Source organism: Leucopleurus acutus, assembly GCF_964270905.1.
Source record: "Leucopleurus acutus genome assembly, chromosome: 16".
Classification (NCBI taxonomy): domain Eukaryota; kingdom Metazoa; phylum Chordata; class Mammalia; order Artiodactyla; family Delphinidae; genus Leucopleurus; species Leucopleurus acutus.
Genome location: NC_139158.1, coordinates 6,488,435 through 6,747,736, shown reverse-complemented (window position 1 = coordinate 6,747,736; position 259,302 = coordinate 6,488,435). Strand labels below are relative to the sequence as shown.

Sequence of the window (259,302 nt, the reverse complement as noted above, 5' to 3'; positions counted from 1 at the left end):
TGATATATTTTAGATATTAACCCCTTATCAGTCATGCCATTTGCAAATATTTTCCCCCATTGAGTAAGCTGTCTTTTTTTGTTGATGGTGGTTTACTTTAGTGTGCAAAAGCTTTTAAATTTAATTAGTCCCATTTGTTTATTTTTGTTTCCTTTGCCTCAGGAGACTGATCCAAAAAATATTGCTACAATTTATGTCAAAAAGTGTCCTACCAGGGCTTCCCTGGTGGCGCAGTGGTTGAGAGTCTGCCTGCCGATGCAGGGGACACGGGTTCGTGCCCCGGTCCGGGAAGATCCCACATGCCGCGGAGCGGCTGGGCCCATGAGCCATGGCTGCTAAGCCTGCGCGTCCGGAGCCTGTGCTCCGCAACGGGAGAGGCCGCAGCAGTGAGAGGCCTGCGTACTGCAAAAAAAAAAAAAAAAAGTGTCCTACCTATGTTTTCTTCTGGGAGCTTTATAGTTTCAGGTCTTACATATAGGTCTTTAGTCCATTTTGAGTTTATTTTTGTAAATGGTATGATAATTTGTTCTAGTTTTATTCTTTTGCGTGCAGCTGTCCAGTTTTCCCAGTAAAACTTATTGAACAGACTGTCTTCTCTCCATTGTATATTCTTGCCTCCTTTGTCATAGATTAGTTGACCATAATTGCGTGGGTTTACTTATGAGCTCTCTATTCTGTTCCATTGATCAATGTGTATGTTTTTGGGCCAGTACCATGCTATTTTGACTACTTTAGCTTTGAAGTATAGTCTGAAGTCACAGGGTGTAATACATCCAGCTTTCTTCTTTTTCTTCAAGATTGCTTTAGCAATTTGGGGTCTTTTGTGGTTCCATATAAATTTTAGGATTCTTTTTTCTAGTTCTGTGGAAAATGTCATGGATATTTTGAGAGGGATTGCATTAAATCTGTAGATTGCCTTGCTAGTATGGACATATTAACAATATTCTTCCAGTATATGAACATGGGATATCTTCCCATTTCTTTGTATCACCTTCTATATCCTTTATCTGTGTTTTATAGTTTTAAGAGTATAGGTCTTCCACCTCCTTGGTTAATTTTATTCCACCTATTCTTTTTGATGTGATTTTAAACAGACTTGTTCTCTTGCTTTCTCTTTCTGGTAGTTCATTATCAGTGTATAGGAAAGCAACAGATTTCTGAATATTAATCTTGTGTTCCACAACCTTACTGAATTTATTTATTAGTTCTAATAGTTTTTTGGAGACTTTAGGGTTTTCTATATATAGTATCATGTCATATGCAAATAAGTGACAGTTTTATTTCTTCCCTTGCAATTTGGATGCCTTAAAAAATTTTTTTTTATTGAAGTATAGTTGAATTGCAGTGTTGTGTTAATTACTGCTGTATAGCAAAGTGACTCAGTTATACATATATATACATTATTTTTCATGTTTTTTCCATTATGGTTTATCAGAGGATAGTGAATATAGTTCCCTGTGCTATATGGTAGGACCCTTTTTACCCATTCTATATATACCAGTTTGCATCTGCTAATTCCAAACTGCCAATCCAACCCTTTCCTACCCCTTGGCAACCACCAGTCTATTCTCTATGTCCCTGATTCTATTTCTGTTTCATAAATAGGTTCATTTGTGTCATATTTTAGATTCCACATATAAGTGATATCATATGGTATTTGTCTTTCTCTTTCTGACTTACTTCACTTAGTATGATAATCTCTAGTTGTGGATGTCTTTTCTTTTTCTTATCTGATTACTATGGCTAGGATTTCCAACATTATGTTAAATATAAGTGGCAAGTGTGGGCATCCTCCTCTTTTCTTAATTTTAAAAGAAAAGCTTTCAGCTTTTTACCACTGAGTAGGATGTTAGCTGTAGTTTTCTCATAAATGGCTTTTATTATGTTGAGATATGTTCCCTCTATACCAACTTTGAGAGATTTTTATATGAATGGATGTTGAATTTTGTCAAATTATTTTCTTCATCTATTGAGATCATCATGTAATTTTTATCCATCCCTTTTTTTTTTAAATAGTGTAATGTATCACATTGATTTTTTGTAGGTATTGAGCCACCCTTGCATCCCTGACATAAATCTCACTTGATCATGGTGTATCCTTTTTATATATTGTTGAATTCGGCTTGCTAATATTTTGTTGAGGATTTTTGCACCTATATCAATCAGAGATATTGTCCTGTAATTTTCTTTTGTAGTGTCTTTTTCTGATTTTGGTATCAGGGAAATAGTGGCCTCATAGAATGAATTTGGGAGTGTTCCCTCCTCTTCAATTTTTGGGAATAGTTTGAGAAGGATAAGAATTAGCTCTTCTTTATATGTCTGGTAGAATTTCCCTGTGAAGCCGTCTGGTCCTGGACTTTTGTTTGATGGGATTTTTTTTTAAATTACAAACTCAATTTCACTACAAACTCAGTTTCATTACTAGTGATTGTTCTGTTCAGATTGTCTATTTCTTCCTGATTCAGTCTTGGGAGGTTGTATGTTTCTAGAAATTTGTCCATTTCTTCTAGGTTGTCCAGTTTGTGGGCATATAACTGTTCATAGTATTCACTTATGATTTTTTTTTGTATCTCTGTGATATTGGTTGTTATTTCTCCTCTTTCAGTTCTTATTTTGTTTATTAGGTCCTCTCTTTTTCTTGATGAGCCTGGGTAAATGCTTATCAATTTTGTTTGTCTTTCAAAAAAAAATAACAGCTCTTGGTTTCATCTTTTCTTTTTTTTTTTTTGGTCTCTATTTCCTCTCTGGTATTTATTTCCTTCTTTCTGCTGACTTTGGGCTATGTTTGTTCTTATTATAATTCCTTTGGATGGTAAGTTAGGTTGTTTGAGAGTTTGCTTGTTTCTTCTTTTTTTTTTTTTTTTGTGGTACGCGGGCCTCTCACTGTTGTGGCCTTCTCCCATTGCAGAGCACAGGCTCCGGATGCACAGGCTCAGCAGCCATGGCTCACAGGCCCAGCTGCTCTGCGGCATGTGGGATCTTCCCGGACCAGGGCACGAACCTGTGTCCCCTGCATCGGCAGGCAGACTCTCAACCACTGCGCCACCAGGGAAACCCCTGCTTGTTTCTTGAGGTAGGCCTGCAAAGCTATAAACTTTCTTTTTAGAACTGCTTTTGCTGCAACCCATAGATTATGGAAAGTTGTATTTCCCTTTTCATTTGTCTGGAGGTATTTTCTGGTTTCCCCTTTGATTTCGTCATCAACCCATTTTTTTGTTTTGTTTTGTTTTGTGGCTTGTTGGTTAGTCTCCATGTATTTGTGCTTTTCCCATTTTTCTTCCTGTAGTTGTTTTCTAGTTTCATACCTTTGTGGTTGGAAAAAATGCTGGATGTAATTTTTATCCTCTTAAATTTGTTGACACTTTTTTGTGGCCTAGAGTGTGATCTACCCTAGAGAATGTTTCATGTGCACTTGAAAAGAATGTGCATTCTGCTCTTTGGGGATGGAATGTCCTATAGATATTTATGAAGTCTAACTGGTGTAAGGTGTCATTTGAGACCATTGTTTCCTTATTGATTTTTCTGTTTGGACAGAATGTCCATTGATGTGAGGTGCTAAAGCCTCCTACTATTATTGTATTTTCAATATCTCCCCTTATGTTTGTTAGTATTTGCATTATATAATTAGGTGCTCTTGTATTATGTGGATATATGTTAATGAGTGTTATATTCTCTTGTATTGATCCCTTTACCACTATATAATGCCCTTCTTTGTCTTCTGTTATAGACTTTGTTTTAAAATTTATTTTGTCTGAGTATTGCTACCCTACCTTCATGTCATTTCCATTTGCTTGAAATACACTTTTTCCATTCCCTCACTCTCAGTCTGTGTGTTTTCAGCTCTGAAGTGTGTCTCTTGTAAAGAGCATATAGATGAGTCTTTTTAAATCTAATCAGCCACTCTGTCTTTTTATTGGAGCATTTAGTCCATTTATATTTAAAGTGATTTTTGATATGTATGTACTTATCGCCATTTGTTACTTGTTTTCTGGTTGTTTTTGTAGTTCTTCTCTGTTCTTCTTTTCGTTTCTTCCCCCTTTGGTTTGGTTTTCTTTAGTGGTGTGGTTGTGTTACTTTCTCTCTAGTTTTATATATCTATTGTAGATTTTTGACTTGTGGTTACTGCAGGGTTCATATATGTTGACCTATAACTATATTTACTTGTTTTAAACTGGTAGTCATTTAAGTTCAAATGAATTCTAAAAGATCTACATTTTAAAAATCCCCCCACCCACATTTTGTTTTTGGTGTCATATTTTATATCTTCATGTTTAACTCTTTACTGTTTATTGTAATTATAGTTGATTTTACGATGTTTTTTCCTTTAATCTTTGTACTAGCTTATGTAAGTGATTGATCCTCAGCCTTTACTATATATTTGCCTTTACTAGCAGACGATGGAGCTGAATATGAGGGCTGTGACAAAGGAGAAGAGGGCCAGGTAGATGAGGCCCTCGACGCCATCGTAGCAGAAGCCTGTGAGGGCCTGCACGTAGTCCTGAGGGCAGGCGGGAATGGGGACGGGGAGAGAGAGAGGGAGAGGGAGAGAGGGAGAGAGGGAGAGAGGGAGAGAGGAAAAGAAAGGTTTTTTCCTTCCTTTTCTTTTTTGTTCATCTTGGATGATTTCCACTACTCTGTCTTCTAGATTGATGACTCATTCCTCTGTATCATCAAATCTATTGATTCCTTCTAGTGTATTCTTTCAGTTATTGTATTCTTCAGCTCTGTTTAGTTCTTTTTTTTAATTTATTTTATTTTTGGCTCCATTGGGTCTTCATTTTTGCATGTGGACTTTCTCTAGTTGCAGCGAGTAGGGGCTACTCTTCCTTGTGATGCGTGGGGTTTTCATTGTGGTGGCTTCTCTTGTTGTGGAGCGCGGGCTCTAGGTGCTCGGGCTTCAGTAGTTGTGGCTTACAGTCTCAGTAGTTGTGGCTCGCGAGCTCTAGAGCTCAGGCTCAGTAGTTGTGTTGCACGGGCTTAGTTGCTCCGCAGCATGTGGGATCTTCCCAGACCAGGGATCGAACCCATGTCCCCCACATTGCAAGGCGGATTCTTAACCACTGTGCCACCAGGGAAGCCCTGTTTGGTTCTTTATATTTTCTAACTCTTGTTGAAACTCTCATGGTGTTCATCCATTCTTCTCCCAAGTTCAGTGAACATCTTTATGGTCATTACCATGAATGCTTTCAGGTCGATTGCTTATCTCCACTTCATTTAGTTCTTTTTCGGAGGTTAAGTCTTGTTCCTTCATTTGTAACACTTTATCTCCTCATTTTGCCCAATTCTCTGTGTTTATTTCTGTGTATTCGGTAAGTCAGTTACCATTCCCAATCTTGGAGAAGTGGCCCTATGTAGGAGATGTTCTATGGGGCCCAGTAGCATGCTCCCCTCTGGTCACCAGAGCTGTATGCTCTAGGAGTGCCTCCTATGTGTGCGGCATGGGCACTCCCACTACAGCAGGACTGACTACTATGGGTGTGCCGGTAGGTGGGGTTGGCCCCTGGCCCAGTTGGCTACAAGGCCATGCCCTGTGTGGTGGCTGTGGGCCCACTGGAGGGTGGGGTAGACTTCCACTCTGGTTGGCTGTGCAGCCTGGGGTGGGGCATGAGGCTGCTGCTGGCCTATTCCCATTGGTGGGCAGGGCCTTGTCCCCAGCGCGACTAGGCTAGAGGGAGGATTCCAAAATGGTGCTTACCAGTGCAGGTGTTATCATGGTAGAATGAGCTCCAACAATGGCTGTTGCCAGCATCTCTGTCCCCAGGGGGAGCCCAGTTGCCTTCTGCCTCTCTAGGCTGCTCTCCAATATCAGCAAGTGAGACCGACCCAGGTTCCTCTCAAGCTACTGCCTCTGTGCTGGGACTCAGAGTGTGTGAGGTTTTCCATTTGCCCTCTAATAGCCCTCCTGCTCTCCTGAACATAAGCCCCACTGGTTTTCAAAGCCAGATGTTCTGGGGTCTTGTCTTCCCAGTGCAGGACCTCTGGGATTGGGGGCTTGGACCTCTTACTCCTTGGAGAGAATCTCTAGGATTGCGATATTCCTCCCGTTTGTGGGTTGCCAACCCGGGGGAGTGGGTCCTGACTATACTGCGTTTCTGCCCCTCCCATCCATCTCATTGTAGTTCCTTCTTTGTCTAGTTGTGGGAGATCTTTTCTGCTAATCTTCAGGCCATTCTCATAGATAGTGGCTCAGTAGGTACTTTTAATGTTGGTGTATTTGTGGGAAGAGGTGAGTTCAGGGTCTTCCTTCTCCACTGTCTTGGCCACCTCCCCCCATATACTTTTTTTAAAAACATCTTTATTGGAATATAATTGCTTTACAATGGTGTGTTAGTTTCTGCTTTATAACAAAGTGAATCAGCTATACATATACATATGTTCCCATATCTCTTCCCTCTTGTATCTCCCTCCCTCCCATCCTCCCTATCCTACCCCTCTAGGTGGTCACACAGCACTGAGCTGATCTCCCTGTGCTATGCAGCTGCTTCCCACTAGCTATCGGTTTTACATTTGGTAGTGTATATATGTCCATGCCACTCTCTCACTTTGTCCCAGCTTACCCTTCCCCCTCCCCGTGTCCTCAAGTCCATTCTCTAGTAGGTCTGTGTCTTTATTCCCATCCTGCCCCTAGGTTCTTCATGACCTTTTTTTTTTTCAGATTCCATATATATGTGTTAGCATATGGTATTTGTTTTTCTCTTTCTGACTTACTTCACTCTGTATGACAGACTCTAGGTCCATCCACCTCACTACAAATAACTCAATTTTGTTTCTTTTTATGGCTGAGTAATATTCCACTGTATATATGTGCCACATCTTTATCCATTCATCTGTTGATGGACACTTAGGTTGCTTCCATGTCCTGGCTATTGTAAATAGAGCTGCAATGAACATTGCAGTACATGACTCTTTTTGAATTATGGTTTTCTCAGGGTATATGCCCAGTAGTGGGATTGTTGGGTCGTATGGTAGTTCTATTTTTAGTTTTTTAAGGAACAACATTAAATGCACCAACATGCTAATTATAGGGATCCCAGAAGAAGAAGAGAAAAAGAAAGGGACTGAGAAAATACTTGAAGAGATTATAGTCGAAAACTTCCCTCATATGGGAAAGGAAATTGTTAATCAAGCCCAGGAAGCACAGAGAGTCCCATACAGGATAAATCCAAGGAGAAACACACCAAGACACATATTAATCAAGCTATCAAAAATTAAATACAAAGAAAAAATATTAAAAGCAGCAAGGGAAAAATAACAAATAACATACAAGGGAATCCCCATAAGGTTAACAGCTGATCTTTCAGCAGAAACTCTGCAAGCCAGAAGGGAGTGGCAGGACATATTTAAAGTGATAAAAGGGAAAAACCTACAACCAAGATTACTCTACCCAGAAAGGATCTCATTCAGATTCGACGAAGAAATTAAAACCTTTACGGACAAGCAAAAGCTAAGAAAATTCAGCACCACCAAACCAGCTTTACAACAAATGCTAAAGGAACTTCTCTAGGCAGGAAACACAAGAAGGAAAAGACCTACGATAACAAACCCTCCTGTATACTTTAAATCATCTCTAGATTACTTATAAAACCTCATACAATGTAAATGCTATGTAAATAGTTGCCGGCATGTTGCTAATTCAACTTCTGCTTTTTGAAATTTTCTGAAAATTTTTTTCCAAGTATCTTTGATCCACGGTTAGTTGAATCTGCAGATGCAGAGGGCCAACTGTATATGTGAGTGTGTGTGTGTGTGTGTGTGTGTGTTTGTGTGTGTATACACACACGTGTGGGCCTCTATTTCCAGACCCTATTCTTTTCCATTGATCTACATCTATTCTTCACCCCTATACCTCACTGGCTTGATTACTTCAGCTTTATATAAGTTCTGAATTCAATAGTACGAGTCTCCAACTTTGTTCTTTTTCAAAATTGTTTTGGCTTTTCCAAGTACTTTGGTTTTTCCATATAAGTTTTAAAATCAGCTGGGCAGTTTCTACAATGCAGCCTGCTGGCATATCAATTAAAAAGGCTTTGATGCTTTTGATCCATTTGGTAGAATTAATCTTGCAACAATGAGCCTTCTGATCTATAAACATGGTATCTCTCTCCATTTACTTAGAACTTTGATTTCTCTTTTCGATGTTGTGCATGTAGTTCCTGTCCCTTTCTAAGGTGCTGCCTGGGCTCTAAGGAGGCACTGGCACGCCTGCACCTCGTTTGTTCTCCGGCATCTCAACTTAAGCTTTTATTGGCCCCTTGTCACCCCTTCCTTGGAAGATGCTGCTGTCAGTCTTCCATCTCAGTGAACGGCATCTCCCCCTACTTAGTTGTTCAAGCTGGATAACTGGGCTTCACCACTGAGACCATCCTGATCCCATCTCCCCACAGCCAGAAACAACTCTGCCTCCAAAACACATTTTGAATCCATCCGCTTCTTTCCATCTACCTTTTACCATCCTTGACTCAGACACCCCATCAGCCTGGATTATGCAGTAGCTCCCTCATTTTTCTTACTTCTACCCTTGCTCCCTCCCTCTCATGCAAGCGTTCTCTACCCAGAACCAGACTGATGTTTTTATAATGTAAATCTGATCATCTTACTTCTCTGCTTAAAACCCAACAAGGGTGACTACTACCCTTACAATAAAACCCAAATCCCTTTTTATGGGCTTTGCCTACTGCTCTCACTCAACTTGTTTCATGACCTTCCTTGGGCCTTGCCAACACCAAGCTCTTTTTAACGTTGGGCGCTTTGTACATATCTTTTCCTGCCTGGAATGGTCTCCCCACAATCTTTGCCTAGAGAACTCCCACTCATGTTCAGGTTTTATTTTAAATGCCATCTTGCAAATCAAAACCACGATGAGATACCACCTTACGCCTGTCCAAAGGACTGTCACCAAAAAGACAACAAATAACAAGTGTTAAAGATGTGGGGAAAAGGGAACACGTGTGCACTGTTGGTAGAAATGTAAATCGGTGCAGCCACTGTGGAAACATTATGGAGGTTCCCCCCAAAATTAAAAACCTGCCATATGATATAGGAATTTTTTACTTCTCGGTGTTTACCCAAAGAAAATAAAAACATTAATTTGAAAAAATATACCCACCCCAATGTTCACTGCAGCATTATTTACAGTAGCCAAGATCCGGAAGCAACCTAAATGCTCATCAATAGATGAATGGAGAGCCTCCCTGGTGGCGCAGTGGTTGAGAGTCCGCCTGCCGATGCAGGGGACATGGGTTTGTGCCCCGGTCCGGGAAGATCCCACATGCCGTGGAGGGGCTGGGCCCGTGAGCCACGACCACTGAGCCTGCGCGTCCGGAGCCTGTGCTCCACAACGGGAGAGGCCACAACAGTGAGAGGCCCGCATACCGCAAAAAAAAAAAAAAAAAAAAAAGATGAATGGATAAGGAAGATATGAGATATATATATATATATACACACACAATGGAATATTACTCAGCCATTTCAAAAAAAATGAAAATTTTCTATTTGTGACAAAATGGGTGGATCTAGATGGTATTATGCTAAGTGAAATAAGTCAGAAAAAGTCAAATACTGTATGATCCCCTTTATATGGGGAATCTTAAAAAGAAAAAAGAAAACAGATTCATAGACAGAGAACAAATGGGTGATTACCAGAAGGGGATGGTGGGGGCAAAAGAGGTGAAGGGGATTAAGAGGTACAAACCTACAGTTATAAAATAAGTCATGGGATGTAATACACGGCATAAGGAATAGGTTCAATAATATTGTAATAACTTTGGAGACAGATGGTTACCAGACTTAATCATGGTGATCATTTCATAATGTATGCAAATGTCTAATCACTATGCAGTACACCTGGAATTACCATAATATTGTTCCTCAACTGTATTTCAATTTTTGTCCCTTAAAATTTACCACCTTAACCATTTTTATGTGTATTTTGCCGCAATAAAAAAATTGGGGAGAAAAAGGTCATCTCAGAGAGGCCTACTCCTCAGAGCACCCTGATCTTTTTCTTTTAAAGTCTGTAATGTCTGTTTATTTATTTTTATCCAAATAGCTTTCTGACCCACTTCATGGATGCTGAAATGAAGCTGTTTGAGGGCCCAGTTATGGAAATTCCAGGTGTCACTGCTCCCCCACCCCCACCAGGGTTTGAGTGGAACCTGAGGGTGAGAGCTCCCGCCCATGGCTGGGCCAACAGAGACCTAGCGTCCTGTGCTTTGTGTGTCCCCGTGCTGGCGAGGGAGGCAAGAGGCTCTCCTGGCCCCTCAACTCTGGCCCCTTCCAGCCCCCAGCACATCCTGCCCAGCCCTTCCTTCTGCGTCCTGCTGGCGGAGCCCTCAGACACCCCTGGGACCGATTTCTTCTCCCTAGGCCCCAGGTGCCTCCGTTCACCATTAAGGTCAGCCCCAGCTGGTGGGCACCCCGACTGGGGGCGAGGCCGTGACGTTGCCCCACCTCTGCAGCCAACCCAGCAAGGGTGTGAGGCTCCCCAGACACACAGGCGACCCGAGGTCACACACCCGGCGGGTGGTCGTCGTGATGCCTAGGGCCCCGCACTCCGTGTGGGCGCGCATCACGACTGGGCAGTGGCAGCCGAGAGTCCTAAGCCTAGAAAAGCCGACCGTCGCGGGCTACCGTGGGAGCAGGCGCTGGTCTGCGGAGGCCGGGCGGGGGCGCAGATGGGGAGCTTCAGGCCACGGGGACAGGCGGCGGGACCCGGGTGGGGCAGAGGGCTCCGGCGGGCTGGGAGTGTGTCAGGGTCGGGCCAGGGGGCGAGCCCGAGGGTGGGTGCAGGCTGGACGGCAGAAGGAGGGCTCTGGGGCCGCAGAGGGGCAGAAGACTGGGGTGGGCGCGTTCGCAGGGACCCCCTGCTGGACCCGCTGTGGGGTGGGAAGGGAGAAGCAGCTGACTGGGGCTGGGGGGAGTCACGGGGAGGGAGGGTCATGAGGCTGGTCTGGGGAGTGTTGCGCTCGGTCCCGGGCTCCGGGGTGGGCTCCTGGGCCAGCTGCAGTGGGACCCTTTAGAGCGGGTGGGGGGCGGGTTGGTGGCGCCACGCCTCCCCTCCTCCCCACTAAAAACATCTCTGCCTCCCAGCTGCGTGACCTTGGGCTCTGTTAAATGGGCTTATAACACGCCGAAGTGGTAGGTGTTTTCAAAGTAGTAAATAAGATACTTCGTGCCAAGCTGCTTAGTACTTGGTCCTGGTTTACAATCTCCACACTCCCCTCAGGCCTTACCTCCCCTTATGTGAGGAGCAAAGTGAGTCTCTTAGAGACTAAGTAAACCACTTGGGGGTCCCACAGCAGGGGAGTGGCCCCTGGGATTCCAAGCCAGGTCAGCTCAGAGCACAAGGCTTTTGAGGGATTCTGGCTGAGGGCGTGTCCTGGATGCCTCGTGGAGGTGCTGGGGCTGGTTCAGTCCTGTCCCCTTGGGCCAGTTCTCTCCCTCTTGGGCTTCAGTTTCCCCATGTGTTGAATGAAGGAATAGCAGAGCATGGTCTCCACGACTGGGTTCTGAGGGGGGGCCTGGATGCTGCTCTGGGGGGCCGTGTGCAGCCACACCTCCAGGTGCAGGGCCACAACTTGGCTCTCTCAGCTGGTCCCTTCACTGCTGCTGGTTCTGGCACTTGGGACTGGGCAGTGGGGGTCAGGCCAGCTGCGGAGACTTCCTGGGTCCCGAGGATTTTGGTTTCATGTAGTGCAGGACCAGGCTGGGCTGTGGCCTCCTGAGCTTGTGGAAAGTGGGCTCAGGCCCGGGGTTGGGGGTGGGGTGGGGGATGGAATGGGGCCTCTCCCCTAACGCTGTGATGGGCAAGTGGCCAGGCTGAGGGCCTGGGAGGCCTAGAGCTGCCCCCCCACCCCATGAATAGTCTCTTCCTAGGGAAGTGAGGCTTCCTACCAGGCCTCCCCTGAGCCCCGTTGCCCACACACCCCTGTGCTTGGTCTTGACGTGGTCCCAAGGCTGCCTGACCCTGAGCTACCCCCTCCCTTACATCTCTTCACCTTCCTCGGGGACTTCTGCAGCCCCACCTCTCTCCCTTAAACCCCCAGCCCTGCAGGGACTACTGAGCTGCCCAGGCCAGTGCTGAGGGCGCCTCAGAAGATGACGATGCCCACGGGCTGAGGAAGGCAGGCCTGATGACCCTTAGCCACCCCCTCACCCTGTCTGGTTCACCCTCTCTCCTGCGTGGTATAGAGCTGGTGGCTTGATGGGGATGGGTTCTGAGAGCACCATGTCTGAACAATGCCTGCAATAGTAAGCTGGGTTTCTGGAAGATTCTGTGGTTGAACATAGCCTCTGGGCAGGCCCTCCCTGAGCCAGGCAGAAGGAATGGTTCCTGGGATAGCAGGTGGCACTGCCTGGGACTTTCCACATGCAGGACCAAGGAAGGGGCTGAGCGACAGCTGTCTCCCCCAACACCCCCCACCCCCCAGTATTCACCCTGGTTGGGTGCTGCCTTAGCCTGGTTCCAGGACCAGGCCTCCCCCTGTCACCGGAATCCATCACGTTCTGTGGAGCCTTGCAGCTTACAGAGCTCTCTCACCATGTTGTCTCATGTGGCAAAAGTGCGATGAGGCCCAGGCTGCTGGGCCTGTTTACAGGAGGGCTGCTCCCGGATGGGAAGATGAGTGGGCGGGGGAGCATGGGCTCAGTCCCTGTGTCTGAGCGGGCCTCTGCCTCCCCCTGACTGGCCAGTGGGGAGTAGTCCTGGTGCCCTAGTAACAGGAGAGGAGCCGGAGGAAGCCACTGTGGGCAGATCTGATGTGGGTCCCCTGCCTCTGAATGTCCACTCTGTGGAGGGAGGGCATCAGGGCCCCACCCCCAGGCCATCTCAGGGAGCCCCTGTCCCAGGGACTTTTCTGGGTTGAAGCTCCAGAAGCCCTTGCTGCTGTCCTAGGACATAGTGGGATTTGAATATGGGCCATCCTGTCTGGGGGCCACCAGACCCCCAATCCTGTCTTCCCACTTGACATCCCTCAGCAAGGTCTTCAGGGCCAGGAACACCCCTGTCCCTTGTCAGGCAGAGGAGAGATCCCCACGCTGAGTCACCCTCCCCCTCCGGGTCTAACCTGGCCCCTGCATCCCAGGGGGTTGAAACCACTCTAACATCTTAACTGCCACCCACCCCCCCCAAAGAAAAAAAGGCCCAGCCAAAGCCCAGGTCAGAAAAACCATTCTTGTTGGTTTAGTTATCAACCTCATCTGGGAGGGCTGGGGACTTGAAAACAGGAAACGACCCGGGATGGGGTTTTGTCACTTCACATACATACACGTGCGCCCACGCATGCACTCGTGCTGACCACATCCACAGCAAGTGGGCCCTGGAGGGGTATGTGTGGAGACACTTACTGGAAGCCTGAGAATAAAACAAGCTGTGCAAAGACAGTGGACCACCAGGACACACACCCAACAGAAGGGGGTTCTAGGGGCCCAGGAGAGGAGAAAGGCAGAGTGGACTTGGGGTCCCTCTCATCGAACTCCTAACGCCCCTCCATGGCTCTGCGCCCCAGACAGTCCGGGAGCGGGATGAGGTCGGTGCCGGCGTGGAGAGGCCTCTTTTCTGCTTGAGCGTAGAGTCGGTTCTCAACAGAGATGAAGCTGCTGCGAGTGGAGGCCGGCAGGGGTGCCCAGGGGACGGGGCTCTGGCTGGGGAGCGGCGCCCACCTGGGTAGGGGCTGGGGTGGGAGGACCCGGTGCAGAGTTGCCGGGCTGAAGTAGCTGGTGTTGATGGTGGCATAGGGGATGTGGAGAGAGGTCAGGGAGGCTTGGCCGGCTGCCTGCAGGGGAGACGGGGAAGGAAGCTCAAGTGAGGCTCCACCTCGTGGCTCCCCACCTCCAGTCCCCTCCATTCCCCTCTCCAAAGCCATCCCCCGGTCCTCACACTTGCTCTCCTCTGTGTCTGGGGGCTGCTGTGGCTGGGTGGCTGAAGCTTCATGACAGACCTGGGAGAGAGTTAGGAGGGTCAGAGGCAAAGCATGTGGCTGGCCCAGTGCCCTGGGGATTTGGATCAGCAGGGGCTGGGTCTCACCAGTGCCTTTGCCGACGCAGGAGGTAGAGGAGGTAGACGCAGCCAAAGAGAAGGACCCCCGAAACCCCCAAGATCCCAGCCAGGTCAGCTCGCAGCATGGTGGCTGGAGTAGGAGCAGGGAGCCCTGTGCACAGGGAGAGACATACCGGTTAGGTGCCTGGCACCCCCAAGTCCCTCCCTGTCCTCCCAGGGCCCCCTCTCCTCATCAGCCCCACCTTGGTCTGGGCTGAGGGAGATGTTCCCACAGGCCTCCTGGGAGCCCTCGGGGAAGGAAGTAAACTTGCAGCAGAAGGTGGTGTTGGGACTGGAGCTTCTCGCCTCGGACTCTTCCAAGGTGAGGGAGATGCTGGTTCTGGTTTCCCAGTGGGCCCGGCAGGCAGGGTTCCAGCGCTGGGTGCCGAACTTTGGGTGCAACACAGCCAGCGTGGTCCCTCCGGCACCATCGGGGCCCCCGTAGCTTACAGTCACCAGGGAGATAGAGCCAGATCCCAGGAATCCACAGCGGACAGTGAAGGACGGGGACTCGGTGGCCTCCATCTGAACCTGCACCCACACCTCAGGAATCCCTGTGGGATATGGGCACAGGAGCTAGGACCCAGGCCTGGGTCTCTGCCCCATCCCCATGGCCTCTGCCTCTCTCTGGCCCCCACTCACCAGCAGTGATGCAGAGAGTCAGCAGCGCCAAGAGCAGGCCCAGGGCCCGGGGCCTGTCCATGGCTCCCCTCTGGCCCAGGCTCTGGGGGCTGCCGTGGTGGGGACAGCACCTGTGTTTCCGGTCTCATCGCAGGAAGTTTTTACGTGTGAGCGGGCCCTAGGAGCGCTGCTTAGTGCTGTCCGCAAACCTGCCCCACTTCCTTCTCTGTCTTCCTCAGGGTGGTGAATCCAGGGTCGAGGACCCCCTCCCTCAGGAGACTTAAAGTGACAGTGACAAGGTTTTCCCTGTCCCCAGGCTGTGCTGTAGTGTGAGCAGGCTAGTGGCTCAGGCTCCCTTCCCAGCCCTGCCTTAGGGTACCAACCCTGGGCAGGCTCTGGGGAAGGGCGGGAGGGGGAAGGGAACAGACGCCACAGGGGGACCTGAGATGTCCTTCCCGTGGGAGGGAGGGCCCCCCTGGTTTCTCCTTAGGAAGAAGGCTCTGACACCCGCCTCACCCCCAGCTAAGGGGTAGGGAAGTGGTGGAACTTGGGAAGAGGAAGACCTGTAAGCAGGAGAACCAGCAGGGGAGCTGCCTAAGGGGCAGGCACAGCTTGACCAGTGGCTTGCCTACGGAACTCTGCCCCATCTGCAGCCTTCCTTCCCACAGCTGAGGGCAACTGGTTTCTAGCTGCAAAGGCCAAAGGCGCATAGCCACCTGTGACTCTTCACGCATCTCCAGCCCATCAGGAAATTCTGAAGGCTTCCCATCCTGACCACCTGACCTCTTCTTACCACTCCCACCTCTCGGACACAAGCCATCTTTCCCTGCAAAGTGTTGCTGTAAATTGCTTTCCTGTGTATGTTCGTTTACAGAATGAAAATTGACCAGCATGCTGCTGTAAGCAGTGACAAGTGATCAGAAGGCTTTGTGTCCTGTCTCATCCTGTGCTGAGCTTGCATCTGGAGTGAGAGGAGCTTGGTGAGCTCAAGCTTAGAGCCACGGGTCTGTGTTGAGGACTCCTGTCCAGGGTGTGGTGAGAACTGAGAGGTGGCCCCACCTCAGGGCTGTGGTCCCCTGAGGCCTGCCCTGCACACATGCCCCTGACTCAGCATCTCTTCTAATCCTGTGGTGTTAGCCAGTCGGCCTCTTAAGTAAACTCTACCACCCCATCCACACCTGAGAGGCTGGATAAGCAGGGCCTCCAGTCACTTCACTGCTCCCAGCCCAGGTAGCATTCATTCTCTCAACCCTTTGAACTTCTCTCAGGCTCGGTGTGCCAATCTCCAAACCTGACTCTGACCCACTCTCACCACTTCCTCCACTACTGTTCCCGACACAGGGGAGGCCTGTGCAAAACCCACCCACTTCAAGGAGGCCCAGCCCAGCGTGGGTGCCAAGCAGCTGGGCACGTGGGGCTGCCAACCTCAGTCTCCCTAGCCTGGAAGACCCTTATCTTCTCCCCAGTTTGCAAGGGTCAGATCAAATCCCACCCACTCCAGGAAGCTGAACTGAGTGAGCTTTTCCTTCTTGGACAACCATTGCACAGATAGCGGGCCCTAGGTGGTGGCTCTTTTATTAACCTCCACACAGTCCAAGTACACATAGAGGAGCTCAATACTGGGTGATCAATGGATGAATGAAAAGCCATGGCACGAAGTTAACTACTCACAAAATTTTCCATTTTTTTTAGTCTTGTAAGCCACGTTGTCCCCAGTAAGTTCTCATTGTATAAGATTCAAAAAACAGAGTAGAAAACATTACTGTTTTTCACCAGCCTGCCCATTTCCCTTTTCCCTCCCCATTTTAATTTTCAATAAGGCTAAAATTATCAATCTTTTATTGTTTCTGGATTTTGTGTATTGCTTAGGAGGGCCAAATTATAAAAATAACTTTATAGTTTTCTTTTTATGATTAACTCTTATGAGGGTTTATTTTTAGCCCATGAATAATTTTAATTTGGAGGTGGTGTTATTTTACAATTTAGGTGGACAGCCAGATGCCTTCAAACTACTTGTTGAATAGTCACTTGCCATCTTTTAAATTTATTATTATTATTGATGTATAGTTGAGTTACTAGTTTCAGGTGTACAACACAGTGATTCAAATTTTTAAGTAATTATACTCCACTTAAAATTATAAAATATTGGCTATATTCCCTGTGCTGTACAATCCTTGAAGGCTTATTCTTTTTTTAAACTGAGGTACAATTAAGGTACAAAATTATACAAGTTTCAGATGTACAACACAGTGATTCACAATTTTACAGGTTATATTCCATTTATAATTATTATAAAATAGTGGCTATATTCCCTGTGTTACACACTAGATTGTTGTAGTTTATTTATTTTATACATAGTAGTTTGTACCTCTTAATCCCCCACCCCTATCTTGCCCCTCCACACTTCCCTCTCCCACTTGGAACCACTAGTTTGTTCTCTATATCTGTGAGTGCTGCTTTTCTACTATATTCACTAGTTGTATTTTTTAGACTCCACATATAAGTAATAACATAGAGTATTTGTCTTTCTCTTTGTTTATTTTTGGCTGTGTTGGGTCTTTGTTGCTGCGCACGGGCTTTCTCTAGTTGCAGCGAGCGGGGGCTACTCTTCATTGGGGTTTGCAGGTTTCTCATTGCGGTGGCTTCTCTTGTCGGGAGCACGGGCTCTAGGCGCGTGGGCTTCAGTAGTTGTGGCGTGTGGGCTCAGTAGTTGTGGCTCGCGGGGTCCAAAGCGCAGGCTCAGTAGTTGTGGCGCATGGGTTTATTTGCTCCACAGCATCTGGGATCTTCCCAGACCAGGGCTCAAACCCATGTCCCCTGCACTGGCAGGCGGATTCTTAACCACTGTGCCAGCAGGGAAGTCCGTCTGACTTATTTCACTAAACATAATACCCTCCAGGTCCATCCACACTGTTGCAAATGGCAAAATTTCATTCTTTTTTATGGCTGAGTAGTTTTCCATTGTATATATGTACACCACACTTATTTATCCATTCATCTGTTGATAGACACTTAGGTTGCTTCCATATCTTGGCTATTGTAAATAATGCTGCTATGAACATTGGGGCGCTTGCATCTTCTCAAATTAGTGTTTCATTTTCTTTGGATATATGCCCAGGAGTGGAATCGCTGGATCATATGGTGGTTTTATTTTCAGTTATTTGAGGAACCTCCACACTGTTTCCACCAATTGGCTGCACTAATTTACTTTCCCAACAACAGCGTACAATGGTTCCCTTTTCTCCACCTCCTCACCAACATTTGTTATTTGTGGTCTTCTTGATGCTAGCCATTCTGAAAAGTGTGAGGTGATAACTCATCGTGGTTTTTATTTGAATTTCTCTGATCATTAGTGATGTTGAGCATCTCTTCATGTGCCTGTTGGCCAATACTTGTCTTCTTTGGAAAAATGTCTATTCAGGTCTTCTGCTCATTTTTTAATTGTTTTTTTTTTAAAAAAATATTGAGTTATGGGACTTCCCTAGTGGTCCAGTGGTTAAGACTCCGTGCTCCCAATGCAGGGGGCCTGGGTTCGATCCCTGGCTAGGGAACTAGATTCCGGATGCCACAACTGAAAGATCCCGTATGCCACAACGAAGATCTTGCACGTGGCAATGAAGATCCCGCGTGCTGCAACTGAGACCTGGCGCAGCCAAATAAATAAATATTTTTTTTAAAGTATTGAGTTATACAAGCTGTTTATAAATTTTGGGTATTAATCCCTTATCAATCATATAATTTGCAAATATTTTCTCCCATTCAGTAAGTTGTTTTTCTGTTTTGTCAATGGTATTTTTTGCTGTGCAAAAGCTTTTAAATTTAAATAAGTCCCACTTGTTTATTTTTACTTTTATTTCCTTGGCCCTTGGCAAAAGATTTAAAAAATACATTGCTATGATTTATATCAAAGAGTGTTCTGTGTTTCCTTCTAGCTTTATGGTTTCCGATCTTACGTTTAGATCTTTAATCCATTTTGAGTTTATTTTTGTATGGTGTGAGAAAGTGGTCTAATCTCATTCTTTTACATATAGCTGTCCAGTTTTCCCAGAACCACTTATTGAAGAGACTGTTTTTTCCCCACTGTATATTCTTGCCTCCTTTGTCATAGATTAATTGACTGTAAATGTATGGGTCTATTTCTGAGCTCTCTCTTCTTTTCTGTTGATCAATGTGAATGTTTTTGTGCCAGTACCATACCATTTTGATTACTGTAGTTTTGTAGTATAGTCTGAAGTCACAGAGCGTAATACATCCAGCTTTGTTCTTCTTTCTCAAGATTGTTTTGGCTATTTAGGGTCTTTGTGTTTCCATACAGATTTTAGAATTATTTGTTCTAGTTCTGTGAAAAAAAATGTCATTAATATTTTGATTGGGATTGCACTGACCTTATAGATTGCCTTGGGTAGTATGATCATTTTAATAGTATTCTTCCAACCCATGAACATGGTATGTCTTTCCATCTGTTTGTGTTGTCTTCAATCAATTTCTTTCAGCAGTGTCTTAGTTTTCCAAGTACAGGTTTTTTATCTCCTGAGGTAGATTTATTCCTAGGAATTTTATTCTTTTGATATGACTACAAATGGGATTATTTCCTTAATTTCTCTTTCTGATAGTTTGTTTTTAGTGTAGAGAAATGCAGCAGATTTCTGTATTTTAATTTTGTATCCTGCATCTTTACTGAATTTGACGAGTTCTAGATTTTTGGTGGCACCTGTAGGATTTTCTACATATAGGAAATCATTAATCATGCCATCTGCAAACGGTGACAATTTTACTTCTTCCTTTCCAATTTTGATGTTTTTATTTATTTTTCTTTTCTGATTATTGTGGCAAGAACTTCCAATACTATTGTTGAATAAAAGTGGTGACAGTGGGCATCCTTGTCTTGTTTCTGATCTTAGAGGAAGTGCTTTCAGCTTTTTACTGTTGACTATGATGTTATTTGTGGGCTTATCATATATGGCATTATATCAAAGTATATTCTTATACCCATTGTGGAGAGTTTTTTTTTTTTTTTTTTTTTGCAGTACGCGGGCCTCTCACTGTTGTGGCCTCTCCCGTTGCGGAGCACAGGCTCCAGATGCGCAGGCCCAGCGGCCATGGCTCACGGGCCCAGCCGCTCCGCAGCATGTGGGATCTTCCCGGACCAGGGCATGAACGCGTGCACCCTGCATCGGCAGGCGAACTCTCAACCACTGCGCCACCGGGGAAGCCCAGTGGAGAGTTTTTATCATAAATGGATGTTGAATTTTGTCAAAAGCTTTTTCTGCATCTATTAAGATGATTATATGCTTTTTATGCTTTAATTTGTTAATGTGATGTAACACATTGATTTGTAGATACTGACCCATCCTTGCATCCCTGGGATAAACCCCATTTGATCATGGTGTATAATCCTTTTAATGTATTGTTGGATTTGATTTGCTAGTATTTGGTTGAGGATCTTTGGATCTATGTTCATCAGTGATATTGACCTATACTTTTCTTTCTTTTTTGGTGATATCTTTGCTTTTGGTATCAGGGTGATGCTGGCTTCATAGAATGAGTTCAGAAGCATTGCTTTCTCTGCAAATTTTTTGGAATAGTTTGAGAAGGTTAGGTGTTAACTCTTCTCTAAATGTTTGGTAGAAGTCACCTGTGAAGTTACCTGGTCTTGGTCTTTTGTTTGTTGGGAGTTTTTTTAAATTACTGATTCAATTTCATTAGTGATCACTGGTCTGTTCATATTTTCTGTTTCTTCCTGGTTGAGTCTTGAGAGATTGTACATTTCTAGGAACTTGTCCATTTCTTTTAGGTTGTCCATTTTATTGGCATATAGCTGTCTAGTAACTTTTTATAATCCTTTGTACCTCTGTGGTGTTGGTTGTAACTTTTCCATTTTTGTTTCTGATTTTATTGATTTGGGCACTCTTTTTTCCTTGATGAGTCAGGCTAAAGGTTTATCAATTTTATCTTTTCAAAGAACCAGGTTTTAACTTCAATGATCTTTTCTATTGCTTTTTAAATCTCTATTTCATTTATTTCTGCTCTTTAGGATTTCTTTCCTTATACCAACTTTGAGTTTTATTCTTCTTCTTGTAGTTTTAGGTGTTAGGTCAGGTTGTTTGATATTTGTTTCCTGAGGTAGGCTTACATCACTATAAACTTCCCGCTAAGAACTGCTTTTGCCATGTCCCATCGATTTTGGATTGTTGTGTTTTCATTTCCATTTGTCTCCAGGTACTTTTTAATTTTCTCTTTGATTTGTTTTCATTGACCTATTGGTTATTTAGTAGCATTTGTTTAGCCACCATGTGTTTGTGCTTTTTGCAGGGTTTTTTTTTTTTTTTTCCTGTAGTTGATTTCTAGTCTCATAGCATTGTGGTTGGAAAAAATACTTGATATGACTTCAATTTTCAAAAATTTGCTGAGACTTGTCTTGTGGCCTAGCATGTGATCTAACCAGGTGAATGTTCCATGTGCACTTGAAAAGAATGTGTATTCTCCTGCTTTTGGATGGAATGTAATATATATATAAAGTCCATTTGGTCCAGTGATTCCCTGATTTTCTCTCTAGATGATCTGTCCATTGATATAAGTGGAGTGTTAAAGTCCCATACTATTACTGTTACTGTCAATTTTCCCCTTTATGTCTGTTAATATTTGCTTTATGTATTTAGGTGTTCTATGTTGTGTGCATATATATTTTTATTCATTGTTATTGGATTGATCCCTTGATCATTATGTAATGTTCTTGTCTCTTGCTCAGCCTTTATTGTAAAGCCTGTTTTGTCTGATACAAGTATTGCTACCCCAGCTTTCTTCTGATTTTCATTTGCATGGAATACTTTCCATTCCCTCACTTTGTGTGTCTTTAGATCTGAAGTGAGTCTCTTATAGGCAGCATATATACGGGTATTATTTTTGTATCCATTCAGCCACTGTATGTCATTTGATTAGAGCATTTAGTCCATTTACATTTAAAGTAATTACTGATAGGTATGCACTTATTGCCACTTTCTTAATCGTTTTCTGGTTGTTTTTATAGTTCTTTTGTTCCTTCTTCTTTTGTCCTATTCCTTTGTGAATTGATGACTATCTTTAGTGTTATGTTTGAATTCCTTTCTATTTTTTGTGTATCTATTACAGATTTTTGGTTTGTTATTACCATGAGGTTTACATATAGCAATCTATATATGTGTGATTAAGTTGCTGATCTCTTGATTTCAAATGCGTTTTAATATCTTTTTGTTGTGTACCCTTTAACTACTTATCGTGAGCATACATGATTGTACTACTTTTGCCTTTTAACCTTCCTAATAGCTTGTATGTGGTTAACTTACTACCTTTCCTGTGTATTTGCCTTTACCAATGAGCTTTTTCTTTTTGTACTTTTCATGTCTCTAGTAGTGGGTTTTTTGTTTTTTGTTTTTTTTTTTTTGCTTAGGCAAGTCCCTTTAACATTTCTTGTAATGCTGGTTTGGTGGTGCTGAACTCTTTCAGCTTTTGCTTGTCTATAAAACTTTCGCTCTCTCCATCAAATCTGAATGAAAACCTTGCCGGGTAGAGTATTCTTAGTTGTAGGTTTTTCCCTTTCATCACCATATCATGCCACTCCCTTCTGGCCTGCAGTTTCTGCTGAAAAGTCAGCTGATAGCCTTATGGGAATTCCCTTGTATGTACCTTGTTCCTTTTCCCTTAGTGCTTTTAACATTGTCTAATTTTTGCCATTTTAATTACAATGTGTCTTGGTGTAATCCTCTTTGGGTTGATCCTGTTTGGGACTCTGTGCTTCCTGGACCTGAATGTCTGTTTTCTTTCCCAGATTATGCAAGTTTTCCACCATTATCTCTTCAAATATGCTTCCTGTCCCTTTCTCTCTCTCTTCTCCTTCTGTTCTGGGACCGCTATACAGTGTCTGTTAGTGTGGTCCAGTTGTACTGTCCTCACTTCTTTTTATTCTTCTGCAGCAATTGCCACTACTGTCTTCCAGCTCACGGATCCATTCCTCTGTTATCACTTTAATCTACTGTTCTTTCTGGTGTATCTTTCATTTCAGTTATTAAATTCTTCATCTCTATTTCATTCCTCTTTGTATATTCTTTCTTAAAAACTTCTAACTCCTCACTCTGTTCATCCATTCTTCTCTGAATTTCTCTGATCATCTTTACAATTGTTACCTTCAACTTTTTATTGAATAAATTGCCTACCACCTCCACTTCACTTAGTTCTTCTTCTGGGGCTTTATCTTCCTTCACTTAAAACATGTTCCTCTGTCACCTCATTCTGCCTGATCTGCTGTTTTTATTTCTATGTAACTGCTAGATTGGTTACATTCCCTGACCTTGGAAGAGTGGAGTTTTGTAGGAGAAGTCCTATACATCCCAGCAGTGCACTCCCCTCTGGTCACCAGGTCTACATGCTCTAGGGGTGCCCCCTATGTGGGCTGTTGTGGCTAGCTAATTACCATGGGCAGTCTGGTAGGCAGAGCCGGCCCCCAGTCCAGGTGGCTTCTAGACCCTGCCTTGCGCAGAGCCCATCAACTAGTTGGGGCCGGGTCACAAGGCAGCTGGTTGCAGAACCCCAGGGGGCACCAGGAATCTTGATGTTGGTGTCAGCTGGCTAACTGGGTGGTGCTAGATCCTGGGTTCTCTGGCTAAGAGGCGCAAGGTGTCCCAGAGCTGAAGCTGACCTGCTTGTGGGCAGGGCCAGGGCCTAGGGGATGCTAGGGCTGGTGCCTACCTGCCTGCTGATGGGTGGCCTAGGTCCTGCCATGGCATGCTGTGGTCTGCGGCTAATATCTACCTGCTAGTGGGTGGGGCTAGTGAATGCTCACTGGTGTGAGGTTGGTCCTCAGCCTAGTGCCAGCTCACTAGTACGTGGACTCAGGGCCCAGGGTGTCTTGGGACTGGTGCTTGCCAACTGGTGGGTGGAGCTGGGTCCTGTGTTTAGTGTGAGGTGAAGTCAGGTCCTGTGCCCCCCAGTGGACACTGGCTGTGAGCTCAGAGGGTCTTAAGGAAACCTTCCTGCTGGTGGGTGGGGCTGCCCTGGACCCCAATCTGGCCCACCAGTGGGCAGACACCAACCCCAGGACCACCCCAGCCCTGCAGTTTGCTATGTCAGGACCCAGCCAACATACCAGCAGCAGACGGGTACCAGCCCCAGAACCCCCTTAGCTATGGCTAGTTGCTTGGCCTGAGATATCCCCGAACTGGTGCCTACAGGCTGTTGGGTGTGAGGAGCAGTGGTGGGGCTAGGTCCCAAGGTTAACGAACTGGAGGGAGGATTCCAAAATGGTACTTACCAGCACCAGGGTCCTTGTGGCAGAAGCAGCTCCCCAGAATGGCTGCTGCCAGCATCTAGGTCCCCAGGGTGAACTCGTTGTGTTGCCTCCTGCCTCTCCGGGAGACTCTCCAAGATCGCACGTGGCTCTGACTCAGGCTCCTTTCAAATTACTGCTTCTGCCCTGAGTCCCTGAGCATGTGGATTTTGGGTGTACCCCTTAAGAGTGGAGTCTCTCTTTCCCACAGCCCTCTGGCTCTCCCCAAAGTAAGCCCCGCCAGCCTTCCAAGCCGTTCTGGGGGATTCATTTTCCCAATGGCTGGGGAGCCTGATGTGGGCCTCTGAGCCCTTGCTCCTTGGGGATAACCTCTGCAACTGTAATTACTTTTGTGTTTGAGGGTTGCCTGCTCCGGCGGTATAGGTCTTGACTATACTCCAACTCTGCCTCTCTTACCCATCTTGTGGTTCCTTTTTAATATCTTTAGTTGTAGAAGATCTTTTCTGGTAGATTCCAGTCTTTTTCACCAACAGTTGTTCTCTAAATAGTTATAATTTTGGTGTACCCATGAGAGGAGGTGAATTCAGCATCTTCCTACTCCATCTTGGTCAAATTCCCTCAGTCTCTTGGTGTCTTAATCATAAATTCTCACAAATGGGTCTACTTCTGGATTCTCCTTCCTAATCTCTCCATTGTTTTGATTATTCCTGTGTCACTATCAAATGGTCCTAAGTAGAATGCTTTTACATTTTGATATTGAGGGTACTCATCCTTTCTCAGTTTCTTGGCTATTCCTGAACAGTATCCAGAATTTTGAGCTCTGGAGACACAAAAGGTCATTAAATCTAACTGCATGAGCCCTGTATTCATCATTGTTGGCCTCTTTCCTCTTTTGCCTTGAGGTACAGGTTAGACAACACAGGTCTGGTTAATGGCCACCTCCTGCTCTAACATTTCTTGGTGAAATCCCTGCAGCCACAGCCCAAGTCCTGCTGCAGAGAAAACGGCCCTTGTGGTCAGTCTCTAGAATTAGGCCCTTGAGGCTTTGAACTGGTGCCAGAATTTCACAACTCTTCAATATTAGGTAAAGCAGGAATAGCCCACCAGGGGACCACACTCTACTTGAGTGTAACTGAGAGGATTTTAGCATAGGTGCAGCACTCTGCTCATGACTGGCTCAAGCCCTCTCTCAGTGAATCCTGGTGACCATTCTTTTATATGAGACATTCCTCATTTGAGTTTGTAGCATGAGACTCATTTATTTTTACATCTATTTTAAATGTGTGTAATAAGCCACTTAAGTTCCTGCATCAAAACAATATAAATAGAAGATAATATCTGAGTATACACTACATGCTAAATTTGTAACTATGAAGCTAATATATGTGAATCACTCACAACAATCACCTTAAGAGGAAACACTGTTCAGCATCACAAGGCTAGTAGTACACAGTGAACAAAAATGTAGCTCCAGAACCCACACTATTAACAACCATGCTGAGCTGCTTCTCCCAGTGGAAAATTTAAATTGAATTACAAGGTTTTTGTCACAAAAGCCAGCAGCCCCTGCCACGTCAGCGGAGAACCTGTGCTGAGTTCCCAGATCGGGATGCCTCCCCCTCCTGATGTGAGCGGCTACAGCACCAACACAAGATGCTTTACTTTTCAGCTTCTACTGCACACTCAGCCCCATCACTGGGTCTAATCTGCTGAATTAAATATATTTTCCTTCAGGTTTCCCCAGGATTCTGGGCTCCTGTTCTCTAGTTTCCTGAGGTTCACAGGTTCATCTTTGGTGAGTTTGCTGGTTTTCTCACTGTTTCTCTGCTTCTTCCTGACCACACTCTTCAGTGCCTATTTCTCAGCCATCCCAACTAAACACACAGGGTTTTCAGTGAATCTGTGCTAAAGAGTGACTTGTTCTGTGGACCCTTTCCAGGATCGCAATGTTCCACCCTATCCCCTGGGAAGGAACCATAGAGCTCAAGTAAGACTTCAAAATGTTTTCATGTGAAAATACCTCACCCCCGCAACCTCTCATGTCATCCAAGCACAAATTCTTCTTTCATCCTGTAACCCCCAGGGTCAGTGTTGACTGGAGTTCAAAGGACAAAGTGAAGACTTTAAGTGTCACTTAGCTGAAGACTTCTCTCAGCAATCTGGAAAAACCCTGTTCACGCTATAATTTAGGAGAGAACAACAACTCACCTTCTGGCAGAGCTCACGGTCACAAGGGAAGAGAAAGTCTTACTGAAAAATATTTTAAATGATTTAAAAGCAATGATTCAACAGTAAGATTAACAGGCCATGCACAGCAATGCCAGTTCCCTGAAAAGCATTCCTTGCTGTCACTTATCAACATGGGGAAGGTTCAGCCTGTGCAGAGGCCTCCACCTCTCCTGCCGGAACTGGCCTCAGCTATGGTTCCATCCTGGCCTGGGCCTGACCAGCTGGTGTTGCTGCTCATGAAGCCCACAGCCCTGCCTCTGCCAGCACAGGGCTTACTGGCACAAAACGCTTCAGAGCTGTAGTTGTCAAGGTGGGGCATTTGCACTGCACATGGTACAAAATATCCACTGGCGTCATGCAGGGAAAATTAGTATTTCTAATTTTTAAAGATAACAGTAATAAAAAGTTAACTTCATTGTATTTTTAAGTGACACTGGTACCCTCACTGGGATCTTCATGCCATGGTTCACCTCTAACAAGATCAGTATCCTAAGGTCAGAGAGGCAAATTCAAGATTGTGACCAACTGCAACTTATGTGCTACAGGATGTAATGGTTTTGTGGTCCCAAACAGTATATACCCCCTTTAAGAATGCTGTTATTTGAACCTGGAAATCATTTTCTGACCTGTTGACAAGTCTTCCAAATGAAGAATCTCAGTGGGTTTTGACTCATTTATTTAAAAAGTAATAAATGCAGCCAAAGAAGCACCTATTCTACTTGGATTTACATATGTTTGAGACATACTCTTTTCAGTTATGAAGGTCAGTTTATTTTGAGAGTTTTTAATGAAATTTCAACTAGAACTTCAGAAAATGTTAAGCCATGATTTTAAAATTGTTTCTCAAAACAGGCGGAGTAGAAAGACGTGAGCTCACCTCTTCTTACGAAAACACCAAAATCACAACTGCAAAACAACCACTGACAAAAAAATGCTGGAACCTACCAAAAAAGATATCCTAGATCCAAAGACAAAGAAGAAGCCACAACAAGACGGTAGGAGGGGCGCAGTCGCGATAAAAATATTTCTCACTTTGCTCAGTACAACGTTTTAGAGCAAAAAAGTGTTTTTTGTACTGTTAACCAATAAAATACTTAAAAACTTTTATTTCACCATAAATTCATCCATTACATCTTAATGTGTATAATAAATAAGTGGTAAATTTAATATATAAATAATTTTTAAACTGATAAATATGTCCAAACTTCTGGTATCTTATGACTCTAAGATTCTGTTTCAGTTACTAGTGCTACGTAGCAAAACTAGTGGTGTAAACACCATTGTTTTATCATGCTCATGGATTCTATGGGTCAGGAATCTGGAAAAGGTACAAGAAAGATGGCTTGTCTCTGCTCTCTGATGCCTGGGACCTCAGCTGGAAGACTCAAAAGCTGGGTGTTGGGATCATCTGATTCACATCTGAACCACGTCTTGTGGCAGATGCTCAACACAGGCTGGGACCTCAGCTAGGTCTGCTGGAGGGACACCTACATGTGGCCTTTCCATGTGGCTGCTTGGGCTTTCTCACAGCATGGTGCTTGGGTGCCAAGAGTAAACATCTCAAGAAACAGGACGTGGAAGCTACCAGTTTCTTCAAGGTCTGGGCTTGGAAACTGGCCCAGCTACACTCCACCATATTCTGTTAATCTAGCACTCACAGAGCCCATATTCAAGGGGAAAGGACTTAGTCCCAAACTCTCAATATATTAAGAGTGGCAAAGAATTTGGGGAACACGTTATAAAACTTGCACAGATTCTAAGGTTGGGGCTCTATCTACCACACTGGTCTGTCAGCTGCATAAACATCTCCACATTTACAGAGCTTCCAACTTTCTCTTTTGATCTTGTGAAGTACCAGCTTGGCAGGCATTTAGTAACTTGGGACTCCTTTTCCCCCTCCTGGATCCCTAGTGATCTCTACCTCTATATCTCTACCTTAGTTTTCCCACTCTGCTCCCAGATCCCACAGAAAAGCTCCGCTTTCTGGAACTGTTCCACTGAATACAGGCTAAAGATCCCCAGGGCACTGGTAGGCTGCCTTTCTAAAATGAGACTCACAAACCCAACTTCTAGCTTTTATTTGGCAGGGAGGGAGGGGGAAAGAAGAAGAAATGAGCTTGTTTGGCTGAGTGACCTAATCACAGGAAATCATGGATCCTCCTGCAGAAACCCCTAGACTAGCTGGATGACTGTGTCCAGCCTGGGACACCACACAGTGAGAACTTGAAATTACAGCAGATGCCCAGGACAGGGAAGAACTCAAAGTCCTATTTAAAAGGAGAGGCTGAAGAGTTCCTTAAACCACAGAAGGAAAGAGTGAAAGCAGAAAGAGACGACAGTGTTTTCATGTATTTGATTGCTTGTCAGAGGGAAAGGAGAGAACAGAGGCGCTCTGCTGTTCCAGGAAGCAGAACAAGAACAAGTCAGAGTTTTAAGGGGTCCAGCATCCGGAGGCTATTTTGTGGCAGTCTGGGTGAGAGATGATAGCAATCACCGAGAGAAGAGAGAGATCTGAGACATTTTGGAGAATAACCTGCCAGGACTTGGTGAGGAACTAGCTAGGGAAGGAAAGGATGAAGGAGACAATGGCGTTAAGGATTTGGGGCTGGTCATTCAGAATAACTTCTAAGTTTCTTCCCAACTCTCAGATACTGAGATTCTATAAAAGTTCAAACTATGACAGGTGTCTCTGGGATGAGGGCATGAAATTATCCCTGGAAAGAACCTTTGAGTGAAGGCTGCCAAGATATGTGGACTGGCCTGGCCTCAGTGGAGGTGAGACGGGTAGGTGCACCCTTCAGCCGATCAGGATGCTACTCTTACCTTCCCTCTTCAGCCTAAACTGATGCTACTCTTACCTTCCCTCTTCAGCCTAAACTGTCTCCACTAGATAAACTACTCAAAGGCAGCCAGTCTCCCACTTACTAAGCAATACATCCCTAAAAGCCAGCGTACAAAGCACCTAGCGTGTGTGTGTGTGTGTGTGTGTGTGTGTGTGTGTGCGCGCGCGCGCGCGTGCGCACACGCACAGGGGTGCAATGCACCTGGTACATGGGACCACAGGGCTAGGCAGAGCTGCGTAAGACTCCAGGAAAGAACCTGACCTCCATCAGTTTAACAGTCGCTCAAGCCACAACCTGGAATTGACTCAAACATGTTTATTGAGCTAAATCAGCAAGGCACAAAAGAGGCTAGGAAAGACATTCCCAAAATACAGAAAAACTAATGGGCTCCTTCCATTCAACACAGGCAGTGCCCCTCTCCAATACTGAGGCGAAGCTCCCACCCCTCCAAACAGCAGAAAATAGGCACTCTGCTCAAACAGAGGGACAGAGCCATGGTGCACCAGGAAGGACAGGGGGCTTATGACTGCTCTATCCTAGCAGCATCAGAGAAAGTTCAGTCAGAGAAAGGTCAGGTTAGAAAGGCACAGCCCACCTCTCCTTCCCCTGGGGAAGGGGAAGGGGAAGTGATGATTCCTTTTGCTCCGTTTCCCATTGGCCTTTTCCAAGTGGTCATGTCGTAGAGGTGCGGAGTGGAGATGGGGAGTGGAGATGGGGAGGGACATAGGGTCATGTCAGAAATCCTACAATGAGAAAGATGAAAGTAAGATACAGAGACCTAACAACAGACCAAAGAGCAAAGAGATGACTGCAAGGTCCTCCAGAGGACAACTCTCATTCTCTTCCCGTACCACCCCTCCCCCAGCATACCCCTAAAGCCCCAAGGCAGCTGAGACAGCAGGCCAGGGGCTGTGGCCTTTCTTTCCACCTACTTGACAGGCACATGTGCTACCTGCCAGCGTCTCCCAAGGATGCACAACTCCTCTTAACCTGCCTTCCACAGTCTGTTTTGGGGACGCTCACCTCAGTGTTCAGCTCTGTAAAATCTAAGAGGTCCAGCCCGTGCTCACTGGGGGAAGACTGCTAGAGAGAATGGGATCAAAAATCAGAAAGGTCCCTCCCCACTCCCATCACCTGCAAACAACAACAAAAGGTCCCTTTCCAGTCTCGTGACAAGCTTGAAGGCTGGGGTAGGTCCCTGAAGCAGCCAGGAAGGGAAGAGGAGCAAAGTCAGAGTGGGCAGCAGCGTCAGAGTCATCAGAGAAGTGCTTCTTCTCCTGGCCTGCCAACTGAGACCCTTAAATTTGTTCAGCTTTGGAATGAGAGAATGGGGTTTTTCCTGAGGGGACTTTAGGAAAGACTAATAGAGGCCTTGCTGTCTAGTCTCTGGGTTGAACATGTTATCTGGTTTTCCCTTTGAGCACAAGACCTCCACTCCCCTCTTCTACTGTGTCCTTTCTCCACCTTCAAAGAGAAGAGAAGGGAGCAGAACAGCAGCAGACACACAATCCTTTTCTGTTTATAAGGCGCCTTCACTTCGTATTTTGTGTAAAAGGTCCATTTTAAAGATGAGGGGATTGAGAGGGGTTAAGGAGCTAACTTGATAAAGTGGTAAAACGGGAAGACTTTTAGGTCTCCTCACTCGAATTGCATGCTTCTCCTACTGAACTGGCAGCATATCCTCCTGAGGAAGCAGGCAGGCAAGGGTAGAAAATGGAGTGACTGGAGGAAGAGGGACTGGGGCAGCCCTCTAAGGAGAGAGGAAGGAAGGTCGGCTGTGCCCGTGTGCATGTGTTATGAAGAGACTTGCTGAACGGGCTGCAAGGCTGGAGACTGGGTGACCTTCCATCTCTGTCTAGCTCTAGGACTCCCTTTAATTCTTAGTAGATTAAGAGGCAAAATACCTATAAGGGGATTGAGAGTGTGGGAGTGCTATTCCAGTCCAATGGTATTTAAAATTTTTCCCCCCTATTTCCTTAAAGTCCAAGCAAAGTCAACAGCAACTTACAAACCCTTCCTCCTTTACTCTATGATTCTTTCAAAACATCTTGGGCAGCTTCCAAGGACAAGGCATCATCAGGACAGAGGAGAATCACAATAGTTTCTCTTCCTCACATCTGCTTCCAGTTCTAGAGGGAGAAGGGACTGTTGGATCCACTCACCTTGCCTGTACCTTGCCACTCTTCACTTGAGTCATTCTGAATTTCTAATTCTTCTTCATCCTCTTCCATCAGGCTGAGCCTGGAAACAGTGGCAAAGAGTAGAGGTTTTCAAGGACCCCTGAGAGTTTCTCAGAGGCATCCCAGGGGAACAGGGTGGGCAGTAAGCAGACCAGGGCTCCAGAGTCCCACTCCAGCTTCAATCAAAGCAGCTCTACTTATATCTGTTTTACATACTAGGGTTCCATGTTACACTGGAAGGAAGTGTTCTGTGGTTAAAACAAGTCCACAAAGCACCAGCATAGAAGCAATGAGAAGGAAAGAATCCCCTCACAATGGGTGACATCTGAAGTGAAGACAGAAGATGATGAGAAAAGCTCACCGGGTCAGCCGGCTGCCCAGACCAGGACCCAAAGAGTTGAGTGGAGTCTGGAAATGCTGTGGACTCGAGGACCTTAACCTCTGGGCACCTAAAAGGGGCTGGCTGTTGGGAATGAAGGTGGATCAGTGACAAGGGTTAAAAACAAAGGTAAAAAGAGGAGGTAAAGTGGCCAGCATGAAAGCCAGTAAAAAGCTCAGAGTGGAGGGAAAAAGAGAAAATGTAAAGCTAAAGAAAGGGGAAAGGACCGGAGAAGAACCCGAGAATGAGGGGGTGCTGTGGGAGGGAACAACGCAACAGAAATGACGAGACACCAAACTGGGACATCACAGCCGGGCTCTCCTGGGGCCGCACCCTTGGGTAAATGCCAATTCTGAGCCGCCGCCTTCTTCCATCTCTTCCAATCCCCCCAGGGGCTGCCTACTTTTCACAGCCGTTGAGGTGAGGGTGGGTGTGGGTGGGATACTGTTCAGCTGTAGGCTTTCCTCCTGTGATGCAGAGATGTCCTCTCTGTGCCGCCTGGAGGGGCCTGCAAAGCAGCAGAGGCACATGTTAACTGTAAACCAGGTACCACCACAGACACTTTTAGTTTTTCAAGACCTGCTCAGAATTTGGTAAGGAAAAGTTATAAAAGAAGGGAATGGAAAATCTAGATGGTCTCATTATGACACGACTAAAAACGAGTACAGCCCTATGTACTATAAAAAGTAGGGTTTACAGAATTGTACCAAGGACTTGTCCAAGAAAAGCTCATTACACAGCTTAGAAAACAAGAAGGAAAGAGACATACATTCCACAGATAAACAGTAACATACAAACACGAATGTGAGAGAGGGTTGGAGTCCCTAAGATTGAGAGGTCTCAGTTAATCAATGAAGACATCTGAAATCCTATTCATTCAAGATTTCTGTAGTGAGAAAAAGCTTAGAATGGCCTGAAATGAGGGAGGAAACATGAGGGTTAAGGAGAAACAGAAAAACGGGAGACTGGATTTTTTAGAAGCCAGAAAAAATGAGATAACAGCAATGTCAGCACAGTTCTAATATGAAGGGTAAATGGAAGACCTGGGGCTCAAAATATTAAGGACTCTCTCCTGCAGAGCTCTAGGGAGGCAGAGGAGGAGAAAAAAACCCAAAATGTCTTAGAAAACCTAGGTAATGCTATTTTTAAAACATAAGTCAAATCCATATTAGAATTTGTCAACTGTAAACGTTCACACCCCCATTATCCTCCCTCCCCACAGCCTTGTTTGTACACTGAAACCGGCAACCGGAGAGTGAGCTGCTTCTGGTTTAAGCAGAGGGCTATCGAAACAGGGAAGAGCCACATCCGTGAGCTGTGTTCCCAGAGAATAAACCTTGGGCCCCCACGTGACTCCTAATCTCTCCAACCTATTATCACTGGTGTAATGTCCACAGATTTAGCCCTGGGACCTCTCCCTATCTCCATCTTCACTGGCTTCCTTAGCCATTCAGGTTCATGACTTTAAGTACCAACTCCCACATCTATCTCAAGTCTGCCTGCCCCCCTCCTCCAAATTCCTGTCTGTCCAACATCTCCACCTGTAGTAACATGGCTCATACTAAAGCCCTGGTTTCATTTCTCACTCACAGCCTTCCCCATCTCAGGTGCTATCAACTCCATCCTTCCAGTTATTAGGCCAAAATCCTTGGAGTCATCCTCAACTCCTTTCTTTCTTACATCTTACATTCTTTCTTATTATGAGGTCCTATTAGTGATATCTTGGAAGTATGTCCAGAATCTGGCCACTTCTCACCATATCCGCTGCTCCCCTGGCTCACACACTCTCATCTCCTGTCTGGGCCCCCACAGCAGCCTCCTCACCAGCTCCTTGGCTTCAACCCCTGCCTCTCCTTCGGTCGGTTCTCAACACAGCAGCCAGAAGGAACCCCTTAAAATTTAAGGCAAATCCTGTCAATCCTGTGCTCAAATCCTCCAATGTTTACCCATCTCACTGTCAGTAAAAGCTGGAGTCTTTATTCTGGCTCTTATGCTCTGGACTCCTACGACCTCTTTGGTCTCATATCCTACACAGTCTCCATTCAGCAATACCGGCCTTCTCTGCTGTTCCTTGAATGTGCCAGAGACATTCCCACCATGGCCTCTGGACTGGCTGCACCCTCTAGTCTGCTATTCTGATATACACAAGGCACCCCCTCTTTCACTTCCTTCAGTTTTCTCCCCTGCATTCATGTTCTCTCCAAGGCCTTCCCCAATCACTCTTTGTAAGACTGCAATCCCCACCTCATCAGTATTTCCCCATCCCCAGTTCACTGCAGTATTCTCAGCACAACTGAGCACAAGGTGCTCAGTTAAGTGTCTGCTGAATGAACAATGGAACCGATCTTTTCAGTTTTCTCCTACCTTTACAAACTCTGTTTTAGGCAAACCAATCTATACATCTATGTGCTTTGGCAAAATCTTACCTTTCTATGTTCTTCTTGTGCTCTTCTGCTAGCCCATGATACTCACTCCTCTGTTCAACTTATATAAATCTTACCCATTTTTCAAGATCCGGCTTAAATCCCATCTTCTTGATACAGCCTTCACAGATCAACTAAACTTAAAATGATACCTTCCTTCCCTGAATTCTATAGCATTCCTCTGTCAAATCCCTGGGAATTTATTACTTAGTGGTGACTTCATAACTCAGATTTTCTATAAATGTATTTGCTTTCTTTTCTATTAGATGGTAAGCTGCTTGAGAATCCTTCATGGCCTCTAAAACACCTAACACAGTATCTCGCATATAGTATGTCCTTAGGTGGTATACAAAAGACATTAAAAGGAATTCATACCCTACCTCACAACACACACAAAAATTAACTCAAAATGGATCACAGGGCTTCCCTGGGCGCAGTGGTTGAGAGTCCACCTGCCGATGCAGGGGACACGGGTTCGTGCCCCGGTCTGGGAAGATCCCACATGCCGCAGAGCGGCTAGGCCCATGTGCCATGGCTGCTGAGCCTGCGCGTCCGGAGCCTGTGCTCCACAACGGGAGAGGCCACAACAGTGAAAGGCCCGCGTACCGCAAAAAAAAAAAATGGGTCACAGACCTAAATGTATTAGCTGTAACTAGAAAACTCTTAGAAGAAAACACAGGAATAAATCTTTGTGACTTTAGGCAATAGCTTCTTAAGACATCAAAAGCACAAGCAACAAAAAAAATAGATAAGTTGAATTTCACCAAAATTAAGAACTTCTGTATTTTCAAAGGACACCATCAAGAAAATTAAGACAACCCACAGAATGGAAGAAAATTTTTCTGTACCATACATCTGATAAGAGACTTTTGTCTAGAATATGTAAAGAAGTCAACAAGAAAAGGACAACCCAATTTTTAAATGAGCAAAGGATTTGAACAGACATTTCTCTGAAGAAGATATACAAATAGCCAATAAGCATGTGAAAAGATGCTCAACAGCATTAGTCCTTAGAGAAATGCAAATTTAAACTACAATGAATGAGATACCAATCCACAGCCACTAGGAGATGGATAAAATAAAAAAGACAATAACAAGTGTTTGCATGAATGTAGAGAAACTGGGGCCCTTGTACATTGCTGTTGGGATTGTAAAATGATGTAGGCACTTTGGAAAACAATTTGGTAGTTCCTCATAAAGTTACACATAGAGTTACCATATGATCCAGCAATTTCAGTTCTTAGGTATATCTCAAGAGAAGTGAAAACCTACATCCACACAAAAACCTACACATGAATGTTCACAGCACCATTATGCCTAACAGAAAGTGGAAACAACCTAAATGTCAATTAACTGATGAATGGATAAATAAAATATGGCATATCCACTCAATGGAATGTTATTTGGTCATGAAAAGTTATGAGGTACTGATAAATGCTAAGCATGGATGAACCTTGAAAACATGATGCTTAGTAAAAGACACACAAGGCCACATACCATATGATTCCATTTATACAAAATGTCTAAGAATAGGCAAACCCAGAGACAGGAAGTAGATTAGTTATGCTGCCTAGGCTGGGGGAATGGCGAATGACTACTAACATTTTAAAATGTACCCTAGGGCTTCCCTGGTGGCGCAGTGGTTTAGAGTCCGCCTGCTGACGCAGGGGACATGGGTTCGTGGCCCGGTCCGGGAAGATCCCACATGCCGCGGAGCGGCTGGGCCCGTGAGCCATGGCCACTGAGCCTGCGCATCCGGAGCCTGTGCTCCGCAATGGGAGAGGCCACAACAGTGAGAGGCCTGCATACCACAAAAAAAAATTTTTTTAATAAAAATAAAATGTACCCTAAAAAGCACAAACATACACCTCAAACTTGTGATTTCTAGGATATTACCACTTAAGATGAGACTATATTTTTAAAAAAAAAGAAAATCAGTTTAAAGAAAACAACAGGTAAATTATAAGACAGGTAGTGATCTGAAGATTAAAAAATCACGAAGGTTATATAAAAATCTTTAAAAATTGGAAAATAACAAGATGTCACAGAGAGGCATCCTAAATGTACAGATTTCTGAGTTCAATCTCTGGTTTTATGATTAGTTTCTATTTAATTTTTCACAGAAGTTCGCTGTTTTTAGTTGGCTAGATAAACCTTGAAGAAAATGAGTACCCTTAATGATAGTAGGTGATTAATGAAATAATTATTTGACCAGACACAAGAGTTTGAAGGAGGCAAAAGCCAATATGCTGCGTATCTAGGTAGTGGCGATCAAGGAAGTAGCACTGAGCACCCTGATACCTGCATTCACAGCACTTTACCTTCAATGCGCCTCTTCTTGGAGCGGGGGTAGCCCTGAGGATTGGCCTCTGCTGTACTCTCTACAGGGCTGAGGGACTGGCAGTAGGTGGTGACTGGACCCCAGGGACGGCCAGGTGCCTGGGAGACACGTTGCAGACACTTTTCCAGGTAGGACAGTCTAAGAAAGGGGTGGGATGGAGAGGCTGAAGTGGTCACAGGCCCTCGCCACACCCTTCTTCTCTAACTCCCATCTTTATCCACCCACGCCCTAACTTACAGCAGCTGCTTGTCCTGATGGAAGAGTCGGGGGGAGAACTCTGAAAGGAGCTCCAGGAATGCCAGATTTGGGGGCTGACTGGAGGAGCCAGCTGGAGGAAGCTCAGACAAGGAGAACCTGATGCCTTCCCTTGGTTGAGCAAAATCATTTTAGGAAGAGAGTCCCTTCCCACTTCCCTCCCAGGGCTGAGGCATCCTGTCCAAGTGCTTCTTCCCCTGGACCCAGCCTGTCTCCAAAGGATACCCGCTCACCAACTCTACTGCGACTCCTCGACATGCTTACCCTCCCCCTCTGAGACCTCACTCCCAGCCCTCCCTGTACCCAGCCTCTGGCTCAGCCCTCTTAGGAAGATTCAAGTACCTTGCTTTCCAACCAATACTTCCTTACTTGTGTAGCATGACCACAAGGTCACGGTTCTGTAGCTGCTGGGGTCCAAAGCTCAAGGCAAACCTCCTGGCCAGGTCCCTCATCTCGATGAAGGCTGGAAGCTCATTCAGGCCCTGGGGCCCCTGTTCCTGCAGCAGTTCTGTGTATAACTGTGTCCAGGAGACATGGCACATTTGGGAAAGGGAGGAACAAGATAGAAACAAGGAAGTATAGCATTCCCTTCTCTGCCCAGAAATCCGAAAGGGCTTGGGACACCATCTGCTATTTTTACTCTTTCTTTCCTCCTAGGACACTGACCCTATTCCTGACCCCCTTGCAACAGAGAGAGGCTTCACCCTGCTCTGTAAAAATAAAAATGTCTGTAGTAACTGAAGGGGTTGAGAGAGAACAGACTAGAAAAAGAATTAGGAATTCCCTATCACTTTATTGTTGGTGCTCCCATGTCCTAACTGACGTGGAGTTTCTATGGGGTTGGGGTGGAAACAGCCCACAGTTAAAAAAAATACTTTTTATGGCTCCGTTAACTGTGAAGGTGACTGTCATGTGGAATAAAAGCCAAAGTAAATCAGAAACTTCCTGCTCTGAAGGATCTCATGTTCTAGACGGCTGTGGGTGGGCTGCAAGGAGGGCACGTCAGGTCTGAGGCACTGTAGGCAGAAGGGCATACCTGCTTGAGGCTCAGCAGCAGGATTCGGGAACAGTGACTTCGGTCAATCTGCCTTGCTCTAGTTAACGTTTCCTTGATAATGTCACCATAGTCATTGTAGAACTGAGGGAAAAGAAGTGGAGAAGATACTGTTTGACCACAGGAAAAAACTATTTTGTTTTGTTTTGTTTCTTCACAGCCCTAACCGTATCTCTTTCCGAAACAGCCTTAGGTAGGGAAATGTGAACCTAAGCATAAAACAACTCATACTAGACCATACTTCTAACCAACAGGTACAAAGCCCCAAAGAAATCAGTTTAGGCAAATAAGGGAAGAAACTCTGCCCTGAGCCCATTTCTTGGAGAAGAAGGATATTAAGCCTGCCAGAGCCCAGTGTCATCCAGCACCGAAGCCTTTGCTATTTGTCTCTCCGCACTAGAACAGAAGCTCCAGGAAGAAGGAACCGTTGACTGTTTTGTTCACTGAGGTGTCCTTAGTGCCTGGGATAGTACATACTCAATAAAGAGAAATCAACACAATGCTGGATTGAGGAAATGAGGTATATATCTAGGTATCTTGTGAGGACTGATCCCTCTTCCATTCTTATTTCCCTTTCTTACATTACCCCATTCCATAGACTAGATTCACACACAAAAAAAAATCTGGACAAGAAGAATAAGATACTTTCCCTCCAATGAATTTCTTCCTCCTAACAGTTTTTTCTCCACTAACTATTTACTACTAAAGTCTCTTTTCTTTGTCCTTTTATTCTAAACTATTGGCCTTCCCCCCTGCTTCTCCTTTTAAGCCTGATACCATCATCTCTCCAACCCTCCTTTCTGTAGTGCTACAGAGTCTGCAGCCATGGCCATGCTCAGCTTGGCGCCCTGCTGTACCTTGTTGTAGTGTTTGAAAACATCCGAGGCTGCGTCCATCTCCAGCACCCCATAAAGCAACAGCTTGCAGAACCCAGCCAGGAGGCGGCGCCGCTGGTGCAGCTGCTCTATCTGTAAATGATCCTCCTGGGAATGACCTGGTTCACATCAAGTGCAGAATGGGAAACATCAGAATCACAGATTCAGACCTCCTGCCCTATATGCCTGAGCCCCAGGTATACAGCCCCTGTACCACTGCCCAGTCCTCCAGGCTGGATGAAGACGTGGTCCATGAGGAAGCTGGCCAGCTCAGACTGGAGAGTGGCTTCAGGAATAAAGACAAGGGGCCTAAGGAACTCTCGTCCCCCGACAATCATCTGAGGGCCGAAGATGAGCAGCAGATCACTTAACAATACAAAAGCCTGTCAGGGAAAAAAAGAACGCTTAAAAAGGACAGAATATTGACCAAGACAGAAATTACATTGCCAATTTCCCCTCAGAACGGGGTTTCCTCAGACCACAGGGTCGGGGTCGGGGGGATGACTCACATCCTGACATACGCTCACTTGAGAAAACGCTCACCTGCTCCTGAATCTCAGGATCCACATCTGAGAGGCAGTTCTGGCAGAGTTCACAGAAGGCCACCATCCTGCCCTTCAAATTCAACAGCTGCTTCTGTGGAGACAATGGCTTCAGCAGGGAGAAATGAAGGAAGACACGGACTCCTCCATTCCCGTTCCCCCTACTCAGACCCATATTCACCTGGGAAGCATCTGATCCAGATACGTGGGTTAGTGTCCAGAGAATGGAAAAATAGACAAGAGTCAAGGCTGGTAAGATCACCTGTAACAACCAAATGTGACAAAATGAGGGTCAGGAGTAAGGGGCAGGTGGGGAGAGAGAGACAGACAGGCAGATACACACAAAGGAGGGAAAAAAGAAAAAAGCAGACAGAAGAGAGAAAATGAGATTAGGAGAGACCCAATTCCTTTTCCGGTAGAAAAAAACTGATTCTGGAAGTCTTCAGAGGATTCTATCCTGAGTAGGAATGCCACCTCTCCCTAATTTATTTAAAGTCTCCTAGACCCCCTCAATATTATCCTTGACTCCCCAGAAACCAGAGAGAATAGCTGTTTTCAGGTGCTGGAAAGTACAGTCACCTTCCAAGATTGGGATGGAAGGAACGACACACATGATCAAGATCTCTCTCTCTCTCATCTGCTCCACAGCCCCGGGACTCGAACTGCATATGTGGTGGCCACCTAGGACACGGCCCTTAAAACTCCTCTCCTGCCTCCAACTCGTCTACTTGCCTGGTGAGGAACCTCTCCTGTGTCCACAGCCTTCCGGAGGAGTCGGTAGCAGGGCTCATAGAGCTCCCAGCGAGTTAGGTCATGGGCACTTTGGGGGGCGGGGAGAGAAAAACGTTACACTGGAAGAGAATGAGAGGAATCAACCCCACAGACAGTGGTAGAAACAGAAGAAGGAGCAGGAGGGGAGCTGCTCACTTGTAGAAGGCAGAGAGGCGCTTCAGGGTGGCTGCCAGACTGTACACCTCATCCTCATCTAGGAAGGAAGACTGAGGAAGAAAGAAGGTCCACAGTGGGATTTCCCCAAGAACTCACAGATCCACACCCCCATCTTGGGGCCTCTCCCACACAAGTCTGCGGTGTCCCATCACGCAGCCCCACTTCCAACCTGCAGCAGCTCTTCAAGCTCCTGCTGGAAGCGGTCAGTCAGCAGATCCACAAGTTGGCTGCGGGCAAAGTCCACCCGGCTGAAGAACGTGAACTCCGGATTACAGAGCAGATAGAGGGCATGAGCACCAGCCTCAAGCACCGCTGGTTCTGCGTGCTTCACCACCACCTCCTGGAGCTGCTGCAGGAGCAGCTCCAGGTGCTGAGAGAGAAAACGGTGTGAGAAGACCGTGCTGTGGGGGGGGGGGGGGGGGGCAGGGAGGACAACTCCTCCGGGAGGGTCTAGAGGTGGGGAGGAAAGAAACAGGGTCGAAAGCTTTAAACTTCAAGGATAAGATGCCTCAGAAAGGGAGGGCTTATTGGTTTTTCTAGAATCCAGGTTCTTGAGAAAAACTGGATACTGGCAGTAGAACCTTTGGCCCTAGGATGAAAGTAGCAAAGTATAGGGAATGTGTCCTCCTCTCTCCTCACTTTCTCCAAGCGCCTGGTGCAGTAGATGTTGAGGTCAAAGTAGTTGAGAAGCTGCAGCAGGGGAGCAACCTTCTCTGCATCAGCTGAGAACTGTGGTGATTGAGAGGGAAGCCTACTTATTACCTGCTATACTGCTAATCTGGAGGCCAGTTCCTTCCACCCGCTCATTCCCAGAGGCTGAGCAGTGGGGACCCTCTACCTTGGCCAGGAGCTGGGGAAGCAGGGGGATGAGGTGCTCAGTCAGCTTCACCTTGTCGTCGGCTTGGATCTTACGTTCTTTGGGTGTTAAGCCCTGGAATTACAATCATTTGGGGGTGGGGGTAAAAGTGTGTGTACATGTATTCCTCTGCCCAACAATTTTATCTTCCCAGGAAGGAAAACTCAGCAGCTCCCTTCAATTTCTTTCTCTGGAAATGGAATTCTTTGAGGGGCAGAGGAAGGAGCACCTGAACCTAAGACTTGAGAATTAGGACAGACAATACCTGCCTGGATTTAATATTGCTAAGCAACCTACCCTGCCCCTCTTGCCATACCTTCCTCCCCGTGACCCGCCCCACAGGCGGGTGACCCTCGGAAGCTTGCCGGACACTGGACACAAGGATTTCTGTCAGTGTGCTCTCCTGTACGTCGCCCAGGTCTGAGGTGGCAGGAGGATGGAAAACAGAATCACAGGGTGGCCACCCTCCATCTCCAAGGACCCCACCGCCCCACCGCCCATGACACCTATGTCTTTCACAAGTCAGGAGAGAAATCTCTCCTGGTTTCCTACTAGGAGATGAGAGGTCCCCTCCCCTGGCTACCAGGTGGCACACACTCTGGTCCTTCTCCAGCAGCAGGCTTGTCAGACTCTCCCAGTCCTTCAGCTGAGGCCCCGCACAGTCCCACAGGCTGTCTACTAAGTATGCAGCGTGGTAATGGAGCTGTGGAAGAAGACAGATGTTAAGTTACTGACGCCACATGTTAAAACTCTAGAAATTGGCTACTAATGAACCATTTCTCTCCTTCCTGCAGTGCCAGCTCCCATCCTTCTCTACCTGAAGGTCTTACGCCTGAGAGCCCAACAGCTCCTTTTCATACGTCACCTCACTCTCCACAAAAAAGGACAGCAGAAGGTGGAAGAAAGTCCTCTGGGAGCGTGGACTTCGGCGTCTCTCTCTCTCACCCACCGTTCTTGTCTCACACTCAGGGCAGAAAAGCCTGGTAGAGGGGACACAGGGAAAGGGCATAGCACGGAAGGAAGTAAGCAGTGCAACAGTTACCATGGAAGGAAGAAACAGTTCAAGGAGAGGATTAAAGAAAAAAGAGGCACAGAGCTAAGGAAAGCCCCAAGGTGTTGAGAAGGGAAGGAGACACCAAGGGAGACTTTATAGGTATGGGGAGCCCTTAGAAAGAGCACCAGCTGATGATGGAGAGAAAACAACAGATGATGGTGTTAAAGGAACAAACGAAAAGAGGCCCACTCACTTCCAGTACAGAAACTCCCCCACAGCAGAGGCCAGGGCTCTGTTAGAGGCATACACAACAGGGTAGATGCTCTCACAGTCTGCCTCTGTCAGCATCCCTTCCATGTTCCTGCCAGGAGAAACGCAGAACAAGCAGGTGGATATGGATGTCGTCCTCTAGCCTCTAACTAAGGCTAGAAACAAAAAGGGAAAACCAACAAGGATTAACTCACAAAGAACTTCCAAATGGAAGAGTGGAAAACAGAGGGATATGAAGAGTTAGAGAAGATAGGAAATTTGCCCCCTGAAGATCCTGCAACTCGGGAGTGACCTCTGTCTTTCAACCTGTATATAAACAAGAGTCAACCTATGATCCGCGGAGGGATAGGACTCTGGAAGGGCCTGTCTGATGCTGAAAGGTAAGTCTGAGATGCTTGCCTCTCCACTTCCCAGGACTCACTTAAGAATAAGTGTTAGTAACCTGACGGCCTCCACTGCCACGTCATACTCTCGGTCCATGACCATGGAAACCAACCGGTCCTGTAAAAAGGAGAACATTGCTCAATAGCTCATTATATCCATCCCAAAACACCGCTTTCTTAGAATCTGAGGGATTCCTAAAGACAGGGTGTAGAAGCAGACACTGGGATATCTATGGATATATAAAAGTAATAGACATGGATAAATGAGGTGGGGAAATGGGAACCACAGACAGAGCCAAGCACAGGAGCACTGTCCCGATTTTACCTTAAAGCGGCTGGTAAAGAGCTCCAGGCGTGCAGTCCAGTCTCGGTTGCCATACAGCCCTTTTAGAGCCTTCAAGCACTTCAGACGGACTTCTCGATGCTACCGAGGAGAAGGGAAATGTGGCTGACTCCTCCTCTACTCACCCTCACTGGGCCTCCATACCTCCCTCTCAGATTACTCATTCTGGGCCCGGGTGTCCTCTGTATCGAGGACTCTGAGATGTCTCAGAGACGATGAACAGCTGTCTTCTCACTTAAAATCCAACAGGATCACAGCAGAATTTAGCAATCATGATTAAAAGGATCTTTTGGCTACCACCCTAGCACTTGCATTACCACCCTGTCAACTTTCTCGCCTTTCCATAGGGAAAGTCTTTCTCCACTCGACTGTGGTTTTGAGGCATTTAATCTCCTAGATATATCTTTCTCTCTCCTAACTTATCCTACCCTCCCAAATACTAGGGGAATTTCGAGGTTCAGTGTCTTGATGAGTTGATCACTGACCACTAGTGAAACACCTAAGTGGCAGTACCAGGAAAAGCTGAAGCATCCTAGGGCAGGGAAGAGGACTGACTCAACTCTCACCTTATCATGCAGGGTCCAGCCAATATATTTTAAATAGCTGTCAGTGAGGAAAGAGGTACTGTAGCTTTGTATCCAAGACCCAATCTCCTCAATGCAGATAGCACGGATCTCAGGAAGGACATCCCTAGGCACAGAGAGAAACTGACCCTTATTACTTTCTCTCCAAACTCACTTTCCATCCCAGCAGATATCTCTGTCACAGGAGAATCTATTTTCTTGCCTAAACACCAGGTACTAGGCCTTTCATTTCCTCCTCCCAATGTGAATATTTTAAAAAGTGAACACTTTCTTTCTGTAACCAACCTATAAAATAGTTGAACTTATCCTCCATGCCCCTTTTAAAAACCGATTTTGGAATTTAATTTAGCTGTTGCCCAAACTGCGTGTGTGTGTGTGCGTGTGCGTGTGTGTGTGTGTCTAATTGTGGTACAGTTGATATACAATATAAGTTTCAGGTACAACATAGTGATTCACAGCTTTTAAAGGTTATATTCATAGTTACTATAAAATATAAGCTATATTCCCTGTGTTGTACAATATATCCACCTGTCTGTTTTGCTTCCACTTCAAGAAAAGATTACATCAGCTAAAGGGTTCTGGAAAGGCAGAGGTTGAAATCTAGGTAAGAGTGAGACACAAATACTGAGGAAGAAGTTCTTTACCCAGTATAAAACTCCCCTGCCGGGCTTCCCTGGTGGCGCAGTGGTTGAGAGTCCGCCTGCCGATGCAGGGGACATGGGTTCGTGCCCCGGTCTGGGAAGATCCCACATGCCGCGGAGCGGCTGGGCCCGTGAGCCATGGCTGCTGAGCCTGCGCGAACGGAGCCTGTGCTCCGCAAAGGGAGAGGCCACAACAGTGAGAGGCCCGCGTACCAAAAAAACCAAAAAAACAGAAAAAAAACTCCCCTGCCTTTAGCACAGTGTAAGGCACAGCGAAGTGGGCTAGGAAGAGGCTTGCCGAGCTGTACACCCTCAGAAAGGTCCTGCCTTTTGGCTCTCTGCTCTTGTCCTCTCAAGGCTCAAGCCCCAGAAAGATGGGGCAGGGGAGGTCTCAGGCAAAGCTGGAGCAGAAGAATACTCAGCAATGCCTTACCCTCTTATCGTCTCTCCCAGAAGAATTTACACGATCCTTTGTAGGCGGGGATAAACTAAACCTAATTTGGAACATTTGTTGCCCCAGCTGCACTAGCTGTGGGACTAACCAGATAACTCAGGGTTAGGAGGAGACCTTGTCACTTCTACAGACTCCATAACTGAGGACCAGCCACTTCAATGAGAGGAGCCCAGTAACTCACCTGTACCGATGTACAAAGACACCCCTGAAGAGGGCATTCATCATTCCCTCAATCTCCTCTTGATGCTCTCTGAGCTGGAGGACAGGGAGTAACAGGTCAATCTCTCATGTCCCCCAATAATATAAGGCCACAAAAATATAAGAAAAGCATGACATCCACCTACTTCCTATTAATAGGAGGACACAGTCTGAACCTCTGGTATCCTTTGTTCCCTTTTAAACCTTCTAATTTTTTTTTTAAATTTTCAGGACATTTGGCTTTACTTCCCACACGTTCATAATACTTCTATCTCCCCAAATCATTTTTCCCCCACATGAGAAATATACATCTATAGTAAGGTATGAAAGTTACAGGCCTCTAACTTTCTATCTCTTTCTATGGATTAGATAACTTGGAAAAGAGTATCACCTACTCATCCACTTGTGACAGTGGACAGGCCGGTGAAATCAGGCAGTCAATAGATACATCTAAAATACAAAGTTGATGAGAAGGGTGGAGTTTGCAAACAAAAGTAATTAAACTAATCAGTCAAAAGCAGCGAAAAAGAAAATGTAGCCAATAAGTTATCAGAATAGAAAAAGGTTAAACCTTCTAATTCTGGAAGAAGCCGTATAGTCAACTAATGCCTCAGAGATTTGTGTTTGGAAAAAATAATATCCCTTCTGTGTCTCATTATTTTGACTATCTTTGGCTATTCAGAGGCCCTAGCTGGTAGTTATACATGTTTTTGACTAACAACAATGGGGAAAAAAATTTTAATAAATGCAGTTTGACAAAAGAAGCGCAACAAAAAAAGAGAAGGAAGAGATTGTATCAGTGGTTCTCAACTGGTGGCTCTCAGGGGACATTCAGCAATGTCTGTAGACATTTTTGGTTGTCATAACCTGGGAAGGTACTACTGCCATCTAGTGGATAGAGGACAGAGATGCTGCTAAACATCCTGTAATGCCAGGACAGCTCCCTAAATGTCATTGTTGAGAAACCCTAGATTAGACGAATAACAGATAACAAGCAGAATTACAAGGGAACATTCTTTAAGACAACTGCCCCAACTCTTCAATAAATCAATATATTGGGGGAAAATGCGGGGGGGGGGGGGGAGCAGAGGTTCTGTATAAAAGAGACTTAAGAAACACAACAACCCAATGTAATGCATAGTTCTTAATTAAATCCTGGTTGGAATTAACCAGATATAAAAGGTATTTGGGGGACAAGTGGAATATTTTAAATATGAATTGGGATTAAAAATATTAGGGAATCACTGTTAATATTTTTGGATATGAAAATGGTATTAGGATTATGTAGTAACATGTTTTTGAAATGACATACTTAAGTCTTTAGGTTGAAATACCAATATGCCCATAATTTAATACAAAATAGTAAAAAAAAAAAATAGATGAAGCAAATACAGTGAAATATTAGTTAAAACTAAATTTAAATCTAGTTAAATTTAGATTTAAATTAAATAATCTAGTTAAATCTAGATTTGTATGTGGTGTTCATTCTACCAGTGTTATCTATTTTTCTGAACGTTTGAAAATTTTCATACTTAAAGGAAAAGGAGAGAGGGAGGGAAGGAGGAAAAGTGTGTCATCAGTACCAAATTCTATGTAAATCGAAAAGGGATACTGAAAAAAGGTCATTGGCTATAGGGATTAAGAAGTCACTGGTTTGGGCTTCCCTGGTGGCGCACTGGTTGAGAGTCCGCCTGCCGATGCAGGGGACACAGGTTCGTGCCTCGGTCTGGGAAGATCCCAAATGCCACGGAGTGGCTGGGCCCGTAAGCCATGGCCGTTGAGCCTGCGTGTCCAGAGCCTGTGCTCCGCAACGGGAGAGGCCACAACAGTGAGAGGCCCCCATACCGCAAAAAAAAAAAAAGTCACTGGTTTGTTGAAAATAACTTGAAAGAAAAAAAATGGGGATAGAAGCTAGGTAGTGAAAGGATTCAGTTGGATATTAAGGAAGTAAGGAAATACTAAAAGGAAGGATAGAAATGGAGTAGCTCATAGAGGAGAATGAAAGAAGATTCAAGGGCTTATATACATTTATAAGTGGAGAGAGGAAAACAGTGGTGAGGGAGAGATTAAAGACAGAAAGCAAAACGATAACTGATGAAGCAAGAGGCCAGAGAAGTCCAAATAATAGGAGTCACCCTAGTGTATATAATTTAAGATTTGACACAGACCCAGTACACATACGATTTAAGACATACTGACAGTGAAAATAGCAAAAGAGAATCAGGAAAGTATAGATCTTTCTCTAATGATTTAGCATGGAAGATATGTTTGGTGAGGGCTGGAAAACAGTCAACTGGCATAGTTACACATGATGAGTCCTGCCAACCTCATGGTGGGGGAGGTCTCAGATACTTAGGGGGAATGAGGGGAAAGTCAGTGTTAGTCTCACGATAGACACAGCTGTTTGAAGGTTTAATCAGTGTAAAAGATTTTGTTGGGGTTTATGTCCTCCAGTGGTCTTCTTCAAGTTTAACAGGCAACAAAGCAAGTACCTACTATGTGCCCAGCTAGGCAATTTATTCATCTCATTTAACCTTCACAAAAAGAATTATTCCCTTTTTAAAGGAAAGGAAACTGAAGCTTAGAGATTACATAAGGCCATGGAGCTAGTAGCTAACTGGAACAGAATTTAAACGCAGGAGAGATTGAAAGGCCTGTGTCCTATCCATTTCTTGAACACTTGGCCTCCCGCATCAGTGGTTGGCCTTCAGTACTCCTGTGGTAACCTGCATACTGCACACTTGACAAGAAAGTCAATGCTTAACCCCCTGCACAAGATGCAGGCACAACATTTAAACACCTGTGATAATGAATGCAGACAATGGAAACTGAGCAAAAGTGGAATCATAGAGAACTCTAAAATTTACTCTAAACTAGAAATGCTCTATTGAGCCCACATCCCAGAAACAAAGTGAGCATGCAATAACCTCTGACCGGAGGAGTCTATTAAACTATTGCCAGACTCCATCATTCACGATCTCAAAGCTTGCCTGGGGGACTGTGCCTTAGCAGAGAGAAGCTTGGGGACTGATAAGGTGGGCTGCAGCAGCTGTGATGGAAGCCAGCAGAGGAGGGAAGAGGCAGGGAACACTTCTCACCTCTTTGCGTTTCTCCAACAGGCTCTCCAGTCGCTCAGGTGCTCTCTGTCCTGGCCCCTTGTTTCGTTCAGTCTCGTACTGACGTTGATTGTTGTCCTTGTGCAGACTCAGTTGGAAGGCAACTCTTACCAAGGAGGTCATCAGCTTCATGGCTTTGAGTCAGTAAAAATAAGATAACGAGATCATTAATTAAGTCAGAGAGAGGGAGGGTAGGTTCAAAAAAGAAGGAAAAAAAGGGCAGTGAAAAAGAAAAGCTAGAGCAGGGTGACCCTAAAATCCTAAGACTCACTGTTCTGGAGTGGATTTTTTCTCTCCCTAACTCTTTTGGGCTTCCTTTAATGCTTAGCATATTCCCAGTGGTGAGCTATAAGAAACACGTTAAGGCTGGAAACTATCACTGTAATCCACTCCTTTTTACAATTCCACTAATGAGAAACTGGATGGAGGTTTGGGATAAAAGAAGCATGACACTGAAGTAAAGAGCTAGAATGCAGGTAGGAAAGAAGATCCAGGACTGGAGAACAGAGGAAAGTTCTACCAACCCCCAAGAGAACACTGACAGAATAAAAGTGACTGCTTACCAGCCAGGGTGCTAGTGTGACGGAAGGCACGGACTTGGGAGTCTGAGAGGCCAGTGAGCAGAGAGATGAGGTTGTCCATAGGGAAGCCATCATAGAGGAGGCTATACTGGCACCGATAGACCAACGTCCTCACAAATTCACAGAAGCTGCCCTGGAACTTCTTCCAGGATGGGCCTGGAGCTATCAGAGGATAGTCTCCTGAGTCCTATAAAAGAGGTTATGAAAAGGATGGAAAAGTTATTACCAGGTCTATGAAGTCACAGGGACTGGATGTCAAAACCCAATAGTATAGTAAAAATGTATCTCTTATACCTCATTTTCAACTCTACAGGCCTATTCAGATAACGTGTATAGGTCCCTTTTGCTCCCAAGAGATTAAACTCCTCTTTCTAAAAGCTATCCTATTTCCCAGAATCAGAAAGAGGAGGATAATGGGCCTTGTATTTTGCAAAAAGAGTGGCAAGAGGATCCTGGACTGTCTTCCTCCACCTCATTAAACTGTTCTGTTAGGTGCTGGATGATCTCCGAGTTGGACATCTTCTTGAACATCTCAGGGGTCACAGTGCCTGAGAAATGGAGGAGATGAGGTACTTAGAAGGCAAATAACAGTACACCATGACCATTTAACATACACATTTGAAGATGAGCTAGGAAATATACTGAAAAGAGCTTAGGTGGGGAATCAGAAGACCTGAATCCTAGTCATAAATCTGCTGCCATCTGAGTACCTGCTATAAGGCAACCTCTCTAGAAAACCCAAGGGAATCAAACAGTGGAAAACTATGGTTAAAAAAATATTCCAAACAATCAAAAAACAAAGAAAACTATGCCAGATTCTTATAATACAATCTGCAGACGTATAAGACTAAAGTTAGGTCATGGCCTCTGGGGACCTGGGGCCCCACAGCTTCAGTGGAGAAATATGCGATGAAGTGGCTGAGAAATAAGGAATAAGAAAATAAAAGATTATTTCATTTAGAGAAAGGAAGAGTAAAAGTCTGATGGTCCATTTCCAAATTTGTAAACATCATACCATCACAATAGCATGATTATTTATTTTTCTCCAAAGTGTCTTGTCTCCAAACCAACACATTTCCCTACTGGATCTCTTCCCTACTTACCAATCAACAATGTAGTCGGCACTAGTTAAATAAGTGAAATTTTTCTTACGCTTTTCCCTCTCCATTTATTTAGGAAATGCCTAATCCTACACATCTAAAAGGAGGAAAAGTTTTACAATATAGGAGCAAAGGCTGGGGATTAGAAAAGGGTAGGAGTTTCCTCACCTTTACATCCACATGATCGGATGAAAAAGTTAATGAGCTCCAGGAATCCTGCATCCTGGTCTTGCTTGTAGCTATCCAGCCACTCATCTACCAAAGACTAGGAAAACAATGTGGATGATTTCTATTTCTGGCAACATGACAGACTAGAAATTCTGTATAAGCTTTCTAACTGAAGCATCTAAACTTCTGATTAAAATATTAAAACATCTTTTAAAATGTATTGCTAAACCAGAATAAAAGGTAAAATTCCATAAAAGCCAAAAATGAAGTGAAGGTAGCAGTTCTGAGAGATAAGCAAGCTGACTTTTGCTCTGAGGGGTCTCTTAACTACAGACAGTTAGGAAACTAACTTTCTGTCCAGATGGCTGCATGGAATGTAGAGCATAGGAGATAGAGCCTAAGGGGCTTCCAAAAACAGTAGTCCAAAAGGAGGCTCCTGCAAAGAGTCACACCCTCATGAAAGCAAGAATGAGAAATAAACCTATAGGTAAGATGGGGACAGCAAGAAAACTAGCTTGTTATGACCTTAGTGTGGGGTAGAGGGAAAAACAAATTGTCCCTTGAGAATTCAAAACCATAAGCCAGTTCCCATATCTGGATTTGCAGTCAAGATCCACATTACCTCTACAGTCAAAATAACCTCAATCAGATAATTTAATTAAAAGTGACTCTGGGGGCTTCCCTGGTGGCGCAGTGGTTGAGAATCCGCCTGCCAATGCAGGGGACACGGGTTCGTGCCCCAGCCCGGGAAGATCTCACGTACTGCAGAGAGGCTGGGCCCGTGAGCCATGGCTGCTGAGCCTGCACGTCCGGAGCCTGTGCTCCGCAACGGGAGAGGCCACAGCAGTGAGAGGCCCGCGTATCGCAAAAAAAAAAAAAAAAAAAAGTGACTCTAGAGCATCCTCACTCAACCACCAAAAGCAAACGTAGGTTTCCTCTCTTAACAACCCATCTTCAACCCGGGCCCCAAAGAATTCCAACACACAGAAACCAGTAACAAAAACAGAAAAACTCCGTATGTTTGAAAATTTTTAGTTTTTCTAAAAACTAGAAAAATCCACACTATACATCAGTAAGGGTCAATCTCAAACAACTGAAATAATTTAAGTCATAGAAAACTAATGAACGACTCATTCACTTAAATTAAGGAAAACACATTCATTGGTGAGAAAATTATAATGAGAGACAAGGGAATGGTTAACAGAAAATTCATTCTAGTAGTTATCTCTGGGTGGTGAGGGAACTGGGGGAGTAAGGTGGAGGGAGGATACACAAGGGTCTCTACAGCACCATTAAGGTTTCATTTCTTGAGCTGGGGCTAGAGGCCTGGGTGATCACTGAAAAAAAATTTTTAAGCACATATATGCCTTTCATGTTTTTAGATGGTAATTACAATAAAATTATTGAAAAAGAAATGTAAGAAGAGAAAAAAGATATGTGGGGAGGGAAAAAAATTAGGTATAACTGTCGAAGTGGAGCTAAAAAGTGACAAGGGTGAACAAGTTGCCACCCAAATCCAAGCTTCTTCTCTACATTATCCAATGCCTTTCCTTGTCTCCTCCATCAATCAATCAAGGCAAAATCTATTCTGTTCTGTGATACTATTAGGAAAGGAACATTCCCTCTCATGTAAGATTCCCCTTACAACAATCCCTCCAAGGATTCACTCTGTGGTCTTATCTGCCTTTCCTGATACAGGTTATGTTCACTAAAATGTCTACATTAAATCAAGTTTGTAAGCACTTGTACTTATCTTTCCACCCAGCGAGGGGTAAGATGGTATCAAGAAACAGAGATGAGACACTCTGTTTTACCTGCATGTCACTTTTGGCAGCTTTCACAGCATCAAAGAGATCACTGGATGGTGGCTCTGACTCTTTCTGACCATGAGCACGTACCATTTGGGACCCCTTCTTTGGACGTTTTGCCACCTAGTCAGCATAAAGAGATCACGAATATCTTTAAAAAGTGAAAGTGACATTAACGCTCGGTCTCATCACACAGGTAGGCTTAAGCTGCCAATTCCACAGCAGAGTTTGAGTTACTGACTCAGATTAGAAATAACTGATTTTTATATTGTAAACGTTATTATTTCTAGCCTCTTGTCCTTTTAAAAGTCCCTAAGCCCCATTCCTGTTCCTCTATACCCTAATACCCTCTTCTCTTATTCTTTGCTCTTCAAAATCTGCCTTCTTCCTACTTCTGTCCCTTAACACTTTTTAAGCCTTGTCTTTTCATCAAGCATATCAGCTGACCTCTTCTAGGTTTTCTTTTGCTGCTTCCCAGACCAGGTTCAAAAACAGAACAAAACTGACTCACTGGGGTTGTTTTGAGTGGTCGTTTTGCTGCTCTCTTCTTTACATTTCGTCTCAAGTTGTCTTCGAAGTCACTGCCTTCACCAGCTGACAAAGATTCACTATCCCTGTGAGGGAGTGTGGTTCTGCTTAGATACAACACCCTAGTCCCTATATATAAAAGGGTAAATGAATTATAGTTTCTTTTTGTCTCTAACTTTACATCCCTCTCCATGAGAAAAATATATTCAGATTTTAAGAAGAGATGAGCTTACTGTTGCCAGGAAGTAGGGACAATGTCTTAAGGGAAAACTTTCACTTGAATAAAGCATTGGAGATGAAGAACTGAGGTAGGTAAAGGACAACCCTTTCTTAATATCCTCTCTGAATAAGAAAATCAAAAGATATTCACATTTAAAAAAAGATATTCACATAAGCAGTGAGGGGATCACTGCTGAGTAGAGAAAAATGGCTCAGTAAGTCATGTATTACTAATACACAAACCAGAGATTAATACGTGCCTGGTGTTAAATTTTACCTCTTGAAAACAAATTCACGTCTTGTTGATTAGGGTTAAATTTACAAAATAGATATAACCTGGTGCCAAACAGCTGCACTGACAAATAGAAATGATTCAGAAGAGACCAATTAAAATTACCATGGGATACTCTTATAACTGAAGTATAACCTTTAAAAATTGTGAATCATTATGTGGTACACCTGAAACTTATACAATATTGTATATCAACTATACCGCAATAAAAAAAATTACCAGGGGATAAATCAGACCTTGATTAATTTTTTCCTGGAAAGATTTTTTTAAAACCCAAGACATACTCATACAATCTTCCAGAATAAGCTCATAAATGCCAACAGCTAAGGACCTCTTTATAAAACCCCAAACAAAAGAACTACAGGACACCAACTAAAAAGTATACACTAGTTTTCAGGCACCAAATAAAGAACTCTTTTCCCTTTCCCCCATCTGTGGGCCCCCACCGGAGGCTGTCCGTGAACACACAAAAGTGTTCAAGAAAGGTTCAGACAAGTTGGATGATGGATTCAGAACAGGATGGATTATTCTTGACGCCTCCAACACGTAGGGCAGCTGAAACCCAGCCTGTTCTGAACCAGTATAGCATCTCCTGGCTTTTCATAGTCACACACGTGTTGCCACTTTACCCGTCTGTTAAATGAAAATGGGAAAAGCTGCGGACAACGCAACCAACCCCACTCACCCCTCCGATGTCTGGTCCGAGTCCCTGTCATCGCAGGGCACAGCGACAGACGAACTAGAAGACGCAGACATGCTCCTCGGCCCAGTCCCCACAGCTCTGCGCAGCGGGGAGGACCCACTGCTCGGGGAGGAGGAGCTATGGGACTGGGAGGACGACGACCGCAGGGTGGCCATGGTGGTCCACCTGCGGGAGAGAGAGAGAAGGGGTAAGGCTTCCTGTCCCACCACGTCTCCATCCGCAGCCCTGACGACCCCCCTTGTTTCCAAGGGAACTGCTTTGGAACTCGGGGAGTGGGGGACCCACAAAAAAATAAGACGGAGCACACACTGTAGATAAACTACAGGTCAAATTAAAAAAGAAGAACAGCACAGCTTCTATGGTTTCTCCTGGGATAAACCATAATAGAAAAGAATATTTTAAAAAACGTATGTGTGTATATAACTAAGTCACTCTGCTGTACAGCAGCGACTAGCACAACACTGTAAATCTTCTATTACTTCAACTGAGAGAAAAAAAAAAAAAAAAAAAAGAAGAGACAGTGGGCTTCCCTGGTGGCGCAGTGGTTGAGAGTCCGCCTGCCGATGCAGGGGACGCGGGTTCGTGCCCCGGTCCGGGAGGATCCCACATGCCGCGGAGCAGCTGGGCCCCTGAGCCATGGCCGCTGGGCCTGCGCGTCCGGAGCCTGTGCTCCGCAGCGGGAGGGGCCACAGCAGTGAGAGGCCCGCGTACCGCTAAATAAATAAAAAAAAAAAAGACGGAGACAGTCCCGACCTGAGGCATCAGGGCGTTAAAGACACCACGGCCCCAACGCCGACCTCCGGTTTGGGGTCACTCCCCAAGCACCGAGGAAGGCACACACCAGGGCAGCTTAAAACACACCCCTCTCCCCAGGATTCGGAGTTAACGGCCAGTGAAAGAAAACCAGCTCACAGGGTGCAAACGAGAAACAAGAACCGCCCCCCAACCCCCCCACCCCCACAGAAGCACCTAGACTTCCATCTCTAAGAGGCTAGAGCGGGACTCCTCAAGGACCCGGCTGCGACGCGCTTAACGACTTGGGGCTAGAGGCGCCATCAGAACCAGGCCGGAAACGCTGAAGGAGTCACGGAAGGCTCGCATCCTCCATTTTTCCCGAAGAGCGCATCTCTACTCAACGCTGGGCTACGCCATTTGGGCGGAGGAGCCGTCTAACCGCTCAGGAGAGCGACTATCAGCCTTTGGGTCTGGGATTCCTGGCCACTGTGGAGGAGGGTATGGAAAAGGGAAAGTCCTCTCTCAGGGCCAGAGTGTGGGGGAGGGCGACCGCCTGGGTCAAAGGGGAGCCTCACTGTCTGAACCCGGAACAGCGACTTCTGGCCGAGCAGCGTTGAGGAGAAGTCACCACCGCGGGTCCCTTGGGTCTCTGTGGTCACCCTTCCCCACCAGCCCCACAGTCCGGCACGGGCGCCCGCCGCTTCCCTTCTGGGTGGCAGAAGACTCCAGAAAAACGCGGGAAGGCGCGGGGTGTGCGGTGCGCAGGCGCGAGCCCAACGGCTCGTCTCAGGGCGGGCAAATTGTCGCGAGGCTTGGGCGCGTGCGAGCTCGTGCTCACCACGTTCCAGTCACGGCGCTCCGGCAGCCTCGTGCGGCCACGAGCTCTTCAGCGTGCCGCCGTGTCACGTGGGCTCCCGCGCGCTGGCCACCTGCTTTAACTCGGCTCCTCCCGGCCCCGCCCCAGCCCCGCTCCTCTGCCCCCAAGTTCCCCCTCCATTGGCCGGGTTTCACACTGCACTAGTAAGAGCTCCTTTAATCTGGCTTCTCAACTACCACACGCTGGGTTCCACCCGGGCCCCGCCTTGCGAACCAAATAGCCACGCCCCCGAGGAAGGCCACGCCCTTCCCCCAGCCTCCTTAGTCCTGCCGAGTCCCGCCCCACTGCCGAGCTTCCCCAGTACATTGGCTTAATTTCTCCCTTGACCCCGCCCCTGAGTCCGGCTCCTTACCATCATTGGCCGGGCCCCGCCCCGGGCCCCGCCTCCTGTCCGGCTCCCGCTCCCATTGTCTCGGCAGATGCCGCCTAGTCCAGCGATCGTGCTCCGTGTTCAGTTTTCGGAGGTCGCGCTCTTTCTCTGGCCGGCGGGGCGATCCCGCGGCAGAGAACCGGCTTCCTGAGTTCGGGCGGCTCTTCTTTCCTTCTTAGGACCCACTTTGCCGTCCCAAGGTGGCAGCAGCTATGTATGCGCTGCGATCTCTTCTGCTTCTGCTGTTGCCTCTGTGTCCCGGTCCTGGTCCTGGACCCGGTATCGAGGCAAAGGTCACCCGGAGTTGCACTGAGACCCGGCAGATCCTGGGGGCCCGGGGATATAGCTTAAGCCTACTCCCTCCCGCCCTGATCTCAGGTGAGGAGAAAAAGGAAGACTAGAGAATTGGGGGCGAGGGAGGGGGCGGGGGCCGGTCCCCCCATCTCACAATAACTCTCTTCCCTTTCAGAGTGGCCGTTATAATAATCTTTTCGTCTCATAGTAATAATGTCTCTTCTCCTCCGGAACTTCTTTACCAGGATCACAATAACACTCCTGTTCAGATAATAGCTCTCTACTCCACCCCCACCCCAGGAATCCCTTTCTAGTAATTAGCACCCGCCTCTGTGTTTCTTTATTCACAGCCCAATTTGTTCCCCTCGCTATTTCCATGAGCCCCTTCTATAACAATACTTTCTTTCTTACCAGGTAATCCCACCCCTCCAAACCCCATTCTTCCCATTGAAGCCATCCTGTAAGTCCTTAGAGGCCTGGGGTGTGCGATGTTAGGCAGGCTACCTAGGACCCTCTGATCACTAAATCGGCCCATCTTTATTTGATCCTATCGCTAGTGCCAGTGGACCTGGGATGGGTGAGGGGACAATAAGAAGGGGGTAGAGCCAGGTGGGAATGTGGTGGCAGACAATAGAAAAGAAACCAGACAGTTCGAAGAGAAAGGATGGCCCCCAGAGATCAGCAGGAGAAGGAGGGAGTTTCACGACATGACTTCCCACCATTCCTTCGTGTCTCCTCTGTCCAGGTGAGCACCTCCGGATCTGTCCCCAGGAGTACACTTGCTGTTCCAGTGAGATAGAGCAGAAGCTGACCTGGGAGACTGAGGCCACCTTCCGAGGCCTGGTGGAAGAGAGCGGCTCCTTCTTGGTTCACACACTGGCTGCCCGGCACAGAAGATTTGATGGTGAGGACCTGGCGTCCCCAAACCTGGCCTCGCACTTCCTCTCTGTGCTCATGACCCGAGCAAGCATCCCGTCCCTGCTCCTGACTCTATCCCTAAGGCACTCCGGCCCTGGCTTAGCCCCCGCATCCCCACCCTAGGCTCTCTCAAGGTCCTGCCCTCCACCCCCAGCCCCAATTTGCCCAGACCTCTAAGAGTTGCTTAATTTCTGACTCACTTTTCTTTTCTCTCCCCATGCCCATCTCTTCCTGCCTCTGCCCTTTCACTTTTCCATCCTTCTCTGGCCTTACCCCACCTCACACCCCTTTCTCTGCACTTGCCACAGAGGTTTTTCGGGAGATGCTCTCATCAGCCGAGCACTCCCTGCCCCTGCTCTTCCAGCGCTCCTTCGGCCGCCTGTATGCCCAGCACACCCCCTTGTTCAGTGGCCTGTTCTCTCAGCTACGGGACTACTATGAGAGGTCCGGTGAGGGGTTAGATGATGCCTTGGTGGATTTCTGGGCTCAGCTCCTGGAGAAAATGTTCCCCCTGCTGCACCCACAGTACATCTTCTCCCCTGACTACCTGTTCTGCCTCACGCGCCTGGCCTCTTCTGCTGATGACTCTCTGAAGCCTTTTGGGGACTCACCCCGCCGCCTCCGCCTGCAGGTGAGGGGCCCCAAGGCCTGAGTTTCAGCCACCTTTGACCTAGTGACCTCTGAAGTATATACTACTCACCTCCAGCCCGATGACCCCCTTTCCATGCCCCAGTCACCCCTGACCTGGTGATCCCTCTATCCTGCATGGCAGCCATGTCTGACCTGGTGACCCCTATCTTGAGCCTCAGTCACCTCTGCCTGACCCAGTGCTCCTTGGTCTCCTTTAATTGGATGGCCCCCTTTCTGTGTCCTAGTTTACACAAGTTGCTGACCCACTCACCTGCTCTTGCCTCCCCCCACCCCACCTTTCTGCCAACTCCTCCCTAATCCCAATACCTTGGCTTCCTCTGGTTCAACTAACTGTGAATTAGACACTTAATATTTAAGAAGAATTTTCATTTATAGTCTCTCATTTAATTATCATCATAACTCTAGGAGGTAGATATTAGCATTCCTATTTTACAGATGAGGAAACTGAACTTCCCAGAGGTTAAGGTCTCACAGCCAATACGTGGTAGAGCTATGTTTCACACCCAGGTCTCCTGGCTTCGGGTTCAGTGTTTGTTCTGATACAAGCCCCTCTATCTCCAAGCCCTGTAAAATGTAATCCCTCCACCTCTTCCCAAGCCCAGTTCCCCTGGGTCCTTCTAGACTGTGATTCCTTTGATCCTCTTGAACCTGCCTCCCGGGACCACCTGACACTCCTAACCACCCCAAGATAACCCTACAAACCTCACCCCCCTGCTCATCCCCTTGGTGCAGTCTCTTGGTCCCAGTGTTGACTGACCCTCAACAGTCCTGTGGTTTTTCTCACCTTCTTTCCCCTCCCCCAGATAACCCGGGCCCTGGTGGCTGCCCGGGCCTTTATCCAGGGCCTGGAGACCGGAAGAGATGTGGTCAGCGAAACGCTTAAGGTTAGAGGGAGCCTGAGTATGGGCAGGGCCCAGGGAGGGAGACAAGAAGCAGGAGAGGTCCCATGAAGAAGAGTCCGGTGCCAGCTGGCAGGAGAGGCCTGGGGCCTTCCCATATCAGCCTTGAAGCCCTGGCATCCCAGGGTAAATCAGGAAGGCTGGAGTCTCCCTTGTGTCATGACCCATGATCTCCTCCCACCTCTGACCCTCTGATGACTCTTACCCCCTGCCAGCCTCTACGGGCCTGCTCATCTCCATAGCATCTCTGAGATTGGAGTACTGGCCCTCCTGGTTTTCTCCAGGACCACTCAGTGGCTCCCTCTTCCCTGCTACTGGAGGCCAGGTTCCTGGCCTGGCCTTCAAGGCCCTCTCTCTACTGCTCATTCTCTCCCTGACCTCCCAGCCTTACTTCCTGCATCCTCATCCTCCTCTCTCCCCAACCATGATGGGCTCAGTCTTGTCCTTGAACCTTTTCTCAGATCCCTCACCGCCCCATCTCTCCCAAGAAGCAGCATCTGCAACCTGGCCCCTAGGAGCCTCCCTCCTCTGATCTGTGGCAGTCCTGGGGTCACTCCTGCTACCACACGGGGTCATCAGTCCTAGATGTTCACATCCAGCTCTACACTGAGAGCCTGGGAAAGGTGGGGTGGGGCATTTGACTTCTCTCTGTGCCCAGCACCAGGCTTGGCTGAGGGCAGCCAACCGTGGATGACACAGGCCTGCTCTCTGCTCCCAGATGCCGCTGTCCGAAGGCTGCAAGCGGGCTGTGATGCGTCTGACAGGCTGCCCCCTTTGTCGGGGGGTCCCCTCGCTGCCACCCTGCCGGGGCTTCTGCCTCAACGTGGCCCACGGCTGTATCAGCAGCCAGGGACTGGATCCTGACTGGGGGGCCTATCTGGGTGAGGGGATTCAGGAAAGCCTGGGAGGGCTGTCTGTGTGGGGGTGGGCAGGGTGGACCAGGGAGGGAGTGTTAAGCGGTACTGAGGGGAGAGGATGAGGAGCGGCTCTTCTCATGTCAGTTTCCCCCATCTAAGACCTGCTGCTTCCCTCCAAGGCCGGGGTCAGGATTTGCGTGAACATCCTACTTCAGTGAGTATCTCCCTGGATGTCCCCTCATTTCACCCTTTCTCTTTCTTTTCCTCTTTCAAGATGGTCTCCTGTTCCTGGCCGAGAAGATCCAGGGCCCCTTTTCCTTTGAGCTAGCAGCACAGTCCATCGGGGTGAAGATCGCGGAGGGTTTGATGCATCTGCAGGAAAACAGCGTGGGGCTGTCAGCCCAGGTACAGGGGCCACGAGAAGAGTGGGAGTTGGCGGGAGGACCGGAGAGAGAAGGGTGGAGGGGGAGGCCCCAGGCTGGGGGTACAGTGCAGGGTGTCAGACACTGTAGGGCCTCTGGATAAACTGGGGTGTTGGGGGCGATTGGAGTATTGGAGTGTAGTTTTTACCGCGGGACGACTGTCTGTGGGGTCTCTTCCCGGTGCCGCAGGTGTTCCAGGAATGCGGCAGCCCCCAACCGGCGCCGGCCCGCGCCCGCCGTGCCCCAGCCCCCCGGGAGGAGGTGGGCCGGCTCTGGTCGGCGGCGGCGGCGGCGGCGGCGGAGGAGGAGCGGCCCACGACGGCTGCGGGCGCCAGCCTGCCCCGGCTGGTGAGTGGCGGGCGGCAGGCGGGGGCGCAGGCGCGGCGGTGGGCGGGGGCCGCGCGCACCAGCTCCTCCCGGGCTCTCTTTGCGTCCAGGTGTGGGAGCTCCGCGAGCGGCTGGGCCGGGTGAGGGGCTTCTGGGCCGGGCTGCCCCTGACAGTGTGCGGGGACCCCCGCGTGGCTGCGGACGTCTCCCAGGAAGCGGCGCCCTGCTGGACCGGAGCTGGGCGGGGCCGGTGAGAGCCGGGCGGCGGCGGCGGCGGCGGCGGCGGCGGCGGCGGCGGCGGCGGCGGCGGCGGCGGCGGCGGCGGCGGCGGCGGCGGCGGCGGCGGCGGCGGCGGCGGGCGGGAGGGCGAGGCGGACTCCGGGGGCGGGGCGGGAGCCTCCGGGGCTGCTCTGCTCGCAGGTACTTGTCGCCCGTGGTCGGGGGTCCCCAGGCCGGGCAGATCGACAACCCAGAGCTGGATGCGGAAGCCTCGAGCCCCGACCTCCAGACGCGGAGGCGGCGGCTGCAGCTCCGGGCGGCCACGACCAGGATGAAGGCGGCCGCCCTGGGACGCGACCTGGAGCTGGAGGACTGGGGTGAGGCCCCGGGCCGCCGCGAGGGCCTCGCTCCGCCCGGCTTTCCGCGATTGGACCCGGGCCAACCCGCAGCCCCGCCCCCTGCTTTCTGTAGTCCCTCCCCTGGCGTCTCTCCGTTACCATCCATTCATTGCCTCACACATTTTACACGCACGTATTGAGCGCTTTACTCAAAGGTAGGGGGTAGAGCACCAATGACAGGGTCTCTATCCTTGAGTTCATGGTTCCCTGGGGGAGACACCAAAACACTCTTACAGAACGGTGGGAAGCTCCTAAGAGTGGGCAATCCCGGGAGGTGGGGAAGTGGGGTGCGGGCGCCATGGGGCTGGCTCCCCAAAGTAGAATTTGCCAGGGAAACAAGGCACTGACGTCCATTTTTTTCCTCTCTCCCACTGTCTGTCTCTGTCTCTCCCCCCCTTCCCGTCTGCTCGCTGCTTCTGTGTACGTCTGTTTTCTCTCTTTTCCTGTTTATCCTCTCTCTCCATCTGTCTCTCCTTTTTGTCTGCCTCGTTGTCTCTTCCTGTCTCTCGTTGCCTCCCCTCATTCTCATGTGTCTGATCTCTCTGCTCACCTTCCTGTCATTCGCTTTCTCCCTCTTCTCACCCTGCCTGCTCCTCCACCCCTCCACCTATCACTGTTTTTATCTCGAGTTCTCTCCCTCGCTGCCTGTGGCTCCTTCTCTCTGTCTCCCGCTACCTCTCTTTTCCATCCCTGTCTGTTTCCGATCCTTCTCCTCCCTGCAGAGGACGCTAGCGGCTCTGGAGAGGGACAGCACTATGCAGATGACTGGATGGCTGGGGCAGCAGCTGTGGCCCCCCCGGCCCGGCCTCCTCGCCCTCCTCGAAGGGATGGTGCTGGGGGCAAAGGAGGAGGTGTCATTATCCGCCACAGCCAAGACAGGAGCAGGACTGGAGGGACGTCTGTCAGTTTTCACACCCAACCCCTCCTCATTCTCTTCCTCTCAGCCCTGGCCCTGCTCGGACCTCGATAACTGGGGAGGGGTGCCCTGGCATCAGAAGGGTTCGTGGCCCATCCCCTCCTCCCCCGTCTGCTGGGTCTGGGGAGGAGTCGGAGGGGGCTGCAGAGAGGGTAGAGAAGGGACTTTTTGGGTGAATGGCTGGGGCCCCAAATCCAGATTTCCATTGGTGGGTTGGGTTGGGGGTGGGTGTTCACTATATTTATTTTTTCATTTGGTATCTGGGGAGGAGGGGCTGGGGGTATTTATTTAGGAAGGAGGTGTGGTCTCTCTAACCCAGCCTCTATGGTTGGGCTGGTGGTGAGCCCCAACAGAGAAAAAGGGAGGAGTTTTAGAGTTGCGGGGGGGAGGGGTTTGAAGGAAGTTGAAGGTGGGGATGGGCGGGGGCACCCGGTCTCAGAAACAGACAAAGCTGGTGTTTGCGGGGTGCAGGGCAGGGGACTAGGATGTCAGGATCTATGGGTCTGGGTTCTATCGAGTTTTTTCAGTATCACTTTCTTAAACTAGAAAAAAGAAAGAAGAAATAAAAGCATATCTCATGGCCTCTGCCATCCGCCACATCCTTCACAAGCTTCCCCGTTTCATGTTTCAGTGTTCGACTCGATGTTTATTCTATAAATAAATGGCTAATTTATTGGACCCTATGTGTGACTTTCTGTACCTTTAGCCCAGAGCCTCTGTGACCAGCAGTTCATTTCTGCCTGCTTATCTTGGAACCTGTCCCCTGGGATTGAGTTTGGGCAAGCTGTCCACCCTCTGGGTCTGAGCACCTTCATCTGCAAAATGGGGAGAGTTGCGGGGAGGGGACTGCAAAACTTTTTGGACCCAAGCCACCGTTAATATTACCACACCACTGACCCTGCCGTCAGAGTCGGGGCCCCAGTTCTCTGTGTCAGCCTCTGGCTACCTTGTCATGTCCTTGACAATGTCTGCTTTCAACTCTTGTCTGTCATTCTCCTTTCTTCTTTCCTTCTTTCCTTTGGTTGCCTGAATGAGGCTTTTGTTCTGCAGAAAGCTGAAAGAAAAAGTATAATTGATTCCTAAGTGCCAAAGGAGGGTAGGACTGGTGTCTTCCAATGGCAGGCTGGGTGCCCTGAAGGAGAGGGAAAGGTGCAGGGAGGGAGAGACCCAGAGACGCGATCAAAGCCGAATCAGCTGCAGAGACTGGCGGGACAAAGGGAGGGAGGGGGAGGAGCCTGGGCACTGAGAAAGTTTAGGGGGAAAGTTGAGCCGAGCGAGAAACCGGGCGGTGGCTGGAGCAGGCGGCAGGGCCAGACCCCGATTTCCCTGCTGCTCCTCAGGTGGCCTGGTGAGTGGGCATGTGAAGCCGGGGCCTCGGCCAGTGGAGGGACTCTAGAGTTTATGGGAGGAGACTTGGGGGGTTTCATAGAGAGAACCCCAGAGGGAGCCGACTCAGGGCTGGCAACAGACTGAGCAGTCACCAAAGCTGGAGGGAACTGCGGGCTGGAATCGGGGGTAATGGGAGGAGACAGGGATGGATGGAAGGAATAGAAGAAATCCGGACACAGGAAGGAGTCCAGTGCGGGGCTGGATCCTGGAGGCTGGGTTGGGGGAGGAAATTGGGGGATGATGCCAGAGGGGGCGGGTCTCTAGGTGGCCAGTGTGGGCTCTCTGGCTGGGGTCGCTCCGGGCTCGTCCTGGAAGGGGGCCGTCGGGGCTTGGTGGAGGGGCTGCGGGTTGGAATTGAAGGGGCAGGTCTGGACTCTCAGTAGATTGGGAAGCTGGGGCCTGGGAAGGAATTCTGAAGCTCGGCGTTCGGGTTTTGTCTCTTTGTGTCGCAGTCTCTCTCCAGCCCCACCCTCTCAATCCCCTCTGGGTGCACTGCTGGGGTTGGAAAGTGGGAATGGGGGTGTGTGGGATCTGGGCTTCCTAAACAACCCTATACCCCCCCAGGCCCTCTCACACACTGGGCTCTGCCTGGCGCCAAGAGGGAAAGCATACCTGAGCTTAGATGAGCTGGTCGGCTCTTATTCTTTACAAAGTTGCTCCTGTGGTTTCACCTCCCTGGGTTCCTAAGCCGGTGCCCTGTCTGGCCCTCATTCGCTCCTTATGGCTTCTCCTCTCAGCCTCAGAATGGGGCTCTTCAGCCCGACTTGTCACAGACAGAGGGGCAGAGGAGGTGGTCAGGGGCCCGGTGATGTCTGTTTCACTGGTATGAGCGGACCGGTCTGATCTTTCTCCCCTTGCCTTCCAAATCCCTGGGGCTCAGTGAGGAGCTGTCAGTGGAGGTTGGAAGGAGCTGCAGGTTGACAGCAGAGAAGCAGTCGTGGGGCACCTAGAAGATCTGGGTGTAGAGAGGGCTCCCCCCTCCGCTGCCCCCCTGCCCGGAATGAGGTCTCAGCTGCAGCAGCAGCAGCAGGAGAGAAGGCTCTACCCCCTCCTTAGACTCTCCTCCTTCCCCCTCATTTCCCTTCTAGACGCTGACAGAGGCAAAAATCTGCTAACTCAGGGGGCAGACTCAACCGGGGCTGCGAGCAGACCTGGGGAATGAACCCCCAAACTCGAACCGGCGCCTTCCGCGGCTGCACGGCTGTCTCAAGCTGTCTCTGCCTCTGTGCCTGGCCCTTGCCCTGCCCCGCTCTAGCAACCCCCTTCCCTGTGCCACATGGGCCCTCTGTCTCCTACCAGGACCATGCGCCTCTGGGGGCCTCGGAGCCTGGGGGTGGCTCTGGGAGTCTTCATGACCATCGGATTTGCCCTCCAGCTCTGGGGGGGTCCCTTCCAGAGGAGGTGAGTTCCCATCTTGTCCCAACGCCCCACAGATGCCCCCCCACTTGCTCCTCCCCGTCCCACCTGGGGCTGTGACTCTTGGGGACTCAGAGGACGCTCCACGCCCTCGTCCTTTCTCCTCAAGACACTCATCCACCTGCTGGTGAGGGACACGACACTTCCCCTCCCGTCTCTCCCCAGGCTACCTGGGCTGCAGCTCCGACAGTCCTGGGCCTCAACCCCGGGACCAGCTGTTCCATCCTGCCTGCCACGGCAGCGACTCGTGTTCCTGAAGACGCATAAATCCGGGAGCAGCTCTGTGCTCAGTCTACTTCACCGCTACGGGGACCGACACGGGCTGCGCTTCGCCCTCCCCGCCCGCTATCAGTTCGGCTACCCAAAGCTTTTCCAGGCCTCTCGGGTCAAAGGCTACCGCCCTCAGGGTGGAGGCACCCAGTCCCCCTTCCACATCCTCTGTCATCACATGAGGTTCAACCTGAAAGAGGTGAGGAGTGTCGAGGGGGTGGACAGGACTGGCGAGAGATGGGCTCATGCCTGTAGCCAAGACCACCAGGGGAGGAGACCCCAGGCCTGGAGGCTCCCCAGGCATCCCCTCACCCAAGAGTTGGGCATGGGGGCCACAAAGGTGAGTCCTGCTGCCCCCTCCTCAGCTGTCCCTTCCTCAGAATTTTCTGGCAGCCGAAGTTCTGCCCTCTCCATCTAGAGTTTACTGCAGTCTCTCTTCTTGACCAATTTATCCTGCTGGCATCAGTGTCCCGCCAACTCTGACCCCACCCCGCCAACCCTCCCTCCAGGTACCTGGCCCTTCCTGGCCCCTTCCACTGGCACTGCCAGGGCCCTGTGCAGTCACTGCCTTCTGACCCGGCTGCATCTCACTCCCCTCACCACGTCTGCCAGATTTTGAAGATCAGCTACATGCCAAGCCCCAGTCCCAGCCCCACCCCCAACCCCCGGAGCCTCAGTTCTAAAGGGGGAGATGAGTGCACGCACTCACAGGTCATCCGTACACACACACACACACACACGAACCTCTTGGAGGAAGAAAATCAATGGGCAAATGAACACATACAGGGAAAGAGCGAACTTTCACTGAATACTTCTTGGGTGCTGGATAGTCATCTTACCATCATCCTGCCAGGAAGGCATTATAAGTGTCTCCACTACACACATGAGGAGGTTGAATCTCAGAGAGGCTAAGTGACAGGCCTCTGTTAACGGAAAGCCACAGAGCTAGCATTTGAACCCAGGCCCAGCTGCTCCAAAGTCCAAGTGCCTTCTGTGGGCTGTGTGCGTGTGTATGTGTGTTTGTATTCGGAACTGTGGGGAGAATAGTCATCAAAAGAGGTGGGGCTTTCTGGAGAGGTGGGTTTTATAGGAAAGGGTGGACATGACTTTGTAGTAAGGAAAATATCAGGTGTTCTTAGAGCAAAACATCTTAAAGACATGTGTGTGTGTAGGTGGTAGAACTTCAGTGGTGGCTGCAAAGGCAGTCCTGTTGGAGCTGAGCAGCATGAATGTGATCTAATGGGAAGCGAGGGGGCACTGCTGGGAGTGAGGCGAGGACAGCGGTCACTGAGGCAGGTTCCTCTGGAGTTTAGGATGATTGTCACCACCCCTCACTACCCCCCATGTTCCCCACACTTCCACATCCTTCAAGGTAAGTGTTAACCGAGATTTACTGATGGAGGCTCTGAGAAGGCTCTGAGAAGTTCGATAACCTGCCCAAAGTTACAGGGTTGGTAAATGGCTGAATTGGGATTTTATTCCAGGTCCATCTGATGCCACAGACCGTTCTCTGCACTGTTTCCCTATGCCTTCAAAGAGACATACAGCTCACAGGCTCGCCCTGCAGGCATGCCCACATCGGCAGAGCAGACTGGAAGACTTGTCAGGGAGTCAGGTTCAATGACAGAGGTCGTGTTCAGAGGCAGAAACCCTTCAAGGAGCCCCAGAGCTGAGTTCTGGCATGGATCTGCCTGAAGGACCACGCTAGGGTGTGGCTCAGCCCAATTCCCACCTTCCTTCTTGCCCAGAAGTGGGATCGCACATCCTAGGCCTCAGAGCAGCACCCTACCGAGTGGCCATGGCTCCCCAGTGCCCATTCCAGGGGTGTCTCTTGCTCTGCAAGATGCCAAGGAGCCCCAGGAGTGCCCTGTCCTTCGGCCATCCTGGGCTTGGCCTGCCCCTGACGCCTATACCTGAGACAGCGTTGCGACTGCTCTGTCTCCTCCCTATTTGCTGCCAGTGATCCTCCTGAGAAGGCCTGAGGCCAGCTCCTTTCTTGGAGTTGTGACAGAGTCCCAGAGTAGGCACTTAGGTTTTTGTTGGAGAAGTGAACACAAAGCTTGATTCCAGAAGTGTTACTGACCAAGGCAGACAGAAAGGCCCAAGGAAGTTAATGTTCTCCAGGAGCTTCCCATGTTCCAGGTTCCTTCCTATCCTTATCTCATGTAACCTCCATCATCACTTGGGAAGGAAGGTATGATGGATCCCCGTTTTGCAGATAAGCAAATTGAGTCTCAGAGATGTTAAGTGCCTTACCCAAGATCTATGTAGCTGGTGAAGGAAGCTGGGGGTTCCCAGCAGAGCTGTCAGAAGGAGGTTGGAGGAGGCTGGGGGATCCGTGGGCACTGGGTTTGCTCTTAGTTTCTTCCTGGCTTAGTTCTCTCTCCCTATGTCTGTTTCCTCTTCTCTGCAGGTACTTCAGGTCATGCCTTCTGACAGCTTCTTCTTTTCCATTGTCCGAGACCCAGCGGCTCTGGCCCGCTCTGCCTTCTCCTACTATAAATCCACATCATCGGCTTTCCGCAAATCACCGTCCTTGGCTGCCTTCCTGGACAATCCCCGAGCCTTCTACCAGCCCGGGGCCCGTGGGGACCACTATGCACGCAACTTGCTATGGTTTGACTTTGGCCTCCCCTTTCCCCCAGAGATGAGGACCAAGAGAGGGAATCCTCATCCCCCCAGAGATCCCAACCCGCCACAGCTGCCTTCTGGTGTTGGCCTGCGAACCCACACCTTGGATCCCAATGCTCTCTTCCATCCCGTTCCCACTGTTGCTGATGGTCACAGCCAGACGTCCAGCCCTGCCTCTTTAGATTTGAGGTCTTCATCCTTCATCCAGTGGAATCTGGCCTGGCTGGACTCTGTCTTTGACCTGGTCTTGGTGGCCGAGTACTTTGACGAGTCATTGGTCCTGCTGGCAGATGCCCTGTGCTGGAGTCTAGATGATGTGGTGGGCTTCATGCACAACGCTCAGGCTGGAGGTGGGCAGGGCGGAAGTGCTGTCGGTGATGGTGGACTGACTGCTGAGGACAGGCAGCTGTCTGCAAGGGCCCGAGCCTGGAACAACCTGGACTGGGCTCTCTATGTTCACTTCAACCGCAGCCTGTGGGCCCGGATAAAGCAATACGGCCAGAGCCGGCTGGACAGTGCTGTGGCGGAGCTCCGGGCTCGCCGAGAGGCCCTGGCTAAACACTGTCTGGTGGGGGGTGAGGCTTTAGACCCTAAGTACATCACTGACCGGCGGTTCCGCCCTTTCCAGTTTGGATCAGGTAAGGTTTTGGGTTACGTGCTTCAGAGTGGCCTGAGCCTCCAAGACCAGGAGGAGTGTGAGCGCCTGGCTACCCCTGAGCTACAGTACAAGGACAAACTAGATGCCAAGCAGTTCCCCCCAACAGTCTCTGTGCCCCTCAAGACTTCAAGGCTACCCTCCCCCTAGGCATCAGACCACTAAGTCTTAGGCTGAAAAGCAGCTGAGCCACAGGGGCACAGTGATGAATGTGAGGCAGCCACATGCCCTTTCTGCTTCCCCCAGAGACCATGTCTGCTCCCCAAAGGACCAGTGGAACTTAGCACGGATGTGGGCCCCACGTCCTCCAGCCTGTGCCGAGGAATCCTAGTCCTAGAAGCATCCTCCCCCCATCTTGCCCCTTTCCCTTCCCAGCACCTCGTGCCCCCGCCAGGTCCAAACAGCACTCTCAAAGCCCCCCTGGAGGAGCAAACCATGGAGTACGGCAGAGATTGTTTGGGACACAAGGGATAGGAATAACGCGTCCATCTCTCTATGAAATATTTGTTACTGGGCTATACTCATTTCACTATGAAATGTTCGTTGAATGAATAAATAATTTGAAACTTTGACCTGCTCTATATAGGGCGGAAGGGAAGGGGATGGAGCATCTTCCTGGGAGAAACGGGGTTGGAGGGGGTTCTCTTCATAGTTCTTCTCTAAGAAGGGGTCTGTCTGCAGTCTCACCTAAACCCTTCACGCAGCGGGCTAACCACGGGAACACGCCGCTCCTCTTGTCCAAAATCCGGTCGCCCACAAATTCCGGCGCCTCCGAGGCCACGCCCCTTCCCTTCCGCTTCCGGTGTCTCTCCAGTCATTCGGCCCAGCACCCCGGTTCCGGCCCCACGGGGTCTCGGTTCCGGGCTCGTTGCCCCGGTTCCCGGCCCCGGCTGGTCTGTCGGGCCGGTCCGGCCGCGCGCAGCACCGGTGGGGGCTCGGGGCTCCCCGGGCCCACCCCAGCGGCCCCCTCGCCCTCCGCCGGCCACGGCCCACCTCGCTTCCCGGCCCGCGCCGCCTTCACCGCCCATGGAGTCCCAGTGCGACTACTCGATGTACTTCCCCGCCGTGCCGCTGCCACCACGCGCGGAGCTGGCTGGGGACCCGGGCCGGTACCGGGCGCTGCCCCGGCGCAACCACCTCTACCTGGGGGAGACTGTCCGCTTCCTGCTGGTGCTGCGCTGCCGGGGCGGCGTGGGGTCCGGCGCCGGAGGCGGCCCGGGCTTGGGCTCCCGAGGGGCCTGGGCAGAACTGGCGACCGCCCTGGCCGCCCTGGCCTCGGTCAGCGCCGGAGGGGCGCCCGTGGGCGGTGGCTCCGGCGACCAGGATTCCGAACCCCCGGGGGGCGGGGACCCTGGTGGTGGGGGGTTGTTTCGAGGCTGCAGCCCCCTCCTCACCCACGGCCCGGGCCCTGCTACCTCAGGGGGAGCGACCACGGTGAGGAGCTCGGGGCGACACGGCACAGGGCGGAGGGGCGGTCTGCTGGGCTCCGAAGACCGGAGGGGAGAGGGACGCTGGAGGGAAGCGGGAGGCCGATGACGGGTGAGGAGAGGGGAGGGCGAGAACCACGTACCGCAGATCTTAAAGGGAACGCTGGCGCTGCGGGCGGCCTTGACTCTTCTGACCTCTTCACCCTTTTCACAACCCAGCTGCCTGTGGAGGAACCAATTGTGTCCACAGATGAGGTCATCTTCCCACTCACCGTTTCACTGGATAGACTGCCCCCAGGGACACCTAAGGCCAAGGTAAGGCTGGCACGGGGTGGAGCTGTTGTCCTAATTCAGACGCCCTTTCTGAGGCTGGCTGTGTGTCTTTTCTCTCGACTGTGGTCCTGTGTCCCCTGTGCTCAGATTGTAGTGACCGTGTGGAAGCGGGAGGTTGAGGCACCAGAGGTCAGAGATCAAGGCTACCTGCGCTTGCTGCAAACCCGATCTCCTGGGGAGACCTTCCGGGGCGAGCAGAGCGCTTTCAAGGCCCAAGGTGGGGAGGAGAATGCAGAGAGGAAATGCTGGAGTCTGGAATTTGGGGGACAGTGGAGGGGTGATACTGGCAAGTGCCCAAGCTGGAGAGAAGAGCAAGATTAGAACTGTGGGTTGGAATGAGGCTCACCCAGCCCATCATCTCTTGCCTCCGCCCTCTCCTGCAGTGAGCACCCTGCTGACTCTGCTGCCTCCTCCAGTTCTGAAATGTCGCCAGTTCACTGTGGCTGGAAAACACTTGACCGTGCTCAAGGGTGAGCAGATTGGCGGCTCAGTTCTTGGGCAGCAGCAAGGGCACTGACTGGGTGTCAGTTACTCTGGTGGGGATAGATCCATTTTAGGGGGGAAAAGGTGGGGTCCAAGGGGTCCAGATACTCTGAGCTGAGCTGGTTACCTCCGACAGTGCTGAACAGCTCCTCCCAGGAGGAAATTTCCATCTGGGATATCCGCATTCTCCCAAACTTCAATGCCAGTTATCTGCCTGTCATGCCCGATGGCTCTGTGCTGCTGGTGGACAATGTCTGGTGAGGTCCTGGGGAGGGGCAGGGCCGCACAGTGGTGGGGATGGGGGCAGGGCCGAGAGCTCTGGTGTGGAAAGATCCAGCTCTGGTCCCTTTCTTCTGAACTAGTCACCAATCTGGGGAAGTCTCTATGGGCTCCTTCTGTCGGCTCCCTGGTACCTCTGGCTGCTTCCCCTGCTTGCTTAGTGCTCTGGAGGAACACAACTTCCTGTTCCAGCTCAGAGGGGGTGAGCAGCCCCCTCCAGGGGCCAAGGAGGTGAGTATAAGAGACTGGTGTGTTCAGGAGAAAGGGTGAGAAAATGCAGTGGGAGGAAGAGGCCAGGGGGTTGACTAAGGGGAGAGGGAACCTCTGATACATGTGATGTTTCCCTTTGTCCCTCTGGCAGGGCCTAGAAGTTCCCCTGATCGCTGTGGTTCAGTGGTCCACGCCGAAGCTGCCCTTTACCCAGAGCATCTATACCCACTACCGGTGAGTTTGTGGGACACCCCACCCTGGCTCTGCCTGGGTACCATCCTGTTCATCTTTGTTTCAAAACACAGACATCCTGCTTCCCTCTCTCTCTCATTGCTTCTAGCCTGCCCAGCATCCGCCTGGACCGCCCGTGCTTTGTGATGACTGCTTCTTGTGAGTCCCCTGTTCGGACCTACGAGCGTTTCACTGTCACCTATACGCTGCTCAACAATCTCCAAGACTTCCTTGCTGTGAGGCTCGTGTGGACCCCGGAGCACGCCCAGGCTGGTAGGTGGCTGCCAGGCCTAACCTTGTCCCGAAGGAGGGGAGGGGAAGGGAAGCAGTCACAGAGATGGGTGACTGTGGCTGGCTGCTTCGGCTCTGAACCGGGGTGGTCTCCATGGTGTCACAATGGAGAGTTTAGAGAGGCCACGGGGCAGAGTGATTTTAAGGGCCTTGACACTGGAGCTGGGCTCCCTGGTATGTTTGACTTGTACCTCTTCCACTTCTTAGCTGTGTGACCTTTAGTAGGTTACTTTAATCTCTCTGAGCCTCAGATTTCTTATCTCTCAAACAGAGAAAATAATACCTCGTGGGGCTCTTACAGCGACTTAGTGAGTTAATATTATGTGAAGTGGTTAGAATAGATCTCAATACACAGTAAGTATTAGCTACTGTTATTTATAAAATTCAGCAAACAATAGCATATACTCAGTTTATTCCACAGAGTGGCTCTGAGGATCAAAACAAGACTGTGCTCGTGAACGCCCTCTGCAAACTGAGGAACACCATACAGATGTGTTTCCCAGCCCCCGTTTCTGTCCCCCGCAGGAAAGCAGCTGTGTGAGGAGGAGCGCCGGGCCATGCAGGCAGCCCTGGACTCCATCGTCTGCCATACACCCCTCAACAACCTCGGCTTTTCCCGGAAGGGCAGCGCGCTCACCTTCAGTGTGGCCTTCCAGGCTCTGAGGACGGGGCTCTTCGAGGTGGGCTGGTGGGGGCCAGGCTGTGTGCTGGGTGAGGCAGAGCATCAGGTGGAAGGAATCAGGGCCGCTGGCTTCTGTGGCTGAAGCATAATGGGTGGTGCTACAAAGCCGCGCGGAGGGAAGGTAGAATTTAGATCCGACTTCGGCCTGTCAAGTGGGGAAGATGACCTGAAAGGAGGTCCGGGGCCTGGAAGCCGAGCTGGGTGGCTGATCCATGTCTCCCTACCCCAGCTGAGCCAGCACATGAAACTGAAGCTGCAGTTCACCGCCAGCGTGTCCCACCCTCCGCCAGAGGCCCGGCCTCTCTCTCGCAAGAGCAGCCCCAGCAGCCCTGCCGTCCGGGACTTGGTCGAGAGACACCAGGCGAGCCTGGGCCGCTCTCAGTCCTTCTCCCACCAACAGCCCTCCCGCAGCCACCTCATGAGGTACGGAACCGCGGGAGGGGTGCCAGTGGACTTGGTAGAGGCTGGAGTTGGAGAGGGAGCAGGGAGGGGCCCTGGGTCCAACCAGAGCTCATAGCCTCTGCCTTCCCCCAGGTCGGGCAGCGTGATGGAGCGCAGGGCCATCACGCCCCCCGTGGCCTCGCCTGTCAGCCGCCCCCTCTACCTGCCCCCGGACAAGGCTGTGCTCTCTCTGGACAAGATCGCCAAGCGCGAGTGCAAGGTCCTGGTGGTGGAGCCCGTCAAGTAGCGCCATCCAGCTCTCCTCCCTCTCACACTCCTGGAAATCAACAGCCCCCGGAGCGGTGCTCCCTCCAGGCTGTGCCTCCCCTGGGATGCCTCCCACCGAGGGTGAGGAGGCCCTCAGGGCCGCCTGTCTGTGTCTGCTGATGAGGGACGAGGGAAGAAGCTGTGAAATGGACAGGGATGGCTGTGGCATGAAGCCAACAGTATTTCCCGGACCTCCTGGGGGGGCTGGCCCCACCCCTCGGCCAAGGCAAGGGCTCCAGGAGCTCCCTTGCCCCCTGCATTGCACCCTGGTTCTAAGTTTACAAAGTGTTTTCCTCGTTCCTTTAAGTTGTCTTCCCTGCCTCTGACATTCCCTCCCTCCCTCCCACCCGCAGGGCTGAGATCAGAGGGTGGTGATGGTAAAGGGACCCGACAATGACATGACCCTCCTGTCTCAGGTCAGGGGAGAGAGCTTGGTGGCCTCCCCTCGTCCTCATGTTTACGTTTGCAGTCTGAAGCACTTTATGTGGGGTTTTTTGGTTTTTTGGGGTTTTTTTTTGGTTTGTCTGTTCCTGTAACTTATTCTCCAACTACTGCTTCCAACTGAAATAAGACTATTAAATACCTGTTCAGGAGGGAGAAGAATGACTGTTCTTTGTGTGTTGGTGGCAGGAGCAGAGAGCCAGGGGCTCAGAAAGATTTCCTTTAGCATGTACACCAAATAGCTCCCCTCAGTTCCCTTCCCACCCATTTTCTTTTTCTTCTGAGTCCCAGTTTTAGATGTCTAGAGGTGTCCTTGCTCCACTCTTCTGGGCTGAGGCCCTAGAAGCTGGAAGACACATGGGGTGTGACCCTCCTCCCCCAATACACACGACACATCCCTGGGCCTGGGAACATCAGACTCACGTTTATTAGGAGGGAAGGTGAGGAGAGGGAAGTCCCCTCGCCCTCACTCTCCTTAACATAGTACAGAGTCCCCAAGCCTCTGCCCTTCCCGGTAGGGGTGGGGAAGTGGGTGAGCAGACAGCCTTAGTTCTAATGGCAATCAAGAGAGAGGCGGGGGGGAGGTTTGCGTCTTCCTCATCACAGAGGCTCACGGCCCCATCCACCTCTGCCCCTCGCCCTCTGGCAGGCTCACACGTCAAGGGGCTCCCGGCCTCGGTTCTGCCTCTTCACCACAAACACCCTCTGTCCCGACACGGTCACCAGCAGCGTGTGTTCTCCAAAGACCACTGGAGGGGAGACACACCTTCCCCCGCCCCGGGAGAGGGAAGGGAGCAGAGAGTTAGTGGGGTGCGAAGGCCTCCCTGGGGGTCACCACAAACTGGCTGGGCTCCAAAGCCAAAGAAATTTGACAGTTCCAAGCTCAGAGATTTGAAGATGGGAGGTCTCCATTAAATCCCCTTCTCTTGCTTTCTCATAATTCTGATGCAGGGGTGAATACCAAGGGGAACAGAGTGGCCAGAACCAGGGACCCCAGGGAGGTGGTGGGCGGCTGGTAGGAGACAGGTGCTTTTCCCTGAGAAGAGAAGCCTCGGGGAGCAGCACCCCCAACACCGTCACCAGGGCCAGGGGCTCACCCGACAGGCGCTTGAAGGGTACGTTCATGCTGTGGTGCAGCCGGAAACCGCAGGCCGTGCTGACCAGCTCAGAGATGGCGCTGGCTGCCTGCTCGTCATTCTCTAGATCCCCAGATGACTGCATGCAGACAGAGGAGGGAAGATGGCAGGAATTAGGGAACAGAATTGGGAGAAAATTCCAAGGACACTTTGGCTCTAGCACTTGTAACCTGCCTCCACTTTCCAATACCCCAAGGTCACCCCGGTTTTGGAAAGACCCACCTGAAAACTGCCCTGTGACGTTGTTGCCCCTCTTGATGCCATCCTGTTTGTCAACCTTAAAATACCGGGCTTCCTCCTGGGAAGCAGTGACTCTCATCCATTTCTTTACTGACGCTGTTTTCCTAATCCCTGAATCTTGATTTCTCTCCCTGTTCCCACGTATTTGATAAAATCACATTCTCAAACATCAGTGCCCACCCACCACAGACTTGTCCCAGGCGCCGTCTTTTCCTCAGTCTTCCTGTTTGTTGCCCTGTCTGCAGAATCTGAAACATAACATCCCCTTTGTCCCTGAACCCGTTCCTACTACCTAGCCCTTGGGTAATGATGTCACAGTGGCCTGGGCTTCCTCTTTTCTCGTGATGATCTCAACTTCCTCTTCCTACCTCCTCAATATGGGCCTCCCACTGAGTCAAATTCAGCACGCTTTGCTCTCTTGGACATTCTGTACCTCAGTTCCCTCATCTGTAAATTGGGGACAACAATACCTATCTTATGGGCTTGTTGTGAGCGTTACGAGAGCATATTAGTAAGATGCTTAGAGTAACTCCTAGCATTATATATTTAATTGCTATTATTCTATATCAAACTCAGTGTTTAAAGTTGAGCCACCAAAACTCCCCTTACCTCTCCCCCTCCCCAATCAACTTCCTTTCTTAAGTCCCTGTTTGTTAAGGCACCATAATTCTAGGCTTGAGTTCAAAGTCTTACAGCATGGAAAAGTTATCTCCTCTATTACCTATCTCTAGTCATTACGAAGACATATCGATTCTTCCTTTAAAAATCTCCTCTCTCCTTGCTCCTTCTCACTGCCACCAGCTGTTTCATACCTAGATTTTGGCAACAGCATCCCTGCTTCTGAATCCCTCTCCTTCCGGCTCATCTTTACACCTAATAGAACAATTCCGCTCAATCACTTCATCAGCTCATGTTTCTGTTCAAAAACCCTTCAAAGCTCCTATTACCCCCCAAGATTAATCCACAGGTGTTAACCCAGCCTTGAAAGTCCTCCACAATCAGATCTTTCCTTAACATATCCTCTTCTTCCCCCAAACACTTCCAAATCTTTTCAACATAAACCCACCAGCAATTCAGACAGGCTGATGTCACACTCCTGCAAATATGTCCACCTCCCAGCCCTGAATATGCTCTTTCTTTTCTGCCTGTTCACAACTATCCATCTTTTAAGGCCAGCTGAATTCCTGTCTCTTCCAAGAAAGTTTCCTTGCCAAAACACAAGTTATAACACAAAGGGCTGAATCCTTCACTCTCTGGATTCCTTCAGTTATCTTTACCACATGCAATACTTTAGCTGAACTTTTAACCTTAAGCCTTGTCTCTCTAGATGAACTTTTAACCTTAAGCCTTGTCTCTCCAGCTAGATTGAAAACTTCTAGAGCACTGACACTATATTGTACTGCAGAACAAAATACCAAGCCTCTTCAATAAATACCAAATAAAGACATACTCAAGAATAACTCAGGTAATGTCAGTTATCAACAAACCTGTAACTACTTTGGCTTTGGTAAAGTCAGTAAACCTCTTTTACCTCAAAACAGTTACAGGACTAAGATTCCAGAGATAGATTCATTGATTTAATTCCTGAATTTAATTCCTATATGCCAGGCATGATACCAGGTAAAAATCAAGAACAGAGACAAATCAGGTTAAACTGGGCAACGTTAGAAGGCATCATCGGGCGATGTGTATTGGAGGAGACCCCCCTCCCTTTTCCAAAACGCACCGCCAGCACTGCGCCTTCACTCAGCACCAGGTAGCCGAGCTGGTCTGGGATTCGCTCCAGCCCCTGGGTCAGTGCAGAAGTCTAGTGGGTAAAGATGCAATCAGTGAGCAGCAGGCTAAGAGAACAGCCCTTGGCAAACCCAAGAACAGCCCTTAGCAAACCCAAGACTCTCTCTTGACAATGGCCCCCCAGGCCTCTTTCCCCAGCCAGGGCCCTTCCAGACCCTCTTCCCTCTACATGGCCTTCAACACTGATCTTCCTGAGCCTCCGTCAGTCCTCACTCTCTGCCCCCAGGCTCCACCGGCCTTCCACACCCCACCTTTGCTACCCCACAGACAACTCCCCTCAGCCCGGTCTCCAATTCCACCTGTGGCCCGCCGCTCCCCCTCAGATTACTCCCCAGCCTCTGTACACCCTCCCACCGTCCCCTGCTCAGCCCTCTACGTCGCCACCCCTCCATCTCTATTCCCTCTCGGTCCCGGGGCGGATAGGAGGTGAGGGCGGAGTGCAGGCTCAGGACTGGGCGACCAAAGAGATGGGGGGGCAGGGACACCGAACCCCCGGCGCGTACTCCCGCGCATGCGTCCTCACTCACCATCGCAGCCTTAGGTGCTGGGGGGCGCTCACTGCCAGACGTAGCTTCCGGCTCCAGTCCCAGGTGACGTGATTCCACCCGGCGGTCTCCTCCTCCTGCCTTGCACCGCCCGACTTGAGTCCCGCCCCCAGAATGCGGATTGGAGAGTGGCTACGTCATCAGACTTACTCTGCCAGTGTGGAGCGCCGCTTCCCGGAGGCGCACGCGGATTGGCCGCAGACCCTCTTTAACATTTATCTCCTCTTCCCTCAGCCCCAAAGCGCCGAGATAGGGGAGCATGTCGGCGGAGGGGCGGGCCTGGGGGGGCGGGGCCGGAGGGAGGAGGTTGGGCTAAGGGTTTGTGCCTGCGCAACAGAGGCGGCCCGGGTTCCACTTAGGGCTAGACCTCCCGCTGTGGGACAGTAAGAGAATAGAGTAAAAAAACGTGAAATGCAGATGAAGAGCTATTCAAGTGCTACTCTTGTGCCTACTCCGGGCAGCTCTCTAAGACAGAAATTTGTTCCCAAAGTGGTTTTTTGTCCCGGGATTCTGTAAGAAACGGTGTGATGGTGCATTGATCCCTCGCTAGCCAAGGCAGCTGCAATACTGAATATTCTCTGCCAGGAATAATTAGAAAATGACCTTGGAGTCATTTTTAAATATATGAGTGTCATAGAAATTTTTTGTTTTAATTTAAATAGTTTTTAGGGCTGCTGCAATGTTAATGTGGGTGAGGGAAAATGATAAGTAGTAATAAAACAGTAAATACTTGATGAGCATGTGGAGAAATTGGAGCCCTCATACATTGCTGGCAAGAACGTAAAATAGTGCAGTTGCTGTGGGAAACAGATTGACAAGTTTCCTCTAAAAGTTAAATATAGAGTTACTATGTTTATAAATGAAAATTAGATGTAGAAAAGTTAAATATGACCTAAAAATTCCACTCCTAAATACATACCTAAGAGGATTGAAAACATACATTCACACAAAACTTGTACACAAATGTTTATAACAGCATTATTGACAATAGCCCCGAAATGGAAGCAACCTAAATACCCATAAACTGAAGACTGGATAAATGAAATGTGGTGTGTCCATACAGTGGAATATTATCCAGCTATAAAAAGGAATCAAGTACGGATCTGTGCTACAACATGGATAAACCTTGAAAACATTATGCTAAGTGAAAGAAATCAGACACACAGGCCGCATATTGTCTGGTTGTATTTATGTGAGATGTCTACACTGGGCAAATCCAAAGAGACAGAAAGCAGATTAGTGGTTGCCAGGAGCTGAGTGGAGGGGGAAATGGGGAGTGACCAATGGGTGTGAAGATTCTTTTTGGGTGATGAAAACGTTCTGGAATTATAGAGTGATGATGGTTGCACAACCTTGTGAATGTAATGAAAACCACTGCATGGTGAAGCTTAAAACAGTGAATTTTACAGTATGTGAATCATATTTCAACAACATAAAACAAAGTGTTGTTGCTTGAGGAGAAAACTAATTAGAGAAGATGGATGCCTTTTTTAAAGATGAGGTATGATTATAATAGAAAATTTAAATTGGAGGAGGATGTAGAGAAAGTTCTGTGGGGATGCTTGATTTGCAAAGCCTTCCCTGACCTTAGGTATTGATGACAGTTTGTGGTACCAATTTTTTTTTTTCTTTTGCACATACTGGTTCTGAGCGTTTTCGTCTGTATACCGGCCTAACCCACTCATCCCAGATACTATACAGATGAGGAAGTGGAAACAAGAGAGATTGAGCCTTGCTCACGGCACACAGCTGGCGACTGGCAGAGCCAGATTCCAGTCTAAGTCGGCTGGCGCTGAGGCTGATGCTTTTTCCATTGCTCCATTGGCCAACTACTTTTTTTTTTTTAAGCTACATTTAATTTTACCTCAGAAACTCCCTGTTCTCCTTTTACTTAACACAGAGGAAACTTTCACAGGACATTGCTCATCAGCCATCGTTAGAATTGTTTCATTTTCACAAACAGCTTGAATCATACTACTCATGTAGGGAGCAAAGTTTTTCATCCTTTCATTCAACCGGTGTTATTGAGCACCTTCTATGTACCAGACGCTCTTCTTGGAATTGGAGATACAGCAGTGAATAGAAATAAGACATATTTTTTATTGTTTTCAAGTTGTGAGGAAGAGGGTGAGTCAGATAATAGATAAATATATTAAGTGGTGAAAAGTGCTATGAAGAAAAATGAAGCAAAGTTTCCACTCACAAGACCCAGACCTAGTGAATTCTGTAAAACAGACCTTATTAAAATAATTCCTTTCTTTCCTTAGCCTCCCCAGTTGCTTTTCTACAATCACCTCTTTTTGTTCTATCTGGTATAAAAGCACATAGATCTGGCCATTTCTTTGGGTCGTCATTTTCTTGTGAGGGCTCCCACGTCACGTAAAACTTGTACTAAGTAAGCCTGTATGCTTTTCTCCTGCTACTCTGTTTTATGTCAATTCGCAGACCCAGCTGAAAACCCTAAGGGGGTAGAGGTAAAAAAAATTGCCTGCCCTACACTGTGAAGGTACTTCTAAGGTAGGGTATTTAATTTTGAACAAAGCACATTAGCCTCCATAATGTGGATGGGCTTCATCCAACCGGTTGAAGATCTTAAGGGAAAAGACTGAGGTCTCCGGAAAAGAAGGAATTCTCATCAAGACTTGAATAACACAGAAACCCTCCCGAGTTCTGGCCTGTTGCCCTGTGGATTTCACACTCAAAACTGCAATATCAGCTCTTGACTGAATTTCCAGCCTGCTGACCTACCCTACAGATTCGAGACTTGCCAGTCCCCACACTTTGTGAGCTAATTCCTTAAAATAAATACTCTCTCTCTCCCTCCACCCCCCTTCGCCTTATTCTCTGGAGAACCCTGACTAATACAGTGGTTAACTTATGGCTGGTTTCTGTGGGTTTGGCATCTTTGCTGCCTCGGTTAGCATTCTTTTTCTTTTCGATTCTGATTTTTTTGGGGTGGTTGTTGTTTGCTTTGAAACTAGACGTCCTTGCCTCTTATTTTCCTAGTACCAATTCTTACCCTATCAAACAGCCATCAACAAACTTCCCAACCCCAAGTCTGCCTTTCTTGATTCTCTTAACCTTGACCCACCCCTTCAACCAACACTTTTCAAAGACTACAGTGCAATTAAATTTTTAAAAATTAATTTTTAAAAAGACTCTAGGGTAAGAGTCAGAGTCATGTGCTTTGACCCCATAACTGCTCAGCTTGTAAGTGAGCGAGGCAGGCAAACAAAGTGGCACAGTGACGTACGTGTAGTAAGTGCTACACTAGAAATGAGCCCCTTAGGACCCATGGGACAACGTGTGTGCATTGGGAGGGGTCGAGTTGGGGGTAAATTTTAAAATGTGTGGTTTCCAGTCAGGAGGCTCTGCTAGGCTGAGAGACGGGGTGTTGGGATCATTTGGAAACGGCTTAGAAAGGAGGAGGCCAGCTCCGCCACTGGGATGGACGAAAACATGTTATTTCACGCCTCACGATTTGTTCCCTCCTTTTCAAAAGAAGGAAGGGCAAAGAGCAAAGTTAGAGACCACGAGGCCGAAACAAAAAGTCTCTAAAAACCAGAAGGAAATCCTGGGAGCAGCTGGAATAATATAGAAAAAAATTATTGAATTTGTAGGTTAGCAACGTGCTAGGTACTGAGGTAGACACTGGAATTTCAAGGTGGACCAGGTCCTCATCTTCAAGAACTCATTGTCTAAAATAAGCTCAGTGAGCACTCACCAGCGTGTTCTTTTTTCTTTCTTTCTTTCTTTTCATTTTATGTGTATTTACATAATCGAAAAATTAAATTGTGGCTATTACAAATGCTATGTGTCATCCAGTTTGCACTGTTCATAGTCATCAGTTTTCTCCCATGTCAGTGTCACATCTCCCTGTCTCTAAGGCTACTTAGCATTCCAGGATTCAGGTATCACAACTGATCTAATCGTGACCATTATCTTCATCACAATATTCTTAATATTCTTCCTCAAGGTATACAGATACTTGCACAGCGAACTCCCTCAGGGTTTCCGTCCAGTTTCCACCTTATCCGAGAACCTGATCCTGTCCCCTTGATAGAAAACAGCACACCCACCACCACCCTGACCTTCTACATCCTCTCACCTGACTTTGTTATTAAACTTTATTCAAAAGCAGAAATTAACACACCATTGTAAAGCAATTATACTCCAATAAAGATGTTAAAAAAAACTTTATTCAAGCATAATATACATACAGGAAAAGTTCACACATCATAAATGTACAGCACAGTACCTCTTCACAAACTGAACGCGCATGCACCAGCATCCAGATGAAAAAACAGCATTACAGCTCCCGAAGCACCCTTCTTGTCCAGTCTCAACCTTTCTCCCATGGAGAAAGGGACTTCTAACAGCATTGAGTAGTTTTGCCTGTTTCTGTACTTGACGTAAATGGAATCACACAGAAGGTACTCTTGTGTGATTGATTCGTCTCATTTACCATCAAGGTTGTGTAATTCATTCATGTTGCCATGTGAGGGTTTCGTTCGTTCATTCTCATTGCTCTATAGTGTTTCATTGTGTGCATGTGACACAATTTATTTATCCATCCAACCATTGATGGGCACTTGGGTAGTTTCCAGTTGTGAGTTATTAGGACTAAAGCTTCCATGAATGATCCAGTTCATGTCTTTTGGTGAACATACGTATACATTTCTGTTGGGTAAATACCTTGGGGTGAAATTGCTGGGTCACAAGACCTACTTTATTTTTTTAAGATTTTTTAAATTATTGAATCTTTTATGTATTAATAACAGTGTGTATGTATGCACACACACATAGAATGAGACAGAGAGAGAGAGAGAGAGAGAGAGAGAGAGACACTTAGATCTTAAGAAATAGAATATTACTGCCATAGACCATTCAGGCGGCTATAAAAGAATAGACTGGGTGGTTTATAAACAACAAACATTTATTTCTCACAGTTCTGGAGGCTGGGAAGTCCAAGATCAAGGCGCTAGCAGATTTGGTGTCTGGCGAATGCCCACTTCCCGTTTCACAGATGACATCTGTGCTGTGTCCTCACATGGTGGAAGGTGTGAGAGGTCTCTGGGGTCTATTTTCTTTTTTAATAGATCCTTATTGGTGTATAATTGCTTCACAATACTGTGTTAGTTTCTGTTGTACAACAAAGTGGATCAGCCATATGCATACATATATCCCCATATCCCCTCCCTCTTGAGCCTCCCTCCCACCCACCCTATTCCACCCCTGTAGGTTGTTGCAAAGCACCGAGCTGATCTCCCTGTGCTATGCTGCTGCTTCCCACTAGCTGACTATTTTACATTTGGTAGTTTATATATGTCCATGCTACTCTCACTTTGCCCCAGCTTCCCCCTCCCCGCCGTGTCCTCAAGACCATTCTCTGTGTACGTCTTTATTCCTGCCCTGCCACTAGGTTCATCAGTACCTTTTTCTTTTTTTTTTAATTCTGTATACATGCATTAGCATACGGTATTGGTTTTTCTCTTTCTGACTTACTTCACTCTGTATGCCTCCAGGTCCATCCACCTCACTACAAATAACTCAATTTCGTTTCTTTTTATGGCTGAGTAATATTCCATTGTATATATGTGCCACATCTCCTTTATCCATTCATCTGTCGATGGATACTTAGGTTGCTTCCGTGTCTTGGCTATTGTAAATAGTGCTGCAATGAACACTGTGGTACATGTCTCTTTTTGAATTATGGTTTTCTCAGGGTATATGCTCAGTAGTGGGATTGCTGGGTTGTATGGTAGTTCTATTTTTAGTTTTTTTAAGGAAACTCCATACTGTTCTCCATAGCAGTTGTATCAATTTACATTCCCACCAACAGTGCAGGAGGGTTCCCTTATCACCACACCCTTTCCAACATTTATTGTTTCTAGATTTTTTGACAATGGCCATTCTGACTGGTGTGAGGTGACACCTCATTGTAGTTTTGATTTGCATTTCTCTAATAATTAGTGATGTTGAGCAGCTTTTCATGTGCCTCTTGGCTATCTGTATGTCTTCTTTGGTGAAATGTCTATTTAGGTCTTCCACCCATTTTTTAATTGGACTGTTTGTTTTTTTGATTTTGAGCTCCATGAGCTGTTTGTATGTTTTGGAGATTAATCCTTTGTCCATTGTTTCATTTGCAAATATTTTCTCCCATTCTGAGGGTTGTCTTTTTATCTTGTTTATGGTTTTCTTTGCTGTGCAAAAGCTTTTAAGTTTCATTAGGTCCCATTTGTTTATTTTTGTTTTTATTTTCATTACTCTAGGAGGTGGGTCAAAAAAGATCTTGCTGTGGTTTATGTCAAAGAGTGTTTTTCCTATGTTTTCCTCTAAGAGTTTTATAGTGTCTGGTCTTACATTTAGGTCTTTAATCCATTTGGAGTTTATTTTTGTGTATGGTGTTAGGGAGTGTTCTAATTTCATTCTTTTACATGTAGCTGTCCTGTTTTCCCAGCACCACTTATTGAAGAGGCTGTCTTTTCTCCATTGTGTGTTCTTGCCTCCTTTGTCATAAATTAGGTGACCATATGTGCATGGGTTTACCTCTGAGCTTTCTATCCTGTACCACTGATCTATATTTCTGTTTTTGTGCCAGTTCCATACTGTCTTGATTACTGTAGCTTTGTAGTATAGCTTAAGTCGGGGAGCCGGATTCCTCCAGCTCCATTTTTCTTTCTCAAGATTGCTTTGGCTATTTGGGGTCTTTTGTTTTTCCATATGAATTGTAAAATTTTTTATTCTAATTCTGTGAAGAATGTCATTGGTAGTTTGATAGGAATTGCATTGAATCATTAGATTTCTTTGGGTAGTATAGTCATTTTCACAATATTGATTCTTGCAATCCAAGAACATGGTATATTTCTCCATCTGTTTATGTCATCTTTGATTTCTTTCATCAGTGTTTTATAGTTTTCTGAGTACAAGTCTTTCGCTCGGGTCTATTTTCAAGGGTGTTCAAGCCATTCATGAGGGCTCCACCCTCATGACCTAAGCACTTCCCAAAGTCCCCACCTCCAAATACCATCAAATTAAGGATTAATATGAATCTGGCAGGTTGGGGATGCAGAGAGACACAAACATTCAGTCTATAGCAACTATCAACTCTTTGAAACCCTTTGTGTGTCTCTCTATCCCATCCCCCTCTCTACCCCAGAAGTAACCATTATTTCAATTTTTTTTGTCACTTCCTTGATCTTCTTTATCATTTTGACATAGATTTCTAAATAATACATAGCTTTGTTTTTCATGTTTCTGCCAAAGAAGTGGTAAAACCTACATGCTTTTATACCAGGTTGAGCAAAGAGGTGATTGTGGAAAAGCAACTAAACTGTGGAAAGACAGGAATTATTTTAATAAGGTCTGTTTTACAGAATTTTCCAATTCTTAACTTCCCATCCTTGATGATAAGAATGTTACTTTCCTTCTGGTAGGAGGTGGACACATCTTCCATATGAAGGTCTTATCTCCTGCTTTCAGGAAGAAAAAGGGGAGAGTCAGAGCATCCTTCTTGCACCTACTGGTAAAAATACCTTTAGCGCAAAGTAATTTTTATGTCAAAGAGGCAGATTTTGGGGCAACGTATTCTGGTTTCCTTCAACAGCAACATCTAGACTGGTGTTTGACCAGACAACTGGGCACACAACCTAGCCAAACTGGCATATAAAATGAACCATCACAGCCACAAAACCCCAAGAGAGCGGGTGCCCATTTGCTGTGATGGTTTTCATGGCAGCATTCATACCTGGGCCTGTAAAAGCGTTCTTGGACTTCACTGCTATGTGTGTGTGTTGCAGGGCAGTCCCCACACTAACAAGGAATTCTTGGGGCACCAGCTGGGAGTCTGAGAATTCAACAAAATTCCACTCAATTCTAACACTATCTACCTAGAGATAGCATCAAATTACACAGTTTAAGGGCTCAGTCTACAAGACTGCCCCATCCCCCACTTCAGAGACCAGTCAAAGCCCAGGTTAACACCTGTGTTTTTGATCAACTGGCTCTAGATTGGAGGTTCCAACAACCCCCTCCTCGAGTTTGATTAATTTGCTGGAGTGGCTCACAAAACTCTGAGAAAGATTTTGCTTGCTAGATCACTGGTTTATCATAAAAGGATGGAACTCAGGAAGAGCCAGATGGAAGAGAGGCACAGGGCAAGGTATGGGGAAAGGGCAGCGGAGCTTCCATCCTCTCTCCGAGTGAACAATTCTTTCTGAATCTCCAACCCAGAAGTTCTCCAAATCCCGTCCTTTTGAGTTTTTATGGAGACTTCCTTACAGTCATGATTGATTGGATCATTGACATTGACCATTGGTGTAGGAGGTGGGGATGGTGAGACTGAAAGTTCCAACCCCCTAATCCCTTGGTTGGCTCCAATGACAACCAGTCCAGAACCTCAGAGTCACCTCATCAACATAACGAAAGACACCTTTGTTGCTCTCCTCACTTAGGAAACTCTAAGGGTTTTAGGAGCTCTGTGCCAGAAATGGGACAAAGACCAAATATATATTTTTTATCATAAATCACAGTATCACAGGCAGCACTCCTGGGTGATCCTTCCCACTTTCCCTTTTTTACCCCTGCCCCTACTCAGGAGTATTATGAGATAACTGAGCAAAAGGGAAGGAATGTGCTTTGTAAGAACATATCTTGGAGGAAGCTTGGGGAACCAGAAGGGTAGGAGGCATTTGGGGACTGGGACCTGGCAGCCTGCAAGCGCCATGTAATGTTGCAGAGTCCACTTCCTTGGTTCTCTGTGGCCAAGAGGGGCCAAGACTATGTGACCTATGCAGGCTCTCTTAAAGCCCAAGCCACCTCCATTTCTCAAATTTAGTAGTATGTGAAAACCAAAGAGAAGCAAAAGTAGGGTTCCAAAATTGTGGCACGATTGAACTAGATTCATTTAACAAATGAATGCTTTTAACAGGGAGACATTACAAACCTTTATAATTTTGATAGTCATGCAATAATTACAGGGTTTACAAAGTTAATCCTTGAGGCAGGATGCTATAATGAGACACCGGTTAAACTGTAGGCTGAAAGTCTCCTTCCTTTATAGTGGGCATGTCTCTGGCTGAAGATATGACCAACCTCCTTTCGGGGACTGTTCAAAACCTACATTTGAGGTTCTTCATGAATGAGGCCCGAGAAAAGAATCCCTCTCGCTCTGGCTAGGCTCCAGATACAGCTTTAACATGCCTCAATTTCTAGTTATTCTTATGACCCTAAGGAAGGGGTCCCAGACAGAATTAGTAATGTGGTCATGAGTCACATCCTCAGCCCTGGCCACATACTTTTTTTCCACACTCAACTGAATTTATAGTTCCTTCTAGGACTATACGTTTCCCAGGACTGGAAAAGATTCATTCATTTATTAAGTTAGCTTAAATCATCTAAGATCCTACAGCAGTCTGCTTTTCCTGTATTTGGAAATACTAAAATTTAGGAAAGTGTACTAAGTTCAAAGTTCATAATGCTTTGAAGTATTTTTATGCTCTGAATGTTTACATTTTCTTGTCAGTTTCTTGCCATGTGGTAACTATACAACCTGCCTAAAGATGAATATTTTTCTACTGGTATTTCAACTTGTGACCTAAATGTTTAGACATTCAGAATGAGAGAACTGTCCAGATTTGAGAAATGAGGCTTTATTTATAGAGGTTTTTAGTAACTTATAAAACTAACAGCGTTTGACAAAGTTTGCCAAGCTTTATAGTCAGAGATCAAGGGCTGTCCACAGCAGGGAAGAACAGTTTAGAAAAATTATGAGCTATCCTATTTTTAGGTAGCTTATGAATGTTATCTGTCTGAGTGAATTCTTATGCCTTGATCAGAGGTAATAGCTATACAAAGTAGTTGCTTACCTTGGCTTTCAAGTCTGACTGTAAAACTGCAAATTTTGACATAGTTTAGTTTATTAGCAGCCTTCTTAGAAGGTTCCAATGTATAATTATTTAGCTAAAATCACTAGCTTTGGGAATTGTTTAATTGATAATGCTGTTCATTTTGATTTTTACCTGTAAGCAGCCTACTTTAAATTATTTGTTATAGCCGAGAGAAATGTCTCTAAAAACAGTTTTATCATTTTTAGTGTACATCTATCCATTGTCTGCCCCTATGCTCTATTTTTTCTCCTGGTTACTTATGGCTAGAATGGACATTCCTGTGCAACTGCTCCAGTTGATTGCATATGTAATGGATGATCTACCTAGCTTATGTTGTCTTAGAATTTTTGCCCTCGAGGAGAAAGTATGGGTCACTTTCTTTGGCAACAGGGCTTGTAAGGTGAGAGGTTTGGTGGCCTTGTTCTAGGTCCTTTGGTGGAAGCCAGCCTCTGCAGGAAGAGAATGCAGAGCTTGGAGATGGACATCATTTGAGGTTATGTTGTAGAGAGATTTCATGGTGGGAGTTTGGTAAACGAAAGGTCACACGGAAGATTTAACTGAGATAGTGAAATGGCGTATCTACAGACTCGTGTTTTCCTACCTATGAAGTGAAGTATTGAAATGGGTCTGTTTTTCAAATTCTGGATTGCAGCCCTTCAGCGGTTCAGGATCAACATTAATCACTGACACCTCCCCCCACGGCCCCAGCCCTGCCCCACACAGAAACTATCGGTGCGTCTTATGTAATTATTTCTTGGTACTTTTGTTTCAGTAATATATAGGTGCACTGGTGTCACCAGTGTTCGGGGCCCTGTGGATTTGGTAGAAGCAGCATGCCTCCTCGCTGCTATGGTTCCACTCAGTCTAATTGTTTGAAAAGTCGATAATGCATCGCTTTAGAACCTACTTGGTGGACCAGGGAAATGAGACGGTAGAACACTGCCATCAGTTGCTGTAGCAAGTGGCCTCCTTTTCATCTTGTTCCACCTATCTATGTAGTCCTATGTAAAGAAAATGTTTATGTCTGCTTCAGTGACTCGGTGAAAAGCTACTAAATTGGGTCCTTATCTCATGTAAATTTTTAAATTGGCTTGTGCTGTGGTGCTTCTGATTAATTCTAAAACGGAGCTTGTAGGATGTCCCTGGTGGCGCAGTGTTGAAGGCTCTGTGCTCTCAATTCAGGGGGCCCGGGTTCAATCCCTGGCCAGGGAACTAGATCCCACATGCATGCCACAACTAAGAAGCCCGCCTGCCACAACTAAGACCCGGCACAACAAATAAATAAATATTTTTTAAAATGCTTTAATAAAATGGAGCTTGTAGTTCTTAAATCTGTTGTGTGCTAGAAATACCTGAGACTAGCTCTGCTCCCACCCTGAACAATACTAAAATTGAAAACTGGGAAATGTGTCTCAGGACACTCTTTTCAAAAGTTCCCCGAGATGATTCTGACACAGCCAGTCATCACCAGCTGGTGGAAAGTTTAACGACTTTGGACCTACATCTAGTTTTAGTTGTCTTAAAACTGCATGTCATTTTGTATTATCTTTTAACTTGTTCCATTTCTGTTTCAGGCTATACTCTTCAGTGAGGGGAGAGGGTTGTGTATTTCATCACCAACAGAAGACTTCCATATACTTGAGCATAGCAAAGTGACGACTGCTCTGTCTTATCACTGTCCGTAGTCTTTAGAGAAGGTTTTGTTGCTGTTGTCTGTTGTTGTTGGTAAAGTTAAAATATATAGGCAGTAATGATGCAAAAAAGTTAACACGCAATGTCTAGTAAAATCTTACTAATTTATACGTGGACATGGCATATATGAATTAAATGTATGAAAAGAAGATGGTAAGTGCTATGGGGGAAAAAAAGCAAAAGTAGATCAGGGCCAATGGGATCCAGAGTGTGCTGCAGTATTAAATAGGGTGGTCATGGTGGGTCTCTCTGAGGAGACATTGAGAAGAGTCGAGCGAAGACTGGAAGGAGGTGAAGTTCGCCTGGAGGAAACCCAGGACAGAGTATCCGCGGCAGAGGTAACATAATGCCAAGGCTCAGTGTGAGCACGGATGTGTGTGCCTGATGTACTGGAGAATCGGCAGAGAGGCCACTGTGGAACTTTCTGTGTTCAGGGAGGCAATGGGCCCGATCTCATAGGGGCATATGTAGGAATTTGATGTTTTCCTCTGAATTAGTGGTTGTCAACTTTTTAAAAATTATCATGCCCCTTAGGAAACTTTCTAGACAATTTTATTTTCCTAATGGCTATCCTTTCATAAAATCTTAATACCACAGATATAACATATATTTGTTTATGTACAGTGGCCCTTTGGAGGGCCACTAACCGTTGTACAATAATATCCAAGATTCTTTTCACTCCCTGCCCCCCGCACCAAACCACTTTTATCTCCTTGGAGATGATACTGCTCCTGTTGAGAATATATGTTCTGAGTGAAATTTTATAGTTGGTCCTGCCTGTCACAATTGGGGGACATCCTGGGGTGGTGGGTGATGGCCCTGAATCACTCTGAGAGGCTGCTCAGGACCCTGGCAGGAGCAAAGGAAACTTTACTTTCTCACAACCCATAATTCAGACCCACTTTTTTTTCATACATTAAAAAAAATTCGAACGTGGACATGAATTTACCTCTTGCCTCTTTGGTAGGAAAACCCCGCCCACAAATCCCATGCCCGTTGCTCTCATTTTTTGTTCCCTTGTGCTTTATTTCACTTCCCCCCATGACCAAGTGAGTAATTGTGATCCTCGGTGGGGGACCCATTTTATCTCCTCCCCTTCACACCCACCACGTGGGCACCAGTGCACTTGCACAGAATTCCTAATGCTATTGATCATGCTTTCCTGCCCCAAATGCACTGAGAGCCCAGAGTGGTGAAGGGCAGTAGGGAAAGGAGAGGGAGTAGGGTAGAGAGGAGGGAGAAAAACAAAGCAAGAGAGAAGTAAAGGGTGAGTAGGTCAGGGTTGGGAAGTGTTTGGGATGAGAAGATGCTGATTATTCCCACACAGCTGGCGCCCTGCAACCCCCTCTCGCCTGATAGGGAGACCTCTCAGTGATCCTGTAAGCCCTCTCCCAAGACCACAACGAAAACAAAGCTAGCAAACTCTGAATTCGGTTATAAGTCTGAACTCTCTAGTCAGGTTTAAAAAAATACGTCATGATCTGGCTGTAATCTTCCATTCTGGCTGCATCTTCTGCCTCTGTCTTCCTGGAATTATCCATTTTTCTCTCTCTGCAGGTGGCTCTTCTGTCTGGGATGCTCTTCCCTCCCTCCTCTGCCTATCTGTGAACTATTTCATTCTTTAAAGCCCTCTTCAAACCACCACTTCCTCTGGGAAGACTCTCCTGTGCCCAGAATTAATCGCAGGGTCCTCTGTGCTATTCTAGAAATTACAGCATCATACTGCAGCTACTAGTCTGTAAACTGGGTTCCCGCTTTAGCGTCGAGATCTTCAAAGCATTCTAGCAGCGTGCCTGACCCAGCCGTTGATCTACGTTTGCAGAAGGAATAAATGAAAAGAGGTGGGTAGTTAGAACACTCCCTCACATCATACACAAAAATAAACTCAAAATGGCTTAAAGACTTAAATATAAGACAGGACACCATAAAACTCGTAGAAGAGAATGTTCGCAAAAACATTCTCGGACATAAATAGCAGCAGTACGTTTTGGCTCCGTTGCCTAGAGTAATGGAAATAAAAGCAAAAATAAACAAATGGGACCTAATTAAACTTAAATGCTTTTGCACAGCAAAGGAAACCATAAGCAAAATGAAAAGACAACCTATAGAATGCGAGAAAATATTTGCAAACAACGTGACTGACAAGGGCTTAATTTTCAAACAGCACATAGGGCTCAATATCAAAAAAACCCCAAACAACCTGATTAAATAATGGGCAGAACTGAATAGACATTTTCAGAGAGGAAATGCAGATGGCCAACAGGCACATGAAAAAATGCTAAACATTACTAATCATCAGGGAAATGCAAATCAAAACCACAGTGAGATACCAACTCACACCTGTCAGAATGGCTATCATCAAAAGGAACACAAATAACAAATACTGACGAGGATGTAGAGAAAAGGGAACCCTCGTACACTGTTGGTGGCAATGTAAATTGGTGCAGCCACTGTGAAGAACAGTATGGAGGTTCCTTAAAAAAATAAAAATAGAACTACTGTATGATCCAGCAATCCCACTCCTGGGCATATATCTGGAGAAAACCATAGTTTGAAAATATACACGCACCCTAATGTTCATAGCTGCACTATTTACAGTAGCCAAGACATGGAAGTAACCTAAATGTCCATCGACAGATGAATGGATAAAGAAGATGTGATAGATATATACAATGGAATATTACTCAGCCATAAAAAAGTATGAAATAATGCCATTTGCAGCAATATGGATGGACCTAGAGATTATCATACTAAGTGAAATAAGTCAGACAAAGACAAATACCATGCACTATTGCTTATATGTGGATTCTAAAAAAATGATACAAATGAACTTATCTATAGAAATAGAGTCACAGATGTAGAAAAAAAACTTATGGTTACCAGGAGGGAAAGCGGGGGAGGGATAAATTGGGAGATTGGGATTGACATATACACACTACCATATATAAAATAGATAACTAATAAGGACCTACTTTATAACACAGGGAACTCTCCTCAATACTCTGTAATGACCTATATGGAAAAAGAATCTAAAAAAGAGTGGATATATGTATATGTATAACTGATTCATTTTGCTGTACAGCAGAAACTAACACAACATTGTAAATCTATACTCCAATAGAAACTATACTCCAATAAAAATTTTAAAAAACAATGCAACAATAAAATTCTTATACATGTGAAAAAAAATAAATCTGTTCATATTATAAAAGACTTAGAAATTAGGAGAAAAGGCACCAACAGTCCCAAGACTTCAACTACAATCACTATTATTATTTTTGTTAATTAATTTATTTTTTATTTATTTATTTTTGGCCGTGTTGGGTCTTTGTTGCTGTGTGTGGGCTTTCTCTAATTGCAGTGAGCGGGGGCTACTCTATGTTGTGGTGCGCAGGCTTCTCATTGTGGTGCCTTCTCTTGTGGTGGAGCATGGGCTCTAGGTGCGCGGGCTTCAATAGTTGTGGTACACAGGCTCAGTAGTTGTGGCACATGGGCTTAGTTGCTCCGCAGCATGTGGGATCTTCCTGGACCAGGGCTCGAACCAGTGTCCCCTGTATTGGCAGGCGGATTCTTAACCACTACGCCACCAGGGAAGCCCCACTATTGTTATTTTGATGTAGTTTATTTCTCATATTAAAATGTATTTTTAAACATGGAAAAAAAAAGATACATACATCCCAACGTTCATAGCAGCACTATTCACAATAGCCAAGACGTGGAAGCAACCTAGGTGTCCATCAACAGATGAACGGATAAAGAAGATATATATACATTTACATATGTATATATACATACATACATGCAATACTACTCAGCCATAAAAAAAATGAAATAATGCCATTTGCAGCAACACGGATGGACCTAGAGATTATCGTACTAAGTGAAGTAAGTCAGAGAAAGACAAATATTATATGACACCACTCATATGTGGAATCAAAAAAATAGTACAAATTAACTTATTTACAAAACAGAAACAGACTCACAGACATAGAAAACAAACTATGGTTACCAAAGGGGAAGGGGGCGGGGAGGGATAAATTGGGAGTATGGGATTGACAGAGGCACACTACCATATATAAAATAAACAAAAAGGATTTACTGTATAGCACAGGGAACTATATTCAATATCTTGTAGTAAACTATAATGGAAAAGAATTGAAAAAAAAGAATATAGATATATACATATATATGTGTAACTGAATCACCTTGCTCTACACTGGAAACTAACACAATATTGTAAATCAACTATACTTCAATTTTTATAAGTAAATAAATAAGAAAAGAGATTGATGAGGAGGGAGAAAGAGGAAAGGAGAAAGAGCAGAAAAGGAAGAAATCCTAACTAGTAATCAAAGGAGGCCGGAAGTAGAAGAATAAGAGGAGGAGAAAAAGAACAAACAATCATGCCTCATTCAGAATTTGTAATGTGCATTTTATGTCTTCAGAGCTTTTTCAGGTTATATTTACCAACTCAACCACTTTGTAATGTAAATAAGGTAGGTATGATTGATTTCATTACAGAAGAAACAAGTGAAGCAAGTTATGCAAGATATGCAGTAAGTAGCTAGATATTAACAGTGGGTATGACCTGAATCCAGGATTTTTGAGGGGAGTGGTGGAGGTGTGTTATGTATTTCTTTGCAGAGAAAAGGAAAAAAAAAGATTGTGAAAGGAGAAGACCACCCCCACACATCCACCTCTCCCCAAAAAAGGAAGAAGTAAAATATTCAGGAATTAGGAAGGGATGGGGTGGGTTTCATTTCTGTTTTTCTCTTAAGTCAATAGTCACATTTAGCTCCTCAACCATACAACTCTAGAGGATGGATTTGAGGTTATTTGTCTTGGAGAAATGAAGGCAGAGGAGGTAAGGGGGAAAGGAAACAAGTTGAGTCTTGGGGTTAAGGAAAATAGTGACATCTAATTCTTTTGTCATTAGGACTAGATGCAGCTTAGGACAGTGGAGACTGGAGCCCAAAAGGTGCAAAAATGAGAAGGAAAAGAAAGCATGATGGGTTTTGTGTAGGGTCCCTAAATGAAACAGCATCCCTAGGGCAAAGAGATGGAGGAGGTTTGTTGATGAAGGCAGTTAACATTTTAAAACGTATTTTAAAAACCAAACAATACAGAAGAATTGTAGCAACATTAGGAAACATGCATAAGCAAAAAGGTGAAAATAAAAGTTACCCACAATCAGGGCTTCCCTGGTGGTGTAGTGGTTAAGAATCCGCCTGCCAATGCAGGGGACACTGGTTCGAGCCCTGGTCCGGGAAGATCCCACATGCCGCGGGGTAACTAAGCCCGTGCACCACAATTACTGAGCCTGCGCTCTAGAGCCTGCGAGCCACAACGACTGAGCCCGCATGCCACAACTACTGAAGCCCGCGCGCCTAGAGCCCATGCTCCGCAACAAGAGAAGCCACCGCAATGAGAAGCCACCACAATGAGAAGCCTGCGCACCGCAACAAAGAGTAGCCCCGGCTCGCCGCAACTAGAGAAAGCCCATGCGCAGCAACAAAGACACAGCACAGCCAAAAAAAAAAAAAAGACTAACGGAAAAGAGAAAACTATCACAGGACTTGTGACTTATCTCCCATTTAGAAAAGAAAAACAGACACAATATCTATAGCGATTACTTTAAACAAAAGTATATCCCAAGCAGCCAGAACCAAGTACAAGTCTTGAAGGTACCTGAAGAGTAGGAAGGTAAAATAGAAAAGCTATAGCCAGTTGTTCAGTGACCATGATCTCTGTGAACTCAACTGTAAAGTTGGCATCAGACTAATTGTAGCACTTGCTTATCATGCTTTTGAGAAAAGTTCAGCTAATTTATCCCTCTCCCCCTTAGTAACCATAAGTTTGTTTTCTATGCCTGTGAGTCTATTTCTGTTTTGTAAATAAGTGCATTTGTATTTTTTTGATTCCACATATAAGTGATATCATACAGTATTTGTCTTTCTCTGTCTGACACTTCACTTAGTATGATAATCTCTGGGTCCACCCATGTTACTGCAAATGGCATCATATCATTCTTTTTTATGGCTGAGTAATACTCCATTACATATATATACCACACCTTCTTTATCCATTTGTCTGTGGATGGACACTCATGATGGCTGCTTTAAAAATCCTCATCAGATAATTCCAACATCTGAGTAATCTTGGTGTTGGCACCGGGTGATTGTCTTTTCTCATTCAAGTTGTGATTGTCCTGGGTCTTGGTATGATGAGTGATTTTCTCTTGTTTACTGGACATTTTAGGTATTATATTGTGAGACCCCAGGTCTATTTAGCAGGCAGTCACCCTGTTTAGGTGTAGCATGTAGGTCCAGGTTGGGGGGGGGATGTTCAGCTCCCTTTGGGCCCTGCCGATGCCACCCTGGTGTAAGTGGAGCACCAATTCCCATGGCCTTGTTGCCTCCAGATGAAGGGGGAAGTTCAGGTCCACACTTTGCACTACTGACATCAGGGTGGGGGAGTGCAGTGCCAACCAGCATTTCTTCACTCCATTTTTTCCTGCTGTTTCGCTGTCAGGTGGGAACAGAAGCTCAGATCCCTCCTGGAGTCAATTTTATTTTGATTAGTGTATATCTTACTTTGAATTCTTTATACCCTACAAAGAACCCAGTAGATATCTTGCAAATGGAAATATTCTTTAAGAATATTCAGCAGATGGAATAAAGAGTGGAATGAATACCACTTTAGAGCAAATCAGCTAAAGATTTATTTCAGAATTCAGGTTCTCTTCCTCATCGCTACAGTATTCTTTAGAATTCTCTTTACTCTTCTACAGTTAATAATTCTTTATGTTAACTTTCCCTGTTCCAATTAATGTGTGATTTCTTTCTCCTGACTGGACACAGACTGATACACTAGTAGTTCCTAATGAATCTCTTTTTTTAAAAAAAATATTTATTTATTTAATTTATTTTTGGCTGCATTTGGTTTTCGTTGCTGTGTGCAGGCTTTCTCTAGTTGCTGCGAGCGGGGCTACTCCTCGTTGCGGTGCGCGGGCTCCTCATTGCAGTGGCTTCTCTCGTTGTGGAGCACAGGCTCTAGGCGTGCGGGCTTCAGTAGTTGTGGCACGTGGGCTCAGTAGTTGTGGCTCAAGGGCTCTAGAGCGCAGGCTCAGTAGTTGTGGCACACGGGCTTAGTTGCTCCGAGGCATGTGGGATCTTCCCGGACCAGGGCTCGAACCCATGTCTCCTGCATTGGCAGGTGGATTCTTAACCACTGCGCCACCAGGGAAGCCCTGAATCTCTCTTTTGACATTTCTCTTTTTTGCAGTAATAAAAAGAGCCCTGGAATTTCAGTGGCTGTTTGACACAAAAGTTTATTTTGAACTCATCTGAAGTCCAGCCAGTGTCTGGGAGCAGCCTTCCACACTGCTGTCCTCCAAGCTGCTACTCGAGAACCCAGGTCCCTTTCATTCTATGTCTCCACTGTCCCCTAGGGCCTCCCCAGAGGTCACTACTTGTCCTCTGCACCCAGCCCACTGATGAGCTGAGAAAGAGAGACAGAGAGAGAGACAGAGACAGAGAGACAGAGAACAAAGGATTGCATGAGATGTTTGATGTCCAGGCATGGAAATGGTATGCATCTTCACTGCCCAAGTTCCAATGACCACAACCTATTCATGGTCCAAACAGGGAATTTGGGTAACACTGTCTTCAGGAAAAGAAAATGCAACTAGCTAGCCCCTGCTTCCCATCTTTCTAATGTATTTACATTAATTTTAGACATAGTAATCTGTGTCTAATATATTTTATAATTATATATTTTTATAATTGTATATTTTTCTCTTCATAGTCAAAATTAATACTGTGATTTAGTTTCTTGTATAGTGATTCATATTTCCTTGTCTCTCTCTTTCTTCCTTCCTCTCTCTTTCCTTCTTTCCTTCCTTTCTTTCTTTTCTTTCTTCTTTTCTTTCTTTCTCTCTCTCTCTTTCTTTTTCTTTTCTTTCTTTCTAATTTTCATCAATAAATACTTATTAAGCACCTGTGATGTCCAGGCAGTGTTCTAGGTTCTAGGAAAACAGCAGTGACCAACAAGAAAAAAAGATTCCTGTTTTGTGGTGCATAAACTCTGGTGAAAAGACTCAGAAACAAGTAACAAAATAAATATACATACGACTCTGAAGAATGAAAAAATTTGTGAGAAAAAGTAATGTGAAAGTTCAAGATGATGAGGAGGGAGGAAGATGCTTCTGAGGCAGTTTCATTTGGCCTGAGTCCAGAGCAATAAGGAGCCAGCTCTGTGACGATCTTGGTGATCATCTCTGTCTCATGCAACCCTCTGGCTCTTTTTCAACTACACCTCTGCAGCTGAACATGCATGGAGAAAAAGTTCAACCACACTGAATGTTCTCACTTTAAAACCTCAAGGGGGCCTAATGCTGCACAATTATCATGGTGGTTCTCAAAATGTGATCCCCAGACCGGCAGCATCAGTATCACCTGGGAGCTTGTTAGACATACAACTTCTTAGGCCCCATCCCAGACCTACTGAATCAGAAATCCTGGGGAGGAGCTCAGTCTGTGTTTCAACAAGCTCTCCAGACGACTCATGCACACTGAAGTTTTAGAGCCACTGCACTCATCCCACCGTACTTCTCTCTCCTGAAACCTTCCTCATCTTCACACTCAGCTGATGACTTAACCTATTTTCTTGGGCAAAATGAAGCAAAAACTTTCCGTGCTCCCAAATACAATTGGTCTTTCCACTTCAGCTCTAAACCTCATTCCCTCTTGCCTATTCAAGAACATCACTCGAAAAAAAAAAGAAAAAAAAAAAAAAGAACATCACTCGACCAATTTTCCCCTCTCCCTCCTAAATCATCTTCCTTCTCAATAGCCTTATTTCCATCACATTCCCATTAGCATATAGACATGTTACTTTTTACTTTATTTTCACATGCTTAAGTATTTTCAAATGAATTACAGACATCATGATGTTCCACCCCCAAATATTTCAGTATAAACCTTTAAAAAAACCCAGAATATCTTTAAACATAACCAAAAGTAGATTCTTTGCATCTAATACCCAGTTCATAATCAAATTTGCTCAATTGTCCTTCAAGAGTTTATACAATTGTTTTTGCAAATCCACATCCATTCCAGGATCTGGTGTTCTGCCCCTTGATTTTTTTTGAAATACTGGCCAGTCCTTTCTTTTCTTGGCCCTGCTGTATGGAAAAGCCAGGGCCATTTCTCCTGTCAAATGTTCCACCTTTGGATATTTCTGATTGCTTCCTTATGGTGGCATTTAGTTTGTCCTCTATTTCTTGTAATTCCCATAAACTGGAATTGAGAGTTAAAGGCTTGATAGATTTAACTTAAGCATTTGCGTAAGTGATGTTAAATTCTGTTTGCAGCACATCGAGGATGCAAAGTATCTGATTGTTTACCATTAGTGATGATAAGAGTGACCCCTGGGTAAGAGGAAAAATGCCTGATCCCTCCACAGTACAGTTATATTTTCCTCTTGGGGCCAGAAAGGAACCTAGTATTATTTTGTCATTGGAAAAATTCCAGAAATCCTCATTCCCATTCTCCTAATTATTTTAACACAACTTACAATTATTGCATGTATATATATATATATATATATATACACATACATACATATATATGTATATATATTAATGAGTGCACATAATTTAAAATTTTATTATAAAATATATCAAAACATAGAGCAAATGCATAAAACAATTTAACAAATTGTTATAAAATTATCACCCATATAACGTCCACCCAAAATAAGAATGAGAACATGACCCTCAGTCCAGAAGCCCTCTGGTACCGTGTCTCTCCACAGTTATAACTCCCTCTCTCTCTCCCATTATTCTAGGTATACCCATGATTCTAACTTTTGTAATACTTATGCCCTCGTTTTTCTTTATCATTTTGCAAACTTATTAGGCATTCCTAGACAATCTATGTGAGTTCTGCCTGATTTTCAGCTTCATATAAATGAAAACATACTCTATGAATTCCACTGTGTCTGGCTTCTCTATTCAGTATTATATATTTAAGATTCATTCACATTCTCTCATGTAATGGTAGCTCATTCATTTCCACTGTCATATGGTCTTTCGATGTATGATTGTATCACACTATATTTTTACATTCTACTGTTAAGACTGCTATAAAAATTGCTACCATAGGGGGAATTCCCTGGCAGTCTAGAGGTTAGGACTCCGCTTCCACTGCAGCGGGCACGGGTTCCATCCCTGGTTGGAGAACTAAGATCCCATGAAGTACAGATGGTTTACAATGCTGTGTTAATTTCTGCTGTCCAGCAAAGTGACTCAGTTATACATATACATACATTCTTTTTCATATTCTTTTCCATTATGGTTTATCACAGGATACTGAATATAGTCCCCTGTGCTATATGGCAGGATCTTGTTGTTTATCCATCCTATGTATAACAGGTTTGCATGTAACTTTTGAGTCCATATGAGCATGTGTTTCTGTAGGGTGTCATCTGGCAGTGGTTTTGCTGATCAGAGAGTAGGTGTGTCTTTGACTTACTGGATTCTGCCGATTTTTAAAAAGTGGTTTTACTGTTTACTCTTTTACCAGCAGTTTCTTGTTGTTCCACATTCTTGCCAGCATTTGATATCATCATTTAAAAATATTTAGCAAAAATTATGGGTGTATAATAGTGGCTCATGCGGTTTTAATTTGAATTTCTCTGATTATTTACAAGAGAACAATAATATTTTAAGCCTTGGATATTTGGAACCTGATTGACCTGGCACTGCTGGCTGAGTTCATCCTTTTCCCATAGCTCTGCTGTGCATCTTTGTCATAAATCAGGTGTCCATATATCCATCTGCTTGGGGGCTCTCTATTCTGTTTAGTGAATTTGTCTCTACCAGCACCAATACCACCCAGTCTTCATTACTATCATTTTGTAATAATTCTGGATTTCTGGTGGACAAGACCTACATTTTTTAGGTCCTTGACCCATGTTCACTCCACTTTTCTTTAAAAGGGCTTTGGCAGTTTTTGATCTTTTGTGCTTCCATATGAATCTTTTAATCAGTCTGTGGAATTACAAAAAAAGAAATTCCTTTTGGGATTTTAATTGTGATTATATTGAATTTGTAGTTCATTTTGGTTTCAAAGTAGATACTATGAACATGATATACTGTTCCATTAATAATATTTTTGTTATTCATTTCTAATGTAATTGCCTTGTGACCAGAGAACACATTTCATATAATTTAAATCTTTTGAGATTTGATGAGACTCACTTTTTGGCCCAGTATACAATCAATTTTGTAAATGTTCCACATGTATATTCTGCAACTGATAGCTTTATTGTCTAAATAGGATGGTTTTTATTTTGGTTCCCGACCAGGGATCGAACCTACGCCCCCTGCAGTAGAAGCTCAGAGTCTTAACCACTGGACTGTCAGGAAAGTCCCATAAATAGGATGGTTTTTAAATCATGCTGTTCAAATCTCTTACATCATCACTTACTTACATATAACATAATCTTTTGTCTACTTATTTTACCAATTACTGAGAGACATGTATACAAATCTCCCAGAACAACTGTGAATTTATTTCTCTGAGTATGTGCATATTTTGAAGTTCACTTTATTTATTTAATGCCATATTGCTATTTAGAATTATATCAATATAATTCTAGCAATATACTAATTATAGCAATATAATAAATGACATATTCCTGGCAAACTGAACTTATTATCATTATGAAGAAAACTTTCTTATTTCTAGAAATGATATTTGCCTTAAGGTCTATACCAACTTTCTTTGTTACTGTTTGCATGGTTTATCTTTTTATACTAGGTTTGTTTGAATCAGGATTCAAATAAGATACACACAATTGCAATTGGTTGAGTTGTTTCCATTTCTTTAAATAATTATGGTGCTATTCAGATACCTATTGCATTTTAGGTGAGTTGTAATAGTTTGTGCTTTTTAATGAATTGGTTTATCCCATCTAAGATGTCAAATTAATGTGCATGGAGCTGTTTGTAGTATTTCCTTATTATACTTTTGATGCTTGCAGTCTGTAGTGATAGCCTCTATTTCCTTCCTGGCATTGGTAATTTTTGTCTTCTCTTAGTTTTTATTTGATTTTTCTATATTTTCAATCAACTGTGATTAGATATGGAATTTTCAAGAAATTCTTTGGCTTTGTTGGGATCTTTGAAACAATAGATAGATGCCCCTCATTAGGTCTTTAATTATTTCTGGGGAATTCTCAGCTACTATCTCTACAAATGTTTTTTTCTCACTATTTTCTCTAAGTTCAATCAGGTCCCATTTGTTTGTTTTTGCATTTATTTCATTTACTTTAGGAGATGGATTCAAAAAAACATTGCTGCGATTTATGTCAAAGAGTGTTTTGCCTATGTTTTCCTCTAGGAGTTTTATAAATGAAAAGACAACCCACTAAACGGGGGCAAATATTTGCAAATGAAATGATTAATATGGGATTAATATCCAACATATTAGCTCATAGAGCTCAACATAAAAAAACCTAAAAAACCCCAAACAACCTGATTAAAAAATGGGCAGAACTGAACAGACATTTTTCCAGAGAGGAAATGCAGATGGCCAACAGGCACATGAAAAAATGCTAAACATTACTAACCATCAGAGAAATGCAAATCAAAACCATAATGAGACACCAACACATACCTGTCAGAATGGCTATCATCAAAAGGAACACAAATAACAAATATTGGTGAGGATGTAGAGAAAAGGGAACCCTCATACACTGTTGGAACGTAAACTGGTGCAGCCACTGTGGAAAACAGTATGGAGGATTCTCAAAAAACAAACAAACAAACTAAAAATAGAACTACCCTATGACCCAACAATTCCAATCCTGCATATATGTCTGAAAAAAACTCAAAACACTAATTTAAAAAGATACATGCACCCCTGTGTTCATAGCAGCATTCTTTACAATTGCCAAGATATGGAAGCAGCGTAAGTGTCCATTGACAGATGAATGGATAAAGAAGATGTGGCACATATATACAATGGAATATTATTCAGCCATAAAAAAGAAATGAAATTGAGTTATTTGTAGTGAGGTGGATGGACCTAGAGTCTGTCATACAGAGTGAAGTAAGTCAGAAAGAGAAAAACAAATACCATATGCTAACACATATATATGGAATCTAAAAAAAAAAAGATCAGAAGAACCTAGGGGTGAGATGGGAATAAAGATGCAGACCTACTAGAGAATGGACTTGAGGATATGGGGAGGGGAAAGGGTAAGCTGAGACAAAGTGAGAGAGTGGTATGGACATATATACACTACCAAACATAAAATAGAGAGCATATGTTCTTGATTGCATTCCACTGTCTTTTAATTGGTGAGTTTAACTTGTTTACATTAATTGCAATGATAGTTTCTTGTTTCTTCCAACTTGTTTCAAGTTTCCCATTTATTGTACTTTCTTTTTTTCTCTTTCCCTACTTTCCAATAGGTGAATCAAATATTTTTCTGATTTAAACATTTTATATTTTATTTTTAGTCTTATATTGGTTACTTATGTTTATTTACCCCAGCTGATTTCTTGTCTTATCAATATCTCTCTATTTCTCCCTGAACAATTCAAGTACTTTAGCATATTCTCACATCCCTTAATCTTACCCAATGCACCACCTCTAGAATGTTGATATTGCCTAGAATTTAGTCATGAGTTACATGAATATACATATTTTTCTTTTCTAGTGTCCTTGTTTTTTCTCCTTTTTATTGTAGTATAATTCATGTGAAGTCAAACGCACATATCTTTTTTTTTTAATAGAACTTTATTGGAGTATAATTGCTTCACAATACCGTGTTAGTTTCTGTTGCACAACAAAGTGAATCAGCCATATGCATACACATGTCCCCATATCCCCTCCCTCTTGAGCCTCCCTCCCATCCTCCCTATCCCACCCCTCTAGGTCATTGCAAAGCACCAAGCCAATCTCCCTGTGCTATGCTGCTGCTTCCCACCAGCCAACTATTTTACATTTGGTAGTGTATATATGTTGATTTAGACAAATGTATATACCTATATAACCATCACCCAATTCAAGATAAAGGACTTTTCAGAACCCCGTAAGTTTCTCTCATGCCCCCTTCCAGTCAACCCCCTCCACCAGTGCCAACTGCTATTCTGATTTCTATCACCATAGATTGGTTTATCTCTTCTAGAATGTCTTATTAAAAGAATCATATCAAATTAATCTTTTGTGTTTTGCTTTTTTCACTCAACCTGATGTTTTTGCAATTCATTCATGTTGTTGGATTTATCAGTAGTTGTTTTCTTTTTATTGCTGAGTGGTATTCAATCGTACAAACATCCCAAACTTGCTTATCTATTCTTCCACTGGTGGATATTTCTTTTTTTTTCTTTAATTTGGGAATATTATGAATAAAGCTGCTGTGAACATTCTCATGTATGTTTTTGTAAACATGAATAGAATTGCTGGATCATAACTGCCCCAAGTGTGTGCTGGAACTTCTTCACTGAACACCCAAACTTCTACAAAAGCCCTCTCAGCCATAGGTGATGTCAGAGAATTGATGTTCTTTGATGGGGAAATGGGGAAACTCTCATTGCATTATGTTTATGACATCACTCCTTTTGATTTTACCCTTTTATCTACCTAGGGTCTTGGTCACATACCAGATGTCTAATAAACAACTCCAAGCTTCCACAGACCTATTCATCAGACAGTTCAAGTGGCAGAAGATTGTGGCTGTGGGATCAGTTACTGCAATTTGTGTAAGTACACTTCTTTCCACTTGTCCTATCCATCACAGAACTTGAAACAGTTATTTTCATCTAGATGGAGGAGGCTGAGGGAAGCTCTTCATTTTGTCATTCCATTTTCCTGTTTCTAATCCAGGTGGTACCATGGTGGGACAAGTTCTTAGAGAGAGAATGAGCACATTCTATCAGATAGGGGTAGCTTTAAACAAGTCCAAAACACTAGCCCAAAAGAGTTTGTTTGAGGGGAAGGCAGAAACCTAAGCTGTCCATGCTTTCTCTTTCCCTAAGTTGTTACATTTCTGCTCCAGCTTACCTGGCTCCTTTCCAGTTCTTAAAACTGAGAAGACCACTGTTACCTTCATACCTTGTCTCTAAGGACAACCTGCTCCCTCTCCCTACCTTGCTGCATATGTAAAATTTTCCTTTTCCCCTTGGTTCTGCTGAAAAAAACTTGAATTCTTGGGAATTCCCTGGCAGCCCAGTGGTTAGGACTCTTCACTTCCACTGCAGGGGACGTGGGTTTGATCCCTGGTCAGGGAAGTAAGATCCCACATGTGGTGTGGCCAAAAAAAAATTTTTTTTAAGTTGAATTCTCCAAAAAGAAGCTTTACCAGGAATAAATAGTGGGGAAAAAGTAAAAAAAAGAAAAAAAGAAAGAAAAAAAGCAAAGATATAAATCTATGTGTTTACAAAGGACAAATCACTTATGTTAAGCAGTTAACAATTGTCTTCAAACTGAGTTGCCTCTACAGCTCCTTTTTCTGAGCATTAGCTTAAGCTGTTCACCATTTAGCCTGGAATAAGTTTACGTTATTGCTGTGACTTGTTCTGGTAAAAATGAGAACTTTTCTTGAACATCCTTTGTTGTTTTCTAGTACAACTCAGATCTCTCTCAGAGAATAGGAGATAGGAATTCAGTAGAGAAGTGCTATCTCAGAATAGAGTGTACACCTAAGGGCCATGACCCTGGCAGAGGAAGAGATTATCCCAAGAGATGGCATTTTGTGATTGATTGTACAGCCATAAGCCCTCAGGCCACCCTGCCCTGAGCTTGTGTTCTCCTCCTGCAGCCCTCTGACCTCTGTAAATCCTGCTGTATCCCAGGACCTGTTCTCTGACCTGTTCACTTTCTCCCCATCAACCAGGTGGTTCCATACTGAGGTGAAATTCAGTTCCTTCACCTACTGTCCTATACCTATTGGAATCCAATATCTGCCTCTAACACACCTCCTCTCTCTTATCTCTCTCTCTCTCCCCCTCCCTCTCTCTCTCTCTTCAGTGAAATTGATGTCATCCTTACAGATGAGTTTACCTGAAATCCCTATTAATTACATATCACCTTGTATTATAAGCACCGATTTCCTGTCTGTTACCTTTGGCAGGGCCATTCATCTCTGTATGGCCAGTGCTTAGAACATAGTAGGGGCTCATTATATATCAGCTGTATCTAATTAAGGGGGAATGGGAATTCACATTTGTCAAGTATCTAGTGTGTCAAGTATCTAGTATCTAGTGTGTGCTAGGAGATTTAGATATGTGATTTCCTTCTCGCAAGCTTGAATACACTGGTGTGCCTACACTAGTTACTTACTTTTTTTTCTGAGACATCCCTTTAGGCTGCGTAGGATTTTAAAAGATATTTTCTGAATGGTTAACAGTAGGGAAATACTATCTAGATACATTCACAGTAACAGATCTACAGAATGAATAACAGAATCACTTTAAAAAGTACACCTTTGGGGCTTCCCTGGTGGCGCAGTGGTTGAGAGTCCGCCTGCCGATGCAGGGGACACGGGTTCGTGCCCCGGTCTGGGAAGATCCCACATGCTGCGGAGCGGCTGGGCCCGTGAGCCATGGCCGCTAAGCCTGCGTGTCCGGAGCCTGTGCTCCGCAACGGGTAAGGACACAACAGTGAGAGGCCCGCGTACCGCAAAAAAAAAAAAAAAAAAAAAGTACACCTTTCTTCCTTCCTGAATAATTCAGTCAAAAGGTTGTTCAGGCAAGACTGAGTAAGGAAAGTGGATAAGTGGTGTGGCAGCTTGAATAGAGGTTTCCAAACCCAATTTCCAATGTTGACAGGGGAGGGGGGGTTCCCCATACCTCCAACAAGGAATTCTCAGACCCCAGAAGGGTGTCTGAGAATTCAACTCAATTCTGATACTACCTACCCAGAGATAGATTCAGATTCCACAGGTGAAGGGCTCAGTCCCACAAGACCACCCTCCACTTCAGATATCAGTCGCAGGCTTCCAAGCTACCAATTACAAACTGGAGGTTCTGATGACCCCCTCCTCGGGTTCGATTAATTTGCTAGAATAGCTCACAGAACTCAGGAAAACCCATTTACTCACTAGATTACCTATTTATTATAAAAGGATATTGAAGGATAGGAATCAATAGCCAGACGAAGACATATACGGGGTGAGGCCCCAAACAAAGGAGCTTCGGTCCCATGGAGCTTGGGACCCCACATGGTGGCACATGGAAGCATTCTGATTCTCCAGAGTAGAAGCTCTCTGGAAAAGGACCAAAAAGCTGTCCTTTTGGTTTTTTACAGAGGCTTCATTACATAGTCATGATTGACTAAATCATTGGCCAATGGTGGCTGAGTCAAGCTCAAGTTCCTCTCCCTTGCCCAGAAATCAGGGTGGGATGGATCCCAACCCTCTAATCACGTGGTTGGTTCTCCTGGCAACCAGCCCCTATCCTTAGGTACTTCCAAAAGTCACCTCATTCACATAACAAAAAACACCTTTATTATTCTCAACAGTTAGGAAATTCCAAGGGTTTGGGGAGCTGTGAACTCCCAAATATATATATATATATATATATATATATATATATATATATATATATATATATATATATATATATATATATAAAATGTATGTATGTGTGTGTGTGTGTGTATATATATATTATATATATTTATAACTATCTAAATTTATATATGTCTTATAAATCACATCACACAGCTAATATAGTAGAGATTGGAGATTATGCAGGAAGGCAGTTAAGAAGGGTGGCAGCTGGGGAAGAACAGGAAAAGTTTGGGAAATTGGTTTAATTTCCAATTTCCAGGGAGATTAAGCAAGTAAGTAAATGCATTAAGAATAATGAGAAGCCAGTTTCTCATTGTTGAAGGAGTTACCAATATGGAAAGGAGAAGAGTAGAATAGACCCTGAGGTCTTGGGTCAGAATTAGAGAGATAAAGGGAGTTATTTCATAACATTAGAAGGATCAATTCAACAAGAGGACATAACAAACCTAAGTGTATATGCTCCTAATAACAGAATTTCAAAATGCATGAAGCAAGAACTTCTTGAACTTCAAAGAAAAATAGGCAAATTCACAAATTTAGTCAGAGGTTTCAGTACCCCTCTATCAATAATTGAAAGTACAACTTGACAGAAGATAAGTTAATGTACAGAAGACTTGAAAAATAGTATCAAACAACTTGACCTAATATACATTTATAGAACACTCCACAGAACAGCAGCAGAAAACACATTCTTTTCAAATACACATGGAACATTCAGCAAAACAGATTGTGTTCTGGATCATAAAACAAGCCTTAATAAATTTAAAATGTTTCAAATAACACAAGGTTATGTTCTTTGGCCACTATTGAAATACATTAGAAATCAATAACAGATAGATTTCTAAAAAATTCTCAAATATTTGGAAACAAAATAACACACTTCTTAATAACCCAGTGGGTCAAAGGAGAAATCTAAAAGGAAATTAGAAAGTATTTTGAATGGAAGGAAAATTAAACCAGACCTATTAAAATTGCAGGGGACACTCAGAGGGAAATGTAAAGTATTAAATGTCTTTATCAGAAAAGAAGTAAGATCTCAAATCAGTGAACTCAGTTTCTACTTCAAGAAACTAGAAAAAGGAGAGCAAATTAAACCTTATGTAAGTAGAAGGAAAAAAATCAGAGCAGAAATAAATAAAATATAAAACAGAAAAATATAGAAAATCAATTAATTGAAAGCTGGTTCTATGAGAAGATCAATACAATTGATTAGCCCCTAGACAAAATAATCAGGAAAAAAGACACAAATTATCAATATCAGGAATGCAAGAGGTATCATTAATACATATTGTACAGATATTAAAATAATAATGAGATAAATTTAAGCCAATAAATTCTATAACTTTGATGTAATTGACAAATTTCTTGAAAGACAAAAACAATAAAAAATAACTCAAAAAGAAATATCAACATGAATAGCCCTATATCTATTGTGGAAATTGAATCTGCAGTTAAAAAATCTTCCTGGGAGAATACATCATTACCAAGTGGGGTTACACTACGTGTATAAGGCTGATACAACATTCAAACATCAATAAGTATAATTCGCCATATTAAAAGCCTAAGAAAGAAAAAATAGATGATCATCTCAATAGATGCAGATAAGGCATTGGATGAAGCTCAACATCTATTCATGATTAAAAGTCTTAGCAAACTACAGATAGAAGGGAACTTACTTAAGCTGATATAGCGAGTCTACTTAATCATTCTTTTTTTCTTTATTGGGATATAGTTGTTTTACAAGGTTGTGTTAGTTTCTACTGTCCAGCAAAGCGAATCAGCCATATGTATACATATATCCCCTCTTTTTTGGATTTCCTTCCCATTTAGGTCACCACAGAGCACTAATTAGAGTTCCCTGTGCTATACAGCAGGTTCTCATTAGTTATCTATTTTGTACATATTAGTGTATATACACAATGGAATATTGCTCAGTCATAAAAAGGAACGAAACTGGGTCAGGTGTAGAGACGTGGATGGATCTGGAGACTGTCATACACAGTGAAGTAAGTCAGAAAGAAAAAAACAAATATCGTATATTAACGCATATATGTGGAAGCTAGAAAAATGGTACAGATGAACCTGCTTACTTAATCATTCTTAATGGTGAAAGACTGAAATCTTTCCCCAAAGATCAGGAACACAGCAAGGATATCTGCTCTCAGCACTCCTCCTCAACATTGTACTGTAAGTCTTTGCCAGTGAAATGAGGAAAGGGGAAAAAAAGTGTACCGTTTGGAAAGGAAGTAATAAAACTTTCATGAAGACATTATTTTCTACATAGAAACACCCAAGAAACCTACAAAAAATCTCCTAGAATTAATAAATATGTTTAGCCCTTGATGCCCTACTCTTGGAGATCTTGTTATGTGAGAAAAATAAGGGCATAATTCTTAAACCACTTGGTATTGGGTTTTCTGTAATTTGCAGCCAAACTATTCCTAGATCATATAACTACCACAGTTGAGCCTTTTATTAAAAATAAGTTTATTTATTTATTTATTTATGGCTGCGTTGGGTCTTCGTTGCTGCGTGTGGGCTTTCTTTTAATTGCGGCGAGCGGGGGCTACTCTTCGTTGCAGTGGGCAGGCTTCTCATTGCGGTTCCTTCTCTTGTGGAGCATGGGCTCTAGGCATGTGGGCTTCAGTAGCTGTGGCACACAGGCTCAATAGTTGTGGCACACGGGCTTAGCTGCTCCGCGGCATGGGGGTCTTCCTGGACCAGGGCTTGAACCCGTGACCCCTGCATTGGCAGGCAGATTATTAACTACTGCGCCACCAGGGAAGTCCCAAGCCTTTTTTTCTGATGTTTATTTTCTTTTTATAGTTCCCTTTCTGTAAATTGGCCTGTTCATACACTGTGCCTATCTTTCTGCTGGACTATGTGTCTTTTTCATGTTGACTTGTGGCCATGCCTCCTATTTTCTGAATATTAATCCTTTGTTTATGAAATATGTTGCAAATACCATATTCTGTTAATTCTAGGATATGCATCTTTTCACATTTGAAAATCTCTGAAATTGAGATGTGTCTTATAAATTATGGTACCTCACACTGCAGTCATCTGGGGGCAGAGTGGGCATTGCTGTGGTTACCACCTGCAGTATATTTGTTAAGAGGCCAGTGAGGCTTACAGTTCAGAGTCCTTCCCTTGCAAAGATCCCTTTCAAGGCCCTAGGAGGAGCATTAGTAATGTCATGTGCTTTTGTAAAAGTTACCACAGTAAAATATTTCAACCTCAATTTGTTAAGGTCATGTATCTATTACAAGTTCCTCCATGTCAGATGATGTTGGAGTAGTCACAGGAATTTTTTTTAGAGCCTGATAAGGGGAATTTGAGTTGAGGAACATTTAGTTTTGATTTAATGTGGTTTTCAGTCATTCCTGTGTATAGTTCAGTTACAGCTAAATGTCTCAGTATAGAAACAGCTTCCAGGAATACTCCTACCCCACACTGTGCCAACTCAGCATCATGGAATGAAGAGACAGCCAGAGGTCCTATCACAATATGAATGTTTCTTATGACACCCAGCACCAGAAGTATGTGGGCGGTGGAGGAGAAACAAGATTTGAAATGGCCTTTCCCTTCTTATCTCGAGAAGGTTGATGCATTGCCACACACTGAATCCACATCCCAGGTGGAAATAAAATAGGGGCAGCAACCAGCTTCATTGGTCCTTTTTATTAGGTGAGTGAAAGCTGACTCTGGTATTTCTCATCAGACCCCTCCTTATATCTTATTGGAACTCAGAAACTCCCAAGAAGACTGGGAAAGTGTGGTATGTGACTGTCATGACTGGCTGAGACCAATCATAATATATTGCATGACAATAATGTATCACCTTTGGCTACATTCTGCTCCAAACGAAAATGGGATCTTGGATAGGCAACCAACAGTGTCTGTCACAAACACCCTCCCCAAGTCTAGACCTCGGGAAACCCACCTGCAGGAAAGTCTGGATCTGCACGAGAGACACACTTATACAGAATCACTGCCTCCTGTACACCAGCCCTGAGAATTCAGAGATGGAGGAAGAGAGAGAAGGACAAGAACCGAGTTCCAGAGTCAACAGGATTCCAAAATTATCACTGCACCAGACTCACACTCCCTAAAGTTAGAAAATGATAGCAAATTCCCACCCCTTCGAGCAGTTAGCCCAGAAAACAATGTTCCCAGAGCCCAGTACTGAATACAATCCAGTCTCTGGTTTTGCCGAAGACTGGAGTTGAACTTCAGAGGTGGCTAAAGCCAGGTGAAGAGGGAAAGAAGAGAAAAGCTTCTCAGGTTCAGCCTTACCCGATCACCAGCTGGTCTGCACTGGTTGTCCAACGCCTACAACCTATGAACCTAAATTTCACTGGGAAATTTCTCCCACTGAGGGTGATTTCTCCCATTGAGAGTGATTGTGTCCTGTGCGTACAATCATAGGGTAAATCCACCTCTGCGTGCTGCCTCCTTTTCCAGAGGATGAGGTGTGGGACATTCCCTTCTTTTTGAAAAATGTGGAAATGTACAATAACAAAACCCTGGTCATCAGATCTTACTTGAGGGGCCCATCTTCCCCATGTCATGTCTGTCTAAAACATCTTAATTTTCTGTTCCCCAAGTTCCATGGTCCAGACATCCAATTGCTGCATAAGGTGTGGGTTCTGCAAATGGCATAACAGAGAGGAATACATCACCATGTCTTGTGTGTAGCAGGCACCTTCTGTGCTCTGTTCAAAGGCTGCGGCCACTGCTTCTTGTAGAGAATTGCTTTGTTCCATGAAACATGCCTCCTGGGGGTAGTTTCTCTCTCAGCCCCATTAATTTCACCTTCAGCAGATCCCTGAACTACATCTTGTAGCTCCAAGGCTTTTGCCTCATTTTAGAAATATGCTCCCATTCTTCCCTACTAACTCCTAACTCAAACCTGGGTAATGTTTCCATCAGGGAAAAGGGGGAAGACGCTATGTCCAGACTCCATCACAGGCAAGAGGGGTCAAGGATTTACAAACAAAAGTTGTTGGGTGGGATTTTGAAAGCTATTTTGGTGCTCTGCCTTTCCTTTTCCTGCTGCTCCAAAAGTGAATATGATGGCTGGAGCTCCAGCAGCCTTCTTGGGACCATGAGAGAAGTGCCAAGAGAATCAGAGAGATGTTGCCCTGACATCCTTAAGACACTGAACCAGACACTCATTGTGAGAAAAATAAACCTTTCTTTGCTCAGGCCACTAAAGTTAGTACCTGTTAATACCAGCCAAAAGCAATTCCTAACTAACACAGTTAGTCTTCTGCTTTTCAATTTTCCATTATTTGAGTAATGTGTGTTATTTCTCTGTGTCACATCTTTCTTTGTAGAAGAGGGTTGATCTCTGGCGTTATATTCCTCTCCATTGTTCCCTAATCATTTCAAAAGGCTTCAAATAAGCTTCTAGGGCTTCCCTGGTGGCGCAGTGGTTGAGAGTCCGCCTGCCGATGCAGGGGACACGCGTTCGTGCCCCGGTCCGGGAGGATCCCACATGCCGCGGAGCGGCTGGGCCCATGAGTCATGGCCACGGAGCCTGTGCTCCGCAACGGGAAAGACCACAACAGTGAGAGGCCCGCGTACCGCAAAAAAAAAAAAAAAAACATAAGCTTCTAATATTTTAATGTGGTTTTAAGATTCGTCCATTTTCCTCTTCTTCATTATGGCCTTTATGTGCCATCTTTTTCTTTGCATTCCTAATCTCTCCCTAGACAGGTGAACCCCCTCAGGCTGACTTGGGTGAAAGAGGTATACTCTGAAATAAAAACAAACAAAACCATATACCCTCTTGTCTTGGTACTCTAACCCCAGTTTTAGGAGCATATTCTTAGATCAAAGTCAAAGCAGGTGCCCAGTTTTTGGCTTGCTGAAGCCCATGCAATTAAAATCCATCTGCAAGGCTGAAGCCATCAATTACTAGGCCCATGTTAATGAAAGCACTTACAACCAACTTAGGGAGGACGCTGCTGAAGTATAAACTTAAAACAATTTTAATTCTTCCACTTGTTGCTATGAACCATATCTGCTGGATGCTGTCCTTTCCCTGGCTTCCTTAATCACATCTGAGCCTATTTCCATAAATTTCAAGTCAATTTCAGTTATGAAAGCAGTTGATTTTGTTTCTCTAAAACCCAGTTCTATTTATTTTACACTTCAACTTCATACCCAATTCAAAGCTCTCCTCCTCTACCCCTTCCCTTCTCCTTCTGTCCCTCTTGCCACGTTCAGCCAAGGCCCCAGCTGACTGGAGTTGGGAGTGAGGCGTGCTCTGCTCGCACATACCTCCCTCATCCTCTTCCCTCTATTTCCCCTTCAATGTTGGGAAGGGAAACTAAGAGAAGGAAAAGTAGGCAGCCTCGTCCCCGTCACTGACCTGAGCGAGATGGCATTCCTTCCTGGTGACCGATCACAGCCACCGACTATTGGCTTGATGAAGGGGTGGTGGTTCCAACAGGGCCTGCGCATGAAAGGCTCAATCCCAAGCCACTCCCAGAGCCATCGGTGGTCTCTGTGGGACTCCCCCACATCATGTCTCATTCCTCAATTGCACAAGCCTCTTGGCCCCGTGGCACACAGGTGCCATGAAAAGACTGTAGCCTCCCCAGTTCTCAGTCACAAACTACAACTCAAAGAAGTGACTTAGATACGTTCAAATTCCAGGGGCTTAATTTTCTCCGGGACAAGTCTCAATGATCTGCATGAAAGAAATATCGCCACCTGCCCCTCCCCCTCTGGACCAGTTCTCCCTTCCTGATGTACCTTCTGAATCTTTCTTCCTGCTTATGTTGATTTTATCCAGGAAATATGTAAGGAGAGGCATCTGGGCATCCCCTGTGCCCTGGCGAGACCCAGGAGGGTCAAATGGCCAGGAGTATGTATACAACACCTACTCTCTGTGCTATCAGGAAAGGTTGAGCAAGGGGGTCAAGTTCCTTGACACTAAGATGTAGTCAGAGAACAAACTAGGTGCAGGGTAGGTAAATGCTAGAGACCATCAGATGCTGGTGGGCCATCAGACTGGATTAACTTCCTGCCCTGGGAGGAATTGCTGAGCATTTGTGCTGTGCTTTTGAACCATACGTTTGTTTCCCATGAGGCAAGGCCCACTTAGGCTTGTGCTTACCTGAGACCTGGCTTTTTGTTGGGGGCCTAGAGAGACCTGGAGCGACGGCCCACACCTCCCCAAAACCCCCTTCATCTGTTTGTCTCTCTCCTTTTGCCTCTTGTGCAGGGAAACCCCAGGGCCCCAAGTGTCTAATTCCATCGATTCCAGCTTCTGCTTCTGTGTGTAAAAGAAATCCTCCTTCCAAATCCAGGATGGAGATGGTAGAGGTCATTTGTAGAAAGAGGAAACAGGAAGGGAAAGGTGGATTCAGTCTGGGTTTTGGAGTCCAGAGAGAGAAGAAGGACTTGTAAAGTGTGGGGAGAGCTAAAGACTGGGGGGTGGGTCCAAGCCTGGACCCCCTTCCTCTGGTGGCAGCAAGAGTGTGTGCATCCAGGGTGAGCAGAAGGTGGGGCAGGAGCTAGCAGGGACCAGGAGCCAGAAATACTATTTATTGTCCGTGGGAATTTAGCAAAACTCACAAACACAGGATTTTAAACACAGGATGGTAAGTGGGAGAAGGGGCAAGATAGGAGTAGGGGATTAAGAGTTACAACTACTATGTATAAAATAAATAAGCTACATGGATGTATTGTACAGCACAGGAAATATAGCCAGTGTTTTATAATAACTTTAAATGGAGTATAATCTATAAAAATATCAAATCACCATGTTGTATACCTGAAACTAATGTAATATTGTAAATCAACTGTACTTCAATAAATATTATAAAAAAATACAAAATAAACACGAGATGGCGTCTGCAGATGTGTGTGATGGTAGCTCGGACACCAGCTTCGGGGTGGCAGCAGCATGATGCAAGGCAGGTGGGATTTCTGCCTGAGACCCACCAGACACTAAGTTTGGTGAACTGAGAACTTCTTCCCAGAAGAAGAGACACAAACACTGATGGGTTCTTCTGGCTCTGCCCACAGATCTTCTACATCAGGCTGTCCTGGCCTGACGGCGCCGTCCCTCCGCCCCCAGGGCCCCACCACGTCCACAGATCTTCAGGCTCTCTCCCCCAGAAGTTCTCAGACCTGACCCATCTTCTGCACTGGCCTCTGACCCCAGGAGATGGGGGCAACCTTTTGGCCTCCACTAGCCCCCAGACTTCCACCTACCACCTGAGGAATCCTGCCCAGACCAGCTACACCCTGGGAGGCTACCTGGAGGCCGTCCTCATCACCAGAGACCACCAGGGCGGGCAGGCCCAAGACCCACGGTGGGGATCTGTTTCGGGCACAGCTGCTGGCGCCTGCCCTGAAGGCAGGCGGCCTCGGAGATGTCAAGGATCTGGAGAATGGGACATACCTGTTGACCTTCCCCCTGCTCTGGGCTGGGCAGGCCCAGGTGCAAGTGCAGCTGATCCACTCCAGCGAGGCAGTGTGGGTTCTGCAGGGGTTGGGAGAGACCAGTGGGCCACAGTTGATTTCATGGGCTATTTCCAGGGACCCACAGGATATGAAGAAACTGTGACTTGCAATGTTAACCCCCTGTTAATTGGGGAGGAAGAGTCCACCTGTCACTACAGGGATGACGATTCGGGTGAGCTCTGGTTCTGTGCTCGACTCCCCACGCTGTCCTGCGACCCACTGGTGAGACATTCAAGCGGACGTTACTGGAACGTGACCACACCATGCAAGGAAGCCCTGCTGGCACAGTAAGGGACCCAGAACCCCTGAATCCAGGTCCCTGGGATTATTCTGCCTGAGCCCCTACTCTTATCATTCATCTATTCACTTCTATTAAACATGTCTCCTGAGCACCTAATATACACCAGGTCTCACGCTCAGTGCTGACAACTTTCACGTAATAGTTGGCATTCCTGCCCTGTACAAGTTTTCAGTGAGGGGACATGGGACCTTTTAAAACAAGCACCGTAGTGAGTGCTTAACTGTAGCACACACCGAGTGGTTTGAGGACACGGAGAAAGGGCACCCCACCTGGCATATGGTGATCAGGGCAGGTGACAACTGAGCTGAAGCCTGAAGGAGAGCCACAGACCTCTGGCCAAAGAGAAGTGTCCTGGTCCCTCTGCTGTGCTGACGGCCCCTGCAAGGAGAGATGTCAAATTAGAAATCACCAGGATGTGTGGCTGGGGAGTAAGGAGGATGGATGTAACCCCACTGAGTGAGAAGGGAGCAGAGATCGCAGCCTAGAAGCCGAGCAAAACCAAAGGTGAGAATTGTCCTGGGTCCCAGGGAAGCAAGAATGGGAGGGATGGGGAGGAGGCAGTGAAACCAGGCTGGCTGGCAGTGAGCCCTACTTCCTGCCCCTGGGATCTGAGGCAGGATGAGGGCTAGAGAGACCCCAGGGAGGAAAGATAGGTGCATCTGGTCTCCAGCAGAGACAGTAGTGGAAGGAGGCAAAAACCGGGTCCCAGGGATGGCCGGGTAGGGGCAGGGCAGAGGTGGAGGGACACCCCCTCTGCGGGTAAAGGGGGAGAAGGGGCTGCGGGGAGAGGCAGAGGTGGTCAGGTGGGCGGGATGCTGCTCTGTGGCCCGAGAGAGCATGGAAGTTATCACTGGCTGCTGCTGGGAGGACCGGAGGTGCTGGCTGGCTCGAAGCACTGAGGCAGCTGAGCTGGAGATCCCCGAGGTGCCAGCTCCACCAGACACCCCTCTCCAGAGGCTCTCATCATCAATTGGTGAATTTCCACAACATTTACTTCCAACATGAGGATTCAGCACCAGGAAACCTGGTTCTTTCCAGACCAATTTTTATGCTCCCTTTGGTCAGGAAAAAAGAACCACACATCCTTTTGGCATTGGTCAACTGGAAATGGATCTAAGATTCAGTACAGGAGCCATCTCAGGACGTTGCTCTGAGGTAAAGCCCAGCCATCTCTGGAGCGAGACTGCCTGGGTTCAAATCCCTGCTCCACCTGTTACTATGTTCCAGCTTCTATTCGTGGGATCTGTGGCAAGTTACATAACCTCTCTGCACCTCCGGTCTCTCATTTGTAGACAGGAATAACTTTAGGACCTCCCCTGTCGAGTTGTAGTGAGGAACAAATAAGTTAACGTATGCTACTTGCTTAGATCAGGGACAGCACAGCAGACTCTGTCGGCTCTTATAATCTGATCTCAGGCCTTTGCTGCCGTTGAGCCCCTCCGCCAACCCCCTCTCTGTGCCAGACACTGTCCAAAGCCCTGGAGGTCCTGGGGACAGGAGAGCAGGGCAGCATGGCCCCATCTCTCAGGAGCTGATAGCATGCCGATTGAAGACAGGCATTAAACAGAGAAGCACACATGTGCAAGGGTGTAGTGGATGTGGATTTGCAATCCCAAGGTCAGGTGTTTTCTTTACATCAACTTTAATCCCATTCTGAGGACCTCTGCAGTGGGCTGGTGGGAAGGGTTCCCTTGCCTAGGGTCCTGCAAAGGAACTGACACCCTGACCATCAGGGATCTTTCCTTAGTCTTCTGTCATGCTTGTCACCCCAAAGTGCCCACTGTCCAAGCCTGTGTGGTCTTGGGCTCCAGGATCATCCTTCACCTGCCCCTGAAGCTCTGTCACCTCTATGGGGCACCAGAGCCCCAACAGTCCTAGGGTGGGCCACACTCAGCATCTTTCCAGAGTACAGGAATATTCCCTCCCTTTCCCCCCAAAAGCAAATTCCCCTCTCCTCCTAGGACTCAACCTCTTCAATCAGTCTGTCCCTTCATTCAGTAAATGCACATGAGCACCTATTACATGCATGGTCCTGCTGCAGACATTGGGGATGTGGCAGTGAACAGACAGACAAGGACCTTGCCTTCATAAAGCTTACATATGATTGGAGGAAGGGATGATAAACAGTAAACATAACAATAAGTAAATTACATAGGATGTTAGAAGGAGATATGTACTATGGAAATTCTTAAATATAGAGGAGGTGAGGATTACGACTGTGTGGGGACAGGATGCAGTGTTAAGCAGGGGGTCAGGGTAGAACTCATTAAGGTGACATTTGAGCAAAGACTGTAAGGGGATGAGAGAGTTGGCCAAGGATGTCACTGGGAGAAGCAGAGAGACTGAAACACAGGAGGCCTTGGCCTTGGGCTGGAGTAGCAGAGGTGTCTAAAGTGATGCATTTCTGGATATATTCTGAAGGCAGTGCCCACAGGATGTCCTGAGAGACAGAATGGTCCAAAGAGAGAGAACTGGTGGATGACTGCAGGGTTTGAGGCCCGCTCGCCTGAAGGACAGAGTTACCATCTGCTAAAGGGGAAAAAGTACAGGTGAGGCAGGGGTGGAGACGGGGAGTTTGGTCCTGTGTGTCAGACATCAAGCAGAGATGCTGACACATACACAAATCTGGAATTTGGCAGCGAAGTCAGGGCTGGAGATCTAACTGGGGAGGTTAATGTCCGGAGGCGGAGCGAGAAGACCACCAAGGGAGGGAGTGTGACTGGAAAAGAGGAGCGAAGGCTGAGCCCGGACCCTCCAGTATCAAGAGGCTGGGGAGAAGGGGGCTCGTAAAAGGGGCTACCAGGAGAGTGAGGCACCCTGGCCACCAGGCAAAGAGCGAGTCTCAGGGAGGAGGGAGTGGCCACTGGGCTGATGCAGGGATGACAAAGGCTGAGAAGTGACACTGGATGTTGCCATTTCTGGTGGGAGTGAAGGTCCAACTGCAGTGGGCTTGGTGAGACCAACAGTAGAGCTAAAACTTCTCCAAGCACCTTCTTGTATTAATTGTGTTTTTCATTTTCTATATTTGGTGATGCTTTGACATCTTGGGCTAGCTGATTCCCAGAGGGAGCAGACAACTTGCCTTGAGCACAGCTCTGATATGCAACCCACCCCATCCTGAGGCCACCTGGCCACCCTGCCTCCTTTTACCAGGCTCTTGAAGCTGCCCCGACATGCCAGAGTGAGGAACTAGGTAACTGAAGAGCACCTCTATGGCCCAGTGCCCACTGAAATTATTCAAACTATCCCAACCTAAGCTTGTGTAGCTGCTTACCCTTCCTTGCCCATCGCTTCCTGTGAAAACCACAATAAAGGCTTTCACCCACGTTCTCCGCCGGCTCCTTGTGCCTCCTGACCAGCCCTGGTGCTTCCCCACGTGGCCCTGCATGGTGTGCCATGCCCCCCACCCTCCACCATTTAGGAACTGTGAGTAACACACAATCTCTTCAATGGCAACTGTCTCCTGATCTGTTGGCCTCACCAGACCTGAATTAAACCAAAGTCCTGGATATATTTTAAAACAATTCTGCTTTCTGCACTGAAGAAATCCCTGAGGCCATGAAATTCAAAGAATCAGGATCGGGCTTCCTGGCGCAGTGGTTGAGAGTCTGCCTGCCAATGGCGCAGTGGTTGAGAGTGGCGCAGTGGCGCAGTGGTTGAGAGTCTGCCTGCCAATGCAGGGGACACGGGTTCGTGCCCCGGTCCGGGAAGATCCCACATGCCGCGGAGCGGCTGGGCCCGTGAGCCATGGCCGCTGAGCCTGTGTGCCCGGAGCCTGTGCTCTGCAACGGGAAAGGCCACAACAGTGAGAGGCCCACGTACCGCAAAAAAAAAAAGAATCAGGATCCCTGAACTCCAGCTTCCAATCCCTCCCTAGGCCCCCTATATTGCTCTCTCCCAGGACCCCTGACACAGGACAGATGCCCCTGACATTGAGAACCTCCTTTCCTCCAAGAACCCATCTTTCACCTCAGTCCAGGATTCCTTCTCATCACATATTCCTCTCTTGCCCACTGGTTTCTCTTCAGGAATGTGACAGACAAGGCCCTCCCTCTGGGCATTTCTCCAATCTGGGTGGTGAAGGAGAACAACAGGAGTCTGGGTGAGTGGCACCAGGGTTGGCAGGAAAGGCAGTCCTGACTCCAGGCCGTAGCGTTAGCCTCTTGTGTACTCACTGACTGTTTTGCTCACAAACAATTGCTTACAGTTCTGTCACCTCAACAGCCATGACACCTCCCAGGCCTGAAGCCGTCCGGATTCTACCACCAAAACATGTGGCACTTGCTGTCCTGCTCCGGCCGCTCTTTCTCCGCTGCTGACAGCATCCTGGGCTGCCTGGCTGGCCACATCGTCCACATGATAGGGGACTCCACGCTCCGGCAGTGGTGGCAGTATCTGCGGGACACCGTGTCCTGTGAGCAGCCGTGAGGGGAGAGGGCAGGACCGATTTGCTCTCCCTAATCTAGAACATTGCCAGTGACCTCCTAGTTACCAAGTCGGAAGACCTATTCCTAGTTCTCAGTCTCCCCGGCCCCCTGTAGCATTTTGTCTCATTGATTTCCCTTTGGGAACCCTCTCCTTTCTTAGCCGTGTATTGTCACTCTCTGAAGCCTCCTTTCTGACTGAGCTCTCCAACTTGGATTCATCTACTGGTGCCCTTCAGCCGCCCCTGGATGAAGACTTGCCCCAGGCTAGAGATTCTGGGTTGCCCAGTTTACGTCCTCGCCCAATGGTGACCAGCCTCACGCCAGAGGGTCCTGAAACCCAGTAAGTTCACTCAGCTGTGTGCCCTGACACAGAGCTAGAAACAACTGAGCAAAGACCGACCAGAAAGGGAGAAAGAAACAGAATGATGTAGTGTTACAGAAGGCAAGAAAGGAAGGTTTCGGAAGAGGCCAACCAGCTTATGGAAATCAAACGCCAGAGAATTAAAAGCAAACTGAATAGGTGTTTGGACGGATAATAGGGAGATCCTTGGCAACCTTGAAAACTTGAGTGGAGGCAGCCCTAAGGTTTAGGGAGAAGGTTTACGTCCTGGGAAATGAGGACTATAATTTGTATTTCATTCAAGAGGATGGTGCACGGTCCGATATTAATCCCTAAACCTCCTCTCTCGTCCTCCGCACAGCCCTGAAGCCGGTGGATCTACACACCACGTATCAGACGGGTCCCCTGATGGCCGTGCACACCGCCTGGGGCATATAGTGCGGCACTGACCCGCGCACAGCTGGCCCCTGCGCTCCCTCCGCACATCTGTGGCCGCCCTGCACTCTGTGGTCCGGGAACTGGGGGGCCTGGCTGGGGGCCCCCACACCGTGGTGGTGCTGAGCCTGGGCGGCCACTTCACCGTCTTCCCTCCGTCCATCTTTGTGCAATGACTGGCAGGGATCTGGGCCACCTTGGCTGTGCTGCTGGCCCGGGAGCCCCGCACTCTGGTGGTCATCAAACTGGCCAACACCGGCTACAAGTCAGTGTACGGCAGCGACTGGTTCTCCCTCCAGGTGAACCGGCTCCTCCTAGCTGCCTTTGCCAACCTCCGTGTGGCCTTTGTGGACGCCTGGGAAATGACCTCCAGCCTGGCCCTGCCTGACAGCATCCACCCGGGGAAGTGCATCGTCCGAAATGAGGTGGACTTCTTGCTCTCCCACGTCTGCCCCACCTGAGCGCTCCTGCCGGTCCTGGGGCTGTGGATGGAGAAGCTGGTGTGAGACCAAGCCTGGAAGCCCCTCCCCCTCATCTGTCTGTATGTCTTCTCTTACCGCCCTCTGATGCAGGTCATAATATCCACCAGCAAGAACTGGGATGTGGGTGGTGGCAGAGGAGGGAAGCCTGACAGTCGTCCAATGTATCTTAAAAGCTTTCTCCCCACGTGGAAAAGCCACACTGAGGGGATGAGAGTTGGGGACAGAGCCAGCAACGCCTATTCCATTGGTACATATGAGCATATATGTTGGGCTCTATGTTGAGAGTGTCAAGGAGCCTTGCAAAAATATAAGGGATGGATTCCACTTCAGATATCAGAGCCACCCAAGCGGAAAGCCTGACTCTCTATATAAAGACTTTTATGGATTGATTTGTAAGATAAAATGTCTCCTAATTGTAAAAAGTAATACATGCTCTTTGTAGAAAGCTTGAAAAAGTACCAAAAAATGAACAAAGAAATCTTTGATTCTCATCCAGAGAGTGAACTGATATGCTTAAGGGGGGTGAATGAGTAGCCAGAACACAGCCTTGCTTTTTTGTTACTGCTAATAAGAGATTAACACTGTTTTCCTTATAGGGAATCCACAGATAATGTTTTGATAACTCTTGTCTCACCAGTGAAACATATAGCCGCTATTTTCTAATAGATTTGGTTGAAATGTTGGAGAATCACGTACACAAGAATCCCTATGGTGTGCTGGCTGCTGTTCCTTGCCTAAGCATTAAAGTCTAGGTGTTTTATAATATTGGAGAAAGAAACAGAGGAATGCAATGGATCCTACATTTTTACGTTCACTAAAATTTCTGCTGTGGAACCACTGCGTCCTTATTTCCCCCATGTGAGTCCGATTAAGGATGATCAAAGCTTCCTGTGATGAATCCAGGCATTGCCAGTCAACCAGTGAATCCTGGGCAAAGCAAATGAAACCGACTGCAGAAACATTTATAGAAAATCTCTGTGTGCACAGGGTAGCTAGGAACTTTTCTGCTTGTTACACAAATGGTACAGAATTATAGCAGAAAATTAAGGAACAGTTCATGAATCATAAACATAAATTAATTATATTAGGGAAAATTACATTTCCAAAATTAAGTATTGTTATGGTTGTTTCTTTTGGGACTTGTTTATTTCTGTTCCAGTTATTATGTTCTTCTTTCAGATCAATTTTTAAATACATATATTTTTATTTTCTATAAGATGAACTTAGTGTGTTATGGAGGTTAGATACTAAATAGAGTTTGCTTGTAGATTTTTTGATGATGGCCATTCTGACTGGTGTGAGATGATATCTCATTGCAGTTTTGATTTGCATTTCTCTAATGATTAATGATGTTCAGCATTCTTTCATGTGTTTGTTGGTAGTCTGTATATCTTCTTTGGAGAAATGTCTATTGAGGTCTTCTGCCCATTTTTGGATTGGGTTGTTTGTTTTTTTGATATTGAGCTGCATGAGCTGCTTGTAAATTTTGGAAATTAATCCTTTGTCAGTTGCTTCATTTGCAAATATTTTCTCCCATTCTGAGGGTTGTCTTTTTGTCTTGTTTATGGTTTCCTTTGCTGTGCAAAAGCATTTAAGTTTCATTAGGTCCCATTTGTTTATTTTTGTTTTTATTTCCATTTCTCTAGGAGGTGGGTCAAAAAGGATCTTGCTGTGTTTATGTCATAGAGTGTTCTGCCTATGTTTACTCTAAGAGTTTTATAGTGTCTGGCCTTACACTTAGGTCTTTAATCCATTTTGAGTTTATTTTTGTGTCTGGTGTTAGGGAGTGTTCTACTTTCATTCTTTTACATGTAGCTGCCCAGTTCTCCCAGCACCACTTATTGAAGAGGCTGTCTTTTCTCCATTGTATATTCTTGCCTCCTTTATCAAAAATAAGGTGACCATTTGTGCGTGGGTTTATCTCTGGGGTTTCTATCCTGTTCCATTGATCTATATTTCTGTTTTTGTGCCAGTACCATACTGCCTTGATTACTGTAGTATAGTCTGAAGTCAGGGAGCCTGATTCCTCCAGCTCCGTTTTTCTTTCTCAAGATTACTTTGGATATTCGATCTACAAACAATAAATGCTGGAGAGGGTGTGGAGAAAAGGGAACCCTCTTGCACTGTTGGCAGGAATGTAAATTGATACAGCCACTATGGAGAACAGTATGGAGGTTCCTTAAAAAACTAAAAATAGAACTACCATATGACCCAGCAATCCCACTACTGGGCATATACCCTGAGAAAACCATAATTCAAAAAGAGTCATGTACCACAATGTTCATTGCAGCACTGTTTACAATAGCCAGGTCACAGAAGCAACCTAACTGTCCATCGACAGATGAATGCTTAAAGAAGGTGTGGCACATATATACAATGGAATATTACTCAGCCATAAAAAGAAACAAAATTGAGTTATTTGTAGTGAGGTGGATGGACCTAGAGTCTGTCATACAGAGTGAAGTAAGTCAGAAAGAGAAAAACAAATACCATATGCTAACACATATATATGGAATCTAAAAAAAAAAAAAAAGGGTCATGAAGAACCTAGGGGCAGGACAGGAATAAAAATGCAGACCTACTAGAGAATGGACTTGAGGATACGGGGAGAGGGAAGGGTAACCTGGGACAAAGTGAGAGAGTGGCATGGACATATATACACTACCAAATATAAAACCGATAGCTAGTGGGAAGCAGCCGCATAGCACAGGGAGATCAGCTCAGTGCTTTGTGACCACCTAGAGGGGTGGGATAGGGAGGGTGGGAGGGAGGGAGATGCAAGAGGGAAGAGATATGGGGATATATGTATACGTAGAGCTGATTCACTTTGTTATAAAGCAGAAACTAACACACCATTGTAAAGCAATTATACTCCAATAAAGATGTTAAAAACATAAATAAATAAAATAAATAGAGTTTGCATGTGAACCGCCCCCACCAAAAGTGGCTGGTGAAAAAGCCACATTTCCCAGACTTTCTTGCAACTAGGGATTGCCATGTGACATACTTCAAGCCAATGACATTTCTGAGTTGGGCTTCAGGAAAGTTCTTTAACGGGCAGAGAGACTTGGCTGGTGAATGTCTTTTGCCCTTTTCTCTTTCTTTTCCTGACCTCCTAAGATGCAGCTCTGGTGCTGGGAGGGAGCAGACATCTTGTGACCATAGGAAACAAGCAAATGCTAAGTTTGGTTGAAAGGAAAGTTACAGGGAGCCAGGGTTCCTACTGGGATCACAGGTCTGCTGTGCCCCCGCACCCAGGCTGCCTTCTTCCAGACTTCTCCTTATGTGAAACACACAATTTTTCTCTAATTTGTTTAAGCTCCTGGGTTTTGTTTATTTGTTTCTGTACTTCAGAGCTGAATCCATGCCATATTTCACACAATTGTGGATTTTTCAGCTTATTTTTTTTTCTTTCACATGATTGCAATCTGTATTATTACATGCATACCAAAAAAAAACTGACACAAAAGAGCCAACATCAGGGCATCACTTGTAAAATCACTGACATTTAAAAATAAAGAAAGAATCCTTTGGGCATTTAAGCAAAATAGGTTTAAGTCACCTATAAGAGAAAATTTAAGATTGACTTACATTAATAAACAACAACATTGAACACTAGAAGACAGTGGAACAATGCTTGCAAAGACCACAAACTATAAGAAAACAAAACAAAAACACCCAAGAATTTTATGCTCACATCTTCAAGGAATTCATGGAAAAGACTCTGACAAGTACAGGTTTCTGGTAACTGACTATACTGCTGAACTGAATGAATAAGCATTTTCAGAACCCTAATGGAAAACTGATGAACTCATAAAAGTGCTAACAAAAGATCAAGATGAAAAAAAATTAATTACACGGGACTGAGTGAACTGATGAGGATGATTATAAGTTTTGTGACTTTCTGTTTGAATTTAAAAAAAAATCCCACAAGGACTCAGAGGCAAAAAATGTACAAATCAATTTTCACTGCAAAGTAAAGGAGCTGTTACAGTGGAGGATTCCTGGACTGAATGTCAATATTACGACATAGTGTGAGTGTGTTTCGTGTTTGGTAACTGCAGTCATTGTTGCTTTTGTTGTGGTCATCAATTTACAATGCTCGGTGTCAGTCTATTTATCTCTTGTAAAAATAAAATACAGTGTGTGTGTATGAAAAAAAAAATTGTTGAATTCCACCCATGAACTACGTTGAACATTTCCCTGGACTCCCCTGGTCCAGGCATTATGCTATTTGTATTCATTAAAACTGATTACGGTTTTCTTCATATTTATCACCAGTTTGACTTCCATAGCTGAGGCTTACTCTGCTATCAGCAGGATTCCTTGGCTCCTTTGGAAGTTTTCAAAGTGAAAATCCAAGAACACAAATGAATTCTGGCAGCCAGAAGTCCTTAATTTAGTGTGTGGGTTCCAGTGAGATGAGAGGAACTGTATTTTAGGATTAAACAATTAGATAACCCTGAATTAAACTTGTGGTGTACTCATCACATTCTTTTCTTGGATTCATGTGCAATGTAACTGTACTTGACGTGATCCAATTATGTCTTAAGTTCCTGATTGCCAAAGCTAACTGAATAATAAAAGTAATGTACCAGTCATATTTACAAAAGTTGTATAGAGCCAATGACCTTGGAAAGGGCATCTTACCTCTAATTGTGCATTATGGGCCATGTGGCCCCTACAAATCATAAAGAATAATCATTAAAATGCTAAAACTCAATTATGAGTTCAACAAAAGGTAGGGACTCTCCATTACATTTTATTAATATTGAAGGAGGACGAAGAGCATGAATGGGCACAGACTATAGCATCTTTTTTTTCTGGTCTGTTGTGTGGTTCCAACCTCAGGACACTTACTGTGATCACAAATGCCTGTAATCCCTTGCACATCTGAACAATTTCATTAAAGAGAAAGGTGTCCTGAAAAAAAAAAAGAATTTTACACTCAGCTAAAGTATTACACAACTGTGAAGGCAACAGACCAACATTTCAAATATGTGATAATCCAGGAAATACAGCTGACTTTCTAAAAGAACAACAAAAGTCAAACTTCAGTCAGATAAGAGATTACTGATAAGATTCAGCAATTCTACTCCTGGGTATTTATCTGAAGGAAAGGAAAACACCAACTCAAAAAGATCTCCCCTCCATGTTCATACAGTACTATTTTTTTTCTTTTTCGGTACGCGGGCCTCTCACTGTTGTGGCCTCTTCCGTTGCGGAGCACAGGCTCCGGACGCGCAGGCTCAGCGGCCATGGCTCACGGGCCCAGCCGCTCCGCGGCCTGTGGGATCTTCCCAGACCGGGGCACGAACCCGTGTCCCCTGCATCGGCAGGCAGACTCTCAACCACTGCGCCACCAGGGAAGCCCCATACAGTACTATTTACAATAGCCAAGATATGGAAACAACCTAAGTGTCCATCAATGGGTGAATAAAGAAAATGTGGTGTATACACATAATGGAATATTAATCCATATAACAGAAGGAAATCTTGCTATTTGCAACAACCTGGATAGACTTTGACAGCATTATGCTAAGTGAAATAAGTCAGACAGAGGAAGACAAGTATCGTATGGTCTCACATATATGCGGAACCCCACTCTCCATCCTTATGCGAGAGAGTTCTTTTCCCTTAATAAGGTACAACCTGGCACAGTCACACCCACACTTTCACATCTTGGGTCTTAAATGACGCCTCTGTCAGCTTCAGGTTCTTCCAGATTTCTTTTATAAGAACAAAAGACACTTTAAAAAATTTATTCACAGTTTTTGCCTTTCAACTCAAAAGGCAAAAATGCATATATTTTTTTGAAACTTGTAAAGCAAAGCTCCCAATTCTCAACTGCTCAGACATAGAGTCCTGTGGAATGGACTTCCATTCTTCTGGCTTTCTCTGGTTTCTATTCATTTATTCAAAAACACTGACTGAGAACCTACTATGTGCCAGGCTCTGCGCAATGTGCAGGGGATGCCACAGAGAGCAAGAGCAAGCACAGCCTCTGCTCTCATGTATAGTCGGGAGAGCGGATTCTATCAAATAAACATACCCTCCCAGACTTCAGACAACAGTGCAAAGCTACATATTCAAAACAGACATATGGATCAATGGAACAGACGAGAGAGCACGGAAATAAACCCACACACCTGCAGTCAATTAATCTTCAACAAAGGAGCCAAGAATACATAATGGAGAAAAGACAGTCTCTTCAGCAAGTGGTTGGGGAAGCTGGACAGCCACATGGAAATCAATGAAGTTAGAACACACCCTCACACCATACACAAAAATAAACTCAAAATGGCTTAAAGACTTAAATGATACCACATAAACTTACATGATACCATAAAACTCCTAGAAGAGAACATAGGCAAAACATTCTCTGATATAAATCGGAGCAATGTTTTCTTAGGTCAGTCTCCCAAGGCAATAGAAATAAAAGCAAAAATAAACAAATGAGACCTCATCAAACTTAGACGCTTTTGGTTTTTTGCACAGCAAAGGAAACCATAAACAGAATGAAAAGACAACTTACAGAACGGTTGAAAATATTTGTAAACAATGCAACTGACAAGGGCTTAATTTCCAAAATATACAAACAGCTCATATAACTCAATAACAAAAAAAAACAAACAACCCAATCAAAAAATGGGCAGAAGACCTAAACAGACATTTCTCCAAAGAAGACATACAGATGGCCAAGAAGCACATGAAAAAATGCTCAACATCACTAACTATTAGAGAAATGCAAATCAAAACTACAATGAGGTATCACCTCACACCTATCAGAATGACCATCATCACAAAGTCTACAATAATAAATGCTGAAGAGGGTGTGGAAAAAAGGAAACCCTCCTACACTGTTGGTGGGAATGTAAATTGGTGCAGCCACTGTGGAAAACAGTATGGAGGTTCCTCAAAGAACAAAAAATAGAGTTACCATATGATCAGCAATCCCACTCCTGGGCATATATCCGGAGAAAACTATAATTCAAAAAGATACATGCACCCCAATGTTCATAGCAGCACTATTTACAATAGTCAAGACATGGAAGCAATGTAAATGTCCATCAACAGGGGACTTCCCTGGTGGTCCAGTGGTAAAGAATCCACCTTCCAATGCAGGGAACAAGGGTTTGATCCCTGGTGGAGAAACTAAGATCCCACATGCCGTGGGGCAACTAAGCCAGGGCACCACAACTATTGAGCTCGCGCGCCTCAACAAGAGAGCCCACGTGCTGCAAACTACAGAGTCCATGCTCTCTGGAGCCCGCGAGCCACAACTAGAGAAAGAACACCCGCATGTCACAACTAGACAGAAGCCCGCAAGCCACAATGAAGACCTGACGCAGCCAAAAAAAAAAAGTCAAGAAAGTAAATAACTTTTTTTAAAAAAAGTGTCCTCTTCACCTTTTAAAATAATAAATAAATAAATAAAATAAATGTCCATTGACAGATGAATGGATAAAGAAGACGTGGTGTGTATATACAATGGAATATTACTCAGCCCCAGGAGGCTGATTCCTTTGGACCACGTCACCCAGGTGCCTTTGCCCTCTGGTTTCCTATTGGGACCTGCCAATGGGAGACACCCGCTGATCAAGGGGAGGGGATCCCCTCCTTGCTGAATCACCTTGGGCTGCTGTTTTCCTCCACCAAAGGCCTTCCCCCTACAACTAGGGCTACTTATTCCAGTTTCTGGCAATTGTTCCCTCTCTTTGCTCCTTCAAGCATATTGGCAACAAGGACTCCACTCTTGCTAGCCCAAGATGCTCCACCTCCCTTGTCGGTGTCCCATAATCCTCCCCATTCCTTTAGAAATGGTTCCTTTATTAAACTCTCCTCCATTCCCTCAATTTGAGAATGTCATCTGTCTCCTGCCCTGACTGATACAAATAGAAACTAATCTCCCAGAATTTACTAAAGTTACTCAATTATTTAATTTAAAAAGAGAAATGGCCTGACTGCATGGGCCCATTGTGTACCAAAGAAATAAGAGAAACATGTAGATGCATTATAATGAAAGATAAGAACATCAAATACAAAGAAAATTCTAAGAACTTCCCAAGTAAGAGCAAGTCGTGTACAAAGGAACAAGATTCAGATTGTTATTACAACAGTGACAATGAAGTAAAGTGTTGTAGAAAAGAATCTTGAACCGGGCGCCCGGAGCCAGGAGCCGGCCGTGGGCTCGCCACTAGGTGGCGCCACTGACACCCGCCGCGAAGGGGCCCAATGGCGGGCGGCCCCCAAGGGGTCCCTCTGCAGAGGACGCCAGCCCCGCCGGAGAGAAGAGCGTCCTGGGAGACGCTGTCAGGGTCGCGGGAGGAGGACAGAGTTGTGACCCAACCCACGTCCAAGACCCCCAACCCCTTCGTGCTGGGTCCCTAAGCCCCGACCCCGCCCACTGCAGCTGGCCCAGCAGCCCGGACAGCAGCCGGGACCCGAGCTCAACCCTCCCCCGACCGTCCTTAGGACCCTCCCTCCCCCGTGACTATCCCTCCCCACGCCACTGCAATCCAGCAGCGGGTCGCGAGAAGGCGCTCACTCCGTCCTTCTGCCCCTCGGCGACCCCAGAGCCCTCCTTCCCCAGTCCAGCCCCACCCACCCTCGGGCTCGCCCCCTGGCCCGACCCTGACACAGTCCCTTGTCCCCAGCCCGCCGGAGCCCTCTTCCCCACCCGGAGGTCCCGCCGCCTGTCCCCGTGGCCTGAAGCTCCCCGCCCGCCACAGCCCAGCGCCCACTCCCAACCCTCCGGGTAGCCCACCGCCCATCCGGCCTCTCTCGGCTTCCGACATTTTAACACAACCGCCCTGTAGTGACCCCCAGACCCCGGGTGGAGGCTCCAGGCAGCTCCCTTCAGGGGCCTGCAGGCTCCTCCGGGGACCGGGTGGGAAGAACCCAGGGAACAGATGAAGCGCTGGGCCCTGGGCACCGCGACCGCCCTGCCCAAATGAAATTGCTCATATTTGCAAATAATATATCTGATAAATAGTTAATATCCAAAATATACAAAGAACTCATACAACTCAACATCCATAAGACAAATAACCCAATTAAAAAACAGGCAGAAGACCTGAATAGACATTTTTCCAAAGAAGACATAGAGAAGGCCAACAGACACATGAAAAGACGCTCAACATCGCTCAACATCGCTAACCATCAGGGAAATGCAAATTGAAACCATAATGAACTACCGCCAATAACAAGTGTTGGAGGATGTAGAGAAAAGGAAACCCACCGTGCACTGCTGTTGGGAATGTAAATTGGTGCAGCCACTATGGAAAACAGTATGGAGATTACTCAAAAAATTAAAAATAAAACTGCCATATGATACAGCAACTTAACTCCTGGGTATTTATCTGAAGAAAACAAAAACACTAATATGAAAAGGTATATGCACCCCTATGTTCCTGCAGCATTATTTACCCGAGATATGGAAGCAACCTAAGTGCCCATCAGTAGATGAATAAAGAAGATGTGGTATATATAAACAATGGAATATTACTCAGGCATAAAAAAAAATGAAATCTTGCCATTTGTGGCAACGTGGGTGCTTGTAGAGCATATTATGCTAAGTGAAATAAGCCAGAGAGAAACTAACACCATATGAACTCACTTATATGTGGAATATAAAAAATAAAACAAACAAAACAAATGAAAACAGACTCACAGAAACAGAGAAGAAACGGGTGGTTATCAGAGGGGAGAAGTTTGGGGATGAGGGCAAAAGAGGTACAGGGGATTAAGAAGTACAAATCTACATTTATAAAATAAGTCATGGGGATGTAATACACAGCATAAGGAATATGTTCAGTAATGTAAGAATTTTGTATGAAGACAGATGGTTACTAGACTTATCATGGTGATCATTTCATAATGTATGCAAATGTCAAAACACTATGTGGTACATCTGAAACCAATGTAATATTGTATATCATCTATATTTCTATAAAAATAAATAAGTACAGGAGGATTGTGTAGGTTATATGCAAATACCTATGCCATTTTATATAAGAGATCTGAGCATCATAGAAATCTGGTATTCACATCCTCGAATAAAAAAGATCATCTACAGGGCTTCCCTGCTGGCGCAGTGGTTGAGAGTCCGCCTGCCGATGGTTCGTGCCCCAGTCCGGGAAGATCCCACATGCTGCGGAGCGGCTAGGCCCGTGAGCCATGGCCGCTGAGCCTGCGCTCTGCAACGGGAAAGGCCGCAGCAGTGAGAGGCCCGCATACCACAAAAAAAAAAAAAAAAAAATGAGGATCAAAATAGACCCTGCTTACCTCCTGGGGCTGCTGGGAGAGTTAAGAGCTATTTTAAAACATAACCTGGATGTGTTTTAATCAGGTATGGTAAGACACACATGCAAATGACTGTTATGAAGGAAGCAGTTTATATTCACAAAACCATAAAAACAAGATGCCCAGCGCTCCATGCAGGGCCATGCAGGGAGGCACTAGGGTCAGGAGGCGGAGGGAGGGAGGGGGAAACATGGGCAGGAGCCTTTGTTGTAGGTTCTGTGAGAAAGACAAGGCAAGGGAGAGCAGGCAGGTTTAGGATCAGCTGGTATGAATAATGTCTGTGGGCTCTGGGGATTAGGGGCTGTCCCTAGTTGCCTGGTACCTGGCCCTGGGATGAATACGGCAGAAGAACATGGGCCTCCTGGAGCATAAGAGCCAGATGGAGGAGGTGGTGGGGAGTGTGGGCTCTGGACTGGCTGGTTTGCATATGACAGGTGAGCTCCTGGGCACGTCCATTGCTCTTCTAAGAACTGGCAGCCGTGGGAGGGACAGTCTCTCCCTGGTCAGTGAGGCCCCAGATGTCAGAGCATCAAGAATACAGCAAATAAGAAAACATGGCCAACACGAGTGCAAAGCACCCGACACACAGGAAGTGGGAGATGTCATCCCTGCCTGTTTCAACTTTGTGGGGCCTGGGTCTCCCTCTACTTGCCTCACATAGTGAAGCAAGCTGAGAGTCTTCCCTTCCCAGCTGGACTCTAGTTCCTGGAGGGCTCACTGCACGCCTGCACCCAACCAGGGCAGGAGAAGCCTTCTCTGGGCCCCTCCCTGCCTGCAAAACAAGAGGAAGTAAACAGAGTGCTGATGTCAGCAGAGGCCCGTGGACAGCCCATGGGAAAGAGCAGAGACCAAGACCTTGCCCTTCGTACCTCCCCCTTCCCTGTGCTCTTTCTTTGCCTCATGTGTCCTGCCTCACCTCAGGGGCCACACTCACATCCCACCTGCCTTTGTTTCCCCAGACCCTGAGAAGGAGCCAGCTGAATGAAGCACAATGAATGACCCCCCAGGATGGGCTGTGGAAGGAAGGGGAAGTGAGGGAGGTTAACGGGGTGGCTGGTGGGGGAGGGGCAATCTTGGGTAAGCACCAGGCCCACGAGGCAGACAGACCTGAGTGCGGTCCAAATCCAGACCTGGAGGGAACCAGAGTAAGTGAGGTCACCTCCCTGTGGACTTTGAAAGATGCTTGGGCTGAATTGGTGACAGGAGTTCATCCTCCCTTCCCCCAACAGGAATGGGAGAGTTTGGGACTCTCCATGACATTAAGGCTCTGGGCCTCAGTTTCTCCCTGGGTAAAATGAACATAAGGATACATCACCACAGAATGCTGTAAAGCTGAAAATGAGAAAACGCAGGTTTAGGGCTTGACTCAGGTAAGAGGGTTCCATGAAAGTGCAGAATCTGTCCTCTGAGGCCTATAAGTGCAGGCACATAGAGAAAGCCAGGACCACCTGGCTGGCCACGAGAGAACTGTGGAAAACATCTATTAGGATTGGGAAAGAAACTGAGAAAAGGAAAAAGCAAGTTCAAATCATGTCCTCCCACCCCCATGGTCCATTCTGTGAACCAATGCCAACGTCATCCTGGAGAGCGGGTGAGCAGAGCCTCCATCCCAGCCAGCCCTGGGGGGCCACCAAAGTTCCCAGCCCCCAATCTCTCACCCCACCCACCACCAGTCACAGGCGGGCAGGGCGTCCATCAGAGGGGGTCCCAGGGACTGTCAGCTGGATGGCTCATGACTGCTCTGACCTTCATCCCCTCTGTCCAGGGAAGGCTCTGGATGAGCCAGGGTCGCACAGCTGCAGATGGAACCCCCTGAGAAACGTTATTAAATACAGCCTCCGGGCTCACCCCCCAGAGCTCTGCAGTCACAGGGTGAGGCCCAGAGATTCTGTGGTGCAGCCAGGAGGAAGCATCCAGAAGGAGCAGAAGGCTCTGTGGGCTCAGCAAGACTGGAGTTCAAGTCCCGGACCCGCCACCTCAGAGTCCTGGACGTGGGGCAGGGCGTGTCTGAGCCCCGGTGTCCTCCTTGTAGAGTGTGAGGACAGAGGGCCCTGCAGATCCAGTCCTGCATCTCTGGGTGGAGGCGTGGCCTCCAGAAGGCCCACCCTCTGGGTAGGTGGGAACCTGCGCCCACCCTCACCTCACCTCAGGGAGGGTGTGAGACTGCACACAGGGAGCAGAGCAGGGCGGGAGGGGCCTGGTGGGCCTTGGTTCTGCCTGGGGATGAAGGGGGGCACTGCAGTGTCCCCTACCTGCAGAGAGAGAGACCACCAGCATGCTGGGTGCCCCTGGTGCCTGGGCTGGGGGCTGAGGCTTGACCACCAGCAGCTCCCTCCTCCTCCTCTCTAAGGGGCTGTAGCTGGGCAGGGACTCAGGGCCGTGGACCTCTCCCTGAAGGAGCCTGAACTGGTCCTGCTGTCACCCCTTTCCCTGGGAGGAGAGACACTCAGAGAAGCAGAGAAAAGGAGAGAGAGAGACACAGAGACTGACTCCTAAGGAGATGCCAAGGGGGTGGCAGAGGCAGGGAGCTGAGGGAGAGAGGAGAGGCCCCAGCTGGCCCAGGTCAGGAGCAGCCCCTCAGTGTGCAGAGGGGGGCAGGGAGCCCTAGATTGTGGTTCCCTTTGCACTGACCACAGAGAGGCCCTTTTGCAATATAGGAAAAGAAGCCAGATTGATAAAGGAAGTGTCAGTCATGGCAGGGGTGGGCGGGTTTGGGGAAGGCCCCTACCCTCCTCAGTCCTCGGAAGGAGCCTGGTCCTCGCTCTCCTAGTGCTGAGACTCCCCGCAGGCGGCCCCTCCACAGGCCTCCCCTCTGGCCTTGAAGGCTCTGCTTGTCTTCTCATCCCGGGAGGAGGGCAAGGCCATGGGTCTGAGGATGGGGATAAGCAAAGTGGGAAAGAGGATGAAGCTAAGAACACCAAACACTTTTAGCTGGAGTTGTTTGTCACCACAAGAGGCCAAGGGACCTAGGGCAGCATCTGGGTTGAAGGGGGAGGGATGGTGCTCCGCATGGCTTAGAGTTCCTAATAACAAGGGTGATACAGTAACAGGAAGTGATAATTTGGGGGGCAAGGAAAGGGTATAAGAAAAAATATACATTTGGAATTTTTACTTTTTTCTTTTTTTTTTTTTTGCCTCTCTACACTGTGTCACTAAATATATCTCTGCACGTTCACACATCCTCGTCCAGTAAAGCTTCAGGCCACCAGAATACACATTTTTTCCTCACTCACATACATAACCCCTCACATCAGCATTGGTGCACTAGACTCTGTAAAAATTTTTCAGTCACACTTTGTTTTTAAACTTGAGTCAATATAAACCTTGTTCAAAATGTTATGAAAAAATGTACATGTTTATACAAGGCAGGTTGTGACAGGACACTGGGGTTCTTTCCCCGTGGGCGGCCCCAGGAGGAGAGGGCTGGAGTCTCACACATTTGTGTCTCTGTCTCCTCCCACCACCCTTTCCACCCAATCCCCCAGGAACCAGCAGCGCCCGGCCCCCCTAGTGAGTGCACTCACACCCCTATTCCCTGGGGAAGAAGCTAGTTGACCTTTGCCATTTCCCCCACACCCCTGGAGGAGGGGGCCAGGATCAGCCAGGCCCTCTCCATTGTAATTGTTCGCCACTCTGGGCCAGACCAAAGGGACGCTGCTTTGTACAGGTAGAGTCCAAGGAGGTGTCAGCTCATATCATTGCTATTCACGCCGTAAGTGGAATTCTTCATCGAGTCGTTGACTTCTCGACGGAATGCTGACAGATTCTGGGTGAACCTACAGAGAGGATGCATGTAGGTTGGGGGAGCAGGGTGGAAGGGAAAGATCTTTGCCTAAAATGTTTCTAGCAGACAAGTGGCTACTGAGAGGCAGAACGTAAGAATCAGTTGTTTCTAAGGTCAGTTAATCTCATTCTTAAGACTTTAAGGGAAAGTTGGGCTAGTTTTGCACCCCTTTCTACCTGACAAACTTCATGGCAGGTCTCGAGATCTGGTCAAATCTGAGGCTCTGAGGATCACCTTGGGTTCATGGCAGCACAAAAGGAATCTCACTGACAGAAACGGGAAGTAACCCTCACGAAGTGAGAGCTGGGAGAGGATGAAGCTGTCTCATTTCTTAATGCCAAGAGACCTGTGCTGTCCAGTATGGCAGCCATTAGCCACATGTGGCTGTAGACCACCTGAATTGAACTCAGTGCAACTGAGGAACTGAATCCAATTAAAAGAAACTTAAAATTCAGTTCCCCAATCACACCTTAATTAAAATGCCATACTTTAAATTAATTAAAATTAAAGAAAATTTAAAAATCAATTTAGAAAAACCTGACGTTCAATTCAGTTATCGGACAACTTCTAAGTATGTTTGGAACAACTTGAGTATGGGAATCTAATTGCAACTGTAAGTTTTATGAAATCTAAATACAAATCAAGTATTTCTGATGAAAATGTAGCAATATGGGGCTTCCCTGGTGGCGCAGTGGTTGAGAGTCCGCCTGCCGATGCAGGGGACGCGGGTTCGTGCCCCGGTCCGGGAAGATCCCACATGCCGCGGAGCGGCTGGGCCCGTGAGCCATGGCCACTGAGCCTGCGCGTCCAGAGCCTGTGCTCCGCAACGGGAGAGGCCACAACAGTGAGAGGCCCGCGTACCGCAAAAAAAAAAAAAAAAAAAAAAAGAAAATGTAGGATATGAATTGAGATGCCCTGTTAAGTGTAAAATACACAGGATCTTGAAGACTTAGTACAATAAAAAGAATCTTAAAATTCTCAATTTAAAAATATTGATTACACATGGACACATTATTTTGGATACATGGGTTAAATAAAATACATTAAAATGAAGAAAAAAAAAAAGAATCCGCCTGCCAATGCAGGGGACACAGGTACGAGCCCTGGTCCAGGAAGATCCCACATGCTGTGGAGCAACTAAGCCCGTGCGCCACAACTACTGAGCCCACGTGCCACAACTACTGAAGCCCGCACGCCTAGAGCCCGTGCTCTGCAACAACAGAAGCCACCATAATGAGAAGCCGGCGCACCACAACAAAGAGTAGCCCCCGCTCGCCACAACTAGAGAAAGCCCGCGTGCAGCAATAAAGACCCAATGCAGCCAAAAATAAATAAATTTAAAAAAAAACACATTCTATCTACTTTAAATAAATAAATGCATTGATAATCTGTCAAATTTTAAAGGAATTATCAGAGGGCAAAATCTAAATGAAACTGGGAACTCAGAGAGTAATACACTAAAGACTGCTTTCCCCTTGAGGGCATTTGCCAAGCTCAAGAAACTTGCGATTTGGTGTTCAGGAAGCCAAGAGCAGGATACAGACCCCAAAGTCTTTGACAATGTGGTGAGTCTAATAGGAAATTGCCCGCTTGGCATAAAGTCAGGGTCTCAAAGTTCTACACCCTCATATTGTGTGACCTGGAGACCACCACGCCACACTCAAGCAGAGGATTTTGAAGAATTTGACTGTCTTGGACCTTGGTCCAGAACAGACAGAGAAAACTCTTTCTGGAGAATTTATACCCACAAGCCAGCCCTTAGGTAGATGTGCAGTCCAAATTCACAGAACCGTTGGTCTGAAAAATCTCAACCTGTGTTAATTTAACACACTCTAGGAAGTTATTAGCCTAAATTTTTGGCAGAAGCAAAAATTTTCTTTGGAGAAGCCCACTATCAGATGGCATTCTTCTATGCCTATTTGGTAACCTCTGAATTCAGTACCAAATTAATAGAAAATTCAATACCAGATTAATGAGCAAGGGATCTTATTTGGGTCACATTTAAATTAACCATAAGGTGTTGCTGTTAATAGGGGTAACTAACCCAGAGCCAAACATGCTTATGATTTAGATCCATTTACTGTTCCTTACAGTCTCTGTGGCCTTCAAACCAGCTTTCCCATTTGTTACTTTTTGGCCATCTTTCCAATTTCTTCTTTTAGTTTTTTGCTCTTGTTAGCAGCTTTGACTTGAATTTGTCATTCCAATATCTAATATTAAATTAACTGCTTTTAAAATTATTTTCCCCCAGCTTTAGTGAGGTAAAACTAACAAAAACTGTATATATTTAGGTTGTATAGCGTGATTTTTTTAAGGTGTACAACATGATGGTTTAATATATGTATACATCGTGAAATGATTACCATGATCAAGCTAATTAACACATTCATCACCTCACATAGTTACCTTTTCTTGTGTATGTGGCAAGAACACCTACGATCTACTCACTTAGCAAATTTCAGGTATACAATACAGTGCTGAGTATAATCACCATGCTGTACATTAGATCCCCAGAACTTATAACTGAAAGTTTGTACCCTTTGATCAATATCTCATTTCCCCCACTCCCCAGCCCTTGGCAACCATTTTATCCTCTGGTTCTATGAGTTCAACTTTTTAGATTCCACATACAAGTGAGATCATACAGCATTTGCCTTTCTGTGTCTGACTTATTTCCCTTACAAAATGTCCTCCAGGTTCACCCATGCTGCCAAAAAATGGCAGGATTTTCTTTTTTAAGGCTGAATAATATTCCCCTGTGTGTGTGTATACATATGTGTATCTCACATCTTCTTTATCCATTCATCCATTAATGAACACTTATGGTGTTTCCATATCTTGGCTATTGTGGATAATGCTACAGTGAACATGGGAGTACAGATATCTCTTTAACATACTGAGTTCATTTCATTTGGATACCCAGAAGTGGGATTGGGATCATATGGTAATGGTAATTACCATGGTAATTCTATTTTTAATTTTTTGAGGAAACTCCATACTGTTTTCTATAATGGTTATACCAATTTACATTCCCACTAACAGTCAGTACACACAGGTTCCCTTTTCTCCTCAATCCCCTTACCTGTTATCTCTTATCTTTTTGATAATAGCCATCCTAAACAGGTGTGAAGTGGTATCTCATTGTGGTTCGAATTTGCATTTCCCTGATGATTAGTGATGCTGAGCACATTTTTATATACCTGTTGGCCATTTGTATGTCTTCTTTGGAAAAATGTCTATTCATGTCCTTTGACAATATTTAAATTGGGTTGCTTCTTTGCAATTGAGTTGTATGAATTCCTTATATATTTTAGACATTAACCAAGTATACAGTTTGCAAATATTTTCTCCCATTCTGTAGGTTACCTTTTCATTTTGTTTCCTTTGCTATGAAGAAGCTTTTTAGTTTGAGGTAGTCCCACTTGTTTTTGCATTTGCTGCCTTTGCTTTTGGTGTCATATCCAAAAAAATCACAACCAAGACCAATGTCAAAGAGCTTTTCCCCTATGTTTTCCTCTAGGAGTCTATTGCTTCAGGTCTTACATTTAAGTCTTCAATCTGTTCTAAGTTAATTTTTGTGTATGGCATAAGGGTCTAATTTCATTCTTTCGCATGTGGATAACTAGTTTTCCCAACACTACATGGTAATTCACAAAATTGACTACTACGCATGTGAAAATGAATGAATTACAGCTACCCACAATAAATGGGTAAATCACCCCTCTTCTGGAGGTGAGCCTGGGTGCAGATGCAGAGTTTTCTGGTAAGGTGGCTTGAAGCAGAGATAGCTGGGACAATGGTCTTTGCTTTCTCTGTGAAGTAAGTGCTGCCCCCTTCCGGAAGTGAAGAGGGAATGATGTGATGTGATTGACAGGTGCTTTGGGCAATGGGAGAAGGCATAAAAATTGCATTTAAGAATGTATATAACAAAACACGGGAATTCCCTGGCAGATCAGTGGTTAGGACTTGGCAATTTCACTGTCGGGGCCTGGGTTTGATCCCTGGTCTGGGAACTAAGATCCCACAAGACACATAGCGCAGCCAAAGGGGGGAAAAGAAAAGGAATGTATATAACAAAACAGAAACAGACTCACAGATATAGAGAACAAAGTAGTGGTTATCAGTGAGGGAAGGGAAGGGGGAAGGGGCAAAATAGGGGTATGGGATTAAGAGATCCAAACTGCTATGTATAAAATAAATAAGCAACAAGGATGTATTGTACAGCACAGAGAAATACAGCCACTTGTAATAACTTTAAATGGAGTACAATCTATAAAAATATTGAATCACTATGTTGTATACCTGAAACTAATATAATATTATAAATCAACTATACTTCAATTTAAAAAATCAAAAAATAAAAATAGAACCTAGGATAACCACCCCACCTCCCAAAAAAGGGGAACTTTTAGCATCACCAAGTTGTGCACTAACCCATTGTGGTATGTTGCAACAGAAAAAAATGGCCACAAATTCTTTGCAGCTCCTTCTATCAAGATGGAGAGGTTATTTCCTCATCCCTGAATCTGGGCTGGCCTGCTTTGGTCAACAGAATGTGATGTAAGTGATATTCTGCAATTTCTGAGCCTAGACCTCAAGTGGCCTTGCAGCTTCTGCTCTCAAGCGGCACAGTGGGGAGAGGACATTTCCAGAAATAATGACCAACACCAGGTATCACCTAATGCTAAGTGAACAATATAGAGAAGGCATAGCTAGAGTTTAAAATAAGGTTGGCAAATTCAGGGGAGGTTTTCTGTAGGAGGTGAGAGAGCTGAGCCTGGGTGTTTGAGATGGTGGAGAAAAGCGAGATGATGGGGAGTGGAGGGGGAGCGGGCTCAAAGGCCCGCAGGAGAGGAGGGTGTGGGTGTCTGAAAGGCAGTGGGCAGTCACCCAAACTGGAGCGGAGAGCTGTTCTTGGAGAGCACTGGGCAAGAAAGCCTGGGTTATTCTGCAGCCAATGTCTGCCAATGACTTGTGAGTAGAGGAAGCTGATCATATAGGTCCAGTTTTCCTAAGAGTTTTCACAAAAAAGAAGTTTGAAAGAAACAATCACTCTGGGCCCAACCTCCTAATATCTTAAGCAATTTTTCCCTCTGTTGTCAGCCCTCTCCTCATGCTGTTGTCCTCACTCCCTGCCTCTAAGGGATCATTTCCATCAGTGTTTGTATCCATTCACAACTCATCTTGAAAACAGCTGAAAACACAGTCAGAACAGCTTAGGCACGAAAGGAGTTGATTAGCCCAGGTAACTGATGAGTTAGCACAGATCTGGCTTCCCGTGCTCACACCTGTCATCTGGTCTGTTTCTCTTCACTGCCCACTTCTGCCCCCTACCGTTCAGCTTCATTCTCTCATTCTCAGTCCCTCTTTGGTGGCCCCAGCACCAGCGGGCTCTTCCAACAAGGGGGCAAGATGACCCATCCTCCCATGTCAGTCTTGCAGGAAAGAACGAGACTTTTTCCCTTAGCTCCAGCAAAACCCCTAAGATTACTAAGACTGGACTAGCGTAGGTGACCCATCCATCCTGGAGACAATCAGTGTGGCCAAAGGGATGTGTTGCTCTGGGTGACCAGCCCTGAGTCAAGGGCAGGATATCCATGTTCTAGAATAAGTCAAGACTGGAACTTTTATCTGTATAACTTGAGAGTGTACAGCTCTAAATAACCCATCCCCTCCTCTCTCGTCCTCCGTGCAGCCCTGAAGCCAGTGGATCTACACACCACGTATCAGTTGGGTTCTCTGATGGCCGTGGACACTGCTCGGGGCATAGTGCGGCACTGGAACGCACAGCTGGCCCCTGCGCTCCCTCCACACACCAGTGGCCTCATTACAATTGGTGGCCCATGAAGTGGGGCGGGGCCTGGCTGGGGGCCCCCACACCATGGTGGTGCCTGGGCACCCACTTCACCACCTTTCTTCTGTCCATCTTTATGCAACGACTGGCAGAGATCTGGGCAGCCGTGGCTGCACTGCTGGCCTGGGAGCCCTGAACCCTGGTGATCATCGAACTGGCCAACACCGGCTACAAGTCTATGTACAGTAGCAACTGGTTCACCCTCCAGGTGAACGCGCTCCTCTGAGCTGCCTTTGCTGACCATGTGGCCTTCGTGGATGCCTGGGAAATGACCTCCAGCCTGCCCTTGCGTGACATCGTCCACCCGGAGAGGCTCATCGTCCACAACAAGGTGGACTTCCTCCTTTCTTTCCTCTTCCCAACCTGAGTGCTTCTGTCCACCCTGAGGCTGTGTGAACGGAAGGCCCAAGCTCAGGAACCCAGCTGTGAAGAGGACCACAGCCATAACAGGACTTCTGGGATAAGGGCAGGTGCCATCAAGCTCTGTCACCTGGAACACCGCAATGGCTTTCGATCTAGTCCAGCCCATTCTATTGTTGCCCCACTCCAACCCCTTCTCCACTCAGAACAAGAGTGGTTATTTTAAAACGTAAATGAAACCAGGTCAACGCCCTGGTCTTTTGTATCAGTATAAAGCCAAAGCCTTCTATCGCAGGACAAATCCAAACCCCTAACCATGGTTACCAAGGCCTTGCAAGATGTCGCTGCCCAACTCTGTAGGCTCATTTATTGCCACTCTTCCCCAGCGCTCTGCAACCCAACCCCAAGGTCCTCTTGCTGCTCAAGTAGGTCAAGCCTGCCTCGGGGCCTTTATACCTGCTGTTCCAGTGCCTGGAATGCCCCTCTCCCAGACCTCCATGTGGCCAGCTTTTTCTCGTTCAGTTCTCTCATCAAACATCACCTCGGAGGCTTTTCCTGACCACTCTCCCACCCCAGCACTCTATACCCTTCTCACCCTGCTTTTTCTGCATATCAGTAACCAGAACCCGTAATTATTTGGTTTGCTACTATTATTATTTACCTGTCTCCCTGAGTTTGTCTGGCTTGCTCACTGCTGTATCCCCGTGACCTCGAGCCGTGCTTGAGACATTGCAGGTGTGTTAAGCAGCATTCATTGAACGAATTAATAACTTAAAGTCAGATGACTAGAATACCTGTCTGCCCTGCACCTTCTCTCAGCAAGCTGCTTCCTCTGAGAAACAGGCAATGTATCGCCAAAGTGTCTCCTTGTTGCACTTGCTGGATTATATCTGCATGATTATCACTATGAACGCTTCACATTTACATTTAGGGCAGTATGACTTTTTTTTATTTTTTATTGGAGAATAGTTGAAGGGCAGTATGATTTTCAATGCAGTTTCTACTTTTATTTTGGAAGACTCTCCCAAGAACATTCTGCCATTTCACTAATGAAGCCCGAGAGGTGGCACACAGCTGTGCCAGTCCTTGGTCCTAGTGATACTGGTGACAGCTGTGGCAAAAGTACTCTGTCCTCCCTGGAAAACTGGCCTCCTGCGAGAGCTGGAAGTGACAACCCATGACTCCTCTCTGACACATCCTCTCGTGTCCTGGACGTCAGTTTCTTGTCTGGGGGTGGGGGGCTGGGGTCCCTGAAAGGAATTCAGTCAAGACTGGGGTTTATCGGTGCACCGTGGGCTCCTCGTCTCCGATCACGAGATCTGGCCGGCTGTTCCCCAGACCCTCTGTCTCTGGCGCCGAGGCTTCCCTGATCACCCTAAAGGGGGCTCCGTGACCAGGCACGACCACGTCGGCAGTGGCTAGGACCCTCTTCCGGCTGTGCTCCTGGGACACCGGGTCTTCACTCAGCGCCTGCCACGAGTCCTCGTCCCCATCACGTTCAAACACATCGCCCACTACCATGACGGTACCCAGGGCCGTGCCAGCCACCACCACGCTCACGTCCCGCTGGCCACCATGGCCGGGCGTGGCCCACACCTCGAGTCCCGGCCCCAACCGCAGAGGCTGCTCCTCAGCCAGCCCGTGGGGGAGGTAGCGGCCCCCGGGGAGGCAAAAGTCGTGCGAGACCAGCAGGGCCGCCGCGGGAAACAGCCCCAGGTTCCCGATGTGGTCCGAGTGTCCGTGGGTCCCCACCACCAGAGTCACATCTCCCGGGGCCACGCCCTGCCCCGCCAGGGCCCCCAAGAGCGCCTCTCGAGCCCAGGGCCCCGCGGTGTCCACGAGGATGGGGCCACGGGCCGCCTCCTCCAGGGCGGTCTTCGCCTCGTAGCCCTCGGGCGGGGGCTCTCGGTGGCCGGAGGCCGGGCCCCAGGCCTGGGGCAGAACAAGGGTCACGGAGCCGTCGGCGCGCACGGCGTCGCCGACCCCCTCGGGCTCCGCGTAGCCCTGCAGCAGAACCACCACAGAAAAGGCGTCGCCGGGCACCCGCAGCGGAGGCTCCCCGCGCAGCGGCTCGGTGCGCACTACACCGCTCATGGCCGGAGAGGGACGGGCTGGGGAAAGGAAGTGGGGCCTGCGGCGACTGTCCGCTCCCTTCGGGTTTCCACACTCGCCCAGCCTCCGCGGAGTGAGTCTCAGGTCCTTGCCACCCCTCTCAGACCCTTAAGTTGGCATCGCCCAACTGAACTTCGGCGAGAATGCACTCGTCCCTCAGCGTCTTCGGCCACCACCCCGCTCGCGTGTGAGGTCCTCAGCCGCCACCCTCCGGAGATAACCTTGTTATTTTCTTCATTCTAACCGGAGCCGCTCTCTACCTTGGACCTAGTTTTAGCTCCTCTTAGGTCTTGCCTCACTCTGAGGAAAGAAGAGACACGGGAAAAGCGCGTGGGAGTTTGTCCTCTGCGAGCTCCCGTCTCCCAAGTATGGCGGCCCAGGCGTCGCCGCGCACGTAACTTAATTCCGTCGCGTTTTCAGGCATGCGCGGATCGCGGCTGCGCAGTCCCAAGCCCGAAACCTGTCTCAGCGCCTTGATCCATGCCACCCTCCTTGGGCTGCAAAACTACAAAGCACCGTTAGCTTTTAACAGGACGGCGACCAACGGTCCTATTCACTGGGCGCTGCCGTACCGGCCAGCTAAGATGTGTGCACGGCAGTTGTTTGAAATTTGGGGCCCAGCTGATATTTTAAAAAAAGTTTACTAGCGTTATAGAAAATTTGGCACCTTTGATATTACTTAGTGGCCCTGCAGTGAAATTAATATGAAGTAGACCAAGTGTCTTCCCCACCTAACTTATCAATATTACCCCGTCCCCATCCAGTGTCCCCTTCCCGTTCACAGACTGTTGGCATGTAGCCTCCTAGACGCCGGCAGCGTGTATAGGTCGTAGAGAGAATGTCCATTCAGCTTCTTTGTTATGAGTCTAAAAACAGACCCTCGAGGGGCAAAGTGACTTTGCTAAGGTCCACCGCTTCTAAGCCATGTTGACCTCTGGGTCCGGTGGGGAGTAGCAGACATATTTAAACATCTCAATACTGTCACCACACACACCTGACAAGGGGATAAATGGCAGGTGGAGGACTCATCTGTCGGTGCCGGGCTTCCACCTACTGCTCCCACCTTTCTCCCCATAGCCATGCCATGCTGCACCACCAGGATCCTGCCTGAGACTACACGGGAGAGAAGAGCTACAAGCTCTAGGGTGGGGTCACTCACACATACACACACTCTGAAAGCTGTGGGGCAGGGAGCGCTCAGACTTCAGAGGGTTCTTCTCCAAGACCCCTGTCCCTCCTGGGGGCTCAAAGGCAAAGGTCAGAGTTCCTCTGGGTCATGCTTGGGGTGGCCTGGTGTGTTAGTCACCTCCTCCTCCTCCTCTTCTGTCTTCTCTTGCCCATCTGTGATCTTCTCCTTTCCAGTCCAAGTTTCCTGTAGACATGCTAGGTTGGGTGATAGAAAACAATTTAGATATTGGTCCTGGGGAGAGGGAAGGTTGTGACCTGGCAAGAAAGGGGCCAGCCGCCAGGCTTACCAGTTTCAGTAGCTCGGAGCACATGACCTTCACAGAGAAAATGCTGTAGGGGCTGCTCCTGATGGTGGAAATACCAGTCTCCCACGACATCTTCAAACTCCTCCAGCATCGTCTCACACTGATCAGGTGGAAAGGTCAGAAGGGTATCTGCTCTGCTGGCCTCTGCAGACCCTCCTCTCTGCTCTTCACTCCTTGTCTCCCCACCCCACTTCGGAAAGGCAGGGAACCAGGAGGTTAAACTTGGCCTATTAGATGTGTGATCCTCATTCATTCAGCAGACATTTACCAGCACCTACGCTGCCAAGTAAGTTATTATACTCTGAGTCTCAGTTCCTTGCCTGTAAAATGGGAAGTGGTAATAGTACCTACCACATCAGGTTGTTGTGAGGGTAAAATGAGGCAGCAGCTGGAAAGTTTGTGGCCCCAAATCGGGCACACAGTAGGTGCTCAGTAAGTGGCAGTATATATCATTAGCCTCCATTATTACTTCTTGATATGCTTCTGGGCCCACTTCAGTCAATGGCAGTGTCCCTGCTCTGCTCAAAGATGGACCTCCTTAGGATCTAGCTCCCCTCTCAGGTTCCCTTCTCACCTTCCTGGGCAGTGCAGTATCCTATCCTACCTGCTTCTTGAGGAACGTGACCTCCACGCTGGGCTCATCCCACAGCTCCAAAGGGATCCCCAGATCCACCTTCACCCCCTTCTGCACCAGGCCTTTCAGCGTTGCCATGGTCTGACTCTGCCCCTGAGAGATGGGAATTTGAGATCAGCCCAGGCCACTGCCCTGCCTCCTCCCCTTTTTGCCATATCAGCTTTGTCAACTACTGGAGACCCCGGTGAGTTCCATAGAGATGAGATGAGGGCGTCTACGATGGGGAGGGGACACTCCAGAGCTGTGGGGAGCTGGGCAGACATCGTGAGGACCTCAGGGGGTACAGGTTGTAGTTTCTGAGAGATGGGATCCTGCCCTGGAGAAGAGTCTGACCTTGGCATATCTCAGTGAGCCCTTGCGCTCGGCATGAACGCTGTAGTCCAGGATCCGCTCACATAAATTCTCCAAGGCCTCTTCCAGCCTTGTCTCTCTGTGGGAAGAGGGGAAACAAAGACTCCCTGGATGCTGTGGGCGCTCCCAGGGCTCCTTCGGGGATTGGAAGGTGGAAGAACACCAAGAAGAACTCACGAAACACTGTAAGGGATGTGTCTCTTCCTCTTGCCTGTGTCCAGCACCTGCCCCAGCTCCAGCACCTCTCGAGATCGGCCAGTGCGACTCAGCTCGTCCTGTAGCTCCAGGCTCAGCAGTTTACATACTAGATATCCAAGGGGACGTGAAAGACAAACAAACAAAGCAGCAACTCATTCGGCAGATAAGCAAAGGCAGCAGAGCACAATGGTTATGGGTGCAGGCTCTGGAGCCAGCCTGGCAAGGCTGGAATCCTGACTCAGCCACTTAGTAGCTGGGTGACAATCCTGCTGTGCCTTGGTTTCTTCGCCTCTAAAATGAAGATAATAATAGTACCTCCCTCACAGGGGTGTGGTGAGGATTAAATCAATCAATCTATGTAAAGCCCCGAGAATAGTGCCTGGCACGTGGTGAGCACTGCCTAAGTGTTTGCTGTTTTCTGCAGTTATTTGTTGAGCCCCTTCTGGATGCACAATAGCAATACAGAGAGTAATAAGACCCATGATCTATCCACAGGACGTTGCCAATGTCTCTGGGGATAGATAAAAAGGTGGTGACAACATTGTGTAATGGACTCTATCAAGAGACTTAATCTCACTAGGAAATGCAAAATTCATTCAATGGTCGTTCATGGACTTCCTACTAGCCTACGATTTCCTCAAGGATGAGCATTGTGTCTCTTCCACCACTGTCTTCCCAGCACCAGTGGGTCCCAAGAAAAGGACAGGCCTATGCAGAAGTGCCAAGCAAACTAAACACAGGGGCAAGGAGCAAAAGTGTCCCAAATGTGCCTATGGCACTATGCTAAGGATACACAGGGAGACACAGGTACTCTCCTTCCCTCCAATGCAGTGGGAGGTGACAGATCAGGAAGGAGGCTTCCAAAGGAGGTGACATTTAAACTGGGTCTTGAAGAACTAAAACCAGAAGGGCAAGGATCATTCCAGGCAAAGAAAAAAAACAATGTGCAAAGGCAGAGAGGTGTGAGAGGATGAGGCAGGCTCAGTGACCACTGAGAGGTTCAATATGGCTGAAGCATGGGCACTTTGGGAATGGGAGGTGGGGTATGGAAATGTAAGAAAGATGGAGGCCAGACCACAAACACTTGGATGCTCTGCCAGAAACGTTGGCTGTAGTCTAATCACAGCAGGAGGCCTGAAGAGGTGTTAAAGTGAGGACGTACACAACTGAGTCTGTGTTTAGAAAAACTGACAGGTGTAGGGGGTTAAGAGTAGGGACACAAATGAAAGGAGAGGAGAGATGAGGACCAAGTCAGGAGGAACATTGCTACTGAAATGCAGCGTGGAGTGAGCCGAAGGGGAAAAGAATCCAGGAAGAAATTAAAGCCAGGGAGGCAACAAACCAGGGGACCAGGGCACTCTAAAGTGCCCCCTCCCAGATGGGCCCCATAGGTGATACAGTCACAGAAGATGCTGCTTACGGTAAAATCCATACAGTGCACACCCTCTGCAAAACCTCACAATTATGGGGAAACTCTCCCAGTTGTGTGGCCTCCTCTTTCTTTTATGAGCTTCAAAGGCTGACGTACTCACTCCCAAACCCCTCAGGAGGGCGTGGGGCCTATAATTTGGGAGCGTCTCCGCTAGGGTGGAGTAGAGGATGTCCACAGGTAATGAGCCTGACACCTCACTCCTGCAGTCTCTTCAGATTTAGGTCTGGTGGCATGGAGGACACACACGCACGCACGCACGCACACACACACACACACACACACACACGATGCTCAGTAAAGTGGTCGGTCCTGAGCCGATAGTCTCTGCACTACAATTCCCACAAACCATTGGGGGGCCCAAACCAGCAAGAAAAAGCGGGCTCCCTCTGGATGTCTCATGGGAATTGTAGTGCCATAGTTTTGGGGTAGCGCTATGCGTTCCCTCCGTTGACCCCATTCGAATTCCACCAGGCTCCATCAGAACCTCCCTCAGGTCCTGAAGGAGGTCAGGTGACCCACCCATCACGGTCCATTTGGTCTGGCCCAGACGGAGGTGGGGCAGAGGGATGCGAATAGGGGCTACTCCCTTTAGATACCTTCGCATTTGCTGGGCAAGCGTTCTGTGTCATCGTCCTCCTCCTTCGGCGTCCCAGACACAGTCAAAATGAAAAGCAACACTCCCAACCGCACAGGTCCCATGACCAAGTGCTGTCCACAGCCAACCACCTCCTGCCTTCAAACCAACTTCGGTCAGGCAGCGGACCCTTTAAATCCCAAGGCTGTCGGCTGCAACTTTAACCCAGCCTGGCATGGGAAGCGCAAGCGCAGTGCCGGCTCGAAGGGGGCGGGGCTTCGCGGCGCTGCGGGCTTCCCCGCCTGGTTTTGTGGCGCCTCCCAAAGGTCCTGGCTGCCGGATAGTGAAGGAATAAACTGAAGTAATTACAGCAAGAGGGTGTGCTCCTTACACGTAGGCACAGAGACAGCATTTTTATATAATTTCAGGCCGTGAGCCTAGGGGGCTTATTCCGGCTCGTGGAAGGGGCAGTGACCTGCTCTCGGTCTCTGCCAGGAACTGCTCCTGGAGGGGGCGGGGCCAACATGGCGCCGAGCGCCGGGTGAGCGGCGCTTTGGCGGTGGTGAGAGGCTCTTCCTGCGCTGGGCGCTCGACTGGCGGGGGCGGGTCTGAGTGGTACCCGGGACTAGACCCTTTGAAGGGCCCGTGTGGGGACCCGGAGGAGGACGGTTGGTTGTGTGTCCGTGCGCGTGGGGACTCTGTGTGTTTGCATTGGAGGGATGTTGGGGGGGATGAGGTGGGCTCTCTACGCCTTCTTTCTCGCTGTACCCATTGCCTGGGGACCTTAGACCTGCTTCCCTGCTGGGGAAACTGCTACACGGATCTAGGTCAAGTTATTCTTCTGGGAAGCCTTCCTGCCGACTCCACTGACCTGAGATTTCCTGAGGCCGTGGCGTGTTATTTGAGCCTGTACTGGCAGAGGGTACCGCGGGGTATTGAAGGAGTAGTAGGAGTTCGCCAGGGAACTGGGACATGACCGCCTCCTGTATACCCGGCTCCAGGCACAGAGTATGTTGAATAAATGTGTTCCCTGCAGATAAGACTTATAAAAGCGGGGGAGGAGACCTGGGATGGTTTGAGAAGAACTAACTTGTATTTCGCTCCCATCTTCCCACCCCTCCAACAGGCCCACACCCGCCCTCCACGTACACCTCGCAGTCAGTCCAAAACACCTTTGACATTAGTCTTCCTAATGCCAGCTTGAAGCGAGACACTTTCCTTTTGGACACAAAGTAGATTCCAAGCTTGGGCTTATATCTTGTTCACTTGATAACAGTGGTACTTGAGGGTTTAGTGAGCACCTAATTCCTAAGCCTTACAGTTCATTCCTTTATTCAGCAGGTATTTATTGAGTATCTAGTGTGTCTCAGGCACCAGTCCGGGGTCTCAGAATACATCAGTGAACGTAACAAAGATCCCTGTCCACACAGTGCGGGAAGGGGAGATGTGGTGGTGATAAACAATAAGAAATAATACAATATGTATCAGCAGATGTTAAATTCCATGGGAATTTTTTAAAAAAAGCAGAGTGGGGGTGGGGTGCAGTATTAAAGAGGGTGATGGGAATAGGCAGCCAGGGAACATCTGGGGAAGAGCATTCCAGGCAGAGGGAATAGAGCAAAGGTTTGAACAGCAAGGAGGACAGTGAGGCTGGATCAACGTGGAAGAAGGAAGGAAAGGAGGTCAGAGATGTGATGGGGAGAGAGTAAATCACGAAGGAGCTTGTAGACCATAATAAGGATTTCGAATTTACACTGTGGCACATTGGGAGCCAGTACAGGGTTTTGAGCAGAGAAATGACCCAAAGTGGTTTATTTTTGACAGAATCACTCTGGTTGCTATGTTGGGAATAGATGTAGGGAGCAAGGATGGAAGCAGGAAGACCTTATCAGGAGGCTATTGAAGTTCCCCAGGGGATAGATGCTGGGAGCTGGTCACACAGTGGGAGTGGAGGATCAGATTGGATCACCTGGTGGATTAGCTTTGAGGGCTCACATAATGAATGACCGCCTGGATGAATGGTGTTGCTATGAAGATGAGAAAAGCCGAGGCTGGAGGTGGTGGAGTGGGGTCATCAGGAGTTCAGTTTAGAAGGGATTCTAAGTAGCCAGTTTGATATACAGGTCTGGAGCTAGGAAGAAAGCTCTGGGCTGGGGATATAAATTTGCCATCATCAGCCTATAAGCGATACTGAAAGCTGTGAGAATGGTTGAGGTCACCAAGGGAATAAGTATAGCTCATAGCTGTACAAGGACCAAGCCCAGGGCACTGCAACATCAAGCAGACGAGGAGAAGAGGAAGCAGCAGCAGGGGAAACGTAGAGAAAGTGGCCAGTGAAGGAGGAGGAAAACCAAGAGAAGGTGGAGTAGCAGTGGTGTCAAGACAGTGTCTCCAGAAGGTAGTAGGCAACTATGCCCTGTGCTGCTGAGAGGTCGAGGAAGATGGGGAAGGAGATGGGACTTTGGATTTGACAATGTAGAGTCACAGCTTGATGAGTGGTTTCAGGCACCTAATGGAGTCAAAAGCCTGACTAGAGTAGGTTCAAGAGGAATTAGAGATAAGACAGCTCTTTCAGGGAGTTTTGTTGCAAAGAGGAGCCAAAAACCCCCAGAGTATCGCTAGTAGAGAAAGTGGGATGAAGAAAAGATGTTTTTCTCTTTTTAAAATTATTTATTTATTTATTTATTTTTGGCTGTGTTGGGTCTCCATTGTGGTGCACGGGCTTCTCATTGCGGTGGCTTCTCTTGTTGCGGAGCACTGGCTCTAGGCACGCGGGCTTCAGTAGTTGTGGCACGCGCGCTCAATAGTTGTGGCACGCGTGCTCAGTAGTTGTGGCTCGCGGGCCCTAGAGCACAGGCTCAGTAGTTGTGGTGCACGGGCTTAGTTGCTCTGCGGCCTGTGGGATCTTCCCAGACCAGGGCTCGAACCTGTGTCCCCTGCATTGGCAGGCAGATTCTTAACCACTGCGCCACCAGGGAAGTCCAAGATTTTTTTTAAAATTTTAACTGTGAAATACACATAACATAAAACGTACCATCTTAACCATTTTTAAGTGTACACGTTAGGGGCATTAAGTACATTCACACCCATCACCACCATCCATCTCCAGAACGCTTTTCATGTTGTAAAACAGAAACTGTACCTATTAAACAATAACTCCCCCTTCTCCCCTTCCCAGCTTCTGGCACCCAGCACTCTGCTTTCTGTCTCTATGAATTTGACTACTCGAAGAACCTCATATAATTGGAACCATACAGTATTTATCCTTTTGTAACTGACTTATTTCACTTAGCACAACGTTCTCAAGGTTTATTTGTGTTGTGGCGTGTGTTAGAATTTCCTTCCTTTTTAAGGCTGAAGAATATTCCATGGTATGGGTGGACCACTGTTTTGTTTTTTGAAGATGGGAGAAATAACTGCATTTTGTAGGGCTAATGGGAGTGATCTGGTAGGTCGAGGAATTGACGATGATGCAGGGATGAGGGGGGATGCTGGAGGGGTGCTTGAGTTGGGAGGGGCATGACCAGAATCTCTACAGTGAAAGGGAAGGCAGAGCATGAGGGCGCCCATGCTGCTCAGCGGGTGCACGTGGTGGTGGGAGGCTGGGGAGGTCTCTTCTGATGGCCAAAAATCAGGGAGGAGAAGAGGTGTCAGATGAGACAAGGAACCTGGGTGCACTGAAATGTAGGACCATCAGGCAGCATTAAGGGCCCGTTTGAAGTTCGTGGCCATGAAAAAAGTGCACATTGGTCAGGATGGTTGTGCATTTTCTCATCACATTCAATTGTAAGGGCACATAGGCTCAGACAGGGAGAGTTGTTTTTAACCAATGTTGTATTTTTGTCAAGTGTGAATAATGATGCATGACGGAGCAAGACACATGAAAGCAGGCACATTAACAACCTTAGGGAAAAAAGATGCTTTCCACATTTTACAGAGAAGAAACCCAAAGCTGGGAGAATTTAAGTAACTTGCCCAGGTAACATAGCTAGGTAGTGCCGGGGGTGGGATTTAAACTGAGAGCTGAGATCATTCCACTATATCTCACTTGTACTGTGCCTGGCGTAGAATCAGCTCGATAAATTGTGTCGAACTGGGTCCAAGTGCTACCTCCTCCTGTTCAGCCGGTGCTGTTCACATGGGGATGGACAAAGGGCACCCCCCGAGCCCCTTCCCCCCTCACATCTCCACTGTTTTCCCTTTGTTGCGGCCCCTCCTGAACGGACAGCCCCTCTTCTTGGGATGTCCCTCTCACGTTTCCTCTCACCCCCCTGCCAGGGTCTCCATCTCCCCGCCCTGGGGCATCTTCCTTCAGGGGAGGGGAGGAGGGGCTCCAGAATGGCTGAGGAGAAGAAGCTGAAGCTGAGCAACACCGTGCTGCCCTCGGAGTCCATGAAGGTGGTGGCCGAGTCCATGGGCATCGCTCAGATTCAGGAGGAGACCTGCCAGCTGCTGACAGATGAGGTCAGCTACCGCATCAAGGAGATTGCACAGGTACCCTGGCCTCACTGCACTGTATGGAGGGTGCTGCCCAGGCCGCCTTCTTCCCCAGGGTCTCGGGCTGACATCTGTCCTCCCATCCCTAGGATGCCTTGAAGTTTATGCACATGGGGAAGCGGCAGAAGCTCACCACCAGTGACATTGACTACGCACTGAAGCTAAAGAACGTCGAGGTGATGGGAATGCACAGGACTGAGGGGGCAGGGTACTGAGACCTCCCATACGGTACATTTGCCTCAGCCAGACCTGCCTGCTTGGGCTCCCTTCTCATCCCAGTGTCTCTCCGTCCTGTTGTAGCCACTGTATGGCTTCCACGCTCAGGAGTTCATTCCTTTCCGTTTCGCCTCTGGTGGCGGCCGGGAGCTTTACTTCTACGAGGAGAAGGAGGTTGATCTGAGCGACATCATCAATACCCCTCTGCCCCGAGTGCCCCTGGATGTCTGCCTCAAAGGTTGGGGGAGGGGAGGGGAGAGCAGGGGATGGGGAGCAGGGAGGGGAAGGAGCAATGTGTATGGGTGTGAGGAAGCACGCGGTGAAGGAGCCCTCAGTGTGAGATCCCTGGTGAGGAACAGGAAGGAAAGCACGCATCCCTTAGTGTGGAGTGACTTCCCGATGTCTGCGCTCAGCAGTTCACCTTGACACCTTCCTTCCTCGCAGCTCACTGGCTGAGCATTGAAGGCTGCCAGCCAGCTATTCCAGAGAACCCACCCCCAGGTAACCTCCGTGCCCAGCATCCAGCACCCACCCCTCTCCCTCCTCCTCCCTTTACATCTCCTGCCTTGACTGCTTTCCCACCAGCTCCCAAAGAGCAGCAGAAGGCTGAGGCCACAGAACCCCTGAAGTCAGCCAAGCCGGGCCAGGAGGAAGACGGCCCCTTGAAAGGCAAAGGTCAGGGGGCCACTCCAGCTGACGGCAAAGGTCAGTACTGCTGGGCCAGGCCTCTTGCCCCAAAGCCAGATGGTCATTTGTGAAGTGGGTGAGGTCAGGGCAGAGGGCAAGACCTCAGGCCAGGAGCCCCAGAGAGGATCAAGAAGCCCAAGGGAAGCCGGGTCTCCCTGGGTGGGGGAGGTGAGGGTTGAGGTGTGTCTGGCGCTGAGGCCTCCTCTGGAGCTTTCTTTTCTAAAGCTGTCTTCCCACTTCACACAGGGAAAGAGAAGAAGGCGCCACCCCTGCTGGAGGGGGCGCCCCTGCGACTGAAGCCCCGAAGCATCCACGAGTTGTCTGTGGAGCAGCAGCTGTACTACAAGGAGATCACAGAAGCCTGTGTGGGCTCATGTGAGGCCAAGAGAGCGGTGAGGCCCCGCCACCCGGCCCTGGCTTTACCCCTTCGAGGCCACCCGCGCCCCCCCCACAGTGCCGGCCCCTCTTCACTCACTCCCCTCCCCCCACAGGAGGCTCTGCAGAGCATCGCCACGGATCCGGGGCTCTACCAGATGCTGCCGCGCTTCAGCACCTTCATCTCAGAGGGGGTGAGAGGACGCGGGAGGGGGGACCTAGGACAAGGTTCCAGGGTGAGGAGGAGGGAGAGGAAGCTCACCGGAAGGGTCCCGCTGCCCCATCGCTTCTCTCCCCCCAACCAGGTGCGCGTGAACGTGGTGCAGAACAACCTGGCCCTGCTCATCTACCTGATGCGCATGGTGAAGGCGCTGATGGACAACCCTACTCTGTATCTAGAGAAATACGTGAGTGGACCTGCCCGCCCACCTCTCATCCCAGGCTCTGGGGACCCTGCCACCACCCACAGGAGACCATTTGTCAGAATCAGCTGACTCGAGGCTTCTCCCTTAGGTGCATGAGTTGATCCCGGCTGTGATGACCTGCATCGTGAGCAGACAGCTGTGCCTGCGGCCAGATGTGGACAATCACTGGGCGCTCCGGGACTTTGCCGCCCGCCTGGTGGCCCAGATCTGCAAGCATTTCAGCACAACCACTAACAACATCCAGTCCCGGATCACCAAGACCTTCACCAAGGTGAGCCGTTTCCCATCACTACCTGGGGTTGTCACCAGAACAATGAGAGCTTCACTCAAACCAGTGTGGCTGCAGGAAATGATGCTGAAACCCAGGGGCAAGGGGGCAGGGGGACGGGGACTGGGACTTGAGCTGCATCTCTGGTGTCTTTTTTTTTTTTTTTCCTAATTGTGTGATTCCATTAACTTAAAGTTCAAAACCCAGAAAAACTAATCTCTGGTGGTAGAGGTCAGAATAGCGGCTACTTTGGGGAGGAGAGGGTGGCTGGGAAGGAGCTGTCATGTCTTAATGGTTTACTAGGAAAATGTGTGTATGAGAGACTTTGGTCCTTAGTAGTTAGCTTTTCACACCCCTTTATTTGGGTTTATTTTCCATCCCCTTACAGAGCTGGGTGGATGAGAAGACCCCGTGGACAACGCGCTACGGCTCCATCGCAGGCCTGGCAGAGTTGGGACATGATGTTAGGCCCCAGCGGGGGGGGGGGGAGCCCTGGGGGAGGGGAGGGATCGTGAGGTCAGAGTGGGCAACAGCCCCCTGGCCTGGGAGACCCTGTGGTGACCCCAGGGCCCCGGCTTCTCCCCTTCTCTTCCAACAGGTGATTAAGACTCTGATTCTGCCGCGGCTACAGCAGGAGGGGGAGCGGATCCGCGGGGTCCTGGATGGCCCTGTGCTGAGCAACATCGACCGCATAGGGGCTGACCACGTGCAGAGCCTCCTCCTGGTGACAAAGCCCCACCCCCACCCTCCCCCATTTCTTCCTGCTGATCCCCCTCTCCACCCCGCACCACACACACAAGGATAATGTTTAGCAAACATACAGCATCTTTCATTCATCTATCCCATCTTCGCCTCTTACGTTCAGGGCACACCTCAGAGTCCCATATTGTTTCACAGCTGGAAAAACTGAGGCACTAAGGGGTTAAGTAAGAAATAAGAGTCTTAACTCTCAGCCTGTGACTTCAAGCCTGCACTGCCCCTGATGCTTCTGCACCACTCTGGCCCATTCTGTGCAAGGCACATGCCCTATGGACCTTAGATATCACCAGCGTAATTACTCAGCAAGTTCTCCACTCCCACCAGCTGGTGCCCAAGTTCTCTATGAAGAAAAACCACAGCATTCCTTACACACTGATAACCCAGCACAGCCTGGCTTCCAGCAGGAACACTGAAATAGTGGGTGACCTCCTTTCTCACCCCTTCCCCCATCATGATTCTCAGAGTCACTGCCCTCCCTCTACCTGGCTGCTCTTTGCCTTCTCTCTGCAGAAACACTGTGCCCCTGTTCTGGCAAAGCTGCGCCCACCGCCTGACAATCAGGATGCCTATCGGGCAGAATTTGGGTCCCTCGGGCCCCTCCTCTGCTCCCACGTTGTCAAGGCCCGGGCCCAGGCTGCTCTGCAGGCTCAGCAGGTCAACAGGACCACTCTGACCATCACTCAGGTCAGTACAGGGTCCGGGGAGGACAGGTGAGCAAGTGGTAAGGTGAAAATGAAGAAAAACACGGCAGTGGTTCCCATCCAGGCGGGACTCACACCACGAACTCGGGCACACACACTGACTTTTGTAAAACACAGGCCCCCTGAGTCAGCCGTCTTTGGGGGTGTCTAGGCCCCCTTTGTGATGATGTCCCAAACCCAGTGAGACCCACGAGGAGCAAGAGGAGCCCTTCTTTTCATAGCTGGTATCTTTTGTAGATGGTGACGTTTTCTTCCTGCTGCTTCTTCCTACAGCCCCGGCCCACGCTGACCCTCTCCCAGGCCCCCCAGCCTGGCCCTCGGACCCCTGGCTTGCTGAAGGTCCCTGGCTCCATTGCGCTGCCTGTCCAGACACTGGTGTCTGCTCGAGCTGCTGCCCCGCCTCAGCCTTCCCCTCCCCCAACCAAGTTCATTGTCATGTCATCATCCTCCAGCGCCTCATCCACCCAACAGGTATGTGGAGCCGTGTGGGACCAGGGATGGTGGGGACTGTGTCACCATGTCACTGATTATTTGGTTGGAGCAAGGGAAGTATCCCCCGGGCTCGGGTGTGGGAAGAGTGCAAGGCAAGCGGCACTGCCTTTCTCCCCGCCCAGGTCCTGTCCCTCAGCACCTCGGCCCCTGGCTCAGGCTCCACCACTACCTCTCCTGTCACCACCACCGTCCCCAGCGTGCAGCCCATCGTCAAGCTGGTCTCCACCGCCACAAGTGCGCCCCCCAGCACTGCCCCCTCTGGTCCCGGGAGTGTCCAGAAGTACATCGTGGTCTCTCTTCCCCCCACAGGGGAGGGCAAAGGAGGCCCCACCTCCCATCCTTCTCCAGCCCCTCCCCCGACCTCAGCCCCCTCCCCGCTTGGGGTCAGCGCCCTATGTGGGGGGAAACCGGAAGCTGGGGAGAGCCCCCCTCCCGCTCCAGGGACTCCGAAGGCTAATGGCTCTCAGCCCCCCGGATGTGGCTCCCCTCCGCCTGCGCCTTGATGCTGTCACACGTCTGCTGACCTTCTTCTCTCCCCTGTACTCACTCTCCCTCTCTCCCTCTCTCCCTCTCTCTCTCTCTCTCTCTCTTTCCCTCTCTCCCTCTCTCCCTCTCTCTCTCTCTCTCACACACACACACACACACACACACACACACACGTGCGCGCGCGCTGGGTGGAAGGAAATAGTAGTCAGCTTCCCCCACGTGACTTTCTCTTTCAGTATTGTACAGTCAGTTCCTCAGAATAAAAGTTTGATTTTTAAATTGTGATCCACCTCAGTCCTTCCTGGGTCAGGTCCCACGGACGGGCGGTTGAACCCGTGGAGCCCCCCTGCTCTCTAGGACTCAGGACCCTTCCAGCCAGAGCCACAGCCACAGGCCAGGATGCTGGGAGAGGAAACGTTGTCCTTGTCCTGATGCACAGATCACCTCCTTTGCCACTCGTGTCCTCGTTTGGGAGCCTCAGATCCGAATGACGTAGGCGTCGCTGTGGCTTAGGTGTCGCACCCACTTGTGGGGATTGGCGTTGCTGCATGGTCTGAACGCCAGCCTGAGGAAGCGAACCTGGAGGCCAGAGCATGTGTGCCGGGGAAGTTCAAACGAGAGACTGGCGGGGCCCAGCCCCAGAGGAGGAGCCGAGGTGGAGGGGCCTTGGCCGGGAGGCCCGGGGAGGCCCGGGACGTCCATCTGTGAGGGGCAGAGGCAGGAGGAGGGTGCTGAAGGCATCAACAGGAAGGAGGGCAGGGGAGCCGAGGGGCCAGGAAGCTGACCACGCGGACCGACCGCATTAGGAGGCTATGGGTCAGGGCTGAAAGTGGAGGTGGGAGGAGAGGGCCTTCGAGACTCAGCGGCTGATACCTGGAAAAGGCCTGAGAGCTGAGAGCCTCCCTGCACCCGAGGAAGGTCCCAGCGAAGGGCTCCCTCCCCCAGCTCTGCCTTCTGCTCTGGGCTGCTCAGCTCCTGAGACAGGCTGGAGTTGGGAGAGGAAAGGTGCTGGGTTAGCCCCTGCCATCCCACAGCTCCCACTTTCCTCCCCCAGTGCTGTCCTGTTGTCCGGAGAAGCTGGTAAACCCACCCGTGGGCCCACGGTGCACACACGCTCACCTGACCACCCCCCGTGGCAGGGGAAGGTGCAGCCTGACGTTGAGAGCCTGGCTGCAAGGATAAAAGGACCAGAGTCAGCCCCAGGAAGGTCGTGACGTGTCCCATCTTCATTACTGTCATGACTGGAGTTCTGCACAAGTGCCACTCCACCCCCTTCCCAAACTCTAGTGCCTCTAAGCTGGATTCTGAGGCTGGTTGGCCGCACCTGAAGGTGGAAACAGCAGGTATCTTGGCCTTGTCTCCTACCCTACGTAGCTGGACTAAGCTTGGCTACCCCCACTTACCTCTTTGGGGGCAGGTCACATCGTAACTTCAGATAAACCTGGAGCCTGGGTGGGAGGGCACAACACCATTACTCAGGCCCTATCCTACCGGCATCTCACCATCCCTCACACAGGGCCCCCACGTGTGGCTGCGTGGATTTTGCCCCAAGACAGACAGAGAAGGGCTGAAATCCACCCAACTCCACGAGCCATTACGTTCACGGAGCTGGGTCCACTTGTGGGGGAGGGTGCTTTTACTAACTTGGAGCCAATATCACCACCACCACCACTCCTTCACAGCCAGTCCGAGGGGTAAACAGATACGTGTATATATGTGCACACACACACACGTACGTGCGTTCACATGTTGGCTTGGGCTCCAGAGAACTTCTAGAACGGGGAAACGGTCTCACCTGCCTGAGCCTCGGTCCCAATGCACGGAGGGAAAGAGCCGGAAGGGGAGCGGGGAGGGGAGGTCATCTGAGAGTTGATACCTCATCACCGTCAGCTGAGACCAGAGAGGAATGGAGGTGAGTTTGGTCTCCTCACACCTGAACTGCCTCCCTTCCCCTCGGTAGGTGGAATATGCTAGGCCAGCCCGATCCTGACCTCACCCTGAGGTGGCTGCAGGCGGAGGATTCGATGAGATTCAAACTCATCCAGATGCACCGAGCTGTGAAATGAGACCTCATCCACCCGAATTCCTGGCCCATAACCTGGAAAGAGAGAAAGACCCCTCTCCTAACCCATATTTTGGGAGGGGGTGGGGAGCTGTCTCTAGCTTCCCTCCATGAAAACTTTGACAGTGACCTCGACCTAGGAGAGAAAGACCCACTTTCTCACCTCTCAGTTCTGACTTCCCCACACAAAACTCTTCCGTCAAGCCGATGCGCATCTCTGTCAGAGGAAAGAACAGAAGAAGCAGCCAAATACCCCATACATGCCACCAAGGAGCCTGTCCCAAACCCCACCCTGGTCCAGCCTGCAGGCTGCTCACCAGAGCCGCTGGGCAGAAAGCTCTTGAGTCGTATCTCTCCCTGCACGTCCACCTTCAGCAGCGAGCCCTGAGAGTGACAGGAGGTCAATGCCCAGACGTGACCTCCCCGACATACTTCCCAAAGGTCGCCTGTCCTCAGCCGCAGGGCTGGGGGCCCAAACTTACGTTAGAGGCTATCAGGACGGACAATCTCTCGACCACATCCAGAAACACTTCATTCTTTTGACTCTAAGGAAAGAGGGATTTGGGGGTTGATCAGCCTGTGTTCTAACGCGGACAGGCAGAAAGGACAGGACGGTGGAGGCTGGAGCCCTGGGTTGGGGACGTGGGTAAGGAAAGGGATCATCCACGTCTAGAGAAGGTGGAAAGATATGCTGGGATCTTGGACTCTGGGGGCTGAGAGAAAAATCAGAGGATCTGAACCCATCAATCCCTCCCTCACCTGGTCAGAGCGGCTGGACAGCACCGGGCGGCTGGCTGCACTGCTGGGGGCCACTTTGCTCTGTTGTGTCTCAGCCCCAAACTGGAAATCATCCAAAGCAATCAATCCTCACGTATGACACTTCCCACTAACCCTCCTCAATCCTGGCCTCATCTGTCCCTGGACTGACCAGGCCAACGCTGCTGAGGTCAAAGAGGCTGAAGGGTTTGCTGACCACAGCCTCCGTCTGGATGAAGTTCCTCAGCATCTCCGTGGATGTGGTCTGTACATAGCCATAGTCCTATAGATAAAGGAAGGGCAGTCTTTGGGTGGTCGGGGGGGAAGGGGTGAAAATGAATGGACTCAGCCTCCCAACCATGGGATGCATCTTCAGGGAACGGGGGACAGGGAGGGACATCCCTGGACCTCACCAGCACTTCATCCAGAAGTTCGTAGACCAGAGCCACGTTGCGGGAGATGGTCCCCTCACCCAGGGAGCCACAGTAATCACCGAGGAGCGTGGCTAGCCTGCAGAACAGGACGGAGTGTGCATACCCTCCTCCTCTCTGACCCCCACGCCCGTGTGCCCAGCCCCGGCCTCCTCACCGGGAGAGCAGCTCTAGGAGGCTGAAGGGAGAAATGTTTTCTGAAGTCGTGGCCACCAAATAGAGGCCGCTGTGTCTGATGTGAATAAAATGACGGTCATCGTGGTGCTGAGGCAGAGGCAGGGGGAAAAAGCATTAGCAAGAAAGAGTTGTGGTGATTCCTGGCCCATGAGACCTGGGCTGGTATCCTGATTCCCCTACTTACTAGCAGCGTGACTTGTGCCACATACGACACCTCCCCAGGACCCAGCTTCCTAATGTGTAAATGGAGTTAATAATAGTACCTACTCCAGAGTGGCTGAGGATTGAGACGTGCGGGGAGCTGTGCCTGGTGCATTGTGAGCGCTCAATAGACTTCTATTAATATTATTTAGAGGAATGTACCCCCCAACTGGAAGCTCTCAAGGAAACAGCCCTGGGAGGAGGCGCCCCCCACCCAGACCCACCAAGCGCATCCCCTCCACCCCACCCCCGCCAGTGGTTACCATGACAACCGGAGACTCGTCTCCAGGCAGTCCCGTCAGCTTCCGGTAGAAGAGCTCGGCCACATCCCGGCCTCCGCTGTCTCCGCGGACTGACCGGGTGGAAGGACAGCTAAGGAGCTGGCGACACTGGCTGGCTCGGGGGCACTAGTCCCACCCAGCCCCTCCCCCCGGCCCCGCTGGCCAAGGATACAGTCCTTGTAGATGAGCGGGTCCCCCTTGGAGGACAGAATGAAGAACTGGGAAATCATGGCCGTTCTGGAGAGTAGACCAGGATACAGCGAAAGTTGGGCCTGCCCCGCCCTGCGGCCCCGGAACAAAAGGACGCGAGTGGGCTGGCCCTTTAAGAGCGATTCTCCTTCGACCGCGGGAAACCCGGCGCCCGCCCAAGCCTCGCCCAGCCTTTCCCTCCTGACACCCGCGCCGCTCCCCCGTCACTCAGCCCAGATTCGCCCGCTGATTGGTTGTGGAAGGGGCCCGTGGCGAGTGGGAGGGGCGGAGGGCCTCTTCTCCGATTGGCCCGCACTCAGCGGCGCTGGTCACGTGGGGAGCGACGTTTCGCGCCAATTTCGGTTGGTCGCCCGCAGTCCGCCGCGCGGACGTTTTTAGCTGTCCGGGGAGTGAAAGCTCAGAGCCCGCGAACTGCTGCTGCACAGCCCTCGGCAGCAATGGCACTTAAGGACTACGCGCTCGAGAAAGGTGAGGGTCTGCAAGTGTGGGAGGGGCGTCCTGCGCGGGAAGTTTCCTGGTCAACACCTGTTTGGGTGGGCGGGGGTCCTGGGGGGCCGGGTTCGGCGCGCGAGGCCCGAGGCAGGGTCGGGAGGTGGCGGGTTGGAGGCACGCGGTGCCTGGGATGCGCACGGGGCGCCGAGGTCGGGGGAAAGCTGGTAACCGGGTACGGGAAAAGAAGTAGGGGTCGTGGTGGGTGGGCGGACACCCCGGCTGTAAGTTCCAGAAGGAAGGGTCGCGCCAAGGGGAGACCAGGATCTCAGGGAACCCTGTCAAAGGTTCAGGGTCGGCCACCCGTAGTCCCACTTCCCTCCGCGCTCTTAGGTGCTCCGAGCGCCCGAGACGCGCCGAAGCCCGGGGGGCGGGCAGGCCGGCCGCTGCGCTCCGGGATTGGCCGCGTTAGGCCCACCTCCAAGCGGAAGTGGAGGCGGGCGGAAGTTGCGCGACGCCGCTGGAAGGAGTGTCGTGTGTAAACAGTGTCCTTCCGCGCGGTGGCCTCGGAGAGAGCTGCTGAGGGTGGGGGCCTGCCTGGAATTGGGGTGCTTATCAGAGGCAGAGGGAGGAAGTGGTGGGGTGGGACGGTGTGGCCCTTGACGAGCCGGCCAATTGCCGGACGGGCTCCCGCCTTGGGCGGAGGAATCCCGGGCTGTGAGGCGGCGGCATCTGGGCCCATGTGCTTCTTTGTTTACTAAGAGCGGAAGCCGTGGCGGGAGAGGGGGTGGGGCGGAGGACGGGCCTGGTGGCGGAGATCCCAGTGAGGGCAGCGGTTTAGGGGACCGAAAGAAAAGGAGAATAAAACGCGTAGAAGAAACGCTGAGAACCTTGAGACCTGAGTGTGTTGCCGGCTGTGGGAGGCCCTTAGAAAACGGTACTGAGATTTCTAACTAAGGCAGAGAGTGGAATTCCCCTGCGGGGAGGGTATCGGTTAATACTCTAAACTGCCAGGGGCCGCTTTTTCTTCCCTAGGCCAAAACAGGCTTGTGAAAAAGAGTTCTGCCCTGTTTGGGGAGAATTAGGTAGGCTTATTTGAATGTTGTTTCAATTGATGAGTTCATCGATCTCATTTTAAATGGAGGTGAGTTTCTTAGATTTCTCTCAGACGGGTTTTGCAGTAAGGTATCTGAAGAAAGGTTGACTTTTACGGTTTTACGCTTTTCTTATAGAAAAGGTGAAGAAGTTCCTACAAGAGTTTTACCAGGATGATGAATTTGGCAAGAAGCAGTTCAAGTATGGGAACCAGTTGGTAAGTCTAAGGTTGGGTAGAGGGAATGGGGCAGTGACTTAAGCTATAAGAGCTATTAGCAAATGCATTTTTGTGTAAGTTACAAACTTAACACTATACCTGATACCAGTGTATCACTAGATTCACAATAATTAAGGTATTTTCAGGGGTTAGGGGAGCTGAGAAGTGAGTCTTGTTCTGTCTCACACTGCTGTTTCTCCCATGTGGGGCCTGGGACCTGTGTGCTGAGCTTGTGGTGACAGATTTTTGCTTGTCAACACTGGTAAGGTAAATTTGGCCCCGTGGCTATCTCCTCCCCACCCCAGGTTCGATTGGCTCATCGGGAGCAAGTGGCAGTGTACATAGACCTAGATGATGTAGCTGAGGATGACCCTGAGCTGGTGGATTCAATTTGTGAGAACACCAAGCGCTATGCCAAGCTCTTCGCTGATGCTATACAAGAGCTGCTGCCTCAGTACAAGGAGAGGGAGGTGAGGAAAATGCAGGGCGTGGAACTTAGGTATTTTTCGAGAAGGTTCTTGGGGGGGCAGAAAGCTGGCTTTCCAAGCTGGCAGAAAGGGGGCAGTGATTTCTACCTGGCCCCCTTTACGTGCTGTCCTTTCACCATCCTGGTTTTTGCCTTTTCCTTTAGGTGGTAAATAAAGATGTTCTGGACGTTTACATTGAGCACCGGTTGATGATGGAGCAGCGGAGCCGGGACCCTGGGGCAGCCCGGAGCCCCCAGAACCAGTATCCTCCTGAACTTATGCGCAGATTGTGAGTGGTCTCGGTTGGGAAGGGTGTGGGGTTTGATCCCCAGAGCCTTGCTAACGACAGTTTTTTCCCTTAGTGAGCTGTATTTTCAAGGTCCCAGTAGTAACAAGCCTCGCGTGATCCGGGAAGTACGGGCTGACTCTGTGGGGAAATTGGTAACAGTGCGTGGAATTGTCACTCGTGTCTCTGAAGTCAAACCCAGGATGGTGGTGGCCACTTACACGTGTGACCAGTGTGGGGCAGAGACCTATCAGCCGGTATGTATGGAGCAACGAACAGTGCATTTTGTAAGAACTAGTTTTGTCTGCTGATGTTCACTTGTTATATTTTCTGATTATCGTAAAGCATACTGGTATGTTCACCTTTCATTTTCTTTTTAGCGTGGAGTGGTCTTTTTGCACATTCTATGTTTTTTGTGTTTGTTGACATCTTCTAGGGATAACGTAAGACATTCGAAAGTTCCCTGGCTTTTATGACAAAGAGGAATGTGATTCAAGTAAATGACTCTAAGGGGCTCCTTTTCTTATGATTTCCTTTGGTGTTTCCTTTTTTGTATCTTAGATCCAGTCTCCCACTTTCATGCCTCTGATCATGTGCCCGAGCCAGGAGTGCCAGACCAACCGCTCAGGAGGGCGGCTGTACCTACAGACACGTGGCTCCAAGTTCATCAAATTCCAGGATATGAAGATGCAAGAACATGTGAGTTTGGGATGTGTGGTCCAGGACCCAGGGAAGGTGGAGCTTGGGAGTCCACTGGAGTAGGAGGAAGAAATTAGAACAAGCGAGAGAGGAGCTGAGGCAGAGAAGTCATCAAGAGCAGCAGGGAAGTTTAACTGGAACTTTCTGATTAAGTTGGGAAGAGGTAAAGGAGAGCTCAGCTTCCCTCCTGTGAGCTTCTGTGAGGCCGAGCAGGCCGGGAAGCGGAAGAGCAGTGTGCCTGGGGAGGGGAGGTCAGTCTTTGGAGGCCTCACGTACCCTTCTCCCCCAGAGCGACCAAGTGCCCGTGGGAAATATCCCTCGCAGCATCACGGTGCTGGTAGAAGGAGAGAACACAAGGATTGCCCAGCCCGGGGACCATGTCAGTGTCACCGGTATCTTCTTGCCAGTCCTGCGCGCTGGGTTCCGACAGATGGTCCAGGTGAGAAAGGGAGTTTAAAATGAGGAGGTGGTTTTTCCTTTTTCTTCTTATCCCCTTATTCTTATCCAGCCCCACAGAGAAAAGTGTCAATAGCAGGACACCAAAGCAGAACGAAAGGTTTTGTTAGGAACTCCTGAGGGAATCACGTGGATGGGCAAGTTAAAGAACTTCATCCATACCCTGGCATCTTCCTGCCCAAGGGTTTACTCTCGGAAACTTACCTGGAAGCCCATCGGATTGTGAAGATGAGTAAGAGTGAGGATGATGAGTCTGGGGCAGGAGAACTGAGCAGGGAGGAACTGAGGCAAATTGCAGGTGAGGGGTCGGGGGAAAGACTGGGAATGTGAGTTTCATCCGGGCACTTTTTATCCCCCAGAAAACGCTCTTACTTTTCCCTTTCCCACAGAGGAGGATTTCTATGAAAAGTTGGCAGCCTCCATCGCCCCAGAGATCTATGGGCACGAAGATGTGAAGAAGGCACTGCTGCTCCTGCTGGTGGGAGGGGTGGACCAGTCTCCTCGAGGCATGAAGATCAGGGGTGAGTGCAGCGTTCAGGAAGAAAGGATGGGTGACCAGGGCCCGTGTCCCATAGGCCACAGAATAAAAGAGCAGGCGTCTTGGCTTCCAGGGCATGGGGTGGGATTAAAAGAAATGGTGCTGGGCATGATGGGGGCAGATCTCGAAAGCACTTTTCTCTGTGTTTGGACGACTTGCATTGAAGGAATAGTCACTCAGGGGCTTCCTTCCCTTCCTCCAGGCAACATCAACATCTGCCTGATGGGGGATCCTGGTGTGGCCAAGTCTCAGCTCCTGTCTTACATTGACCGCCTGGCCCCCCGCAGTGAGTAGTCAGATCCTGGGAAAGGCAAACTGAGGGCAGGAGTAGGACCACCATGTGTCCGTGTTTGTTCTCTTCTGGGAGCGTTGGGGAATGGAGATTGAGTGCCACCACCCACAGACCTGCAGCTGCCTTGGGAAGGCCTGGCTGGGTCAGAGCAGTTCAGTACAGGCCTTGCCTCACTAGCCCTGTTTCTTCTGTCCTTTGCCCCGTCGTTGCTCCCTTGTTCTCTCTGCTTTCCCTAAACATGTCTATTTTCTTTCTCCCTGGCCCTTTTGTTCAGGCCAGTACACAACAGGCCGCGGCTCCTCCGGAGTGGGGCTCACAGCAGCTGTGCTGAGAGACTCCATGAGTGGAGAGCTGACCTTGGAGGGTGGCGCCCTCGTGCTGGCTGACCAGGGTGTGTGCTGCATTGATGAATTTGACAAGATGGCGGAGGCTGACCGCACGGCCATCCACGAGGTCATGGAGCAGCAAACCATCTCCATTGCCAAGGCAGGCATCCTCACAACGCTCAATGCCCGCTGCTCCATCCTGGCTGCCGCCAACCCTGCCTATGGGCGCTACAACCCTCGCCGCAGCCTGGAGCAGAACATACAGCTTCCTGCTGCGCTGCTCTCCCGATTTGACCTTCTCTGGCTGATCCAGGACCGGCCTGACCGAGACAACGACCTGAGGTGAATGCAGCTCAGCACTCAAGGAGACACCCCTTAGTAACAGTCTCTGGAGTTGGAGGAGAAATTGGAAAACTCATTGTCTGCTCATGGAAACTCCAGAACCTTTCCCTCATACAGCAGGGGCTGGTCGGCAGTTGTTAGAGTGGGTCAGGGTTGAAAGTTTGTCCCTGCCAGGCTGTGAGGTGGAGAGGTGAGGGGCCAAGATGTAGAGTTCGGGTGTGACGTGTAGCACCAAAGAGACAGGGTTCCTACTTGTCTCCCCTCTTCCCAGGTTGGCCCAGCACATCACCTATGTGCACCAGCACAGCCGGCAGCCCCCCGCCCAGTTTGAACCTTTGGACATGAAGCTCATGAGGTAGGAGAGCTGGGCGAGGACTGGTGTACTTGCCCAAGTGCCATGGGTGGCAGTGTCTTGGCCTGTGTGTGCGTCTCTTGAAAAGCTTTCACTCCTCCTCCACATGTCCTGAGTCTAAGAACAGTGAGTCTAGGTCCCCCCAGCCTGGCCACGGGAGACCATGACGCAGAACCTGCCTTTCATGCTACCTCCACCACCTGCCCATCTCAGGGTTGAGACAGGTTCAGATTTTTGGCAAAGCTGCATCCTGCTGCACAGATACTTGGTAGCACTATTCTCTCCATGGAGTCTGTCCAGGGACTCCCAGGGATTCCTCAAGTTTTTCTTCTTTTTACCTATTCACTTGAAGTTAACAAAACCGTCTCTTAAGACAGGTGGATTTGTCATATTCATGTAATGGCCATTTTCCTAAAAATTGGGGAATAATTTGAAATGCAGCATTTGGAGAAATCCATCAGTGATACTTAAGCAAGCAGATACTCATCTGCTGATTTTGTTTTTTCTACTTAAAAATACACCCCCCCAAAGTAAAACTCTTAATGCAGAAAAAACATACTCTTTGCACCCCTCTCTCCTGCTTTCCCACAGACGTTACATAGCTATGTGCCAGGAGAAGCAGCCCACAGTGCCAGAGTCTCTGGCCGACTACATCACAGCAGCGTATGTGGAGATGAGGCGAGAGGCCTGGGCCAGTAAGGACGCCACCTACACTTCCGCCCGGACTCTGCTGGCTATCCTGCGACTGTCCACTGCTCTGGTGAGTGCCAGTCTGTCCTGCTGGAGGATGGTCCATTTGGGCTGTACTGGGCAGCCTGCCTTAACGTGGCCCCTCTCGCGGCCTCCCTCCGCGCAGGCCCTGCCGGGGCTAAAGTGCTGACAGTGCAGATAGCGGTCCTCTCTGTGCTACCGCACTGTGGGTACTTGCTGCTCCAGCAGGGCACGCCCAGCGTCCGTGGAGGGAAAGGCCTTCTCCCTGCTTCTCCGACCTCACCGAGGGGGTGGATGAGTTAACTTCACTCCCTGTGTCCCAGATCCTGTGCTAGGAACGTTCATTTCTGTCCTCACATCTTGGACCTTAGTCCTGGGGGCTCCAAAGTGCTGTTCGTGCAGGTAGTGTGATTACCTGACCTACTGCTGAGCTAGCACTTCCCGAGCCCCAGGGACACTACCTCTCTGCCAGTTGCTTTCTTGGCTGAGCTCCCCAAGCTCCATCTGTCGTGGTGGGGAGCCCAGTGGAGTTCAGAAGGGTCTGGTCTCCCTCACAGGACAGCTGAACACCGGGACTGGCCAGTGTTGAGAGGCGGAGACTTGGGCAATTGCTGGACGCTGCCCTGGGCATTGCACTTGTCTCGGTCTGACAGTGCCGGCCCCACACTGCGGATGCTTGGCGGGAGGGGAGGGGCCTCTACTCCTTTGTGAGTAGGAACACGTGGGTTGCCCAACCTTAAAGCTGGAGCTGTGGGGGGGGGTCCCTGACTTTGTTCCACCCCCCTCCTCCCGTTCCCATCTCTCCCTACCTTCCCCTTAGGCACGTCTGCGAATGGTGGACACAGTGGAGAAGGAGGATGTGAATGAAGCCATACGGCTAATGGAGATGTCCAAGGACTCCCTTCTGGGTGACAAGGGGCAAGCAGCCAGGTGAGCGGCTTAGTGAAGGATGTCAGGAGTTACCTTGACCTTCTTGAGCAGAAAATTTATCCTGTGGCTTCTGCATCCCTGTGTCTGTGATGTTGGCCTCAGAATTCTAACCCTGACCACTGCTGTTCTGTTGGTACTGGGTGTTCTTGTTGTACCCTGACCTTGCACACCCATGCTTGTTTCCTTCAGGACCCAGAGACCAGCGGATGTGATATTTGCTACTGTCCGTGAGTTGGCCTCAGAGGGCCGCAGCGTCCGGTATTCCGAGGCAGAGCAGCGCTGCGTGTCTCGCGGCTTCACACCTGCTCAGTTCCAGGCGGCCCTAGACGAGTACGAGGAGCTGAACGTCTGGCAGGTCAATGCCGCCCGGACACGGGTCACTTTTGTGTGATTCCAGTCGCTTGAGACACTGGTATCTACTCTGCATATGGTCCTAATCCCCCTTACTTTAAAGACCTAGAGATGCCCTTGAGGGGAAAGGAGGATCCCTTCTTTTTCCCAAGCTGCACTTGTTTTACTCATTCATTTTGCTAATAAAGTGTGTGTAGATTTGCTGCCTTCTGTTAAAACAGGGTATTTTGAGTTTTCTAGATTCCTGTCTTTTCTCTTTACGCTTGTCTTATTCCAGCCACTCATAGTCTACTCAGGGGAGTTCTTGCTCTGCCTGCCAGGCACTGATAGAGACTGCACGGGGTCTCCACTCCCTCCCCCGCTCCAGTTTATAGTCTCAAAGTATGGACACGAGTACCTCTGCCTTCTGGGGTTCAGGCACATACCTCCCTGTGGTAAACACTCAGTGCTGCAGTAACTGAGAAACACTTCTCGGCCATCCACTGAGCCTGTAGGATCAAGGCTTTAAGATCCAAAAGAGCGTGGCACCTAACAGAGAGGACAGAGCCACTAGAAGGGGTGCGGAGGGGCTGCTCCCCTTTTATTAGCAACAGGTTTCTCTAAATGGAGTGTAGCACCCTCCTCTCGACAGCTGTCCGACCCCTGTGCTGCATCCTTTCAAGTATCCTCTCATCAGAAGAAGAGCCCCCGCATCCGCCTGCCAATGCCTTGTCGGTCATAGAGGACATTGAACTTGTTCACAAACTGGTTCATGGTGTTGCACGTCTTGGTGATGGTGCCAAGGTAGGCCATGAGCCCCACGTCATTGCATTGCTGCGAGGGAACAGAAAGAGCCAGTTCCCCAGGGGCTCTGGGTCCCCCGCTGCATGCCCAGGGAACAGCCAGGTCCCAGGTCCTACGTGCAGAAATGACGGTGCGAGCCCCACCTCCCTGTCCTGGGCTTTACACTCACATCGTAGAAGTCTGTCTTGAACTTGTCTGTGCTGAGCACTGGGAGGCAGTGACACAGAGCATAGGCCTCACGCAGGATCTCATGGTTAAAGGGGACCTCGCCTAAAGGCACAACAGAGGCTGCGTTAACGTGGATGCTGTCACTTCCCCAGGAGGGAGAGGAAAAGGGGTTCAAGTGCCGGGGAGACACCTGTCCTACCTGCTTCGGAGGCCTTGACGTACTCCAAGATGAGCTTGACGCGGCTGTGCAGCATCTTGATGGCACTGTGCTGTGCGATCAGGTGTTCAGCCACTGCAGGGGGACAGGGACAGGCCAAGGTGGAGAAGGAGTGGGGCCACACCTTCCACCCCTACTTACGAAGCCCCTCCAGCCTCCCCTACCAGTGGAGTTCTCTCCACTGCCTGTTGCTGTCATTCGTGCCACGTGGTCCACACCAATGCGTTCAGCTTCCTCTGTGGCCAGAGTGTAGGTCAGCTCAGCAAACAGCATTGTGGCCTACAGGGCACACACAGTCAAAAGGAGGAAATGCCAGGAGCAGAATCAGGGTTGAAGGGCAGGGCATTACCTACCTCTCCATTGATTATATCTATGACAGACTCAAAAACGCTGACGGGAAGCTGTAAAGAAGAGATGGGAGAATAGCTCTTACTAACATCAAACACACCTGAACCTATATGTTAAGTGCCAAAAACTTGGGCTTGGCCCTTTCACATTACATTTTCTCATCTAATCTTCCAAAGTACCTAGTGAAGTAGGAATTACCCCATTTTACACACGGGGAAAATGCACTTTAGAGGTTAAGTGACTAACCCAAAGTCTCACAGCTGGTAAACTGCAAAAGAGATTCAATTCAATAAAAATGTCATACAGTTAAAGATAGCAGGATGAGAATGAAAGATGGCCATAGTGATGGACAAGCAGGACAAAGTGGGCACGGGGTCAGTTTTACTCACATCTGTGTGCTTGGTCATAGGGTTCAACTTAAGAAACAGAGGGCTCTCAATTATCTCGCACACCTGGAAGAGGGGGAGAATACACAAGTGTCAGGGCCCATCTTCCCCTCATCCTCTAGTCTCTGCCCCAGCATGCACAAGTGTGAGTGTGTATACCTGCTTATGGACGTGGATGTCGGAGGGGTCAGGCGGCCCCCCTGTGGTATACCAACCGAGGAACTCCAGCTCCTTGAATACCTGTTTAACTGGAGAGGAAGGGGCCAGAATATTTCTTGAAACCATCCTTCCTTAATTTGAAATTCCTGGTGTATTTTTACCAGCTTCTCCCCTTCCCATGCTGGTTCTATTTAGAATAATTAATCTCCTCAGTCTTCTCACTTTCTTTGCAGGGAATAAATGAATGTGTCCTTTTTCTAAGGTCTCTTCAGCTACTCTAGCTTCACTTTTCCTCCGTTCTCGTCCTATCCTGTTTACTTTTTTTCCCGACCCTCTCCATCTTCCCCACTCTGCTTTTTTTCCCCACTCCCACTCCTCCCCCACGTCTATTCCCCTCTCACACTGCTCCTCCTTGGTGTAATAATATTCCTTGTCAATGATAATCTTCTCTTCCACGGTGTGGGACAGCAGCTCAAAGGAGTTCATCACCTCGATATTTCGGCCCTCCTGCTTCCCGATCAGAGCCCCAATCACTGGATGAGAGAAGGACACATAAGAGGTGAGGGTAAGGAAACCCCAAACTTCCCTAATCATTATAGCTTGAGGGTCTGAGGTCAGTGTGAACCAAATATTAGGGAAACGGTGATCTGCGGAGGAGGAACCGGCTTCAGTAAAGGAAGGGGAAAGACCACCATTTGGGGGAGGTGACCAAGGAGAGGAGGCTGGAGAATTACGCCGAACACTCACCCTGCATAGGCCGCCCCTCCTGCGAGCGCATGCGAATCCAATGATCTGAGATGTTGAGAATGACGAGGGGATGAAGAGCGACTGAAACGCTGCCAGTCACTCCGGAGGCCATCACGCTGGGCACGACTAAGGGAGGAAGAAGAGGGGGTGAGAGTCCTCCCGGGAGACGGGAGTGAGAGACGGCAGAGTCGGGCCATACATCCCTCCCGCAAGTTAACCCAGGGAGCTCGCTTTTGACCCGCCCTCCCGACTTCTCCCGGGAGTCCAGGACGGCCTTGACGCGCCCCCAAGGAAGTCTCCAGAAGCCGCTCCCGCGCGGCCCATTACCTGCTGCATCCACCTCCATCCCGCTGCTCCCTCCGGTCCCGTTCGCCGTAGGGGCCGCCGCCGCCGCCGCCGCCGCCATTTCCCCCGCGCCCGCCAGCGTCGGCCCCGCCCCCTCCCTCCCTCTCTCCTCCCCCTCCCTCCCCTCCTCCCCTCCCTCCCGGCTTCCGTAGGCAGAGGCGCATGCGCAGTGTCGCCGTGGCGCGCGCACGCCCCGAAACCTGGGGTGCGCCGGCTGTATTTACCTAGTCTCGGTGGGGTGGCACAGGCGGCCCTGGGGTGGGGAGAGCCGGCAGGTTTTCGTAGCCCCTCTAGCCTTCAGCTGACCTTGAACAAATTACCTAACCCCACCCTGCTCGTCCTCGTCAGTAAAAGTGGGATCAGACTACCTAGTTCCTAAGGCTGTTGCAGAATGAATGAAACGTCCCGTTGCTGCCTTCAGAATAAAACCCAAACCTCTAACCATGGCCTGCAAAGCCCTGCAAGATCCGGCCACTGCCTGCCGGTGGCCCTGGCCTCTGCTTTTCTGCTTCTCGGTCCCCGTGCTTCAGCCACACTGGCCCTCACGTCTGTTCCTTTCACACGCCTCACTCACTCCCACTTAAGGGCCTTCTGTCGCCTTCATCACTGTAACCCCTGTGACCAAAACTGTACCTGAAACATGGGCACCTAAATGATTTTTGAGTGAATGCTTTGGCGGTGGAGCCTGGTCTTGAGAGGCTCCATCCACACGTCCTATCTTTCCTCCTTCTGTATTACCTAGGGCACTAGGAACACCCCCTAGTGTTTTCTAGCCTCTTCCAACCTCCCTCTACCCTCCATCTCCATCATTCTTTCCAAACTCACCTCTGGCAAACCTGGCCTACTCCAGCCCTCTCCCCAACCCTGCACCCAAGCCAGTTGCGTACACTGCGTTTACTCCATCTTGTTGCCCCTACAATTTCGCTGGCTCTTTTAGTGTGTGTCTACACTGAACCCAAAGTGTTAGCATTTAGAGAACAGGTAGAGACCTGTATCTTGACTCTATGGAGGCTACTCATGCCCAGAACCAGCAGGTCCCAGGAGATGTTTTCTGGTGATAATGGTGCCTTCTGTGAATTAAGCAATCTTTCCTAAATGGAGCCTGAGTGAAGGGAAGTTAAAGGGCAAGCAGCCCTCAAAGGAAGGTGCCTGAGAAATCCTGCAGGGAGAGACGTCTTCTGGCCAAAGGGAATTTAAGAGTTTCTCTCGTTTTAATCCCCAACGAGTGAAAAACCTCCCCGTCAACTGAGAGGGTTATGGGAAAACCTCACTTCTCTATATATGCCTCACTTCTCTTAGGAAAAGTGAGGTCAGAAACATGTATCTCTTAAATAATAGGCAGCTTCTGAGGACTGTAATGCTTCTCAGCTAGATTGAAGACTCAAAAAAAAATTATTCTGGTGTTGAAATTGCTAGTTTGCATTGCTGTTTCAATCATTAGAGAATTCCTTTGTCTTTTTGTTGTTTCAAATGCTTTTGAAACATTGTTCAGATAACTATACAACACATAAAACAGTTGTTATTGTGAAATTTAAAGATGACTTGGAAATTGAATCAGTTGTTTATACATGCTTTGGAAGTAAGCTCAACTGAGCATTTCTTTAAAGTGCATTGTATTTTAAAAAACTACCATCAGGGACTTCCCTGGTGGCGCAGTGGTTAAGAATCCACCTGCGAATGCAGAGGACACGGGTTTGATCCAGGAAGATCCCACATGCCGCGGAGCAACTAAGCCCCTGCACCACAACTACTGAGCTGGTGCGCCTCGAGAGCCCGTGCTCTGCAACAAGCGAAGCCACCGCCATGAGAAGCCTGCGCACCACGACGAAGAGTAGCCCCAACTAGAGAAAGCCCGCGCGCAGCAACGAAGACCCAACACAGCCAAAACTATAAATTAAAAAAAAACACAAAAAACTACCATTAAAACCTCAGGTTGAAATGATGGTGTTAAAGCAGCTATCCCACTGTTCTTTTTTTCCCTTCCAACAAAACTAAACATACTGTATCACTTTGTTGTTTTGTTAACTTTTCCTTCCACAGACAGAGTGGAGGTGACTGGGCTGGTGGGGAATAGAGCAGAGGGTCTGCTCAGAGAGCCTGCAAAGAAGGCACATATGTGAAAGCTGCTAAGAGAGTACACCTTTATTATTTTTTTTTTTGCCACGCTAAGCAGCTTGTGGGATCTTAGTTCCCTGACTAGGGATTGAACCCGGGCCCCCGGCAGTGAACGTGCAGTCCTAACCACTGGACCACCAGGGAATTCCCGAGAGTACATCTTAAAAGTTCTCATCACAAGAAAAAGTAACTATGGATGGTGGTGGATGTCACATCCCAGTAACTATGGCTTCTCCTTTTCTCCAATTATCCCCTATTTCCAGACCTTTTGTTCAGAAGGGTCAGGTGTGAGTAACGAGGCATTTTTACAAAATTTACAAAGACCCATTACTCTGGCCACCGTGGCACATGTATTTGTTTCCCATCGTTGCTGAAATAAATTACCACAGACTTCGTGGCTTAAAACATCACACATTTATTGTCTTACAGTTCTGGGGGTCAGAGGTCTGAAATAGTTTCCACTGATCTGAAACCAAAGTGTCTGCAGGGCCACATTCCTTCTAGGGGAGAATCCCTTTTGATGTCTTTTCCAGTTTCTAGAACTGCATTCCTTACATTTCTTAGTTCATGGCTTCTTCCTCGTCTTCAAATCCAGTATTTTAGCAGCGTCTTCAAATCTCTCTCTTTGTCCTTCTATTCCCATTATCGTATTGCCCTCTGTTGTAAAATCTGTCTCTACCTCCCTCTTATAAGGACACTTGGGATTACATTTAGTGCCCACTGGGATAATCCAGGATAATCTCCCTATCTGAAGATTCTTAACTTAATCATATCTGCAAAATCCCCTTCACAGGTTCCAAGGATTAGGACCCAGAAATCTTGGGGCCACTGTCTAGCCTGCCACAGCAAGTGTGAGCCACTATAGGGGAGCTGGAGAGAGCAGTGTCCTCAGTCACATGATCTAGAACCACATCAATCCAACAAGAGAATCCTGATGGCTGGGCCAGAATTAAGCTGGAATTCTCTAGGCTCCCTTTTGGCTGGGCTGTACTCAAGAGAGTCTACCAGCCAGGCTGGCCTAGGGTAGCTATTAGGGGAAAGAAAAGAAATGCCATACCAACAAGTGGTCAGGGCAGACTCTTGGATTTTCAAAATAAGTCTAGAAAGCCCCCCATCCCTTTCATCCTGATCATTACCCAAGAGATGGCCAACCAAGAAGGGACAGCCACATTCAGTGACCAGGCTGCCTTACTACAGTGTGTGGACCAGAAGGAAGTGAGGGAAGTAGAGCTGACTTGAAAGAGGTCATTCCAGTGCGTGGTACCCAGATGCTGTGGGTGGTACCCAGATGCTGTGGGTGTTAGGGAGTGTGGAATGTCCATCCAACGCCTTGACTATTGGCCCCCGGTGAGTGGCTTTTGTAACAGAAGGTGCATCAATATCAGAGGATCTGCAAAGCCTAAAACATAACACAGTTTCAAGGGCTATAATGACGTGGCCTGAGTCAGCCGACTGGCCTGGAACAGGGACACCAGCAACAAGAGAGCCCATAGCAGGTGTTAAAGGTTCGATGGAGTCAATTTACCAGGAACAGGAGGGAGCTTCTGGGCGGTGCAGGCTTGATCAACAGCCCGGGAGTCTTAGAGACCAGGTCCCCACTCTGGGCATCCACATGAATGACCCATCTGTCAGATAGGACCAAGGTGTGATTCCATAGTTTACCGCCCCAAGGGTGTGTCTTTAATTCTCCATATCTGTCCTCTTCCAAGTGAACCAAGCAGCCAGGCCATTGGCTAGTAGCCCAAGTCAGTAAAATGTAACAAGCTTCATCAAGGGGAGTGCTGGCCAGACTCAGGATGAGAATGGCCTTGACTTCTGCCCATCGTGACATCCACTTTCGGTTTTACGTAGCTGGCCATGAGGCTGGATGGCAGTGGCCACCCAACACACCCATCAGGTTTCACCTTGGCTAAGTCATCAGTGAACCAAGCCCGGGCATTTAGGGGAACCTGTGACACTTGAGCGCCCCAGAATCAGGACCTTGTTTCAGGTGGTTTCTCCCAAGGTAAGTAGCTGCCACTTTTTCATGTAAAATCCCTCAAGGGCCAGGCTGACTGCGCTTTTAAATATACCATTTCTATTTGACTTAGCGAGGCCTTTTAGGCTCTTCCCATCTTGTTAACTGTCAGGTTCGACTTGACTCATCCGAAAATGGGGTATCAAGCTGCAGAGCTACAAAGCCTCCTGGGTCTGGAGTTCCTCAGTGGCAGAGGTACCTTGTGGCTGTGTCAGCAGGTGGCGCTGTTGCAGTGAGAGGGGCCTCTGAGAGCACATGCAGCAATCCCGTTTTTAAGAAAAGCTGTGATTTCCCTTTCTTGCTTCACAGTCTTTATTGTTTCTGTTGGACCATCGGAGGTGGAAGGAAGGAGGGTTGAGGCGTGATCTCCGTGTTCCACTGTCACCCTCTACATACAGCAGTCCCTGAATGGGAAAATCCCCTCTAACACTTAAGGGACTGGAAAAGTGCAAGCATATAAGCCATCAATTCCTGCTACGTATACAGGTGCAGAAGCATCAGTTGAATTCAGACACCTCTTCCCCTACAGGAACAAGGACCAAGAAATCTAACACATTTGCCAGGGGCAACAATAACCACCAGCAGGAGACCCCATTAATCCTCCAGCTGAGCTGCAGGGCAGCGGGGAAAGCTAACCTGCAGGGCACGGTGGAGGCGGCAGAGGGGAAACTGAACCCTCAGGCTTCTCCTTCTTGGGCCTCGCACTCCAGGGTCAGCACCCACGATTCACTGCTGTCCCTTCCCTTGCATGGAGGGTTGGTACCTCCTGGCCTCCTGTAAATGCCAGAGCCCAGGTGGCCCCTTTCTTTCTGCACCCATGCATGTTGTTGCATTTCACCCTGCAGTCCTTAGGACCTTGCCCACCCCTGTGCCGAGCACCCTGACCTGACTACCAGGATCCAGGTACTGCGGCTGGGTTGTGAGCCCAGCCCAGCAGATACTCAGGCCACTGGCTTAGGCAGCAATGGCATAAGCCAGTGGCCTGAAAGGTGACCTGTCCGGACACCCTTGCCTTGCACAGAGGGGTGATGACTCACAAGGCCACCATGACTGCCCCTTCCAAACCCACATTGATGAAAACAAGTGGCCTTGTTATTGGGCTGGGGCTGCACAGGCCCCCTGGGTCACTTGTGGCAGCCCCCCATGTGGCGGGAAGAGAGGACGAGCTGGCCAGTTTCAGTTCATAGAATCCTATGGTTCCGGCCTCGAGTATGCTTCTGGAACACACAACAGGCTAGTCAGCTGTGGGCAGACCACATCTCCTGGGCACTTCCTACCCCCCACCCCCCGGAACACCACACACACACACACACACACACACACACACACACACCACTGAGCTCTTTATCCAGGAAGATAAGCCGAGAGAGGATACACATTCACCCTTCATTCAGGCCTGGAGGTGGCCAGAAGAGTTTAATCTAGAAATAAAGCAGCATTCATTTTCTAATTGATTAAGGCTCTGTGGGGGTAGCTAAGATAAATTTGCCCACATGTCTCTCCCCTGGGAGTTACAATCCAGAAAAAGAGAGTGACTAGTATTCAAATGTTGCAGGGAACTAGAAGACTCTGAGTGGATCCCAACGCAGTGAAGGTCAAAAAATTATCATCTCTTCTAGTCCTCTGGGTCCCTCGTTCTGGGCGTTTTAATCCTTTGCCAAGCGCTCCTGGTTTTACTTCTGTGAAATCTCCCACATACCAACCTCCTACTCCCCGTTTCCGACGACGCCACCCTAAAACCACGCAGCCTGCTGGCCATCCAAGTGCCGAGGAGTCTCTGATCACCTGTAACTCGTCCCAGGCACCCAGGCTGGGCACCTGGTCGGAAGCCCCTTTTTCCTCAACCCTGACCCCTCCACTCTCACCCTGCCTCCTGCTTACCAGGAAATACAGGTTCTTTGGTACAACTTACGTCGACTTCCTGATCTCTAACAATCCTAGCGGGTATATACATCTCTCTCCATCTCCTCACCTGTAGTTTCAGAGGATGAATCTTACCTGGAGTTTCATCGGAACATCTTGCGGGAGCCAGTCACGACTCGAGGGCTACAGGCAGGCCTTACTGGAACAAGCAGCGGCCGTGGAGATAAACGGAAGGGCCGCAGTCAAGTGTGGCGGCCCCTGGGAGATGACCTGCCGGGCGCGGGTGCAGGACGCCCGCCCACCACCCACGGGAAGCAGACAGACTCTGGGCTCCAGCCCAGCCATAGCCGTTCATAGCATGTGCCATCCAGGGAATCTGGCTACTTATCCAAAATTGAAAACTTCATTTGCAAAAAACCCATATGAATTTTTGCCACGGCTGAAAATAACTGACAAGTGAGCTGACCTCCCAACAGAGGCCTTCCTGTCCTGTGGCCACCAATGGGACTCACTCCTGGATGTAAAAGCACATTATCTCCCTTCCTCTGGCCTCAGAGAAGCCTTCAGTACGGACAAGAAACGGTGGCTGAGACGCCTAACTAATCCTGGGGTCCTGTGCGCATGCGCATGAGTAAGCGGAGTGGGCGCGTAGAGAGGAGAATGGAATCGACCCACAGAGGAGGAAGCTGGGTCAGATCGCTTAGGGAGCGCCTGCTTCCCTTAAAGTTCCTTGAGTTCCCAACTCTGAGAAGGATCCTGCCTTCGGATTCTGCGTGCTGTCCGGGGCCCTTCATCACCCTCCTTCCCCTTCTTTGCACAAGTTACTCTGGAGAGGCTAAATTACACGCGCGATGAAGCACCGGATTGCAGCGCTAACACCTCCCTGAGGCCAGGAACTTCCAGTTACTGAGCAGGAAACGCTTACAGCTGGATGCCCCAGAGCCGCTGTTGCCCTGGGCTGTGCGGTGTAAAGTGGTGATCCAACGGGATTAGCACAGCAGTTCTGACCAAAAGACAGGATTAAGGGGGCTCTCTTATTCCAGGGATGTGAAGAAAAAATGCCATCCCCGTACAGAATCTTAGGGCACTTGATGTAAAGGTGAAAGAGAACTATAGAATCATGCATCCGTTTCCAGTAACCACTAAAAACTAACTAGAGTGCCCCTCTAATTCAGTTTGGGGTCCAGGTGGATCCCCTAAGAATGCTCACACGCACAGAGCTGGAATAGAAGGACATCCAGATGTCCTGTCTGTCCCTCTCCAGAGCTTCAAGCCTGCCCCCCCCCCCCCCCCACTGTCCCGGATGCCCGAGTACTTAGACCCTGTATTTTTTTTTTTTAAAGAAGCAGCATTTTATTTTTATTTATTTATTTTTAATTTAATTTAATTTATTTTTCTTTTTGGCCAAGCCACCGGGGCATGCAGGATCTTAGTTCCTAGAGGGATCGAACCTGTGCCCCCTGCAATGGAAGTGTGGAGTCCTAACCACTGGACCACCAGGTAATTCCCTAGACACCTGTCTTGAGTCCTCTTGGGTCCTATATTGAGATGTTGGACGGGAGGGGCCAGGTGATGGGGAGAAACTGGCCTGGTGATGGTGGTTCCTGAACACAAGGGTAGAGTGGAAGTCCTTGCTCTCAGGCTGGCCTTGGGGCCTGGCACAGGGTCTTAGCCTGAGGGCAGCAGTTTTTGCAGACCAGCTCTTTCCACAGTGTGTCACTGGATGAAGGCAGCTCGCAGACAAATAGGCTAAAACCTTTTTTCTACATCCTGGGAGCCAGATTGCCCTGGAGCAGAAAAGATGGGGCAGCTTCCTTGTCAATTGTCCCTCAGGGATGGGACTGCAGCTTGAGTTCAGTCAGCTGAGGAACTTGGTTGAATCTCTCTCAAAGGAGACAAACTACATGAGAAACAACGCTATTCCCAAAGCCACGTTTGGAGTGTGGTCATGGAATCTGGTACTCGGCTCCAGCTGCTACTTCCAGAGCCAAGGTGCCCTTCCCCAGCCTCACCAGTTCTCTGAAGGAAGGCAGCCATCCTAACTAATCTCAGGGAGAGACCTTTTCACCCTAACCCAGTGGTTCTCAGCTGGGGGCGATTCTGTCCTTCAGAGGTTTGGTTTCATAGTTCTATGTTTCATGAGTCCTTATCATATGGGCAATTATACTGTAATTATTCTGTAAAATAAATATTTACATAAAAATACTGAATTACTATAATGTACACCTGAAACTCATATAATATTGTAACTCTACTTCAATTTTTTTTTAAGTGTGAAAAATAATATTTACACAAAAAATGATGTTATATCTGGGATTTGCTTCAAAATAATCAGGAGGAGGACGAGTGGGACTGCAGATGAAACAAGATTGGTACCTACTGATAACTGATCGACTTACCATAATTCTCTGCAAAAAAATTGTATATAAACTGAAATTTAATTAAAGTTTTCCGTGAATATAAGACTTTAAGTATTTTTAAAAATTTCTCCTGGATTGGGTTATCATGATAAGTAGGACTTTACAATTGATCAAAATAGAAATGTACAATAGGGACTTCCCTGGCGGTAGTTAAGTAGTTAAGGCAGGCAGTAGTTAAGGTAGGCAGTAGTTAAGAATCCACCTTGCAATGCAGACGACTTGGGTTCTATCCCTGGTTGGGGAACTAAGATCCCACATGCCACAGAGCAACTAAGCCCTTGCGCCCTACAGCCCGAGTGCCACAACTACTGAGCCCCCTTGCTCTGGAACCTACGCACCTGCTGCAACTAATGACCCTGTGTGTCACAACTAGAGAGAAGCCCGTGCACCGCAACAAAAGATCCTGTATGCCGCAACTAAGACCCGATGCAGCCAAAACTTAAATATTAAAAAAAAAAAAGAAATGTATAACAAATCTGATCTATGAGTAACAAAAAGTTATTTTTATTAGAATTTATCTCAGTGAGATGGAGGGAACTGTCTTGTTTTTCTCAATAGATGGGCATTACTTATTACTGGAATGAAATATTATGTCTATTACTACTTTGGGTTTTTTTTTTTAATAGATCTTTATTGGGGTATAACTGCTTCACAATACTGTGTTAGTTTTTGTTCTACACCAAAGTGAATCAGCCATATGCATACATATGTCCCCATATCCCCTCCCTCTTGAGCCTCCCTCCCATCCTCCCTATCCCACCCTCTAGGTCATCGCAAAGTACGGAGCTGATCGCCCTGCTACTTTTGGTTTTTAATTAATTAATTAATTTAGGCCGTGCCCTGCACAGCTTGTGGGATCTTAGTTCCCCGACCAGGGATGGAACCTGGGCCCCAGCAGTGAAACCGCCGAGTCCTAACCACTGGACCGCCAGGGAATTCCCTACTTAAGTGAGATGAGTGGTGAAAGGAATATAGTTATAACAATGTCAATTTTATCTGCCAAAATCATATTGTGATCTATCACCAGCGATGGCCTTGGCCTCCTCTCATTTTTTTTGGAGGGAAATAATAGGAAATCACTTGAATCACAAAGGACTTATTCACCTACTCAATATTGGCAGCAAGGTTCCCAATGAATCCTTTGGTACCCCAGAAGTTTTGGGGTACCAAGAAAAAGAATAAAATACCTAAGAATAAACCTACCTAAGGAGGCAAAAGACTTGTATTCAGAAAACTATAAAACACTGATGAAAGAAATCAAAGATGACATAAACGGATGGAGAAATACAGCATATTCTTGGATTGGAAGAATCAATATTGTGAAAATGACTATACTACCCAAAGCAATCTACAGATTCAATGCAATCCCTATCAAACTACCAATGGCATTCTTCACAGAATTAGAACAAAATATTTAACAATTTGTATAGAAACACAAAAGACCCCAAATAGCCAAAGCAATCCTGAGAAAGAAAAACAGAGCTGGGGGAATCAGGCTCCCCGACTTCAAACTATACTACAAAGCTACAGTAATCAAGACAGTATGGTACTGGCACAAAAACAGAAATATAGACCAATGGTACAAGATAGAAAGCCCAGAGGTAAACCCACACACATATGGTCACCTAATTTATGACAAAGGCAAGAACATACAATGGAGAAAAGACAACCTCTTCAATAAGTGGTGCTGGGAAAACTGGACAGCTATATGTAAAAGAATGAAATTAGAACACTACCTAACACCATACACAAAAAATAAATTCCAAATGAATTAAAGACCTAAATGTAAGGCCAGACACTATAAAACTCTTAGAGGAAAACATAGGAAAAATGCTCTTTGACATAAACCACAGCAAGATCTTTTTTGACCCACCTCCTAGAGTAATGAAAATAAAAACAAACAAATGGGACCTAATTAAACTTAAAAGCTTTTGCACAGCAAAGGAAACCATAAACAAGATGAAAAGACAACCCTCAGAATGGGAGAAAATATTTGCCAATGAAGCAAAGGACAAAGGATTAATCTCCAAAATATACAGACAGCTCATGGAACTCAATATCAAAAAAACAAACAACCCGATTAAAAAATGGGTGGAAGACCTAAATAGACATTTCACCAAGGAAGACATACAGATGGCCAAGAGGCACATGAAAAGATGCTCAACATCACTAGTTATTAGAGAAATGCAAATCAAAACTACAGTGAGGTATCACCTCACACCGGTCAGAATGGCCATCATCAAAAATCTACAAACAATATATGCTGGAGAGGGTGTGGAGAAAAGGGAACCCTTTTGCACTGTTGGTGGGAATGTAAATTGATACAGCCACTATGGAGAACAGTATGGAGGTTCCTTAAAAAACTAAAAATAGAACTACCATATGAACCAGCAATCCCCCTACTGGGCATATACCCTGAGAAAACCATAATTCAAAAGCACACATGTACCCCAATGTTCATTGCAGCACTATTTACAATAGCCAGGACATGGAAGCAACCTAAATGTCCAAGTACAAATGAATGGATAAAGAAGATGTGGTACATATATACAATGGAATATTACTCAGCCATAAAAAGGAACGAAATTGGGTCATTTGTAGAGATGTGGATGGACTTAGAGTCTGTCATACAGAGTGAAGTAAGCCAGAAAAAGAAAAACAAGTATCACATATTAACGCATATATATGGAATCTAGAAAAATGGTACAGATGAACCTATATGTAGGGCAGGAATACAGACGCAGACATAGAGAATGGGTGTGTGGACACAGTGGGGGAAGGAGAGAGTGGGACAAATTGGGAGATTAGGATTGACATATATACACTACCATGTGTAAAATAGCTAGTGGGAAACTGCTGTATAGCACAGGGGGCTCAGCTTGGTGCTCTGTGACCACCTAGATGGGTGGGATGGGTGGGGGGGTAGGAGGGAGGGGATGTAGGTATACATATAGCTGATTCACTTCATTGTACAGCAGAAACTAACACAACATTGTAAAGCAATTTTATTCCAATAATAAAAAAATATATATTGGATGCAAGATTCCCAAAGAATCCTTTTGTTTGGTACCCCAGAAGTTTTGACACCCTGAGGGCAATGCACCATTGCAAGATTTGGGGGCGAGAAGCCTATCTTCTGCCAGGTGGGGAAGGTGACCGAGAAAGAGGGTGCTCTGGCCACTGGGATGCTTTCCAGGAGAGCAGTTTTAAACGTGAACAGATAGAAAATGAGGATCTGGGGCAAACATGGCACTGAAAGCTGTGGGGACTGTGCAGGGCCGAGGTCTGCAGCCTGTGCACCGTCTCTGTTGCCGTGGCACACTGGCCCGGCTCTGCTGTCGGGTCGTAAATTCACAAACATGAATGGGTAACAACAGAAAACGATGTGGGAACCGAGGGAAGCTTTGGGAGATGTTGTTTACTGTAGTCTGCCTGAAGTTGGGACAAAATTGAACAAACGAGGAATTTGGTGCTTTGGAAAGTGTGAAAGCTGCGAGTGAACTCCACTCTCCTCTATCAGGAGATGTAACGGAAATGAATGAAGCTCTAGCAGAAAATCCAGGACTTGTCAACAAATCTTGTTATGAAGATGGTTGGCTGATCAAGATGACATTCAGTAAGCCTTCAGAACTAGATGAACTAATGAGTGAGGAAGCATATGAGAAATACATAAAATCTATTGAGGAGTGAACATGGAACCCCTAAGTAAACTAGTTTGAAACAACTTAAAAAAAAAAAAGAAAGAAGGATCTGGGAATTGATGCTTTCAGAACTGGCTGTGTCCTCACACTCTTCGGGAAGATTTGTGTGTTCTCCACCCTCCCCCTTCCCTATGCCCCCTCCCCCAGGTCCTCATATGCTTGTCTGAAAACGGCTACAGTCTGACATGAGACCCACATACGGCCACCAGTACCCTTCCTTCTATGGACCTCTGATAAGGCTTATTATTTTTAAAATGAAATCAATACTTTCACTGCTTCATCAAGGACATTCTTAAATGAAACTGGATTTTTAAAAAAACTATGAATGCATGGCAATGAAGAATATAATAGTTCAGTTTTGTGCCATTACCTGAAATTTATGCTTAGGCATTAGCAGTTTCACCCACCATTACTTTTGTAGCATCACTGCAAAGTCAACACAGTGAAAAAGACAAAAAAATCTATCTTATGAAAACAGTTTTGACCTCCCAGACCACCTGGTCGCAGGGACCCACACAGGTCCACAGAACATACTTTGAAAACTGCTCAAAATTAGATACTTCAAAGATAAGATAATGTTACAAATAATATCATACCGGAAGATTCGAGGTTTTAGATGAAACAGATAAATTCATAGAAGAAATTAACTTACCAAATCTGATTCAAGAGGAAATAGAGATATGAACAATTCTAAGCCAAATTCTAGGCTTCAGAGATAAATTCTTGTGTAAGTCTCTTTGCGATACAGAACAAGATCGATACAATTTTGTTCTAATCTGTTTGCAAAGCCATAGCTGCAGCTTACTTTAGGACAAATGGACTGTTTCATCACTTTAATATTTATTTATTCATTTGGCTGTGCTGGGTCTTAGTTGTGGCATGTGGGATCTAGTTCCCTGACCAGGGATGGAACTCGGGCCCCCTGCATTGGGAGGGCAGAGCCTTAGCCACCGGACCACCAGGGAAGTCCCATGGCATCACTTCTTAATGGTCATTTCGTTGGCCCCAGGTGACAGGAAGGGGCAGGGCGGGGGCGGGTGGGGGCCCCGGGCTCCAGCCAGGTCAGGAACACCCTACTCAGAGCCCATCAAGCCTCAGTGGCTGTGCTTATCAAGGCTTACATTTTTTACTCTATTTTGTTTCCTTGCTTTTACATTAAAGCTATATGGAAGTTTAAGTGTTTTCTTCCCCACCTTGATGGACTACCTTGGGTATCCCCTCCGTGACTTATGGCACTTCTAAGTCCACAGACTCAAGAAAAGCATTAATAGCAGGGCTTTTGAGAACTTTCTGGGAATTAAACCAGGTGGCTGCAAACTGACTTCTAGGCCCCAGAGTAATAGAGTTGATCGGATTGACGGTGCTGGGAATCTAAGAGCTGTTTCCTGAAGACTGTCATTAGGTGAACGTTTACAAAACATCCAATCCCACTTTGAGGAGCATCACTGTGCTCCACCCTTCCCTCCTCTCCTTGCCACTGCCTCCTCCTACATCTCTGTTCTTGTCCTGGAGAGAGGAGTGGAAGAATAAGGTATTGAGAAGAGGAAAAGAAAAAAATGCCTTTGTGAGGGGGGGAACTGAGACTACTGAATGGCTTGGCTATTCCAAGTATGTGCTCAGATTCTCACTGGGGTCTGGAAGGACTGGAGATGGGTCATACACCTGCACCTCTCAGGCCGCCCTCAAGTTTTGTTACCTGTGAATTGTTCTCATACCTCGGGAACTTTGCCCTGGCTGCTGCCTGTGCAGATAACACTCTCTCTTCCCCTCACCAGCCTGTATCACTGCTGGAAAGTCTTCTCACCTCTGGACAGGGTCCTGCTCTTCATCACCTTTTCTTAGCACTTACCGTATTTTCTTGGAATTGATTAGATTACTGTCCTTAGAGTGAAGTCCCAGGAGAGTAAGGTCTGTTACGTTGCAGAGCTGAATGGGTGCACTACAAATATTGGAGGCAGTAAAAATTGAGATCAACTGCGAGGCAGGGCCATAAGGGAAATCAGGAGATCACAAGAGTTCATTTTGTATATCATCTGAAAGACTTGATTCCCTCACTACCAGGATTCCTCCTGTGAGGGCATAAAAGTGAGTGAAGCTGAGTAAGCCACGTAGCTCGCTCCTCATTCCCCCAAGCATTTCACGTGTTTCACACCTTCTTCACAGTGATGGGGCTTCACCAGTTTTCTACGATCTGGATGGATCTACATTGGTAACTTCCCCAAGTCTTTTCTACTTGCTTGCCTTGTACAGGTTGGGTGCTCATGTGAACTCTCTGATGGGCCGGAATGTTTTCTTCAGATTTTAGTAATTTAAAGGAGGCATTTTTACATGAAACAAACACAAAACTTGGTTTGTTTGGAAGCATAAACTTGGTTTATTTGGAAACTTCAAGTAAGGGTGAATGTTCTATAGTGAATCCTTCCAGCGTCCTCCTGTTTGCTGCGTGTCGTCTTGGGACTCAGATCCCTCGGACACGGTGAGCAAGGCTCGGCCCTCGGCGGCCCCGCGGAAGACCACGTGGGAGCGCAGCCAGGTCCCACTCAGCCCCCTGCGCCCCGCCTTCCGCGCCCCGGCCAAGCATGCGCCCTGAGGACCAGGTGCGCGGCGCCCCACCCGGCCTGGCCAGCAGGGGCCGCGGCTGGCGGTGCGGCAGGCCTGGAGCGTCGCGTCGGTGCTGGGGCCCTGCGCCCAATCAGCAAACCACCGAGAGGCGAAGACCTTCCATTTTCCTAGAAGGAACAAGTGGATGTGGGGGGACCGGGGGAGGTGGTGGTGGTGGTGGTGAATAGGACCGACCCGGAAGCGAAACGGAGGGAACTTCCGTTCTTTGTTCTGTCCCCGGTGTGTGGGTCTGTGACAGGGTCCGACGGGGCCTGGTCGGTGTCCGGCCCCCCAAGTCTCCCGTCCCTGCCCCCAGGGTGAGTCCGGCCGCCCCCGGGGCTCGCGGTGGGACGGAGGCAGTGGTCGCCGGGGAAGGGGTGGTGTCCGTGCCGCTGCGGCCCGCGGGGTCCCCAGGCCCTCCCGGAGCAGGGTGCCGGGAGGCTCTGGTCCTGACTCCGCTTCCCCAGGGACCCCGCCCCCCAGCGGGCCCTGCGTCGCGGGAGGAAAGGGGCTGCGGTTATGGTTCTGTGACAGCGCCCAACTCGAGTACTTTAAAGTTCTGGTACGGCTGGATAGGCGTTCCTCTCTTTAAAACAGCTGATGACAACGACCCTAACTTGGTCTTTCCTCGAGACGCTTTCATTTGATGTTAACACAGTTACAGTTATCCGCGCCCGCGGCACGAGAGAGGGTCGATTTTTTACTGGGCTGGGTCTGAGGACCAGAGAATGAGTTCAACGAAGTGTGCGCAGTAAAAACTCTTCAGATTCCAGAATAATCCCCTTGGCGCCCAGTAAATCGAGTCTTTTTCGTAGAGTGGTACAACTGTGTCCCATTTCCAGTTGTAATAGATCCCTGATTTGATTCGCTTTTCAAGTGGGACTGAACACCGACCGGTGTTTCCATTCTGAAGGGCATGTGTAAACTCCAGGAGAGGATAAGCAGGATGCTGAACCTGAAGTCTGTGGGATAATTAGAGGAACTGAAGGTATTTATCCCCAAGAAGAGAAGTTTGTGGAGTGGGCATCATTTGGTTTCAGGCGTTTGGTGGAGAATTTTGTGGAAGGAGAAGATTCTATCATTGAAGGTCCATAGGGCACTAAGCCTCTGAGAGGTGAAGGTCCAAGGGGCAGGTTTTTAGTTTACCATCCGAAGACCTCCCTAATGGCTAAGCTGTGCAGCAATGGGACAGACTCCCTGCTGAAGCAGCTGAGAGTGTCTAGCAAGTTGGCTGCCAGAACCTTAGGAACTTGAGAAGGTGTTTCTTGCCCTGGGTGGGAGGTTGACCTGGAGAACCTTGACTTCTGTTTCAGCTCTAAGGGTTCAACACAAATACCAGTTGTGGTCTTAATCAGTATTTATTAGCATATGTCCCCTCTCTTTTCCTCTTATCTCTAAATATCTAGATTAGAAGTGAAGTTTACATAAACATTTAAAATGCCTTTTTTTTTTTCCTTAGTCCTACAGCATTGGCATCAACTAAAGTCAGAATTCCCAAGAACTTGAACAGAGGCTGCCAAGTTCCCAGTAACTGCTACTCTGGCCGTTTAGAGACCAACTCCAGAGAAGGAAGGAAAGAATCCAGGAGGTAAAGCTTTCCATGACTTGTTCTCACTGCCAGGTCATCTTTCCCAGTCCCCAGGCGCACTCCAGAGAGTGGGGTTGGCAGCGGAGCAGGGGAAGGGCCCTGCCAGGACCTGAAGCTCTGGGGGCACAATGGAGGTTTTTCTTTCTATGAGAAACATTGTTTACTGATCCAGACACCGGGGACTTGTTCTCAACAATATCCGTTTGAGTTCCAGCTTTGGTTAACCCAGCTGGGAGGAGGGAGTGTTGCTTTCTTCCCCGGAGTCAGAGCCTCTTACTTTCCCTTCTTCTCTAAAGGAGAGTTTAGACTGAGAGCGGATTTGTTGGGGGTGCCTGCTTATAACAAATCCTGGAGATTGTAAAGTTCGTTGACAGAAAAAGATGGCTGGCTCTGAGAAAGAGTTGAAGGGCCCCAGCCAAGAGGGTGATGGTGGCAAGAGGGTGTGTCACCTTGATTGTCAGTGGTCTGGCTTATGCCTGATTCATTGCTTTTCACTGTGTAATGGCACTGGTGATGGGCCTTGTACATCCCCTTGCTGCCCAAAGACTAGAGTTCTCTGAACTCTGGGTGACTTAGGGCCCCTCCCCTTTTTATGCCTTAATGTGAATACAATAGTCTGTAATGATAAAGCAAATACCTTTTGCATTGCTGATTTTCTAACTCCTTCCAGTAGTGCTTTGCACTGTTAATTGGCACTCACCAAATGTTTGTTACACGAGCAAATGAACAAAGAGGGAGGCAGACAAAATCCAGGGGTTTTCCCTGTTCTTGCCTCAGTGTAAAGATGTGCTGGCAGCTGCGGCACCTATTCTCCATCTGTTGATTCTTGCCACAGCGTTCAGTTGTGTAAAACAAACTTGTACTTGAGATCCAAACCTTAGTCTAGGTACTAATGTTACATCTTATTCCCTGGAGCCACAGAGAACAGCAACTGGGGAGTGGGGACCTTAGTAGGGACAAAAATGGAGTAATAAATAATCTTATGCTTTTTAAAAAGCATTGGTTCTTGCTTCAGGGACTTACATTCTGATCCAAGGAAATCTCTTATGAGAGAAGGGAGATAAAAAAGAAGGTTGGCTGCTACCTTCTTGGGGAGAGGAAACACAGCAACTGGGACTAGTCTCTCAGAACCTGGCGAATATATATACCCACCCCTGTGATGAGACGACACAAGGACCACAAAAAGGGACTAAATCCTTCAATAACATCCCACCTTTGACTGAGACTGGAAGCAGAAAACTTATCTTTTTTTGTTTGTTTGTTTTTTTGGCCACACCACACAGCTTGTGGGGTATCAGTTCCCTGACCAAGGATTGAACCCAGGCCATAGCAGTGAAACCGTCGAATCCTAACCACTAGATTGCTAGGGAGTTCCTGAATTTATCTTAATTTAATAGATGTGAGCTATTTGCCCTGGTTCTGTGGGACAGGTATTGTTTCCTCAGGGTTTTTAAATTAAGACAGAACTTACGGAAACTCCCCCATGGTCTCTGTTATTTGGGTGCTTTTTCTTGGCCCCTCTTCCTCTAAGGATAGCATCTACATTTAATATAACAGCTAGAAACTTATCACAGTAAATTTCTTTTTCTTCTACTAATTCTAACATTTATGAGGGTTTTAAAAAAAAATCTGTATAGGGCTTCCCTGGTGGCGCAGTGGTTAAGAACCCGCCTGCCAATTCAGGGGACATGGGTTTGAGCCCTGGTCCGGGAAGATCCCACATGCTGCGGAGCAACTAAGCCCGTGCGCCACAACTACTGAGCCTGCGCTCTAGGGTCTGCGAGCCACAACTGCTGAGCCCGCGCACCACAGCTACTGAAGCCCGTGCGCCTACAGCCCATGCTCCGCAATAAGAGAAGCCGCCGCAATGAGAAGCCCGTACACCGCAATGAAGAGTAGCCCCTGCGCGCCTCAACTAGAGAAAAGCCCGCGTGCAGCAACAAAGACCCAGTGCAGCCAAAAATAAAATAAAAAATCTGTATACATTAGCATTATCCATTATTCCAAGTATTCTTAAAAGTTGATATGATAACTTACATTTTGCAGTCTGTGTGTAACACTCTTTTTCACTTTACTCTAATATTTTTCATTTGAGTAGTTGCTTCATATTTCATTCTGCTAATGGCATCATTTGGCACCCATGTTCCCCATTTTTTGTTGTTAGAAATATCACTCAGTGTTGGGGGGGAGCCTAAAGTGGGATGTGGCCCAGGAACTTTGGCCTTTGACCTAAAACACTAATCCCAATTGCTGCATTTCCTCTTTGCTGTTCTGGTACTAACTGAAATGCTAGTTCCCCTCTGTCTGTATTCAAGAGGGTTTTTAAAAATTATCTTTGGGACTTGCTTGGTGGCGCAGTGGTTAGGAATCCGCCTGCCAATGCAGGGGACATGGGTTCGAGCCCTGGTCCAGGAAGATCCCACGTGCTGCAGAGCAACTAAGCCCGTGGACCACAACTACTAAGCCTGCGCTCTAGAGCCCGCCGAACCACAATTACTGAGCCCACGTGCTGCAACTACTGAGCCCGTGTGCTGCAACTACTTAAGCCCGCACACCTAGAGCCCGTGCTCCACAATAAGAGAAGCCACCTCAATGAGAAGCCCGCACACATCAACAAAGAGTAGCCCCGCTTGCCACAACTAGAGAAAGCCCACGCGCAGCAACGAAGACCCAATGCAGCCAAAAATAAATAAAATTTAAAATATGTATATATATATATAAAATTATCTTTGAACCTTGAACTTTTCCTTCTACAGTGCTTCCTCATTCTCATTCAAAACCTGCTTCTTGCTGACTCTGCAAATAGGAGACCAGAGATCCGAGCTTCAAGCCCGACCCATGGAAACTCAGGCTGATCGAGTATCTCAGGAACCTCAGGCCCTGCTTGAGAGTGGTAAGGAATCAGGGTTCCCTCGTCTTTTTATTCAGCCATTCAGCAATCACCTGTTGAAATTCCTCATTCACCAAGTGCTGGGCTAACTTCTGGAATCCAGACTGGATAGGACATAGTCCTTGCCTTTCACTAGCTCCCTGCCTAGTGGGGAAAGGCGGAGTGAAGCCATTAGTTAAGTATAGCTTGGAACTTCCCTGGTGGCGCAGTGGATAAGACTCCATGCTCCCAATGCAGGGGGCCCGGGTCGATCCTTGGTCAGGGAACTAGAGTCCGCATGCCACAGCTAAAAAGTCCGCATGCCACGACTAAAGATCCCGCATGCCGCAACAAAGACCTGGCGGAGCCAAAATAAATAATAAAAAAAAAAGAATTACGGGAAAAGATGTACGATCAAGCACAGATAACAGGAAACATTTGTAGTGTGTAGATTTGATCTGGGGATAGAGAAAAAGAGAACAGTTGTGGGCATTGTGTCTTCAGTCAGGGCTGAGATGAAGCCCGTTTTCCTCTGGTCAAGAATTTTGTCCAGGAGTTTGAGATGTGGAGAATGATGGAAGGGACATGAACAGGATAGCTGTGTTCTGGCCAGGCTTGGGAGGATGGACGAGAATACACGAATCACTAACAGTAGTTCTGGGCAGATGTCATGGAGAGTAGAGTGACTGGAAAGAAAGAAAAGGACCTGGGGCAGACCAGAGAGCCTGGGTCACCAGGACTTTGGGCGTCTTTCCTCAGGCAGGAAGGCCCACGCTGAGCGTGCTGGCCGTAAGTGTAAGCACCTTCTGTAGCTGCAGAAGGAGTGAACTTAGAAATGTAAGAGGGGGTGGGTCCTTGGTTGTCCCAGGACCTGTGAGTTCTCTGTAGGTCGAGAGGCTCGAGTGCAGATCGACTGACTCATGGACCCTTTAATTGTCCTCAGCTCTTCCTTCCTCAAAAGTTCCTGCATTTTCCGACAAGGACAGTCTGGGGGATGAGATGTTGGCAGCTGCACTGCTAAAGGCCAAGGCCCAGGTAAGCTGTGCTTTTCTTTATCCTTCTTTCCCTTCCCATTTTGCAGAAGTTTTTTGTGTAGCAACATCCCATTCAGTGCCCTGAACCTACGATTCCCTCTATCAGGACTGTGGGCGTTTCCTGCTACACAGTGGAACTTCGCTTTATCTCAGACTCTCTTCTCTCCTCCTCCACTCTGACCTCCTCTCCCACTTCCCAATATGCGTTATTCAGCCCCATCCCGATTAGCTTTTGGCTCTGCCAGTCCCATCCTGCAGCCTGAAATTGCCCGGGAGAACATGTTGTTTCAGGAGTTGGTGACCTTTGAGGACGTGGCTGTGTATTTCATCCGGAAGGAGTGGAAGCGTTTGGAGCCTGCTCAGAGGGACCTCTATAGGGATGTGATGCTGGAGAATTACGGGAACGTGTTCTCCCTGGGTAAGGAGTGATGCTTCCTCAGTAAAACTCCCTTGGCATTTCTCTGCCTCCTTGTTTGCTAGTAATAGTTGAGTCACTGAAAATCATTAGCTAAGGACTGACTTAGTCTCAGAAAATTCTAACAATGGTAGCAACTCCCATTTGTACAGTAATTTGCAGTTCATAAAGAGTGTTCATAGATACTCTCTCATTTAATCCTCACAGTGATGCAGCTGTTGAGGTCGCTGGAATTAGCCTCATTTATAGGTGAGGAAAGAGAGCTCAGAGATCTTATGCTTTGCATACGGTCATATTGCTAGTGACTGGCAGGACTCGAGCCCTGGCCTTTTCATTCTATACTTCTTTTCAAATCTGGCACTTTTTTCCATGTTATTCTTAGGACTTAACATTAACATATAACCCAGAGATTTTCCCAAAAGATTACATATTGGGATCCCTAAACATGTGAGGTACTGCTCAGTGCCCAAGTGAACATTCTGGAACTCTGTCTAGCTCCTCCCCTTCTCTGTCGGACTTCCTTTAGGGAGCTGTTGATTTGTGGATGGACCTAGTGTAACTGCTGCTCTTGTAGAAATTTCAACTTGCGTTAGGGAGCAGTTAGCTTCTTAACCTGTCGTCTGTGGACTCTTCATTACTTTACCCTCGCCTGCTTTCAGTGAGGACATTCTCCTGGGCAAGACCAGGGGGTCTTCCTGACTCCCATTTGAGAACTCCCCATGCATTTCCTCTCTGTCCCCTGCAGATCCTGGGTCTGGGATTGAGCTCTGGGGCCATTTGGTATGAACAGGATAAATCTTGTACCATGTCTTTCCCTGTGAGCAGGATTCCCATTTCTGAATTTTGACATGATCTCTGGGCTGCAGTGAGAGGAAGAGCCCAGGGTCCTGGGTTTGAAGGGCACTGAGCAGAGAGGTCCTGAGAGGTACCTGTTCAGGTGAGGGAGATAACAGCTCTTTCTGTCCCTAACACTCACTGCCCTGCCTTTACTCTTACAATGTTGACAGACTAAAAATGCTAACAGTCTGGACCCTTTACCCTTGTCCTGTGTGCCTGAAGTTCCCTTCGAAACCCCAGAGCAGTGAAAATAGTGAAGGCAAACCTGGAAACTGTTGACATAGCCTCACATCGTAGCACAGCTTTCTAGGCCTGGGGCCCAGAGATGGACTGACCTCTGTCTCAGGCCTGTTTCCATGGACTTGGCATATAGGTGCCACGACTACAGACCCGAGTGTCCTTTTCTCCTGCGGCTACAGGGCTTCACCCTTGTCGCTTTGTATTCATCACCTTCCCACTTTTCTCCACACCGTCTGTGGTTAGTTTCTTGTACCTGCTCCCCACTTCATCCTCTAACTGTTCTGCAGTCACCATCTCCCAGGTTATCTTCAGTCTCTGACCTCTAGGACTTTGTCACTTCATTAAACCGTATGTCCTGTCTCTTCTGTTTTTGGTTCCCTGCCTCTGCCTGATCCAACTTTCTCTACACTTCCACCTCCACCTCTTTTCTCGATTTTCCTTCCTGCCTTTCTCCTTCCCTGTTTCCTTGGCCTGGTTCTCTTATTCTGCCTTAGCTACGTACAGCCTGGGTAGGCCTCTTTGCACACAGATAAGAGTCATGTGCTTTTAGCCTGTGAACATTATGTGATTATACTGTCTCTGGTTTTGATTCTTCTTCCCACAAAGAACAAGTGACATTTGTGTTTTGCATTGTGCCAGATGGTGAGACCAGAACTGAACATGATCCAGAAATTTCTGAAGATACAGGATCACACGGGGTGCTATTGGGAAGATTCCAAAAGGATATTTCTCAGGGTCTTAAGTTTGAAGAAGCCTATGAACAAGAAGTCAGTCTGAAGAGGCAGCTGGGGAGCTCCTCTGGAGAGAGACTGAATAGGAAGATCCAGGATTTTGGTCAAGTGACAGTTGAGGAAAAGCGAACCCCCATGGGAGGGAGAAGTGAGAAATACAGCGATCTGGGAAACAGCTTCACTGTGAGTTCCAACCTTATTTCCCAGCAGAGACTTCCTGTTGGGGACAGACCCCATAAGTGTGATGAATGTAGCAAGAGCTTTAATCGAACTTCAGACCTTATTCAGCATCAGAGAATCCACACCGGGGAGAAACCCTATGAATGTAGTGAGTGTGGGAAGGCCTTCAGCCAGAGCTCACATCTTATTCAGCATCAGAGGATCCACACTGGGGAGAAACCTTATGAATGTAACGACTGTGGGAAGACCTTCAGTTGCAGCTCTGCTCTCATTCTCCACCGGAGGATCCACACTGGAGAGAAACCCTATGAATGTAATGAGTGTGGGAAAACCTTTAGCTGGAGCTCCACCCTCACTCACCACCAGAGAATCCACACTGGAGAGAAACCCTATGCTTGTAACGAGTGTGGGAAGGCCTTCAGCCGGAGCTCCACCCTTATTCATCACCAGAGAATCCACACTGGAGAGAAGCCCTATGAATGTAACGAGTGTGGGAAGGCCTTCAGCCAGAGCTCACACCTCTATCAGCACCAGAGGATCCACACTGGAGAGAAGCCCTATGAATGTATGGAATGTGGAGGGAAGTTTACCTATAGCTCAGGCCTTATTCAGCATCAAAGAATCCACACAGGGGAGAATCCCTATGAATGTAGTGAGTGTGGGAAAGCCTTTAGGTACAGCTCAGCTCTTGTTCGCCACCAGAGAATTCACACTGGAGAGAAGCCTTTGAATGTAATGGGAGTGAGCAAAAGTTCTCTCCGAGTTACTGCTGAATTAAATATCAGAGAGTCTACGTGAAAGAGAGCCACACGCCTGTTTTCCTCACTTCCTCTAAGTTTCAAGAGCTCCTGCCTTACTATATAAGTATGAACGATTTGGGACGTGTCCCTTCCGACTCCATCCTTTCGCCTTAGAGAATGGGGCATATTGGGCAAATCATCCTGGCACAGTGGTTAGCAACCTAGTCAGTTTTCCCAGGAATGACACCAGCCTTGAAAAATAAGGGTGCAAGCAGCAGATTAAGTGCTGGGAGTAGAGGGAAGCTCTGGGACCAGTCTCCTTCCATTTGGGAAGGGAGTTTGCACTAGACCATTTTTCTCACACCATTTCCAAGGTGGGGATGGAAGCACAATAGGAATAAAATTCCAAGGATTCCTCTAATTGGAATCAGCGTAGTCAGCACAGAAGAAAGTGGAAAGAATGTTCTTGGTCATGTTTTTGCTAGAAAGGGGAAATGGAGGCTGTATTTCAAAGCCACTGCTTCTAATCCAGCTTTAAATTTGGATAAGGAATGTGCTATTTTGTTTCATGACTTCATTAATTATGGGAATCTGGTGCTGAGGGATTTGTTATTTTGTTGGGCATGGGGGGAAGACCCCAAGAGAGGTTTTCTGTAGTGACTGTATATCCTTCAGGGCTCTTAGAGCAGCAAGACCAAGTTTCCAAGAGCAGTCTGACAATGTGGGTGGAGAACTCTTCCCTTTTGTGACAGTGAGTCTAACATGAGGGAAAGGATCAAAAGCATTTAGCACTGGCCTCTGTCTTGTTCCCTCCCCTCTCCTCTCCCTTTTCCTCCTGCCACTCCTGTGATGGAAAGTGATTTAATCTAAACCCCTAACAACTAAGGACACTTTGAGGATCTCGCTCAGCCAGCTTGCCCTGCCCTCTTATACCGATGACCTCTGACATCTGGCCCCAGCAGCCCGACCTCTCCCGACCCCACCTCTGACTTCAACAGCCAAGTGTGAATGCAGAGAGCACAGCCCAGAGGAGGAAGCTCGGGTCTGAGCCTGGCATCAGGGCCCCTTGCTGGCTTAGGATGGAGCTCTCCGAGTTTTCCCCGCGGAAGGGATGACCTTTCATTATATTTTCCAAATCCTGCTCATCCTGTAGCATAAATCAAATGCACTATTAAACAGAATAGTTTTTCAGAAGGACAGATGGAGTGTGTTTTTGTGCAGGGGCCAAATTTATTTCGGTTTAAACAAGAAACATTAGTGACTGTAAATGGAATCTTTAAAAATTAATCTTTAAAACTTGTTACAGACAGCTATTTGTCTTCTAGTCTCAAACCTGTGACCTCTCTCCCTTGACTCTGTCCTTTTCTCTACACACTGCCACAGACTATCTCATTTACACAGCCGCTTACACATTCGTACCCACCTTTAGGATTTCATGTGCTGCATGGCATTCTGTGTTGCACGATACGTAACACCAGCAACCAAAACTAGAAAGGTGTTTCTGAGTATGGGGTTCTTGGGGAGAGCATACTTGGATGTTGGGTAACAGTAGGCATATTGAGGGAATTCCCTAGTGGCCCAGTGGTTGGGACTCGGTGCTCTTATTGCCAGGGCCCTGGGTTCCATCCCTGGTCGGGGAGCTAAGATCCCACAAGCGGCATGGCTTGGCCAAAAATCGCCCCCCCCCCCAAAAAAAAACCCAATAGGCATATTGAGATTTCTTGGTTTGGCTCTTGGTGGGAGGCTACAGTCATGGAGAAGGCTGAGATGAAAGTCTGATGGAAAAGACGAGGAAATGTCTGGAATTCTGACCTCTGAAAAATTTTGGATCATATATTGTGACTGACTAATACGTTTTTAATTTCTTAAAACTACCGTGAAACTCAACATTTTTGGCTCTTCTTTGACACCCACCACAGACTTGAGATTGACCAAGTGTAGACCATGAAGTATCATAGCAGGGTCACGAGGCTGCTTGTTAGTTATGCAGGTGTCTGAGCCCCAAGTCAGACCTATAAAGTATAACTGCTGAGGGTAGAGCCTAAACATTTACACTGAGAAGGAAGAAATAGTAAGAAAATGGAGGAAATTTCTAAGAGAGAAACCTGAGCTAGGCCTTATAAGACCCGTGTGTAAAGGAGAGGAGGTTCCAGGCAGGACAGTTTGGGGTGGGCCTGAGCCTGGCTGCTCATGTGCAGGTTCAACTGTGAAGCTCTGGGAAAGACCCCTGAACAGGTAGAACTGCTGGGTGATGGACAGTCACTGCACAGCAGGGCTCAGCCTTCTGACCACCCCCAACCCCGACCCCTACCCCTGCCCCTAGAAGACTTTGTGACACTCCTCAGAGCACCTCAGGGGGTCCCTGAGACTGAGCAGGGCCATTGTGTGAAAAATCTGTTTTTTAAAAAATATCTTTGAAACAGCTACAACATCCGATTCACCTGATTCTCCTGATTGTTCATTCCTTTTTCTCTTAATGATTCCTCTTCTCAGTCCCTAATTGAGCATTCCTTAATGTTCAGTCACTGTATCGGTGGTCTCTTCCTATGCCATTATCCTTGGAACCCATTTATTCCCATGGCTTCGACTGTTAACCTCTATTCAATTAAATTTTAACTCTGCACATGGGGTACTGATCGCTCTCAAGCTCCAGTCTCGGGTCTCTAGTGGACTGCGGGGCATTTACACTTGGGCCTCTTAAAAGTTGCAAATTATTTGCTTCAAACCAAATATGATTTTTCCCCCATATGCTGCCCCAAATTTTCTGTAAACCTCTCAGGGTCTAAACTTCTGAGTTTTCTTTAATTATGCTCATCCTCCTACATCTGACCAGTGTCAAGTCCTGGGCAGGGTCAGTAAGCAAGACGTGGAAAGACAGATTGTTGTCAGAGGGGAAGGTTTCAGAGTTGAGTCATGGAGGCGGTGGGGTTTCCAGTGAAGGTAATAATAGTGGAGACGTGGCATACACTCTTCCTGGCCCTTTCCCAAGTGGTGTTCATATATTAAATCATTTAATCCTCACAACAGCCTGTGTGTGAGGCAGGTGTTAGTATTAACCCCATCTTACAGAAGAGAAAACAATTGAACTTGTCTAGGGCATGGCCCAGACGCCTTGGATGTGAGGTCAGGAGGCCGGTGTGAAGAGCAAACGTCATCCAGGCAATTGCCTTGTCCTGTCAGTTACAATTCTACCATCTCCTTCCTAGTTCCTCCTCTTTGTTTCCTTTGTTGCGAACCCTAGAGTTTGGGTCTTTATGACTTTTCCTCTGGATCACATAAATAATCTCCTAATGGATTAATACCTTTATTTTTTCTCCGGTTAATCTCCCCTAAGCTCTACAACCATCTTGTCACTCCTTTACCAAAAAGTTTCAATGTCTTCTCCCTCCTTAAAGGATAAAATTCAAACTCCTTAGCCATATAGTCCAGGCTTTCCTTGAGCTGGTGTCTACATATCTGTACAGCCTTCTCCTTTGCTGCTCTTCACACATCTGAAAACCAGATGTTTGAGAAAACAGAGGTGGGTAGTAGGGCGGTAAAAGATTTTTATTCAGAACTATTATAATGGGGGAAAAGAGGCCTCAGTGTAGAACTGGGCTCAGTTCTGAATACAGCATGGCCACATGGGAATTTATAGCTAAGGAGTAGGGCGGAGGTCAGTGGATAGAAAACTTCTAAGGGGAAGCTTTAGCGGTAAGAGGGGTTTTGGCTAAACTGACTTAGCAGGATTCTTGCTGAAGAAAGGCCAGGGTGGTCAGACATCACCCTGGGGTGATGGTGCAGGATGAGGTAACTGACTAGATACTGACTGAGGGGGACCAGACGTGAAGGATGCGGAATTCTTGCTAAACTGACTTAGCAGGGTTCTTGCTAGAAAGGGATTTTGCAAGGAAGTGCACAGAGGGGCCTAAGAAAAGGTTCGGGAGCCTGAGTAAGGTTTGGTCAAGCAAAGGGTCTCTGTCACATCATATAGCAAGATGATAACAAGGCCCCGAACACACCCTACATCCTGCCTGTGAGGTTGTTCACGCACGGTGTTCCCACGTCCCGCTCCAGTTCCTTACCTCCAGCCAGTGAAAATCAGAGTCCAAGAGGGCCTGTTTCAAGGCGGCCTTCAACCTCCGCTCAGCGCAGACACTAAACAGTAGTATCCTGGCGGGCGGCTCTCGGGTCTCTGTGGTGTCTTTAGGGATGGGAGGCTTGTTGTTACCCCAGGCAAAAGCAGGTGATTCCACTCTTGAGCTTTCTCACTGCTGGAAATTAAGTTGCGCTGCATGCTGTCTCCCTGTAAGCTTCTGCCTTCCACGGTTAGCTTTGCCTTCTCACCTGTGGAGTGATTCCGAAGGATATTATCAGTCCTGGCAAAAGCAATTTCATTCCTGATGCCCCCGCCCACCCCAAGTCACGCCTGTCCGAGCTCCAACTGAAATAATTTTGAGAGAGGATGTTAAGTTTCCAAGTAGAGGAAAAGCCTGGTTTTACCTGAACCCTGCAGCTGACAGGAACGTGAGCCACGGGGTGGTGGTGGAGAAGAACATCTTAACAAACTGTTCCTTTTTAATTAAAAGATTGTTTTTAAAAGCTCCCCAAAGACATTTCCTTTTTTTTTCATTTTCATAAATTGTTTATAGAGCTTAAGGTGTTTTTCCACTTCAAAAAATAAAAAGAAAGCCCAGTCAGGTACATTATTTTTTTTTAATTTATTTTTTTACAACCTTGTCTGTATTTATTTTTTTTAACATCTTTATTGGAGTGTAATTGCTTTACAATGGTGTGCTAATTTCTGCCTTACACAAAGTGAATCAGCTACACATACACACACATCCGCAGGTACATTATTTAAAATATATCAATAATGAAGAACTGAAGAGTTTTTAAATGAGTCCAAATTCCCATGGACCATTTTCTGCATACGCAGATAAACACGGTCGCCAGAGTGGTTTCTCAGGAATGACAGAGGACTCTTAGTCCCTTCATCCACAGCACAGTTTCCCTTGTGTATCCCCTCCTCTGGTTGCTGAGAGCGTCAACTTCCCAGTCAGCCAAGCCCCAAACCCGGGCCTTGTTCTGGCTGTGCTGCTGCCCACCAACTCCTCACCCTCCACGTCTCTCCCTATTCTGCCTGGCCCATTCCTGGGACTTCTGCATTGGCCTAGGCCGTCTCTGACTTGTTCCCAGACTTTGGCACCAGCCTTACAGTAGGTCTCTTTGCTCGCAAAGTCCCCTCCAACCATTTGTCCTGCTAAGAGTGAGTCATCGCTCCTAAATGCTAACTGGCTGACAGCCCATCCAAGCCTTCCAGGGGCCCCTTCTCAGCCCCCAGGTTGAAGTCCAAATTCTTCATCATGACACAGGGCTTTTCACTTCCTGGCCCTGCCTACTTCCCTGTCCCCCCTCCTAGCACCCCTCTCACCCCAGCACCCACCCTCCTGCCCTCCCATACACACTATACTGGAGCGATGCACAACTACAGTGACGGCGGCGCAGACGCTATTTAATGCCCCAGTGCCTTTGCACGTGCTAATGCCCTTCCCTGCCTCGTCCACCTAACAAACTCCTATTCATCTTTGAAAACCTCCTCGTATGTGAGCTTCACCTTGTCCGTGGGGTGTTTCCAGGGCGTGGGGGACGGCACCTTCCGCCCCCACCGAGTACATCATTTCCTTGAGCTGCCTCTGCGTCTTGTACACATGTTCATTATTGTGCTCATCTCCCCCCTCCTCCATCTTTTACTTGTTTGCTCATACCTCTGACTCCCTCACTATGGTGGGGGGTTTTCCTACTTTTCTACCATAAATAAGTATGGCGTTCATAATCAGAAAAAAATATACCAAGAAAAAGAGAAAAGTAGTAAGAAGGAACAGCCACGGAGCACTTACTATGTGTCAGGCATTGTTCTAAGCATTTTATCTGGGAACTCATTTAATCCTTGTAGCCATCCTGCGCGGTAGGTACTATTATTGCCCCCATTTTTATTCCCTTTTCTTCAGGAAAGAAGAAAGGAAGGAGAGGAGGGAGAGGAGTTCTCCAGGCACAATAAATGGTGCAGTGAGACTCAGAGGCTTCGGAGCCCAAAGCCCGGGCTTGCCCTCCCTCATCACAGTCGCCCCAGACCTCCTCCCACTGATCCTTGAAGCCCTTCGCCAGCAGCTCAGCGAGTGCCATGGGGGGCACAGAGGCGAACCACCCATTGTTCTGCACTAAGGAGGCGCCAGCCTAATGAGAGCCAGAGTGAGACCCCAGGAGAGGCTGGTGACCATCATGACAGCTGCCCTTTACTGGCCGCTCACCTACACGCCAGCATGGACCATCTTCAGTACAGTCAGTATTATTGTCACACAGTCATACGTGCTGTTAGTCCTATTAACATCCCCCCCTTTTTTTTTTTTTTTTTTTTTTGCGGTACACAGGCCTCTCACTGCTGTGGCCTCTGCCGTTGCGGAGCACAGGCTCCGGACGCGCAGGCTCAGTGGCCATGGCTCACGGGCCCAGCCGCTCCGCAGCATGTGGGATCCTCCCAGACCGGGGCACGAACCCGCGTCCCCTGCATCGGCAGGCGGACTCTCAACGACTGCGCCACCAGGGAAGCCCAAAACCCCCCTTTTTACAGATGAGAAAACCTAGACACACAGTGCAGTGGAGCAGGGGTTCAAACCCAGGCAGTCTGGCTCCAGAGCTTGGGCTCTTAATTACACCACGGTACTCTCTCTTTACAAATGAAACGGGGGAATCAAAAGAAGCTAGCTTGTGTTCCCCATGGGGAGGGGTGAGGCACATGGTGGTCACGAAAGGCTTCATTGAGGAAATGGCATTAAAGCTGAGTTGAGAATGTGGGTTGGTAAATACAGACAACCATTCCTCTTTTAGTCACCAGGGTGTGACCTCTCCTTCCCTCAAGACTCCAGCATATTCCCCTGGATACTGCCCCAGACTATCTCGACATTACAGTCACCGCCACCTTCATGCCCAGAAATTTCTGTGCTGTGTGTTGTTCTGTGTGGCACGATACTTAAGGCCAGGGGCAGGCAGGCATCGTCTAGACAAGACTGTCCAGAACCATGAAATACCACTGCCACCTCCCCCCACCTGCTCCCATCTGCCTTGTCACAGTGTGGACGCCAGGTGAAAAGTTCCAGTGAAAAGAAAGTTTATGTCGTCTCTTCTGCAGGAAGAAGCTGATGCACCATCAGAATCATAAAGAGTAGCAAGTGACAAAAAAGTTGCTTTTAAAGCTACTAACATTACCTGTCATGTACCCCAAATTGAACACAGAATTTCTTAGTAATACTTATCTGCTCTAATTACACCATGGAAACACCGAACCCCAGCAGCTGCACGATTCCCTGGGGGTAGCCCCGCCCCATTTTCTTCATGTCTCACACCTATCCAGGAACTGTCACGCTGCCCTGTCACAGATTTCCGTCACTGACTCCACGATCTGCCATTAAGGCTTCTCCACACACCAGCCAGCCCAGGACCCACCAGCACCTTCTCTCAAGAGTGTGCCACATACTCTCTCCACCCTGCCTTTGCTGGTACTGTTCCCTGTTTGCAGTGTCCTTCCCTCCTTTCCCTGGTTGCTAAAATCCTAGTATGTTCATATCAGGGGAAAAGCATTCCAAGCAGAAGGAACAGCAGCTGCAAAGGGCTCTTGAAGAGGACCGTGTTTGCCACATCCCAGGAACAGCGAGGGGCATTGAGATCTAGAAAGGGTTGCATTCTGAAAGTCAGATCATCATTTGGGAGGGGGTTTTCTCACACAGAATTCTTTTTTTTTTTGTGGTACGCGGGCCTCTCACTGTTGTGGACTCTCCTGCTGCGGAGCACAGGCTCCAGACGCGCAGGCTCAGCGGCCATGGCTCACGGGCCCAGCCGCTCCGGGGCATGTGGGATCCTCCCGGACTGGGGCACGAACCCGCGCCCCCTGCATCGGCAGGCGGACTCTCAGCCACTGCGCCACCAGGGAAGCACTTTTTTAAAATAAATTTATTTATTTATTTATTTTTGGCTGTGCTGGGTCCTCGCTGCTGAGCGGGGGCTACCCTTCGTTGCCGTGTGCGGGCCTCTCATTGCGGTGGCTCCTGTGGTTGTGGAGTACAGGCTCTAGGCACGCGGGCTTCAGTATCTGTGGCTCACGGGCTCTAGAGCACAGGCTCGGTAGTTGCGGCGCACGGGCTTAGTTGCTCCGCAGCATGTGGGATCCTCCCGGACCAGGGCTCGAACCCGTGTCCCCTGCATTGGCAGGCGGGTCCTCAACCACTGTGCCACCAGGGAAGCCCTCACACAGAATTCTTGATCCTCAATCCAGTTGAAACTGATGGAAAATTTCCCTACAGTTATTACATGCAAGGGTAACTGCTGGAATGAATCTTTTCATGTCTTTTCACATCTGACTCCCCAGTGCATCTTCTACTAAGCAGCAGCCTGTGTGGGCATCCATGGGTCTCCTCAGCATGAATCCTCCACTGCTCCACCAAGGCTGGCCCTTCGGCAAAGGCTCTGTATTTGTTTGCTTGAGTTTGTGTGTGTTTTTAAAAAACTTTATTGATAAATAATCCATACATCATATCGAGTGGTTTTTAGTATCGAGTTGTGTAACCGTCACAATTTGAGAACATTTCATCACCCTAAAAAGAAACCCCATACCCTTTAGCAGTCACTCCCCACTTCCCCCTAGCTGCCCCAGCCCTAGACAACTGCCGGTCTACTTTCTGTCTCCATGGATTTGCCTATTGCGAACATTTCACATAACTGGACTCATAATCATATATGCGGCCTTTCGTGTTTAGCTTCTTTTGCTTAGTACAATGACATCAAGTTTCATCTATGTATGTTGTAATGTGAATCTGCACTTCATCCTTTTTATGGCTAAATAATATTCCATTGTATGCACATACCACATTTTGTTTTTTCTTTCATCCACTGATGGAAACATTTGGGGTTTTTCTTCTTTTTGGCTATTATGAATAATGTTGCTGTGAACATTTGTATACAAGTTTTTTGTTTGTTTGTTTTTTGCAGTACGCGGGCCTCTCACTGTTGTGGCCTCTCCCGTTGCGGAGCACAGGCTCCGGACGCGCAGGCTCAGCGGCCATGGCTCACGGGCCCAGCCGCTCTGCGGCATGTGGGATCCTCCCGGACCGGGGCACGAACCCGCGTCCCCTGCATCGGCAGGCGGACTCTCAACCACTGCGCCACCAGGGAAGCCCTGTATACAAGTTTTTGTGTAAATGTTTTCATTTCTCTTGGGTATATATCTAGGGTAGCAATTTCTCAAACACTCTATTTAAACTTTTGAGGAAATGCCAGGCTGCCTTCCAAAGTGGTTGTCCCATTTTACATTCTCACCAGCAGCATATAAGCTTCTGATTTCTCTGCATCCTCAATACTTGATATTATCTTTTTTATTATAGCCATCCTAGTGGGTATGGTGTGGTCTCATTGTGGTTCTGATCTGCATTTCCCTCATAGCTATGTTGAGCACCTTTCCATGTACTTGTCCGTTTTTGTATCTTTTGTGGAGAAATGTCTATTTAGATCCTTTGCCTATCTTTTAATTGGTTGTCTTTTTTTTTTTTGCGGTACGCGGGCCTCTCACTGTTGTGGCCTCTCCCGTTGCGGAGCACAGGCCCCGGACGCGCAGGCTCAGCGGCCATGGCTCACGGGCCCAGCCGCTCCGCGGCGTGTGGGATCCTCCCGGGCCGGGGCACGAACCCGCGTCCCCTGCATCGGCAGGCGGACTCTCAACCACTGCGCCACCAGGGAAGCCCTTGGCTGTCTCTTTTATTACTCAGTTGTAAAATATATTCAACATAAAAGTGCCTTATCATATATACATGATTTGCAAAAATGTTCTACCGTTCTGTGAGTTGTCCTTTCACTTTCTTGACGGTGTCCTTGGAAGTATTTTGATGATGTCCAGTTTCTCTTATATTTCCTTTGGTTCTTTATGCTTTTGTTATCTGTATTAGGTTAGACAGAGAGGTGGAAGCATCGCTGTTCACATATACTGGGGGTAGGACTGCTGGATAAGACGCCCAGTTACATCTGAATTTCAGATAAACATTGAATAATTTTTTTAGCATAAGAAGTATGTTCCAAATATACTGTTTACCTGGAATCTAAATGTGCTTTTATTTGCTAAATCTGGCAGCCCTAGCCAGGGGTCCAGTGTACATGTGTATCTGTGTGTGTCTAAATGTGTGTCCGTGTGTGACATATGGGGCAACACTCACAAGCATCTTCAGACCAAGCCAGCCTCGCAGCACCCTGGGACAGTGTCCTTCCCAGCCCACCAGGGGTCCTCAACCACTCTCTTGGAGCCAAGCAGGGACTGGTCTCCTAACCATGGGAGAGGGGAACTGGGACTGAGCAGAGGTCAGGTATACCAGCTTCCCCCATTTGTGATCTCATGTCTCTGAAGGTCCCCAGCAGACCTGAGCACTGGCTGCCTACAGAAGAACCAGCTCAATAATGCGTCTCTTACTGGCTTATTCCTCCTCTCTCTCTCCTTGCTTCCTCTGGTCATCTCCCTAAGTAACCTATCTGCCCCCATGCCCTGGTCCTGGGCTCTGTTTTAGAGGAAATCCAAACGATGACAGTTGGTAGTGGAAGTGCCCTAGAAATGGAGCCCTCGGGATGGGATTCTGGAGCGCGTCACTTGCTGGTCAGATGGTAAAAAAGGAGCCTGGTGCCAAAGGTAATGGTGGCAACCCCTGGCGCTCTACCCCATGGCAGCTGCTACTGTTCCTACTAGTTCTGGCAAGAGATGAGGCACAGGCACCAGGGAAAGCGTCAGCTTATGCAATAGTTCTATATAACCCAAGCATTACTGGGAGAGTGGCAGTTATAAGGGCTGTAGAGTTTCTCTCTCTCAAGCTTTGAAGAAAGGAAACGATAGACTTGGGTCAGCCAACTACCAGTTCAGGGCCTGTTGTGACAGCCGGAAGTCCTCCATGGCAGTGTTGGAGCACCGCACCTTGTGTACTGAGAGCAGACTGGCCTGAAAACCAGGCGCAGGATTTAACTGTCAGGGTGGCAGAACTGCAAAGGTGGCTAAATGAAAAGCCTCACCAAGTCACTGATGCCAAAATTCCAGGCCCTCATCGGGAAAGACTGGGATCCTGATGTATGTGACACTTGGGTAGGTGTGCCTGAGCACCTGGAACCCTAAATTCCCAAGCCCTCTGGCCTAACAAAAGCGCCTCCCTTCCCCCTTGATACAGGAAAGGAGCCTCCTTTTGCCTGGAAACCATGCAAAAATCTCACCTGAGGCAGATGCCTCTCAAGATAATGCTCATTCTCCTCAAGATCCGTCCCCGCCTTCCCCAATACATACAGACTGTGATACTGTGATTTATAACAACACGATTTAGTCATTCAGGCAACCTGAGCAGGTCCAGAAGTCCCAAGGTGTGTAGGCAGGAGGCTCAGGCCTCACGTTTCCTACCTTTGCTGACCTGCTGCCTCCCTCTGCTCACACCTGTGGATTCATTCCCCTTTGAGTTGGTGGAAGGAAAAAGGAGGGTTTGTGTTTCACAGCGGGATCAGCTCAATATTTTGGTGTGTGAACCAAAAATGTGCTGATTCACACGGCCTTGCTCAGGAGTGGCCCTAAAGGCCAGTGAGGGGAAGGAATCTGGTGGGCAGAGCTGTGAGCAGTCTATCTGGCACCAACTTTTCATGGAGAGAGAAGTGGCCTCCTGGGCTGTGACTTGTCTAGACAAGGGGTCTGCAAAGAATAAGGCTGAAAGTCTGGAGACAAGGAGATCAGAGGAAGACTTCAGCTCGCAGATGGACCGATGGGAGCTGAAAGGAAGTATGTGGACCTTTGCGTCACAGCAACACCCATCAGAAACTACCACTGCACAGAGTCAGGAAGGTGAGTGGCAGGACAGATGGGGGGCCCGGTCCACTCTCAGCAGAGGAGGACGAGGGCTCAGCAGGCTCCTCAGCCTTCATCTGGAGCAGTTTCGGAGGGGGCCCTACAGAGAGCCAGCTGCTACCTAATCACTAAATTTTCTGCGGCCTCCGGGAGGGTTAATATACAAACAGGATGGCTCACACGAAACGTCCAGTCAAAGGAGCTGGCAGGGATGTCCAGATCGTCGGCAGGCCACCAGAACAGTAAGAACCCTTCAGATTTCAAGCACTATTGATTCTTTTTCAGTAATGACCCCCCCGCTTCTGCCGCCCTAATATTTTGGCTGCTGCACAGACTCATTACCTGTAGTTTAATCTGATCCCAGGATGGCATACGAGGCAGTTTCCAGCGATCAGAACTGGTACTAGACATGACACTTTCTTGCTGTCCCCAATCCTGGCATGTCAGGTTTGCGTGACCACTAGGGCTGCAGCAGCAGACAAAGAGATATTTCAGTGACTACTAATAAGAGGTGGAAAAAACTCACAATATGAAGATAAGCAAATGATAGGAGCAAAGAGTGAAGTTGTTGGGTTTCCAGGTAACAGGAGGACCAACTGGCCAAAAGCCATACCTTAAATCAAAGAGTTTGCAGTCACAGGGAAAAAAACAGGATGGATTTATGGTAATCATATTGTGTATTATTGCCTTCTGGAATTTAGTAGGAAGCTTCTCAAGGAGTCAGATTTTCACAGACTTCGGCAGAGACACGAGTATACATGCCCCAAAAGCATGAGGCTGACAAAATGTTCCCAAATGCTGGAAAAACGTGTTCTGTACGCAGGAAAAGCACGATGAAGACTAAGCTGCAGCTACCCTGCACACCCTGCTGCAATTTCCTCACACACACACTCACAATCACTGAAAGTTCTATTTACCCCAAATCCAAATTTTCCAAAAGCAAAACCAGTAGGAAGTTTCCTCTCTAGAATAGTGTTGAATAACTAACATACAATTTTTTAATAAAATAGTCCTGAGGCATCACAAGATGTTTTAAGTTTATTCTGAATCGGATTAAACTGTGTTCAACATGGCTCATTTCTTTACAAATCATAATTCTTGAATATATGTTAAAACAGTTAAACAGTTTTAATGTTTCCTCCTTAACTATACCAGATACACAGCACTTTAACTATACAAAAGGCAATGTCCGCATGGTTTATGGGACTTGAAGTGCGGTGAGGGGACCCTGCTGCAGCCAGTGGGCAAGGTGAGGAACCCGCCGTGTCCTCGCCTGAGCTCTCACTGTCCCCTCGACGTCGAGTGAAATGAAATCTACCCCCCGAGTTTACATTGCTATTACTGGGCTTTCTCCCTAGCATTCACGTTCTGAAGTTAAAAAAACAAAAACCATCAAGAGAGCATACCTGACAGTTAAGGCCCTTCTCCCTCTGCAGTGTGGACTCTCTGATGTTTGGAAAGATTGGACTTACTACAGAAGGTTTTCCCACAATTATTACACCAATAGGGCTTTTCCCCGGTATGGATTCTATGGTGTTTATTAAAATTGGAGCTGTGGTTGAAGGCTTTCCCACACTCCTTACATTTATACGGCTTCTCTCCAGTGTGGAGTCTCTGGTGAGAACTAAGACCCGCGTGCTGACTAAAGCTCTTCCCACACTCGTTACACTGATACGGCTTCTCCCCAGTGTGTATTCGATAGTGTCGAATGAGGCTGCCTTTCCCGCTGAAGGCTTTGCCGCAATCTTTACACTGGTAAGGAGCCTCTTCAGTGTGCATTCGCTGATGTTTAAGGAGGTCCGAGCTCTGACCGAAGGCTTTTCCACACTTACAGTCATAGGGCCGGTCCACCAAGTGTGTTCTGTAGTGAAGGGTCAGGTTGGAGCTGTGGCTGAAAGCTTTCCCACATTTGGTGCACACATACGGTTTCTCCCCAGTGTGTGTTCTCCGGTGTTTAGTGAGATTTGAGCTATTACTAAAGGCTTTCCCACACTCAGCACATATGTAACGTCTCTCTGCTGGGGCAGGTTTAGTCATTACTTCTCTACCTTTTGAGGGACCTTTGTCTTGGAGAGGAATTTTTGTTCCTCTTCCCTTTTCCAGGTTAACCCACTGCCTTTCTAACCTGGCCTCACATTTGTTGGCAATAATCATGGGAATAGAATCCCTTCTGAATCCTTCTGCGTGAAATTCTTCAGAACTTTCCTGCTTATCTGTTGATTCCTCATTCTGGGTGTTCGACTTACGATCTGAAACAGTAAGTAGAATAAGGACATGTCAGTTGTCTCCTGTCCTGAGAAGAAACTGTTAAATGAGAAATAGAATCACCAGGTGACACTGATGGATTCTAAGGGGTAACCAAATATTGCTCTATGAAGTTACAGTATCACACTAATACAAATAAGTCATTATCAGATCTAGTTTACGATGCCAAACTTTCATGCAAGCCCCCTGCCAGAAGCTATCATGGTATGAGAAGTACATGGTGTTCTCTGCCAGGAGAACTTCGGGTATAGAGGGCAATTAGGCAAAACCAAGCATACTGAGACAGCAGCAAAGGAGATGGGTGATGCTCAGGTAGAAAGAAACAAGAAAGAAAGACTGTGGAAGGGTCAAAGTTGATAAAGGAAAATAAAAAGGATAATTAAGGGAGAAGAGGCTAGTGGCAAACTCACAAAATCCTTATTCTCACAAAAGCTGAATATAAAAGCAATAAAAGAGAACGTTTGGTCCACTTATAATCATTCTAGTCCCAGATCCTTACTAATTTGAATGACAGTACTTAACTCCCATGAGGGTTTAACTCTCATCATTTCACCTACATTGGCTATGTCTTATCATTCTCTTAGTTATAAAGTAACTGTCAAAATCAGACTGAAGCAGTTTAGCTTTTTTAGAGCACTTCACGAGGCAGTCACACCTCTTAAAAGTCCACCTAGGGCTTCCCTGGTGGCGCAGTGGTTGAGAGTCCGCCTGCCGATGCAGGGGACACGGGTTCGTGCCCCGGTCTGGGAAGATCCCACATGCCGCGGAGCGGCTGGGCCCGTGAGCCATGGCCGCTGAGCCTGTGCGTCCGGAGCCTGTGCTCAGCAACAGGAGAGGCCACAACAGTGAGAGGCCCGTGTACCGCAAAAAAAAAAAAAAAAAAAAAAAAAAATCCACCTAACCATCCACATACACAGAAAAGGGGAGTAAGAGAAATTCACACTGAAAAATGGGCTCCCTTTGAGAACTGTCATCCCTCCGCAAGTCCAGAAGCCTCAGTCAACAAGGTACTTTCCTCTAAGCCACTTTCTCCTCGTCCCTGTCTCTCTCTCCACCCACCATCTATTTCCCTCCTCTGCTACCAGCTGCTTCTAGGCTCACCCCCTCCTCACTGTCCACTGCTGACTGAAGCAGCAGCTAAAATCCCTTTCAGTCCCTATGATGAGCAGTCACTTGGCTACACGTACAGATCTCCCTTCAAGTTGCCATGAACTATGTGTGGGAAGTAAATAACTTAAGAAAAGTTAAACATTTAAAATAGCTTAATGAGGCATAAGTTGAAAAAGAAATTACCAGGACCATTTCTGCATAATCCCGAACTGATCACAGCAGGTTCACTAAGTCATTAACAAATGAACCAGCACCACCTCTTACTGATTCATTCAAGCTGTCCTCGCTTCCATGAACAGTCCCCTTACTAAACTCACTTCAACTCTTCCTTTACGAGCGTGTCATCTGTTCCCACGCCAGGACTGACTGAGACACACCTGAGGGAGGAAAGGAACTCATTCTGCCTTGTCAGCCAGACCAGTTGAGTCCGCCTAGGGGGGCCACCTCACAACCAGGAATTAGGACGAGTGTTTCTTCAACCACAAAGGCCCGGGCACCGAGTGGGGGCCTGACAGATGGTCCTACCTTGAATCTTTCTCAGCTCTGGAGTGAAGTCCTCCTCTTCACCAGTCTCTTGGATGTAGAGGGGCCCCCAAGACTCGTATTTGTAACTGGTCTCCACAGACCGTGGCTGCGGGCTGCTCAGGGATTCCTCCACTGTTCCTGAGGATGCCATCTTCTCCCACCACTGTTTCTGTTCACTGGGAGGCGGTGAGGCCTAGAGACAATTAGGAATGGCTGGGTCTGTGCACAGCTCACTTTAAGAACCAGAACAAAAGAAAACCTCAGGACAGCTATGTAGAACCTCTAGGAAAGAGAAAAGCATCCATCCCATTCAACACCCAGGGGTAATTCCCTAATTCCATATAGGACAGCAGAAGAAAAATAGGAGGAAACATGGTCTAACTCAGCAGAAGGTCCATTCAGTTATTCTCAGTGTGTGAACAAACCCGCTCCTGCCTGGACTGCTATGCTTCCGACCTCACAGAGTAAAAGGTCTCCCCAGCCTACCTGCTGTGCTGGCTCATCCAGCTCTCGCTCCAGATCTTCCAGGAGAGTGACGGCCTCTTCAGCGCTCTCCGGGCAGTGCTCCTGCACCCAGGCCTGGAGCTCCTGGGGCAGGATGGTCAGGAATTGCTCCAGCACCAGCAGCTCCAGGATCTGCTCCTTGGTGTGAATCTCAGGCCGCAGCCACTCACAGCAGAGCACCCAGAGCTGGCTGAGGGCCTCCCGAGGGCCAGGGGTGTCATGGTACCCAAACTGCCTGAAGCGCTGGCGGAATGTCTCCAAGCTGGGAAGGCGCTTCCCTTTCTCCTCCTCCTCGACCTTCACAATCACAGGCCCCTGCTCTTGTGGAGTTCTAGGGCCCAGAACTGTGGCCATGCCCAGTACCTTGGTCATCATATAGGTACTCCAGAAACAGTGTCACTAAAATGGGGCTCTGTGTAGCAGGAGTACTGGTTCCTTTGGGTTTCTGGTTCTTTAGGGCTACACGTTAAACCTATGAAAATATGGTTACCATAAAATTACCAAAAGAAGAAGTATGTATGCTTTTTGGTCTTTATAGCCACACCTTTAGCACAGGAAATTGTGGAAATTATGGCCATCGTAAAACTACCATATAACAATGACTGTCAAATATCTTTCTGGAGTCAGCTCAGGATATCCTATTTTGATTTGACTTTGCCTCCACTCTCTGAAAAAGTGCACTGTGGCTCAACCCCGCTCCTGCATATATGTCTGAAGAAAACGAAAACACTAATTCAAAAATATACATGCACCCCAATGTTCACAGCAGCATTATTTACAATTACCAAAATATGAAAGCAATCTAAGTGTCCATCAACAGATAAAGAAGATGTGGGGTGTGTACGTGTACACACACACACACACACACACACACACACACAAAATGGTATACTAGTCAGCCATAAAAAAGAGTGAAATTTTGCCATCTGCGACAACATGGATGGACTTGGAGGATATTATGTTTAGTGAAAAGTCAGAAAGACAAATACTGTATATTGTCACTTATATGCAAAACCTAAAAAATAAAAACTAGTGAATATAATAAAAAAGAAACAGACTCACAGATACAGAGAACAAACCAGTGGTTACCAGTGGGGTGAGAGAATGGGGGAGGGGCGATATAAGGCTGGAAATTAAGAGGTACAGTCCACTATGTATAAAAGAAATAAGCTACAAGGATATACTGTGCAGCAGAGGGAATATAGCCAATATTTTATAATAACTATAAATGGAGTATAATCTTTAAAAATTGTGAATCACTATGTTGTACACTTGTAACTTATATAATATTGCACATCAACTATACCTCGATTTGGAAAAAAAAAAAAAAAGCACTGTGGTGTAAGCTTAAAACTAAATTTAAATTAACTTTGCTCCAAAAACTGTTTCAGAATCTTACAATTCCTGAGATCTCAACAGGCCATCTACTGGCCAAATGAAGTCTGTCTAAACCTACAACTTTTAGCTTCAGCATTAAAAATTTACTAGTCAAATGACAGGCTAGTTAGCATAACCAGGAATCATGTTAGAAGCCTGGAATTAATTAGCATATCTTTAAATGATTGAGCATAGTTAGTGATGTAATTTGAGCTTCACTTGACCCATTTTAAGCAGGGCATACTCTTGTTTTAAAATGCCATTTATGTTTAGCTTTCACAGAAAGACCAGTGGAATGACAAGAGATTAGACTAAAAGTAACCTATGTTCTTTCAGAGGTATTTCTTTTGATGAGACACATACTGCTGAGAGGAAACTGAAGGGAAAAATTAAACCACAATAGACAATACAAAAGATGTTTAAGAGTATTTTTTCTTTTAAATTTTAAATATTATGTATATCTGTCAGCTGATACATTAGAATACTGAAAACATCTATAGTAAATATAATTACTTCCATTTTCTTCATATGCCAAAAAAGTGAAATCCACTCACTCAACATTTGCTGAATACCTGCCATGGGCTCAATGCTAGGACTGCAGGGATGCCTAAAACAGATACACGCCTACTCACACAGCTTTCAAGTTGTGGGGGAGATGGAAAAGAAGTGAGTAAACAGACAACAGAATCAGTCTATCATTCTTGGCATTCATTAAATATAGTACTCTGAAAGAAAACTACGTAAGTTAATTAATCTTACACACTTGTGACTGGCCTTCCTGATGAGCATGTTTTCAAACTCTAAGCAGCACCTTTCCTGTCACATAGGTGTTCCCATACTGAATTTGAATAATCTAGACCAAGAAAACTCCAGCAGTCTCAAGAAAGAGCCAAACACGTAAAAAATCTATGTGGGTGTTCATTACATGAAATTATATTGATAACAATGGTAGAGAACATAAAAAGGATGTATAAATGGCTTATAAAAGCTGAAGACGAGGGAACAGGAGTTGCAGATAATCTAAAGCTAAGGCATTTAAAAAGTTGAGTATGCTAATTTCTAACATGCGTGTCAATCTCCATGGATCTGGCTTGAGAGCACTTGAAATATCATCTTGCACACACACTCATAATATACACACAATCACAATGAAGGAAAAAGATAAAAACACGAACAGTGATATTTCTGGGTTACAGAATTACGAATGATTTCAATTTTTTAAAGTCTTTTTTTTATTTCCTACATTTTCTATAATGGGTATTATTACTTTTGTAGCCAGAAATCATAAAATCTCCAAAGGAATCATAAGCAGTTTTTAATAAATAAAATAGATTTTACTTCTAATGCCCAAATTCCATGCCCTTCAAAAAAAGAAACCCAGAAAAACAAAAAAGCAGCAATTCCAGCCCATGCAGAACCTTCCAAAAAAGGTACATTTATGTTACAGCTTTTATATCAGATGTTTAGTTTCACACATTTAGTAAATATGTATTAAAAACATGTATTTTATATGACTCTTCCCCTTTATTTTTGTAATCAATTTTGGTAATTAAAAAAATATAGGAAGTGGGGTTCTAGGAATAAAACCTCAATACGTAACCTTGCTTTTACGAGAAAGTCAATAATTATCAGTTGCTAATTAGTTCAGAACTCTTGGGATGCTAGCTGGGACTCCCCTCTACTGTACCCAAATTCTGAAGCATCCTATGAGGTGCCAACAGGTATTCCAACACAGTGGACCAGCATCAGCACTGAACACTCGTTTATGCTATCCTCTGCACCCAGTACACTACTGAAGCTCCCAAGTTCAGAATTACTTGAAAACTGAGCGGGGGGTGGGGGGGTGGGAAGCACTGTCATCTAGTCTCTTAAAATAAAGGCGTTAGCACCAAAGGCTAAAATAACCTAAATATAGATGTAGTAGCGCTGGGAGCATTCCTTAGAAATCCTTTCAAGTGGACCTCCTAAGTGTTGGCATAACTTTGTAACATAACTGGTTACAAAATTTCCCACTCTCTTCAGAGGAGGGCACCCCAAGAACAGGAAAGACTGCTCAGCTTCTGGGATCCAGGCTGGGAAACTCTGCAAGACACTAGGAGTTATAACCCAGCACAGGAGGCATTAAACAGTGAGTGTCCTGTATCACGTTCACATGGGATCTGTTCCCAGAAGTTGGCGAGTTCAAACTCACAGATGCCACTATATCACACAATCGCCTTTGCAAAACACATACATAGTCATAATTAAAGACAAAAGTTTCCCTAGATGTTGCTGCTGGGCAACTGGCTGGGCTGGCTCAATAGCTCAGTGGTTTATTCTAGCACACCAGTTTTGCAGTGCCCACAATTCAAATTCATGCCTCAGCAAGGCCACAGACAAGTGGAGGGCTGGGTGCTTGAAGCCTTCTTCCTAACTGTACTCACTCTCTTTGGAGAGTTCATCCAGTCACGTGGCTTTAAGTACCATCTATATACTCAACAGCCGCCAATTTATCTGCAGCCTGGACCTCTCTTCTGAACTCCAGACTCACACAACAAACTACCCACTTGACGTTGCCACCAGCATGTCCAGTGGCATCTCAAGCTTAACACGCCTGAAACTGTACTTCCCATCTTTCACCCAAAGCTGCTCATCTTAGTTAATGGCAACTCCACCGTTTTTTCCGGACCAAAAAAACCTGGGGACCCAATTCCTCCTTCACAGAATGCACACAATTCATGAGCAAATCTCTACAACTAAGAGATTCAGAGTTCGCTACCTCCAGCACTGCTGTCCCACCAGTCCATCATCTGTTGCCTGTTAAATACAAGTCAGATCACATCATTCCTCTGCTCACACCTTTCAAGGCTTTGTGTGTCGTACAGATTAAAAGCCAAAATCATCACAAGGCCAACAAGGTCTCAAAGATTTCAGCCCCTGTTGCCTCTCAGATCTCCTTGTCTCTTGTCTGCCTCTAGCAAAGCCAGTATTGGTCATGACCACACTGGTCATGTTGAGTTTGTCTAAAGGTTCATTTAGGGATGCCCTCAAGGTCTTAGCTTTCGAATTTTTCTTAATAAGGTGCTTATAAAATAAAAAAGCATGTGAATAGAAAACAGAGGCTTCATTACTCACACTGTCTTCAACCACAGTGAACTATTTTAAGCTCGCTAGAATGTTTAGCACGAGAGGCCCATCAAGGAAAAGTTCATGGTCTACTACAAGCAGAGGCTTTTGTTCTGTTCCGAGGTTTTTTCCCCCTCTTTTATGCCGATTTCCCAAAGCTTATATGCCCTTATCAAAGTGCCCCAAATCCATTCTAGAACAAGATGAGGCATAAATAAACCAAATTATTACAGTCTAACAATTTAACACGACTTATCAATTAATGCTAGAATGCTTCTGACATACTCATTCTGTACCTGAAAACTCCTACGCAGGCAAACTTGATAATTCATGAGGCACAGATTTCTACTGCTGGACAGTTCTAATTGTTACAGGTTTTCTTTAAACTGCGCCAAATTCTGCATCACTTTTTATCTTCTTTCTTCACTGATCCTAGTTTGGTCCTAGACCAAAACTTACTTTCTCCGTTGTAGGCTTCCAATACCTGAAAACAGTTCTCTTTTCTTCACAGTTCTTTCAATTGCTCCTTATATAAGAGGTTTCCAAGTACCTCACTCACCAGATCACCTTTCTCTTGACAAACTATTTATAAATAAATGGTCCTCTAAAAATGTGTTTCCAAACTGGAGCAGATCCCTGTTACGTGCTTTCTAACCTGAACAAAGCCCTCCCTATTCCCTCCCTTGGAACAGATACTACCCAGGACTTCTGAGGCCCAGTTTCTCACACGAGGTCCGCAACCCCCTCGGGCGAATTCTTATCAATTAGCCTTTAATTCGGACCGCCTACCGAGAGCCAGGGAAAAAGAGAAAGCAGCCCCGCTCAGACTGACGGGCCGTTCGGCTCAGGGAGCGCAGAGAAAAACTGCTCTGGAACACGAAAGAAACCAACTTTCACCTTTTTAAACCCCTGGGGGTGTGCGCGGTGTTGGGGGGGAATGCTTTCAAGGGAGCAAACGCCTCCGCCGTCTGGGGCTGGGCAGGGACTGGGGGCTCCTCCCACCACCCTCCCAGGACCGGTCTGGGGAGTCCCCACAGGCCACAGCTGCCTAACCCACCCGTATCTCCCCGCACCCTTCAGCGGACACTCCCGCTTCCGCCCGCCACGCGAACCGGGGACCGGGAGGCTTACCGTGAGTAAAATCCGCTGGGGCCGCTGGAACACCTCGACGCGCACCGCTGCCGACGCAGCCGGAAGTGCGTCATAACCCCGCCCACGGAGAGCTGTGCGAGGCCGCAGAGGCCCCTCTAGGAAGTTGGGAGGTCTTTTTTGGCATCTCGGTGTCTCGGGTACTCGGGAGGCTGAGGAGCGAAAGTGACTAGTGGAGGCGCCCTCGCAACGTGAACAGGCGGGGACCTCTTTCCCATTCCTTCTTTTTTTTTAACCAAGGAGGGGTCGACCAGATGAAGTCTTGGCGGTTTTCGCACCCCGCCCCCGACGCCCTGGGCCAAGGAGAGGCGTGGGCTCGGCGCGGCGGCCTCGGTCCTCCTCGTGGACTTCAGAGGCCGGTTCCCCTGTGACCCTCAGGCCGGTCACCGCGTGAGAACTCGGTCCCCATTTATGGACAGAGCCCCACGCTTAGCCCACGAAGCCCGAGATTCAGTTATCACACTCAGATGCCCTGCGGCATCCACCTGAAGTAGCTGTGCCCTTGGGGCTTTGCGGGTTCGAAACTTCCTGGGCAGAAATCTCTGAGGCCGCCTTCCAGAAGCTCCTGATGCTGCAGGACTTTGTAGAGAGGTCCTTGCCTACCTTTTCCCCCGCCGCTGTTGCTCAGCTGCAGGTTACGGGACTGCAGATTCTCAATGTTTTCGATTTCAGCCCCACCCCGTCTGGCCCTCACTGAGTTTGCTTTTGCCTGGTCCCCCAAAAGGCACACATGTTGAGGGACAGCAACGTGCCTGCGCAGGGAATACCGTGTCTGAATGCACCATAAATTTGTAGAGATGAGACGCTTTTCCCTGATGTTTTCTATGATCATTTAAATTAAAAAACAAAATCCAAAGACATACAAAAGATCAACAGTGAATCCCCTATGTACCAACTGACCAGTTTCAACAGTTATCACACAGTCAGTCTTGTTTCATTCATTCCCCCACGCACTGGTCAGACGTCTAAGATGGGCCCCTTCTGGGTGGCAAACGTTAAGAGGAGTGTTCAAAACCCAGTGATCATCCAGAAATGATGAAATCATCAGGAGGTGTGAGCTCTGAACACCATGCCATTCCACCTAGGAGAATCTGGAGAATTTTTCTTACCTTAGGTAGGAGAGGACAAGGGGAGAATGAGAGACAAAGCAGTCTTAGTTTTCAAATTTGTGAAGTGCCATCACTTGAAAATGAAGTTTGTCTTCTGGGGCCCAGAGGACAGAACTAAGAGCAATGAATGGAAATGAAAGAAAAGTTCAATACAAGGAAGGACTTTCTAAGAGAGTTGCTCAAAAACGGCCACTTCCTGCATCATCTTGTGCTGCTTTGAAGTGGGAGAGCCCTGGGAATGGGGAGGACAGGAGTTTTGCAGAGTGAATTTTGGGGCTGGATGACCTACAGCTTGCCCCAGACTCCTGTTAGTTTTTCCCTTCACCTCCAGCCCCAATGGCATTCATTCACCATTACCACTCCCTCCACACACCTCCTCTGAGTACTTACTGTGGGCCGGTACTGTGTTAAGCACGTGGTTTCAATTCTTTATTGCCGCATAAAAAACTACCCCAAAACTTAGTGCCTTAAACACAACAATTATCCTGACTTCTTATAACTCAGAGGCAGTAAGGGGCTTAAAAATATAGACTCTGAAGAAAGAGCCAAGTTTGGATCTTGACTTTCCCACATGTCACTTGTATGACACTGGAGAAGTTACTTACTTTCCTGAGCCCATGTTTCCTGATCTATAAAACAGAGATTTTAATATTTCACAGGGGTAAGCATTCTCAGGATTATGTTTCAAAGGACTGATAAATTGAAGATAAATGTGTGTAGCAGATTGTTTCTAAAAAATAGTCACAACTCCCATCCCACATGCTCTTTTGCAATGTGGCCAAGAGCTAGATAGAACAGAATCACTCAGGCTGAGGGGGAAACCAGAAACCTCAGAAACCTGCATAGTTCTATGAGCCACACATGTTTCATTGTTGTTTTTGTTGTTGTTTGTTTTTTTGGCCGCACTGTGAGGCTTGCAGGATTGAACCTGTGCCCTCTACAGTGAAAGTTCGGAGTCCTAACCACTGGACCGCCCGGGAATTTCTGAGCCACACATGTATTGATGCCTTGGCAGCGCTCTGTCCAACCTCTTAGACAAAAGGATCTTTGCCGAGTCATGCAACCAGTAAGTTGTGATGTTGAGGCTTAAAGGAAATCCTTCCCGTTCCAAGCCCATTGTTGTTTCTACAGCAAAGGGCCTAGAGTTGCAAAATACTGATGGCAAGAGAGACCTTAGGGAAAAACTGGTTAAGTTCTTGTTTTCAGATGAAGAAACCCACCTGTGCCTGAAGAGGTCAGCTCCGAGGAACACTAGTGAGCTAATTAGTAGCAGAGTTGAGAGTAGAATCCAGATGCTCTAATTCAATCCTGTGTCCTTACTATATCTCGGCAGATTAGAAAGATCAATATGCTCCCATCCAAATCAGACTGTGGTCAAATAAGTTAACTTACACGATCCATTATCATCTATTGATATAACCATGGCCATATGACAAAACCACAAGAGGGCAGACGAAGGAAAAGTTAGCCATTGTGGCTGGTGGCTCTGCATTTCTTCTTCAGAACAGTTTTGACTTACAAGAACCTCATACTCTTCCAATGAATTCATTCAGCAAACACTAACCAAGAACCTACAATGTGTCAGCCATTGGGTTCAGGCACAAGGAGAAAATGAAAAATGAAAAATACACGTAGCTCTTGGCAGATATGTAAACAAATAACTATGGACACGGTCCATAATAATATCCGGTCCATGATAATACAGACGAGACCAATAAATGATGACTAAGTGACGTGTCATCTTGGGGATGCACAATGTGATGTCTCCTAACATGCAAAGCTCTGTGTCAGGGAATTTATTAGAGGACAGTTCCCGCCTTTTGGAGAATTCTACTTGCTGAAAGTTCTTTCGATTAAAGCAAACATCTAGGGAAATTCCCTGGTGGCGCAGTGGTTAAGAATCCGCCTGCCAATGCAGGGGACACGGGTTCAAGCCCTGGTCCGGGGGGATCCCACATGCCGCGGAGCAACTAAGCCCTTGCACCACAACCACTGAGCCTGCGAGCCACACCTACTGAAGCCCTCGCGCCTAGAGCCCGTGCTCCGCAAAAAGAGAAGCTACTGCAATGAGAAGCCCGCACACCGCAACAAAGGGTAGCCCCGGCTTGCCGCAACTAGAGAAAGCCCACACGCAGCAATGAAGACCCAACGCAGCCAAAAATAAATAAAATAAATAAATTAAAACAAACAAACAAAAAGCAAACATCTGCTTTCTTGTAATTTCAACTCATTGATCCTAGTCTTTTTTTTTTGGCTGCACCACAAGTCTTGTGGAATCTTAGGTCCCCAACCAGGGATTAAGCCCAGGCCCTCGGCAGTGAAAGCGCGGAGTCTTAACCACTGGACCGCCAAGGAAGTCCCACATTGATCCTAGTCTTGATTGATCATTTTCTCTCACAAAATGCATGTAGTTGTTCTTGTCAGCCCTTCAAAATATTTGGAAACTACCATGTGTGACTGTCCCAAAAACCACCTACAACAGTTCTATGATCTTGTCTGAAAGTTGCTTCTGAATCTTGGAATGTGAAGTGTATAATGACCCTCTGAGGGTCCACGGTTCCTCATTTAAATGACCTCCATACTCTCCCACTTAACTTTCTCTGCGTTACTCGGTTTTCTTTTGTCTTTTTTTTTTTTTTTTAACTGGAGTATAATTGCTTTACAATGTTGTGTTAGTTTCTGCTGTACAACGAAGTCTTTTGTCTTGAAAGATTATTTGGTTTGAAAAAGAAAAAGACCCCGCTTTGTAGCAGAGGTCTGGAAGGGGAAGAGCTACGCTAGTTACTGCAGGTCTGGGCTTCCTCCCTCCTCTTCCAGCAGGGTGGTCGTGGTTCTCTCTAAAAAGGTTGCTTTCTGGATCTTCCTCGCTCAGTCTCGCCATCACTTACTTTTGCTGCCATCACTATGCTTGGCCAGCAGAGGGTGATCAAACCTTGGTTTCTTTTAGAATAAGGCAAGCTCCTTACCCATCACAGCTCTGAAAACTTCCCTCTTTTCTTCCCAGAGGGAGTCCACCTGTACAGCCTGTTGGGAAGCTGCAAAGACATTCATTCAGCTAAAGAAAATGAAAAGAGAATAAAGGTGATGTAGTTAGACAACCCCATAGCTTAGAGCTGGAGCGCTGTTGCTAATGTGCCTTGGAGGACTTGAAGACGCAGCTTAATTATCTGGAAAATGGGCATAATAATAACCTGCTCTGAGAACTTTAAAGCATTTGGATCACATGAGAGTGAACTAGCTTTGTAATTACCTGTACCAATAGTAAGGACATTTTCATCTTCAAAACTCTTGGCTACCATACTATTTCTGATCTCCGTTTTAATGTCAGTGCACTGCCCTTCCCCACTGCCCTGCCCTAGGATGTGGCTCTGCCCATCACAGGTCCTTTTTTGTTGCTGTTGTCCTACCCGCTCTGGAGAGGGCCACTTGCCTTCTTAACAAGAGACAGTAAAGTTTCCCGCCAAAGCTTTTACAAGAGCAGGTTGCCGGCTTGTTCCCCGTTGTTGGTGGAAGAACCCAGAAAAAAATTGCATAATCTCTGAGTAGAAGGAGATCACCAAGGGCATCTGGCCCAGCCCTCCCCCTTGCAAAATCCCTTCCTGCCCAGGACCCCTGGGTGTCATACCTGACCTGACTCGATGCAGACACCTGCTCTGGCTGACTCTGCAATGAGGTTCCTTCTCCCAGTCTCTTCCACTAGGGCCATTCCTTCTGGGTGTGCACCTTGGGCCCTGCAGAACCCTGGGGCCACCAGTCATCTTCTTATCAGGAGTTGTACGGTTATCACAACTCACTAGCACAAGGCAGGCAAGTCTCTTGAAGAAGGGGTGCCTTTTTCTAATTTGCCCAAAGTCCTGGTAACAGCTGGGAAGAGCTGGCTTTACTTATCTGCCTTACTCACTGCTGGACCTCTTTCTTTTTTATTATTCCTGACACCCAGCACATGGCCTGACAATGTTTGTTGAAAGGGATTTAGATTGATTTCCTGGAGGCATGCAGGACAAACTGAATGCCTCTTCTACATGACAGGCCTTTGGATACTTGAGGGCAGAGACCAAGTTCTCATGCGTTTTCTCCTCACCAAGCAAAACACTTTATTGCTCATCTGAGGTGGTTTTGGTTTTACCATCCTGCGGTTGGTCTGTCTCTCTTTCAAAATGTGGAGTCCAGACCCAAATGCAGGGCGCACAATGACAGATAATCCAGATGGGGGGAGTCGTGCTAGCACGTGTGTGTTCAAGCATCTGGAGTGGAGGCCGTGCCAAAGACACCTGAGACTTGGAGGCAGTGGTGGTGACTACTGGTGAAGGGATGTGCATAGTTTGGGACAAGAAAGGCCCCTTAAACCTGTGCAGTAATGCCCATGACTCCAGAGGAAATACCATTCCCCGGAGGATTTGGAATTGCAAGAGCTGAAGAAGGACTGGGGCAGGGGAAAGAATTGAGTAGGGATTAGTGCAGTTTGAGAGACTCAGAGGCCATGTGAAATTCTGTCCATAACATCGGGGACTGTCACAGGTCCCAAATTTTCACAAAGCTGATTTCAAGGTAATGTCTTTTAGGGACTCATGGGATGGAGGAAACTGCCAGCATGTTTCACTTAAAGAAGGGAGACTTTTGTGAGGGGTAAATTAATATTCAGGAAAGAGTGAGAGGACCATGGAGGAAATAATAGCTAGTATATCTGGAACACATAGGTCAGGCACTGCTGTAGCTGCCTTACATGTAACGGCTCATTTAATGCTTATAACGCTATGTCCATTTTGCTGATGAGGAAACTAAGACACAGCACATAAGTGGTAGATGAAGGATTTGATCCTGGGCACACTGGCTCCAGTGCCTGCGTGTGTAAACACTATGCTAGGCTGCTCCATAAACGTAGTTGTGGGATCACAGAGGTGGCGTATGCAGGTGGGAGAATAACTGAGCTCAGAAAGGACATGAAGTAGTGGAAAGAACCTGATTGTTGGAGTCAGACACACCTCTCTTTAAATCCAGCTCTGCCACTCATGCATGGGATCAGCTGCTTCACGTTACGGGCCTCAGTGTCCACATCTGTATAATGGGGCAACTGTCTCTACAAAGTTGATGTCTGGATTAGAGAAACCTCATGGTTGTTATTATTCAGGACCTGGTGAAGGAGGAAGAGAGAGAGGAGTTGATGGGCAGTGCAATGCAAACAACTGACAAGGTTTCAAGGAAATGTCAAGTGCTCTAGAAAAGTAAGGGAGAATGAAGACGAGAGAAAGGGCTCTGTCAAGAACACTGGTGACCTCTAATGGTGCCATCTAAGAGGCTGGGATGAGAGCCGAGTTACAAGGGAATTCCTTGGTGGTGCAGTGATTAGGACTCCATGCTTCCACTGCAGGGGGCAGATCCCTGGGGACCTAAGATCCTGCATGCTGTACAACGTGGCCAAAAAATAAAAAAACACAAAAAAAATAATGTTAAAAAAAAAAAAGAACTGAGTTACAGGGGCTTTAAGAGGGAGGATATCAGCGGTGAAGAGATGAAAACAGCAGTTCTGGTCCACGTGGCAGAGGAATTTGGTAGCTAAAAGGAAGGGTCAAAGTCAAACCAAAGATTTGAAAAATTTGCTTTTGCTCCTTAAAGCTACAAGTTTGTGCTTATTTAAATGGAGAACAGGTACTGAGGGGTGAGGAGGAGGCTGGAGGCGCTCGAGAGCAAGGCCACATCCCTCGGAGGCAGCAGGGGAGGGCTCCAGGGAGCAGGGAGGACCAGACAGCGAGGCGTCGAGATGGCCTGAGGCCCCCGGGAGAGCATAACAAGAGGGGTCTGCTGAGAAAGGGTGAGGTGAGGCCATGGTGGGCCTGGGAGCTTGGGGAGCAGGGAACACCCGGACAGCGGCCCCAAGACTACGGCAGAGAGGAGGGTAGGCTAGCAGGGGCGAGGGTCATGGAGGGGCCATGTCTGCGGATTTTCCCCGGGCAGCTTTCTGTAACTAAGGCACAGGAATGGAGGGAGGAGGAAGCTACCAGGGTTTGAACCGGACACAGTGAAAGGCTGAGATGCTCTTGGAAGGTAACCTTGACCCTTACGACTCCTGGGGCTCTTGTCTACACTGGGGACGCCGGAGTCTCTGGTCCTCTTCACACCCAGCCGTTAATAAACTCAGGACCAGAATCTCTCACAGGGCCCGTCGTCCACAGCAGTGACCAAGTTCAATAATGCACTGGATTTCTTCCAGCTTCTGTCTACCCTGCTGTTCTCTGAAATCATCTCCTAAAATAAATCAACTGCACACGAGCCCTGACCTCAGGTTCTGCTCTCAGGGAAACTAGGCTAAGATTGTTGGACAGTATAGGGTTTAGTACCACTGAATTAAGGTTTGGTTGTGATACCTAAGTAAAAATACATTGCTTTTTCACACGTGCCACCTTTTACTTTTTAAAAAGTTTATCTCACCATAGCCCTGGAAAGCAAGTGAGGCAAGGGTTAGTATTCCTTTAGGATAAGGAAACTGAAGAGCAGAGGAAAACAGAACACTTTGCACTTCTCTCTAGTTTCTAAATAGGGTGGAAAAAAATCAATTATTTAAATGAGACAAAGTGAAAAAAATCACATTTTGTTTCAGTAAGTTATGCAAAAACAAGGTTATTAGTTAGAGTTCATAGTTTGAAGGTCTAAAATATCAACTTTACATATCGCTCCTACTATTAGGATGCTCAATTGTTTAAGTCTCATAAAGTGGTCAAAGGTTTTGTTTTTGTTATTGGAGTATAGTTGATTTACAATGTTGTTAGTTTCTGCTGCAAGCAAAGCGAATCAGTTATACATATATCAACTTCTTTTTTAGCTTCCTTCCCCATACAGGCCATTGTGTTCCCTGTGCTATATGGTAGGTACTTATCAGTTATCTGTTTTATATATAGTAGTGTGTATATGTCAATCCCAGTCTCCAAAGGTTATTTTAATTATTCCATCCTATGAAAAAATTGTTTTGGGGGATCATTAAAAAGCAACTTTAGGGCTTCCCTGGTGGCACAGTGGTTGGGAGTCCGCCTGCCGATGCAGGGGACGCGGGTTCGTGCCCCAGTCCAGGAAGATCCCACATGCCGCGTGGGATCACGTGAGCCACGGCCGCTGAGCCTGCGCGTCCAGGTGAGCCATGGCCGCTGAGGCTGCGCGTCCAGAGCCTGTGCTCCACAACGGGAGAGGCCACAACAGTGAGAGGCCCGCGTACCGCAAAAAAAAAAAGCAACTTTATTCCATGGTTTTTCATTGTTGCCAAGAAGCTACCTAAGCGCTTGTGAAATTACCTACAACATGTCATTTGGGTGAGGATTGTGTCAGTTCTAGTTTTTAACTTTGAAATTATACTTTTTTCTTTACCCAAAACACACATTTTATGCAACCAAGGACAACAAAAAACAAACATCACAACTACTGCCACCTAGAGATGATAATTTATTGTTTTACCATGATCCTGAAGAGAAACAACATAAAGAGAATATTTATTACAAATCCCCACAATTTCCTTCCCCCACCTCACTACTCTAAAATTTGTCAGACACCACCGGCCTCCTAAAATGGACCATTGACTATAAATGCATTACCAATTTATTTTGCTGCCATTTCTCATGACTGAAACTTTAGTGCTCAATCAAATGACTATTTTCAGTGGAGTTTCCTAGCTTTAAAAAAAAACCTCACTTTTCCTCTAAAATTCCACTATTTACTGAAAGAAGCCGTTTTAGAAATGTTAATGAGGATTTTAAATGAACAAATTCAATTTAAAAATTATTCACTGAACATCTACCAAGCATCTGGACGCTTCAAAGACCAGGGAACTGAAAAGGCCAGGTTTAACAGCAATAACTTAATTCTGCGGATATACAAAGACAAGTCAGTTTCTTTTCGTCTAATTTATTCTAAACTAAGAAACTAGGAACTGACAAAACAGGAAAGGTTTGTTTTACCCAGTCTAGATAATAAACAAGACAATGCCTGAGTTAGCTCTCTATATAGATTTAGGGTTATCGTGTTGACCTGGGTGTAATAACCTCTATTTAACTAAAAGTTAATAAAAATATTTATGTTCATGTTAAAATAATTGCTGATTTTGCTTGCATATCCCGCCCCTTGCCCCTAAACTCATAGATTTTTAGAAAAAGATTTTCCTGTGTCGTCACAACCTGCTTCCCCCTGCCCAGCCCTCTCACATAAGAACCCCTGCAACCAGCAGAAGCACCTCTAAATCTAATACGCTTTGTCCTCGCTCGGCGGACTAAAACCTTACTCTGTCAAGTGGCTGAAGTGGGGGTAGGGGGATGGGGAAGGCAGGCGAGCACTGGCCCCCAGCACACGCCCAGCAGTCTCTCTTCTCTCCCTCCACAGGGCTCACTCACCACTCTTCTGCAGCTGGGAGTCTGGCCCCTACAACCCTCCCCCCGCACTCTCCTTCCTAGCAAACCTGACCTTGTCGGGAGACTAAACAATAGCGACTCGGGCAGCTGCCCGGTCCCTTCCCTGGACCAAAGGAACTTGAAACCCGCATCTGAAACTGGAATGAAATCCCAGTTTCAGCATCACCTTTCAATCCCTCACAGAACTTACTCTTTGTATCTTAATGCACTCAGCCTGGCTGCTTAATGAGTCCTTGCTGAAGGGAGAAAATTTAATTTTAAGACCAATTAACTTTGCTGATTACTATGTAATTTGAAGTGAGTCATGATTCTTTAGTAAATGGAGGTGAGAATCTCAACGATTAAAAGAAAAACAAAACAAAAAACCTGTTAAAATAACAGCAGACCATGTTCAGAAGTCAACCTAATGCCCACTCTTTACCTTCCTCTGTTTTAGGATAAGAGAAAAACATGAGGTTTGTGGTATCCACTGTTAAACAGAACCAGACAATATGAAACTAAGTTCTCAAGTTAAGACATTCTGTATTATGAGATGTCCAAAACAGTTCCCAAACTTTTGTTTGACCTGCAGAATTGGAGATGGCTTACCTCCCTATAACTTCAAGTTTGTTTTACAAAGCTCTGAAAAGTAAAACAGATAATTTCATTTTTAGATATAATAAAAAATTAATTTGAATAGCAAAATAAGTAACTACTTTTCAATGTACAGTAGTGTGTCCATTCTAAAAATGAAACCTAAATGTTAGGGCAACTTTTCAAATAATACTTTTTATTATATTCTCCAGTAGTAGTTGAAATAAAAATCTACTCTAACTTCTAGGAAAAGATCTATTTATACTGCTTAATTTCCTTTTCTCTGATTCTACGTTTCACTTTGCAATCTGCAGACCTTCACGTGGTTTCCCAGCTGGGGAACCATAGCCCCCTCATCAGTATTTGAGAAGCTGTGCAGAGTGGGACCCCCAAACACATGGCTCCGCTGGTAAGTACTGCTGTCACTGTGTGACTACGTTTTAATACTGTTACTCCAATTCACACGATGACTCTTCCGTGAGGATGGTAGGATGAACCTGGTTAGCTAGCTTTAGATGAGGACGTCGAGACCCTGCAATAAAAGGTGATCAACTCTAGGATAAAAATTAGAAAAAAGTTCTTTCCTAGCTGTGAATCGTCACAAGCCCTTCTCCTAATAATCACAGGCCAGGGGAAGTGAGTGGGAGCAAGGAGGGTGCACAGGAGACAGCTGAGACAGGAATATTGCAAAATGCTTCTCGAGCCTTCCTGCAATCCCAGGGACTGGATGCCTGTGTGTCTGTTTTTCCAGGGAAGAGCCCATCCTGGTGTTTTCCTATCCCAAGTTTTCTATACACAGAAATTTAAGAGTTAGTGGAGGAAACAGGACTACGCTTCACACAATTGGGTCAAGGTAAGTGGCCCCACTGGCCCTCCCAGGACATGCCCTCTTCTTGATTGACGGGGGCAGACCTTCTTTCTCCCCCGACAAGCTCAGAGAACCCATTCTCCTTGCTTGAAATGGTGATCTGGCAGCTAAGCGGTCAACTTCCTGGTCAACTTCAGGAAGCTGCCGATGTTTCTAGAACTGTTCCATTTTACTGCCCTAGTCGCCTGTCTCTCCTAGCAATTTCACTCATCTCCTAAGCTCTTGACTTGATAAGCACCAAACTATGAAGGTTTTTTTCTCGTTTTCCCCTTCCTCAGTTCTGTGAACTGACTTTTTGTCTATGACCACATCAACTTCTTCACTACTCCAAAACTTTGCTCTTTTGGAGTGATGTGTTCTGTCAAATAGATTAAAATAAAAATACATTATCTGTTTACAGGGAATATACAGATTAACAACAGGGGCTGGAGGTACAAAACACAGACACTGACATTATGGTCATATAAAATATATAGAAGTACCCAACATTAACAATTTTTGTCAGAAGTTGTACATTTTGCTATTTCTTTAGCATTTCCCCACATTTTTTTTTCTTCTTCTGTGGATCCTCTGGAGTTAAGACTGAGGTTCCTCTGCAGTGTTTCTGAAATTCAATACATGATTGGAACATACTGACGGAATTCATTTTCTGTCTAAAGCAATGAGTGCTACACATGAAAGTTTTCCTCACATATAATATTAATAATGTTTATTTACAGTGTGAGCTTTCTGATGCTAAGGGCTGAGATGTGATTAAAGGCTTTGCCATATTTATCACATTCAAGAGGTTCCTTCCTGGGATGACTTCTCCGATGCCAGGTAAGACAGAATTGTCTTAGGTATCAAACGTGTCAACCTCTCTGTACATATTTAGCACAGTTTCACTTTTATGCCTTTAATAAAATACTAAGTGCCTTCCATATCAAGATGCCTCATACGTCTGTAGTCTTAGGCTTTAGCCTTGCCTGCCAGGATGAAGTAGAAACAAATGCCCCACAACTTTAAGACTTTTACTTCTCTTCCTGGCAAGGTTAAGGTATATTTTTAAAAACCCCTCAAAAACTTCCACTGGGTCAACTAGCATGCTAACAGTTAACTAGAGTATTTAAACTGTTAACATACTTCAGCCAGTCGAGAACTTTCAAATGACTATCCTGAGCACTAATTTAGATGTCATAAGCCTTTTGGGCCACGACTCTATTACACTTTGCGCTGAAGAGCTGATAAATGAATGCAATGCAGATGGTTTTAATAAACAGTGGTAGCCGGTTTTCTTCAGAAAACTTGTCTTCAAATAGCTGCTTCAAGGAGTCCATCTGCTGAAGATCTGGAGCAACGCCCATGGCCATCCCACAGTCAGTACGATGTCCCAGGAAATGGGAATTAAATGTGGGGCACAGGTTATAGTTAACTTCCATTAAAAAGAAATGATGGCTGAATCATGTCCGCATAAAAAAGCCAATGTGGGTGGACTTGACCAGTGTTCTTTCCCTCTTCACAAGTCGGTGCTTCAATCGGTGTCTGGAGTTAAGCACCTCACTGCTTTCAGTTGATCCTGGCAGCAAAAGTCTTTGCTCAAAAGCATCAGCAGTTTTCTATGCGACCACCACTATGTCTCACTCTTTGAAGAAAATTCCTAAAAGCATTTCTTCTACCTTCCCTTACTATAAAAAGCTATTTAGGTGTGCTCTTCTGGAGTATCTCTCCTGTTTTTCTTAACTTGGATGGACAGAATACTCTGGTCACCAGCTGACTTCCTTAAAGTTCCCCCAGGCAACACTGATGCAACTGCTTAGGAGCTACTGGGAGGCTGGAAGTTGCTCCAAGTTATAGAGAGAGGCCAGAGAAAAAGTGCTGTTTGGCCCGGAGCTGAGGCCACAGCTGCCCCCACCTCCACGGTTCCCCGTGAAGTGACACTGTCTCACAGGCTTGGGTTGCTGGCTAGCAAACCAGTGACGAGTGACAGTTTTAGTTCTTGACGGAAAATCTCAAACTCTATGTGAGGGGTCTCCCATTATGGGGCTAGTCTTCAGGTGTGTTCTTAGTCTGTTTCTAAGTACCTGCAGGGCTGTCTACAATCATTTGCACGCTCTCACGAGCAGTTATCTCTACCCAAGGCCCTGATGACTTCCTATGTGACCCACGCTGCTTGGGTCTCTTGTGTGTGCATCTGAAAATGGTCTGTCGCTGGCTTCCACGCAGAAGCTAATGCATCATTCTGCATAGATGATGGGAAAGATCGAAGTTTCATAACCTCACCTCAGTCTCTAGTGATGAGAAACAGAAAAGACATTGTGCGGTATGACTACAATACGACAAGCCACATCTTAGCACGTTGGTGAGCTTCTCAGAGCAACGGACATTTAGTAATTGCCAGCTAACGATCTCAAATGTCTTTTAGAAGTTTCTGGAAGGTGTGGGGAAAAAAATGCTCCCTCCAATGTTCCTTTTTCTGAAAAGCAACAGAAATCACATCTTTTGAACTTTAAAGTTACAAATGATTCAGAAAGTGCCCAAATCATCACGTTGTTCAGCAGCTGACTGAAGAAATTCTGGTTAAGATCTTTGCCATCTTTGCTTTAGTAAGTGTTCACATTGTTAAGATGACGGATGACAACAAAGTCGTTTGACATTTCATGGTATTTACTCTCTGATCCGTGTCTGGATAGTCTATGCTGGCGGCTGACCAGCACCCTTCGTTTATATTTAGGACAAAAATAGCATGCGACCCTAGAGCTTTGGCCACACCTCGGGCTCACAAGCTGGGCCACGCTACCGTATTTCAGGTACTCGTGACTCACAGGCCTTGTCATGAATGTACAAATCCTGCTAGAAGTCAGGCCTAATGAGCTCTTCTCATGTGGTCAGCACTGTGTCCAGGGCTGTCGGGGATATAAATATATCCCCCGACGAGAGAAGCATCTCTTTTGGGGAGTGATGAAAACTTTCACACACGGAACAACAAAAGATTCAAAGACAGTATGCAATCAAGTGCTAACCTGTGGAGAAACGCAGTTAGGAGTGCGATAGTGCTTTAGGGAATTCGGGGATTTCGCAAAGGGAGAGAAGTGTTTTGAATCACGGTTGCCATTTCAGTAAGATTTATCTCAGTCATGAGGAGGGAACCATCTACATCTGCAGCCGTCCTTTGGAACTGTAGACTGGTGCGCATGCCCTCTCTTTCAGGAAGAGATAGAAATCTTTGGTTTGATACTGACAGCGCAGTCCTAGATTTCTATAGCTTTGGTAGGCTACCAGCGACTGTACAGAACTTACCGTATATATACAACTAGTTTTGAGCAGCATGTGCCGATGTAGTTTTTGTTCAAACTGTTCCTCTTTTTTGAGAAATAAGGTTCAGCAAGACGTTGGCCAAGTAGGGCGTGTTTGCGGCAAGCAGGTTTTGAACCTCAGTGTCATTTTCACAGAGCCGATCTTAGTCTTTCAATTATGTACTGTGGTTGCGGAGAGTTCAAGAGCACCTTAAAGGTCTCTTCATTACTGAAAAGCTTGACATTTTCCTGTGTGTGTGCTTCTATCCTGTGTGGAAATAGCATGTGGATTATCCATCCCTATGACTAGCATTTTCCTGCAGGGGCTGTGGAAGAATTACATGCCCACAGACTAGGCAAAGGCAGAACACTGCTGATGTACCTGTAAGGATCCATAAGTGTGATTTTTTTTTTTAACCTGTTGAGGCTTTTTTTTCCCCCTCCATGGGCACACATCTCTGAAATAATTTTAGAAACGAAAAGGGGAAATGACTTATTGACAAATTCTCGCTTTACACACAGCTTTTCAGGAATGCTCCGAAAGCATCGAGGGAAGCAGGGCTGTACTCAGAGGCTCGCTCTCTGGTGTGGATTCTGTGATGCAGAGTGAGGGTCGAGCTCCGGGTGAAGGCCTTGCCGCACTTCGTGCACTTATAGGGCTTTTCTCGGGTGTGAATTCTCCGATGCAAAATAAGGTATGAGTTTCGGTTGAAAGCTTTTCCACATTCACTACATTCATAGGGCTTTTCCCCCGTGTGGATTCTCTGATGCTTAGTGAGGTCTGAGCTCTGGCTGAAGGCCTTCCCACACTCGTTACATTCGTAGGGTTTCTCCCCAGAGTGGATCCGCTGATGCAGAATGAGATTTGAACTGTGACTGAAGGCTTTGCCACACTCGTTACATTCATGAGGCTTCTCTCCTGTGTGGATTCGCTGATGCAGGACAAGGTTTGAGTTAAGACTGAAGGCTTTCCCACACTCACTACATTCATAGGGCTTTTCTCCAGTGTGGATTATTTTATGGCGAATAAGGCTTGAACTCCTTGTGAAGCATTTACCACATTCATCACATCTGTGGGACTTCGCTCCTGTCGGAACTTCTTCAGGGGTGTTGAAGTTTGAGCTCAGACTGAAACTTCTCCCCAGTCCTTTACCCTTTTCCCTTGGACCTCGCTCTCCTGTGCTGGGGTTTTTTTTTTCCTTGACTGTAGCTGGCCCTGGATCTCTCTTTTCTTTTCCAGTTTTCTCCTCAGGGTTTCTCTGCTGCCTTTCTACTACTCTGCCCTGCTGGTCACGTTTTTCTCCAAAATCTTTCTGGAATTTTCCTGTGGTCTCCCCATGTGATGCTGAGTCTTCTGCAATTTCAGCCTTTGAGGTGGACTCCTCATTCTCATTCCTGTTTTCACAACCTGACACAATAAATAAAAAATACAAATAGCATCTTTTTCTTTTGAATATGTGGGTTACTCAAGTGACACTGTTTTCCAGGAAGCTTCTACCTGCCTGCAAAATGACCTCACAATATTAACTGGAGATAAAATAGTAGGAAAAAAAGGGAAAAAACCTAGGGACAACAGGGAGTAGAACTGGGAAATGAGAGGGCAGGCGAAGTGTGGAAAGGACAATGGAGGGAGCATGCAGAGAGGCCGGGAGCGAGCAGAGGGAACAGACCAGGCGAGGAAAGAAGGAAGGGGTGAGGAATTAAGGAACGTAAGAGGTCACAACTCATGGTTCTATAATTTGGTCACCCAGTAATTAATCTGAAAGAATAAACACACATTAAAAAAAATCATAGTCCAGGGACTTCCCTGGTGGCCCAGTGGTTAAGACCCCGTGCTTCCAATGCAGGAGGGGCGGCTTCAATCCCTGGTTGGGGAACTAAGAGCCCACATGCTGTGAGGCTAAAAAAAATTTTTTTTAAAAAAATGATGTTCCAGTTCTAATTAAGAATTTATGAGTTAAAAAAAAGAGAGAATGGACAGGTCTTTCCTAGAAAATGATAAGTGGTATTACCAGAAAGAAAGGAATGCAATTAATTTAAAAAAAGCAAATACTCTGCCAATTCTGTGAGATTTTTATTGACAAGGTGATAGTTAACAGGCAAAACAAGGAGCACTGAACCTGGCAGGTTACGCAGAACTTCAGACACAGAAACTAGTTTCTCTCCACCAGGGAGAGCGGCACAGAGCTGACAGTGCTCAAGCAACAGGGATGAGGGTGAAGAAGCTGGTTGGGGCATTAGTACATGTAACTGAAACCTGCACTGACAAACGACTGAGAACTACTGAGAACAAAGAGACTGAAAACAATTCCGGAGACAGCCCACAAAGGACGTAATATAAGACAAGATCTTACGAATGCAGAGCTGATCCTCTGATTTTAGCAATCTGCCTGTTAAAACACTGGAATATATTCTTATTGTGGACTGCTACATTCTGTGTGCCACACTGTTTTTTAAGTATAGACTAAAAATTATTCAGTACAAAAACACTATTTTATATATGTTTACATTTGTCTAGGAAAAAAACAAACTATCCCAAATCTATTCTTTATTTACTTGGCCTTAAGAAACCTTTCCACGTGAGTGTGCACTATCTCAACGCAATCACTGAAGGAGTATCTAACCCCTGACTTGAGTGATGAAATCACCATAAATACTGACCTGATCATAAGGAAGAGGAAACTGGTCTACTTCTTTTGAATTCCAAGCCTAGGTCCTTGATGATCTGGATAGTTCCCCAGCTGTTCGCAATGTTTTGTTTTGCTTTGTTTTAAGTTAGCAAGGGGTGGGTACTACCCGGCTCACAAACAGAGATCAGTTTTTTGGCTTAATTTTCACCTCGTCCAAAGAGCAAGTACTAAGAAACAACAAACCCCAGTTATCCCTATGGTTCAAAACAAAACTTGAGGTTTCTGTATGAACATCCTTTCTTCATAACTTCCCTTCATTCACCCTACCACTGCCCTCCCCAGGCAGAAGTCTTAGGAACTGGCCTTCCCTATGACAGGACTGATCTGAGAGCTTCCTGCAGTACTATCTCCCAGGGGTTAAGACCTAATAGAGACAAATGGGACTGTCTGTCAACTGTGTCACCTTGTCTTATCTGGTTGATGCCTCTTAGAACTTCTTTGTTCTTACTACACACTCAGGAGCCAGAGCTCTTCACAGAAGATCACCATTAGGTTTGGAATCTGGGAATCCTGACCAGGTGCAAGTTCATGGAATTATACAGAACTGTCGTGGAGCAGCGCTCACAGGATGCAAGACTGAAAGCCCATGGCAGGATGCAGTGTAGGTTCAGGAACATGGTCCCAGGTTAGGATTAGATTGATGATCAATTCTCACCTGGCCCTCTATAATAGGAAATACAGACACTCCCCTGACAAAAGCACTTAGTTGTATCCACAGGGAATGAAGCAGAATCCTCAATGGTGACAGAGTAGTTGAAGAGGTGGGGATTCAGAACATAAAATTATTTCTGCTTTCAAACAGCAAAAAATACCTAGAGGCAAAAAATCCACCTGGAATCAGGAAGTCCCAGTACCAGGCTTTTGGGATTAAAGAAACTCAAATTGTTCTCCTTCTCTATCTGGTCTGAAGAAACGGGCTCAGTAGTCTCTACCACATCAGAGATCCCAGAACTAACAGAAAAAGAGGCAATACAATCTTATCAGACAATAATCCTGCAGCCATCTTACCCTGGGAAATCACGTTCCCATAATTCTCCTGCCTGGTGTCCCTATTCAGATTCCTCCGAGCCAGGTTCTGACATCCCCATTCCTCCAGGATGAGGGACACGGCCATGTCCTCGATCTTCACCATTGCCTGAAATAACACGAGATCCCCACACTCAGTTCTCCCAAAGTCCAGGGACAGTCCCACTGCCCGAACCTGGAGTCAGGGACGGAGGTGACTGCAAACCTACAGGATGCTGGGAAAGAAAAGGTGACCACGCCAGGCTCTAGTGGACAGGTGGGAGTGGAGCTACTCTGTGGGCAGGGACATCAAGAGCCAGTGTCCTGGTGAAGACCGCTGAAAGAGCTCCAGGAAGAGGCAGATGTGAGGGACTCAGGAGGGCAGAGGGGCCCACAGCTCACCTGGGAATCTGCCGAGAACAGTGCAGATGCCATCGCCTGGTCTCTGGGACCCCCCTCGTGATGAGGGGCAGGAACGTGGGTGGCAGGGAGAGCTGAGGGAGGAGAAAGGAGCTGTGAGTGAAGCCAGCTCTGCCCTGGGCCTCCCTTCAAAGAAGGGCCCAGGGGCACCCTCTTTCCTGTACCAGCATGCCCAATGTTCAGTGTTTAACTACAGAACTGAGAACTACAGAGAATGGAAGAAAGAAAAGCCATGATCTGTGTCTTCCCAAGACCTCTGTTCTTAAGCAGGAGTAACAAGGAGTCATAAAAGGGCCCTTAAAATCACCTGGTCCAACTCCTTCATTTTAAAGAAGGGGAAACCGAGGCCCCGATAGGGTAAACAACTTGCGTAACATCATCCTGGTTAAGAGGGCAGAGCCAGAACTATAACCCGGGTTCCTACTCTCAGCCACAGAAGTAGGTAACACTCAGCCCACATTCAAGTCTGGCTCATAATTTAATTTTCTCCAGTCCAACAAACAGTATACCAGGACTTCAGGATCCCATTCAGTTGTAGAAAATGCAACAGTTTTAAAAATCTTTAGTAGTAATATCTTGAAACACAGAGAAGGAAGGGGCTCTTCTTACTTCTGGGTAAGTTTCAGCCATTTTTTGTCCCTCTACTTTTCTCCCTCACTTAGCCACAGTTTTTGGATAAAACACACACATGGTTCGAATGTCAATGAGACATTTACAAATGTATAAGGGTCTGGGTTGACACTCATCTAATAAAAGACGTCTACAATATAGGGTCACATTAACTGCGACGTGCAAGAAAAACTGGAAAAATTTTAAACGGCAAAATCAAAATCCTCCCTTGCCAAGTAATGTTAGATTTGAAAATGTTACTGGTGAACAGATGATGTTACTGTGCTGCAAAGATACTAGAAAAACTAATTTGAAACGGAATTAGTAAATCTTGTAACTATTTCAGAATATACAGCAATAATATAAGCTAAAGCAAAATGTATAAAAAGATCAAGTACCTAGCACTTTAACCCGCTGAGAGTTAGGAAACGCTCTGGAAGATGAGCAGCACAAAGAGAAACTGAGAATAAGTGCATATGCCTCAATTCCTTCAAGAACTATTTACGACGTAACAACTGTATGTTCCAGGGTCTGGAAAGCTGTTACTCTGGTAACCTGAATCAGCCCTAATCTGGCACTTAAAACCACGAAGATCCTCCTCCGTTTCCTGACTTCACCTGGTGGAGTGTGGAGAGAGCTCACAAACCCTACGAGGACCTAACGGGACTGGGTGGACAGTGGTGGATAAACATCACAGCGCACTGGTTGGCTCACAAGGCTTTCTCCAGCTTACAAGCGCTGGCTATCCTGCAGAATGCATGGAAGACAATACTTCCTTAAGCTCTAATATTCCTATCCTGAATGTCATCATAAATAAACACACTGGTTAAGGACTGTGCCTTTGTCAACGCTTGCTGAACAACCATACTTTTAGCATGTTATTTTTTTTTCTTTTACTGATATTCTACGTATCAACTTTGATTTTAAAACTGGTTAAAAATATTGTTAGTATTTCCCTCAAAGGAAAAAAAATTCAACTGATTTTTATTTATATGACCCTGAAGTGATTTTTTTTGCCTCATTTTCCTCAACCAAAAACAAAATATTTTTTCCATCCTTTTCCCATTCTTTGGAATTTTTAAAAGTAACCTAGAAATAGAGTGATGTTACACAGTATTTTATACATTTTAAATAAAATGAATTGATAAATGACCCTTTTAAAGATAATTTATGACATACTAGGGTGTTGGCTATATTTCATCTCTTCCTAGGACTTTCCTGTAAAAAAAAAAAAACCTGCTAGACATCCAGAATACTAACAATTTAACAAATAATATAATGTCCACCCAAGTTCATTATGCACATTTCACTTACCTCCTTGGTAACATTATTTAACTCCTGAAATTGGCCTGTAAGTTATATTTCCTCTGATATTTAGTAATAACAACAATAGAAATAAACATGTTTCTCTATTACAGGCATTTAGCAACACAGAGAGGGCACTCCCATCCTGAATAGTTTGCTTCTTTCCCCCCATGTGAAACCTTGCTTCTTACCCCGTGGTTGTAAGAGGCGGGGTTTCCGAGATGAATGCTTGAAATGGGACTGGGCGGCCTCATGAGGAAGGTCAAAGCTCGAGGACTCCTGTACTGGATCCAGAGGCACCATCCCCCTTGCGAGCATCTCAGGTCCATGAACTTGACCTGGGACCTGAGGACAAACAGGGTGGGCTTGTGGGTAAATCACTTTTTAAACAGGAATTTAAACAAGTGAAAAAAGACACTAAATATACCAGTGGCTGCAGGAAGGACAGGGCCAGAATACTTTTTAATATCCAAGCAGAAGAGGATCAAAGCACCACAAGGACTATTAATACGAACTTTAAGCCAGTAACTTTCTCTCTGCTTCAGTCTCAAACTCCACGTGCTGCTCACACATGACAGGTTTCCCCTCTTCTTACCTGCTGTCCTGATAAATCCAGCTCCAGATCTTCCAGAAGGGTCACAGCCTCCTCTCCACTATCGGGACGGTATTCCTGCAGCCAGACTTGGAGCTCCTTGGGCAGAATGGAAAGGAACTGCTCCAGCACCAGCAGCTCCAGGATCTGCTCCTTGGTGTTTATCTCTGGTCGCAGCCACTGGTGACAAAGTTCCTTCAGTCGACTCAGGGCCTCTCGAGGCCCAAAAGTGTTCTGGTAACAGAAGTGCCTGAACCGCTGGCGGAAGATCTCCGGGTCGGGAGGAGGAGACTCCTGCAAACTGGCGTCCTGCCCCCACACGTGCTCTTCCTCATCCTCCTCTTCGACCTTCACTATCACGATGCCGTCCTTCTCCTGGGCAGCATGGGGGGACAGACCGGTGGCTTCCCTTGACTCAGCAGTCATCATTCAGGCTCAGGGACCTGACTTGATCCAAACAGGGTCTGTGCTCTCCTTTCTGTCCTGGGAAATGTTTTCTGATATCTGTTTCTGTACTATTCCTGGAGGAGTGTAAAAAAAAAAAAAAAAGTTATTGGTACCTTTATGAAAAGTGACCTGTGCTGTTAATATTTCATACAAGGCTACACCTCAAGGCATTAAAAATGCCTCTGGGGGCTTCCCTGATGGTGCAGTGGTTAAGAATCCGCCTGCCAACACAGGGGACATGGGTTCGAGCCCTGGTCTGGGAAGATCCCACGTGCCGTGGAGCAAATAAGCCCGTGCGCCATAACTACTGAGCCCGTGAGCTACAACTACTGAGCCCGTGTGCAACAACTGCTGAAGCCCGCGTACCTAAGAGCCTGTGATCCACAACAAGAGAAGCCACCGTGATGAGAAGCCCGCGCACAGCAACAAAGAGTAGCCCCTGCTCGCTGCAACTAGAGAAAGCCTGCGCACAGCAATAAAGATCCGACACAGCCAAAAAATTAATTAATTAATTAATTTTAAAAAATGCCTCTGAATAGCAAAGGGGGAAAAAAAAGCCTCCAGAGCCACACTGTTTTCCCTGTCACTCTAGATATTAAGGTTTGCAAACAAACTTCCAACTGGCAAATTCCCCTCTCAGGGTGTTTGCCTGAGCACCGTCCCTCCAGGAGGAGGGCAGGCTATGACATCATGTGTTTACACGCTAAGCCCAGTGAGAGCGGAATGTTAGTGGGGTGCCAGGCACCCGCTTCAGCAGCACGCTAGCCATCTTACCCCCTCCCACAACACGCTTGGAGCACCATCTCACAGATGACGTGACTGCGGCTCGGACGACTCAAGTGATTTGCTCAGGAGCAGGAGGCTACCTACCTAGCAGTCAACACTCAAGCCAAACGTGAAGGCCAGGACTTACTAACCCACCATCTAGCTATTTCTATTATTTTTATAGGTGCCTTGGTCAGTATGAGATAATCCACTTTGGACAGAGAAAGAAAATATCAAAATGTCTATTTATATTTTAAAAGTGAGAAAAAATAAACCATATTTAATGTACAAATGGACACTACCAAACTCACTTGGTCTAAATGCTGAACTGCCACATGTCACACGAGACAAGTGTGTGGGGGGGTGTGAGCAAAATGGGCCAAATGACACAAACTTCCAGTTATAAAGTAAGTTAAGTCCTGGGGATGTAATGTACAGCATGGTGACTACAGTTAATAATAATACTGTACTGCATATTTGAAAGCTGCTGAGAGTAGTTCTTAAAAATTCTCATCAAAAGAAAATAAAATGTAGGGGACTTTCCTGGGGGCAAAGTGGTTAAGAATCCGCCTGCCAATGCAGGGGACACAGGTTCAAGCCCTGGTCTGGGAAGATCCCACGTGCCTTGGAGCAACTAAACCCGTGCGCCACAAATACTGAGCCTGCGCTCTAGAGCCCATGAGCCACAAATACTGAGCCTGTGTGCCACAACTACTGCAGCCTGTGTGCCACAACTACCGCAGCCTGTGCTCCTAGAGCCCGTGCTCCACAAGAGAAGCCACCGCAATGAGAAGTCTGTGCACCACACCGAAGAGTAGCCCCCGCTCGCTGTAACTAGAGGAAGCCTGTGTGCAGCAATGAAGACCCAACACAGCCAAAAATAAATAATAAAATAAAAAGAAAAATGAAAAAAAGAAAATGTAACTATGGTGACAGATGTTAACCAGACTTACTGTGGTGATCACTTTGGAATATACACAAATATTGAATCGTTATGTTGTACACCTGAAACCAATATAATGTTACATATCAATTACATCTCAAAAAAAAGACAAGCAGCTTTAAAGATTCTTTCAGAGAAACTACAATTAGGGAAATACTAACAATGCAAATACACACAAACAAGAAAACTGCACAGCAATTTTTTTTTTTTTTTTTTTTTTTGCGGTACGCGGGCCTCTCACTGTTGTGGCCTCTCCCGTTGCGGAGCACAGGCTCCAGACGCGCAGGCTCAGTGGCCATGGCTCACGGGCCCAGCCGCTCCGCGGCATGTGGGATCTTCCCGGACCGGGGAACGAACCCGGGTCCCCTGCATCAACAGGCGGACTCTCAACCACTGCGCCACCAGGGAAGCCCTGCACAGCAATTTTTAACTCAGCCAGGTCAGAAGGTAAAAACAAATGTGGAACTAAATCAAACTTAAGAAGTCAACCGATAAGTGAGAAAGTAGCTGAATTTCAAGAACAAAAATTTAACATGGTTGGTGGATAGGATCAATCATGAGGTGATAAGCAGAGGCAACAATGTGTCGCTTCCATCTGAACTGACAAATCTTTGTGAAGCATCTTTTTTTTTCCACCTCTACGGCCATCAAAATTAAGCATCAAATTCAACTTTTAGAGACAGAGCATCCAATTGTTCTATAACAAAGAGATAAGCCAAGAGTTTTAAACTAGCAAAGTATTTTTAATTACATGACTCTCACTGAAAAATTATTAGTAATTTTGATGGAAAAAGGATCATGTACGTTGAAAGCACAAAGTTTTTTCTAGAATAGCACAACTTAATGTATTTTTTTAATTATACAAAACACTGGTACATGTATATAATTTTTCTAAATAGTTTTTACTGACAGGAACGTGTGGCCAGAAAAGTTTGGAGATGACTGTTCTAATCGCAAAGAATATGATTTTAATCTGAGATTTATCACAGGATTAGTTTTTTTTCCTCTTTCTTTGGTCCTTAATGAAAACCAGAAATCCTTATTAAAATAGCAGTCTATAATAACAATAAAGAATATTACATTCAAAAAGGCTTACTACATAAATGTAAAAACATTGTGGGAATTAAGTCATTTCTCCAATGATTTTTTTTTTTTTTTTTTTTTTGCGGTACGCGGGCCTCTCACTGTTGTGGAGCACAGGCTCTGGACGTGCAGGCTCAGCGGCCATGGCTCACAGACCCAGCCGCTCCGCAGCATGTGGGATCTTCCCGGACTGGGGCACGAACCCATGTCCCCTGCATCAGCAGGCGGACTCTCAACCACTGCGCCACCAGGGAAGCCCTCCAATGATTTTAAACTGGTAAAAGTCCTATTGCAAACCATCTTCTAGCCCTTCCCATCCACTCCTTCAGACCCGTTTTGCACTCCACCCACCTTGCTGCAGGAAATATATTTTGTTTTTTAACTTCAGAGCAGCTTTACCTGGAAAGTCCTTACAGTTACGAGTATTCAATTTCCTAACCATTTCTGCAATCTACAGTATGCAGTGTCCTGCCAGACTGAGGGGAATAAAAAGATGAGAAGCACCATTCCTATTTTTACACAAATAATTACAGTACAAAGCAGATGTGCCAACAGTTCTAAGGAGGTTACAACCTGAGTGCTGGAGAAGCCCTGAGGAGTGACTGACAGCTACAAGGCAGCTTCCAGGAAACAGCCCCCCTGGAGCTGGGACCCAGAGAGGAAGAGGCATCGAGTAGGGAGTCCAAGAGATCACTCCTTTGGCTAGCTTTCTCCCAGCTGGAGGCTAAATAATTCCTGTAAGGCTTAGTCTCTTTATTTCATTCTGAAAAGTGAAAAGCAAGACTATCTTTTCCAGCTATGCCTCCCAGAACTGTCTTCCACCACCCTAATCCAGGCTCCACATCTCCTGCCGAGACTAGGGCCTTAGCTCCATACATTTTCTCTAGCGTCCATTTCTCCCCTTTCTAATACGAACAACATACCAAGGTCAACTTAGTATTGCCAAAGTATGCTTCTAGGCATTCCCTCCTTCCCCTCAGTTACTGTCAATGAATCCCTGACATCTACCGATTAGTGTTCAAACAACACACCCCACTCGACCTTTCCACTCCCACTACTTTCCTTAGTAGTGATCCCCTATGTTTCAGCCTACTGGGCCCATTAATGTTCCCCAAGCATAGGGTGTGACTTTGCATCTTCACCCCTTTGCTGGGACCAATCTCCCACCTTTATCCACCTCTACTGGCCAAATTTTCACTCACCCTTCAAGATGTACACTGTCTCCTGACATTCTGAATTAAATAAGATATCTTCCTCCTTTGAACACCCTCGGTACTTTCTCTGTTCCTATCTTAGGCACTTCTACTCTCCTTGTATTATCATTACTTGAGCTGCAGTTCCTATCTCCACCTCCCAGCTAAACCCCTCAAGAACAAGAACTTTTGTTCATTTATCTTCTAGGGAACTGGGGAGACTGTTGAACGGCACAGAAGAAATAAGAACAACTCAGCGGCTTCCCTGGTGGTCTAGTAGTTAAGACTCCACACTGCCAATGCAGGGGGCCCGGGTTCAATTCCTGGTCAGAGAACTAGATCCCACATGCCGCAACTAAGACCCAGCTCAGCCAAACAAATAAATAAATATTAAAAAAAAAAAAAAAAAGGAAAAGGAAAAGAAAAAAGAACAACTCAAGCCATTACAGCGCCCCCTGCCGTCTTATTGCCTTTAGTGGCAATTAGTGATCAGACAGCCCAGGAACATCTCATCACTCAGGCGCAGAATCTCACCTTCCTTGACTCCTCTCTCCTTACATGCATTCAGTCTCCAGGCACCAGGGAGAAATAATTCTTTGTTCATACTTATTTTTCTGTCTAGCTCCATGGAGGCCAGCTTCCTCTCTTTGGTGCCCTGCCGTCATCCCCCCACAGTTCACCTCCCACCTTGCTCTCAGATCTTCTTCATAAAACTCTAGAGCCTTGCAGTCAATACTCCCCAGCACCTGGTCCCAGTTTCCCCATCAAGCTTCATTTCCCATGAATTTCTCTCCCTCCCCTGCCATGAACCTTTTCCATCCAGCAAAATGAGTCTACTCAGTACTTCCTAAATATGTCTTGTATTTTGAACACCATCCTTTTCTCCCACGATAATGCCTGGGATTTCCCTCCCAGTCTTCTCTGACTTTTCAAATCCTACTTATCCTTCAGAGCTAAGCTAAAACGCAACTTGCCCCTCATCTGTTCAAGAGGCCTCTCTCTAGTAGGCATTATAGGAAGAACCAATGTTAACTGAGTGCTTTCTATGTACCAGGCATTTCACACAACACCCTCAGGAGGTAGGTACCATTGTTGTCTCACTGTATAATGACAAAACTAAGGTTTACAGATGTTAAATAACATACCCAAGGTCACAGAGCAATTGAATGGCAGAGCGAGGATTTGACATTAGGTCTGTGGGACCCCTCAGCTCAAGCTCCAACCATCATATCAAACTCATTCTGTCCCAACGTGTGGGGTAAGGAAGGGCTTCTGTGGACACACGGGTTCTTTTGAAGAGGAAGGCCTACGAAGGATGACCACTCAGGAATGGGCCTCACCTGCCATCCAGTTTTCACTGGAGAGCTGCGTGACTAAGGAGACACAGCAGGAGATGCAAGTGGGAATCATCTAAACTCTAACCAGGTGGGACCTTCAAAAGAGACAACTGAGCAGAGCTAGTGTGGCATCTAGTCTGGTGTCAGAAATCTCATTTATGAAAATTCTGTTCCATCTTAGGCATTTAAGGAGACTAAAGGAAAGGAATCTTAATTTGTGCCCACACCTTAGCCAGTTTTGAAGAGTAGGATGCTCCTTGGGTCAGTGGGACTCAACAGGAAGGGATTCTGAGGAGGAAGTGAGACCTAAAGGGACAGAGATGAGGGCACGGCCACAGTCCCTCTTCCCCCAATTTTGACAGGTACCCTCCCCCCCCCAACATTTCTCTGCTCCTACTTTGGGCAGGAGAAAAGTCACAACAGCGGCGGACGGGCTGGGTTTTATTTTAGGTTTCAGAGGATCTGCGCACACAATCTTTTCTCCTCTCTCTAAACTCTATGCCCTAATGGTCTCCACCAAGCATTTGCTATTCAAGTTCTTTCTTGGTAATCTAATTTTTCATGCCGTCTTCTTCGACTGGACTATTGTTAAGAGTATGCGTCTTTGTACCTCTTAGACCTACACTTAGTATGACCTCTTTGCAAGCACTAGTTTTTAAAAAATACTTGACTGAATGTTACTCTTTTTGGCGCATTCACATAGCATTCAAAGTTGCCCTCAAATTACAGGCGTGGAAGAGTTTCACTAAGCTGCATCACCACTTACCAGCTGATTTTAGGTTTAGTTACTCTAAGTACAGATGTTTCTTCTCTGGGTTAAAAAACAGTATTTGTCTCACAGAGCTGCTGTGAGGATTACAGGAGTTAACATATATGAAGCACTTCAAACAGTCTCTGGCATTTAGTAGGCACTAGAGAAGTGTTTTAAATTTTTTCAATAAACTTAAGAGATGTAACTATACTTTCCAATTTTCAGCCTGCTTAAAAGATTAAGCAACAGGAGAAATCCTGTAATAGTGAAAGTAGCACAGGGTGGAACACCTGAATTCTAGTCTCCCATGAATAAGAGTGAGTCCCTCCCTGGGTGAGTTACTTAACCTCTCTGACATCCAGTATCCTTATCTGTCAAATTGGGGCGGGGTGGGGGAGGGAACAGAGGAGCAGAAAACTACCTCTGGGGTCCCTTTGAGCTGAAAACCATTCTGACACACTATCCGATTTAGATAAGATTACCCCCAGTACCTGGTTCTCCCCGAAGGTAAATACGAAAGATTTTCTTACAAAAAAGGCTTGGAGTTACAAGCTCAGTTTATTCCAAAGGCTATTTTCTAAACAGGCCAGTATCTTTTCCAGGGCATAGTCTTCAAAGTTTAAACTGCCTCCCACCCATTTCTGAACAGAGCTCTAAGATGTTTTAAAACATGAAAAAGCTACCTTTAAAAGACAACTAGCTACCCAAGGAATACTGATACTCAGAATGAAAAGGTAACATTTAACATAACACTCATCTGTATTTAGATACAATATAAAGTTAGGAAAAATTTAAATGCTTAGATCAAGTAGGGAATCAGCAAAAGACTATGATATTAAGTAGCTAGCTTCCCTGTTTGTATTTTAAGATTGGTGAAGACTGCCTGAAATAATGAACAAGCATCGTGCATAGTAATTCAGAGACAATACAAACTTGGAGAAACATTCTGGGGCAAATGATCATTATGGTTCCCTAAGTAATAAAGCTATTTCTCCACACGTGGCTGGCAAATACAGTAACAGGGCTTTGTTGACTGGTTACAATGAATCCTCCACAATTCAATTCGACAGCTATTTACTGACCACCTCCAATCCGCCTAGCAATAGTCTGTACAATAAATGCTTTCTTTGGGCCCAGGCCATGTAACAGCTGCTCTCTATAATGAAAGTATCTTATTGAGTACTGGAGGCACTGCAAGAAACGGAGGGCAGGGGGTCAGTGTCAGGCTGAACTGTAGCTGAATTTTTCAATTACATTGACCAAATTATCTCAAAGTTGGAAGGGCCTTTGGAGAAAACCTAGTTAATTTGATTGATGACAAAACTGAGAGTTGGCGGAAGTGTCTTATCTTATCCAAGGTCACTCAGTTAATCAGTCTCCTAACGGCCCCGCGCAATTTCCACAAATTCCTTTCACTCTTCACCCCTTCCAAGTCAGGCAGAATAACTACTACCCAGAAGTGGAAAATCCACCTCATCTACCGGACAGCTCGTTTTCAAAAGCCTTCGAAATAGTCCATAAAGCTGAAAGAGAGTGGGATGTACATATAACCTCTACTAGACCCGAATCATTTCTTTACCCACTCTGACTAGGTTTCAAAAGCTCTTTAATCACCGCTCGGGGGTGGGGGTGGGGTGCGGAGAAGCAGGTGATCTGGAAACACGTATGCGGCACCTTGAAACGTGTCCATTTCTCTCAGCCTTCCGCATTTTTCACCTCGAGGTCCTGCAATGACCCCGAAAAAAAAAATCTCTCACTGGAATCAAAGCAAATGGCGACGAAAGCAGAGCAGAACATTCAGACAGGGGTCGGTTCGCTCGCGACCCGGTTGTCAGAAACGTCAAGCGACGATGACGACACTGCAGGAGAGGGGCCCGGAAGGGGCCCGCAGACGGCCTCCCAGGACCCCCGGCCAAGGACCGTCGACCCCTCCCCGCCTGGGCCCGCGGTGGGGAGGGGACGGCCTGGCCTGGGGCGGGGACGCTGGCACGGACTCGCTTCACGCTGCGCCCCGGCCGCCCGGAGGGGACCCCGGGGCCTCAGTTGCAGAGCCCACCCCCACGCACACACCCCTGCGGCCCCGCCCGACTCCCCCAGAGGCCGGCCCCACCTCTCACCGTGAGCCCCGGGAGCGGCCTAGGGGCGCTGGGCGAGCAAGGGGAGCTGACTCTGGGGCTCAGGCCGGCCGAAGGGCGCCGCGCACGGATCTAGGCCTTCTTGACGCCTCGACACAGACACAATGAGTCACAAAGGCCGGAAGTGTGTCAGCACCTCGTCTTCCGGGACTGCGCCGCGCTTCCGGGTCCTCTCTAGGAGCGCGGGAGGTTTTGGAATCTCGGTTCCCGAACGCTGGACCAGTCCCGTGCCCTGCCGTGGTCCCATCTCCCGCTTTGGGGTCTCCGCCCTCAGCCTGTGCTCCCCGTGTGAAGGCTGGGAACGAAGGAGAAGGGATTCAGGCCTTTCGAGATACAAACAGACTGTCCAGTTCTGACACCAGTCCATCTGATAATTCGATTTCTCCTTTTTCATCTCTGGCAGTCCTTGTAGTAATTATAGTTATTACCAAGCAATAATAATACTTAATAATTGTATGTCTGTGGCAGAGGAGCTGAAAGAAGGGTGTACACAGAGGAAGGTCAAAGTGAAGCCAGCGGTGGCTGGTTTCACAAAACTGCCGTGGTAGTTTCTCTCGGGCCCTGAAGATGTCTGACAATTGAGTGGGTGGTATTTTTAAATACTTGGCGTGTGGATGAAGGACGTCTTTCTACAACCAAGCTAGTTACAGGTTCTATGTTCTGCTCATGTGAGATATGCTATTATAGCGATTTGAAAGAAGTTTTCAGAATAATAACAGACACTTATGCCTTCAAGGTGCTTTCACAACCTACAACAATTATGGCCTTCACCTGGCAAGATAAAGCAGAAATAATACTCTGCCTGCTGAACAAGGGTGACCACAGGCTTTAATGATTGTGACTTTGCTGTATATTCCAAGGCAAGTTTGGGGGAGAGACTGAACTTAATAGCTTGGTTGCATGACTCCTATTGCTTGGAAGAGATTACTTTTTAAAAAATATTTGAAAACTAAAAGGCAATTACAGTATCATTAAATGAAAATTGCAAAATGGAGAAAAATAATCAGCTGTAATCCCTCCATCGTAACCCAACTATGATGGTTTTAATGTATCCCTTTCCTATCTGTTTTCATATGTATATGTTTTTATTATTTTAAACATGGTTCAAAACTATGATTGTATTGGATATGTGGCTGGTGTACTTGAAGCACCTGCCACATTCATATTGTGTGGCCACTTTTTGGACCAGAGCTGATGGGAACAGTTTTGGGCACTTGATGGAAGCACAGCTTATATGCTGAGGTGGTCTGGTCTGAGAGCTCTGATGAATGGGACACTAGGGAACTAAAGCAACTAGATCTCCTTTCTTGGGGAGTTCAAACGTGAGACACACAGAAAACTGGGGCCAAGCAGAAATCAGTCAGCAGAAGGCATTAGGTGACAGAAGCCACAAAGCCGTGAGTGTCATGGGTAAGCAGTGGTTTCAGTAGAGAAAACTCAACTGAGCTATAGAAACAAAGACCAAGAGGGTCTGATGCACCACATGGCAGGGCTCACAGAAGGGAGCCCAGCCACCTAGTGCTGAGAACCCACAGCATAAGGAGGTGACAGCCTGAATAACTCTCAGGTCCCAAAGTTTTATTCTCTGCACCGCTTGACTTTGCTGCAGATGCTCTTGTATCCTGTCTCCCTACTTCCCCGTGTGTCCGTGGGTCCTTAGAATAAATCCCTTGCCAACAAAAGAGTCTCACTTTGTTCCTTGCCACAAAGAAAAGCCCGATATGGTTGATGTGAAATAATGCATGCTACTTAAAAAAGCTTAATATCATATCATTAACATTGAAAATTTTGCTACACAGAATGGATAAGTATCATTTTAATAGCTGTATAGTATTCCGTCAAGCAGCTGTACCATTAATTATTTAATAATTCCTGTATTTCTAGACATGCTGAATACTTCAAAAGTTTCGCTAGGTTAAGAAATATTTAAATGAAGATCTCTGTGCAGATGTCTTTTGGATTATTTAAATAAGACAGATTCTGACAAGCAAGTTTACTGAGTTAAAAAAATGTATATATATATATATATATATATATACATATATATGTATATATATATTACCATTATTTACAATTGCCAAGATATGGAAGCAACCTAAGAGTCCATCAACAGACGAATGGATTACGAAGATGTGGTGTGTGTATACAATGGAATATTACTCAGGCATAAAAAAGAATGAAAATTTTCCATTTGCAACAACGTGGATGGACTTGGAGGGTATTATGCTAAGTGAAATAGGTCAGACAGAGAAAGACAAATACCATATGATAGCACTTATATATGGAATAATAAAATTTTTTTTAAAAAGTGACATAGCACTGGTCTTCGAGAAGTTTAAAGTCTGGTGGGGATATTAGATCAATGCATGGGTCACCAAAATACAAAGTGAAATGATGCATATATCCAGAGCCATATAAATACACTTCTCTGTCCTGACTGCAGGTTTCCCAGGGCAGAATTAAGGGATCTGTGGGGCCCCTCTTCCAAGGGTTACTCTCTAGTAGTAGAAAAAGGGGTTGTCTCTTGCATAGCGCAGGGAACTCTACTCTGTACTCTGTAATGACCTATATGGGAATAGAATCTAAAAAAGAGTGGATATATGTATATGTATAACAGAATCACTTTGCTGTACACCTGAAACTAACACAACATTGTAAATCAACTATACTCCAATAAAAATTAATTTAAAAAAAAAGAAAAAGGGGTTGTCTCAAGCCTGCTCCAAGGTCAGCTGTGACAAGGTCAGCTGTGACAAGGTCAGCTTCTCCTCCTGCTGCCCCTAAGTGCCACTGCCTGCTGTTGTCTACTCTGAGTCCCCTGGCTTGGAAAGACCTCTTCTTCAGTTCCTGGACTTATGAAAGGTCCATAACACAAGATTGTTGTGCACCTGTGCCAGCGAGGCTGTGAGCAGGGCAGGGCGGGGTGGAAGGGGCCGGGCCAGGGAAGGAGCAGTCCCCACGTGAGGACCTTTCTCAGGTCAGCCACCTCTGTGCTGACTGAGGGCCTGGCCCTCACGCCTCCCCCCTCTGTCCCACTGTGTGTGGCCTCTGGCCTTCCCACCTGTCCCCTCTTGCTTCCTGTGGCTCCACAGAGAGACCACCACCGGCAGCCAGCCTGCTATCTGGCCCTTGTCAGTGCATCTGGGTGCAGTGGCTCTGTCCCTGAGCTGGGCTTTCCTCCAGCATGGTCGCCCCCCTCACCTGCTCCATTACCTCTGATATGCTGTGCAAACATATTTCTGGATAAAATGCTGGGAAGAAAAGATTGTTGTGCACAATAGATTTAATCCTCAGTTTCTGAATCAATGAGGAAGATGATAACATGCAGATTGGAATCAAACTCAAGGTGAATATTCAACATTTGCAACCACTGCAGCCATCAGGAATTTATACCTGCCCAGATCGCTCATGCTTAGCCCTCCCCCTGCACCCAAGCTCTCTGCTTTACCCAAATCTTCCCTCTCATCTTCTTCCTTCTAGGATTTTAACAATCTCTTGGAGCTTTTATTCTATTGAACATCGATGTCTCTTTATGTACGTCCATCCGCCCCACCCCCAAGTGCCCACAGGGGCCAGGCAGCCAGTGGCTGGGATAAATTTAATTGTTACCTGAGCTTGAAGTGGCACTGTGGGTGGCTGTCCATCTGTTGAGCACAGGCCCTGGCCGAGGGAGGCACTCACCCTTCAGGCTATTGTTGCCAAACCAGGTGTGGACTCAGAATTTCCAGACAGGCTAATTCTTCCAAGGAGAAAAGAGAAATGGGATTTTTAGATGAAGTCTCTCAATTTTTACTTGGTACTCAGCAAACAAACGAGGGGCACACTGGCACTGGGCATGCACACAATACACCCCCTCTGAGTTGGGCGCAGAGAGATTTGCAGGTGGCCGTGTGTGCTACCTCTTGTCTAAAGAGCCCCAGGGCGAGGAACCTTCCCTTTCTTATACAATTCCCTTCCAGGCGTTTTCCTAAACAAAGAGCCATCCGCATGTGAAGTGAACGCTGATCCTCCACCAACAATATGGAAGCACTATTGCAATTCCTTCCCTTTAAAACAATAGTCTTTTGGGGCTTCCCTGGTGGCGCAGTGGTTGAGAGTGCGCCTGCCGATGCAGGGGACACGGGTTCGTGCCCCGGTCCGGGAGGATCCCCGGTCCGGGAGGATCCCACGTATCGCTTAGTCTTTTTCTTTGCACTGCATGAGGAAATTGTACATCCTGGAGGTGGGTGGGCCCTCTGGGAGAAGGATGAGGGATGTAGCTGATTGTTTTGGTTTTTTTTAACATCTTTATTGGAGTGTAATTGCTTTACAATGGTGTGTTAGTTTCTGCTGTATAACAAAGTGAATCAGCTATACTATACATATATCCCCATGTCCCCTCCCTCTTGCGTCTCCCTCCCACCCTCCCTATCCCATCCCTCTAGGTGGTCACAAAGCACCCGCTGATCTCCCTGTGCTATTTGGCTACACTGGGTCTTCGTTGCTGCGCGTGAGCTTCCTCTAGTTGCGGCGAGCGGGGGCTACTCTTCATTGCGGTGCGCGGGCTTCTCATTGTGGTGGCTTCTCTTATTGCGGAGCACAGGCTCTAGGTGCACAGGCTTCAGTATTTGTGGCATGTGGGCTCAGTAGTTGTGGCTCGCGGGCCCTAGAGCGCAGGCTTAGTGGTTGTGGCGCACGGGCTTCGTTGCTTCACGGCCTGTGGGATCTTCCCGGACCAGGGCTCGAACCCACGTCCCCTGTATTGGCAGGCGGATTCTTAACCACTGCACCACCAGGGAAGTCCTGCAAAGTCCTTCTCACCATGAAAGATAACATATTCACAGGTTTCGGGATTACGGCATAGATATTTATTTTTGGGGGGGGATCGTTCTGCCCACCAAAATTTCCTGGGGGAAAAATTCTTCAAACCCTCCCTGCAGGCTGTCCGTCCAGCTCCCAAGTCCTGGGAACGTACGGACCTGCATCCCCAGACCACTGCTTCACCATCAACTGTCAGCTTGCCATCACCACCATCAAAGATGTTGCTGCTGCCACTACCCCCAAAGCAAATGACACCAGAATCACCTGCTGGCAAAGGAGTCTGGAAAGTGTAATTTGCACGGTCCTAGCTTCTTCCATACAGAGTGGGAGCCAGAAGGGAGAGAATCAAGCTGGGAGCTGAGAGCAGACAGGAAGAGTCCACTGCACCCATTCTCACTGTTCATCAGGATTTAACTTCCATGTGGCAGCAGCAACAACAAAACACATTATACTTTCACTTAAGTTGTTGCAATGATTCCTCATACACATGAAATGCTTTTGTGCCTTCCCACAAATCCCCATCAGTCACTTATTCACCATTGGGTGTTAATGTCTTGTTCGGTTCCAATCTCACCTGTATAGTCTGTAACCTAAAATCTAAATTGTAAGTTAACCATTTCTGATGTAAAATTAGTAACACTCTTTATATAAAATAATAGGAGAAACAGAAGAAAAAGGACAGATTAGTGAATACATAAAAATATATAAATACATATATAACTATATACTACAAATAAGGAAGAAAATATTCGTAGTTGCTACAGGTCTTACTTCCGTAACTCACTGCACGGTTGTGTTTGGGGGCTTTTTAATAACCTCTCTAAGCCTTCAGTTCCTTCATATGTAAAATAATGATAATTAATAACTGATCATTATTGATAATGATTGACAAGGGTGATAATGATACTAACCTCATAAAGTCTTTGTGAGCATTAAATGACATAATGTATAAATAATGTATTAAATGCATAGCAAAATGCTTGGTACACAGTTAATACTCAAGACCTGTTACCTATCATTATCATTATTATTGTTATTCTTACCATAATCTGAATCACAAGAGGAAATAACGGAGTTTACATCCACATGGGGGAAAAGACGCAAGTAAATAATCAGGATAGTTTCATAGTGGTGCTGTGAAAAAAGCAAAACAATTTTGTGCATACCCACTAAAGGCATCTCTGATGATTTCTTAAGGACAGATTCTAAGAAATGAGATTGCTGGTCCCCCAAATAGTCAGAGGGTCTATATGAAATAGTGCTGGTAGCTCCAAGGTTCTAGACCTGTTGGCAAACAAACTCAGCTAATGAGATCGGGTGGCATCACTCTGAAAGAACTCAAAGGTAAGAGCTGAGAGTACCACTCCATGTAATGGTTTGCCATTACAAAGAGATGCTGTGCTTACGGACTGACAGGCTGCCCTGAACAATAAAAGTTTCTGTAGGGCACTCTGGAAACTGAAGGCTCCCAAGTTTGACTTCCGGGCTGTGAAAGCTGGTGGAGTTGATACTGAAGGGGTGCCTCCCTGAAGGCGTTGGTGACACCAGGCACTAGGGACCCTGGGGGTATTTCATTGTGAGTTCCTCAGCGTTCTCTCTGCAGGGGCTTGTTGAGCCCTGGGTTTATAGTGAGAATCTGTGTTTGATTCAGTCTTGTACCAGGAACATTAAGAAGTTAGAGTCACTATAAACCAAATTTAGCTAAACATCTTTGGGGTCACTGACATAGTGTGATTTCAGACCACAAACTTTGCAGAGGGTGGTCTTGTGGTTGGGAAGTTTCCAAGGCCCAAAGAGCCACATTCCCAGCATCCTCTTCCTTGGTGTGGATCTTATTCTTACTCACCCCTCAGAGTGTTGTCCTTTGAGGTTCCTAGCTTTAGGCAGAGGCCTCAGGTCCCCAGCTTTGTCTCCCATTGTGTCATGTGTGGCCTGTCAAAACCCACGCTCTGGACACCAGAGGTGAGCAGACACTTCAGGGGAAAGTCTCTCACGGGTGTGCTTATCTCTCTGGACTGCCCTTTCTGGCCTCCAGGGAATTCCCTTACTTTCCAACCGGCTCTTTCACATACAGTATTAATAAAAGATGCCTTTTTCATGGAACCCATCATTTTTCGGTATGCTCTATGGGGAGAGTTTCTCTAATCATCTTAGCTGCTCTATGGCCAGAAGTAGAAGTCCAGGAGGATATTATATGTAAGACTTGTAAGTTTGAAAAATTATAGGTGGCATGGCTGGAGTAAAATAGGCTTAATCATTAAATCTTGGAACACTAGAACGAAGACGCTCGTGCAAAGTACAAAGGACACGTACCTGGAGATATTGCTTTGTAGAGAAGATAGTGATTTTGTGGATATTATTCCTGGGGGACAGCCTGGAAAAACGTGGCCCTCGATGACTGTTTGCTATATAAATGGAAGGCAGGTAAGGGCAGAGTTGGATGGAATTTTTAGTTGGTTGAATAACCAGACCCAAGTTCTATTAACAAATTCATATCAACTTTAAATGGAGTCTCCAGAGACTGCTACCACTGGGCTCCGCACTGCTATTCCCGTTCAACAGGATCCTCTTATATGTGCTTTATATGACCTGTTTCCTCTTTTATCAGTGTCATACTCAAGAATGTTGGTGTCATAAAGTTGGATTAGCGCATGATCCTAAGCTAACGGTGTTAACTAATGTGTTGAAGGTAGAAAAGCAATTTCTGTCCCTCCTCCCCCGACCCCAATCCACAGACAGGGAATGGATGAGTTAAAATATAACAGGGCCAAGTGTTCTGCTTGTAGGGGGAAAAGTCTACAAAACATCCCTGTGGCTACCATCCAACATGGAACATCAGTCTGGAAAAAACAAGTATAGAAGGCCCAGAAGTGAAAGATGTGGCTTTTTGACAGTAATGTTAGTGAACAAGGCCTGGGGTTCTTTACGGACTGTAAGCTCAAGGTGAGCCAAGGGTGAGTCAATCAAAGTTAACTAAATCCTAGGCTCCGTGAGCAGCAGCACAGAGTCCAATGAAGTGAGAGGCATGTCTTCCTCCACAAGTGGTCGGGCAACTAACTGGTTGCAGGGCTTCGTCTCTGGGCACTGGAACTAACCAGAGTGCACGGAGGGGAGAGGTAGCCACATGGGGAAGGAGCAAGGGAAGATCCCTGCTCAGTAAGAAGAGCAGGGTCTGCTTAGGCTGAAGAGGGGGCTTAGCTGGGAGCCTGTATTAGTCTGCAGTGGCCGCCATAACAATATATTGTCTTAACATCTGGAGGCTTGGTTCCTTCTGAGGCCTCCCTCCTTGGTTTGCAGATGGCCTTCTCCCTGTGTCCTCACTGGTCTTCCCTCTGTGTGTTTGTGTCCTAATCTCCTCTTCTTTTAAGGACACCAGTCCTACTGGATTAGGGCCCGCCCCAGGGACCTCATTTAATTTTTTTTTAAAGTTACCATCTTAATCATTATTTTAAAATAAATTTATTTATTTATTTAATTTTGGCTGCATTGGGTCTTCGTTGCGGTGCACGGGCTTCTCACTGCAGTGGCTCCTCCTGTTGAGGAGCACGGGGCTCTAGGTGGACAGGCTTCAGTAGTTGTGGCTCACAAGCTCTAAAGCACAGGCTCAGTAGTTGTGGCGCATGGGCTTAGTTGCTCCACGGCATGTGGGATCTTCCCGGACCAGGGCTCGAACCCATGTCCCCTGCATTGGCAGGCGGATTCTTTTTTTATTTTAAAAATTTTTTTGAATTTATTTATTTTTAATTAATTAATTTATTTTTGGCTGTGTTGGGTCTTCATTGCTGCGTGCGGGCTTTCTCTAGTTTTGGTGAGTGGGGGCTACTCTTCATTGCGGTGTGCGGACTTCTCATTGCTGTGGCTTCTCTTGTTGCGGACCATGGTCTCTAGGCATGCGGGCTTCAGTAGTTGTGGCTCATGGGCTCAGTAGTTGTAGCGTGCGGGCTCTAGAGCACAGGCTCAGTAGTTGTGGTGCACGGGCTTAGTTGCTCTGCGGCATGTGGGATCTTCCCAGACCAGGGCTCGTGTCCCCTGCAGTGGCAGGCGGATTCTTAACCAGCGCGCCACCAGGGAAGCCCTGGCAGGCAGATTCTTAACCACTGCGCCATCAGGGAAGCTCTGGCAGGCGGATTCTTAACCACTGCACCACCAGGGAAGTCCACCTCATTTAAATTTAATTACCTCTTCAAAGACCCTGTCTCCAAATCCAATCACCTTCTGAGGTACTGGGGGTTAGGACTTCAACACATGCACTTTTGGTGTGGGGACGATGATACATAATTCAGCCCATAACAATGACTGACTCTTGTTTCCACATGCAGAAAAGGAAGTAGATTTCTCTTTTGCGATTCCAGCAGACAAAGCAAAGACCACTGTGTAGGAATTATTAGGAAGGCCAATTCTGGCTCAATAGGAAAATCTTTGTAAGAAAGAAGAAAGAGCTTTGCCTTAGGAAGGGATGGTTTCAAAGATGGTCAAAAAGAGGGTGGATAGTCTCTTGTTGGGAATGTTGTATCTGAGAAAAGGCAGACTGGATAAATCCTCAAGTTGCATCTATCAGCCTGAGGTTCTTTGATGCTGAGTGTACGCAATTGCAAAAATATCTCTTGTGTTCCCCTTTAATGACAAAATACCAGACCTGGAGAGTCATCGTTTTGGATTGGGGTACCATTTCTTCTGTACTTAATTTTTTTAAATTGAGGTATAATTGACATATAACCTTATATTAGTTCCAGGTATACAGCATAATGATTCAATTTTCGTATATATTGCAAAACAATCACCACAATGTCAGGTTAACATCTGTCACCACACATAGTTACAAAATTGTTTTATCTTGTGATGAGAACTTTTCAGACCTACCCTCTTAGCAACTTTCAAATATGCAATATGGTATTATTAAATATAGTTGCCGTGCTGTACATTGCATCCCCAGGACTTATTTTATAACTGGAAGTTTGTACCTTTTTTTTTTTTTTTTTGCGGTACGCAGGCCTCTCACTGTTGTGGCCTCTCCCGTTGCAGAGCACAGGCTCCGGACACACAGGCTCCGGACGCGCAGGCTCAGCGGCCATGGCTCACGGGCCCAGCCGCTCTGCAGCATGTGGGATCTTCCCGGACCGGGGCACGAACCCGTGTCCCCTGCATCGGCAGGCGGACTCTCAACCACTGTGCCACCAGGGAAGCCCGAGTTTGTACCTTTTGACTCTTTTCACCACTAACCCTGACTCTCCAGCCTCTGGCAGCCACCAATCTGTTCTCTGTATCTACGAGCTTGGCTTTTTTTTTTAGATTCCACATATAAGTGAGATTGTATGGTTTTTGTCTTTCTCTGTCTGACTTATTTCACTTAGCGTAATGCCCTCCAGGTCCACCCATGTTACTGCAAATGGCAAGATTTCGTTCTCTTTTATGATTGAATAATATTGAAGTACACACACACACACACACACACTTCTTTTTAAAATAAATTTATTTATTATTTTATTAGTATTATTTTTAAATCAACAAGTATTTATAGCCTCTTACAATTTCTATGTGGGTTAACTGGACCCAACAGTGCAATTCTATACCATGTGTCAGGGCTGCAGTCTTCTGAAGGCTCAACCCGGCTGGAATAGCCACGATGGCTGGCTCTTGGGGCGGGCAGTCGGTGCTGCTTGTCGTCTGGGGACTCAGCTGGGGCGGTTGATTGAAGGCCTTGATTGTTCTCCACACAGCTTCTCCATGTGGCTTGGGTTCCAAGAAGGAATACTCTAAGCGTGCTTCTACATGGTAGAAGTCACCTTTCTTCTCTTGCAGTACTAGCAAGCAATTCAAAGTTCAAACCTCAGAGGATAAGGGCTGGGAAAGTAATTTCCTCTCCTATCTGCTTGAAGTCAATCTCCTGGTGGTCTCATTTCCTGTATGAACCACCACTTGTAATCTTGGTGACTGAAATAGTAACCTACCACTTTCAGGGGACACACTGGCCTCTCAGAGACCTCACCTAGACAAGCAATTCAGAGTTGAGCTGACAATGCCAATAGTCATTCTAGGGATATGCACTTATATATATAGATTGCAAAGGGGTGGGGTAGGGTGGTGGTACGTTTCATTGGAGCCTCATGACAATCCCTATCTTACTATTGTAAGAGAACACTGCACATGGGCTACATATTTACACACTACTAAGAACAAAATAGACATGGGAAAATAAGAAAAAACAAATTAACCAATCCAGTATATGTCCATGTCAACTACGCCAAATACTTCATTAATATTTTATGTCTTTTTAAAAATTTTATTTTATTTTTTTACAGCAGGCTCTTATTCGTTATCTATTTTATCCATATTAGTGTATACATGTCAATCCCAATCTCCCAATTCATCACACCACCACCACCACCACCACCCCCCGCCGCTTTCCCCCCTTGGTGTCCATACGTTTGTTCTCTACATCTGTGTCTCTATTTCTGCCCTGCAAACCAGTTCATCTATACCATTTTTCTATCTATTTATTTATTTAGGCCGCATTGGGTCTTCATTGCTGCGCGCAGGCTTTCTCTAGTTGCAGCGAGCGAGGGCTACTCTTCGTTGCGGTGCGCGGGCTTCTCATTGCGGTGGCTTCTCTTGTTGCGGAGCATGGGCTCTATGTGCGCGGCTTCAGTAGTTGTGGCACGTGGGCTCAGTAGTTGTGGCTCACGGGCTTAGTTGCTCCGCAGCATGGGAGATCTTCCTGGACCAGGGCTCTATCCTGTGTCCCCTGCATTGGCAGGCGGATTCCTAAACACTGTGCCACCAGGGAATTCCGATACCACATTTTCCTTATCCACTTACCCATTGATGGACACTTAGGTTGTTTCTATATCTTGGCTATTGTAAATAATGCTGCAATAGACATGGGGTGCATATATTTTTGAGTTAGTCTTAAGTTTTAAATGCAGAAATGAGAAGGAACAGTGGCTGGACTGCAGTGAGGTGACCCAGAAGGAGGAGGAAGTGAAGTCCTGCTTGGTTCTGCCCAGCTGGGACCACTGGTGGTCCTTTCATAGGTGAGCTGCCCCCTTGGCTGCAGGCCCATTCATATCAGGGGAAGATGTGAGGGGACCCAGCTGACCCTTAGGTCTCAGCACAAGGTCACTCTGGTTGCTCTTGGGCACCAGTTCTATGACCTGAATTTCTGTTTTGTTCCAAAGACCAGGTCTCCTTGAATCTGAGTTCCCATGTCTGGAATCCTGACTTGTCCCTGTGCCTGAAGTCCTGGTTTAGGATTTATCTAGAACTCTGGTCCATTTAGGGCTGGCACAGGGCTTTGCATGCCCCTCTATGAAATTCTAGGACTCAATTTTAGGACATGTTCCTAGGACTTCTCTGATCGTCAGAGTTTCAATCACAGGCAAGCTGGGAGTCACCTCTCACGATGCCTCCCCCAAATTGCCTTCGGTATAATGCCAAACCTATAGGTAATAGAACACAGGGCGTGTCTGAGTCGGGATAGAACCCAGAGAGCAGCTGAACTAACCCAGAGCTTCCTCTAAACATCTGTGTAGTTTATAAAGGAAAAGGACTGTCACTGCTGCAAGGAGCCGGCAGGGTAGAAGCAAGGTGTGGATGTGCAAACACACCCAGGCAGCACGGGGTGGCTGGCCATGGGGTGAACTGTCATTCATGGCCACCTGACCCTTAAAGTTGCTGGTTTCAGGAGTCACATTTTAACAATCGATGACAGGCTCTGAATGTTGAGAGAGAAGAAAGAGACAGGAGGGGGCTATATAGAATTTTTGGAGGAAAGGAAGTGAGATCTTCACATTAGGAAGGATGCTTGAAAGCGTATAAGGAGCAATTTATCAGGAAGGTAGTGAAGATCTTAACGTAGGTCGGTTAAAAGAAAAATGGCGGCAGAGCTCAGGTGCATTGAAGGCAAAGACAAAAAACAACAACAACAACTCACAAACAACCAGTGTTAGAGGGACTCCCCTGGTGGTCCAGTGGTTAAGACTGCACACTCCCGACACAGAGGGCCCGGGTTCGATCCCTGGTCAGGGAACTAGATCCCACAGGCCGCAACTAAGACCCGGCACAGCCAAACAAATAAATAAATACACAAATAAATAAATATTAAAAATATATATATAACAACCCAGTATTGGTAGTTTAGGCAGGGGATGAATAGAGATCCAGCAGGGAGGAGAAGCTAACTCTTAAATGTGAGTCGGTATGAATGTTTGTCTATATGCATGTAGGCAAAAGGACTTTGCAAGCTGTAAGACATGGTAGCACATTAGTTGTCACAGGAAAGTGGTCCCTGAAGGATGGATTGGTGAGAAAAGAGGGGAGACAGGATTTGACAGCGAGGGGAAAGACCAGGAAGTGAGGCCGGCCAGGTGCTGAGTCAGGTGCTGGAGCTGGGCTAAGTGGGGACGGGAGCAGAGCTGAGAAGTTCCAGCTGACCTCACAGGTCAAAGCAATTTGGATGGAGCAGGGCAGCTGGACTTGAGGGACAGAGATGGAACTCAGGTAACAGCTTCAGGTAGACACGCACAGGTTCGAATGCACGGGGACAAGCCCAAGAGGAGACAGGGAGAAATGAACTTGGAGGAAAGCTTCGGTGGTCCTACAGCACGTTCCCCCGCCGCCATGATTCCGCTGGTGGTAGAAGAGTGTGTATGTTCTGTGTCGTCTCACCCGGCTGGTCCACATAAGGCTCTGTCTGGTGCCCGGGGAATGCCCCATTGGTGGTACCCATGGACAGACCCCGTGGTCCAGGCACAGTGCCCTGCAGCTCACACCGCCTTTGCTTTCTGCTAGGTCCCTGAGATGCAAGGCTCTCTCCCAGGAGCCACTGGAAGGACGTAACATATCGGAACAAGGTCTCCGCACACCTTACTTTACAGCCAAGTGGGAGGCAGGGGGCGGAGTAGAAAAAGCTCATAACCTGCCGTCACTGGGCCTCTGCCTCTTGTTGGGTGTGTGGTTTCATGCCAGTGACTTGACTCTCTAAGTGTCAGCTCCTCATTGGTAAAACAGGGATGACTTTGGCCGCAGCTACCCACCTCCTTGCTGTCTTGAGGGTCACGTGAAACGGTGGAAATGACAATGCTTTG

At 47.2% G+C, this 259,302-nt stretch overlaps 15 protein-coding genes and 1 pseudogene across 24 annotated transcripts; 7 read left to right on the top strand and 9 right to left on the bottom strand.

Annotated features, from left to right (window-relative positions):
- Positions 1 to 13,475: 13,475 nt before the first annotated feature.
- On the bottom strand, positions 13,476 to 14,956 carry PVRIG (PVR related immunoglobulin domain containing; the record flags this gene model as incomplete). The annotated part of the gene is made up of 5 exons (XM_082857590.1): positions 14,678 to 14,956; positions 14,239 to 14,589; positions 14,024 to 14,147; positions 13,877 to 13,937; positions 13,476 to 13,772 (listed from the first exon to the last, which is right to left on the bottom strand). The coding sequence occupies exons 1-5, from the start codon at positions 14,736 to 14,738 to the stop codon at positions 13,476 to 13,478; spliced, it is 894 nt and encodes a 297-aa protein (XP_082713716.1). The 5' UTR covers positions 14,739 to 14,956.
- A 13,365-nt stretch (positions 14,957 to 28,321) lies between these two features.
- STAG3 (STAG3 cohesin complex component) lies at positions 28,322 to 53,377 on the bottom strand (the record flags this gene model as incomplete). The annotated part of the gene is made up of 32 exons (XM_082856833.1): positions 28,322 to 28,411; positions 30,011 to 30,070; positions 31,150 to 31,228; positions 31,529 to 31,630; positions 31,880 to 32,054; positions 36,291 to 36,448; positions 36,548 to 36,676; positions 36,935 to 37,083; positions 37,602 to 37,703; positions 38,477 to 38,613; positions 38,709 to 38,877; positions 39,038 to 39,130; positions 39,218 to 39,298; positions 39,769 to 39,856; positions 39,964 to 40,034; positions 40,154 to 40,354; positions 40,624 to 40,713; positions 40,823 to 40,915; positions 41,157 to 41,543; positions 41,706 to 41,820; positions 42,088 to 42,195; positions 42,526 to 42,605; positions 42,813 to 42,911; positions 43,397 to 43,520; positions 44,691 to 44,764; positions 47,806 to 47,957; positions 48,387 to 48,591; positions 48,876 to 48,952; positions 49,673 to 49,769; positions 51,487 to 51,603; positions 51,992 to 52,094; positions 53,205 to 53,377. The coding sequence occupies 32 exons, from the start codon at positions 53,375 to 53,377 to the stop codon at positions 28,322 to 28,324; spliced, it is 3,978 nt and encodes a 1,325-aa protein (XP_082712959.1).
- Positions 53,378 to 55,401: 2,024 nt separating this feature from the next.
- GPC2 (glypican 2) lies at positions 55,402 to 61,159 on the top strand (the record flags this gene model as incomplete). Its single annotated transcript, XM_082856915.1, has 10 exons — positions 55,402 to 55,582; positions 56,244 to 56,402; positions 56,725 to 57,047; positions 57,871 to 57,951; positions 58,685 to 58,847; positions 59,098 to 59,228; positions 59,435 to 59,593; positions 59,683 to 59,822; positions 59,993 to 60,168; positions 60,912 to 61,159. The coding sequence occupies exons 1-10, from the start codon at positions 55,417 to 55,419 to the stop codon at positions 61,157 to 61,159; spliced, it is 1,746 nt and encodes a 581-aa protein (XP_082713041.1). The 5' UTR covers positions 55,402 to 55,416.
- Positions 61,160 to 63,770: 2,611 nt separating this feature from the next.
- On the top strand, positions 63,771 to 67,616 carry GAL3ST4 (galactose-3-O-sulfotransferase 4; the record flags this gene model as incomplete). Its single annotated transcript, XM_082856385.1, has 3 exons — positions 63,771 to 63,895; positions 64,076 to 64,379; positions 66,594 to 67,616. 3 exons carry the CDS (start codon positions 63,771 to 63,773, stop codon positions 67,614 to 67,616), a joined length of 1,452 nt encoding a protein of 483 aa, XP_082712511.1.
- Positions 67,617 to 68,124: 508 nt separating this feature from the next.
- TRAPPC14 (trafficking protein particle complex subunit 14) lies at positions 68,125 to 72,877 on the top strand. The gene is made up of 11 exons (XM_082856384.1): positions 68,125 to 68,900; positions 69,113 to 69,208; positions 69,314 to 69,443; positions 69,610 to 69,696; positions 69,846 to 69,966; positions 70,072 to 70,219; positions 70,350 to 70,432; positions 70,539 to 70,702; positions 71,246 to 71,400; positions 71,632 to 71,825; positions 71,937 to 72,877. Exons 1-11 carry the CDS (start codon positions 68,493 to 68,495, stop codon positions 72,088 to 72,090), a joined length of 1,740 nt encoding a protein of 579 aa, XP_082712510.1. The 5' UTR covers positions 68,125 to 68,492; the 3' UTR covers positions 72,091 to 72,877.
- Positions 72,878 to 72,990: 113 nt separating this feature from the next.
- LAMTOR4 (late endosomal/lysosomal adaptor, MAPK and MTOR activator 4) lies at positions 72,991 to 76,338 on the bottom strand. The gene is made up of 4 exons (XM_082856223.1): positions 76,249 to 76,338; positions 75,654 to 75,734; positions 73,649 to 73,766; positions 72,991 to 73,300 (listed from the first exon to the last, which is right to left on the bottom strand). The coding sequence occupies exons 1-4, from the start codon at positions 76,249 to 76,251 to the stop codon at positions 73,203 to 73,205; spliced, it is 300 nt and encodes a 99-aa protein (XP_082712349.1). The 5' UTR covers positions 76,252 to 76,338; the 3' UTR covers positions 72,991 to 73,202.
- Positions 76,339 to 97,616: 21,278 nt separating this feature from the next.
- Positions 97,617 to 119,879, top strand: LOC309972937 (NXPE family member 3-like; annotated as a pseudogene). The gene is made up of 6 exons: positions 97,617 to 97,642; positions 102,507 to 102,621; positions 113,475 to 114,202; positions 118,245 to 118,318; positions 118,424 to 118,630; positions 119,345 to 119,879. The product of its transcript is annotated as an NXPE family member 3-like (transcript).
- A 4,896-nt stretch (positions 119,880 to 124,775) lies between these two features.
- Positions 124,776 to 142,674, bottom strand: MBLAC1 (metallo-beta-lactamase domain containing 1). Its single transcript, XM_082857589.1, has 2 exons — positions 140,865 to 142,674; positions 124,776 to 124,823 (listed from the first exon to the last, which is right to left on the bottom strand). Exon 1 carries the CDS (start codon positions 142,295 to 142,297, stop codon positions 141,482 to 141,484), a length of 816 nt encoding a protein of 271 aa, XP_082713715.1. The 5' UTR covers positions 142,298 to 142,674; the 3' UTR covers positions 124,776 to 124,823; positions 140,865 to 141,481.
- Positions 142,675 to 142,940: 266 nt separating this feature from the next.
- CNPY4 (canopy FGF signaling regulator 4) lies at positions 142,941 to 147,152 on the bottom strand. 2 transcript variants are annotated; one of them, XM_082856608.1, is made up of 6 exons: positions 147,020 to 147,152; positions 144,971 to 145,097; positions 144,776 to 144,872; positions 144,413 to 144,535; positions 143,791 to 143,908; positions 142,941 to 143,698 (listed from the first exon to the last, which is right to left on the bottom strand). In XM_082856608.1, exons 1-6 carry the CDS (start codon positions 147,120 to 147,122, stop codon positions 143,574 to 143,576), a joined length of 693 nt encoding a protein of 230 aa, XP_082712734.1. In that variant the 5' UTR covers positions 147,123 to 147,152; the 3' UTR covers positions 142,941 to 143,573. The 2 variants fall into 2 exon arrangements, with proteins under 2 accessions (XP_082712734.1, XP_082712735.1); XM_082856609.1 differs by lacking the exon at positions 144,413 to 144,535.
- Positions 147,153 to 147,513: 361 nt separating this feature from the next.
- On the top strand, positions 147,514 to 155,920 carry TAF6 (TATA-box binding protein associated factor 6; the record flags this gene model as incomplete). Of its 3 annotated transcripts, none has more annotated exons than XM_082856545.1 (16): positions 147,514 to 147,559; positions 147,825 to 148,005; positions 151,276 to 151,491; positions 151,584 to 151,670; positions 151,795 to 151,948; positions 152,155 to 152,211; positions 152,296 to 152,415; positions 152,644 to 152,789; positions 152,889 to 152,966; positions 153,078 to 153,179; positions 153,286 to 153,468; positions 153,854 to 153,928; positions 154,064 to 154,189; positions 154,735 to 154,908; positions 155,199 to 155,396; positions 155,540 to 155,920. In XM_082856545.1, exons 2-16 carry the CDS (start codon positions 147,970 to 147,972, stop codon positions 155,918 to 155,920), a joined length of 2,133 nt encoding a protein of 710 aa, XP_082712671.1. In that variant the 5' UTR covers positions 147,514 to 147,559; positions 147,825 to 147,969. The 3 variants fall into 3 exon arrangements, with proteins under 3 accessions (XP_082712671.1, XP_082712672.1, XP_082712673.1); XM_082856546.1 differs by having other exon boundaries at positions 147,515 to 147,538; XM_082856547.1 differs by lacking the exon at positions 147,514 to 147,559 and having other exon boundaries at positions 147,667 to 148,005.
- Positions 155,921 to 156,036: 116 nt separating this feature from the next.
- Positions 156,037 to 160,071, bottom strand: AP4M1 (adaptor related protein complex 4 subunit mu 1). The gene is made up of 15 exons (XM_082856548.1): positions 159,984 to 160,071; positions 159,794 to 159,882; positions 159,310 to 159,416; positions 159,135 to 159,231; positions 158,894 to 159,004; positions 158,725 to 158,805; positions 158,448 to 158,510; positions 158,283 to 158,349; positions 158,129 to 158,182; positions 157,895 to 158,001; positions 157,699 to 157,793; positions 157,307 to 157,351; positions 157,023 to 157,073; positions 156,777 to 156,888; positions 156,037 to 156,605 (listed from the first exon to the last, which is right to left on the bottom strand). Exons 1-15 carry the CDS (start codon positions 160,039 to 160,041, stop codon positions 156,381 to 156,383), a joined length of 1,362 nt encoding a protein of 453 aa, XP_082712674.1. The 5' UTR covers positions 160,042 to 160,071; the 3' UTR covers positions 156,037 to 156,380.
- A 338-nt stretch (positions 160,072 to 160,409) lies between these two features.
- Positions 160,410 to 167,710, top strand: MCM7 (minichromosome maintenance complex component 7). 3 transcript variants are annotated; one of them, XM_082858255.1, is made up of 15 exons: positions 160,410 to 160,489; positions 161,683 to 161,762; positions 162,068 to 162,232; positions 162,394 to 162,518; positions 162,592 to 162,772; positions 163,077 to 163,214; positions 163,504 to 163,653; positions 163,854 to 163,968; positions 164,060 to 164,191; positions 164,411 to 164,494; positions 164,775 to 165,168; positions 165,440 to 165,523; positions 166,112 to 166,280; positions 167,052 to 167,161; positions 167,351 to 167,710. In XM_082858255.1, the coding sequence occupies exons 1-15, from the start codon at positions 160,459 to 160,461 to the stop codon at positions 167,550 to 167,552; spliced, it is 2,160 nt and encodes a 719-aa protein (XP_082714381.1). In that variant the 5' UTR covers positions 160,410 to 160,458; the 3' UTR covers positions 167,553 to 167,710. The 3 variants fall into 3 exon arrangements, with proteins under 3 accessions (XP_082714381.1, XP_082714382.1, XP_082714383.1); XM_082858256.1 differs by lacking the exon at positions 160,410 to 160,489 and adding an exon at positions 161,297 to 161,387; XM_082858257.1 differs by lacking the exon at positions 160,410 to 160,489 and adding an exon at positions 161,567 to 161,594.
- A 358-nt stretch (positions 167,711 to 168,068) lies between these two features.
- COPS6 (COP9 signalosome subunit 6) lies at positions 168,069 to 170,733 on the bottom strand. Its single transcript, XM_082857587.1, has 10 exons — positions 170,648 to 170,733; positions 170,321 to 170,446; positions 169,975 to 170,106; positions 169,574 to 169,662; positions 169,418 to 169,480; positions 169,034 to 169,081; positions 168,845 to 168,959; positions 168,663 to 168,755; positions 168,465 to 168,565; positions 168,069 to 168,325 (listed from the first exon to the last, which is right to left on the bottom strand). The coding sequence occupies exons 1-10, from the start codon at positions 170,724 to 170,726 to the stop codon at positions 168,185 to 168,187; spliced, it is 987 nt and encodes a 328-aa protein (XP_082713713.1). The 5' UTR covers positions 170,727 to 170,733; the 3' UTR covers positions 168,069 to 168,184.
- Positions 170,734 to 185,623: 14,890 nt separating this feature from the next.
- On the top strand, positions 185,624 to 195,171 carry ZNF3 (zinc finger protein 3). Of its 2 annotated transcripts, none has more exons than XM_082856913.1 (6): positions 185,624 to 185,699; positions 186,842 to 186,970; positions 189,727 to 189,863; positions 190,783 to 190,874; positions 191,165 to 191,291; positions 193,005 to 195,171. In XM_082856913.1, the coding sequence occupies exons 3-6, from the start codon at positions 189,809 to 189,811 to the stop codon at positions 194,072 to 194,074; spliced, it is 1,344 nt and encodes a 447-aa protein (XP_082713039.1). In that variant the 5' UTR covers positions 185,624 to 185,699; positions 186,842 to 186,970; positions 189,727 to 189,808; the 3' UTR covers positions 194,075 to 195,171. The 2 variants fall into 2 exon arrangements, with proteins under 2 accessions (XP_082713039.1, XP_082713040.1); XM_082856914.1 differs by lacking the exon at positions 185,624 to 185,699 and adding an exon at positions 186,290 to 186,370.
- An 11,766-nt stretch (positions 195,172 to 206,937) lies between these two features.
- ZSCAN21 (zinc finger and SCAN domain containing 21) lies at positions 206,938 to 215,970 on the bottom strand. 2 transcript variants are annotated; one of them, XM_082856701.1, is made up of 4 exons: positions 215,918 to 215,970; positions 210,287 to 210,776; positions 209,801 to 209,993; positions 206,938 to 208,149 (listed from the first exon to the last, which is right to left on the bottom strand). In XM_082856701.1, exons 2-4 carry the CDS (start codon positions 210,677 to 210,679, stop codon positions 207,314 to 207,316), a joined length of 1,422 nt encoding a protein of 473 aa, XP_082712827.1. In that variant the 5' UTR covers positions 210,680 to 210,776; positions 215,918 to 215,970; the 3' UTR covers positions 206,938 to 207,313. The 2 variants fall into 2 exon arrangements, with proteins under 2 accessions (XP_082712827.1, XP_082712826.1); XM_082856700.1 differs by lacking the exon at positions 215,918 to 215,970 and having other exon boundaries at positions 210,287 to 211,813.
- Positions 215,971 to 224,489: 8,519 nt separating this feature from the next.
- Positions 224,490 to 245,512, bottom strand: ZKSCAN1 (zinc finger with KRAB and SCAN domains 1). Of its 2 annotated transcripts, none has more exons than XM_082856698.1 (6): positions 245,402 to 245,512; positions 236,769 to 237,286; positions 236,365 to 236,518; positions 234,242 to 234,333; positions 233,843 to 233,969; positions 224,490 to 231,552 (listed from the first exon to the last, which is right to left on the bottom strand). In XM_082856698.1, exons 2-6 carry the CDS (start codon positions 237,192 to 237,194, stop codon positions 230,657 to 230,659), a joined length of 1,695 nt encoding a protein of 564 aa, XP_082712824.1. In that variant the 5' UTR covers positions 237,195 to 237,286; positions 245,402 to 245,512; the 3' UTR covers positions 224,490 to 230,656. The 2 variants fall into 2 exon arrangements, with proteins under 2 accessions (XP_082712824.1, XP_082712825.1); XM_082856699.1 differs by having other exon boundaries at positions 245,395 to 245,506.
- Positions 245,513 to 259,302: the final 13,790 nt, after the last annotated feature.

Coding starts and splice junctions, on each gene's coding strand:
- TRAPPC14 (XM_082856384.1), top strand. CDS start 68,493: ATGGAGTCCCAGTGCGACTACTCGATGTACTTCCCCGCCGTGCCGCTG. Junction 69,697..69,845: donor ACACTTGACCGTGCTCAAGG/GTGAGCAGATTG, acceptor TACCTCCGACAG/TGCTGAACAGCTCCTCCCAG. Junction 70,703..71,245: donor CCCGGAGCACGCCCAGGCTG/GTAGGTGGCTGC, acceptor TGTCCCCCGCAG/GAAAGCAGCTGTGTGAGGAG.
- LAMTOR4 (XM_082856223.1), bottom strand. Junction 73,767..75,653: donor GTGAAGGCGCAGTGCTGGCG/GTGCGTTTTGGA, acceptor GTCTGCATGCAG/TCATCTGGGGATCTAGAGAA. Junction 73,301..73,648: donor ACCCTTCAAGCGCCTGTCGG/GTGAGCCCCTGG, acceptor TCTCCCCTCCAG/TGGTCTTTGGAGAACACACG.
- MBLAC1 (XM_082857589.1), bottom strand. CDS start 142,297: ATGAGCGGTGTAGTGCGCACCGAGCCGCTGCGCGGGGAGCCTCCGCTG.
- CNPY4 (XM_082856608.1), bottom strand. CDS start 147,122: ATGGGACCTGTGCGGTTGGGAGTGTTGCTTTTCATTTTGACTGTGTCT. Junction 144,873..144,970: donor CACATCCCTTACAGTGTTTC/GTGAGTTCTTCT, acceptor CTCTTCCCACAG/AGAGACAAGGCTGGAAGAGG. Junction 144,536..144,775: donor GCTCACTGAGATATGCCAAG/GTCAGACTCTTC, acceptor CCCATCTCTCAG/GGGCAGAGTCAGACCATGGC.
- AP4M1 (XM_082856548.1), bottom strand. CDS start 160,041: ATGATTTCCCAGTTCTTCATTCTGTCCTCCAAGGGGGACCCGCTCATC. Junction 159,883..159,983: donor CCCGCTCATCTACAAGGACT/GTATCCTTGGCC, acceptor CCACCCGGTCAG/TCCGCGGAGACAGCGGAGGC. Junction 158,002..158,128: donor GGGGAAGTCAGAACTGAGAG/GTGAGAAAGTGG, acceptor CTCTCTTTCCAG/GTTATGGGCCAGGAATTCGG.
- MCM7 (XM_082858255.1), top strand. CDS start 160,459: ATGGCACTTAAGGACTACGCGCTCGAGAAAG. Junction 162,233..162,393: donor CTCAGTACAAGGAGAGGGAG/GTGAGGAAAATG, acceptor CTTTTCCTTTAG/GTGGTAAATAAAGATGTTCT. Junction 167,162..167,350: donor GACAAGGGGCAAGCAGCCAG/GTGAGCGGCTTA, acceptor TGTTTCCTTCAG/GACCCAGAGACCAGCGGATG.
- COPS6 (XM_082857587.1), bottom strand. CDS start 170,726: ATGGCGGCGGCGGCGGCGGCGGCGGCCCCTACGGCGAACGGGACCGGA. Junction 170,107..170,320: donor GGAGGGGCGGCCTATGCAGG/GTGAGTGTTCGG, acceptor TCTCTCATCCAG/TGATTGGGGCTCTGATCGGG. Junction 168,566..168,662: donor CGTCAAGGCCTCCGAAGCAG/GTAGGACAGGTG, acceptor TTGTGCCTTTAG/GCGAGGTCCCCTTTAACCAT.
- ZNF3 (XM_082856913.1), top strand. CDS start 189,809: ATGGAAACTCAGGCTGATCGAGTATCTCAGGAACCTCAGGCCCTGCTT. Junction 189,864..190,782: donor TCAGGCCCTGCTTGAGAGTG/GTAAGGAATCAG, acceptor AATTGTCCTCAG/CTCTTCCTTCCTCAAAAGTT. Junction 191,292..193,004: donor CGGGAACGTGTTCTCCCTGG/GTAAGGAGTGAT, acceptor GCATTGTGCCAG/ATGGTGAGACCAGAACTGAA.
- ZSCAN21 (XM_082856701.1), bottom strand. CDS start 210,679: ATGATGACCAAGGTACTGGGCATGGCCACAGTTCTGGGCCCTAGAACT. Junction 209,994..210,286: donor TGGATGAGCCAGCACAGCAG/GTAGGCTGGGGA, acceptor AATTGTCTCTAG/GCCTCACCGCCTCCCAGTGA. Junction 208,150..209,800: donor AGAGCTGAGAAAGATTCAAG/GTAGGACCATCT, acceptor TTACTGTTTCAG/ATCGTAAGTCGAACACCCAG.
- ZKSCAN1 (XM_082856698.1), bottom strand. CDS start 237,194: ATGATGACTGCTGAGTCAAGGGAAGCCACCGGTCTGTCCCCCCATGCT. Junction 236,519..236,768: donor TGGATTTATCAGGACAGCAG/GTAAGAAGAGGG, acceptor GTTTGTCCTCAG/GTCCCAGGTCAAGTTCATGG. Junction 231,553..233,842: donor TGGGAACGTGATTTCCCAGG/GTAAGATGGCTG, acceptor TTATTGTGTCAG/GTTGTGAAAACAGGAATGAG.